Source organism: Macrotis lagotis, chromosome X (genome assembly GCF_037893015.1).
Source record: "Macrotis lagotis isolate mMagLag1 chromosome X, bilby.v1.9.chrom.fasta, whole genome shotgun sequence".
Lineage (NCBI taxonomy): Eukaryota > Metazoa > Chordata > Mammalia > Peramelemorphia > Peramelidae > Macrotis > Macrotis lagotis.
In genome coordinates this window covers 478377133-478665490 of record NC_133666.1, presented here as the reverse complement: position 1 = coordinate 478665490, position 288358 = coordinate 478377133, and the positions used below count along the sequence as shown (strand labels likewise).

At 32.9% G+C, this 288358-nt stretch overlaps 1 protein-coding gene and 2 non-coding genes across 5 annotated transcripts; 1 reads left to right on the top strand and 2 right to left on the bottom strand.

The window, feature by feature from the left end:
• Positions 1–59683: 59683 nt before the first annotated feature.
• Positions 59684–59746, bottom strand: LOC141503795 (U7 small nuclear RNA). Its single transcript, XR_012473101.1, has one exon. It is a non-coding gene; the product is annotated as a U7 small nuclear RNA (small nuclear RNA).
• A 92011-nt stretch (positions 59747–151757) lies between these two features.
• On the top strand, positions 151758–287215 carry CDH19 (cadherin 19). Of its 3 annotated transcripts, XM_074199403.1 has the most exons (10): positions 152016–152103; positions 225728–225761; positions 225943–226073; positions 230220–230514; positions 241886–242005; positions 248644–248808; positions 251255–251436; positions 252059–252312; positions 275820–275941; positions 286874–287210. In XM_074199403.1, exons 3-10 carry the CDS (start codon positions 225945–225947, stop codon positions 287005–287007), a joined length of 1401 nt encoding a protein of 466 aa, XP_074055504.1. In that variant the 5' UTR covers positions 152016–152103; positions 225728–225761; positions 225943–225944; the 3' UTR covers positions 287008–287210. The 3 variants fall into 3 exon arrangements, with proteins under 3 accessions (XP_074055503.1, XP_074055504.1, XP_074055502.1); XM_074199402.1 differs by lacking the exon at positions 225728–225761 and having other exon boundaries at positions 151758–152103; positions 286874–287215; XM_074199401.1 differs by having other exon boundaries at positions 225728–226073; positions 286874–287208.
• LOC141503794 (U7 small nuclear RNA) lies at positions 157932–157994 on the bottom strand. Its single transcript, XR_012473100.1, has one exon. It is a non-coding gene; the product is annotated as a U7 small nuclear RNA (small nuclear RNA).
• Positions 287216–288358: the final 1143 nt, after the last annotated feature.

The following is a 288358-nucleotide window of genomic DNA, read 5'->3' as shown; positions in this document are numbered from 1 at the left end:
CCAAACCATGCACAGGCTAGAGAAATGAGTAAGCAGAGAAAAAAGAGGAACATCATTGACAAATACTTTTCCTAGGATCCCAAGAAGGATCAAAACATTCAATCTGAAGACAAGAAAGTCCAGGCTCCTGTATCTAAAGACTTAGAAAAGCAGAAATTGGGCTCAGGCTATGATAGAGATCAAAAAAGACTTTGAAAATCAAGTGAGAGAGGTAGAGGAAAAATTGGGAAAAGAAATGAGAGAGATGGAGGAAAAACATGAAAAAGAAGTCAGCAGCTTAGTCAAGGAGATCCAAAAAAATGCTGAAGAAAATAGCATGCTAAATACCAGCATAAGAAAAATGGATAAAACAGTTCCAAAAGTTATTGAAGAGAAAAATGCTTTAAAAAGCAGAATTGGCCAGATGGAAAAAGAGACAAGAAAGCTCTCTGAGGAAAACAAAGCCTTCAGACAAAGAATAGAACTGAAGGAGGTTGCTTATTTTATGAGAAATCAGGACACAATACTTCACTACTAAAACACTGAAAAATTAGAATAAAATGTGAAACATCTCATTGAAAAAACAACTGATATGGAAAACAGATTTAGGAAAGATAATTTAAAAATTATTGGAATACCTGAAACTCATGACCAGGAAAACAGTCTTGACATCATTTTCAAAGAATTACTACAGGAAAATTTCCCTGATGTCCTAGAGGCAGAGGGCAAAATAGAAATTGAGAGAACCCACCAATCTCCCTGATTAAGAGATCAAAAAAAACAACCCTCAAGAATATTATAGCCAAGTTCCAGAATTTCAAAGTAAAAGAAAAACTCCCAAGTCAAAGAGAAAATATTACAAGCAGCCAGAAGGACACAATTTAAATATCATGGAGATTCAATCAGGATCACACAGGACTTAGCAACAACTACATTAAAAGCTCATAGGGCTTGGAATATAATATTCTGAAAGGCAAAAGAGCTTAGAATGCAACCGAGAATGAACTACCCAGGAAAACTGAAGTCCTCTTCCAGGGAAAAAGATGGACTTTCAATGAACCAGGGGGATTTAAATGTTCCTCTTGGAATGGCCAGAGCTGAACAGAAGGTTTGATCTTCAAATACAGGACTCAGGTGAAGCACAGAGAGTGGAAGAGAAGGGGAAAATATGAGGGACTCAATGATGATGAACTACATATGTTCCTGTATAGAAAAATGATACTGATAATACTCATATGAACCTTCTCATTTAATAGAGCAGGTAGAAGGAGCTTTTATAGATGAAGCACAGGAGAAAGCTGAATTTGAAGATATTGTCCTATAAAAGTGGACTTAATAGATAAAAGGGAATTGTAATGGAAGAAAAAAGAAGATGAGGAATAGGATAAGATACTTCATATAATAAGATTTTCCTTTATTACAATGAGCGATTGCAATGATATGGAAGGGGGAAAGGCAAGGGGGAATGAGGGAATGCTTGCTCTCATCAGAGGTGCCTAGGAGAGGAACAGCATATATACTCTATGAGGTATAGACATCTGGACTATGAAGGAGAGAAGTGGTATGGGGGAAGGGGGGGATGTGAGTGATGGAGGAGAGGATGGACCATGATGGGAGAGTGGTCAGATATAACACATTTTCTTTTTATTTTCTTGCAAGGGGCTGGGATTGGATGGCCTGTCCAGGAACATGGGGCCAGGTGGATGCTGGGCCTAAGGGGTGGTATGTGGGCTCGGGGCCTCTTGGCCCCAGGGCCAGGGATCTATCTGCTGTGTCATGCAGCTACCCCACATCAGAGTCAGAGTGAAAGGAGAGAAGAGATATAATACATGTTATTGGAGAAGTACGAAGGGAGAGAGTTGTGATTAGCAATGGCAATGGTGGAAAAATATGGAAGTAACTTTTTTGATGGACTTTTCATAAAGAATGCGATCCATCCATGACAGAGCTTGTGGTGTTAGAAAAAAAAGACTCTAACTATGACCTAAATACTTAGGAATATTATATCCTTTGATTCTTATAATCACCCTGGGCAATAGATAATTGTATTATCTCCATTTACAGCTAAGAAAATTGAGACAGACAGAAGATAAGGGACTTTTCCTGGGTCGCACAGATAATAAATGTATAAGGCTGAATTTTAACTCAGGTCTTGTTGTATCACCATATTTCTTCTAGTATGCTTTGCATTCTATTATGTGGTTGTCACAGTATTACATCCTTGGGATGATAAGTTGGATAACTTTAGAATATAAAGATATGGTATCTTTCAAATCATGGTGAAATATAGGGTAGTTTTAGTTTAAAATAAAAGAAACAGGATTTTAAAATTTACTTAGTTTGTCTTTAATTAAAATGTTTTCTGGAATAAAAGCATTTTGAACTTTCACAGATCTATAATAAAATAATTTGAGTACATTGGGTTACCAGGTGGCATAGTCATTAATACAATATTTATTAGAGTCAGAAAGATCTGATTTCAAAATTATCCTCAGACACTAGCTAATAGTGTGATCTGGAGAAGTCATTTAACTTTTCTTTGACTCCCTTTCTTCAACTATAAAATCAGAATCATAATAGCACCAACTTCAAATGAGATAATATTTGTAAAGAACTTACCATATACATAATACATCATAGGTATATGACAAATGCTTGGTCTCTTCCTCCCTTAACCAAAATCTATCATCAAATTTATATGGTATGACCATCTGTATTTTCACAGAAGTCTTCTGGAGAAAATCCACTGATAATGGTTTTCCCAGGTAAGATTACTTCTAGATGAGGAAGGTGTAGATATTCCATATTCATCAATTAATAGTCAGAGATAGAATGATAGACAAACAGATATCGATAAATAGTGCTTACTTTCATGATTTCAGACTTAATAAAGAATCAAACTAGAATGTTGTTACATTTGCAGTTTGCCCTCAAAGGAAAAATGGAATTGGTTATGTCTAAAGAAAGAACAAATTATTTTAGGTTAACATATGGTTTTATTAGGTTCTTTAAACTTGGGAGTTATGCATTCATGAAGCTTAGCTAGAAATCAGACACAAAGTGCAAATTTAGAGAAGCGTATTAATATAGAATAAGGTAAGATCTGATAAAATTGCTCCTGAGCTTATCCATCTAGACAACTCAAGATGTGCTTCATGCCACATTCATTTGAGGCAAAGAGTTGGTTAGATCTGGAATGGCACTATCAGGAATTAGGTAAGAAGAAGTGTACCTTTCCAACTCAGGACTTTTGTGTCTTATTTGTTATGCCAAAGACTTTCACCATTCTGTGATTGTTGATACAATGGAAAGATTCATATTTATTACAAGCAAATGAAATTCTTTTGTTATTATGACATTGTCTAGATAAAGAAAGAAGAGAGTGAGAGCAAGAATGAGAGCTAGAGAGAGAGAGCGAGAGAGAGCAGAAAGTGCTGTTTGGGTTATTCATCTGTTATCTCTCATAATAGTTACAAGACTGGCCTGTATCTTTTTCAATTTTATTTTATATAGCTTTAGTTGTGTGCTATTTGTTCTTTATACAGTTTTTCACAGGAATCCATGTAACTATAATATTTTTAATGCTCTAGAATCCATATTCTGACATTATGAAAAAAACATTAATTAGCTTTTTTTCCTACAAATTTTGTTGGGTTTGTTGCATTCACCATACTAAAAGAAGTACAGTTCCATTTCCTCTCATTATGTATGTTTGTTTGTATGTATGTATGTATTTACTTATTTTAGGTTTTTCAAGGCAAATGGGGTTAAGTGGCTTGCCCAATGCCACACAGCTAGGTGATTATTAAATGTCTGAGGCTGGATTTGAACACAGGGACTCCTGTCTCCAGGGCTGCTGCTCTATCCACAGTATCAGATAGCTGTCCCTTCTCATGTTTTTTGTCTATGTCGTTCTTCATATATCCTACCTTTTGAGATCTTTATATAAACTATAAAACTAATGATAATGTAATTAGAATTAGAAATAATAAGGCTTAAATATTAACATGACTGAATAAGTTTTATATTGATAAATATGAGTAATGTGGTCTTCTAACCCATATTAGGGGAAGAATTGAAACACAACAATCTATGTCATTTATCAACTTGAAAGACCACCTTCTCTCTCTCTTGAAGATGATTTAGGAAGACACTCTCTCTGCATAATTAGAGTTCATGCTTAACCAGTTCTGAAGAAATGACATTTCTTTTACTGTGGATTTGAATTTATAAACTGATTCTACAAAGATTATGATTACTAGTAATAATGTACAGAATAAAAGATTAACAGAGCAGATTAGCCTTGATATTTCTATGCAGTCTTGTAAGGTTAAATTAAACATCAAATTATCTGAAAAAAGCCAATTTATTTAAAGCAGTTGAAATGTTTATTGCAATATGGGAAAATAGGAGCATTTAGAAGAGTCCTAGGTGTCTTGAGAGGCTTCCCCAACATTTCTTTTCTATGGATATGTTATTATTTGTATCTAAAATTTCACAGTAAGACTTAATTTCTTTGGATTAAGGATTATGTAATCTCTTTTTTTGTTTTTTAGTTATAAAATATCTTAAAATAAAATATTGTTAGAAATCCTAGTCATTAATGTCAACCCCAAATAGAAATGGATTCCTCTGGATTGTGTTATTGACATAAAATGACAAATTGACCTATATTGTATTGTATTTTATTTATTTTGTTGAATTTTTCAAAATTACATTTTGATCTTATCTGAGCACCTGGAATAGGTTTATATTTGACATTTATAGGAAAAATAATAGCTAACCCACACCGTATTTTACAGTTTGTGAAATACTTTATATATATTAAGACATTTGAAAATGACAAGTTCATAAAGCAAAGATGCCTTTGAACTTTGGTGTCAGGAAGACTTAGTTCAAATTTCATCCTTAACAGTGTGTAATCATAGCTATTATATATTCTTCAGTAACTCTATTTTTTAAAGACTTTAAGAAAGGTAGATAGATAGATAGATAGCTAGATAGATAGATAGATAGATGATAGATAAATAGATAGATAAATAGATAGATAGATAGGTAGATAGATAGACAAATAGATAGATAAAGATAGACAGATAAAGACAGACAGATGGATGGATAGATGATAGAAAATGTTGCTGATCTGCATTGGTAGAATATGATTCCATATATAGATCTAGTCAACCCAAATAATTTTTCCCTCCAAAAAGAACTTATTTGTTGATTCTTAAAATGATTGTGAAATAATTAGCCCATTTTAAAACTAAAAAAACTGAGTTTTAGAGAAGATGAGGTGGAATTCAAAATCAGACCTTTGGGGTTCCAAGTTTAGCACTCCAGCCAATATACTACATTAACTCACATTCTAGTACTCTGTCCAGTTTACTATATTGAATCTCAGATTAGATTAATTGATTGTAGGTCATTACAAGCAGGTTGCTAAAGAAGATAGTGATGAATATATATATATATATATATATATATGTATATATATATATATATATATATATATATTTGTTTCCAGGAATATATTAAGGAAGGAAGGAAATATATGTTTATTGAGAACTTACAATGGGCCAAGAACATTAAAAATACTATTTCATCTGATTCTTAAATGATTTTGAGCATGAGTATTATTAATATATAAATATACATAGGAAAAATAGCTATGCCATCAATTTCCAATTCATTGTCACCACAAAAAGAGTTGCTTTAACAATTTTTCTATCTTTTTTGTGATCTCTGTGCGATAGAGATATGGTAGTAGTATTGTTGGATAAAAAGGTAGTCACAGTTTTTGCCCTTTGGGTAGTTCCAAATTGCTCTCTAGAGAGTTTGGATTAATTCATTACTGCTCTTTCTTCCCATATTCCCTCCAACATTGATCATTTCCCATTTTGTCATAATATTCATTCTGATAAGTGTGAGGAGGTATGTAGAATTGTTTTAATTTGCATTTCTCTAATTAACAATGATTTATTTATTTATTTATTGATAATGATTTATTTATTTATTTATTTTTTCATATGACTAAAGATGACTTTAATTTCTTTATCTGATAACTTCCTGTTTCTATCCTTTGATATGGTTGGGCATGCTTTATATGTTTATTTATCAGTTGCAGAATGACTTTCATTGTTATATTTGACTCAGCTCTATATAAATTTTAGAAATGATTAATTTATCAGAAACACTAACTATAGATGACAGAGAGAAGACAGTCACTGTGACAAGAGCTCCCCTTTCCCCTCAAAAATAACATTAGTCTACAAAACCCAGAAAGAGAAGCTAAGAGAAGAACACTTACCAAGAAGTTCTGTCTCAGGGGACCGTGGGTGAACCCGGAGATGAGAGCAGAGGATCAGCACAGGGACAGCAAATAGCAGAAGAGAGAGGACCAGCCTCAGCCATAGAGACTTTGGTGACTGATGAGTGCAAGATTCAACTTTAGCTTTGGAATCTTTGGCTCGCAGAGAGCAGCTATGGGAGGGTGAGTTCCAGCACAGAGTCTCAAAGCAAACCTGGAGAAAAACCATTTGGGCTGGGGACCTGAGCTCCATACTTTCAGCAGAACTCTTTGCTCAGAACAAACAATAAACATTGCCCCCCACCCCCTCAGGGCAACAGAGATTACTTCATGGAAAGAGATAAACTCCTTCCCCCAGGGCCCAGCCAAATGTTCATGATCAACTCAGACCCTGCTCCTGAGGGCCTCAAAAAACTACAGAGAAAGCAACCAGTGACCACTACTGGCCGGCCTTTGGAATTACTAAGACAAGTGAACCAAGCCTCTAGGATCTTCAAAAGCAAACCTATGAGAACAGCCCCTCCCACCCCGCTCCCCAACATAAGGTCCTAGAAAGGTGAAAAAAGGACAGAGAAAGGGAGAACTATGGAGAAATACTTAGAAAGGACAAATTCTAACCCAAAGACATCCAGCACTGCTGAGGAGAATATGAATTGGTTTCTAGTTCAGCAAGACTTCCTTGAAGGAATCAGGAAGGAGTTTAAAAATCAATGAGAAAAACTGGGAAAAGAAGCTCAAGAGAAAAATTAACATGTTGCTAGAGAAAATTAACATCTCACAACAAGAAAACTAATCCTTGGGAAATAGAATTGGACAAATGTAAAATGAGAATAACTCTCTTTGATCTTCAATTGGGCAAATGCAAAAAGAAAATGATCCTCTCAAAACTACACTTGGGCAAATAGAAAAGTCTTTTAAAAATAGAATTGACCAACTGGAAAAGGAGTGGCAAAAAGATAAAGGAAGAAAAATCTTCTCTAAAAAGATAATGGAATCAGCAGAAATTAATGACTTCATGAGACAGTAAGATTGTGTTAAACAAAACCAAAACATGGAAAAAAAAGAAAAGAAATGTAAAATACCTCATCAGCAAATCCTCTGACCTTGAGAACAGATCATTATGGGAGAACTTGAGAATTATTGGCCTTCCTGAAAACACTGAAGAGAAAAAAGCCTGGACTTAATATTACATGAGTTAGTGATGGAAAAGTGCCCTGATATCTTGGAACTAGAGGGCAAAACAGTTATTGAAAGAATACATCTACCCCCTCCAGAAAGCAATCCTAAAATGTAAACATCAAGCAATGTTGTTGCCAAAGCTGTCAGAAAGAAAAGAAATTAAATACCAAGGAGCCACAGTAAGGATTATGCAGGACAGGACCTGGCCGCAACAACATTAAGGGATCCAAGGGTCTGGAATGAGATATTCCAAAGAGCAGGTATGCTTGCAATGCAGCAAAGAATCCACTACCCAGCAAAGGCAAGTCTTTTCTTCCAGGAAAAAAGATGGACCTTTAATGAAATGGGAGACTTCCAAGATTTCATGATGAAAAGAGCAGAGATAAAATGAAAATTTGAGCATCAAACAGGAAGCTCTAAAGATACATGAAGAGGTAACAAAAAATGAAATACTATCTAGTAAGATAAAATTGGCTATATACCCATTTTGGAGAAAGAGTCTCATAACCCTTGAGAATTGGACCTCAATTAGAGAGAATATACAGAGCCAGAAGGATGGACACTCATAACTTTTCTGCAACTCAGATAGAATGATTTAAAAGCAATACCTCCTTTAAAAGGGTGGCAATAAGGAGAAGGGAGGTTACAGGGAGACTGAATGGGGTAAAAAGATTGAATGGGGCAAAATTCATTATTTCAAGAGATACAAAAGACCTTTTGTTACTGATGGGAATAAGGGAGGAGGTGAGAACCACCTGAAATTTTATCTCGTCAGACTTGGCTTAAAGTTAACTTAGACAAGTCTGATGAGATAAAGCTTCAGGCAGTAAAAGGGAGAAAAGGGAGGTGGTCAGGGAGGTGGAGAAAAAGGGGAACTAACAGAAGGAAGGGAAGAAGGGGAAAAGGGGAGGAAGTTGATATAAGAGGGCAAACACACTGAAGGTGGCAGTAAAAAAAACACTGGGAAATAGGGATAAAGGGGAAAAAGGGGGGAAATACAAACAGAAGGAAGATAGCATGGAGGGCAATAAAGAGTTAGTAATTGTAACTGAATGTGAATGGAATAAACTCTCTCTTAAAATGTAAGCAGTTAGCAGAGTGGATTAAAAGCAGAATCCTAAATATGCTGCTTACAAGAAACTCATTTGAAACAGAGAGATACTTATAGAGGAAAGGTAAAAGGTTGGAACAAAATATATTTTGCTTCAGCTGAAGTGAAAAAAGTAGACCTAGCAAGGCTTATTTCAGACAAAGCAGCTGCAAAAATAGATAACATTAAAAGAGATAAGGAAGGAAAGAATATCCTCCTAAAAAGTAACATAGACAATAAAGTAATTTCAGTCCTAAATATGCATGCAACCAATGGTACAGCATTGAAAGAGCTACAGGAAGACACAGACAGCAAAACTCTACTAGTGGGATACACCAACCTCCCGCTCTCAGATTTAGATAAATCGAATCATAAAGTAAATAAAAAGAAAGTTAAGAGGTAAATAGATTGTTAGAAAACATAGAGATTATAAACCTAAGTAGGAAATTGAATGGGGATAGAAAATAATTTTTTTCTTCAGTACATGGCACTTACCCTACAATTGACCATGTAATAGGACATAAAAACCTAATGATCAATTGCAGAAATGCAGAAATAGTGAATACATCTTTCTCAGATCATAATAAAATAAAAATCATATGCAATACTGGACCAGGGAGATATAGATCCAGAACTAATAGGAAATTTATAAACTCATTTTAAAGAATTAGTGAATCAAGCAACATATTATAAAAATAATTAATTATTTCATCCTAGATAATGACAATAGTGAAACAACATACCAAAACCTAATGGGATACACTCAAGGTGGCTGTCAGGGGATATAGTATATCTTTAAAGGCATACATGAATAAATTATCCAAAGAAGAAATCAATGAAGTAAATATGCAACTAAAAAATTTGAGAATGAACAAATTAAAACCCCCCAAATAAATATCAAATTGGAAATATCAAAAATTAAAGGATAAATTAATAAAATCAAAAGCAAGAAATTATTGAACTAATAAATAAAAACAAGAGATGGTTTTATGAAGGAACCAATAAAATTGATAAATCTCTGGTCAATTTGATTAAAGATAGAAAAAAAATAAATCATATTGCTAGTATCATAAATGAAAAGGGTGAATTGTTACCAATGAGGATGAAATTAAAGTATTAATTTGGATTTATTTTGCACAACAAATTTGACAATCTAAGTGAAATAGAGGAATATTTACAAAAAAATATAACTTGCCTAGATTAAATGAAGAGAAAACTACAAACCTAAATAACCCTATCTCAGAAAAAGAAATTAAACAAGCCATTATTGAACTCACTAAGAAAAACTTCCAGGGCCAGATGGATTCACAAGTGAATTCTATCAAACATTTAAGGAACAATTGGTTCCAATTCTATATAAACTCTTCGGAAAAATAGGTGAAGATGGAATTCTCCCTAACTCTTTCCATGATGCATATATGTTGCTGATACCTGAAACAGGAAGAGTTAAAACAGAAAGGAAATTATACTCTATCTCCCTGATGAATATAGCTATAAAAATCTTAAATAAAATCTTAGCAAAATGATTACAAGTTATCAGTAGGATAATACATTATGATCAAGTAGGATTTATCCCAGGAATGCAGGGTTCAATATTAGAAAAATTGGTAGTATAATTAATTATATCAATAACATACCTAGCAAAAATCATATGATAATTTCAATGTATTCTGAAAAAGTTTTTGATAAAATAAAGCACCTATTCCTACTAAAAACACAAGAGAGTGTAGAATAGATGTTTTATTGCTTAGAATAATAAGCAGTATCTATATGAAAAAATCAACAAGCATTATATGCAATGGGGGTAGGCTTAAGGCATTCCCAAAGATCAGGGGGGAAACAACAATGTCCATTATCACCACTATTATTAAGTACCGTTTTAGAAATGTTAGCCTCAACAATAAGAGAAGAAAAAAGATAATGCAGCATTTAGAGTAGGAAAAGGAGATAGAAAACTCTCACTTTTTAGAGAAAACATGATGGTATTCCTAGAGAATCCCAAAAAGTCATCTAAAAAAACCACTAGAAATAATTAGCAACTTTATCAAAGTAGCAGGATATTAAAAAACCTCATAAATCCTCAACATTTCTATATATGACTAGCAAGATACAACAGAAAGAGAAAGAGAAATCCCATTCAAAGTAACCTTAGAGAAAATAAAATACCTTAGAGTCTACCTGCCAAGGCAGACTCAAGAACTTTTTGAAAACAATAACAAAATTCTTTTCAGGCAAATAAAATCATATTTAAATACCTGGGCAAACATCAATTGTTCATGGATAGGTCTAGCTAATATAATAAAAATGACAATTCTACCAAAACTAAACTACTTGTTTAGTACCCTACCAATCACACTTCCAAAAAAATTTCTTTAATGAGTTATAAAAAGGTGTAAGTAAATTTATATGGAGAAATAAAAGTCAAGAATTTCCAGGGATTCAATGAAAAAAAGTGAAAAAGAATGTTGCTTAGCCTTACTAGATCTAAAATCATATTATATAGAAAAAGTCATCAAAACTGTCTGATATTGGCTAAGAAATAGAGTTATTGATCAGTGGAATAGACTAGGTGCAATAGCAGGAAATGATTCTAATAATTTGCTATTTGATAAATCCAAAGGGTCCAGCTATTGGGATAAAAACTGTCTCTTTGAAAAAACTGTTGGGAAAATTGGAAGTGAGTAAGGAAGAAACTTACATTAGACCAACACTTCACACCTCATACCAAGATAAGATCCAAATGGATACAGGATTTAGATGTAAAAAACAGTATTATATATATATATATATATATATATATATATATATATATATATATATATAATTATAATTTAACCGTCAGATCTATGGAAAGGGAAACAATTTATGACCAAGGAAGAGATGGAGAACATCATTCAAAGCAAACTAGATAATTTTTATTACATTAAATTAAAAAACTTTGGCAGAGACAAAACCACTGTAACCAAGATCAAAAGAAATGTAGTAAACTTGGAAACAATCTTTACAAGTAATGTTTCTGACAAAGGACTCATTTCTCAAATATACAAAAAACTGTGTCAAATTTTTCAAAAAAACAAGCCATTCCCCAAATGACAAATGGTAATTTACAGCTGAGGAAATTAAAGCAATCCATAGTCAGATAAAAAATTGATTAAGATCATTACTCATTAGAGAAATGCAAATTAAAGTTGAGATACCACCTCATACCTCTCAGACTTGCCAATATGACCAGAAAGGACAGTAATCAATGTTGGAAGGGATGTGGGAAATCTGGGACACTAAAACATTATTGGTAGAACTGTGAACTCATCCAAACTTTCTGGAGAGCAATTTGGGATTATGCCCAAAGGGCACCAAAAATATGCTTTCCCTGTGATCCAGCAATACCACTGATGGGTCTAAACCCTGAACACATTATGAAAAAGAGTAAAAACATCACTTGTACAAAAATATTTTTAGCAGCCTTGTTTGTTGTGAGAAAATGTTGGAGATGAAGTGCATGTTCTACACTTGGCGAATTGCTTAACAAACTGTGGTATATGTATGTCATGGAACATTATTGTTCTATTAGAAACCAGGAGTAATAGCAATTCAGGGAAGCCTGGAAGGATTTGCATGAACCAGAAAAACATTGCACACCCTAGAAGCAACATGGGCATGATGATTAACCTTAATGAGCGTGCTCATTCCTCCAGTTCAACAACCAGGGACAATTTTGGGCTATCTGTTTTGGAGAATACCATCTGTATCCAAAGAAAGACTTATGGACTTTGAGCAAAGACCAAAGACTATTACCTTTAAATAAGAAATAAAAAAAAAATTATCTTATTATCTAGTTTTAGTATCTCATAATTTACTTTTCTTCCTTAAGGATATGATTTCTCTGTCATCACATTCACCTGAGATCAATGTATAATGTTGAATCAATGATAATACTAACAGAATGCCTTCTGTGGAGGTTGGGGGGAAGGTAGCAAGCAAGGAGAAAAAATTGTAAAACAAAACAAATAAATATTTTCTTAAAAAATCACTAACTATAAAATGTATTTCCCACCTCATTTGCTTACTTGTCATCTTGGTTGCATTTGATTAATTTGGGAAAACACTTTTGAATTTAATGTAATTAAAATAATCTATTTTGCATTCAATCTTGTTCTTTATCTCCTCTTTGATCATAAACTGATCCCATTTGCATTAATCTGTCAGATAAGCTAGAGCTTGTTCTCCTAATTAGCTGAAAATAACACTTTTATGTCTATGTCCTGTATCCATTTCAGGGTGAGAGATCTTGATCCATGCTATCTTCCAGTTTTCTCAGCAGTTTATATCAGAGTGAATTTTTATCCCAGAAACTGGATTCTTTGAGTGTTTCAAGATTGCTATAGTCATTTACTACTGTTTCTTTTCTTAACTAATCTATTCCACTGATCCACCATCATATTTCTTAGCCAGTACAGAACCATTTTGATGACTGCTGCCTTACAGTATAATTTTGGATCTGGTATAGCTAAGCCATCATCCATTGTATATTTTTAATTAATTTCCTTGATATTCTTGACATATTGTTCGTCCATATGAATTCAGTCACTATTTTTGCTAGCTAAATAAAGTATTTTTTTCATAATTCAACTGGTTTACCACTGAATAATTTAATTTAGATAGAATTGTCATTTCTGTTATATTAACTCAGGCTACACAGAATTTATCTGCCATTTGGCAATTATTTAAATCTGATTTTGATCGTGGGAAAAGTGTTTTATAGTTGTTTTCACATAGTTTCTTGATTGGTCTTGGCAGATAAATTCCCAAATATTTTATATTGTCTATAGTTAATTTGAGTAGAATTTGTCATTCTAAATCTTGGTAATATATAGAAAGCTGATTATTTGTGTGGGTGTATTTTATATTTTGCTACTTTGCTAAACTTGATAAATGTTTTAAGACATTTTTAATGGATGTTATAAGGTTCTCTAAGTATACATTATTTTTTTAATTTTTATTAAAGATATTATTTGAGTTTTACAATTTTCCCCCAATCTTATATCCCTCCCTCCACCCCCACCCCACAGATAGCACTCCGTCAGTCTTTACTTTGTTTCCATGTTGTACCTTGATCCAAATTGGGTGTGATGAGAGAGAAATCATATCTTTAAAGAGAACAGAATTCTCAGAGGTAACAAGATCAGACAATAAGATGTTTTTTTTTTTTCCAAATTAGACGGAACAGTCCTTGTACTTTGTTCAAACTCCACAGCTCCTTATCTGGATACAGATGGTACTCTCCTTTGCAGACAGCCCAAAATTGTTCCCAATTGTTGCACTGATGGAATGAGCAAGTCCTTCAAGGTTGAACATCACTCACATGTTGCTGTTAGGGTGTACAGTGTTTTTCTGGTTCTCATCTCACTCAGCATCAGTTCATGCAAATCCCTCCAGGTTTCACTGAAATCCCATCCATCCTGGTTTCTAATAGAACAATAGTGTTCCATGACATACATATATCACAGTTTGCTAAGCCATTCCGCAATTGAAGGGCATTTACTGGATTTCCAATTCTTTGCCAACACAAACAGGGCTGCTATAAATACTTTTGTACAAGCAATGTTTTTACCCTTTTTACTCATCTCTTCAGGGTATAGACCCAGTAGTGGTATTGCTGGGTCAAAGGGTAGGCACATTTTTGTTGCCCTTTGGGCATAGTTCCAAATAGCTCTCCAGAAGTTTTGGATGAGTTCACTGCTCCACCAACAGTGTAATAGTGGCCCAAATTCCCCACAACCCTTCCAACAATGATCATTATCCTTCCTGGTCATACTGGTCAATCTGAGAGGTGTGAGGTGGTACCTCAGAGGGGATTTAATTTACATTTCTCTAATAATTAATGATTTAGAGCATTTTTTCATATGGCTATGGATTGCATTAATCTCCGCATCTGTAAATTGCCTTTGTATATCATTTGACCATTTGTCAATTGGGGAATGGCTTTTTGATTTAAAAATATGACTCAGTTCTCTGTATATTTTATAAATGAGTTCTTTGACAGAATCATTAGTTGTAAAGATTGTTTCCCAATTTACTACTTTTCTTTTGATCTTGATTACATTGGTTTTATCTGTACAAAAGCTTTTTAATTTAATGTAATTGAAATCATCTAATTGGTTTTGAGTGATGTTCTCCAACTTTTCCTTAGTCAGGAACTGTTCCCCTTTCCATAGATCTGACAGGTAGACTAGTACTTGATCTTCTAATTTGCTTATAGTATTGTTTTTTTATGTTTATGTCCTGTAACCATTTGGATATTATCTTGGCAAATGGTGTGAGGTGTTGGTGTAATCTAAGTTTCTTCCATACTAACTTCCAATTATCCCAGCAGTTTTTATCAAAGAGAGAGTTTTTATCCCAATGGCCAGACTCTTTGGGTTTATCAAACAACAGATTACTATAATCATCTCCTGCTTTTACAGCTAGTATATTCCACTGGTCCACCACTCTATTTCTTAGCCAATAGCAAACAGTTTTGATGACTGATGCTTTATAATATAATTTTAGATCGGGTAGTGCTAAGCCACCTTCGTTTGCATTGTTTTCATTAAGCTCCTGGCAATTCTTGACTTTTTATTTCTCCATATGAATTTGCTTACAATTTTTTCTAACTCATTAAAGTAAGTTTTTGGAATTTTGATTGGTAGGGCACTAAACAGAGAGTTTAGATTTTGGTAGAATTGTCATTTTTTTTTAAATTAGCTCTCCCTATCCATGAGGAGTTGATATTTGCCCAGGTATTTACATCTGATTTAATTTGTGTGAGAAGTGTTTTATAATTGTTTTCAAAAAGATTCTGAGTCTGTCTTGGCAAATAGACTCCCAAATATTTTACACTGTCTGAGGTTACTTTGAATGGGATTTCTCTTTCTAGCTCTTCCTGCTGTTTCTTGCTAGACATATATAGAAAAGTTGAGGATTTATGGGGGTTTATTTTATAACCTGCAAATTGCTAAAATTGCTAATCGTTTCCAGTAGTTTTTTAGATGATTTCTTGGGATTCTCTAGGTAGACCATCATGTCATCTGCGAAGAGTGAGAGTTTTGTCTCTTCCTTCCCAATTCTAATTCCTTCAATTTCTTTTTCTTCTCTAATTGCTGATGCTAACATTTCTAATACAATATTGAGTAGTAGTGGTGATAATGGGCACCCTTGTTTGACCCCTGATCTTATTGGGACTGCCACTAGCCTCTCCCCATTGAATATAATGCTTGTTGATGTTTTCAGATAGATACTGCTCATTATTTTAAGGAACAGTCCATTTATTCCTACACTCTCTAGTGTTTTTAATAGTAATGGATACTGAATTTTTTCCAAAGCTTGTTTAGCATCTATTGATATGATCATATGATTTCTGATAGGTTTGTTGTTGATATAATTGAGTATACTAACAGTTTTCCTAATATTGAACCATCCATGCATACCTGGAATAAATCCTACTTGATCATAATGTATTATCCTAATGATGACTTGTTGTAGTCATTTTGCTAAGATTTTATTTAGGATTTTTGTATCTATATTCATCAGGGAAATAGGTCTATAATTTTCTTTCTTGATTTTAACTCTTCCTGGTTTAGGTAACAGTACCATATTGGTTTCATAGAAAGAGTTAGGCAGAGTTCCATTTTTCCCTATTTTTCCAAAGAGCTTATATAGGACTGGAACCAATTGTTCCTTAAATGTTTGGGAGAATTCACTTGTGAATCCATCAGGCCCTGGAGATTTTTTTTTAGGGAGTTCAATAATGGCTTGTTGAATTTTTTTTTTCTGAGATAGGATTGTTTAGGTATTTAATCTCTTCTTCATTTAACCTGGGAAACTTTTATTTTTGTAAATATTCATCCATTACACTTCAATTATCAAATTTATTAGCATAGAGTTGGGCAAAATAATTTCGAATTATTACTTTCATTTCCTCCTCATTGGTGGTGAGTTCACCTTTTTCATTTTTAATACTAGCAATTTGGATTTCTTCTTTCTTTTCTTAATCAAATTGACCAGAGGTTTATCAATTTTATTGTTTTTTTCATAATACCAACTTTTTGTTTTATTTATTAATTCAATGGTTTTTTGCTTTCAATTTTATTAATTTCTCCTTTAATTTTTAGAATTTCTAATTTGGTATTTGATGGGGGATTTTTGATTCGTTCTTTCTCTAATTTTTTTAGTTGCATGTTTAGTTCATTGATTTCCTCTTTCTCCAATTTATTCATATAAGCATTTAGAGCTATAATATATCCCCTGAGAGTTGCTTTGAATGAATCCCATAGGTTTTGGTATGTTGTTTCATTATTATCATTATCTAGGATAAAATGGTTAATACTTTCTGTAATTTGTTTTTTGGTCCACTCATTTTTTAAAATGAGGTTATTCAGTTTCCAATTTGCTCTGGGTCTATATCTCCTTGGCCCAGTATTGCATATGACTTTTATTGCGTTGTGATCTGAGAAAGATGTATTCACTATTTCTGCCTTTCTGCAGTTGATCATTAGGTTTTATGTCAATGGTACATGGTCAATTTTTGTATAAGTTCCGTGTACTGCAGAGAAAAAGGTATATTCCTTTCTATCCCCATTCAGTTTCCTCCATTATTCTACCATATCTAATTTTTCTAATAATCTATTTACCTCCCTAATTTCTTTCTTGTTTGTTTTATGATGATTTATCTAGATCTGATAGCGGGAGGTTGATGTCTCCCACTAGTATAGTTTTGCTGTCTATGTCTTCCTGTAATTCTTTCAGCTTCTCCTCCAAGAATTTGGGTGCTGTCCCATTGGGTGCATATATATATATATGCATTATTGAAATGACTTTATTGTCTATGGTACCTTTTACGAGCATAAAGTTTCCTTCCTTATCTCTTTTAACGCTATCTATTTTTGCTGCTGCTTTGTCTGAGATAAGGATTGCTACCCCTGCTTTTTTTTTTACTTCACCTGAAGCAAAATATATTTTGCTCCAACCTTTTACCTTTACTCTACATGTATCTCTCTGCTTCAAATGAGCTTCTTGTAAGCAGCATATTGTAGGATTCTGTTTTTTAATCCACTCTGCCATTTGCTCACCTTTTAAGGGAGAGTTCATCCCATTCACATTCAAGTATATGATTACTAATTCTTTATTGCCCTCTGTGCTATCTTCCCTCTGTTTGTATTTCCCCCCCCTTCCCCCCTTTTATCCATATTCCCCAGTAATTTATTTTTGAATACCACCCCCTTCAGTGTGTTTGCCTTCTATGTCACACCCTCCCCTTTCCCTTTTTCCCCTTTCCCTTCCCTTTGTTATTTCCCCTTATTTCCCCCACTCCCCTTCCCTTTCTCTATCTCCCCCCTCCCCTTTTCCCCTTTTAATACTTGAAAGGTTAGATGTTTTTTAAGTTAACTGAGTATGTGTAGGTTGACTTTAAGCCAAGTCTGATGAGAAGAAGATTCAGGTGTTGCTCCTCTGCTCCCTTCTTCCCCTCTATTACCATAGGTTTTTTGTACCTCTTAGTGTGATGAGATTTGTCCCATTCAATCCACTCCCTCCTCCCGTCTCTTTCCTGTCCCCCTTTTTAGGGAGGTAGTGTATTTTTTTAGATCATTCTATCTAAGTCATAGAAAATTCTGAGTGTCAGTATATTCTATTGAATAGAGTCAAAAGTCCTGAGAGTTATTATAGGCTTTCTCCCAAGTGGGGTTAATGCCAGTTACATCCAATTAGATAGCAGTCTCATGCATAGGTCATGGATGTCCATCATTTCTAGCTAGGTATATTATTTCTGTTAGAGTTACATTTCTCAGGATTTATGAGAGTCTCCCCCCCCCCCCCAATTCTGAGATATAGCCAGTTTCAACTTACTGGGTTGCATTTTTTTCCTTTTACTACCACTCCTTTTTTTTTTAACCTTTTCATATGTCTTTTGAACCTCCTGTTTGATATCCAAATTTTCTGTTTAGCTCTGGTCTTTTCATCAGAAATTTTTGGAATTCTTTCATTTTGTTAAATGTCCATCTTTTTCCCTGGAAGAGAAGGCTCAGCTTTGCAGGAAAGTAGATTCTTGGCTACATTCCAAGCTCCTGTGCTCTTGGAAATATCTCATTCCAGGCCCTTCAATCCCTTAAATTTGATGCAACCAGGTCCTGCGTGATCCATATTGTGGCTCCTTGACATTTAAATTGTTTCTTTCTGGTTGCTTCCAGGATTTTCCCTTTTATCTGATAGTTCCAGAGTTTGGCCACAACATTCCTTGGTGTTTTCATTTTAGGATCTTTTTCTGGTGGGGATTGATGTACTCTTTCAATAACTACTTTGCCCTCCGATTCCATGATATCAGGGTAGGTTTCCATCACTAGATCCTGTAATATTAAGTCCAGGCTTTTTTTTCTCTTCAACGTTTTTAGGAAGTCCTCTAATTTTCAGGTTGCCCCTCCTTGATCTATTCTCGAGGTCAGTGGTTTTATTGATGAGGTATTTTATATTTGTTTCTATTTTTTCTATTTTTTTATTTTGTTTAACTGACTCTTGCTGTCTCATGGAGTCATTAGTTTCTGTAGACTCCATCCTTTTTTGGGGGAGGAGTTTTCATCATTAACCTTTTGCAACTCCTTTTCCAATTGGTCAATTCTACTTTTGAAAGAGCTTTCCATTTGACCAATTGAGGTTTTGAGAGAATTAATTTCTTTTTGCATTTGCTCATTTGAGCATCTGAGAGATTTATTCTCCTTTTGTGTTTGTCCAATTATACTTTCTAAGGTTTTGTTTTCTTGTTGCAAGGTATTAATTGTCTCTCCCAAATTTTTAAACTCCTTCCTTATTTCTTCAAGGAAGTATTTCTGTGCTGGGGACCAGATTGTATTCTCCTCAGAGGTTGCAGGTCTCTCTGAGTTGGGGTCTTTACCTTCCACGGATTTTTCTATGGATCCTCCTTTCTGCTGACCCTTCTTCATTATCCTAAGACCTTGAGTTGGGGAGGCTGGTTCACCTGGGCTTGGGATCACCAAAGGTTTTCCTGAGTGCAGTTTCTCTGGCTGGCCAGTAGGAGGTGCTGGTTGCCCTCTCTGGAGTGTCTGTGTCCTTGGTTGAGAGGCCTTCTCCCTTTGCTTGAGGGAAGGAATTGGAGCTATTGAATTCTTTTGCCTTCAATCAATGGTGGGCTTTGCCCTGGCCTGTGGTCATTCCTCAGCTGGACTGGTTCTTTTGCTCACACTCCTGGGCCTGAGGCAGAAGTATTTTGCAATTGTTTGTTTTGGAGAAGGCATCAGTACAATGGAGGCGTGGACTCAGAGTTTCTCAGACCTGAGGCGCCAGCCCAGCGATGGTGTCCGCAGCTCTCCTGCACCAGACGTCTCCCCGCAGCCCCTTCCTCAAGCTCCAGGGGGACAGCATCAACACCAGTGCCTTTGCTTCCCCACAGACCCAAGCCTCTTTCATCCAGCCCCACAGCTGATCCAGCAGGTCCGGTTCTCAGGCCCTCAGACTCCCGGTTCCAATTCAGCTGTTAATCTGGCTGATCGGGGTTGATCCTCCCTCTGAGCCCAGACTCACCTGCTGGTACTCAGCCAAGGCTGCTGCGGGAGAGAAATCCTGAGGTAGATGTTCCTCTCCTAGCTTTTCTTTCTGGGTTTCCGGGCTAGGATTTGTTTTAAGAGGTTTTGTTTCATGTGATAGATGGGGAAGAGATCAGGAGACTTTAGAACTGTGCCTGTCTTCTCTGTCATCTTGGCCAAATACAGTACTGAATAATAGTGTTTGTAATGGGCATGCTTACTTAAACTTTTTCTTATTGGGAGTGCCTCTAGTTTATCACCATTACATCTAATGCTTGTTAATGATTTTTGATAGATACTGCTTTTTATTTGAACAAAAATTTCATTTATAGTTGTGCTATCTAGTGTGTTTTTTCTTATAAGCTTTATTTATTTTATATTATTACAGTAATCTTGTAGTGAAAGTAAAAATAAATCCCCTTTCCTCCTAAAAAGATTCAGAAATTTAAGGAATAGTGAGATAGGGAAAAAAGTGTACTTCAATCTGAGTTTGGTTCTAATGACTGTCTCTGGAATGAGTTGCTTTCTTTATCATAAGTCCACCAGAGAAGTTACTTCATTATTTTTTCCCACAGAAACTCTAACTATCTGTATTTCCCCTCCATTCTATTCCTCCCCACTCTTACTTATTTTATTCTCTCTCTGCTTTCACCATGTCTCTGCTCAGAAGTGTGTTGAAACTGATTAACCTCTCCCATGATCTTCCATCTCTTCTATCACCTACTCCCCCCTCAGCTCCACCATCCCCCTTACGCATCCCTTTACTCTCATTTTTCACTAAGGTAAGATAAGTTTCTATGCTCTTTTAAGTTTGTATTAAATTTCCTCTCTGATGAGGAATATCTCATGAGAATTAAGATTCACTCAGTACCGCTCATCTTCCCCATTCTACTCTGCGACAAAATAGTTTTCTTGACTCTTTTTTGAGAAATATTTTAGCCCACTCTTCTTCTCCATTACGTCTTCCTAGTACTTGCTTTTATCACCCATTTACTCCATCTGTATACTATATTATACCTTTATATTCAATTCCTTTCTGTGCCTTATATATGCTCCTACTTAACTGCCCATATAAATTAGAAGGTTCGTAGGAGTTATCAGAATCTTCTTCCCATACAGGAAAACATTGAAGTTCAACATCATTAATTTCCTCAGAATTAGTCCTCCTCTTCTGCCCTCTCTAAGCTTCACCTAATTCTCATACTTAGAGATCAAACTTTCTCTTCATCTCTGGTAATTTCAACATGAAATTTCAAAAGTCCTCTGTTTCCTTGAAATTCTGTCATTTCTCCGAAAGAAAATGTTCAGTTTAGCTGGGTAGTTGATTCTCAGTTGGAAACCAAGTTTTTTTGCCTTCTGGAATATTATATAAAAAATCCTACGAGCCATAATTGTAGATGTTTCCAAATTCTGTATAATTCTGACTATAGAGCCATGGTATTTGAATGGTTTGTTTCTAGCCGCTTTTAGTATTTTTTCTTTGTCATGGGAGTTTTTTTTAATTTGGGTATAATATTCTTGGCAGTTTTTCTTTTGGGATCTCTTTCAGGAGTTGATCAGTAAATTCCCTCAACTTCTAGTTTACCTTCTGCTTATAGGATCTTGGGGGAATTTTGATGCATCATTTCTTGAAAAAATGAAGTCAAGTCTCTTTTCCAGGTCATGAATTTCAGGTAAACCCATTATTTTTAAAGTATCTCTTCTGTATCCGTTTTCTAAGTCAGTTATTTTTCCAATGAGTTATTTCACATTTTCTTCTAATTTTTCGTTCTTTTGGAATTGTTTTATTGTTTTGTGATTTCTTACAAAGACATAAGCTTAGAATGGTTTTTAACATATTATTTTCTTCAGTATATATTTTTTGTATTTCTTTCACCAAGCTGCTGACTTGGTTTTCATGATTTACCTGCATTGCTTTCATTTCTCTTCCCAATTTTTCCTCTACCTTCATTACTTCTTTTTCAAAGTCTTTTGAAATCTTTTATTGCCTGGGCCCATTTTCTATTTCTTTTTTCAGGCTTTGGACACAGATTCTGAGTGTGTATTTTGATTCTCATGGGACCAAAGTAATCTTCTCTGGTCAGATTCTTTTTCTGTTGTTCGATCATTTCCTCAGCCTGTGACTGATTTACAGTACTTCCAAGTCTTTGGGGTAATTTAGGGACACCCCACAGGGACCTTAGTTCCTCCAAGGTCTTATGAAAGATTCTGACTGCTTTCTTGCTTGTTCTCTAGTATTTGGATGATCACAGTCCCTCCACTCTGCCCAGGACCTGTGCATAGGGTACCTGCTCTGCAATAGTAGTAGTATGAGGGCCCAGACTGCTGGGAGAACAGAGAGCTGTAGTAGTTTGTCCCCAACTTTTTACTGTTTCAGAGTTCTGGAAGTACTGGTTGACCACTGATTCCTGTAGCAGGTTATCACCAGAGGGTTTCTCTGAGGCCAGTGCTCCGTATTCACTCTTGTTCTGCAAAGTTCTCTCACAGCCCCATCAAGCTATCCCTGGTGAAACCTGGGCCTAGAGTTCTGGATACTGCTCCATTTTTCATGGATCTAGGTACCCCCAGGGACCCAGACACTCTGAAGGCTGTTCCTCGAAGACTGGAACATGTTTGCTCTGGCCCAACTACATTGTCATGCTGTTGCTCTGAGGCTCTTACCATACCACCCCTAGTCCTGGTAAAACAGATCTTTCCTGTGGATATTCTAACTTGTCTTGGACTGGGAAATTATATCACTCAGTCTTTCTGTGGTTTCTGTTTCTCTAAATTTTGGCTAGAGCCATAGTTTGATGGCTTTTAGTGTTTTCTGGGGAAGAAGTTTCTGGGAATTCCTGCCCTCATGCTGCCATCTTGGCTAGGTCCCTTAGATAAGATTGCTCTACAGTGTTTTCACAGGAATTGGTTCTGTATTTTGTCAAAAGTTTTTACATCATCTATTGAAATAATCATATCATTTGTAATAGTATTGCTATATGCGATATTTCCCCATGGATAAGATGCATATTTTTTGTAAAATTTGAGGTCTAAAACCTGGGAGTGTCTTATACACTGGTTGTAGAAGTTTTTATTTCCATTTCCCAGTTTTTCAAGCTTGTTTTTGAACTCATTCTTGTCATTTTTTCCCTTGCATTTCTCATTTTTTGTGCTAATTAACTTCATGCTCATTGTTTTGTTTTGTGTTCATTGTTTGTTATTGGCATATTAAGTTACATTTTGCCACTTTCTACTTAGAACTGACTCAAAAAAAGATTTTCTTATAGTTCTGAATTCAAGTAAAAAGTGATCCAATTTGCAAAATTGGATGGAAATCACACTGCTGAATCTAAATTTGTCCCAGGTTAATAATTGATCAAGTCATTTTCATTGTTGATGCCTTAGGGTACATCCATGTGACCAGGCCCTTGTCTTCATGTTGCATATCCTTATAAAAAATCTTTTTGCAGACGTTAATTCTTTATCATACAATGTTAAAAAATTCATGGTATACAAGGTAAGATTTATTCTCTTTTGTGTCCCTTTTATCCCTATATATTGCCCCTTGTTTTGTACTTCCAGAAATCTCTTAAGATCTTTATGTTTCCTTTCTACTAAATCTTGACCAGGGGTTATAGGGAATGGCTGTAACATGTTTGATATTGTAATATAGGCAGAATTGTTAAATTTCATAGAAGTATATCCAGGGACATTATCTGTTTTTATGGATTTTGGTATCCATGTAATAGTAAAATAGTGGAATGAATGATCAATCACACCTTGTGTAGCTTCTGAACTTTGTGCTGTTTCCATTGTATGTGAACCAAATGAATCTACAGTAGCATGAAAAAATTTCATTTTGTAAAGGTGCATAATGAGTCACATACATTGGTCACAATTCCTTAGGAACCTGGCCTCTGAGATTCTTAGAATAATTTGAGGGGGTAGGTAAATATGGAATTCATTGTTGACAGGATTTTACTATATTCCTCATTTGTCCTTAGTAAAGAGGCATTCTCATGAAATTTTTTGTGAGACACCCTAGCTTGCTCTTCTACTAGGTTTATAAGGGTTGTAAGAGTTACTTGATCAGCCCTATGATTATTCTTATATAAAGGTTCAAGCAATACAGTGTAGGAATTTATTAATTTAATTAAAAAAGGAGATTGTATCTGTTTCTTCTAAATTCTTGTAATTCTTTCAAGAGTTGATATAAATTTTCATTAGTGCTATGTTTAATAAATTCTGTCTCTATTTGTCTGACCACAAGATAATTTTATTTACTATCTGTAAAAATGTTAAGTGTTTGTGGCTATTCTTTTAATATCATTAATTGGGTATATAATTCATACTTTTGTTTTGATATAGAAAGAATTTGTAATTTCTTTTCTATTATTGCATTTATGCCTGGAATAAAGTCCATCACATTGTTTAAAAATGTCGGGGAACTCGAGGTTCATTATCTTGTATATTTTCCCTCATTACCTCTACAAATCAATCATTAATTCCAGTGTTTGAAATTTTTGCAGTAAAATGGCTTATATTGACAAACCTAGAACACATAACTTTTCAACATCTTACTCATCCGTAAGTTGCCTAACTATGGCTTACATAATTTGCAGTTTCCCAATTATTTTTCCAAGTCTCTTGTATTTATACAATATTATTGGAAATAATTACAGTTAAGATATACTTCCCCATCTCTTATACCCTCTTCTTCTGAGTTTACCATTTTTGCTTCTTTCAAATTAAATATTAAATTTTTAACTTACATGAAACATAATGTTTCCATGGTAACATCTCATTCTCTTAAAATTAAGTTTATAACTGAATATCACTTACACATAAATTTCTTTCACATCTGTTTTATATGCTTATTTTTCTCTTGTTCAAATACACTCCTATTTTCAAAAAGAAAATAAGATTCTCAATGAATTTAGTTATATGCATATCTATATATATGTATATAATTTCAAAAATACAATCTAAAACTTTTACTAAGACAAGGGTTACATCTTAAATAACATATATTAAGTAAGTTACTTTGACCTTACATATAAATATTCCCTTTAAGAAACTCTAGGTAGAAGAATACAGTTTTTCACTAACTCTCTGGGGCCAAAAAGACCTTGAGAGATATAACCTGTTGGTAAGGTATTCTCTAATTTTCTTATAACAAATCTTTACAAAGGTGATAGATGGCACTTCAAGTCATTCATTGTTATTGTGACACAATTTTAAATTTTCAAAGAAAATTGTCTGAATCTGTTCTTATACAAATTTTACTAATTATACATAGTGCATTTCAATTTAATGTATATTCCCTTTATTCCCTAAAACTCTGTAATACATAAAAAATTATTGAGACCAGATGTTTCTAAAAATCCTTTTTTATGATTACAATATTTTCTTTATAGTTTTTTAATAAAATTATAAATTCTAAACTCAAATTAAAAATTATCTTAAATTATTTTCCTTTTCAAAATATAAAAGTTTCTAAATTCTTCTTATCTGTATCAGTGCTATTCTAATTTTTCAGTGCTCTAATTTATAAGAACTTTCTATCCTCATTGACAAAATGATGTTTGGGGAATTGGAGATTCCCCACATTTTGTGATATAAAAATAGTAAGCACCAATTATTTACCTTTACTATTTATCATTCTTCACTCACCCTTTATTGCAATTTAAAAGCCTGATTAAGAACACGTAGCTCAGAAGTGTGTGCTCAGCACAGAATCTCTAAGTCCCCAAACATCATTTTGTTTATGTTTTTGTTTTTAAAACTCAGGAGGAGACATAAAACATAATAATAAAAAAACTCTTTTTTTTTAACATGGTACTTATGACCAGTCCAAAAAAAATTTAGGGATAATTTCACTTTCTTCTAGGTTCCTTATCAGTTTAATTTGCCAAATCAGTAAATAAAACTCTATTAGTCAATCAGAGTAGAAAAGAAACAATAGAAAATAAGAGAAAATAATAGAACTCCTTCTCCTGCAAAAACAACGATTTTCAGGAAAATATCCTTTTTTTAGGCATCATGTGTTTTTTGGGAAAACGGATCTAATTTCGAAAAGAGAGAATGGAAAGAAGACTGACTAATTGTGACACAGAGAACAGCAGGCTTGACCATACAGAGACAGCTGAGAGATTCCCTCTGCCTTTATTTTAAAACAAACACTTATAGAAAAATAAATGGAGTCAGAGCATTTAGAACCAGAAAAGCCCCCCAAAATCTGGGGAAAATCCACCTTGCTATCAAAGTAGAGGGTTCTCTAAACATTGCACAAAGACAAAAGGCAACAGGAGACTAATTAAACATGCATACTCTGCCTGGAAAACAAAACAAACAATACCAAAGGTGACAAATTTCCATGAAAACATAGGAATAATGCAGTGAACATTCCATTGGTCACAATACATTTTTCCATTCAAAGGTTTTAATTCATCACACCTTGATTTTAACTATAAATAATTATAACTTTTGAGAAGTCAGTTACCCAAAATCCCTCATCTTAATTGGAGTATCCCCTGTCCCCCTTCAAGTTAAGTAAACCAAATAACTTCTTTTTAAGGGAACAGCCCTAATTCTTTTCTGGGAGGGGAATCCTCTGTCTTTAAATCCGCAACTATCCCATTATTTTCTGTAATAATCAAATTATGTACTTAAAAATGGACCTGATTATCTTATCTTTCTGAAATGAACTTCTTCAAACTTTTCTTAGTGTTAAATAGCATTTACTTTGTAATTGTTTATTTAAAACATACTGTTCTCATCTGCAAATACTCTCTGTCACTTTTCTGTTTTATAACTTCAAATAAATTCCATTTTTAATATTTTTAACATTTTATTTTATCAAGTATTCATGAAACAATTCTCTCTCTCTTAGCTAGTGTTTTTCCTAATTCCTCTATCAGTTAACTTCAAGATCTAGATAAATGAGCCATGAGTAAACAATGTCTGATCTCTCATACCCCTTTGAACTGCCTGTTGCAGCCTAGTAAGAAATTGTGCAAAATCTTCATTGGCTCCTTGTTTTATTTTTGTGAATGAAGTGTTGCCTCCTTCCTTTTCAGGCAATATCAGCCATGCCTGCTTTGTGGCAATGGATATTTGATTATATATTTGTAAGCTATACCCAGTTTGTTTATTTACTCCTGCCCATGGACCAATGCTAGAGAGCATTTGAAATGTTATTCTGAAACTTGCTGCTTGATTTATTTTAGCGTGATTAGTATAATTCTCAAAAAAATTGGTTTTCCATATTATGTAAACTCCTGGTGGAAGAGCAGCTTTTGCTATTATAGTCCCATCTTCTGGGCTAATAATTGTCTGGCTAATATTTCTATCACAACAATATTCATATGCTCCTTTTCTTTGTTAATGTTTTCTTCTTTAGACTATAAAGGAACAGAAGGTGGTTTATTAAAATTAGGAGGGGGTGGTATTTGGGGGTAAAAGCCACAATTCTTTTTTAATCTTATCTTAATGCTGAATAGTTGAATATCTACATCAACTTCTAATATAATCTGAGCCAAAGGAACATCTCCAGTTTGAGTCAAACAGATTTTTAAAATATTCCACAATGAAAAGGCTCCTATAGGAAATGCCTCCTGACCTTCATGTTTAAAGTGTTCACTCATCTGTTTCCCCACAGTTTCTCATTTTTCAGTACTTAGTATCCTTCTGGAAACCAAGGACAACATTTTATACACATTCAATAAATTCTTCCAATTGTTTTATTGTTATTAACAAGCCTCTTTCTTTAATTGTCTGCTTCAGGGCTTTCAAATAATGTCTTCTATGCTTAGACTGTCCTGGCCCCATATTAATGCTCTGTTTTGGACCTGCTAAAAAAATTTTAAAAGTATATGTCCCCAATACCTGCTGTGCTGTAGTGCACTTTGTGTCTTGCAGGATTTCCAAACAGTGTCTTTCCTTTCAAGACTGATTCCCCTCCAGGGCCCTCCTGTTTCAGGTGACATTTACCACACACAAGAGCCCTGGTGTGGGTCCGGACCTTGACAAGAGTCAGCACAAATAGAGACATTACACATAAGGCTGTGAAACAAACTCCATTACTTTATTCTTGGATACTCAGATTTTTATAACAAAACTTATCTTAGACCATGATAGATTCGATGAAACCCTACTGCATAGCTTCCTGGGTTAAATTTATGATATTTATCCTTCAAAGTCTATAAAATTCCTTATGAGAAGGCTTCCTAAAACAACTCTAGGTGCCACATAATGCCTTAGTTAAGAGCTCCTTGGTGAGTCAACAAATCCATGTAATGCGCAAAAAATACATGCATAGCTTTGGTGACAAAGGTCACCAAAAATATGTGTAAATCACTCTTAGGAACTGGCCCTTGACATTTGCCCAGTTTTTTAAATCTGATTTTATTTGTGTGAAAAGTGTTTTATAGTTGTTTTTATAGAATTTCTGAGTCTGACTTGGCAGGTAGATTTCCAAGTATCAGTTTTCTCTTTCTAGCACTTATTGCTCTATCTTGCTATTAATATATAGAAGTGCTAAGGATTTATGTATGTTTACTTTATATCCTGAAAAACTTTGTTCAATTTCCTAAATGTTTCCAGTAGTTATTTAGATGATCTTTTGGAGTTTTCCCAGTATAGCATCTTGTCATCTGCAAAGAATGAGTGTTTTGTTTATTCTTTCCCTATTCTAATTCCTTCATTTTTTTTCTTCTTCTATTGTTGACACTAGCATTTCTAATACAAAAACTGAATAATAGTGGTGATAACATGTGCTCTTGTTTCACCGCTGATCTTATTGGGAATGCCTCTGAATTATCCCCATTTCTTATAATGCTTGCTGATGGTTTCAGACAGATACAACTTATCATTCTAAAGAACACCCCCCCCCTTATTACTATGCTCTCTAGTGTTTTTTTAGTTTAGTTTTTTTTTTTCAAGGCAATGGTTTAAGTGACTTGCCCAAGCTCACATTTAGGTAATTATTAAATGTCTGAGGCTGGATTTGAACTCAGGTCTCCTGATTCCAGGCTAGTACTCTAGCCACTGCACCACCTAGCCCCTCCAATTGATTTTTAAAGTCATTCTTGCTCTCTTCTAAAAAGTCTTTTTCGACTGGAGACCCATTCATATTCTCTTCTGAAGTTCTGATTCTCTCTGAGTTAGAATTGTTCTCTTTAAAGTAACTTTCAATGGACCCCCTTTCAGCTGACTTTTCTTCATTTTCCTAGCATCTTGTGTTGGGGGAAGGGCTGGTTCACAGAAATTTGGTGTTAAAATCCCTACAGACTTTGATCACTGGGTTTAGTAGTTCAAAGTTGGCTGGCCAGTAGGGGATACTAGATGCTTTCTCTTGAATTCCTGAGACCTTGAATAATGTTCCACTCCTTCCACCTAGGGGAGTGGGGGTGGGAGAGGCAGCAGTATATGTCTTATCTTCCAGCAAAGTAAGATGGAACCATGGTTTATAAGGCTAATCTCTTTAATATTCAATCAATGCTGGAGGTGATCTGCTGCCCACATCTGAACCTGGGGGAGTGGTGGGCAGGGTTCCTATGTTGTTCTGGGTAGAGTCACTTTCTTCCACAGGAATGTGGGAGGGGGCATGGCATGGACTCAACCTGAAACATGCAGACTTCTGGGAAAACACAGGGGCTTGTAGCCCTGGCCTTCCAGATCAGCTAAACTGACTGGATTGATGACTAGCCACCACATTGGAGTTTTCCTGCCCCACACAGTAAACATTTACATGTTGAAATTCTCTTTGCTGCCATGCATATAGCTTTTGCTGCTATTCTCAGGTTAGTCCCTAGACCTCACCCCACCACCCTGTGCTGGCTTTCTGCTCTCTGCACTTGGCTTGCCCATTTTCCCTGGGAAAGACTTCTTGGTATATGTTCTAGGTTCTTCTCTGGGTCCTTTGGATCCAAATTCTGTAAAGAAGCTTGTTTTTTTGTAAATTCTGAGGGAAATCCAGGAGAACTTAAGTTAGTGCCTGGGTACTCCCTGCCATCTTTGCCATAAATGGAAATACATTTGTTCTTTTCAAATTTTTTGTCCAAAATCAAGGTGCATCTTATATATGGGGAAATATGATAAAGTGTTAATTATGGTAACACTTTTGGTAACAGTTTTTCCTAGTATTCATCCAACTTTGTATTCTAATAAATACAATATCTTCATTGTGTATTAACCCAGTGACTACTTGTTATAATCTCTTCATAATATTTTACCTAATGTTTTACATTCATTTTCATTATGGAAATTGGTCTATAATTTTCTTTTTCTGTCATGACTCTTCCTATTGGGTGTCAGCACGATATTGGTGTCAGAGAAAGAATTTGGTCCAAATCTTTCTTCATCATTTTTTCAAATAGTTTATATGGAATTGGAATTGTTCTTTAAGTGTTTAATAGAAGTAAACTGTGAATTCATCTGGCCAAGGAGATTTTGTTAGGGAGTTCATTGATAACTTCTTCAGTTTCTGTTTCTGAAATGGGTTTATTTAAATATTTAATTTTCTCTTCTGATATTCTGGAAAATTTTTATTTTTGTAGATATTAATTCATTTCACTAAGAGTGTTAAATTTAGGGGGCAGCTAGGTGGCATAGTGGATAAAGCAACAGCCTTGTAGTCAGGAGTACCAGGGTTCAAATCCAGTCTCAGACACTTAATAAATACCTTGCTGTGTGGCCTTGGGCAAGCCGCTTAATCCCGTTTGCCTTGCAAAATCCTAAAAAAAGTGTTAAATTTATTGGCATACAAAATATATCCAAATTATTGTGTTAATTTCCTCCTCTTAGTGGTAAATTCACATTTTTCCTATTTGATATTGGTAATTTGGTTTTCTGCTGTATTTTTTTAAATCAAATTAAAAAAGGGTTTATCTATTTTATTACATTTTTCTTCATAAAACCAACTCAAAGTTTCATTCATCAGTTCAATTATTTTCTTACTTTCAGTTTTGTTTATCTCACCTCAGATTTTCAGAATTTCTTACTTGGTATTTAATAGGGAGTTTTTGAATTACTTATTCTTTAGAGTTTTTTTTTTTTTAGGTGCAAGTCCAATTAACTGTTATTTTTTCTCTATTTTATACATGCATGTATTTAGAGATATAAAATTTACCTTAATAACTGCTTTGGGTGAACACCACAAATTTTGATATGCTGTCTCCTAATTTTTAATTGCTTAAATAAAATTATTAATTATTTCTAGGATTTGTTGTTTGATCAAGTCATTCTTTAAAATTCAGTTACTTAGTTTCCAATTGATTTTCTGTATTTTTTCCATGGTCCTTTATTACACTTGATTTTTATTGAATCATGATCTAAAAATGATGCATCTAATATTTCTCTTTTTATATTTGATTGTGAGCCTTTTATGACCCTAATACATGATCATTTTTTTGTATAAGTATCATGTTCCACTGAGATGGAAAATTCCTATCTATCTTCATTCAATATTCTCCAGAGTTCTAAGAAATCTTAACTTTTCTGAAATTCTATTCACCTAACTAATTTTTTTCTGTTCATTTTTTTTAAAGAAAGATTTTATTTATTTTGAGTTTACAATTTTCCCCCCATTCTTTCTTCCCTCCTCACACCCCCCATGGAAGGCATTCTGTTACTGTTTAAATTGGTTCCAAGTTATGCATTGATCTCAGTTGAATGTGATGACAGAGAAATCATATCCTGAAGGAAGAAATATAAAGTATGAAATAGTATATTTGCATTATTATATAATGCTTTTGTTTTCTAATTTTACAATAATAGTCTTTGGTCTCCATAATTCTTTTTCTGGATATGGATGGTATTCTCCACTGCAGATAGCTGAAAATTGTCCTTGGTTGTTGCATTGAAGGGATGAGCAAGTCCATCAGGGTTGATCATCAACCCCATGTTACTATTAGGGTGTACAGAGTTTTAGCAATTTCCCAACTGAAGGTCATTCACTTCATTTCCAACTTTTTGCTACCACAATCAGGGCTGCTACACATATTTTTGTTCAAGTGGTGGTTTTAACCTTTTTTGTCATCACTTCAGCGTATAGACCCAGTAATTTTATTGCTGGGTCAAAGGGTATGCATACTTTTGTTGCCCTTTGGGCATAATCACACTTTGCTCTCCAGAAAGGTTGGATGAGTTCACAGTTCCACCAAAAATGTATTAGTGTTGCAGATTTCCCACAACCATTCCAACATTGATCATAGTCCTTTCTCATCATATTGGCTAGTCTGAGAGGTATAAGGTGGTATTTCAGAGATACCTTAATTTGCATTTCTCTAAAAAGTAAGGATTTGGAGCATTTTTCATATGACTACAGGTTGCTTTGATTTCCACAGCTGTAAATTGCCTTTGCATTCCTTTGACCATTTGTCAATTGGGAAATGGCTCGGTTTTTTGAAAATTTGACTCAGTTCTCTGTATATTTTAGAAATGAGTCCTTTGTCAGAAATACTAGTTGCAAAAATTGTTTCCCAATTATCTACATTTCTTTTGATCTCAGTTACAGCGGCTTTGTCTTTGCCAAAGCTTTTTAATTTAATGTAGTCAAAATTATCTAGTTTCTTTTGAATGATGTTCTCGGTCTCGTCCTTGATCATAAATGCTTTCCCTTTCAATAGAAGTGACAGGTAAATTACTCCTTGATATTCTAGTTTGCTTATAATATTGTTTTTAATGTCTAAATCCTGTTTGCATTTGGATCTTATCTTGGTATAGGGTGTGAGGTGTTGGTCTAATCTAAGTTTCTTCCATAATAACTTAAAATTTTCCCAAGTGTTTATCAAAGAGAGAGTTTTTTATCTCAATAGCTGGATTCTTTGGGTTTATCAAGGAGTAGATTACTATAATCATTTCCTGCTATTGCAACTAGTCTATTCCACTGATGCATGACTCTATTTCCTATCCAGTACCAGACAGTTTTGAAAACCAATGCTTTATAATGTGATTTTAGATCTGGTAAGGCTAAGCCACCTTCTTTTCCTATTTTTCAGTGAATTCCTGGAAATTCTTGATTTTTTATTTTCTCATATAAATTTACTTAAAGCCTTTTAGAACTCATTAAAGCAATTTTTTGGAATTTTGATTGGTAGGGTGCTAAACAAGTAGTTTGGTTTTGGTAGAATTGTAATTTCTATTATATTAGCTCGACCTATCCATGAACAGTTGATGTTTGCCCAGGTATTTAAATCTGATTTTATTTGCATGAGAAGAATTTGGTAATTGTTTTCAAAAAGTTCTTGAGTCTTCCTTGGCAGGTAGCCTCCCAGGTACTTTATGTTGTCTGAGGTTACTTTAAATGGGATTTGTCTTCCTTGGCAGGTAGCCTCCCAGGTACTTTATGTTGTCTGAGGTTACTTTAAATGGGATTTCTCTTTCTAGCTCTTTCTGTTGTATCTTGCTAGTCATGTATATATAAATGTTGAGGAATTATGAGGGTTTATTTTACATCCTGCTACTTTGCTAAAGTTACTAATTATTTCTAATAATTTTTAATGACTTTTTGGGATTCTCTAGGTATACCATCATATCATCTGCAAAGAGTGAGAGTTTTGTCACCTCCTTTCCTATTCTAATTCCTTCAATATATTTTTTCTTCTCTTTTTCCTGTTGCTAAGATTTCTAAAATGATATTGAATAGTAGTGGTGATAATGGGCATTCTTGTTTCACTTCTGATCTTATTGAGAATGTTTCTAACCTATCTCCATTGCATATAGTGCTCTTTGATGGTTTCATAAAGATACTGCTTATTATTCAAATTGAATTACACCAATAATAATTATTCTAATTATTCTAATAATTACCCCAATAATAATTATTCTAATTATTCTATTCCTTAGAATAATTTATTCCTACACTCTCTATTGTTTTTAGTAGGAATGTGTGCTGTATTTTATCAAAAGCTCTTTCAGAATCTATTGGCATGATCATATGATTTCTGCTAGATATGTTACTGATATAATTAAGTATACTAACAGTTGTCCTAATATTGATCCAGCTCTGCATTCCTGGGACAAATCCTACTTGATCATAATGTATTATCCTAATGATAACTTGTTGTAATCATTTTGCTAAGATTATATCAAAGATTTTTTGCATCTATATTCATCAGGGAGATAGATCTAGAATTTTCTTTCTCTATTTTAACTCTTCCTGGTTTAGGTATCAGCATCATATTGGTGTCATAGAAAAAGTTAGGCAGAGTTCCATCTTCACCTATTTTTCCAAAGAGGTTATATTGAATAAAAACCAATTGCTCCTCAATTGTCTGGTAGAATTCACTTGTGAATCCATCAGGCCCAGAAGATTCTCCATTTATTTTATTATTAGATTTCTCTAATCCCAAGAAAAAAAGGGTTGAGTTCCCCTAATAGTGTAATATTGTCATCTATGTCTTCCTGTAATACAATTAGCTTCTCTTCTAAAAAGGCTTAATTTTTTTACCAGTTAGTGCATACGTGTTACATATTAAAATTATTTCATTGTCAATGGTGCCTTTTAAGAAAATGTAGTTTTCTTCCTTATCCTTTATAATGAGATCTATGTTTGCTTTTTTCTTTTTCTATCATAACGATTGCTAATCCTGTTTTTTTTACTTCAGCTGAAGCATCATATATTCTTTATACAGCTTATAATCATTACTCTATGTCATCTCTCTATTTCAAATTTGTTTCTTATAAGCAACATATTGTAGAATTCTAGTTTGTAATCTACTCTGATTTTCAGTTCTATTTTATATGAGTTCAACAAATTCACATTATCATTTATAATTATTAATTATTTTATTACACTCCTTCTTGTTTCCCTTTTGTTAGTACTTTTCTTTCTTCTTTCACCCTTTCCCTTCGCACCATTGTTTTGCTCCTGAATGCCACCTCCCTCTAAATGACCCTCTTCTATCAATTCACCTCCCCATTCTTTTCCATTTCCCCATTTTTCTTCCCTTCCTTTTCTCAATACTTCCTTACTTTCCCACTGTTTTGCCTTCCTAATGTCTGAAGGGTAAGATTAATTTCTAAATCCAACTGAGTGTGTATGTTATTCACTCTGAGTAATATCCAAATGAGAATAAGATTCAAGCTATCCTCAGCCCCACCTTCTTTCCCTCTATTGTGATAGTTTCTTCACAATTCTGACTCCTCCTTATTCCTTTCTCATTAAAATCATACTTTTTGTTCTCTTTATTTTTAATCAATGTATTAAAATCAACTTATGTCCATACCTTCAGTCTAAATATATTCTGTCTAATAGCATTACCATTCTCCAGAGCTATGAGTACATTCTTCCCATGTAGGGATGTAATAAGTTTAATCTTATTGAATAGCAACCTTTCTCTTTTTTCCTGTTAACATTTTTATGTATTTCTTGAGCTTCCTCTTTAAAGATCAAATTTCCTGTTCAGTTCTGGCCTTTTCATATGGGAAATATGAAAGTCACCTATTTTGTTAGATGTCCATATTTCCCCTGAAAATGTATGTTTAGTTTTATTGGGTAGTTGATTCTTGGGTGTAATCCAAGTTCCTTTGCCCTCTGGAATATCATGTTCTAGGACTTTGAATTTTTTAATGTTGCTGTTGTCAAATTCTGTACAATCCTGACTTTGGTTCCATGGCATTTTAATTGTTACTTTCTGACTTCCTGAAGGATTTTCTCTTTGATTTGGTAATTTTGTAATTCAACTATAACATTGCTTGACATTTTCATTTTGGGATCCTTTTCAGGAGGTGGTTGGTGCATTCTTTAAATGACTATTTTACTCTATGGTTCTAGGACATCAGGACAATTTTCCTTGAAGATGATTTCTTGAAAGATGTCGTCCAGGCTCTTTTTTGATCATGGATTTCAGATAGTCCAATAATTTTTATATTAACTTTTCTGGATCTATTTTCCAGGTCAGTTGGTTTTCAATTAAGTATTTTGCATTTTCTTATACTTTTCCAGTTTTTTATTTTGAACACAATTGATTCTTGCCTCACAAAGACATTCACCTACATAAACCTCATTTATTTTTCAAGGAATTATTTTATTCAGTTAGCTTTTGCATCTCCATTTCTATTTTGCTTTTCATTTGACCAATTGTAGTTTTATAGAATTGACTATTTTCTTTCAGATTTTCATTTTCATGATGTTGAATTTCTCTTGTATTTCTTTTCACAATTTTTAAACTTTATTTTCAGGAATAATTTTTGAGCACTTCTAGGAAGTCTTTTTGGACTGGGAGACCAATTCATATTCTCCTTTGCAGTTTCATATGTAGTACTTTTTTCTGTCATCTTTTTTATTTGCTTTAATTTATTTACACATTACTAAAATATTCTTGTTTAAGAGTAAACATAATATCCCTCCCCCCCACAAAAATATAAAACCTCATGAGTAATAAAGTGAAACAAAGAGAAAAAATGCATTTCAGTGTGTGTTCTGATAATGTCAGCTCTGTCTCAGGTGAATCACATTCTTTATCATAAGTCCATCATAGAAGTAACTTTCATTATTTTCCACAGTTGCTGTTGCTGATTGTAATTCCTTCCATCCATTCCTCCCCACTACCATCTATTATATTTTCTCTTTTTTCACTTTGTCCCTCTTCAACAATGTGCTGTGTCATCCTCTTTTAAAATGACATTTTTCCCATGCCTATCTCCCAGGATTCTTTATATAGGCCTTATGATTTTTTTTCCTGACCTTTCATAGTCATTTTGCGTTTTGTTATTGGGCACTATCCTAAAGTTCTTTCTTTCTTTCTTTTTTTTTTTGCAAGGCAATATAGGGTTAAGTGACTTGTCTAAGGTCATACAGCTAGGTGTTTAGTGTTGGAACTTTAGAGGCCTGATCACTGATTTGGGCCATTCCCTGTAGGAACTTGAGGGGATTGCTCACTGTGCCATCACCATTAACAATGCCAACAACTTGCTCTCTGGATTACCTGGGTTGGGAATGCCAGCCATTTACTCTCATGGCCATCAGTGTTGAGAATATCTGGAGCTTGTTCTCTGGATATCTGCATATGATGCCAGTAACTCGTTCACTGGATTATGCCTTTAGTTTTAGGAATATCAGGGGCTTGCCATCTGTTCTGGACTCTTGAGTCTTGTCCAATTGGCTGAATGGGGATCCAGGGAGCCTGTATTTGAATTCACTCAGTTGACCTGTTATGCCACCAAATCCAAGGGCTTTGTCTGGAGATCTTTCCCACAACTGAAAATATTCCTATTGGTCCCTCCTAACAACTTTACCTGTTTTCCATTCCCTCCTCTGGGTACACTGATACTCTCCCTAAGAAAATCATACTGGAATATGTTCCACTGTATCCTTTGGCAAAGTCTGTCTCCACAAAATCTGTTCAGAGATTTGATTAATATTGATTCTGAGGGAAACCTGGGAGAGCTTAGAAAGTTGCTAGCTTCTCTTGACTTTCTTGGCTCTGTTCAACAACATATAGTTTTTCTAAAGGAATTAACCTTATGATGTAAAAGACAATATGTACATATAAGATGCAGCAACATTTTCAAGTTGAAAAATCTCCCAGAAAAAGACAGGAAGGATATATTGATGGATATATGGAAAAGGGGAGCCTAGGTGCCTGTGATTATGAAAAACAAAAATCTTCCACTGAACATTGTTGAAAATATACTTCTATGCATAAAATTATTTAAAAGAAAACATTAATTGAATTTTCCCCAGCACAGAAACCATGAAATGATCCCTAAAGTGTAATACACAAAATAAAATCGGTAATATTCAATGCATTTTTCTTACTAGTACTTATCTAGAGTTGTGACTTTTTGTGTTAACATCTCAATTAAAAACATTAGTTTTTGACAATATTCATTTTTTCTATAAGATGAAATTTAAGGTAACATAAATGCTTCCTCCTTTTTGCTGACATAACAAATCATCAGTTTCTTAACAACACACTCATGACCAACAGCAGTTACAATCATTTTAGCATGAAATTTATTGAACAGCTTTATTTACTCACTATCAATATCTTTTAACACTTGTCCCAGGATCCCAAAGCACTTACACTACAAATTTGGTGACATAATTATCCAACAAAACTTGAGTTTTAAAAATCAAAGAATAAAAATCTACAATAAAAATTCATGTTTTTTTAATAGTAGAGGAAACAAGATCATTGAATAAGATACCAACCTTTCCAAAAACTTATACATAGTATGCCTCTATTTTTTTCCATTTCTGTTTATAGCATGAAAGTGTTGACAGGAAAGCAAAAAAAAATTATTTTACTAATAAAATTGTCCAAATGACTATTGTTGCAAAAGTAATTGAATATAAAACAAAAGGAAAAATGAAATAGAATATCAAAGATAATGTATTTGAAATTTGAATAAAGGACCAACTGGGAGAGGAATCCTATAGAAGATGCAATTTGTTCTGATTTTAAATGGATCCAGAGGAGATAAATTCTAGAAGTGAGAAAAGAAAACATTCCAGTATGGGAACAGATGTGAAAAGTGACAGAGTCAGAAGATGATTAATGTCCTATGAAGATGAATAGCAAGTGGGTCGATGCAGATGAGCTGAAATGTATGTAGAAGGGAGTAATGTGAAAGAAGACTAAAAGAAGGTAGAGCTCAGATTTTAAATACCTTTAAATGCCAGAATTTTTCATATTTAATCTTTAATCCTAGAGGCAATGTGAGCGAAGAGAAAAGTGGCATGGTCAGAAGAAAACTCTAGGAAAAAAATACTTTGGCCACTGAGTGGAGGTTGGGTTAGCTTGGAGAGACAGTTGACATGTTTTATCCTAGTACAGTCAGGAAATGCTGAAGGCCTGAATGCATCTTATTGATCCTGACCAAGTAGTATAAACTTTCATTTTCCAAGATTTAACTCCAGATTAAGAAAGGCTTACTTTTGTTCAACTTTGCTGAAAGTGAATATCCTTTTTGAGAGTTTCCTTCAGTTAAATCACTGTTCATATTTTATTTCACTGAACTCCTTGACTCCAAGCATCAACTTTTGAAATAATTTGGCAGGAGTCATGTTTACATTTCCAAAATGATCCTCATTTATTTATGGAAAAGCTTTTATTGATTGTATTATTATATAAATAATACATTATGGATGCTGACATGCTATTGATTATCAACCAATCAATCATTTTATATCTATTAATAACATATTTACCAGATACTATCATTAGTGCTTCAGATATCAAGAAAAGATCACAATCAAATGGGAAACATCATACAAATATTATCTATCTATCTGTCTATCTATTTATGCAAACAAGTTATTTATTATTATACATAGGATAAAAAGGGAATAATAAATGGAGACAGCACTAGAATTAGTAGGGTTGGTAAAGATTTCCTGAAAAAAAGATGAGATTTCAATTGAGGCTTAAATGAAGTCAGGAAAACCAGAAGACAGAATTGAGGATGGAGACAGGCAGAGAAAATTCTTGAAATTGAAAAATGAAGTTTTTGTAAGTCAGTGATTATAAGAAATATTGATATTTTATATACAACACTTTTTGATGCAATTAATTATTTCCCTTTCACTGTCTTGCAGACTAACCCTTCTATTTGATTCATCACAATAAAAAATAAGACTTTAAGTGAGGAAACTGAATTCTTCTTGTGCGCAGTTTGATGTTTAAATATATTTTGCAGAAGGAAAATCTAGAATGCTCAAAATTTGTTTCATTGACAAATATGATCCAAAAACTTTCATGATCAGTATTTTATCCTTATTCATGCCCAAAGCTTTCCTTGAAAATGATAAATGTGATTTTATTCACAAAATTAGTCTACAAAATAATAATCCTAGTTAGGCAAGAATCTGCAAATTCAAGTAATCAGAATAATTGTTTCTTTTTTTCTTTAACTCACATTTTCTTCTCAACACATGCTTCCTCTTTTTTATTAATTTTTATCTGATCACACTTTCTATTATGTTGATTTAGTCTTATGAGTGTGACAACAGATTGATATACTACTTTGACTAGGTTATACTCAGCACCCCTCAGTTAATTCAACTCCAAGTGGATAATAATAATTTGATAGAATCATAAAATCTTAGTATTGGGAGCATTACAAGAGTCAACAAGTTCAGTCTTGTGGCTGTTTATATCTCCCTTATAATATTTCTGAAGGGTGATTATTCACCTTCTTCTAGTTTGATTAATGAATAATGCACTGTCATTTAATCACTTGATGATTTGTTGAAAAAGCTTTTCCTTAATTGTATTACAATCAGCTTCATTATTAATTCTTGATTTTGTTTCTGTTTTCTGGAACTGTGCAAATTAAGTCTAATTGTTAATTCATATGACATTATATCAAATATATTAATAACAGTTCACATTTCTGTATTTGATTTTCATTACCATTATATACTTTATATATTTATGTGATTTTCTGCGTGTATTTTATATGTGAAGAAACTGTGGATCAAATATACAGTCACTTTCATATAATCACATAATTGATAAATGTTAGAGTCAAGAAATATGCAGAATACCCTATCTCCAGCTTCAGTACCCTTTTCTACACAAAGCTAACATTTAAGTATTTTTTGAATATTTAAGGATGCTGATATCTTTCTCCATTCACATTAATTCTGTTTTTTTAAATGCAGGTACATATATTGAGTTGAATAGCTCCTCATATGAATGACTATGAGATATGTCATCCTTTAATTTAATAAATAGATTTGTGAATCTCAAACTTTTTTTTTCCCTTTTGTTTATGAGAAGAATAAGGTAAAGGAGTCAACATTTACATGGTGCTTACTACATATGATGTAGTATTCTAAGTATTTTAAAAATATTTTTTTCCATTTAACCATAGCATTTTTCTTTGTTTTGGTGGCTGACCATGCCATTATACTTTTAAGTTCCATAAAATTATGGACATGCATAATTACAACTGCAAAGTACAACTATGTGGTACCCTGGACTCAAATAAAACAAAGTCAACTTAATTCCATTTTTTCCCCTCCCAATACTCATTTGTGTATGTATTTACATGTATACATGTGTTTATATATATGTATATGTGTATATATGTATCTATGTATGAATATATGTATGTATAGACATACACACTCACACACATATATGTATGTATATATATACATATATATACATACATATATATGTATATATATATATATATATATATATATATATATATATATATATATACACACACACACCCATATATTCCCCAACCTCATCGGCATTTAAAAAGTCACATCATTTTGAAAGGCATTGTGTAAAACCCTTGCAATTAAATGTATGTTTGTCATTAGAAGATCAGCCAAATTAGACTCAGAGAGACACCTAACCAGAATGGGAGACACCAGATATTGAAAGTTGTGATCAGCAACTCATGAAACTAGCTACTGAATCACTAGGAAGTCCTTTATTGCATGCAAGAAAAACTCACAATAATATTTTGAAGGAGAATAAAATTTTGTCTTGTTGATTTTGGCAAAGATTTCAAAAGATTCTTATTTTAAATATTTTTTAAATTAACTTGAGAAAGAGAAGAAAAACATCAATGAGTAGTGCCCAGAGATCTTCCATTAAAGTCAGGACAATCTGCATTTTCCTTCTATTTCTCATACTTGGAAGTTGTATGATAATGAACAAATCACACAACTTCTCAAGTAATCCAAACATTTACATAAGACTATAGTTGGAAATTTATTTTGAAGATCGATTGTTAAGTGGCATTAAAGTAATACCTCCTGAGGTATTACTTTAAAGTTTATTAAAGTTTATTACTGTAAAGTAATACCTCCTGAGGAGATCCTCATCCTGATGAAATAACATCTAAAAGAACATAACTAAAAATAAAATCAGTAAAAATTATCTAACAAGAAAGTAGAGAAAACAGCATTTTTCTAATTGACCTAGGATAATATTAAAACTATCATGTCAAAATTATATTTCTGAAAGATTTCTGTGAACACATATAAATAGTAGTCATAATATTGTCTAACTCTATGTAGGAAAATAGAGTTTGTTACTTGTATGAAGAGGCTCTGACTTTTTTTTTTCTTTTTCAAGTCTCATTATTTTTTCCAATTTGAAAAATTATATGCCAGTTGTAAAAAGTAGCTACCAATTAGTAGGAAGTCTCTTGTACCTACTTCACTGTGTGAATTTTCAAATGAATACAGTGGCACTCAGAGGAAACCCATAAGACCTTCTTATTTCTGATCATTTTGTGGATATCCAGGAGGCATGGAATAAATAAAGACAGGAATCTGTACAAATTATAATTGGCAAAATAACAAAGGTAGAAAATATAGTGAGACATATGATTACTAGTTCATTCACCACTGATGAAAGATCAAACTTTTATATTGCCACATTTTATTGTTTAATTTAACTTTCCAAAATAGAGACCTGGGTGGAACATAAAATCAGATAAGCATAAATTATTCCATTTTATTAAAAAATGGATTTTTCCATGAAAAAGCAAAAACCTTACAGTCTAATAATAATGGGAAATGAATATGATTGGCTTATGATTTTATGTTGTTTTAATGAAAGTTAGCTTGTTTATTAATTTCACTGATTGCCTTCAACTCTAGGAAATACTTTAAGAGTGATAATTGACAATGTTTTGTGATTTTTATGGTAAGGATTACTTCCTAAAGTTCATCACTATAAACTCTATCCCTGAATTGTGTTAAATTTGTTATAAATAAGCATAAACTTAAATGCACACCCACAACTTGCATATATAAATATATATCATCTATCTATATCTATATCTAATCTATATATCTATATCTATATCTCTATCTCTATCTCTATATCTATATCTATATATCTATATTGTTTTGGTGTTAGAACCCCATTTTTTATAACATAAATATATATTTATTTTAAGTTTGTAGTGAGTCCTAAAATTTTGTAATAACAATTTTTTTGCAAAGCAGTGAATACCCAAGGCCACACAGCCAGGTAGTTATTAATTGTATGAGGCCAGATTCGAACTCAGGTACTCCTGACTCCAGGGCTGGTGCTCTATCCAATACTCCACCTATCCACTAAAATAACATAAATTCAGAGGTAGAAGTTCTAACACTGAAATAGGACTATCTCTCTTTAGCATCCTATGATATGGTAGTTAAATATCTCTTTAGTGTGGAAAAGGAATCGTAGTATATAATGTAAAGAAATGTAATAGTCAACAAGGAAAAGAGTATTTCATGATGGATTTAGGTTTTGAATATTTAGTTGAAGATTTGAAATAAATTTCTGGGAGGGCAGAATGGAGGATGATCTGGAATTTTTTTTTGGAGACTGATCTTTGATTTTGTTTCATTTTCTTCCTTTTCTTTTTGTTCATTTTCTTTTTTCTACCTAATTTTTACCTAAAAAACATTTGAAGTACAGTACCCTAAAGAGGTTAGTAGATATGCATTAGTGATGATATTTATATACTAATGTAATCAATGGAACCATCAGTTTTTAATAGTATTTAATAGTATATCTCTAGTAGTCATAAAGCAATAGTAGCCCAGTTAGTTCTATCAGCAACAGGCTGATCCCTGACTTGTTTGTGGGAATTAATGTAAGATCATGGGTCTACACTCAAGAAGTATCTAATATGGAATTTCAAGTTAGAATTCATTAAAGTGTAAGGTCAAGCTTAGATTACAGTGACTTGGAATGCCATGTAAGAGAAACAGAATGTCCTTGCAGCAAAAAAAAAAATAAAAATGCTCATGGAGAACAAGATAGAGGAAATATGAATATTAGAAGAAAAAAACTTATACAGACCAATGAAGTAACAGAACATAGCAGGAGGGTCTCTGGACTATTTATTAATCAGAAGATTCTTTTATTTAATTCAAAGGACAATAGGGAGTTGCTGGAAATTCTTGAAATAAATGAATACCTTATCATAGAGTTATATGATCACTCTTGTGCTTTACTTTAAAAGTATCAATATTATATATATATATATATATATATATATGCATATATATCTGTATCTATATAGATATATGTGTAGAGAAAGAGGTTCAGGGAGGGAGAGAGAGAAAGAGGAGAGATAGACAGAGAGAGAGAGAGAGAGAGAGAGAGAGAGAGAGAGAGAGAGAGAGGATGCAGCTTTGTAGGAAATAAGCCTAAGTGCAACATTTTGAAAAAAAATTCAAGTTCCAAATCAAAAAAAAGTTCACTAAATCCTTATGATTTAGATAGAAGAATATATTTTATCTTTGAAACAATGAGGAGCCATTGATAATGTAGTAGAATAAGTGGTGTGCTGTGTTCAAATTCCATTAATGCTATTTTTACATGTATCATCATGATCTGGTCACTTTATGTTTGAGTGAATTTCATTTTCTCTTTACTGAAAGAATTGAACTAGAATACTCATAAGGTTCCTTTCAACTCTAAATCTATTATCTTAAGTAATGTGTGACATAACTATTCTTTGAAATATATTAATTCCTTTTTGAGTCTCTGCTTTTAAATTATTTTTTGAGCTGTGAGGATAGTATTTTGTATCTGTACTAGATATGATAAAGTTGAACTTATAAGAGAAATTATTCTCTTCACATGAAAGAGAATTCATTACTTGTGGTACTATTAGCTTTTACAGACTGCTGACACTTTGGTAAGGAAAATAAGGCTCACCCAGAGGTTTTCTTTCAGTTACTTTGATAAGCTACTAAATAAGAATCTGATCCTTATCCCCTATTATAAACCTGGTAAGTGTTGAATGCCCTTGTTATTCTGGTATTTGAAGGAGAGTGAAGGCATTTTTTTTTTTGTCAAAAAGGAATTAGATTCTAATGTCTGAGGGGAAAGTAGTAAGAGCCATTGAATTCTTCATAAGATACATTTAAGATGACATGCAGTCTATTAAGTTAAGAGTGTAGGGTCTGACATTTGAGTTACTTGAATTCTTCTGTCAGTACTCCCTGCTTCAAAAATCATAACACTTGTTTATAGTTGACAAAGTTCTAATTCAAAATGTTATTCTCTCAAACAACCTTGAATCTGATATATCTTCCTAGGTGTCTGTCTTCATATTCAGGAAGTGTAGTGTTTCATAAAATTTTATTGAGGTCACAACCAAATTTATAGTAAAATACCTCTTCCCCAATGCACTTTTAACCCCATACAAATTTTATATATTGTTTCTGTATCTGACTTTAATTTCTTGCTATACTAGAAGTAAGTGGTACTGTCTATGATATTTTAGAATATTTAATAGGGTTAGAGCCATATGAAACTTCCCAAACTGTAGATAAATTTTGCAAATTTGGCCTAGGGCAGACCAAACCATTTTCTGATAACTCTATTTGACTAGAAATTTTACCTAACATTTGCTCAACAATCTAGGAATTGCTCTAGATTCACTCTTTTCTCTTCAAACAAGGAGAATAAGTCAAATTCCTCTTCCCATGATTTCTTTCAAAAATTTGAGGAGTGACATCATTTCTCTTCTGTCTTCTCCAAACTAATCAAGGCAAGTGCCTTCATTTGAAAAAGAAATAATTCTTGAAAGCTTTTGGTTATCTTGATTTATCTGTTCAATATTCAGCAGTTTGTCACTCTCCTTATCAAAGCTGGCACCCAAAATTGTGCACAGTAATCTATAAGTCTTCTGATTCTATAAAATATAGTAGAACACAAACTACTATAGTCTGAAATATTTTATTTTTCTTAAACCAATTATGAATGCATTAGACATTCTGGATGATATTTCATATAGTTGATTAAGGCTGAGGTGGCAATCTGCTCAACTAAAGACATTCAAGCCATAATTCTGAAAATTTGCAAATAAGCAAGCTGAAGTATGATCCAAAAAAACTTTCTAAATCTGACACTATCAAAAATAGAACAGACCACTTTGGAAACTTGTGGAATCCCTATCACAAGATTTCTTAGAAAAAATTAAAGAACTACTAATCTAACATGTATATTACAGAGGGAGTTCAGATATGTATTGAATAAAATAAACATTAAGTCTTTTCAAAATTTAAAATTTTTACATGTAGTACTTAACTGATGACAGATGATAAGTGAAAAACTCAAGACTGTCTGAACTCAGAGTGCGGGTACAAAACACAAAACATAATTTATTAAAAGTTTGTTATAGTACAAAATAGAAGAAGTTAGAGGAAGTAAAGAAATCTTTAAAGGTCTTGATTTGACATGCTAGTTTAAGGAGATAACCCAGCTGCTGATCAACTTGGGTAGAGAAATTGAGGGGTACAAGATAAGTAAGGGAGAAGGTAAGATAGAGTAAGGCACCTGCAAAACTCCCCTAAAATGCCCCTCCATGGTCAGTAGAAGGGTGGTGTTTTTTGGGAGTTGTTGGCATCTTGTATTGGAGAGGTTGCTGTAGGAAGAGTGGCTTTAGGAGCTCTCCTATTTGGTTTAAGCTGATATACTCTCATGCTTGCATTATTTAGCTTGACCCACAGGTGAACTCGTGGCCAGGGTCAAAGTTAAGGTGCAAAGGAAACATTTAAATAGTGCAAGGAAGACTTAAAAATCATTTACATACATGCACACACACATATGATTTCAGGATTTAAACATTTGAATGGTGCAGAAAAGATTAGAAAAAATTGTTTCCAATTCTCTGTCCCCATAATACTCTAAATATTAATCATTCATTACCTTTTTTCTTGTTAGAAGAGAAAGAAAATCACTATTACTTACAATATTAATTTATTAATTGATCAGGCAAGTTTCTTATTTCACATAAAGTGTAGAATTCTAAAATATTGCAATTGACAAGAACATCAGATCTATCTCATTAAGGTAAACATTTGTCAGAGCAAGGCTACCTTCTATAACATAAGAGATGATAAACATTCATTACTCAAAATGATTTATGCTGAGAATAGGATTTTTAAAGTCAATTTATATTTGTTACTGAAACAAATTGTATTTCTTTTCTTGATTCTGAAAGTGCTGACTGATAATTTCTTGAGAACAGAATTATTGGTAAGATTTATACACAGGTTAAAAATTTTCATTTGGTTAAATTAATACATCAGGAAAAGTTATTTATTGCAGGGGTATGAAATTTGGTTTAGAGTTGGTATTAATTTTGATATGGTTTCAATTTTTGGCAGCAATGATTACATCTATCTATCTATCTATCTATCTATCTATCTATCTATCTATCTATCTATATTTTTCCTCTCAACACCAGTCTGACAGAAGATTTGATCCTGACTAGATGAAACCAATTGGTTTCTTCACTCTTTTAATTGGTTTCTATGTCATACACTCATTTCATTACGCTATTTTCATGCATTTTTCATTATGATGATTTGAAGACTAGATATTGCTCAAAAGAAATATGTAAAAAAACTATGGTTCTAAAGGGAGACTCTTCAAAAAAAATTAAAGAAAATTCTTTAAGAGACTTTGACTGCTAGAAAAGCTGCTATCCATCACCTTGAATTATGGCAGACAATTCATGACTTTGTAAGAATAGCAAAACAAGTACAATAAAAAGCTGCTAACTCTAGTTATGAAGAAGAAAATATTTATCCAAGGGAAAACATTGGAAAGACTTGAGAACTGAAAATATGAAAATGCAATTTTATAACTGAAAGTGCTTTCCTAACTGCTAATCATAACTATTTTTATTAAGAAGTCCAAGGGAACCTATACAATTTGTCTTTATCAGGCTATTAAGCAAGTACCCCCAAATTATTTTTGTTTTCATAAAAATTCTAACAAGCTTGGAAGTCTTGAATCTATAGAAGGAATAATGAATTAATATAAGTTGTCATATTAAGAAAAATTATTGTTTATGAATTTTAGAAATTCCCTTTTTGAAACAAAATACCATAGCTTCACTCAGTTCCATATCATAAAAGATTAAGACATTTATTCAGATGGAAATAAATCTCAATGGCTGGATATTTTTTCCCTGTTAAATTTATTGAAAAGTTATTGACTTCTAATGAAGAAAAGACTTGAAAAATGTTCTCAAGCTAAACTACAAAGCATTCACATGTTACTAAAACTGTGATAAGGACATGTGGTGAGAATGCTAAACATACAGACTATTTTTATGGAGAAATCACACAAGGTAAGAACTCACAATGGTCTCAGAAACTCTCTCTTAAGAATTTATTGTGCACGATGGGAGATATTGGCACAGGACCACCCAACATGATATGTCCTCATGAGAGAGGGTGCTGGCTCTATGAGCAAAGCAGGATTGAAATAGCACAAAGGAATCATGATATATGCAAGTTTAGAGAAAGCACTCCAGGTGCTCACATGGACTAATTGTACCTGACCTGTAGTAGAGCATTTTGAGTTCATGTTGTTTAATCAGTCATAGTGAGATAGGTTGTAATTTGTTTCTAACAAAGTGACATCATTGTTGTATTCAATAAGGAAGGACACAAACCTACCTGTTGAATAGACATAGGTAGAATCATTGTACTTCATTTTCTAGAGGACCATGATATCAAGGAGGTGATGGGATAATATGCAATATAAGAAATTGATCTTTCTAAGCTAAGTTTTTTAATAGCTCTTCATTCATGATAAAGACTAGACAAGGGGGGAGTGGAGCCAAAATGGCAACATGAAAGCAGCATTTCCCAGGAACTCATTCCCCTCAAAACTCCAAAAGTCATCAAATTATGACTCTAACCAAAATTAAGAAGGGCATAACCCACAGAAAGACTGAGTGTTATAATTTCCCAGTCCAAAACAATTTAGGAGTTCCGTGGGAAAGGTGCGTCTCACCAGAACCAGGAGTTTGAAAAGGCCATGGTCATAGCACAGCCCTGGAACAGCTTGAAGGGGCAGGGAGAGAATTCTGCTATACCAGAATGAGTGTGGAGTGAGGGATCCCCAGTTTCAGAACCTGCAATGAGAATTGGGGGAAACCAGCCTGCACCTCCAGAACACAGCCCATACACAGTAAGTGGTCAGGGGAGAAGGCAGAAATTACTCTGCTCTCCCTGAGTGCAGGACTCTGCTGTTTACCCACACCCAGATCCAGCTTTCAGTTTGGCCTTACATACTAAGATAGCCCAGGACCACTCCTTTCAGCTCCAGGGCAAAGGGGAGTGCTGTGGTCATCTACATATCAAAGTACAGGCAAGAAAGCATAAGACCTTGGAGGAATAAATGTCCCAGTGTGGTGTCCCCACCAAAAAACCCCAAAGCTTTGGAATTGCTGTAAATTAGTTTTAGGCTGAGGAAATATGTAAACAACAGAAAAAGAAGAATCTAAGCATAGAGAATTACTTTAGTCCCATGGAAGATCAAAACACATACTCAGATGATGGCAAAATTGAAACTTCCATATCCAAAACCTTCAAGAGAAATAGAAAATGGCCTCAGACTATTGATGAGCTCAAAAAAAGACTTTGAAAAGCAATTGAGGGTGGGGGAGGAAAAATTGGGAGGAGAAATGAGAGTGATGCAGAAAAATCATGACAAACAAGCAGCTTTGTGAAAGAAATACTGAAGAAAATAATATATTAAAAACCAATTTAGGTCTAATGGAAAAAAACAAAACAAAAGGCAAATGAGGAGAAGAATGTCTTAAAAAGTATAATTGACCAGCTGGAAAAGGAGATAAAAAAGTTCTCTGAAGAAAATAACTCCATAAAATTCAGAATGGATCTAAAGGAAGCTGATGAGTTTGCAAGAAATCAGGGAGAAATAAAACTCTTCCCAAAAAGCCAAAAATTAGAAGAAAAAGTGAGATATCTCATTGGAAAAACAACAGACCTCGAAAACAGATCCAAAAGAAATAATTTAAAAATTATTGGGCTACCTTAAAGTCATGACTAGGAAAAGAGCCTAGATTCATTTTTCAAGAAATAATACAGCAAAATTGCCTTGAGATCCTAGAAGCAGAGGGTAAAATAGAAATTGAGGGAATTCACCGGTCACCTCCTGAAAGAGATCCCAAAAGAACAACTTCTAAGAATATTATAGCCAAATCCCAAATCTCCTTAATCAAAGAGAAAATTCTAAAAGCTGCCAAAACAAATAATTCAACCACAGTATCTCCATAGTCAGGATTACACAGGGTCTGGCAACATCTACATTAAGGGTTTGGAATATGGGGGATTGGAATACAATATTCTGGAAAGCAAAAGATCTTGGTTTACAACCAAGATTCAACTAGCCAGCAAAACTAAACATCTTTCAGAGAAAAAAGATGGACATTCAATGAGACAAGGTACTTTCAAACTTTCCTATTGAAACCACAGCTGAACAGAAAGTTTGATCTCCAAGTACAGGACTCTGGTGAACCACAGGGGGAGTGGATGAGAAGAACTAACTATGAGGAACTTAATGAAATTGAGCTGTTTCTATTCCTGCATGTGAAGAAGATATTGATAACTCATATGAGCTTTCTGATTTATAAGAGCATATGTAGACAAGACAAAGGAAGGAGCCAAACATAATGGTGTAATATAGTAAAAAATATGTAGTCAATGGATGATAAACGAAATTACTGGGAGGAAGGGAAAGGAGATAAAGAAGAAACTAAGAAATTTCACATAAGAGTCAAGAGAAATCTTTTTCAATGGAGTGGAATGGGGAAGGCGAAATGGCTCAGAGCAGAAATAACATACACACTTAATAGGGTATAGAAATCTATCTTACCCTAGAGAAAAATGAAAAGAAAGGTATGGGATAAAGGGGAATGGGGGAGTGAGAAAGGGGGGGATAGGTGATAGAAGAGAGGGAAGATTGAGGGAGAGAGAGTAGTCAGATTCAACACACTTTTGAACAGAGCCAGGATGAAAGGGGAGAGAGAGATAATAGAATAAATGAGAGTGGGGAAGAATAGAGTGGAGGGAAATAGAGATAATAATGGCAACTGTGGGGAAAAATATTGAAGCAACTTCTCAAGTAGACTTATGATAATGAAAGCATCTCACCCCAGAGACAGACCCATTGGTATCTGAACAGACTGAAGTACATTTCTCTCTCTCTCTCTCTCTCTCTCTCTCTCTCTCTGTGTGTGTGTGTGTGTGTGTGTGTGTGTCTCTCTCTCTCTGTCTCTCTCTCACTATTCTTGAGGTTTGTCTTCTTCTTGGGGGGTATGTTTACTCTTGTAATATTATTATAATAATATAAAATCTAGATACTTAAAAAATAAAAATAAATAGAATTTTTTAAAAAAAGGAATGAGAAACCAAAAACAAAAAGACTAGACAAGAAAGAAAGCAGGCAAAATATGGTCTTTTTTGCCTAATCAAAAAAAATCAGTCTGGGAGGGGAAGACCTCAGAGTTTCTAGTCAAAAGAGAAACAATTGCTATATATGTTCATTCTGATCAGGACACAAACAATAACCAAGTAGGGTTTGATTTGGTCAATGAGAGTTAGAATGATTTGAACTTAAGCCTGCCTTGGAAGTTACTGGATTGTCTCTCATTAGATATTTGGAAAAAACACTGGAAAGAATTTATTAGATATAATTTAGAGTAGTTGAACTAATGATGTTTTCCTTTGTTTAGTTCCTAAAATGACAGGTCACATCTAAGATTCATTTGTGTGTTAAGCTGGCACAGAGGATGGAGCATTGATCCCAGAGTCAGGAGGACCTGAGTTCAAATATGACCTCAGAATCATTCAGACTAATGGCCTCAGACTTATTCAGACAAACACTTACTATGTGACCTTGGACAAAGCACTTAACTCCATTGCCTGGTCAATAAATAAATTAGCAAACAAACAAAATGATAAGATTCCCTTGTAAGAAAATGACAATGAGGAAAACCAAAAAAATTTTTATTTTTAAGTTGAAAGATTGAAAAACTCCTCTAAGGTAGGATTAATGATCACAACTCTGAAGAACTGACCGAAAAAAAACAACCCTTGTCACCTCTATTTGCTGTAAAATCTCACTTAGTTTACTATATTTTCCATAGTTATTTTGCTTGCTCCATTCTCCCCTTTTACTTCATCTCTTCATTTACTTCTGCTACAATATCAGATTTATCTCATTTTTTTTCTGTCAATTATTGGCTGACCATCTTAGAACTTTTACGCCTCTTTTCAAATGGTTTTATTGACCTTTCATTTTGTTTAAATTTAAAGTTCTTGCCAGTGTTTGACTGTAGATTGATATTCAAAAGCTAATGTGAATAGACATAAAATATTCTTAAACACTTAAACAAATGAAAATTTGCTCTTACTTGTGGCTGAATCTGGAAACTATATACATTGTTATGAACCATTATAATTAAAATAATTCATATTATATCTGGAGGCATAGGAAAATATAAAAAGCTTGAGAAATGAGCTGTAATGCATTAATTAGTATCTTCATCTAGTAATATGCTAGATATGCCATGCATGCTAAAATAATTCTGTCATAAGATTTCCATTATTTATTGATTTTAATTGTGATGCGGAAAACAATACTTAAAATAATATTAGAATTGCCATTTGAAAAACATAACATCCTTGGATAAGAGCAACGGTTGTGGTCTTCATGAAAAACTATGTCATAGCCTAATTTTAATCTTCTGGAGCAAAGATTTTTATTGTTGTTTTAAAAAGTAACACCATACCATTATGTAACTTTTAATTCCTACATGAATGACAGTTGATGACATGGAAGACATCCTATTCCATTTTCAAAAGAGAAAAGGCAGGGTGGCATTTGGAAATATGACAACTTCTGAATCCTCACCCCCTTATGCCTCAATTTAAGCCTTTGTCAATAACTAAGGCCGTTCTGGGCCTTATTTTATATCATGCAGATTTTATATCATACAGTATCACACAAACAATGAATGAATATCCCTACATCTCTTCCTTCTCTTCCCCCACTCTTTCCCTCTTTTCCACTCCAATGGCAACACAACTCAAGAAGATTATTGTTTCTGTTACATTCTTTTCATGGATAATTGCATATTACAAAACTGAAAATATTAAAGCTTTTTATTTTTTAAAGCAGCTATCATGTCTCAAACGACTGTTTGCCCAATTCTTTCTTACTTAAGTCTGATTAGGTCAGAGGATGCATAGCCAGAAAAAGTATTTAATAATCCCCACTAAAAATAGCTTGCATGAACAACACTAGAAAGAAAAAAAAATTCAGTTTACTAAAACCACTGTGAAGCAGCTGAGGCTATAAATTATAATTTGGCCATTGCTTTCTCATGCTGTACTTTCCTTGATTTCTGAACAGAAATGATTTAGTAAAGAAACTGCCAGAAGGCATAAATAGACTGTACAAAACCTTCTCTTAAGCAACTTTTCTGACTGCTCTAAAATGATCATTTGTTTCACTGGCTAATCTCTAAATAAGAGGGCATGTCCTTTTCACTTGCAAAGTTCGCTCCCACAAGATGAATTACCACCTCATCACCTCCCTTACTGGCCAATAAGTACTTTATTCCCTGGTGGGGACTTCTGTGAAGAAAAGAAAAAAAAATCTGCTTGGGCCTTGCTTGCTGGAGCTGTCTGCATCTTAATTCCAGTCTCTGAATGAACATCAGAGGCCCTTATGATATTTTACACAAAAGTCCCAGTGTTCCTAGCTTTACTCAGAGCACCCAAAATAGCACTCAGAAAGCAGTGACATACTGTCAGGATCAGGAACTAAAAGCACAAGTGTATGTAACTAGAAGGGAACTGTGACTTCTGAAGCTTGCTGAGTAGACTGTGAAGTCAAAAGAACTCTTTCCCTCCCTTCACCAAATGTTTAATTTTACTTTTATACTTCCAATCTCTGCAAGCCTCCCAGGGCTGACAAGCTGTACAGGTAAGTTCTTTATAACTTTGCTATTCTGTATTATTTGAAATTCTTGTGTTAGAAAACTTACCTAAAACTACTTCAAGGAATGTTTAGAGGTTATACTCCTAAAACACAATAAACTCAAAATTCATGAAGACTTTCAAAGTTATTCAAAATGTATTGAGTTAAAGTGTTCTCAATGATGAGAGCTACCTTGACTATTTCTAACTGTTCTTTCAGAGGACCATGGGAAATTGAATTTGCAACTAATTAATTTTTAATTAATTTAGTAATCATTTATCTTAAAATTTTGCTTAAAATTTTTTAATTCCCCTATTCTCCTCCTCTATCTTCCAAGATTATTTATGATAGAATATATGTTCCTCTTTATTACAAGAAGTGAAAAATTATGGGAAGTTCCACATTAGAATTAGAAAGAATATTTATGTATTGTTGTATCCTTTTAAAAATTATGCTACTGCTTACTGAAGTTTTCCTTAAAATTTTGAATAATAAAGTATATACTTAAATATAATTAATTATCTGATATGAAAAGGATAAAATGTAATTTAACCAGTACTCTATAGGTTCATATATAAAGAGATTATGCTAATTAATTTTGTTTTTTTAATTGTCTCACCTATTTGCCAAAGTTTTTAATCATTAACTTTTTTTATTTAACTTATTTCTCAGATGTTTATATGTAATTCACAAATACTATTATCAATCAAGGTATAATCCAGATAGTCTCTAAAACATTATTTTTTTGAATATTAATATCAGGAAAACAAATAAATGAAAGTAATTCTCTGAAAAGTACAAATTGCATAGTGCTTTTAACACTAAATTAATATCAATCAAACCTATGTAGTATGAATTTAATCTCACTAAGATCTCTCATGTTAGGAAGATTCAAAATTACTCCATAATATAAAGAAAGAGAGATCTATAGAATAATAGTCTTCTCCTTGGAAATAGGTTATAGCAAAAATGAATCCTGTGCAAATGTGTTTCAATTAAAATATATCTAGGGGAAAATTATTCAATGAAATCATACAAACATCTGTTAAGCAACTTTTTTGTATAGTTTATTATTATACACTCACAGAAATAATACTTTGAAGAATATATTTACTTGAATTTGATGAGAAAATGAAATAGAATACTTGTAATATCAATTGATAAAGAATTATTTTAGTATAGCCACCAAAATTTATTTTTAACTTCAGTGCTTTTTGATGAAGTAGAATCACTGGATTTGGAGTTGTTCAAGTCTTTCCTTGACTATTTATTAACTGTATAACTTTGAGAAAGTTAATGAAATTCCATATACATTAAGGCCTCATTTACAAAATAAGAATAACAATATCTGTACTTCTTAGTAGATCATATAATCCCAGACTTTCAGCATGGAAAAAGACCTCAGAAATTTAATTCAACCTAATTCAATTAAAAGATAAAATAAGATGATATATGGAAAGATTTTTGTAAACCACCAACACTGTATACACAATAACAATTAATTTTAACAAAATCTAAATTGACTACTGTTCTCCATAGCAGAATAATCCAGGACAAAATTACGTTAAAATTCTCCTTTGTAGCCATATCATATCTAAATTATTGTTTTGGTTTCAAGGATAATAGCAAAACAAATTTTGAGCTAGAAAGAAGTTAGATTTTCTTCATCTTCTTGTCTTTTCTTCTTTTTCTTTTCTTTGTTCTTCAGTAACTAATGATGAAAATGAGACACAGAAATTAATGTGGTTTGTATATGAAAGAACTAAGATAATACACTGTACCAGGATGGTTAGTTGCCCATTGAAAAAAAATCTAATTTTCTATCTTCTTTTTGTCATTTGAGGCTATGAAAATATAATTTCAATTCAGTTATTATTAGAATATTCTATTTTGACAAGTAGAATTGTATAGTGAATAGAAAACAGTCTTCAGTGACAGGAAGTCCTGAAATTCAAGTTTCTTACTGCCTATGTAAGCTTGTGTAAGTCATAATTTCTCAGTTCTTTAGACATCTCTCTAAGACTACAAAGACACAGACAGATATTGACTTTCATTGGTAGAGTCAATTTCTTCACCCAAGAGCTCCTTATATTATAGAAATCCTAGGTCTAATATCTATTTTCTAATATTTAGAAAATGTTTGCAAAATTCTGAAAAAGTTATACTTTTTATATTTGTATATTTTATTTGTATTGCATACTATTTATGCATACATAACAGTATTTTGTTTGCTTCCCTTTTTATATCCATTTTCCTCTTATTCCATATTTTCTCAATTAGCCTCCCTTGAGAACAGGATTCCTCTTTTACCTAATGTATCAGCAAATAAATAATTTTTGGATTTATCAACACAAATTATTTCCAAGAATTAATAAGATTGTAGAACTACTTTTTTTTAGGTTTCTATTCAAGGCAATGAATGGTGTTAAGTGGCTTGCCCAAGGCCACACAACTAGGTAATTATTATGTGTCTGAGGCTGGATTTGAAGTCAGATACTCCTGCCTCCAGAGCTAGTGCTCTATCCACTGCACCACCTAGCCACCCCTGTAGAACTACTTTTAAGGAACTAATAAAAATTTGAAATTCATGACTGAATTATTGGAAGCATAAAGATGATTCTAGCTTCTAACTTCCTTACGGTTCTTTTCAAGTATACTTGGAAGACATGTATTTAGAGATTCAGAGAAAGAAAAAAATGGGGGGCTCTGTATTAAGAAGCTTACATTCTAAAGAGAGAGAGAGCACATATACAGAAATAGGGAGATATTTCAAAAATGTAGAGTAGATGGATGATACTTTTAGAGAATTAATAGAAATGCTTATATTTAAATGTCTTCATTGTTTGCAAATTTAATAAACAGCATTCACCTTGGAGATTATTTTGGGTATTTTTATCTGTGATATTTTGAATTAGTCATTAATTCTCTGAACCATAAGGAATGCATTTTATTGATTGAGTGATTGATTTTAGGCTTATAAGTGGAACAGTGGATGAGAATGTGAGACTCAAGTTAGGAAGATTTGAGTTCAAATTAAGCTGCAATAAAAGTTAACTCTATTTGTAAAAAAGCAGATTATCCTAACTCTTATATCACAGGGTATTTTTTTTTTGTTAGCAGTACTGACAAAATATTGTAATCACCCTGGACTTGTTCTTCCCCTGAAATTTTGCTCTCCCTTGCCTGTTATTTTTTTCCAAATTAGAAATGGGACTTCAAGGGTAGGAAAGGAAGTCAGACAATGTTATGGGCCCTTTGTGACTTAAGTAACGTCAAGCATCCTGACCCTTTGAAATTCTGGGAAACCCAGAGAAAGATGCTATTCTAGACCCCAGGAATGGAAATTCTCTAACTTCCCCAAACTATTCCAAGGATAGATCCAATAAAAGCAATTGGAAGAGCTTCAGATGAAGATATGTAACAGAAATATCATTTCAAAACATTACTGATGAATGTCATTATTTTTTTTGACAATGTCTTGCTCTCTCCCATGCTGGAATTCTTTTATTTCTAAGCTAAAACTTCACCAACAAGTAGCCCATGGAGGACAGTTTGAGAACATGGTCATCAAGAAGGAAAAAAAAAAAAAGTATCCTTCTTCTTTGCAATAATTTATTAAGATCCACGAGACTAGAAATTGTCTGTCTAATCCATGTGGGTATTAGGGATTGCTGAATTTAAATGACCCATCTGATAGAGATCTGCTTTAGACAAAGAATAGGTTGCAGTTCCTAATTTGGCAGTGTCTCTGTTTCCTCTTCTTCAATGTGAGTGGGTTAAAATAAAATAATCAACAAATAGTGCTTAATTTCATCATATCTTCCAGGCATTTTGCTAGTGACCAAAAAACTGATAAAAATGAATGTCTCTTCTTCAAGGAGATTATATTCTAGTGCATGAAACAGCATGCAGATAGAAAAAAAATCAAATATTGAAATTACATATTATCTTGTTAATTTAAATATTTCCTCTAATAATTCAGATTTCATTCCTACTTGCTCTCACTAATTCTTATCCAAAAGGAAGTACACTGCAGGGTATAAAAGGCATTCCTTATTCAATGAATAAGAGGCATTCTTCATTTAGTGAATAAGAGCCATTCTTCATTTTCTCATAATATTCACATTTTCTCTTTTTTAATATGATTATTTTCCCCTGACTTTAACTTTCCTATGTGTCATCTTCTTTTCTTTCCTTCTCCTGGCCTGCTTTCTGATTGTTGTTAAGATATTTGATACCAGGCTCTCTGTGTGTATGTTGGTATTCAACACTAATTTTGCTACTTTGATTTGAAGGCAGTTCAGGAGATTGTTACTCACTTTATCCCCTTCTTTGTGCTTGTATACTCTTTGTCTTGAATATACAATTTATGAAAAATATTAAGTTATTTGCCCTTATATTCCTTTTTGCTCCCTTTTCTTTAATTATCTTAGAACTATGTGATGGAACAAAACTCTTTAGGGCCCTATATGTTGTTTTAATTCTTTTTTGACCAATAAAATATTTGTGTTCAAATATATTTTCTTTTTCTGCCCACCACATTGAAATGCATGCATTTCATCATTCTTCCTTTCCCTTGCCTTCTCTTGCCTTTCTTTCCTTGCATTCATTCCTTCCCTTCCCTTCCCTTGCATGACGTGCAACAAATTAGCTCTTAATAACCAAATGTTTTTAACTTTCTAAATTTCCCTTGACTCATATTTGTATTTAAAGGTTTCTCCTCAATTCTGCTTTTATTTTTCATTAAGAATACTTTAAATTATTCTAAGGTATTTAAAATGCAATTTTATTGGGTAAAATATTACTTGTTCAACTGTAGCTTTTGAATTTTTGAGTAATATAACCCAATATATTTATCCTTTCCTTTATCACAGTTGCAACATAGATTTCTGTAAATATGACTATGAATCCTTAGTATTTGAACAATTTCTTCAAAATATTCATTCTAGAGATTTTAGTAGGAGATAGGTCCATTCTTTCTATTTTTTTTAAGGTTTTTGCAAGGCAAATGGGGTTAAGTGGCTTGTTCAAGGCCGCACAGATAGGTAATTATCAAGCGTCTGAGATCACATTTGAACCCAGGTACTCCTGACTCCAGGGCTGGTGCTTTATCCACTGTGCCACCTAGCCACTCCCATTCTTTCTATTTTCCATTGACTTTAAGTTCCTGTTTCATCTGTAACCCTTACTTTTATGATTCTTACAGTTTTATATTGGTTACAATTTTCAGAGTATGATGAATCTTGAATGTTCTTTTCTTGTTCTCCTTTCAAGGTCATTTCTTTTATTTAAAGAAACAATGCCTATAATGATTTTCATTTTTTTATAATTTTTCTTTTACTCTCAGATCTAATTTTATTAAACATTCTATTTCTCCCAATTACATGTATAAACAATTTTAACATTAATTTTTAAAACTTTGAGTTCCAAATTCTCTTCCTTGTTGCCTCCCTGCCCTACTCCCATTGAGAAAGGTAGCATTTCCCTTTAGATTATATGTGTAGTCTATCAAAACAATTCCATAAAATTTATGGCAAGAAAATAATTTAAAAATTCAAGAAAAAATATTTTAGGTTTTTTGCAAGGTTTAGTGGCTTGCCCAAGGTCACACTGCACCACCTAGCCGCCCCAAGAAAATTTTCTGAAAAAATATACTTCAGTTTGGGAAAGGATAGCATTTTTCATCATAAGCCCTTCAGACTTCTCTTAAGAAGAGCCAAGTCATTCACAACTAATCAGTTTACAATATATATGTTACTTTGTACGCAGTAAATTTCACTTTGCTGCAGCTCATAAGCCTTTCTAGTTTTTTTTTTTATTCTGAACATTTTGCTCATCAATATTTTCTGGTCTTCCTAGAATAAACAGGAAAACCTACTAGACAAATTCTAAAAGAGCTGTAACACTTTCATCACATCATTTCTTATTTCAGAATAACATACCACAATTTGTTCAGTCACTTCCCAATTGATGGATATTCCTTCAATTTCTAATTCCCTGTCACCAGAAAAGAGATGCTATAAATGTGCTTCCACATGTAGGTCTTTTTCCCTTTTGTTTTATTTATTTTGGAATAGAGAATAGATATTGCTAGGTCAAGGGGTTTGCATAGTTTAACAATCCTTGGGAACTAGTTCCAAATTTATCTGCTGCATTGCTGATTCAGTTCACAACTCCACCAATAGTACACTAATTCCTCATTTTCCACATACCCCCTCTTCAAAATTTCTCATGTTCTTTTTCTGTTATGTTGGTCAATCTAACAGTAATAATAAAAATAATAATAGTTAAAGACATTTGGACATGGCAAAAATGTAGTATTTTTTTGTTATGCATGTTTATCACAAGTACTTTTTTTCCTTTTTTTTCCACTCCTTTCATTCCCTTAAAATGGTGTGTGGAGAGGAGAGAAAGTAAATGCATATTATTGTGCAATTGATAACCGGTCAAGGAATATGAACAGACAGTTTTCAAATTAAGAAATTAAAGCTATATATAAGCATATGAAAAAAAAGTTCTAAATTACTACTGAGTAGAGATATACAAAAACAACAATGACCTACCATCTCATACCCAAATGAGAAAAAGGGAAGATGATCAATATTGGGGAGGTTGTTGGAGGTTTGGGACACTAATACACAGCTGGTTGAGTTGTGAATAGCTCCGATATTTCTGGAAAGCAATATGGAACTATGCCCAAAGAGCAGTTAAACTGTTCATATCCTTTGACCCAACAATTCCAATTCTATATCCAGAAAAATAGTAAAAAAATGAAAAATTCCTACATGTTCCAAAATAGCAATAGCAGCCTTTTTTGTAGAGGCAAAGAATTAGAAATTCTGGGGGGGGGGGTGCCATCAATTGAGGCATTGCTGAATAAACTATGGTACATGAATACTCTGGAATATTATTGTTCTTTAAAAAAAAAACAATATGTGGCCAGACTCAAGAGAAGCATAAAATGTCTTAAGGGATCTGATGCTGTGTAAAGGGAATAGAGCCAAGAGAACAATTTAGACATCAACATTAGGAGATGTACAACCTTGATGGAATCAACCCCTCTCAGCAGTTCAGAGAGTTAAGACAATGGTATTTGACAGATTATGGACTATGTTCTCCCCAGCCAGAGGAAGAAAAACATAACAAAACACAGGGAAAAAACCACCCCTACTGAATGTGATGAACACTTTATAAAAATTATCTCTTATGTATCTTTTCCCCTTAATCCTGATTCCTTATGCCCCAAATTAACTAATTTGTAAATATGTTTAACAAAATATGTATGTAAAATGCTAACCTGACTGTTCCCAACTGAGGGAAAGGGGGTGTAAGGGAGGGTGGAGGGAAACTTTATAACTTGGAAATATATGTGTACAAATGGATATAAAAAAAAGAAAATAAATGAACAATTGAGGCAAAAATTAGAGAGATAACTTCTTAAGACTATGTTGAATATATATTCAGGAAAAAATTATTTCTGCTATGACCTCAACATATACTTTTAAAAATGGTTTCTTAGTGTTGTTCATTTGAATAAAACTTTAGTTTATTAATTCTGGGTTTATATAATCCAGAAAAATTTCCCCTGTAGGCTGCCTTTCTTGGAAACTACTCATATAAACTCACTCAAAGAATACATAAATCATGGAAATGGAGGGTACCAATAATTTTTGCTGCTCTCAAAGAGGATTATATCTAAATTATAAGGATTGTTCACTGTCTATGGTATCCTTTAAAATCTCTAGTGGGGAACCAACAAACCCTCTTTGATAAAGGAATAATACTTTGAAAAATCCAAAGGCCAACATATTACTGAGTTAGGAAGTCTAAAAATGGATAGTTGGGAAGGTACAACAGCAAGTCCCTGTTTGTATTTTGAACAGACAAGAGTGTTGTTTGTCACAAAACAAATACTTCTTGACAGAGCTTGAGATTGTTTTTGAAATAGTAAAGCAAAATATTACCCTTTTCCCTCAGAGTTTGATAAAAAGTAAATGGGTTCCAACATCACTTTTCAGTTGGATATCAATCCTCTCCTTCAAACTAAGACTTTTGTCTTTGGGGAGATAAAAGCTGTTGATTTCTCTTTCTTTTATTTATTGTGTATGCCTCATTCAATGTGTATAGTATATGACAGCTACAAAGAAAAAAAAATTACATCTTTTCCTCAAACTGAGAAGTTAATAAGAACAGTTTACATTAGTCAGAAAATCTACTTGCATTCTCCTTCAAAAGTTTTGTGTATCTAATTTACTAGATAAATTAACATATTATTGGAGTAAAAGGATTATTATGAAGAAATTAATCTATGTAATATAAAATATATGCATTTGGAAAGACATCTAAGGTAAACCAATAGCTACTTATATTCATATAAAATGTGTTTAATTTTTAATAATGTCAACAAAATGGTTTATCCCTGTCTAAATCATAGTGTTCTATTTTACACACATACACACACACACGCAGGAAAAAAAACACATATTTGTTCTGTCTTCTTGCAAAAATTTTCCTATAAATAAAAAGGAAAAAGTGATTTTTACTTTTATAAAGTTGTTTAGAGCAAATATTTTTAATCATATTTCTGTTTCAGAGAATACAATAAAAAATGTTAAAGTATAGGCAGATGTGAATACAAGTGACGCACTGTTACCTGAACAAATATAGAATAATAACACCAATCTATATAACATATTTTCATGCCATCTAAATCATGTCATCTCTTAAATTAGACACATGAATTTTTTTTGTTCTTATGTATATTTTATTTCTTACAATACAATTTAGGGATATCATGCTAGGCAGTATGACTGCCTTTCTTGACAGCAAAAATCAAATTCCAGGACATCATAAGTATTTTTTGCTGGTTTTTTTAAGGTTTTTCTTTTTCAAGGCAATAGGGTTAAGTGGCTTGCCCAAGGCCACACAGCTAGGTAATTATTAAGTTTATGAGGCCAGATTTGAACTCAGATACTCCTGACTCCAGGGCCAGTACTCTATCCACTACCACCTAACTCACCCTTAGATTTCTCATAATCCATTTGAAACACAAATAAACAACCATTGAAATACTTTGTAAACCTGTCTAAAATTTTCATCACCTAACCTGGTTTATAGATTATATAAATTTGTTCTCTGCTACTCTCTCTCTCTCTCTCTCTCTCTCTCTCTCTCTCTCTCTCTCTGCATGTGTATTTGTATGTGATGGACCCTTTCATGGAAGACTGGTAAAACTGTATTACCCTTTCCCAGAATAATGTTTTTAAAGAAGAAAATAAAATCCATAAGGTACTACAGAAAATCAAATATAATAGCTATATATGTATGCACGTGTATATAGACAAACAAATGTACATACACATTAAAACAAAAAATAAATTTTTGCCAACTCTATGTAAATTCCCTATGTATTTATAATTTAAGATATGACTCATATTTCTAATATTTCAAGAGTTAGTAAGCAAGGTTTTATTTCACCTAACAAGTGTAGCCTTCAATCAAATCCTGTCAAGAACTTTCTTTTTTTTTTTTTTTTTCCCAAAGCAAATGGGGTTAAGTGGCTTCCTCAAGGCCACATAGCTAGGTAATTATTAAGTGTCTGAGACAGGATTTGAACCCAGGTACTCCTGACTCCAGGGCCAGTGCTTTATCCACTGCGCCACCTAGCTGCCCCTGTCAAGAATTTTCAAATGGTTTTTACACAAGAAATAAAATTTGTTTGTGCATAGAAATTTAATCAATCACAAACCTTTGATCAGTGATTCCTCCGGTTATCACAAAATGAAAAAAATAGTAATATTTCAAAATTTACATGGATATTTTTAAGAGATATACTTAAATGCAAGTAAAAGGTACTAAGAGAACATATACATTGTTTTTTACTTTTTTCATTTTAAAGAAAGATTTGAAAGTAACAAATTTCCTTTTGCAACTTTTTTCTCTGTCACAAAAGTTAGCTGCTAAAATATATAAAATATAAATATTTATTAGCTTCTATTTCAACCTCTTCCACAAATATTTTATGAACAATTTTCCAAGAAATAGAAGTATATTTTTAATGTTTTGATTTCTTAGTTACTCCTGACATTTATGGTATTAATTTATTAATTTTCAAATGCACTAAGGATAATATAGAAAACTTTTTAATCAGACATCATTGAAGAACCATAGTGTTCTGCACTAAATAACTTATCAGGATTGGATGAGTAAAAACCAACAAATAAAAAACAAATCAAAACTTCAGAGTTTTATGAGATCATGGGGACAAAATAGTAACAAAAGAAATGAAGAACAAACAAGTGTTAAAACTCTTTAATAGTGACTTTAATAAGTGGGAATGTTGGAGTATAAGCTAAAATCAAGATAGACATGTGAAGTATGAAATAGGTATAGAATAATGAGAAAATTCTAGGACAGGGAAATATTTTTGTTTGCTTTTATAGCAAAAGACATTTGACAGTCAAATCAGTCCATAAGTGTTTATAAGCTTAAATTTTGAGATGGGGTATATGTGCTAAAATCATGTTTAAAATGACATTATAAAACAATATGTTTTTTGTTCTTGAAGAAATCCAATACATCAAGGCAGAGCTTTGCAAAGTTATCAGTCTTACTCTCTCCTCCAGAACCATCAAGAGTTCAGTGAGAAAAAAAGTCAAGATGCCTGGAGATGACCCAGGGAGAAGTAAATGTCTTTGGGTTCCATTCAATGAATAAGTGTCTCATAATTTTTCAGGAAAAAGTGTCTGCTATTTGCACTCCTAGGCTATCAAAACATAAACAATAAGTCAGAGGTTTGGGCTGGGCCTATTATTGACCATTCAATGAAACCCACAATGGTTTGTGCTTAAAGGAGCATACAAATAGTTTCATTTAAAACACAAAGACTTTTTAAAAGCCTGTATAGGATAAAAGTAAATTATCTTACTTTTTTTGATAGAAAATATGGAAGGAAGAGAAAGAGAAAGAGAAAAAGAAGTAGAAGAGTGTAAAGGAGAAAGAGGAGGAGAAGGAAAAGAAGAGGAAGGGAAAGAAGAGGAGGATGAAGCAAAAAGGAAGAAATGACAGGGAAAAATGGATGGGGAAGGGGAAGGGAGAAAGAATGAGGCATTTTCCAACTTCTCTTTATGTTGGCAGTTTGTTTCTTCAGGGGCGACTTGTTACTGTTGCCCTAGGATGAAATTTGGGGAATTTCATGGGGAATTCACAGAATCTTCTGAACCTAAAGTGCAAAAGTAAAAATGAGAAAATCAAATATTAAGACTTTCAATTAATAGACATGTGATAGAGAAACCTAATCAGTCAAACATCTTATAGAGGGATACGAATTCGTTAAGAGATGTGACCATAATGCGAAGACTTCACAGTTGTAAATAGTGCTGTCACATAGAGTCAAATAGAAAGAGGGAAAAAAGGGCTGATAAAGTGGTGAAACTTTCTTAAATACATTTCTATGATGATAGGAATGAAGGTTGTATTTGAGGAGTGATTAACACTGATAAGGTATGAGGTAGAGTCTACTGTGCATGAGTTACATTTACTGTGCTTGTCCCAAGGACAAGTATATATGACCAAGGTTAGTCAAATGGCCACCTACAGTTAAGTACAAAGTGGCTTAGGATGAAAGACATAGGAATAGATGTAGGGAGCCTATTGCTAAGTGGGATTTACAAAATCAATACAGAATGGAGAGTACTTCAACAATAATGAAAAATTGCAAAAGTTGTCTCCAATACAAACAAAAATTACAATGTTTCTCTGTGCCCAGTGTTCCTCTGCCTCACTAGTACTCTCAAATAATATGGAAAAAACCCAGTTAATATAAAGTCTTTTCCTATTAATCTAATTAACTCCTTGCCAAAGCTGTACACAACATTTATGAAAGAAATAAGCATAAAAATAGCAAGTAAGAAATAGTGTGTTGTTTTAATTTGCATGTGAACTGAATTTGAGTGAGACTGAGTTTCACAAACTTGTCAGCTTCACTTTCTCCTTCAGAATCACTAGAGTTCAGTGGCAAACAAAAATAAAAAAAATGATAATAATACTACGAAGAAAGATCAATTATAGGGCCATTTGGAATAAGTTGAGTATCTCAAATGAGATCTTGTCAATTCTTATAAAATAACTGAGCTTAGGGTAATATCTTTATATAGGATATATGAAGAAGACAGAAGAATTCAGACTCCAACTAAACTCTTCTACTTGCTGTTCCTAATTCTCTTCCCTTCCCCTCAAAAAGTTTTATGCCTCATATTTTACACAAGCTATACCTTCTGACTGGGCTGCTCATTCTCTCATTATCTTACCTCTTATTATTCCTAATTTGCTTGCATACCCAAATCAAATTCCATCTCTTTTTAGAAGTCTTTAGTGATTTTCTAAATTGTTATACTATCACACAAATCACATTCTATATTCATTTATTTATATTTGATATATAATTATCTATGGATCTTATATTTCTTCCATAAAAATAAGCTTCTTGATGTCAAGGGATATCTTTCTTCCATATATGGATTGCTTAACATCTAACACAAAGGCTAATACATATTAATTATATAATACAAACTTATTAATTGGCTAATTATGTTCAATGTCAAATGAGGGTTTTTGTGACATTTATGTATCATATATGTGTACATTCTGTATAGTTTTCTACTGCATGAGCCTTTAATAGAAGTTTAATTAAGAAAGAGATATTATTTTATAGTATAGGAACTGAGATAACTAAGTTCCTGAAAGTCAGTTATGAAAATCATAATTAGATTTCAAATCTCTCCTAGAATTCATTTCTTTCACAGTGTCACAGAATGATGCCACTGTTTGACTAAAATCAAACTTTATAATAATTTAATTAGATCTCTTTATTTTAAACATCATAAAACTGATTTTTTTTTTTAGGTTTTAAGTGATTCCCTTCCCTTGTCCTCCATTTCTACCTCACAAAATCATTTAGTGGCAGGTTAATTTTGAGATTATGATAGAATAACAAAGAATGTATGTCAACTAGACAATTTGAATAATGGCAGTGGAAGGCAGATAAGATGACAATACTAAAATATAATTCAAGCGAAAAATATATCTGATCTTATATTGAGGAAGTATAGAAAAAGATGTCAGTGTTTTTTCCCTTTAAGCTCTCCATATCACATATCTGAATTCAGAAGCAATGACTATAACTTCTTTTTTTTTTAGGTTTTGGTTTTTGCAAGGCAAATAGGGTTAAGTGGCTTTCCCAAGTCCACACAGCTAGGTTATTAAATGTCTGGGGTCAGATTTGAACTCAGATACTCCGGACTCCAGGGCCAGAGTCCTCACTGACTATATGCACCATCTAACCACCCCACAATGGCTATAACTTCATATATATATATATATATATATATATATATATATATATATATATAGACTCAAAAATACTAGATAAGGCTATTTTAAATCTATTCTACAGATAATGAAAATGTCCAACTCTGAAAGAAAAACATAAAATGGAATAAATATTTATTGACCTATTATATACTGTGATCCACTGGAGGAGAAAATGGCAAACTATTACAGTATTTTAGACAAAAAAATCCATGAAGAGCACAAAATGATGAAAGAAAGGAAATCAAACTATAAACTGCTCTAGTCAGAAGGTGTCCAATTCATTACTGGGGAACAATGGAGAACTATAAGTAGGTCCAGGATTAATAAAGCAGCAAGACCAAAGCCAAAAGGAAGTTCTCTTTCAGATATGACTGTCAATGAAAGGAAAATATGAATTTGTAAAGATAACTGTATAAGATGTGGTGTTAGATGTGGCCAAACAGAATATGGAAATATTAAACATCAACATTTTATGTGCACCTGATACTTAAAGAGGCAGAAATAAATGAATTGACTACATTTACTACTGTGGAAAAGAATCTCTTCGAAGAAATGGGGTAATCTTCATAGTCAATAAAAGAATAACAAATGTAGCACTGGTCTATAAACTCAAAAATAAAAGAATGATATTCACATCTAAGACAAACCATTCAATATTAGAATAATACAAGCTTATTATTCAATCACTGATGATTAAGAAACTAAAGTTCTTTTAAAATCTACAATATCTAGAAATGATTTTTAAAAACTACATATAAGAATGACCTAAATAACATGCTTTTTAAAAGTACAATTGAGTTTACAAATAGATTGAAGGAATTAGATCTGATAGAAAGAATGCCTAAGAACTTATGGGCAGAGATTTGCAATATTGTACAAGAGACACTAAAAAAAAATCAACAAGAAAATTTCCTCAAGTAAATTAGAGAAATAAAGGGAATGCAAAAATGGACAGACACTTATTTATTACCTAACTGTGTGACATTGGGCAAGCCACTTAAACCCATTGCCTTGCAAAAACCTAAAAGAAAACAAAGTGACAATAAAATAGGTGAAAATGAGAATGGAGAATATTACATGCAAGGAGGTTAGAAATGCCTAGACTAACAAGGCCTTGTTATTAGAGAAGCAGAAGGTATCACTGAATTGCAGTTTGTAGGGCACATTGTAAAATGTAAGTTGGAGTAGTAGGAGGAAGTCATGTTATAAAGAGCTTAGAATTGCTGAAGATTTTGTATTGGAAATAGAAGAACATAGAGAGTCACTAGACTTTACTGAGTGAAGGAAATTGGGGGACTGACAGGATAGGATTTGTGCTTTAGATAAATAAATTTAGTGACAGAAAGAAGAATGGATTTGAGTGGAAAGAGACTTGAGGCAGGCAGATCCATTATCAGGTGATACAACAATTCAGGAAATAAGTGATTAAGACCTGTACCAGGGTGATTAATGTATTGGGGAGAGATAAGGGCATATTTAAGAGTTGTTCCAAAGTTGAAATAGACACATCTTAGCATTTTATTGAAAATGGAAGAATGAGAAACAGTGAGATGAAGAATGATTCATTGAATACAATAAATTACTAATATAAAAGTTGTTAGCAAAATGGTAATAAAGCTGGCATTAAACTTGACCTCCTGCTTCTCTACCTCCTTAGTATTTTTTCCTTCATACTATACTAGAACCCTTAGATTGTCAATTCTTGCATGAAATAGCCAATTATGAAGCACAACCTGTTTAAATTATAAATTGCAAAATACTATTGACATATTATGATCCATTTCCCTTTATTAGATTCAGCAATATTTTATGTAGAATTATATTGATGAACCAAAAATGTTCTAAACATTTTAGATAAGATGGGATGTCAAAAAAATTAATTGTACTTCACTTTTTCCTGAAATGCAATATTTATTTTCAATTAAAGATGAGTTTCCACATGTAATCACAAGTGAAAATGAACTTATGGGCTATATGACTTTTCCCAGATGGTAGCTTATTTCTGAGAATGCAGTTATGTGAATAAAATGTCAAACTTTATTCTCAAAAAAATAATCCCAATCTTTAGAGATGAAACTCAATATTTAAAATAGTCCTAAATTCAGTTTGATCTGAGAAGTAAAATGTGTTTGTGAATGGTTTGTGCACTTAGATCCTACTGTACACATAATTATTGTATAATTTACATTTATTTAAAGATATGTGTCCGTGTGTATGTATGTATATATATTTATAGTAGAGAATTAAAGCAATAATCTATTTCACGTCAATTAAGTAGTTTCATAATGAGCAAGATAATGAAGACTAACTTTTCATTAGGTCATATTATTTAAGTTAATATATTTCGGGGGTGGCTAGGTGGCGCAGTGGATAAAGCACTGGCTCTGCAGTCAGGAGTACCTGGCTTCAAATCCGGGCTCAGACACTTAATAATTACCTACCTGTGTGGCCTTGGGCAAGCCACTTAACCCCATTTGCCTTGCAAAAAATCCTAAAAAAAAGTTAATATATTTCTCATCTTTTCATTCAATGCCTCTCCACAGATACTCTAATGTTTCAGTCAAGTTGGACATTGTTCTATTGCCTCTCTATGCCCTCTCTCTCATCTGTGTCTGTAGAAATTCTGTCAAATGTTTATGAATTAATTCCAATTTTGTCTCTATAATAAAATACCTCTCTTCATCTCAAACTAGATATGATTAGTTGCTTCTATGAATTCTCATTTTTTGTAATGCTGTTGTTTAGTTTATTATATCATGTGTTTTATGTAAACTCAGCCACCATGACTGTGTCTGAAGACATATTATGTGTTCAATTCCTCTACCAAAGAGAACTTGTGATCTATTGTTCACCTTTGTAAGAAGAATATATAACTTATAATCTTCAAGAATTTTGAAAGTTTAGAGGTTATATGACTTGTTAATGTTCACACAGTAAGTAACATTGGCATAATTTAAGTTTAGATATTTTAGAATACATGTTTAGAAATTTGTTCATCATTTGATGCTTGTCACATTTGGAATAACCAGAATAATTTAATGTTTATAGATTAACAATTAGTGCTTTGAGCAACAACGGTCTTCTTTCCCAATATTTTAAAATTTATTAGCCCTTTAATGACTTCTACTAGGTGTCCTTAGTTAAATTTTAGGTTATTTGAAAGCATGAACTTTATTTTTATATTTGTATCCCTGAAACTTAGAACAGAGTTTGAAAAATGGTAAGCATATAGTAAATGGTTGCTAACTGATTGATTAAGTTTTCCTTTTTTAATTTCATTTCCTATATCAGAGTCTTCCCAAATATTTCTCAATGTTTCACATTCATAATTTCTCATGACACTGTAATATTTCATTATCCTTGTAACTTGTAGTTCATATATTCTTTAGAGATACTTATCCAGCTACCGCTCTCAATGTCTAATTGGGTTTTCCAAATGAAAGCAAACTGCACCTCACCTTCAGTACTTTAAGGACAGCTATTAGAGTTTGAAGAATGTCTTCCTAATATCATTATCTTGAGTAACCATTTCCATTGTATTCTCTCATATATGAATAGTGAGATGCAATGAAAATCTCTTCTAAATCATTGATTCTTACTTAATATCATTTAACTCATCATCATCCAAGCTTTTTAAAATGATTTTACTAAGAAGATGTGATAAGAATGGAAGTACAAACACATTTTCTCAAACATAATTCACATTCTCTTCTTTACTATCTTGGTTACCGAGGAGATTGACATGAAATTCCAAGCATTTGCTACAAATCCTTCAACCCATAGAGTTTTTCAGGTGAAGAATAAGAGTTGCCCCACAAAACAGCATCTTGACTTCTGGGTACAATTCACTGCTGTATTGAATCCTGCTAATCACTTCCTGATGTAAAGCTGGTAGCAAATTCTTCATATGACTACTAACCTTTTGAAGAGTGCAAAATGAAAACTATCTCCAGTATTCCTTCATCTACATACAAGAATGAATTACCAAACAGATAGAACAACAGCAGAAATATGTTCTCATGACATTATTTAACTTGTCCTTCATTAAAGAAGAAGATAAAAAAGGACATCAGTATGTTTGAGACAAATTTTGGTGTGTCCAAATATGCCTGATCACTCCTATACAAGCTCAGAATACTCTACCACAGTTCAGGCACAAATAGCAGCTGGGGTACTTTCTCTAGATGCACACATGTCATGTTTTCTTTGAGTTGCTTCAATTCCACCTTCCTTATAGAGGGCAGCATCCTCACTGATGAGGGCATGTCATGTTGGGTGGTTCTATGCCATCTTCTCCCATGCTGTACAATCAATTCTAAAGTTCTTAAGGGAGACCTTCAGGGTATCCTGGTATTGCTTTTTCTGACTACCTTGTCAGTGCTTACCCTGAGGAAATTCTCCACAAAACAGTCTTTTTGGTATTCTAACAGCATGCCTAATCCCATGTTGTGCTCTCTGTAGTAATGTTGGAATATTTGACAGCATAGATCGAGAAAAGACCTCAGTTTCCAGTATCTTCTTCTGCCACATGATCTTCAGAATCTCCCTAAAACAATTTAAATGGAGAAAATTCAATTTCTTGGCATGGCACTGGTAGACTATTTAGATTTCACAGGCATACAGCAATGAGATCATCACAAGGTATCTGCAGACCTTCAGTTTGGTAGTAATGCCTCTTCTCTCTCAAACTTTCTTTTGGAACCTCCCAAATACTGAACTTATTTTGGCAATATGTATGTCAACCTCACTGTCAATGTGTACCTCCTTGGAAAGAACACTGCCAAGGCAAGTGAACTTGTCCACCAAGCTTAATACTTTCCATTTGCTTTAACTGATGATTGCACATATGGATGGTGCGGTGCTGGCTGATGGGGCACCTGTATTTTCTTGGTGTTAATTGTTAGGCCAAAATTAGCATAAGCAGCAGAGGATCAATTCATACTTTGTTGAATCTCAGCTTAAGAGGTTGCATTTGAATGCACAATCATCTGCAAATAGAAGGTCCTTCATGAACTTAGGTCTTTCACTTGGCTTGCAACCCTTTCAAGTTGAACAATTTACTATCAGTGCTGCAGCTGACTTTGATGCTGTGTTCGTCCTCAGTGAAAGCATTCAATAACTTGGCTGAAAATAACATGCTAAAAAGTATGGGATCAAAAACACATCCTTTGTTCACTCCACTGGTGGTGGGCACATTTTGAGAGCATTGTCTATTAACCAGAATCCGGACAAGTACATCATCAATGAAATTGATATACAATAGTGATGTACTTCTCTGGGCAATCAAATTTAGACCTAGTTTTTCATAACTTCTCATGACTGACAGTATCAACAGTTTTGGTCAAATCTACGAACATCATATACAGACCTATGCTCTGTTCCTGGCATTTTTCCTGGCGATGTCTGTCAACAAACAACATATCAACTGTTTTTCTATCCTTTCTTGGGGGGGTGACCATCTTTCAGGTGAAAGAGCAGTCTATTAAGAAGGACTTTGGAAAAATCTTACCAGCAATTACCAAAAGAGAAGCATCCCCTACGATTATCAGAGAAATGTATATTACCTTACCTTTTATAGAGTGGAAAATGAATTGTCCTTGAATTCCTGGGAGATAACATCTTCATGCCATATTTCAGTCAACTTTTGGATGAGCAATGGACCTCCCATATTGTATACCTCTGTTGGAATAGAATCAGCAGCAGGTGTATTTCTACTTGAAAGGAGTCTAATGGCCTTCAAAACCTTTTCTTCAGTTGGGATATGACTGACTTCAACTTAAGGCAACCAGTTAATGTCGTCTGTATTGATTGATGATGGTCTGTTAAGAACACTATGAAAATGTTTAGTCCATCTCTTTAGTATCAAGTCCCTATCATTAATTAAATGGTTCTATCAACATGGAGCAGTTGAGATGCACCGTGTTCTTTGCCCAATAAATACCCTCCAGGGCATCATAAAACCACTCTGGATAACAATGAGCTATAATTAAATTATTGGTTCTTTCCCTAACTGGAAGTTCACATCAGTTGTGGCCTCCTCATTTGGAATCTGTAAGGGAGGAAAGACAGTGAGTAGTTCCTACATGTAGAAGTCTTTTTCATGGATATCCAGTTCTGGCTCAACTCAAATAAAAAAACTCCTTCAGTTTTTGGATCAGAAACAGTCATAGATTATGTCTATGTATGATCAGAAAGAGAGGTTGGAGCTATCCATTATGCACACCTAGAACCAAGTTTAACAAACAGGCAAGTGTATGATCCCAGAATTGAATCTTCCTAGCTAGACCACTCCTCAAATTCAAATTTTTTGCAATTATTTCAATCATTTTGCAATTTTTTTTTACCAATTATATGCTCCAAAAAAGTGCTGCTTTAAATATTTTTATACCACATTTTTCCATTTTTCTTTGATCTTCTTGATATTTGTGCTTAAATGTATTATTACTTGTAACATATATATATATATACACACATATATATGGCAAAAGTGCTGACTTTTAAGAAACATAGTGCTGAATTAGTCTAAGCCATACACCTCATTTTCAATTTCTCAAGAATCAGGTGAGCATGAGAACCCAGATCTCTGGCTAGAAAAATTGTGTCACCTTAAACTTATAAGATGTAAACAAAGACAGACCCTTCTGGGAAAGCTTAGGTACACCTCCCTTCTACTCAGGCAATCAAGTTTGACCAGTTGTAAGGGTTGGCAGAAAAGAGGAAGGGGAATAGGTTGTGGGTTTTGTAGTTTTTAACCTTGCTTCAGCTTCTGTAATTTGTCTTTTCCTGCTCTCTCTCTCTCATGGAGAGTTGGGAGCTGCCCTGCTTCTTCTTTTTTTTTTTTTTTAGGTTTTTGCAAGGCAAATGGGGTTAAGTGGCTTGCCCATGGCCACACAGCTAGATAATTATTAAGTGTCTGAGACCGGATTTGAACCCAGGTACTCCTGACTCCAAGGCCAGTGCTTTATCCCCATGCCACCTAGCTGCCCCAAAGAAGGGTTTTTTATAGGTTTTTGCAAGGCAAACAGGGTTAAGTGGCTTGCCCAAGACCACACAGCTAGGTAATTAAGTGTCTGAGACTGGATTTGAACCCAGGCATTCCTGACTCCAGGGCCGGTGCTTTATCCACTACGCCACCTAGCCGCCCCGCTGCCCTGCTTCTTGCAAGAACCGAATTAAATTTTAACTCTTTGCTGCCATTTTGAGAGGACTCCCAATAGATATATAGATATCAAATGAAACTATTTCTTGCTCTGGGCATAAAATGCCAAATCCAAATCTTAATTTCCATCTCTATGTCTTTCCAGACATTTTCCTCTGTCAACAGTGCAATGTTATCTGATTTTCAGCTCTAGAATCTTAGATTCCTTTAAATCACAGCTCAAACACCCTTTCTATGGGAGATCCTGATTCTTCCATTGTTAGTACCCTCTCTCTGATTATAAATTTGTGTATATATGTGTGTCTTTATGTGTTTGTGTGTGTGTATTCAAATATGCATATATTTGGTTGTTATTGATTTATATATATATATATATATATATATATATATATATTATTTCCTCTACAATAGAATTTTGTTTCTTTTGAACCAGAGGCTCTCTTGTATTTGGTTTTGCATTCCTGTACCTCTTATGAGTTCTGACACATAGGCATTAAGAACATTTATGAATAGAAAGGGACTACCCAAAGAGGAGTACTTTTTTTCTTCCCTGTTTTGAAAGATTGTATTTGGTTCCTGGAACTAAGTTATAGGCAAGGAATCAATAAGTTGAAATCTATCCAGAGAGTGAATAGGATAGTAGCAGGACTCAATTTCATGTGATATGAGTCACAATGAAAGAACTATAAGTATATACCAATGAGAAAAAAAGTAATTGAGAAAAACAAAAGATCTGACTTCAAGTATCTGAAGAACTGTTACTTCAAAGATAAGTAGTTCTTCTATTTGACCTAAGTAGTTGGAATTTGGTACAATTATTTGAAACACTAAAAAAGGAAATTTATTGTGTGTGGGAGTGGGTGAAGCTGTTGAATACTTTTATCTTTGATCAATGGTGGGCTATACCTTGGGGTGAGGTAATCACTCTCCCTATTCATAAGCTCAAGTGGTTTGGCTGCTCCCACCTTAACCTGTAATTGTTCTGGGAAGAGGCTTCAGCTGAAATGAAGGTATGGACTCTGAGTTCCTCTGACCAGAGGGGCACAGGGATCCTTGTATGCAGCTCTCATGCACAGGAACTCTCCCTCTAGCCCTGCCTGCAAGCCAAGGATGGTCAGCAAACAGCCAATGCCTCCGTTCCCTAGTTGGCCCACACCCCTCTCTCCCTGCCCCAAGCTGATCAGGCTTTAGCCCTCTTGCTGATTAAGCCAGTCCAGTTCTCAACTCCTCAGGCTCCCAGGCTCTGGTCCTGCCACTAATCAGGCTAATTTGAAGCTAATCCAGGCTCCCATGATCCCCACAGAGTCTGCCCTCTGTGCCTGCACTCACCCATGATCTCAGAGGACAAATCCTGGGGTAGATAATCTTCTCCTGTTTTTTTCTCCTGGATTTTGTAGATCATATTTATGTTAAGAGCTTTGATTCATGTTATATATGAAGGAAGATATGGAGACTTTAGGACTGTGCCTATCTCCTCTCCACCATCTTGGCCGGAATGAAAAGTTTTTTAATTGAATTCTATTTTTTAGAGAAAGAGCAAAGACTAAGCACCTTAGTCTTCAGGGAAACCTAGAGGGATAAAAGTCCTTATTAACATTTTTGGCAGCAACTATTTGGTCCAGAAGATGGGAAGATCAAAATTGGATGTCCAGAAAGAACAATCCATGTCAGGAAAAAGTTGAAAATTTTATTCACCTTAAAGGTTAGAACATGTCTTCCTTGCAAAAAGTCAATGAGACAAATATATCCATTTTATATATAAAGACTCTGAGAAACATAGCGGTAAAATTATTTGCCTGGTATCACAAGGTTGACCAACACCAGAGTCAAATTTCTACTAGACCTATCCTAATTCCTAAATTTTCTAAGGCACCATACACAGCCAAAGTCCAAAAACTTTAGGAATAAATGTATAAATGCAAAAAAGGAGAAAGAAATGAGAAAGTTAACTACTCTGAATCTTAGTCAAAGACTAGAAAGCAAGGTTCAGAATATACAGCAACAGGCTAGCGTTAATTTGTCCTTACACTAAGCCATTAATAACTGTTATTTCTAATGTTACTTGTAATAAAATGAATATCAGGAAAAATATATAATTAGAACCAAATAATATGTTGGTTAAAAAAAAGTTAAAATAGAGAGAAATAGTACTTCATGGATCTATCTTGTTTCAAAAATTATCATTTGTGTGTGTGTGTGTGTGTGTGTGTGTGTGTGTGTGTGTGTGTGGTGTGTATTTAGTGAGGCATTGATCAATCCTCATTCCTTTATTATGGCAGAAATAATGTTAATGAATTATACAACTATTTCATTAAGTTTCTTTCAATTGCAAAGACATTTTGTTGTTATTGCTGCTTTCACAAACCTGTTACAGACAGCAAATGCTATCTCCAAAGTACATTCTTCTTTGGGGGGGGGGGGTTGTTAATGTATTATTTTCCATTTTTCAGCAGAAATGGTGAGTTTGGTAATTTACTTATTGATTGTTAAGCAGGAGGTTTGCCTAATATCATTTTTCAGAACCTTAATTGGGTTAGTTTTCCCTAGGAGTCCTTGTCTATTTATAGAAAATCATAAAATCCCACATGATATGGGATTGATGCTACTGGCTGGCACAACTTTCCCTGGAAGTATGGGAGATATAGTCGCTCTTTTAATTGCCATCTGCTATTCACAGGGAAGAGATGTGTTGGATGGAATGACAATTTCCTTTCCAACACCATCCAGAATCCATTATATTTTTGTAAGTTTTCACAGATGGAAATTAGCTTTATGTAGCCAAGAAGCGGTCACAGTGAAGAAGTTTTCTCATTAGATTCAGTTTCAATCTGTACATGTCCACAGATTATATTTCTCATCCCTTAATTCATAGTCTCCTTTGAAAACAATTGTTTCATGTCACACTGAATCAATTTCTACCTATATATGTCCATACAATGTCATATATTACTTCAAGCATGGCTGTGTTTATCTGTCATACGCATTTAGCTATGCCTGAAAAAAAGTAATGATTTTCTAGGCAATTGACAAAATGTTTTGTACATGAACATTAGGGACAATGTATCCTAAGCTGCCGTTGTGAAAATTCTTCATGGAGCTTTACATTTTATCGAACAGAGTTTAATTTCAGATTTGGGAAAACAAATTAGTCTTAGCTATGCTATCAAGATTCTTAAGTATTCTTTTTCATTTTTGCATGTCAAATAATAAAATAAAACAATGTGATATCAAGGTCATGAAATTTTTAATAATGATAGGTTTCAATACGTTTGAACAGAAAATCAGAATCATATTTTCAATAATTAATATTTGTTCTTTAAAATATATCTCAGAGTTGTATGCTGTATTTGTAAAAATATGTATTTCTTGTTGCTACATATAATAAATTGTATTAATGTTGTAAAATTTTGAAATATACATCATTTTACTTTTTTCCTTATTTTCTTTTCTCTCCAAAATTCTAAAATTTATTATTGTAGATTTATATTTATATCTGGTGCATAGTTTATATAATGTATATTCACACATGCTTATATGAATATGTACTTATGTGTTTAGCAAGAAAACACACATTTTTATGCATATACATATGTATTAATTTTTATAGGATTTCATACTTGGCTAAATTATGCATTATGAATTAGATGTTTCCTATAGCAATTTCTGTACTTTAGAAACTATAAGTATTATTTTATATATGATTTTAAATGTACATTATATATTTAAATCTATTAAAGATATAGATATTTATATGGTGGGGGAAGAGTGTATTTTCATGGAGTGGAAACCCTCAACAGGTTTCTGTATGTTAACCAGAAAATCTAGCTTTTTGTCTGTCAGTTTTTATATATTCAAAATAAAGTAAAAATGGTGATATAACTAAAAGTAACTCTCACATAAGAATGACACTGAATAACAATGACAAGGTTGATAATGATGATGATGATGATGATAGTAACATCTAACATTTAAAGTTTAAGTTATAATTGATATACATTTGATACACATTTGTATATCCATTGCCCCAGAAGACAGGTTCTATTATTAAGGATAACTTGGTGCCTTAGTAGATATAGTGCTGGCCCTGGAGCCAAGAAAATTAGTTGGCAATGAGTACACAACCCAGATTGGTGCAGAACATACCTATCCTTATGACCTCTTTAGATTATTTTATTCAGGGGGCAGCTAGGTGGCACAGTGGATAGACTACTGGCCCTGGGTTCGGGAGGACCTGAGTTCACATCTGGCCCTAGACATCTAATAATTACCTAGCTGTGTGACTTTGGGAAAGTCACTTAACCCCATTGCCTTGCAAACCCTGGCCCCATACAAAAAATTATGCAGTCTAAGGAATGGGCATGGAAGAAAGTAATAGAAGATAGGATATTGCAGTTTCACATTTACTATCTCCCTGATAAGAAAAAATAAAGATTTTAATAATCTTATCTATTCCAAAAAAGAAAGTAAGTTTCCTTACTTGGAGGCTCATAAGAGTTAATTTAGATCAGATTGGTTGTTGACAAATAGAGATAATTTTACATAATGGACAATATGCAAATTGATAATAATTAGGCTATATTGTACTTTCATATTGTCTTATTTCTTGTACTATTTTTGATAAAAAGGAAAATATGGACATATTTATGAAAAGCTCATTTGAATATTCTCATCATAGTGTAAAGATATAAGCAATAAAATCTGTAGGAGTTCAGTTCAGACATGCATATTTTTTAATATCACACTTTAATAAAAAAAAAGCAACTGAGGGATACTAAACCTTTGCCTTCTGTTTGGCAAATGCTATATCATCAACCACTATGGTTTTTCAGAGTGGTATATGCATGATGTTCTTTTCAATATTTAGAAAAGCTAAGTTGAAATCCTAGCTACCATATTTACTGTCTTGGTGACTCTGGGTAAGTCTCAACCTCAATTGTCATTAAGTATATTATATATGACTGATGTAATAGTCTGGAGACTACCTTTTGAATATCCTCTAAAAAAAGTTTTGCCAAAGTTGTCTCAGGAAAAAAAGTGAAAGGCTACAGAACAATAAAGCAAAGAAATCATTTAAAAGCTTCCTCACAAAAATAAAAGTTCTTGGGATATTTAAAACCATGAGTCTTTACCATGCTACCCTCTAATCCATTTCCTCTAAGTAAGATTTTTTCACTTGAACCTCTATGTATATCAGACTTCATTCCAAATATTTTTTTGTATCAAAGGAATTTCATTTTCATGGGCCTAAACCTCAATATGCATATTTCAAAGTCAATTAAGAGGCAATAAATTTACAGTTTGACAGTGGTAAAGTACTTTAAAGCAAGGTGTGATTGAGAAAGCATGAAAAGTACTTGTTTAAAAAAAGATGAAGTATACACTTCGTTAAAAAATAAGGATTATATTATTTAAGACTGGTGATTTTAATAGCTCAGAAATTATTGGGCTACTATGCTAAAAATGAATGGTATGGTTTTGTAAACCTCTGATACTGATCAGTACCAGACTTTTTAAATAAAGGAAAAATAATGGTGAAGATGAAAATACATTTCAGAGTTTGCTACAAATTTCTTTTCATTTTTTCCTGTATTTATACTTTTTATTTATTTATTTATTTTCATCCATTTGTGCATGCATATTTCTAAGTTGCAAAATTTCCCCCCACATCCTTCCTTAAAACTCTCCTCCCCTCAGCAAGAAATAGTCAGGTTAGCATTTTTACATACATATTTTATTAAATGTATTTACAAATCAGTAATTTTTGATATGGGGAATTATAATTAAATTAAAGAGATACTTAAGAGATAATTCTTATAAATTGTTCATCAGATTTAGAAGGGTGGTTTTGTTTTTCTTTAAATCTGTTTTGTTTTTTTTTCTTCCTATTCTTGGGGATAATATAATCCATAACCAGTCAAATACAGTTGTCTTAGCACTCTGGATTGTCGAGAGGAGTTGTTGTTCATCTCATAATGTTACTGATGTGTATATTGTTGCCTTGGCTCAACTGCTGTCACTCAGAATCTTATCCCCCATATCAGTCCATGCTTCTCTAGAGTCCAACCATTTATGGTTTCTTATAGAACAATGATATTCCCTAATATTAATGTACCATAACTTGTTTAGCCATTCTCCAACTGATGAATATCCCCTCAATTTCCAATTCTTTGCCACTACAGAAAGAGCTACTATGAATATTTTCAAACATGCAATACTTTTCCCAATTTTTAAAAATTTCCTCTGGATATAGTCCTTGAATTGGAATTTCTGGGACAAAGGGTATGAACAGTTTTATCGCTCTTGAGGCACAGTTCCATATTGCTCTTCAGAAAGTTTGGATCCATTCACAATTACACCATAAATGCATTAATGTCCCAATTCTCCAACAACCTCTACAGATATTTTGCAGAAGGAGAAAAGAAAAATGTTTTATGAATTTGAAACATTTTAAAAGAAAAGTGACAAAGAAAAATTAAACATATTACAGATCAGTTACACTGCCAGAAATGTAAGGTAATAATATGCCTGAATAGAGAATTTGAGACTAATCTGGAATACAGAAAACATAAAAGTGTAAATATTAGATGGTAAGGGGAAAGTTGACTTGTGTGAAGAATAGGGGAAAAATCTTAAAAAAGGAAGAACTGACGTAAGAAAAATGCTTTACCTGCTGTACCCATTGCAAATCAAAATAAACTTTTCCTGATATAAATCATTTAGTATTCTCCATTAAATTACTTTAATAACTTCACTCATATCTCTTACAGTAATTTATAGTCTTCTTAGAACTAAGTTATCATACATAGACCTTGTCCAGGAATGGAGAGGTACATCTTGTTTCACAATCTACAAGAGTTATAGAGATTAGTATTAAGGTCTAAGTAAGATTTTGGTGAGAATAGATAGGGTTCTCAAGTTTCTTTGCTCTTAGAAGTATAAAGAAAATGTTTGGAAGCTGGTAGATTTTTCTCCAGTTACTATTTACATAACTCTTGCTAATTTGTTCTAACCTACTAAAACCTACATTAAAAATCTCTCCTATGTTATTTTTGTTAATTAACTATTTTAGAGAAGTTGAGTCCTATGGAATTGCACTAGAATTAGAAAAATTGAGTTTGATGATTGAGTGTCAATTAATATTTTAGTGATTCTGATAAATAATAGTATCTAGCATTTCTGTAATGCTTGAAACTTTGCAAAGTGCTTTACATTTCTACAATTAATTTTCAGAGCCACTGTTGGAAGCATATAATATCATTATTCCCATTTCAATGATAAGGAAACTGAATTCAAGTGAGCTTAATTAGAATTGCATAGAAAGTTTCAGAGGCAGGTTTTGAATTCAAGACTTTCTATTCTCTCTCTCTCTCTCTCTCTGTCTGTCTCTCTCTCTCTCTCTCTCTCTCTCTCTCTCTCTCTCTATATATATATATATATATATATATATGTGTGTGTGTGTGTGTGTATACAATACTATTCAGTCATTAGGCAAGTAACTTAAAAGGTATTGAATGTAGATTTACCATCTGTAAAATGAAGGCATTCAACGTTCCATAAGTTCTTTTTGTCTTTTGATTTACATTTTTATTTATTTACACATTACAAAATAGTCTTGCTGTAAGAATAAGCATAATTACCCCCCCCCACAAAAATGAAAAACTTCACCAGAAATAAACATAAGAAAGAGGAAAAAAATGTGCTTCAGCCCGTGGTCCAATACCATCAGTTTTGTCTCCAGGTGGATCACATTCCTTATCATAAGTCCATCAGAGAAGATATTTCCATATTTTTCCACAGTTGTTGTTCCTGCTTGTGATTCCCTCAATCCATTCCTCCCCACTACCATTTATTATAATTTATTTCACCTTTCACTTTGTCCCTCTTCAAAAGCATGCTGTGGGGCAGCTGTTTGGTGCAGTGGACAGAGCACCAGCCCTAGAGCAAGGAGGCCTTGAGTCTATATCCCACCACGGAGACCCAGCAACTACCCAGCCCCATGGTCCTGAAAAATCCACCCAATCCCACCACCTTCAAAAAAGTAAAAAAAGAAAATGTACTATATCTGTTTATCCTCTCCCATGATCTACCCTGTTCTCTATCACCTACATGCCCCCTCCCTTCCCCCTGACCCTTCCTCTCCTTTTACTTCTAGATTTCTATACCCTATTAAGTATGTGTTGTTTCCTCTCTGAGCCATTTCCAATAAGAATGAAGGTTTCCCAGTTCACCCTCACGTTCTCCCCTTCCACATCACTGCAAAAGCTATTTCTTGACTCTTTTATGTGAAATATCTTAGTCTATTCTACCTCTCCTTTTCCTTGCTCCAAGTTCATTTTCTTTTCACCCACTGAGTACATTTTTACATCTGAGTCCTGTACTTGAAGATCAAAATTTCTGTTCAGCTCTGGCTGTTTCAACAGGAACATTTGAAATTCCTGCGGTTCATTGAATGTTCATCCTTTCCCCTAGAATAGGATATTCAGTTTTGCTTGGTAGTTGATGCTCAATTGCTTTCCAAACTCTTTTGCCTTCTGGAATATCATACTCCAAGCCTTACAAGTCTTTAATTTAGAATCTGCTAAGTCCTAAGTAATCCTGATTGTGGTTTCATGACATTTGAATTGTTTCCTTCTGGTTGCTTGTAATAATTTCTCTTTGACTTAGGAGTTCTGGAACTTAGCTATAATATTCCTGGGGGGTTATTATTTGGATATCTTTCAGGAGGAGATCAGTGAATACTCTCACTTTCTATTTTTCTCTCTGCTTCTAGGATATCAGGGCAATTTTCCTGTAGAAATTTTTATAAATGAAGTGAAGGCTCTTTTCCTGACCTTGACTTTCAGGTAGCCCAATAATATTTAAATTGTCTCTTTGGGTTCTGTTTTCCAGAACAGTGTTTTTTTTTTTTCAGGGAAATATTTCAGCTTTTCTTCTAGTTTTTCATTCTTTTGGTTTTGTTTTGTTTCTTGATTCCTAGCAAAGTCATCAGCTTCCTTTAGCTCCATTCTACATTTGAAATAGTTATTATCTTCAGAGAACTTTCTTATTTACTTTTCTTATCTGATGTTCAGTTCTGCTTTTTAAGTTATTCTTCTCCTCATTAATTTTTTGGACTGCTTTTTCCATTTGACACAAACTGTTCTTTTCTTCAGCATTTTTTTTTGGATCTCCTTAACTAAGCTGCAGACTTTCATTTTCATGTTTTCCTGAATTTCTCTCATTTCTCTTCCCAATTTTTCCTCTACCTCCCTTACTTGATTTTCTAAACCGTTTTTTGACTCCAGCCATAGTTTGAGCCCAACTGCTACTTTTCTTGTAGGCTTTGAACACAAAAGCTTGGATTTTCTCTTCTTCTAAGTGTGTACTTTGATCCTCCCTGAGACCAAAGTAATCGTCTATGATCAAGTTCCTTTTTTTCTGTTTGCTCATTTCCTCAGCCTCTCCCCTGGTTTGTGGGTGCTTCCTGAGATTTTGAGTATTATTGGGACACCCCTACAAGGACCTCAGTTTCTTCAAGGTCTTATGAGAGGCTTTCAATGACCTCTTGACCTGTGTTTTGGTCTGTGGATGAACATAAGCATAACCCTCAACCCTGGAGTTTTCAGAAAGATCTTTGCTCTATGACAAGGGGCAGGGGACCCAAACTGAGACCAGGGTCTGAATGTGGACAAAGCACCAGGGACAGAGGAGAGACTTCAGCTCCTCAACTCCTCCCCCAACTCCTTACCTTCCATGGACTGAGTGTTCTAGAGCAGCTTCCAGGAGTTCCTTGCTGGGCAGCCCTATGGGCCTGCTTCCTTTTCCAGGGATCTGGGCTGCACTGAGGGCCATGGTTACTCTGAGGGACAAGCTGTCTTAGGCTTCCTGCTCTCTCTGGCAGAGTTTTCCACCAGATCTTCCAAGCTGTTCTTGCTATTTCCTGCATCAGCAAATTGCTTTTGCTAAGAAGATTAAGCATTTCCAGGGACCCAGGCACCCCACAGACTGTTCCTGGAAGACTTGAGCTCCTTCAGTGAAAGGATGATGATCCTGGATGCTTTGCTGCCCGCTCCAACCAAGTGGAGCAGAGCATTGCCAAAGTCTTCCAGGTTATCTTGGACTGGAGAATTGCTAATTGGATATCTCTGTGTGTTCACTGGAGAGAATTTAGTAGAGTCACAATTTTAAGGTTTTTAAAATATTTTGGAGAGAGCTCCTAGGAAAGGCTGTTCTTGTGCCACCGTCTTGGCTCCTCTCTATAAGTTCTTTTCCAGGTTTATATAATGGGATTCTATTGCAATGGGTGCATATATATATATATATATATATTATATATATATATATATATATATATATATATATTCATATAGGCTAAAATTCTCTTCATTAATTATTTTCATGAATAGAATCACATACCAGTTGACTTGATTCTTTTTAAGAAATCTATCCCTGTTAAGTATTATGTAATGTGAATAAGCAAACCAAGTATTTGCAATTGATATCCAAAGAGAAAAGGCAACCTTTTAATAATCTCAAAAAGTGTTTGAAATTGATATAGAAATAGTTAAAGAGTAAGAGCTACCAGGAAGCATTCTGTAGTAATTTGGCATTAAATTGTCTCCAGAAGTATTGGGCATATGACGACACTGGGTGAGAACATACAATTGGAACTGCCTTAGAAAAGTGTTGTGATGTCAAAACAACTATATCTATATAAGAGGATCTGTACTACAAAAGGTATGATCAACTCAGAAATAGCATAAAGAAATAAAGGTAGAGGGCTGTCAATGGACCAATATATAATCCATAATCCTAGCAACTCATTTACTATTTATTGCAAGACAGCAGCTCATCAGATAACCATACCTGGAGAATGTATCAAGTTTGATCTATGTTTCCATGAGTCCAATAAATTTTGTTTCATATAAAGATGAATGATAGGAAAAATGATTTTAGCATGACTTTTAATAATCAGTTATATCTAGTACCACAACAAATGTTTTTTTGTATCATTTCAGTAAACTCAGATAAAATAAATTAACATTTTATGCTCATACAAACACCAATTACTTTTATGACAAGAAATAGGAAGCATGCTTCAATATTAATCATCTGAAATCATATTGGTCAGAGTTCTTGTCTTTCAGAATTGGTTTAATTTATATGATTTTAGTTATTTCTAGATATATATATATATTTATATTTATGTATATATTTATATATGCATATATTTATATGGATATATGTACACACACACACACACACACACACACACATACATACATACTTCTGATTACTTTACTTTGCAGTATCCCATACAAGTCTTCCTTTTGTTATTGTTCATTTGTTTCTGTCATGTCTGATTTTCCATGATTCCATTTGGGGTATTTTTGACAGAGACAATGAAGTGGTTTAACATTGCCTTCTCTAGCTCTTTTTATAGATGAGGAAACAAGAACAACAGGATTAAGTGACTTGCCTAAAATTAGCATGTGTGGGACCAGTTTTAAATTCAGGAAGATGAATTTTCTTGACCCTGTGCCTAGTACTGTATCTACTGTATTCTTAGGTCTTCTTAATACAAGTTTTTTTTGTCGCTATTTGTGGTACCTTCATATACCTTTTTTTTCAGTTTTTTTAGACATTAACTTTTTTTATTCCTTTTTTATCATGTGCTGCTATAGATATTTTAATACACTTCCTTTTAGTCTTATCTATGTACAGAATATGTCTAGCAAAGTTTTCAGTGGGGCAGCATTGTGTACATAGTTTATCAACTTCTTAAAATTATAAATAACATTCCAAAACACTTGGCCAATTTGAAGCATCACCAAAAAATACTAAAATACCCATCCTACTGCAATCTTACCAAGAAGTTTCATCTTTGTTATTATGATATGAGAGACTGGATATCAGATTTGTTTAAATCTGTATTTCCCTTACAACTCATAGTATGGTATACTCTTCTAATGTGTTTATAACTTTAACTTCTTTTGAAAACTGATAGCATCATTTGACTATTTTTTGTTTGCTTCTTGATTATATATTTATTACAAATTCAAAGGCAATGTCATTTTTATGTACATTTTAATATACATGAATTTGTAATAAATATATTGTTAATTTATAATATAAATGAAATTTATCAGAGATATTTGCAGGAAAGATTTTATTTTTCTACAGTTAATAATTTTCCTTCTAATTAATTGCATTGAATTTGCTTGTAGAAAATATTTTCAATTTTAAGTACTTCCTTCTTTTGTAATTTTGCATGCAAAATTATCATCTATACGTAGGTCATGCATTCATATGGAGAAAAATGGATAAAGTATAGTTGAACTTGGAGTCAGGGAGAACTGGATTCAAATTCTGATGGATAATTATTAATTTTGTGAAATCTGGCAAGAAATTTAAACTTTTTCAATTTCTTCATGTGTCGAATGAGAATACTAATTAATAAGATAACAAATTAAGCATTTTGCAAAATTTAAATTACTACATTAATGTCATTCATTTTGAATATTATTAGCTTGTTATCCTGAATTTATATTTTTTTAGAAAGATTTTAGTTGTTTTGAGTTTTACAATTTTTCTCCTTTCTTAGTTCCCTCTCCCTACCCCATAAAGAAGGCATTCTGATAGTCTTTATATTGTTTCCATGGTATACATTGATTTCAGTTGAATGTGATGAGAGAGAATTCATATCATTAAGGACAAAAAAGAAAGTGTAAGAGAGAGCAAAATTACATAATAAGATAACAGGTTTTTTTTTCTAAATTGAATGTAACAGTCTTTGGTCTTTGTTCAAACTCCACAATTCTTTCTCTGGATACAGTTGGTATTCTCCATTGCAGATAGCTCAAAATTGTCCCTGATTGTTGAACTGATGGAATGAGCGAGTCCATCCAGGTTGATCATCACCCCCATGTTGCTGTTAGGCTATACAATGTTTTCCTAGTTCTGCTCATCTCGCTCAGCATCAATTCATGTACATCCTTCCAGGCTTCCTGGAACTCCCATCCTTCCTGGTTTCTAATAGAACAATAGTGTTCCATGACATACATATGCCACAGTTTGTTAAATCATTCCCTAATTGAAAGACATTCACCAGTTTCCAATTCTTTGATACCAAAAACAGGGCTGCTATGAATATTTTTGTACAAGTGATGTTTTTTACCTTTTTCATCATCTCTTCAGTGTATAGACCTAATAGTGGTACTGTTGCCCTTTAGGTATAATTCCAAATTGCTCTCCAGAAAGGTTGCATGAGTTCACAGGTACATCAACAATGCATTAGTGTCCCAGATTTCCCAAATCTCTTCCAATATTGATCATTGTCCTTTCTACTTATATTAGTCAGTCTGAGAGGTGTGAGGTGATATCTCAGAGATGCTTTAATTTGCATTTCTATAATAAGTAAGGATTTAGAGTATTTTTCATATGAGTATGGATCATTTTGATTTCTTCAGTTGTAAATTGACTCTTCATATCCTTTGGTCATTTTTCAATTGGGAAATGGCTTTTTTTTTAATGAAAATTTGAATCAGTTCTCTGTATATTTTAGAAATAAAGCCCTTTGTCATAAATACTAGTTGTAAAATTCTTTACCAATTTACATTTCTTTTAATCTTGATTGAAGTGGTTTTTCCTGCTCAAAAGCTTTTTACTTTAATATAAACAAAATTAACTAGTTTTTAAATGATGTTCTCCATTTCTTCTTGGTCTTAAAATTGTTTCCCTTTCCATAGATCTGACAGGTAGACTACTCCTTGATTCTCTAGTTTGCTTATAATATTATTTTATGTCTAAATCCTGTATCCATTTAGATCTTGTCTTGGTATAGGGTGTGAGGTGTTGGACTGATCTAAATTTCTTTCCTACTAACTTCCAATTTTCCTAACATTTTTTTTTATCAAAGAGAGAGTTTTTATGCCAATAGCTGGACTCTTTGGCTTGATCAAACAGAATATTACTATCATCATTTCCTGTTATTGCACCTAGTCTATTCCACTGAGCCATGACTCTATTGCTTAGTCAATACCAGACAGTTCTGATGACCAATGCTGTACAATATGATTCTAGATCTTGTAGAGCTAAGCTGCCATATTTTGCATTTTTTTCACTAAATCCCTGGAAATTCTTGACTTTTTATTTCTTCATATGAATTTACTTACAATTTTTCCCCACTCATTAAGTAATTTGTAGGAAATATGATTGTTAGGGTACTAAATAAGTAGTTCAATTTAGATAGAATTATCATTTTTATTATATTAATTTAGCCTATCAATGAGCTGTTGATATGTGCCCATTTATTTAAAACTGATTTTATTTGTGTGAGAAGTGTTTTGTAATTGTTTTCAGCTTTTTATATCTGTCTTAGCAGGTAGACTCCCAGGCATTTTATATTGTCTGAGGTTACTTTGAATGCGATTTCTCTTTCTAGCTCTTTCTGCTGTATCTTGCTAGTAATATGTAGAAAGGTTGAGGATGTATGTGGCTTTATTTTATATCCTGCAACTTTGCTAAATTTGCTTATTATTTCCAGTAGTTTTTTAAGATGATTTTTTTGGGATTCTCTAGGTATATCATCATGTCATCTGCAAAGAGTGAGAGTTTTGATTCTTCCTTCCCAATTCTGATTCCTTCAATTTCTTTTTCTTCTCTTATTGCTGAAGCTAATATTTCTAATACAATATTGAAGTGGTGATAATCAGCATTCTTGTTTCCCACCTGATGCTATTGTGAATGCCTCAAGCCTATCCCTGTTGCACATGATTGTTGATGGTTTCTGATAGATACTGCTTATTATTCTGAAGAACAATCTGTTTATTCCTACTCTCTCTAGTGTTTTTAATAGGAGTGGGGGCTATAATTTGTCAAAAGTTTTTCAGCATCTATTGATATAATCATATTATTTCTGAGAGGTTTGTTACAGATATAATTGGTTATACTAACAGTTTTCCTAATATCGAACCAACCTTGCATTCCTGGGATAAATTCTACTTGATCATAATGTATTATCATAGTGAAAAACTGTTTTAATTGTTTTGCTAACATTTTATTTAATATTTGTTAATCTACATTCATCAGGGAGATAATATATAATTTTCTGTTTCTGTTTTAACTCTTCTTGTTTTAGGTATCAGAACCATATTTGTGTCATAGTAAGAGTTATGCACAATTCTGTTGTTACCCAATTTTCCAAAGAGTTTATATATACTAGAACCAATTACTCTTTAAATATTTTGTAGAATTCACTTGTGAATCTATCAGGCCCTTGAGATTTTTTCTTATGTGGTTCAATGATAGCTTTTTAAATTTATTTTCCTGAGATAGGGTTGTTTAGATTTATAATTTCCTCTTCATTTAATCTGAGAAACTTAAATTTTCATAAATATTCATGCATTTCACATAGGCTGTCAAATTTATTGCACTGGGTTGGGCAAAATCATTCCAAAATAATTCTTTAATTTTCTCCTCATTGGTGGTGAGTTCAACTTTTTCATATATGATATTATCAGTGGTTTTTTTTAATTGCCTGGAATTTTATCAATTTCATTGTTTTTTTTTCATAAAACCAGCCCTTTGTTTTATTCATTAGTTCAATAGTTTTCATGCTTTCAAATATATTAATTTCTCTTTTCATTTTTAGAATTTCTAATTTGACATTTAATTGGGGGCTTTTATTTTGTTATTCCTCTAATTTTTTTTAGTTGCATTTTTAGGTCAGTGATTTCTTCTGTGTCTAATTTATTTATGTAAGCATTTAAAGAAATAATGTATCCCCTGACAGCTGCCTTGAGTGTATCCAATGGTTTTGGTAAGCTGTATCATTATTGTCATTATCTAGGATGAAATAATTAATTTTTCCTATAACTTGTTGCTTGATACACTCATTCTTTAAAATTAGGTTATTCAGTTTCCAATTAGTTCTGGGTCTATATCTTCCTGGCCCAGTGTGCATATGATTTTTATCGCATTGTGATCTGAGAAAAATGTATTGAATATTTCTGCCTTTCAGGTACTGATTAGTAGGGTTTTCTTCCCTAGTACAAGGTCAATTCTTGTGTAAGTACCATGTAATGCAGGAAAAAAGTATATTTCTTTCTATCCCTATTCAATTTCCTCCATAAGCCTATCATATCTAGGTTTTCTAACAATCTATTTGCCTCTTTAACTCCCTTCTTGTTTATTTTATGATTTGATTTATCTAAATCTGAGAGTGGGAGGTTGAGGTCTACCACTCATAGAGCTTGGTTGTCTATGTATTCCTGTAGCTCTTTCAACTTTACTTCTAAGAATTTAGATGCTATACCATTGGGTGTATACATATTTTGTAATGAAATTAATTTAATGTCTATGGTACCTGTAAGAAGGATATAATTTCCTTCCTTATCTCTTTTAATATTATCTATTTTTGCAACTGCTTTTTCTGAGAAGGATTACTAGCCCTGTTTTTTTCACTTCAAATGAAGCAAAATATATTTTGCTCCAATCTTTTACCTTAACTCTTTATTTATCACTCTTCTTCAAATGAGTTCCTTGTAAACAGCATATTGTAGGATTCTGGTTTTTAATCCTCTCTTCTAACTGCTTATGTTTTAAGGGACAGTTCATCCCATTCACATTCAAAGTTATAATTACTAAGTTTTTATTGTCCTCCATGCTCTCTCTGTTTTGTCTATATTTTTCCCTTCATTCCAGTGTTTTTTTTTTTTTTTTCTCAATGCGGTCACCTTCATTGTGTTTGCCCTCCTATCAACCCCCTCCCCTTTCTTTCCCTTTTCCCATTTCCCCTTTTTCCTTTCCTTCCTTCTGTTCTCCCCCTCTCTGTTACCCCCTCCTTTCCCCCTTTTAATCCTTGAAAGGTAAGATAAATTTCTCAACTTTACTGAGTATGTGTAAATTAACGTTAAGCCAAGTCTGATGAGATGAAGACTCAGGTGGTTCTCACCTCCACCCTCTTCCCCCTATTACAACTGGCCTTTTGTACCTCTTGATGTAATGAGATTTACCCCATTTAATCTTCTCTAACCTCCCATTTCCTTCCTGTCCCCCTTTATAAGGATGTATTGTTTTTAATTCATTCTAAGTCACAGAAAATTTATGTCTGTTCATCACTTCTGGCTAAGTATATTCTCTCTAATAGAGTTACAATGCTCAAGAGTTATGAGAATCTTTTCCCAGGTGGGGATATATTCAGTTTCATCTTATTGGCCAGCAGTTGTTTTTTTTTAACCTTTTCCATGTTCCTCTTGAGCCTCCTGTTTGATGTCCAAATTTTCTATTTCACTCTGATCTTTTCATCAGGAAATTTTGGAAGTCTCCCATTTCGTTAAATGTCCATCTTTTCCCCTGGAAGAGAAGGTTCTGCTTTGCTGGATGGGGGATTCTTGGATGTATTCCAAGCTCCCTTGCTCTCCAGAATATCTCCTTCCTGGCCCTTGGATCCCGTTGATACTGCCAGTTCCTGCATAAACCTTTCTGTGGCTGCTTAGTGTTTAAATTGTGTGTTTAATTGCTTACATGATTTTTTTTATCTGATAGTTCTGGAATTTGGTCACAAAATTCCTTGTTGTTGTAATTTTAAGAACTCTTTCCAGAGGCAATAGATGTATTCTTTCAATAACTATTTTGCCCTCTGGTTCCATGACATCAGGGCAATTTTCCATCACTAAATCTTGTAATATTAAGTCCAGGATTTTTTCACTTCAATGCTTTTAGGAAGATCTATAATTCTCAAGTTGCCCCTTCTTGCTCTGTTCTCAGTCACAATGGTTTTGTTGATGAGGTATTTTTCATTTCCTTCTATAATAGAACCATTTTCTCTTGTGAAGTCATTAGTTTCCTCCAATTCCATTCTTTTTTTATTCAGAGAAGAATTTTCTTCATTTGCCTTTTGCAACTACTTTTCCAGTTGGTCAATTGTATTTTTGTAGGAGTATTCCATTTGCCCAGGTGTAGTTTTGAAGCAATCATTTTTTTTTGCATTTGCCCTATTGAAGACCTGAGAGAGTTATTCTCATTTTCTATTTGTCCAATTGTATTTTCAAAGGATTTGTTTTCTATTTGCAAGGTTTAAAATTTCTCTTGAGTTTCTTTTCCCATTTTTTTCCAATTGATTTTAAAACTCCTTCCTGATTTATTCAAGGAAGTCTTTCTGGGCTGGAGACCCCTGCATATTCTCCTCTTTAGTGCTAGATCTCCTTAGGTTCGAATGGATTTCTTCTAAGTATTTCTTCATCATCCCCCATTGTTGATGGCCATTCTTCATCTTTCTAGGATCTTCTGTTGGGAGGGTGATTCTCAGAGGTTTGCTTTTTAAGACCTTAGAGCCTTTGTTCACTTAACTTAGTCATTCCAAGGGCCTTAGTAGGGAGTGTTGGTTGCTTTCTTTGGAGTGTATGAGATACTTCAACAGCAGGATCTGAGTTGACCTTGAAAAATGTGCTGAGCCCTAGGGGAGGGAGTTATTCTCTCTTTCATTTGAATGAACTTTGTTTCCCACACCTGAACCTGAGGGGGTCAGTGGTTGTTTATTGTTTGTTATAGTAAAAGGCCTCCACTGAAATTGTGGAACTCTGTTCCCCAGCCCTGTTGTTTGTTCTCCAGGTGTGAAACTCTCTGTACTGGAACTCACCCTCTGGTAGCTCCTGTCCCCTTGGCCAAAGATTCCATGGATAAAGTTGAATCCCATACCCTCCACTCACCAAACTCTCTTCAGCTGAGGCTAGTCCTCTGGTTTCCCCCTGCCAATGTCCCTGTGCTGGCCATCTCTCTGCTCCTGATTAAGCCACAGTCCCATTAGACAGACCTTGTTGGTAGGTGTTCTAGATTCTCTTTCTGTGATTTGTCAACTGAATTTCTTTTAAGAGGTTTCTTTCATGTTATTTTTGAGGGGAAAGAGGAGCACTTAACACAGTGTCTGTATTCACTCTTCCATCTTGGCTGAAAGTGAATTAAGTATTCTGAATCTACTTTGTTGTCCATTATATCAATCCTTGAATTTATTAAACATAATAATATTTTGATTATTTTCTTCTGGTTCTTGTTTAATCAATCTATTTTATTGATCAATGCTTCTATTTTTTTAATCAATAACAAATAATTTTATGGTTACTGCTTTCTGTCTTTTAATTTGGCTTTTATTAAAACAATGTTTGCAAAGTACTTTATATACTTTTTTCACTTAAGCAACAAAAATGTTCTCTTTCATATCTCAAAATGAATTCAATAACACCTTATTTTTCTTTGTATTGTAGATTCTCTTTCTAATTCATCTCTTTTATTATATCATCATAATTTCCTCTAGAATCCTTGTTCTTCTAATCACATATGACAAACACTAACTTTCCTTCTTTATCTGATTTAATTTAATTTTTTGAAATACATGCAAATGTGGGTTATATCCATTAATTTTTTGAAGGATTTTGACTTTCAAATTTTTCTCCCTTCCTTATTTCCTCCCATGTCCACAATAAAGTAAGTAATCTGATGGATCATATATTCATAAAATTGCATTAAACATATCCATATCAATTAAGTTGTAAAAGTAAAGAATATGCTTTAACCTGCATTCATACTCCATAGTTCCTTCACTGGATATGGGTGGAATTTTTCATCACAAGTCAACATTCTGCTTTCCTACTGATCCTGGCTGAATTGGATTGTTTCTGTTAAAAACTTTTTAATTTACTTTAATCAAAAGTATCCATTTTATTTATTTTTATAATATTTATTTATTTATTCATTCATTTATTTGTTTGTTTGTTTATTTATTTAGAATGTCTTGTTTGCTTATAAATTCTTCCCCTTTATATAGATCTGACAGAAAATCTCTTTCTTATTCTCCTTGGCTCATGGGATCACCCTTTATGTCTATATTACATAACCATTTTGTCCCTGTCTCAGTATAGGACATGAGATGTTGACTTATGCATTGTTTTTCTAATAATATTTTTCAGTTTTCCTAGCAGTTTTTGTACAGTGAGATGTTAGCCCCGATGCTGGGAGTCCATGAGTTCATCAAAGAACAGTGTACTATTAGTTATTTTCTGCTGTTTCATTTACCCATGGTCAAGCAACTAAGAAAGATCAAGTGTCTGAAACTGGATTAGAATCCCTGTCCTCATGACTCCAAGGCCAGTGGTTTATCCACGGGAGCATTTATATCAGAATCAACAGGATGGGGGCTTGAATCTGGACTCAGTCACTTGATTCTTACTACCTGTGTGAACTTTGGTAAATCACTTAACCCTGATTGCATCTAGGGTCTTCTCCAGTCACCCTGATTCATATCTAGTAACTGGTTCCAGATGACTCTGAAGAAGAAAGTGAGGTTGGTCAGTTAGCACAGAACCCCACTCATTCAAAATTCAGTTTATGTGCTTGTCATCAAATCACTTCCCTGATGTCATGTTCATCTTTGGAAATGAAAGACAAACATTATTCCCTACTATTCCATGCATCACTCTACTATTTGTTTAGACTAGGAAGTTTTGATGAATGTTGCCTTATTATATAGTTTAAGATCTGGTTTGGACAGAACATATTTTTTGCAATTTTTTCATTAATTCCTTTGGTATTCTTGACCTTTTTTCTTCAGGTAAATTTTGTTGTTATTTTTTCTTACTCTACAAAAGATTTTCTGTAGTTTGATAGCTATGCTCCTAAAGAAGTACATTAACTTAGGTTGAATTGTCACTTTTGTTATATTAGCTCAGCTTAATTACCTCAGCACTGACTGTTTTCTAATATTTTAGATATGACTTTATTTATGGGAAAAGAGTTTGGAGTTCATGGCTTTCTCTCAGCAGGTAGTATTCCAAGTACTTTACATTATCTACAGTTTCTTTAAATGGAATTTTTCTTTTAATTTATTGCCTTTTGACTATTTTATTGATGCATAAACATGAAGATAATGATTAATGTGATGTTATTTTATATCTTGCTACTTTGTTGAAGTTAATTATTTCAATTAGTTTCTCTAGGTATACCATAATATCATCTGCAAAAAGTGAGAATTTTGCTTCTCCATTGCCTGTTCTAATTCCTTTACTTTTTTTCTTTTCCTATTGCTAAAGTTAGCAATTTTCGTACAATATTGAATGATAATGCATCCTTGTTTCATGTCTGATCTAATTGAGACTGCTTCTAGCTTACCTGAATTACATATAATGCTTACTAATAGTAAATACTACTTCTCATTTTAAGGAAAACTTAATTTTCCCCTATATTTTAGAGTATATTTAATAGGAATGGATGCTATACATTTTTAAAATGTCTTTTCAACATCTCTTGAGATAATCATATGATTTTATAAGATTTGTTATATTATGGTCAGTTATAGTGGTTGTCAATTTTCTGGGGGGTGGAGCCAAGATGGTGACAGGAGAAGACCTTCTCTTAGGTGATTTATTTCTATAATTTTTCAAAACTCATAAAATAAGGTCTCTAACTAAATGTTCAAGAGACAGAACCCACAGAGGGATCCAGTGAGGCAGTTCTCCAGGCCACAGTAACCTGGAAAATAGTGGAAAGGTTCTGCTCTATGTGGTTAGAGGGGCAGCCTGCCAGAGTGAAGGAACTTCTACCTCCTGGAAGCAGCTCCAGGGCACCTGGGAGCCACAGTTCATGGCAGCAGGGGTAGTTTCCTTATCTATACCCCTAGGAGCACTGGGTACAACTTGGAAGATCAGCGGGGGGACTTCTGCCAGAGCGAGAATGTGAAGCCCAGCCCTCATTGAACTCAGTGAGCAGCATGCCCACAACAGTCCAGATCCAAGAAATGGAAGCAGGTGAAGCCAGTAAGCAGGATCCCCCAGGCAAATGAGCTTTGAGTGCCCAGCATAACCAAGGTAGGGCAGTGGAGAGAGACTACTGAGGTCTGTTCTCTGTACCTGGGACAAGACCCTGGGGCTCTGACCACATTCAGATCCTGATCACAGTCTAGACCACCCACAGAACAGCAGCGCCCATCCCCCCCAACTCAGCCCTTTGGCAGAGGGTGGGCTTGTGGACATTCACAGACCAGGAGGGAAGATAGAGCTTCACACATGGAGATCCTTGTGGGGGGGGTGTCCCAATAATGCTCAAAAGCTCAGGAAGCACCCCAAAACTAGGCACAGGCTCGGGAAATGAGTAAACAGAAGAAAAAAGAGGAATACCATTGAGAAAAACATTGTCTATGATCCCAAGAAGTATCAAAACACTCAATATGAAGATGAGGAAGTACAAGCTCCTGCATCTAAAGACTGAATGAAAAACGGAAATTGGGATCATGCTATGACAGATTTCAAAAACTATTTTGAAGATCAAGTGAGGGATATAGAAGAAAAATTGGGAAAAGAAATGAGAGAAATGCAGGAAAAACATGAAAAAGAAGTCAGCAGCTTAGTCAAGGAGATGCAAAAAAAAAAAAATTCTGAAGAAAATAACATATTAAAAACCAGCAGAGGTCAAATGGATAAAATGGTTCAAAAAATTATTGAGGAGAAGAGTGCTTTAAAAAGCACAATTGGTCAGATGAAAAAAAGAAATAACAAAACTCTCTGAAAAAAAGAAATCTTTCAGATTTAGAATGGAACTAAAGGAAGATGGTGACTTTACAAGAAGTCAAGACACAAAACTTCAAACCAAAGGAATGAAAAATTAGAAGAAAATTCAAAACATCTTATTAAAAAAACAACTGATCTCGAAGACAGATTCAGGAAAGATAATTTAAAAATTGTTGGGATATCTAAAAGTCATAATTAGGAAAAAGAGCCTTGACATAATTTTTAAAGAATTCCTACAGGAAAATTGCCCAGATATCTTAAAAGCAGAGGGCAAAATAGAAATTGAGAGAATCCACTGATCTCCCCCAGAAAGAGATCTAAAACAAAACAACCTCCAGGTATATTATAGCCAAGTTCCAGAACTCCCAAGTCAAAGAGAAAATATTTCAAGAAACCAGAATCACACAATTCAAATATCATGGACCTGCAGTCAGGATCACACAGGACTTAGCAGCAACTACATTAAAGGCTCAGAGGGCTTGGAATATTATATTCTGGCAGGCAAAAAAGTTCAGAATACAACCGAGAATCAACTACCCAGCAAAACTGAATGTCCTCTTCCAGAGAAAAAGATGGACTTTCAAATGGACCAGAGGAATTTCACATATTCCTGTTAAAATGGCCAGGGCTGAACAGAAAGTTTGATCTTCTAATACGGGACTCAGATGAAGTATAGAGAGTGGAGGAGAAGGGGTAAAATATGAGGGACTTAATGATGATGAATTACATGTATTCCTGCATAGATAAATGATATTGATAATACTCATAAGAAACTTCTAATTTAATAGAGCAGGTAGAAAGAGCTTTTATAGATGAAGAGCAGAGAGCTGAATTTGAAGATATAATATATTGTAAAAATGTACAAAATGGCTAAAAGGGAAATGTAATGGTAGTAAGAGAAAGGAGAGGTGGAATAGGTTAAGATATTTCATATAATAAGATTTTTTTATTACAATGAGTTATGGCAATGATATGGAAGGGGGGAAGACGAGGGGGTAATGAGGAAACCTTCAGAGGTGGCCCAGAGGGAAAAGAGCATATATGCTCAATGGGGTATAGACATCTAGAGTATGAAGGAGAGAAGGGGGATGGGGGAAGGTGGGGATGTGAGTAATGGAGGAGAGGGTGGACCATGGGGGAGCATGGTCAGATTTAACACATTTTCTTTTTTACTTCTTGTAAGGGCCTGGGATTGGATGGCCTGACCAGGACCACAGGGCCAGGAGGTTTCTGGGCCTTAGGGGTGGGATCAGGGCCTCTTAGCCCCAGGGCCAGTGATCAGTCTGCTGTGCCATTCAGCTACCCTACAGCACATTTAAGAAGAGGGACAGAGTGAAAGGAGAGAGAAAATATGGTATATTGTAGTGGGGAAGTACAAATGGAGGGAGTTGCGATAAGCAATGGCAACAGTGGAAAAATATAGAAGTAGCTTTTGTGATGGACTTATCCTTAGGAATGTGATTCACCTGCAGCAGAGCTGGTGGTGTAGGAACACAGCCAGAAGCACATTTATTATTATTGTTGTTGTTGTTGTTGTTGTTGTTGTTGTTGTTGTTGTTGTTGTTGTTGTTGTTGTTGCTGTTGTTGTTGTTGTTGTTATTTTGGTCGGGGGGATTTTTGCAGGGAAATTGGGGTTGAGTGGCTTGCTCACAGCCATATAGCTGGGTGATTGCCGGGTGTCTGAGGACAGATTTGAACCCAGGTGCTCCTAGCTCCAGGGCTGGTGCTCTGTCCACTGTGCCACCTAGCTGCCCCTATTATTATTTTAATTTTAATTTTAATTTTTTCTCTTCCCTTTACTTTATTGCTCATGAGGGTCTCTATCTTTCGGAGAGAGGGGGTATTATGTTTCCTCTTAAAAAAGAATATTTTAGTAGTGTATAAAAATCATCATTTGTACAAAAATAAAAATAAATAAAAAATAAAAATAAATTATGGTGATTGTCTTGCTAACATTGAATTAGTCTGGCATAGCTGGAATAAATTAAAATTGGTCAGAGTGAATGATTCTGGTGATAAAATGTTATAATTTCTTTGTTGATCTTATATTGAAAACTTTTGCATCTTTATTGATATATAATTGATCTGTAATTTTCTTTTTTCTCTATTGACTCTTTCTTGTTTATATATCAGCACCCTAAAAGTGTCATAGAAGCAATTTGGCAAAGTTGCTTTTCCTATTTTCCCAAATAGTTTATATGAAGTTGTAATGAATTGTTCTTTAAGGGTTTCACAGAATTCTCTTCTAAATAAACCTGGCAATGGAGATAATTTCTTACCAATTTAATAGATTGCTTACTCAATTTATTTTCCTAAAATTTGTTTATTAAATTATTTTATTTACTCATGTTAATCTGGAAAATTTATAGAATTAGAAATATCCATTTTATCAAAATTTTCAGATATATTGGCATATATTTGGGCAAAATAACTCCTAATTATTACTTTATTTTCTTCATCATTGGTGGTGAATTTACCCTTTTCATTTTTATATGGGTAATTTTTTCTTTTTTTTATTTTATTCAAATTAACCAAAATTTATTTATTTTATATTTATTTCATAAAACCAACACAGTTTTATTTGTTAGCTTAATAATTTTCTTACTTTCAATTTCAATAATCACTTTTCAGTTACTGGAATTTTTTTTGTTATTTAATTTGGGAGGTTTAAGTTATACTTTTTCAAGCTTTTAAAATATCATATCCAATTTAATGTTCTTCTTCTATATTTTATCCATGTAAGCATTTAGAGATTTAAAATTTCCCCTAATTATGTCTTTGGATTCATCCCACAATTTTTATTATGTTGTCTCACTATTATCATTTCCTTAGATGAAATTGTGAATTATCTTTTGGTGAGTCATTTTACTTATCCATTCTATAAAACTTTAGTTATTTAGTTTCCAATTAAGTTTTATTCTACCTTTTTATGATCCTTTATTGCATGTGATTTTTTATTGCCTCATTATTGGAGAAATTGCAATTAATATTTCTGCTTTTCTCAGTTTAATTTTTAGGGTTTATGAATTAAGATATCTTAAATTTGGGGGATAGGTGCCATGAAACTTTGAGAAAAGTGAATGTTTTTATTTCCCATTCAATGTTGTCCAGAGTTCTGTCATCTCTAACTTGTCTAAAATTTTGTTCACCTTCTTAACTTCCTTTTTGTTTATTTTATGCTTAGATTTATCTAATTCTGAGAGAGGGAGTTTGAGGAAATCTATTAGTGTAATTTTTCTCTCTATGTCTTCCTGTGACTAATTTAACTTTTCTGCTAAAGATTTGGATGTTATAAGACTAGGTGTATTTATGTTTAGTATTTTTATTATTTCCTTGTCTATGGTATCTTCTAGAAAACGTAGCTTTCTTCTTTATACTTTTTAATTAGGTCTATTTTTGCTTTTGTTTTGTCTGAGAACAGGGTTGCCATCCTTGATTTTTTTAAGTTTAATTGAAGCATCATTTATTTTGTTCCACCTTTTAATATTTCATATATCTCAGCTTCAAATGTGTTACTTGTAAACAATGCATTGTAGGTATATGGTTTTCAATTCACTTTGCTATCCACTTCCATTTTATGAGATATTGCCCTTTGACATTCACATTAGTGTTATGATTACCAACTCTATTTTTCCCTCTCTCCTATCCTCCCACATTTGTATTTTTCTCTCTCCTTTCACCCTTTCCCTCTGACCTGTTGTTTGCTTCTGACCACCACCTCCCTCCCATTGATTAATTCCTCTTTTCTTTTTTCTTTCTTTTTCTTTCCATCATAGGTATATGACAAATGCTTGGTCTCTTCCTCCCTTAACCAAAATCTATCATCAAATTTATATGGTATGACCATCTGTATTTTCACAGAAGTCTTCTGGAGAAAATCCACTGATAATGGTTTTCCCAGGTAAGATTACTTCTAGATGAGGAAGGTGTAGATATTCCATATTCATCAATTAATAGTCAGAGATAGAATGATAGACAAACAGATATCGATAAATAGTGCTTACTTTCATGATTTCAGACTTAATAAAGAATCAAACTAGAATGTTGTTACATTTGCAGTTTGCCCTCAAAGGAAAAATGGAATTGGTTATGTCTAAAGAAAGAACAAATTATTTTAGGTTAACATATGGTTTTATTAGGTTCTTTAAACTTGGGAGTTATGCATTCATGAAGCTTAGCTAGAAATCAGACACAAAGTGCAAATTTAGAGAAGCGTATTAATATAGAATAAGGTAAGATCTGATAAAATTGCTCCTGAGCTTATCCATCTAGACAACTCAAGATGTGCTTCATGCCACATTCATTTGAGGCAAAGAGTTGGTTAGATCTGGAATGGCACTATCAGGAATTAGGTAAGAAGAAGTGTACCTTTCCAACTCAGGACTTTTGTGTCTTAATTTGTTATGCCAAAGACTTTCACCATTCTGTGATTGTTGATACAATGGAAAGATTCATATTTATTACAAGCAAATGAAATTCTTTTGTTATTATGACATTGTCTAGATAAAGAAAGAAGAGAGTGAGAGCAAGAATGAGAGCTAGAGAGAGAGAGCGAGAGAGAGCAGAAAGTGCTGTTTGGGTTATTCATCTGTTATCTCTCATAATAGTTACAAGACTGGCCTGTATCTTTTTCAATTTTATTTTATATAGCTTTAGTTGTGTGCTATTTGTTCTTTATACAGTTTTTCACAGGAATCCATGTAACTATAATATTTTTAATGCTCTAGAATCCATATTCTGACATTATGAAAAAAACATTAATTAGCTTTTTTTCCTACAAATTTTGTTGGGTTTGTTGCATTCACCATACTAAAAAGAAGTACAGTTTCCATTTCCTCTCATTATGTATGTTTGTTTGTATGTATGTATGTATTTACTTATTTTAGGTTTTTCAAGGCAAATGGGGTTAAGTGGCTTGCCCCAATGCCACACAGCTAGGTGATTATTAAATGTCTGAGGCTGGATTTGAACACAGGGACTCCTGTCTCCAGGGCTGCTGCTCTATCCACAGTATCAGATAGCTGTCCCTTCTCATGTTTTTTGTCTATGTCGTTCTTCATATATCCTACCTTTTGAGATCTTTATATAAACTATAAAACTAATGATAATGTAATTAGAATTAGAAATAATAAGGCTTAAATATTAACATGACTGAATAAGTTTTATATTGATAAATATGAGTAATGTGGTCTTCTAACCCCATATTAGGGGAAGAATTGAAACACAACAATCTATGTCATTTATCAACTTGAAAGACCACCTTCTCTCTCTCTTGAAGATGATTTAGGAAGACACTCTCTCTGCATAATTAGAGTTCATGCTTAACCAGTTCTGAAGAAATGACATTTCTTTTACTGTGGATTTGAATTTATAAACTGATTCTACAAAGATTATGATTACTAGTAATAATGTACAGAATAAAAGATTAACAGAGCAGATTAGCCTTGATATTTCTATGCAGTCTTGTAAGGTTAAATTAAACATCAAATTATCTGAAAAAAAGCCAATTTATTTAAAGCAGTTGAAATGTTTATTGCAATATGGGAAAATAGGAGCATTTAGAAGAGTCCTAGGTGTCTTGAGAGGCTTCCCCAACATTTCTTTTTCTATGGATATGTTATTATTTGTATCTAAAATTTCACAGTAAGACTTAATTTCTTTGGATTAAGGATTATGTAATCTCTTTTTTTGTTTTTTAGTTATAAAAATATCTTAAAATAAAATATTGTTAGAAATCCTAGTCATTAATGTCAACCCCAAATAGAAATGGATTCCTCTGGATTGTGTTATTGACATAAAATGACAAATTGACCTATATTGTATTGTATTTTATTTATTTTGTTGAATTTTTCAAAATTACATTTTGATCTTATCTGAGCACCTGGAATAGGTTTATATTTGACATTTATAGGAAAAATAATAGCTAACCCACACCGTATTTTACAGTTTGTGAAATACTTTATATATATTAAGACATTTGAAAATGACAAGTTCATAAAGCAAAGATGCCTTTGAACTTTGGTGTCAGGAAGACTTAGTTCAAATTTCATCCTTAACAGTGTGTAATCATAGCTATTATATATTCTTCAGTAACTCTATTTTTTAAAGACTTTAAGAAAGGTAGATAGATAGATAGATAGATAGATAGATAGATGATAGATAAATAGATAGATAAATAGATAGATAGATAGGTAGATAGATAGACAAATAGATAGATAAAGATAGACAGATAAAGACAGACAGATGGATGGATAGATGATAGAAAATGTTGCTGATCTGCATTGGTAGAATATGATTCCATATATAGATCTAGTCAACCCAAATAATTTTTCCCTCCAAAAAGAACTTATTTGTTGATTCTTAAAATGATTGTGAAATAATTAGCCCATTTTAAAACTAAAAAAACTGAGTTTTAGAGAAGATGAGGTGGAATTCAAAATCAGACCTTTGGGGTTCCAAGTTTAGCACTCCAGCCAATATACTACATTAACTCACATTCTAGTACTCTGTCCAGTTTACTATATTGAATCTCAGATTAGATTAATTGATTGTAGGTCATTACAAGCAGGTTGCTAAAGAAGATAGTGATGAATATATATATATATATATATATATATATATATATATATATTTGTTTCCAGGAATATATTAAGGAAGGAAGGAAATATATGTTTATTGAGAACTTACAATGGGCCAAGAAACATTAAAAATACTATTTCATCTGATTCTTAAATGATTTTGAGCATGAGTATTATTAATATATAAATATACATAGGAAAAATAGCTATGCCATCAATTTCCAATTCATTGTCACCACAAAAAGAGTTGCTTTAACAATTTTTCTATCTTTTTTGTGATCTCTGTGCGATAGAGATATGGTAGTAGTATTGTTGGATAAAAAGGTAGTCACAGTTTTTGCCCTTTGGGGTAGTTCCAAATTGCTCTCTAGAGAGTTTGGATTAATTCATTACTGCTCTTTCTTCCCATATTCCCTCCAACATTGATCATTTCCCATTTTGTCATAATATTCATTCTGATAAGTGTGAGGAGGTATGTAGAATTGTTTTAATTTGCATTTCTCTAATTAACAATGATTTATTTATTTATTTATTGATAATGATTTATTTATTTATTTATTTTTTCATATGACTAAAGATGACTTTAATTTCTTTATCTGATAACTTCCTGTTTCTATCCTTTGATATGGTTGGGCATGCTTTATATGTTTATTTATCAGTTGCAGAATGACTTGCATTGTTTATATTTGACTCAGCTCTATATAAATTTTAGAAATGATTAATTTATCAGAAAACACTAACTATAGATGACAGAGAGAAGACAGTCACTGTGACAAGAGCTCCCCCTTTCCCCTCAAAAATAACATTAGTCTACAAAACCCAGAAAGAGAAGCTAAGAGAAGAACACTTACCAAGAAGTTCTGTCTCAGGGGACCGTGGGTGAACCCGGAGATGAGAGCAGAGGATCAGCACAGGGACAGCAAATAGCAGAAGAGAGAGGACCAGCCTCAGCCATAGAGACTTTGGTGACTGATGAGTGCAAGATTCAACTTTAGCTTTGGAATCTTTGGCTCGCAGAGAGCAGCTATGGGAGGGTGAGTTCCAGCACAGAGTCTCAAAGCAAACCTGGAGAAAAACCATTTGGGCTGGGGACCTGAGCTCCATACTTTCAGCAGAACTCTTTGCTCAGAACAAACAATAAACATTGCCCCCCACCCCCTCAGGGCAACAGAGATTACTTCATGGAAAGAGATAAACTCCTTCCCCCAGGGCCCAGCCAAATGTTCATGATCAACTCAGACCCTGCTCCTGAGGGCCTCAAAAAAACTACAGAGAAAGCAACCAGTGACCACCACTGGCCGGCCTTTGGAATTACTAAGGACAAGTGAACCAAGCCTCTAGGATCTTCAAAAGCAAACCTATGAGAACAGCCCCTCCCACCCCGCTCCCCAACATAAGGTCCTAGAAAGGTGAAAAAAGGACAGAGAAAGGGAGAACTATGGAGAAATACTTAGAAAGGACAAATTCTAACCCAAAGACATCCAGCACTGCTGAGGAGAATATGAATTGGTTTCTAGTTCAGCAAGACTTCCTTGAAGGAATCAGGAAGGAGTTTAAAAATCAATGAGAAAAACTGGGAAAAGAAGCTCAAGAGAAAAATTAACATGTTGCTAGAGAAAATTAACATCTCACAACAAGAAAACTAATCCTTGGGAAATAGAATTGGACAAATGTAAAATGAGAATAACTCTCTTTGATCTTCAATTGGGCAAATGCAAAAAGAAAATGATCCTCTCAAAACTACACTTGGGCAAATAGAAAAGTCTTTTAAAAATAGAATTGACCAACTGGAAAAGGAGTGGCAAAAAGATAAAGGAAGAAAAATCTTCTCTAAAAAGATAATGGAATCAGCAGAAATTAATGACTTCATGAGACAGTAAGATTGTGTTAAACAAAACCAAAACATGGAAAAAAAAGAAAAGAAATGTAAAATACCTCATCAGCAAATCCTCTGACCTTGAGAACAGATCATTATGGGAGAACTTGAGAATTATTGGCCTTCCTGAAAACACTGAAGAGAAAAAAGCCTGGACTTAATATTACATGAGTTAGTGATGGAAAAGTGCCCTGATATCTTGGAACTAGAGGGCAAAACAGTTATTGAAAGAATACATCTACCCCCTCCAGAAAGCAATCCTAAAATGTAAACATCAAGCAATGTTGTTGCCAAAGCTGTCAGAAAGAAAAGAAATTAAATACCAAGGAGCCACAGTAAGGATTATGCAGGACAGGACCTGGCCGCAACAACATTAAGGGATCCAAGGGTCTGGAATGAGATATTCCAAAGAGCAGGTATGCTTGCAATGCAGCAAAGAATCCACTACCCAGCAAAGGCAAGTCTTTTCTTCCAGGAAAAAAAGATGGACCTTTAATGAAATGGGAGACTTCCAAGATTTCATGATGAAAAGAGCAGAGATAAAATGAAAATTTGAGCATCAAACAGGAAGCTCTAAAGATACATGAAGAGGTAACAAAAAATGAAATACTATCTAGTAAGATAAAATTGGCTATATACCCATTTTGGAGAAAGAGTCTCATAACCCTTGAGAATTGGACCTCAATTAGAGAGAATATACAGAGCCAGAAGGATGGGACACTCATAACTTTTCTGCAACTCAGATAGAATGATTTAAAAGCAATACCTCCTTTAAAAGGGTGGCAATAAGGAGAAGGGAGGTTACAGGGGAGACTGAATGGGGTAAAAAAGATTGAATGGGGCAAAATTCATTATTTCAAGAGATACAAAAGACCTTTTGTTACTGATGGGAATAAGGGAGGAGGTGAGAACCACCTGAAATTTTATCTCGTCCAGACTTGGCTTAAAGTTAACTTAGACAAGTCTGATGAGATAAAGCTTCAGGCAGTAAAAGGGAGAAAAGGGAGGTGGTCAGGGAGGTGGAGAAAAAGGGGAACTAACAGAAGGAAGGGAAGAAGGGGAAAAGGGGAGGAAGTTGATATAAGAGGGCAAACACACTGAAGGTGGCAGTAAAAAAAAACACTGGGAAATAGGGATAAAGGGGAAAAAGGGGGGAAATACAAACAGAAGGAAGATAGCATGGAGGGCAATAAAGAGTTAGTAATTGTAACTGAATGTGAATGGAATAAACTCTCTCTTAAAATGTAAGCAGTTAGCAGAGTGGATTAAAAGCAGAATCCTAAATATGCTGCTTACAAGAAACTCATTTGAAGCAGAGAGATACTTATAGAGGAAAGGTAAAAGGTTGGAACAAAATATATTTTGCTTCAGCTGAAGTGAAAAAAGTAGACCTAGCAAGGCTTATTTCAGACAAAGCAGCTGCAAAAATAGATAACATTAAAAGAGATAAGGAAGGAAAGAATATCCTCCTAAAAAGTAACATAGACAATAAAGTAATTTCAGTCCTAAATATGCATGCAACCAATGGTACAGCATTGAAAGAGCTACAGGAAGACACAGACAGCAAAACTCTACTAGTGGGATACACCAACCTCCCGCTCTCAGATTTAGATAAATCGAATCATAAAGTAAATAAAAAAGAAAGTTAAGAGGTAAATAGATTGTTAGAAAACATAGAGATTATAAACCTAAGTAGGAAAATTGAATGGGGATAGAAAAATAATTTTTTTTCTTCAGTACATGGCACTTACCCTACAATTGACCATGTAATAGGACATAAAAAACCTAATGATCAATTGCAGAAATGCAGAAATAGTGAATACATCTTTCTCAGATCATAATAAAATAAAAATCATATGCAATACTGGACCAGGGAGATATAGATCCAGAACTAATAGGAAAATTTATAAACTCATTTTAAAGAATTAGTGAATCAAGCAACATATTATAAAAATAATTAATTATTTCATCCTAGATAATGACAATAGTGAAACAACATACCAAAACCTAATGGGATACACTCAAGGTGGCTGTCAGGGGATATAGTATATCTTTAAAGGCATACATGAATAAATTATCCAAAGAAGAAATCAATGAAGTAAATATGCAACTAAAAAAATTTGAGAATGAACAAATTAAAACCCCCCAAATAAATATCAAATTGGAAAATATCAAAAATTAAAGGATAAATTAATAAAATCAAAAGCAAGAAATTATTGAACTAATAAATAAAAACAAGAGATGGTTTTATGAAGGAACCAATAAAATTGATAAATCTCTGGTCAATTTGATTAAAGATAGAAAAAAAAATAAATCATATTGCTAGTATCATAAATGAAAAGGGTGAATTGTTACCAATGAGGATGAAATTAAAGTATTAATTTGGATTTATTTTGCACAACAAATTTGACAATCTAAGTGAAATAGAGGAATATTTACAAAAAAATATAACTTGCCTAGATTAAATGAAGAGAAAACTACAAACCTAAATAACCCTATCTCAGAAAAAGAAATTAAACAAGCCATTATTGAACTCACTAAGAAAAACTTCCAGGGCCAGATGGATTCCACAAGTGAATTCTATCAAACATTTAAGGAACAATTGGTTCCAATTCTATATAAACTCTTCGGAAAAATAGGTGAAGATGGAATTCTCCCTAACTCTTTCCATGATGCATATATGTTGCTGATACCTGAAACAGGAAGAGTTAAAACAGAAAGGAAATTATACTCTATCTCCCTGATGAATATAGCTATAAAAATCTTAAATAAAATCTTAGCAAAATGATTACAAGTTATCAGTAGGATAATACATTATGATCAAGTAGGATTTATCCCAGGAATGCAGGGTTCAATATTAGAAAAATTGGTAGTATAATTAATTATATCAATAACATACCTATCAAAAATCATATGATAATTTTCAATGTATTCTGAAAAAGTTTTTGATAAAATAAAGCACCTATTCCTACTAAAAAACACAAGAGAGTGTAGAATAGATGTTTTATTGCTTAGAATAATAAGCAGTATCTATATGAAAAAATCAACAAGCATTATATGCAAGGGGGGTAGGCTTAAGGCATTCCCAAAGATCAGGGGGGAAACAACAATGTCCATTATCACCACTATTATTAAGTATCGTTTTAGAAATGTTAGCCTCAACAATAAGAGAAGAAAAAAGATAATGCAGCATTTAGAGTAGGAAAAGGAGATAGAAAACTCTCACTTTTTAGAGAAAAACATGATGGTATTCCTAGAGAATCCCAAAAAGTCATCTAAAAAAACCACTAGAAATAATTAGCAACTTTATCAAAGTAGCAGGATATTAAAAAAACCTCATAAATCCTCAACATTTCTATATATGACTAGCAAGATACAACAGAAAGAGAAAGAGAAATCCCATTCAAAGTAACCTTAGAGAAAATAAAATACCTTAGAGTCTACCTGCCAAGGCAGACTCAAGAACTTTTTGAAAACAATAACAAAATTCTTTTCAGGCAAATAAAATCATATTTAAATACCTGGGCAAACATCAATTGTTCATGGATAGGTCTAGCTAATATAATAAAAATGACAATTCTACCAAAAACTAAACTACTTGTTTAGTACCCTACCAATCACACTTCCAAAAAAATTTCTTTAATGAGTTATAAAAAAGGTGTAAGTAAATTTATATGGAGAAATAAAAGTCAAGAATTTCCAGGGATTCAATGAAAAAAAAGTGAAAAAGAATGTTGCTTAGCCTTACTAGATCTAAAATCATATTATATAGAAAAAGTCATCAAAACTGTCTGATATTGGCTAAGAAATAGAGTTATTGATCAGTGGAATAGACTAGGTGCAATAGCAGGAAATGATTCTAATAATTTGCTATTTGATAAATCCAAAGGGTCCCAGCTATTGGGATAAAAAACTGTCTCTTTGAAAAAACTGTTGGGAAAATTGGAAGTGAGTAAGGAAGAAACTTACATTAGACCAACACTTCACACCTCATACCAAGATAAGATCCAAATGGATACAGGATTTAGATGTAAAAAACAGTATTATATATATATATATATATATATATATATATATATATATATATATATATATATATATATATAATTATAATTTAACCGTCAGATCTATGGAAAGGGAAACAATTTATGACCAAGGAAGAGATGGAGAACATCATTCAAAGCAAACTAGATAATTTTTTATTACATTAAATTAAAAAAACTTTGGCAGAGACAAAACCACTGTAACCAAGATCAAAAGAAATGTAGTAAACTTGGAAACAATCTTTACAAGTAATGTTTCTGACAAAGGACTCATTTCTCAAATATACAAAAAAACTGTGTCAAATTTTTCAAAAAAAACAAGCCATTCCCCCAAATGACAAATGGTAATTTACAGCTGAGGAAATTAAAGCAATCCATAGTCAGATAAAAAATTGATTAAGATCATTACTCATTAGAGAAATGCAAATTAAAGTTGAGATACCACCTCATACCTCTCAGACTTGCCAATATGACCAGAAAGGACAGTAATCAATGTTGGAAGGGATGTGGGAAATCTGGGACACTAAAACATTATTGGTAGAACTGTGAACTCATCCAAACTTTCTGGAGAGCAATTTGGGATTATGCCCAAAGGGCACCAAAAATATGCTTTCCCTGTGATCCAGCAATACCACTGATGGGTCTAAACCCTGAACACATTATGAAAAAGAGTAAAAACATCACTTGTACAAAAATATTTTTAGCAGCCTTGTTTGTTGTGAGAAAATGTTGGAGATGAAGTGCATGTTCTACACTTGGCGAATTGCTTAACAAACTGTGGTATATGTATGTCATGGAACATTATTGTTCTATTAGAAACCAGGAGTAATAGCAATTCAGGGAAGCCTGGAAGGATTTGCATGAACCAGAAAAAACATTGCACACCCTAGAAGCAACATGGGCATGATGATTAACCTTAATGAGCGTGCTCATTCCTCCAGTTCAACAACCAGGGACAATTTTGGGCTATCTGTTTTGGAGAATACCATCTGTATCCAAAGAAAGACTTATGGACTTTGAGCAAAGACCAAAGACTATTACCTTTAAATAAGAAATAAAAAAAAAATTATCTTATTATCTAGTTTTAGTATCTCATAATTTACTTTTCTTCCTTAAGGATATGATTTCTCTGTCATCACATTCACCTGAGATCAATGTATAATGTTGAATCAATGATAATACTAACAGAATGCCTTCTGTGGAGGTTGGGGGGAAGGTAGCAAGCAAGGAGAAAAAATTGTAAAACAAAACAAATAAATATTTTCTTAAAAAAATCACTAACTATAAAATGTATTTCCCACCTCATTTGCTTACTTGTCATCTTGGTTGCATTTGATTAATTTGGGAAAACACTTTTGAATTTAATGTAATTAAAATAATCTATTTTGCATTCAATCTTGTTCTTTATCTCCTCTTTGATCATAAACTGATCCCATTTGCATTAATCTGTCAGATAAGCTAGAGCTTGTTCTCCTAATTAGCTGAAAATAACACTTTTATGTCTATGTCCTGTATCCATTTCAGGGTGAGAGATCTTGATCCATGCTATCTTCCAGTTTTCTCAGCAGTTTATATCAGAGTGAATTTTTTATCCCAGAAACTGGATTCTTTGAGTGTTTCAAGATTGCTATAGTCCATTTACTACTGTTTCTTTTCTTAACTAATCTATTCCACTGATCCACCATCATATTTCTTAGCCAGTACAGAACCATTTTGATGACTGCTGCCTTACAGTATAATTTTGGATCTGGTATAGCTAAGCCATCATCCATTGTATATTTTTAATTAATTTCCTTGATATTCTTGACATATTGTTCGTCCATATGAATTCAGTCACTATTTTTGCTAGCTAAATAAAGTATTTTTTTTCATAATTCAACTGGTTTACCACTGAATAATTTAATTTAGATAGAATTGTCATTTCTGTTATATTAACTCAGGCTACACAGAATTTATCTGCCATTTGGCAATTATTTAAATCTGATTTTGATCGTGGGAAAAGTGTTTTATAGTTGTTTTCACATAGTTTCTTGATTGGTCTTGGCAGATAAATTCCCAAATATTTTTATATTGTCTATAGTTAATTTGAGTAGAATTTGTCATTCTAAATCTTGGTAATATATAGAAAGCTGATTATTTGTGTGGGTGTATTTTATATTTTGCTACTTTGCTAAACTTGATAAATGTTTTAAGACATTTTTAATGGATGTTATAAGGTTCTCTAAGTATACATTATTTTTTTAATTTTTATTAAAGATATTATTTGAGTTTTACAATTTTCCCCCAATCTTATATCCCTCCCTCCACCCCCACCCCACAGATAGCACTCCGTCAGTCTTTACTTTGTTTCCATGTTGTACCTTGATCCAAATTGGGTGTGATGAGAGAGAAATCATATCTTTAAAGAGAACAGAATTCTCAGAGGTAACAAGATCAGACAATAAGATGTTTTTTTTTTTTTCCAAATTAGACGGAACAGTCCTTGTACTTTGTTCAAACTCCACAGCTCCTTATCTGGATACAGATGGTACTCTCCTTTGCAGACAGCCCAAAAATTGTTCCCAATTGTTGCACTGATGGAATGAGCAAGTCCTTCAAGGTTGAACATCACTCACATGTTGCTGTTAGGGTGTACAGTGTTTTTCTGGTTCTCATCTCACTCAGCATCAGTTCATGCAAATCCCTCCAGGTTTCACTGAAATCCCATCCATCCTGGTTTCTAATAGAACAATAGTGTTCCATGACATACATATATCACAGTTTGCTAAGCCATTCCGCAATTGAAGGGCATTTACTGGATTTCCAATTCTTTGCCAACACAAACAGGGCTGCTATAAATACTTTTGTACAAGCAATGTTTTTTACCCTTTTTACTCATCTCTTCAGGGTATAGACCCAGTAGTGGTATTGCTGGGTCAAAGGGTAGGCACATTTTTGTTGCCCTTTGGGCATAGTTCCAAATAGCTCTCCAGAAGTTTTGGATGAGTTCACTGCTCCACCAACAGTGTAATAGTGGCCCAAATTCCCCACAACCCTTCCAACAATGATCATTATCCTTCCTGGTCATACTGGTCAATCTGAGAGGTGTGAGGTGGTACCTCAGAGGGGATTTAATTTACATTTCTCTAATAATTAATGATTTAGAGCATTTTTTTCATATGGCTATGGATTGCATTAATCTCCGCATCTGTAAATTGCCTTTGTATATCATTTGACCATTTGTCAATTGGGGAATGGCTTTTTGATTTAAAAAATATGACTCAGTTCTCTGTATATTTTATAAATGAGTTCTTTGACAGAATCATTAGTTGTAAAGATTGTTTCCCCAATTTACTACTTTTCTTTTGATCTTGATTACATTGGTTTTATCTGTACAAAAGCTTTTTAATTTAATGTAATTGAAATCATCTAATTGGTTTTGAGTGATGTTCTCCAACTTTTCCTTAGTCAGGAAACTGTTCCCCTTTCCATAGATCTGACAGGTAGACTAGTACTTGATCTTCTAATTTGCTTATAGTATTGTTTTTTTTATGTTTATGTCCTGTAACCATTTGGATATTATCTTGGCAAATGGTGTGAGGTGTTGGTGTAATCTAAGTTTCTTCCATACTAACTTCCAATTATCCCAGCAGTTTTTATCAAAGAGAGAGTTTTTATGCCAATGGCCAGACTCTTTGGGTTTATCAAACAACAGATTACTATAATCATCTCCTGCTTTTACAGCTAGTCTATTCCACTGGTCCACCACTCTATTTCTTAGCCAATAGCAAACAGTTTTGATGACTGATGCTTTATAATATAATTTTAGATCGGGTAGTGCTAAGCCACCTTCGTTTGCATTGTTTTCATTAAGCTCCTGGCAATTCTTGACTTTTTATTTCTCCATATGAATTTGCTTACAATTTTTTCTAACTCATTAAAGTAAGTTTTTGGAATTTTGATTGGTAGGGCACTAAACAGAGAGTTTAGATTTTGGTAGAATTGTCATTTTTTTTTAAATTAGCTCTCCCTATCCCATGAGGAGTTGATATTTGCCCAGGTATTTACATCTGATTTAATTTGTGTGAGAAGTGTTTTTATAATTGTTTTCAAAAAGATTCTGAGTCTGTCTTGGCAAATAGACTCCCAAATATTTTACACTGTCTGAGGTTACTTTGAATGGGATTTCTCTTTCTAGCTCTTCCTGCTGTTTCTTGCTAGACATATATAGAAAAGTTGAGGATTTATGGGGGTTTATTTTATAACCTGCAACTTTGCTAAAATTGCTAATCGTTTCCAGTAGTTTTTTTAGATGATTTCTTGGGATTCTCTAGGTAGACCATCATGTCATCTGCGAAGAGTGAGAGTTTTTGTCTCTTCCTTCCCAATTCTAATTCCTTCAATTTCTTTTTCTTCTCTAATTGCTGATGCTAACATTTCTAATACAATATTGAGTAGTAGTGGTGATAATGGGCACCCTTGTTTGACCCCTGATCTTATTGGGACTGCCACTAGCCTCTCCCCATTGAATATAATGCTTGTTGATGTTTTCAGATAGATACTGCTCATTATTTTAAGGAACAGTCCATTTATTCCTACACTCTCTAGTGTTTTTAATAGTAATGGATACTGAATTTTTTCCAAAGCTTGTTTAGCATCTATTGATATGATCATATGATTTCTGATAGGTTTGTTGTTGATATAATTGAGTATACTAACAGTTTTCCTAATATTGAACCATCCATGCATACCTGGAATAAATCCTACTTGATCATAATGTATTATCCTAATGATGACTTGTTGTAGTCATTTTGCTAAGATTTTATTTAGGATTTTTTGTATCTATATTCATCAGGGAAATAGGTCTATAATTTTCTTTCTTGATTTTAACTCTTCCTGGTTTAGGTAACAGTACCATATTGGTTTCATAGAAAGAGTTAGGCAGAGTTCCATTTTTCCCTATTTTTCCAAAGAGCTTATATAGGACTGGAACCAATTGTTCCTTAAATGTTTGGGAGAATTCACTTGTGAATCCATCAGGCCCTGGAGATTTTTTTTTAGGGAGTTCAATAATGGCTTGTTGAATTTTTTTTTTTCTGAGATAGGATTGTTTAGGTATTTAATCTCTTCTTCATTTAACCTGGGAAACTTTTATTTTTGTAAATATTCATCCATTACACTTCAATTATCAAATTTATTAGCATAGAGTTGGGCAAAATAATTTCGAATTATTACTTTCATTTCCTCCTCATTGGTGGTGAGTTCACCTTTTTCATTTTTGATACTAGCAATTTGGATTTCTTCTTTCTTTTCTTAATCAAATTGACCAGAGGTTTATCAATTTTATTGTTTTTTTTCATAATACCAACTTTTTGTTTTATTTATTAATTCAATGGTTTTTTGCTTTCAATTTTATTAATTTCTCCTTTAATTTTTAGAATTTCTAATTTGGTATTTGATGGGGGATATTTGATTTGTTCTTTTGCTAATGTTTTTAGTTGCATGTTTAGTTCATTGATTTCTTCTTTCTCCAATTTATTCATACAAGCATTTAGAGCTATAATATATCCCCTGAGAGTTGCTTTGAATGAATCCCATAGGTTTTGGTATGTTGTTTCATTATTATCATTATCTAGGATAAAATGGTTAATACTTTCTGTAATTTGTTTTTTGGTCCACTCATTTTTTAAAATGAGGTTATTCAGTTTCCAATTTGCTCTGGGTCTATATCTCCTTGGCCCAGTATTGCATATGACTTTTATTGCATTGTGATTGGAGAAAGATGTATTCACTATTTCTGCCTTTCTGCAGTTGATCATTAGGTTTTTATGTCAATGATACATGGTCAATTTTTGTATAAGTTCCATGCACTGCAGAGAAAAAGGTATATTCCTTTCTATCCCCATTCAGTTTCCTCCATTATTCTACCATATCTAATTTTCCTAATAATCTATTTACCTCCCTAATTTCTTTCTTGTTTGTTTTATGATGATTTATCTAGATCTGATATCAGGAGGTTGAGGTCTCCCACTAGTATAGTTTTGCTGTCTATGTCTTCCTGTAATTCTTTCAGCTTCTCCTCTAAGAATTTGGGTGCTGTCCCATTGGGTGCATATATATATATATATATATATATATATATATATATATATATAGATATATATATATATATATATATATATATATATATTCATTATTGAAATGACTTTATTGTCTATGGTACCTTTTAGGAGCATAAAGTTTCCTTCCTTATCTCTTTTAACGCTATCTATTTTTGCTGCTGCTTTGTCTGAGATAAGGATTGCTACCCCTGCTTTTTTTTTTACTTCACCTGAAGCAAAATATATTTTGCTCCAACCTTTTACCTTTACTCTACATGTATCTCTCTGCTTCAAATGAGCTTCTTGTAAGCAGCATATTGTAGGATTCTGTTTTTTAATCCACTCTGCCATTTGCTCACCTTTTAAGGGAGAGTTCATCCCATTCACATTCAAGTATATGATTACTAATTCTTTATTGCCCTCTGTGCTATCTTCCCTCTGTTTGTATTTCCCCCCCCTTCCCCCCTTTTATCCATATTCCCCAGTAATTTATTTTTGAATACCACCCCCTTCAGTGTGTTTGCCTTCTATGTCACACCCTCCCCTTTCCCTTTTTTCCCCTTTCCCTTCCCTTTGTTATTTCCCCTTATTTCCCCCACTCCCCTTCCCTTTCTCTGTCTCCCCCCCTCCCCTTTTCCCCTTTTAATACTTGAAAGGTTAGATGTTTTATCAGTTAACTGAGTATGTGTAGGTTGACTTTAAGCCAAGTCTGATGAGAAGAAGATTCAGGTGTTGCTCCTCTGCTCCCTTCTTCCCCTCTATTACCATAGGTTTATTGTACCTCTTAGTGTGATGAGATTTGTCCCATTCAATCCCCTCCCTCCTCCTGTCTCTTTCCTGTCCCCCTTTTTAGGGAGGTAGTGTATTTTTTTAGATCATTCTATCTAAGTCATAGAAAATTCTGAGTGTCAGTATATTCTATTGAATAGAGTCAAAAGTCCTGAGAGTTATTATAGTCTTTCTCCCAAGTGGGGTTAATGCCAGTTACATCCAATTAGATAGCAGTCTCATGCATAGGTCATGGATGTCCATCATTTCTAGCTAGGTATATTATTTCTGTTAGAGTTACATTTCTCAGGATTTATGAGAGTCTCCCCCCCCCCCCCAATTCTGAGATATAGCCAGTTTCAACTTACTGGGTTGCATTTTTTTCCTTTTACTACCACTCCTTTTTTTTTTAACCTTTTCATATGTCTTTTGAACCTCCTGTTTGATATCCAAATTTTCTGTTTAGCTCTGGTCTTTTCATCAGAAATTTTTGGAATTCTTTCATTTTGTTAAATGTCCATCTTTTTCCCTGGAAGAGAAGGCTCAGCTTTGCAGGAAAGTAGATTCTTGGCTACATTCCAAGCTCCTGTGCTCTTGGAAATATCTCATTCCAGGCCCTTCAATCCCTTAAATTTGATGCAACCAGGTCCTGCGTGATCCATATTGTGGCTCCTTGACATTTAAATTGTTTCTTTCTGGTTGCTTCCAGGATTTTCCCTTTTATCTGATAGTTCCAGAGTTTGGCCACAACATTGCTTGGTCTTTTCATTTTAGGAACTTTTTCTGGTGGAGATTGATGTACTCTTTCAATAACTACTTTGCCCTCCGATTCCATGATATCAGGGCAGTTTTCCATCACTAGATCCTATAATATTAAGTCCAGGCTTTTTTCCTATTCATTGTTTTCAGGAAGTCCTATAATTTTCAGGTTGCCCCTCCTCGATGTATTCTCAAGCTCAGTGGTTTTGTTGATGAGGTATTTTACATTTGCTTCTATTTTTTTTCTATTTTTTGATTTTGTTTAACTGACTCTTGCTGTCTCATGGAGTCATTAGTTTCTGTAGACTCCATTCTGTTTTGGTGGGAGGAGTTTTCTTCATTAACCTTTTGCAACTCCTTTTCCACTTGGTCAATTCTACTTTTGAAAAGAGCTTTCCATTTGACCAATTGAGGTTTTGAGAGAATTAATTTCTTTTTGCATTTGCTCATTTGAGGATCTGAGAGATTTATTCTCCTTTTGTGTTTATCCAATTATACTTTCTAAGGTTTTGTTTTCTTGTTGCAAGGTATTAATTGTCTCTCCCAAATTTTTAAACTCCTTCCTTATTTCTTCAAGGAAGTATTTCTGTGCTGGGGACCAGATTGTATTCTCCTCAGAGGTTGCAGGTCTCTCTGAGTTGGGGTCTTTACCTTCCACGGATTTTTCTATGGATCCTCCTTTCTGCTGACCCTTCTTCATTATCCTAAGACCTTGAGTTGGGGAGGCTGGTTCACCTGGGCTTGGGATCACCAAAGGTTTTCCTGAGTGCAGTTTCTCTGGCTGGCCAGTAGGAGGTGCTGGTTGCCCTCTCTGGAGTGTCTGTGTCCTTGGTTGAGAGGCCTTCTCCCTTTGCTTGAGGGAAGGAATTGGAGCTATTGAATTCTTTTGCCTTCAATCAATGGTGGGCTTTACCCTGGCCTGTGGTCATTCCTCAGCTGGACTGGTTCTTTTGCTCACACTCCTGGGCCTGAGGCAGAAGTATTTTGCAATTGTTTGTTTTGGAGAAGGCATCAGTACAATGGAGGCGTGGACTCAGAGTTTCTCAGACCTGAGGCGCCAGCCCAGCGATGGTGTCCGCAGCTCTCCTGCACCAGACGTCTCCCCGCAGCCCCTTCCTCAAGCTCCAGGGGGACAGCATCAACACCAGTGCCTTTGGTTCCGCGCACCCAAGCCCCTTTCCTCCAGCCCCACAGTTGATCCAGCAGGTCAGGCTCTCATGCCCTCAGACTCCCGGTTCCAATTCAGCTGTTAATCTGGCTGATCCCAGCCTGATCCTCCCTCGAAGCCCAGACTCACCTGCTGGTACTCAGCCAAGGCTGCTGCGGGAGAGAAATCCTGAGGTAGATGTTCCTCTCCTAGCTTTTCTTTCTGGGTTTCCGGGCTAGGATTTGTTTTAAGAGGTTTGTTTCATGTGATAGATGGGGAAGAGATCAGGAGACTTTAGAACTGTGCCTGTGTTCTCTCTGCCATCTTGGCCGAAAGTATACATTATAACATATCCAAAGAGTGGAAGTTTCTTTTCTTCATTAATTATTCTATTTTCTTCAATTTCATTTTCTTCTTTTAAAACTAAAGGTAGCATGTCAAATACAGTACTGAATAATAGTGTTTGTAATGGGCATGCTTACTTAAACTTTTTCTTATTGGGAGTGCCTCTAGTTTATCACCATTACATCTAATGCTTGTTAATGATTTTTGATAGATACTGCTTTTTATTTGAACAAAAATTTCATTTATAGTTGTGCTATCTAGTGTGTTTTTTCTTATAAGCTTTATTTATTTTATATTATTACAGTAATCTTGTAGTGAAAGTAAAAATAAATCCCCTTTCCTCCTAAAAAGATTCAGAAATTTAAGGAATAGTGAGATAGGGAAAAAAGTGTACTTCAATCTGAGTTTGGTTCTAATGACTGTCTCTGGAATGAGTTGCTTTCTTTATCATAAGTCCACCAGAGAAGTTACTTCATTATTTTTTCCCACAGAAACTCTAACTATCTGTATTTCCCCCTCCATTCTATTCCTCCCCACTCTTACTTATTTTATTCTCTCTCTGCTTTCACCATGTCTCTGCTCAGAAGTGTGTTGAAACTGATTAACCTCTCCCATGATCTTCCATCTCTTCTATCACCTACTCCCCCCCTCAGCTCCACCATCCCCCTTACGCATCCCTTTACTCTCATTTTTCACTAAGGTAAGATAAGTTTCTATGCTCTTTTAAGTTTGTATTAAATTTCCTCTCTGATGAGGAATATCTCATGAGAATTAAGATTCACTCAGTACCGCTCATCTTCCCCATTCTACTCTGCGACAAAATAGTTTTCTTGACTCTTTTTTGAGAAATATTTTAGCCCACTCTTCTTCTCCATTACGTCTTCCTAGTACTTGCTTTTATCACCCATTTACTCCATCTGTATACTATATTATACCTTTATATTCAATTCCTTTCTGTGCCTTATATATGCTCCTACTTAACTGCCCATATAAATTAGAAGGTTCGTAGGAGTTATCAGAATCTTCTTCCCATACAGGAAAACATTGAAGTTCAACATCATTAATTTCCTCAAAATTAGTCCTCCTCTTCTGCCCTCTCTAAACTTCACCTAATTCTCATACTTAGAGATCAAACTTTCTCTTCATCTCTGGTAATTTCAACATGAAATTTCAAAAGTCCTCTGTTTCCTTGAAATTCTGTCATTTCTCCGAAAGAAAATGTTCAGTTTAGCTGGGTAGTTGATTCTCAGTTGGAAACCAAGTTTTTTTGCCTTCTGGAATATTATATAAAAAATCCTACGAGCCATAATTGTAGATGTTTCCAAATTCTGTATAATTCTGACTATAGAGCCATGGTATTTGAATGGTTTGTTTCTAGCCGCTTTTAGTATTTTTTCTTTGTCATGGGAGTTTTTTTTAATTTGGGTATAATATTCTTGGCAGTTTTTCTTTTGGGATCTCTTTCAGGAGTTGATCAGTAAATTCCCTCAACTTCTAGTTTACCTTCTGCTTATAGGATCTTGGGGGAATTTTGATGCATCATTTCTTGAAAAAATGAAGTCAAGTCTCTTTTCCAGGTCATGAATTTCAGGTAAACCCATTATTTTTAAAGTATCTCTTCTGCATCCGTTTTCTAAGTCAGTTATTTTTCCAATGAGTTATTTCACATTTTCTTCTAATTTTTCGTTCTTTTGGAATTGTTTTATTGTTTTGTGATTTCTTACAAAGACATAAGCTTAGAATGGTTTTTAACATATTATTTTCTTCAGTATATATTTTTTGTATTTCTTTCACCAAGCTGCTGACTTGGTTTTCATGATTTACCTGCATTGCTTTCATTTCTCTTCCCAATTTTTCCTCTACCTTCATTACTTCTTTTTCAAAGTCTTTTGAAATCTTTTATTTCCTGGGCCCATTTTCTATTTCTTTTTTCAGGCTTTGGACACAGATTCTGAGTGTGTATTTTGATTCTCATGGGACCAAAGTAATCTTCTCTGGTCAGATTCTTTTTCTGTTGTTCGATCATTTCCTCAGCCTGTGACTGATTTACAGTACTTCCAAGTCTTTGGGGTAATTTAGGGACACCCCACAGGGACCTTAGTTCCTCCAAGGTCTTATGAAAGATTCTGACTGCTTTCTTGCTTGTTCTCTAGTATTTGGATGATCACAGTCCCTCCACTCTGCCCAGGACCTGTGCATAGGGTACCTGCTCTGCAATAGTAGTAGTATGAGGGCCCAGACTGCTGGGGAGAACAGAGAGCTGTAGTAGTTTGTCCCCAACTTTTTACTGTTTCAGAGTTCTGGAAGTACTGGTTGACCACTGATTCCTGTAGCAGGTTATCACCAGAGGGTTTCTCTGAGGCCAGTGCTCCGTATTCACTCTTGTTCTGCAAAGTTCTCTCACAGCCCCATCAAGCTATCCCTGGTGAAACCTGGGCCTAGAGTTCTGGATACTGCTCCATTTTTCATGGATCTAGGTGCCCCCAGGGACCCAGACACTCTGAAGGCTGTTCCTCGAAGACTGGAACATGTTTGCTCTGGCCCAACTACATTGTCATGCTGTTGCTCTGAGGCTCTTACCATACCACCCCTAGTCCTGGTAAAACAGATCTTTCCTGTGGATATTCTAACTTGTCTTGGACTGGGAAATTATATCACTCAGTCTTTCTGTGGTTTCTGTTTCTCTAAATTTTGGCTAGAGCCATAGTTTGATGGCTTTTAGTGTTTTCTGGGGAAGAAGTTTCTGGGAATTCCTGCCCTCATGCTGCCATCTTGGCTAGGTCCCTTAGATAAGATTGCTCTACAGTGTTTTCACAGGAATTGGTTCTGTATTTTGTCAAAAGTTTTTACATCATCTATTGAAATAATCATATCATTTGTAATAGTATTGCTATATGCGATATTTCCCCATGGATAAGATGCATATTTTTTGTAAAATTTGAGGTCTAAAACCTGGGAGTGTCTTATACACTGGTTGTAGAAGTTTTTATTTCCATTTCCCAGTTTTTCAAGCTTGTTTTTGAACTCATTCTTGTCATTTTTTCCCTTGCATTTCTCATTTTTTGTGCTAATTAACTTCATGCTCATTGTTTTGTTTTGTGTTCATTGTTTGTTATTGGCATATTAAGTTACATTTTGCCACTTTCTACTCAGAACTGACTCAAAAAAAGATTTTCTTATAGTTCTGAATTCAAGTAAAAAGTGATCCAATTTGCAAAATTGGATGGAAATCACACTGCTGAATCTAAATTTGTCCCAGGTTAATAATTGATCAAGTCATTTTCATTGTTGATGCCTTAGGGTACATCCATGTGACCAGGCCCTTGTCTTCATGTTGCATATCCTTATAAAAAATCTTTTTTGCAGACAATTCTTTATCATACAATGTTAAAAAATTCATGGTATACAAGGTAAGATTTATTCTCTTTTGTGTCCCTTTTATCCCTATATATTGCCCCTTGTTTTGTACTTCCAGAAATCTCTTAAGATCTTTATGTTTCCTTTCTACTAAATCTTGACCAGGGGTTATAGGGAATGGCTGTAACATGTTTGATATTGTAATATAGGCAGAATTGTTAAATTTCATAGAAGTATATCCAGGGACATTATCTGTTTTTATGGATTTTGGTATCCATGTAATAGTAAAATAGTGGAATAAATGATCAATCACACCTTGTGTAGCTTCTGAACTTTGTGCTGTTTCCATTGTATGTGAACCAAATGAATCTACAGTAGCATGAAAAAATTTCATTTTGTAAAGGTGCATAATGAGTCACATACATTGGTCACAATTCCTTAGGAACCTGGCCTCTGAGATTCTTAGAATAATTTGAGGGGGTAGGTAAATATGGAATTCATTGTTGACAGGATTTTACTATATTCCTCATTTGTCCTTAGTAAAGAGGCATTCTCATGAAATTTTTTGTGAGACACCCTAGCTTGCTCTTCTACTAGGTTTATAAGGGTTGTAAGAGTTACTTGATCAGCCCTATGATTATTCTTATATAAAGGTTCAAGCAATACAGTGTAGGAATTTATTAATTTAATTAAAAAAGGAGATTGTATCTGTTTCTTCTAAATTCTTGTAATTCTTTCAAGAGTTGATATAAATTTTCATTAGTGCTATGTTTAATAAATTCTGTCTCTATTTGTCTGACCACAAGATAATTTTATTTACTATCTGTAAAAATGTTAAGTGTTTGTGGCTATTCTTTTAATATCATTAATTGGGTATATAATTCATACTTTTGTTTTGATATAGAAAGAATTTGTAATTTCTTTTCTATTATTGCATTTATGCCTGGAATAAAGTCCATCACATTGTTTAAAAATGTCGGGGAACTCGAGGTTCATTATCTTGTATATTTTCCCTCATTACCTCTACAAATCAATCATTAATTCCAGTGTTTGAAATTTTTGCAGTAAAATGGCTTATATTGACAAACCTAGAACACATAACTTTTCAACATCTTACTCATCCGTAAGTTGCCTAACTATGGCTTACATAATTTGCAGTTTCCCAATTATTTTTCCAAGTCTCTTGTATTTATACAATATTATTGGAAATAATTACAGTTAAGATATACTTCCCCATCTCTTATACCCTCTTCTTCTGAGTTTACCATTTTTGCTTCTTTCAAATTAAATATTAAATTTTTAACTTACATGAAACATAATGTTTCCATGGTAACATCTCATTCTCTTAAAATTAAGTTTATAACTGAATATCACTTACACATAAATTTCTTTCACATCTGTTTTATATGCTTATTTTTCTCTTGTTCAAATACACTCCTATTTTCAAAAAGAAAATAAGATTCTCAATGAATTTAGTTATATGCATATATATATATATGTATATAATTTCAAAAATACAATCTAAAACTTTTACTAAGACAAGGGTTACATCTTAAATAACATATATTAAGTAAGTTACTTTGACCTTACATATAAATATTCCCTTTAAGAAACTCTAGGTAGAAGAATACAGTTTTTCACTAACTCTCTGGGGCCAAAAAGACCTTGAGAGATATAAACTGTTGGTAAGGTATTCTCTAATTTTCTTATAACAAATCTTTACAAAGGTGATAGATGGCACTTCAAGTCATTCATTGTTATTGTGACACAATTTTAAATTTTCAAAGAAAATTGTCTGAATCTGTTCTTATACAAATTTTACTAATTATACATAGTGCATTTCAATTTAATGTATATTCCCTTTATTCCCTAAAACTCTGTAATACATAAAAAATTATTGAGACCAGATGTTTCTAAAAATCCTTTTTTATGATTACAATATTTTCTTTATAGTTTTTTAATAAAATTATAAATTCTAAACTCAAATTAAAAATTATCTTAAATTATTTTCCTTTTCAAAATATAAAAGTTTCTAAATTCTTCTTATCTGTATCAGTGCTATTCTAATTTTTCAGTGCTCTAATTTATAAGAACTTTCTATCCTCATTGACAAAATGATGTTTGGGGAATTGGAGATTCCCCACATTTTGTGATATAAAAATAGTAAGCACCAATTATTTACCTTTACTATTTATCATTCTTCACTCACCCTTTATTGCAATTTAAAAGCCTGATTAAGAACACGTAGCTCAGAAGTGTGTGCTCAGCACAGAATCTCTAAGTCCCCAAACATCATTTTGTTTATGTTTTTGTTTTTAAAACTCAGGAGGAGACATAAAACATAATAATAAAAAAACTCTTTTTTTTTAACATGGTACTTATGACCAGTCCAAAAAAAATTTAGGGATAATTTCACTTTCTTCTAGGTTCCTTATCAGTTTAATTTGCCAAATCAGTAAATAAAACTCTATTAGTCAATCAGAGTAGAAAAGAAACAATAGAAAATAAGAGAAAATAATAGAACTCCTTCTCCTGCAAAAACAACGATTTTCAGGAAAATATCCTTTTTTTTAGGCATCATGTGTTTTTTGGGAAAACGGATCTAATTTCGAAAAGAGAGAATGGAAAGAAGACTGACTAATTGTGACACAGAGAACAGCAGGCTTGACCATACAGAGACAGCTGAGAGATTCCCTCTGCCTTTATTTTAAAACAAACACTTATAGAAAAATAAATGGAGTCAGAGCATTTAGAACCAGAAAAGCCCCCCAAAATCCGGGGAAAATCCACCTTGCTATCAAAGTAGAGGGTTCTCTAAACATTGCACAAAGACAAAAGGCAACAGGAGACTAATTAAACATGCATACTCTGCCTGGAAAACAAAACAAACAATACCAAAGGTGACAAATTTCCATGAAAACATAGGAATAATGCAGTGAACATTCCATTGGTCACAATACATTTTTCCATTCAAAGGTTTTAATTCATCACACCTTGATTTTAACTATAAATAATTATAACTTTTGAGAAGTCAGTTACCCAAAATCCCTCATCTTAATTGGAGTATCCCCTGTCCCCCTTCAAGTTAAGTAAACCAAATAACTTCTTTTTAAGGGAACAGCCCTAATTCTTTTCTGGGAGGGGAATCCTCTGTCTTTAAATCCGCAACTATCCCATTATTTTCTGTAATAATCAAATTATGTACTTAAAAATGGACCTGATTATCTTATCTTTCTGAAATGAACTTCTTCAAACTTTTCTTAGTGTTAAATAGCATTTACTTTGTAATTGTTTATTTAAAACATACTGTTCTCATCTGCAAATACTCTCTGTCACTTTTCTGTTTTATAACTTCAAATAAATTCCATTTTTAATATTTTTAACATTTTATTTTATCAAGTATTCATGAAACAATTCTCTCTCTCTTAGCTAGTGTTTTTCCTAATTCCTCTATCAGTTAACTTCAAGATCTAGATAAATGAGCCATGAGTAAACAATGTCTGATCTCTCATACCCCTTTGAACTGCCTGTTGCAGCCTAGTAAGAAATTGTGCAAAATCTTCATTGGCTCCTTGTTTTATTTTTGTGAATGAAGTGTTGCCTCCTTCCTTTTCAGGCAATATCAGCCATGCCTGCTTTGTGGCAATGGATATTTGATTATATATTTGTAAGCTATACCCAGTTTGTTTATTTACTCCTGCCCATGGACCAATGCTAGAGAGCATTTGAAATGTTATTCTGAAACTTGCTGCTTGATTTATTTTAGCGTGATTAGTATAATTCTCAAAAAAATTGGTTTTCCATATTATGTAAACTCCTGGTGGAAGAGCAGCTTTTGCTATTATAGTCCCATCTTCTGGGCTAATAATTGTCTGGCTAATATTTCTATCACAACAATATTCATACGCTCCTTTTCTTTGTTAATGTTTTCTTCTTTAGACTATAAAGGAACAGAAGGTGGTTTATTAAAATTAGGAGGGGGTGGTATTTGGGGGTAAAAGCCACAATTCTTTTTTAATCTTATCTTAATGCTGAATAGTTGAATATCTACATCAACTTCTAATATAATCTGAGCCAAAGGAACATCTCCAGTTTGAGTCAAACAGATTTTTAAAATATTCCACAATGAAAAGGCTCCTATAGGAAATGCCTCCTGACCTTCATGTTTAAAGTGTTCACTCATCTGTTTCCCCACAGTTTCTCATTTTTCAGTACTTAGTATCCTTCTGGAAACCAAGGACAACATTTTTATACACATTCAATAAATTCTTCCAATTGTTTTATTGTTATTAACAAGCCTCTTTCTTTAATTGTCTGCTTCAGGGCTTTCAAATAATGTCTTCTATGCTTAGACTGTCCTGGCCCCATATTAATGCTCTGTTTTGGACCTGCTAAAAAAATTTTAAAAGTATATGTCCCCAATACCTGCTGTGCTGTAGTGCACTTTGTGTCCTGCAGGATTTCCAAACAGTGTCTTTCCTTTCAAGACTGATTCCCCTCCAGGGCCCTCCTGTTTCAGGTGACATTTACCACACACAAGAGCCCTGGTGTGGGTCCGGACCTTGACAAGAGTCAGCACAAATAGAGACATTACACATAAGGCTGTGAAACAAACTCCATTACTTTATTCTTGGATACTCAGATTTTTATAACAAAACTTATCTTAGACCATGATAAATTCGATGAAACCCTACTGCATAGCTTCCTGGGTTAAATTTATGATATTTATCCTTCAAAGTCTATAAAATTCCTTATGAGAAGGCTTCCTAAAACAACTCTAGGTGCCACATAATGCCTTAGTTAAGAGCTCCTTGGTGAGTCAATAAATCCATGTAATGCGCAAAAAATACATGCATAGCTTTGGTGACAAAGGTCACCAAAAATATGTGTAAATCACTCTTAGGAACTGGCCCTTGACATTTGCCCAGTTTTTTAAATCTGATTTTATTTGTGTGAAAAGTGTTTTATAGTTGTTTTTATAGAATTTCTGAGTCTGACTTGGCAGGTAGATTTCCAAGTATCAGTTTTCTCTTTCTAGCACTTATTGCTCTATCTTGCTATTAATATATAGAAGTGCTAAGGATTTATGTATGTTTACTTTATATCCTGAAAAACTTTGTTCAATTTCCTAAATGTTTCCAGTAGTTATTTAGATGATCTTTTGGAGTTTTCCCAGTATAGCATCTTGTCATCTGCAAAGAATGAGTGTTTTGTTTATTCTTTCCCTATTCTAATTCCTTCATTTTTTTTCTTCTTCTGTTGTTGACACTAGCATTTCTAATACAAAAACTGAATAATAGTGGTGATAACATGTGCTCTTGTTTCACCGCTGATCTTATTGGGAATGCCTCTGAATTATCCCCATTTCTTATAATGCTTGCTGATGGTTTCAGACAGATACAACTTATCATTCTAAAGAACACCCCCCCCCTTATTACTATGCTCTCTAGTGTTTTTTTAGTTTAGTTTTTTTTTTTTTCAAGGCAATGGTTTAAGTGACTTGCCCAAGCTCACATTTAGGTAATTATTAAATGTCTGAGGCTGGATTTGAACTCAGGTCTCCTGATTCCAGGCTAGTACTCTAGCCACTGCACCACCTAGCCCCTCCAATTGATTTTTAAAGTCATTCTTGCTCTCTTCTAAAAAGTCTTTTTCGACTGGAGACCCATTCATATTCTCTTCTGAAGTTCTGATTCTCTCTGAGTTAGAATTGTTCTCTTTAAAGTAACTTTCAATGGACCCCCTTTCAGCTGACTTTTCTTCATTTTCCTAGCATCTTGTGTTGGGGGAAGGGCTGGTTCACAGAAATTTGGTGTTAAAATCCCTACAGACTTTGATCACTGGGTTTAGTAGTTCAAAGTTGGCTGGCCAGTAGGGGATACTAGATGCTTTCTCTTGAATTCCTGAGACCTTGAATAATGTTCCACTCCTTCCACCTAGGGGAGTGGGGGTGGGAGAGGCAGCAGTATATGTCTTATCTTCCAGCAAAGTAAGATGGAACCATGGTTTATAAGGCTAATCTCTTTAATATTCAATCAATGCTGGAGGTGATCTGCTGCCCACATCTGAACCTGGGGGAGTGGTGGGCAGGGTTCCTATGTTGTTCTGGGTAGAGTCACTTTCTTCCACAGGAATGTGGGAGGGGGCATGGCATGGACTCAACCTGAAACATGCAGACTTCTGGGAAAACACAGGGGCTTGTAGCCCTGGCCTTCCAGATCAGCTAAACTGACTGGATTGATGACTAGCCACCACATTGGAGTTTTCCTGCCCCACACAGTAAACATTTACATGTTGAAATTCTCTTTGCTGCCATGCATATAGCTTTTGCTGCTATTCTCAGGTTAGTCCCTAGACCTCACCCCACCACCCTGTGCTGGCTTTCTGCTCTCTGCACTTGGCTTGCCCATTTTCCCTGGGAAAGACTTCTTGGTATATGTTCTAGGTTCTTCTCTGGGTCCTTTGGATCCAAATTCTGTAAAGAAGCTTGTTTTTTTGTAAATTCTGAGGGAAATCCAGGAGAACTTAAGTTAGTGCCTGGGTACTCCCTGCCATCTTTGCCATAAATGGAAATACATTTGTTCTTTTCAAATTTTTTGTCCAAAATCAAGGTGCATCTTATATATGGGGAAATATGATAAAGTGTTAATTATGGTAACACTTTTGGTAACAGTTTTTCCTAGTATTCATCCAACTTTGTATTCTAATAAATACAATATCTTCATTGTGTATTAACCCAGTGACTACTTGTTATAATCTCTTCATAATATTTTACCTAATGTTTTACATTCATTTTCATTATGGAAATTGGTCTATAATTTTCTTTTTCTGTCATGACTCTTCCTATTGGGTGTCAGCACGATATTGGTGTCAGAGAAAGAATTTGGTCCAAATCTTTCTTCATCATTTTTTCAAATAGTTTATATGGAATTGGAATTGTTCTTTAAGTGTTTAATAGAAGTAAACTGTGAATTCATCTGGCCAAGGAGATTTTGTTAGGGAGTTCATTGATAACTTCTTCAGTTTCTGTTTCTGAAATGGGTTTATTTAAATATTTAATTTTCTCTTCTGATAATCTGGAAAATTTTTATTTTTGTAGATATTAATTCATTTCACTAAGAGTGTTAAATTTAGGGGGCAGCTAGGTGGCATAGTGGATAAAGCAACAGCCTTGTAGTCAGGAGTACCAGGGTTCAAATCCAGTCTCAGACACTTAATAAATACCTTGCTGTGTGGCCTTGGGCAAGCCGCTTAATCCCGTTTGCCTTGCAAAATCCTAAAAAAAGTGTTAAATTTATTGGCATACAAAATATATCCAAATTATTGTGTTAATTTCCTCCTCTTAGTGGTAAATTCACCTTTTTCCTATTTGATATTGGTAATTTGGTTTTCTGCTGTATTTTTTTAAATCAAATTAAAAAAGGGTTTATCTATTTTATTACATTTTTCTTCATAAAACCAACTCAAAGTTTCATTCATCAGTTCAATTATTTTCTTACTTTCAGTTTTGTTTATCTCACCTCAGATTTTCAGAATTTCTTACTTGGTATTTAATAGGGAGTTTTTGAATTACTTATTCTTTAGAGTTTTTTTTTTAGGTGCAAGTCCAATTAACTGTTATTTTTTCTCTATTTTATACATGCATGTATTTAGAGATATAAAATTTACCTTAATAACTGCTTTGGGTGAACACCACAAATTTTGATATGCTGTCTCCTAATTTTTAATTGCTTAAATAAAATTATTAATTATTTCTAGGATTTGTTGTTTGATCAAGTCATTCTTTAAAATTCAGTTACTTAGTTTCCAATTGATTTTCTGTATTTTTTCCATGGTCCTTTATTACACTTGATTTTTATTGAATCATGATCTAAAAATGATGCATCTAATATTTCTCTTTTTATATTTGATTGTGAGCCTTTTATGACCCTAATACATGATCATTTTTTTGTATAAGTATCATGTTCCACTGAGATGGAAAATTCCTATCTATCTTCATTCAATATTCTCCAGAGTTCTAAGAAATCTTAACTTTTCTGAAATTCTATTCACCTAACTAATTTTTTTCTGTTCATTTTTTTTAAAGAAGGATTTTATTTATTTTGAGTTTACAATTTTCCCCCCATTCTTTCTTCCCTCCTCACACCCCCCATGGAAGGCATTCTGTTACTGTTTAAATTGGTTCCAAGTTATGCATTGATCTCAGTTGAATGTGATGACAGAGAAATCATATCCTGAAGGAAGAAATATAAAGTATGAAATAGTATATTTGCATTATTATATAATGCTTTTGTTTTCTAATTTTACAATAATAGTCTTTGGTCTCCATAATTCTTTTTCTGGATATGGATGGTATTCTCCACTGCAGATAGCTGAAAATTGTCCTTGGTTGTTGCATTGAAGGGATGAGCAAGTCCATCAGGGTTGATCATCAACCCCATGTTACTATTAGGGTGTACAGAGTTTTAGCAATTTCCCAACTGAAGGTCATTCACTTCATTTCCAACTTTTTGCTACCACAATCAGGGCTGCTACACATATTTTTGTTCAAGTGGTGGTTTTAACCTTTTTTGTCATCACTTCAGCGTATAGACCCAGTAATTTTATTGCTGGGTCAAAGGGTATGCATACTTTTGTTGCCCTTTGGGCATAATCACACTTTGCTCTCCAGAAAGGTTGGATGAGTTCACAGTTCCACCAAAAATGTATTAGTGTTGCAGATTTCCCACAACCATTCCAACATTGATCATAGTCCTTTCTCATCATATTGGCTAGTCTGAGAGGTATAAGGTGGTATTTCAGAGATACCTTAATTTGCATTTCTCTAAAAAGTAAGGATTTGGAGCAATTTTTCATATGACTACAGGTTGCTTTGATTTCCACAGCTGTAAATTGCCTTTGCATTCCTTTGACCATTTGTCAATTGGGAAATGGCTCGGTTTTTTGAAAATTTGACTCAGTTCTCTGTATATTTTAGAAATGAGTCCTTTGTCAGAAATACTAGTTGCAAAAATTGTTTCCCAATTATCTACATTTCTTTTGATCTCAGTTACAGCGGCTTTGTCTTTGCCAAAGCTTTTTAATTTAATGTAGTCAAAATTATCTAGTTTCTTTTGAATGATGTTCTCGGTCTCGTCCTTGATCATAAATGCTTTCCCTTTCAATAGAAGTGACAGGTAAATTACTCCTTGATATTCTAGTTTGCTTATAATATTGTTTTTAATGTCTAAATCCTGTTTGCATTTGGATCTTATCTTGGTATAGGGTGTGAGGTGTTGGTCTAATCTAAGTTTCTTCCATAATAACTTAAAATTTTCCCAAGTGTTTATCAAAGAGAGAGTTTTTTATCTCAATAGCTGGATTCTTTGGGTTTATCAAGGAGTAGATTACTATAATCATTTCCTGCTATTGCAACTAGTCTATTCCACTGATGCATGACTCTATTTCCTATCCAGTACCAGACAGTTTTGAAAACCAATGCTTTATAATGTGATTTTAGATCTGGTAAGGCTAAGCCACCTTCTTTTCCTATTTTTCAGTGAATTCCTGGAAATTCTTGATTTTTTATTTTCTCATATAAATTTACTTAAAGCTTTTTAGAACTCATTAAAGCAATTTTTTGGAATTTTGATTGGTAGGGTGCTAAACAAGTAGTTTGGTTTTGGTAGAATTGTAATTTCTATTATATTAGCTCGACCTATCCATGAACAGTTGATGTTTGCCCAGGTATTTAAATCTGATTTTATTTGCATGAGAAGAATTTGGTAATTGTTTTCAAAAAGTTCTTGAGTCTTCCTTGGCAGGTAGACTCCCAGGTACTTTATGTTGTCTGAGGTTACTTTAAATGGGATTTCTCTTTCTAGCTCTTTCTGTTGTATCTTGCTAGTCATGTATATATAAATGTTGAGGAATTATGAGGGTTTATTTTACATCCTGCTACTTTGCTAAAGTTACTAATTATTTCTAATAATTTTTAATGACTTTTTGGGATTCTCTAGGTATACCATCATATCATCTGCAAAGAGTGAGAGTTTTGTCACCTCCTTTCCTATTCTAATTCCTTCAATATATTTTTTCTTCTCTTTTTCCTGTTGCTAAGATTTCTAAAATGATATTGAATAGTAGTGGTGATAATGGGCATTCTTGTTTCACTTCTGATCTTATTGAGAATGTTTCTAACCTATCTCCATTGCATATAGTGCTCTTTGATGGTTTCATAAAGATACTGCTTATTATTCAAATTGAATTACACCAATAATAATTATTCTAATTATTCTAATAATTACCCCAATAATAATTATTCTAATTATTCTATTCCTTAGAATAATTTATTCCTACACTCTCTATTGTTTTTAGTAGGAATGTGTGCTGTATTTTATCAAAAGCTCTTTCAGAATCTATTGGCATGATCATATGATTTCTGCTAGATATGTTACTGATATAATTAAGTATACTAACAGTTGTCCTAATATTGATCCAGCTCTGCATTCCTGGGACAAATCCTACTTGATCATAATGTATTATCCTAATGATAACTTGTTGTAATCATTTTGCTAAGATTATATCAAAGATTTTTTGCATCTATATTCATCAGGGAGATAGATCTAGAATTTTCTTTCTCTATTTTAACTCTTCCTGGTTTAGGTATCAGCATCATATTGGTGTCATAGAAAAAGTTAGGCAGAGTTCCATCTTCACCTATTTTTCCAAAGAGGTTATATTGAATAAAAACCAATTGCTCCTCAATTGTCTGGTAGAATTCACTTGTGAATCCATCAGGCCCAGAAGATTCTCCATTTATTTTATTATTAGATTTCTCTAATCCCAAGAAAAAAAGGGTTGAGTTCCCCTAATAGTGTAATATTGTCATCTATGTCTTCCTGTAATACAATTAGCTTCTCTTCTAAAAAGGCTTAATTTTTTTACCAGTTAGTGCATACGTGTTACGTATTAAAATTATTTCATTGTCAATGGTGCCTTTTAAGAAAATGTAGTTTTCTTCCTTATCCTTTATAATGAGATCTATGTTTGCTTTTTTCTTTTTCTATCATAACGATTGCTAATCCTGTTTTTTTTACTTCAGCTGAAGCATCATATATTCTTTATACAGCTTATAATCATTACTCTATGTCATCTCTCTATTTCAAATTTGTTTCTTATAAGCAACATATTGTAGAATTCTAGTTTGTAATCTACTCTGATTTTCAGTTCTATTTTATATGAGTTCAACAAATTCACATTATCATTTATAATTATTAATTATTTTATTACACTCCTTCTTGTTTCCCTTTTGTTAGTACTTTTCTTTCTTCTTTCACCCTTTCCCTTCGCACCATTGTTTTGCTCCTGAATGCCACCTCCCTCTAAATGACCCTCTTCTATCAATTCACCTCCCCATTCTTTTCCATTTCCCCATTTTTCTTCCCTTCCTTTTCTCAATACTTCCTTACTTTCCCACTGTTTTGCCTTCCTAATGTCTGAAGGGTAAGATTAATTTCTAAATCCAACTGAGTGTGTATGTTATTCACTCTGAGTAATATCCAAATGAGAATAAGATTCAAGCTATCCTCAGCCCCACCTTCTTTCCCTCTATTGTGATAGTTTCTTCACAATTCTGACTCCTCCTTATTCCTTTCTCATTAAAATCATACTTTTTGTTCTCTTTATTTTTAATCAATGTATTAAAATCAACTTATGTCCATACCTTCAGTCTAAATACATTCTGTGTAATAGCATTACCATTCTCCAGAGCTATGAGTACATTCTTCCCATGTAGGGATGTAATAAGTTTAATCTTATTGAATAGCAACCTTTCTCTTTTTTCCTGTTAACATTTTTATGTATTTCTTGAGCTTCCTCTTTAAAGATCAAATTTCCTGTTCAGTTCTGGCCTTTTCATATGGGAAATATGAAAGTCACCTATTTTGTTAGATGTCCATATTTTCCCCTGAAAATGTATGTTTAGTTTTATTGGGTAGTTGATTCTTGGGTGTAATCCAAGTTCCTTTGCCCTCTGGAATATCATGTTCTAGGACTTTGAATTTTTTAATGTTGCTGTTGTCAAATTCTGTACAATCCTGACTTTGGTTCCATGGCATTTTAATTGTTACTTTCTGACTTCCTGAAGGATTTTCTCTTTGATTTGGTAATTTTGTAATTCAACTATAACATTGCTTGACATTTTCATTTTGGGATCCTTTTCAGGAGGTGGTTGGTGCATTCTTTAAATGACTATTTTACTCTATGGTTCTAGGACATCAGGACAATTTTCCTTGAAGATGATTTCTTGAAAGATGTCGTCCAGGCTCTTTTTTGATCATGGATTTCAGATAGTCCAATAATTTTTATATTAACTTTTCTGGATCTATTTTCCAGGTCAGTTGGTTTTCAATTAAGTATTTTGCATTTTCTTATACTTTTCCAGTTTTTGATTTTGAACACAATTGATTCTTGCCTCACAAAGACATTCACCTACATAAACCTCATTTATTTTTCAAGGAATTATTTTATTCAGTTAGCTTTTGCATCTCCATTTCTATTTTGCTTTTCATTTGACCAACTGTAGTTTTATAGAATTGACTATTTTCTTTCAGATTTTCATTTTCATGATGTTGAATTTCTCTTGTATTTCTTTTCACAATTTTTAAACTTTATTTTCAGGAATAATTTTTGAGCACTTCTAGGAAGTCTTTTTGGACTGGGAGACCAATTCATATTCTCCTTTGCAGTTTCATATGTAGTACTTTTTTCTGTCATCTTTTTTATTTGCTTTAATTTATTTACACATTACTAAAATATTCTTGTTTAAGAGTAAACATAATATCCCTCCCCCCCACAAAAATATAAAACCTCATGAGTAATAAAGTGAAACAAAGAGAAAAAATGCATTTCAGTGTGTGTTCTGATAATGTCAGCTCTGTCTCAGGTGAATCACATTCTTTATCATAAGTCCATCATAGAAGTAACTTTCATTATTTTCCACAGTTGCTGTTGCTGATTGTAATTCCCTCCATCCATTCCTCCCCACTACCATCTATTATATTTTCTCTTTTTTCACTTTGTCCCTCTTCAACAATGTGCTGTGTCATCCTCTTTTAAAATGACATTTTTCCCATGCCTATCTCCCAGGATTCTTTATATAGGCTTTATGATTTTTTTTCCTGACCTTTCATAGTCATTTTGCGTTTTGTTATTGGGCACTATCCTAAAGTTCTTTCTTTCTTTCTTTTTTTTTTTGCAAGGCAATATAGGGTTAAGTGACTTGTCTAAGGTCATACAGCTAGGTGTTTAGTGTTGGAACTTTAGAGGCCTGATCACTGATTTGGGCCATTCCCTGTAGGAACTTGAGGGGATTGCTCACTGTGCCATCACCATTAGCAATGCCAACAACTTGCTCTCTGGATTACCTGGGTTGGGAATGCCAGCCATTTACTCTCATGGCCATCAGTGTTGAGAATATCTGGAGCTTGTTCTCTGGATATCTGCATATGATTCCAGTAACTCGTTCACTGGATTATGCCTTTAGTTTTAGGAATATCAGGGGCTTGCCATCTGTTCTGGACTCTTGAGTCTTGTCCAATTGGCTGAATGGGGATCCAGGGAGCCTGTATTTGAATTCACTCAGTTGACCTGTTATGCCACCAAATCCAAGGGCTTTGTCTGGAGATCTTTCCCACAACTGAAAATATTCCTATTGGTCCCTCCTAACAACTTTACCTGTTTTCCATTCCCTCCTCTGGGTACACTGATACTCTCCCTAAGAAAATCATACTGGAATATGTTCCACTGTATCCTTTGGCAAAGTCTGTCTCCACAAAATCTGTTCAGAGATTTGATTAATATTGATTCTGAGGGAAACCTGGGAGAGCTTAGAAAGTTGCTAGCTTCTCTTGACTTTCTTGGCTCTGTTCAACAACATATAGTTTTTCTAAAGGAATTAACCTTATGATGTAAAAGACAATATGTACATATAAGATGCAGCAACATTTTCAAGTTGAAAAATCTCCCAGAAAAAGACAGGAAGGATATATTGATGGATATATGGAAAAGGGGAGCCTAGGTGCCTGTGATTATGAAAAACAAAAATCTTCCACTGAACATTGTTGAAAATATACTTCTATGCATAAAATTATTTAAAAGAAAACATTAATTGAATTTTCCCCAGCACAGAAACCATGAAATGATCCCTAAAGTGTAATACACAAAATAAAATCGGTAATATTCAATGCATTTTTCTTACTAGTACTTATCTAGAGTTGTGACTTTTTGTGTTAACGTCTCAATTAAAAACATTAGTTTTTGACAATATTCATTTTTTCTATAAGATGAAATTTAAGGTAACATAAATGCTTCCTCCTTTTTGCTGACATAACAAATCATCAGTTTCTTAACAACACACTCATGACCAACAGCAGTTACAATCATTTTAGCATGAAATTTATTGAACAGCTTTATTTACTCACTATCAATATCTTTTAACACTTGTCCCAGGATCCCAAAGCACTTACACTACAAATTTGGTGACATAATTATCCAACAAAACTTGAGTTTTAAAAATCAAAGAATAAAAATCTACAATAAAAATTCATGTTTTTTTAATAGTAGAGGAAACAAGATCATTGAATAAGATACCAACCTTTCCAAAAACTTATACATAGTATGCCTCTATTTTTTTCCATTTCTGTTTATAGCATGAAAGTGTTGACAGGAAAGCAAAAAAAAATTATTTTACTAATAAAATTGTCCAAATGACTATTGTTGCAAAAGTAATTGAATATAAAACAAAAGGAAAAATGAAATAGAATATCAAAGATAATGTATTTGAAATTTGAATAAAGGACCAACTGGGAGAGGAATCCTATAGAAGATGCAATTTGTTCTGATTTTAAATGGATCCAGAGGAGATAAATTCTAGAAGTGAGAAAAGAAAACATTCCAGTATGGGAACAGATGTGAAAAGTGACAGAGTCAGAAGATGATTAATGTCCTATGAAGATGAATAGCAAGTGGGTCGATGCAGATGAGCTGAAATGTATGTAGAAGGGAGTAATGTGAAAGAAGACTAAAAGAAGGTAGAGCTCAGATTTTAAATACCTTTAAATGCCAGAATTTTTCATATTTAATCTTTAATCCTAGAGGCAATGTGAGCGAAGAGAAAAGTGGCATGGTCAGAAGAAAACTCTAGGAAAAAAATACTTTGGCCACTGAGTGGAGGTTGGGTTAGCTTGGAGAGACAGTTGACATGTTTTATCCTAGTACAGTCAGGAAATGCTGAAGGCCTGAATGCATCTTATTGATCCTGACCAAGTAGTATAAACTTTCATTTTCCAAGATTTAACTCCAGATTAAGAAAGGCTTACTTTTGTTCAACTTTGCTGAAAGTGAATATCCTTTTTGAGAGTTTCCTTCAGTTAAATCACTGTTCATATTTTATTTCACTGAACTCCTTGACTCCAAGCATCAACTTTTGAAATAATTTGGCAGGAGTCATGTTTACATTTCCAAAATGATCCTCATTTATTTATGGAAAAGCTTTTATTGATTGTATTATTATATAAATAATACATTATGGATGCTGACATGCTATTGATTATCAACCAATCAATCATTTTATATCTATTAATAACATATTTACCAGATACTATCATTAGTGCTTCAGATATCAAGAAAAGATCACAATCAAATGGGAAACATCATACAAATATTATCTATCTATCTGTCTATCTATTTATGCAAACAAGTTATTTATTATTATACATAGGATAAAAAGGGAATAATAAATGGAGACAGCACTAGAATTAGTAGGGTTGGTAAAGATTTCCTGAAAAAAAGATGAGATTTCAATTGAGGCTTAAATGAAGTCAGGAAAACCAGAAGACAGAATTGAGGATGGAGACAGGCAGAGAAAATTCTTGAAATTGAAAAATGAAGTTTTTGTAAGTCAGTGATTATAAGAAATATTGATATTTTATATACAACACTTTTTGATGCAATTAATTATTTCCCTTTCACTGTCTTGCAGACTAACCCTTCTATTTGATTCATCACAATAAAAAATAAGACTTTAAGTGAGGAAACTGAATTCTTCTTGTGCGCAGTTTGATGTTTAAATATATTTTGCAGAAGGAAAATCTAGAATGCTCAAAATTTGTTTCATTGACAAATATGATCCAAAAACTTTCATGATCAGTATTTTATCCTTATTCATGCCCAAAGCTTTCCTTGAAAATGATAAATGTGATTTTATTCACAAAATTAGTCTACAAAATAATAATCCTAGTTAGGCAAGAATCTGCAAATTCAAGTAATCAGAATAATTGTTTCTTTTTTTCTTTAACTCACATTTTCTTCTCAACACATGCTTCCTCTTTTTTATTAATTTTTATCTGATCACACTTTCTATTATGTTGATTTAGTCTTATGAGTGTGACAACAGATTGATATACTACTTTGACTAGGTTATACTCAGCACCCCTCAGTTAATTCAACTCCAAGTGGATAATAATAATTTGATAGAATCATAAAATCTTAGTATTGGGAGCATTACAAGAGTCAACAAGTTCAGTCTTGTGGCTGTTTATATCTCCCTTATAATATTTTTGAAGGGTGATTATTCACCTTCTTCTAGTTTGATTAATGAATAATGCACTGTCATTTAATCACTTGATGATTTGTTGAAAAAGCTTTTCCTTAATTGTATTACAATCAGCTTCATTATTAATTCTTGATTTTGTTTCTGTTTTCTGGAACTGTGCAAATTAAGTCTAATTGTTAATTCATATGACATTATATCAAATATATTAATAACAGTTCACATTTCTGTATTTGATTTTCATTACCATTATATACTTTATATATTTATGTGATTTTCTGCGTGTATTTTATATGTGAAGAAACTGTGGATCAAATATACAGTCACTTTCATATAATCACATAATTGATAAATGTTAGAGTCAAGAAATATGCAGAATACCCTATCTCCAGCTTCAGTACCCTTTTCTACACAAAGCTAACATTTAAGTATTTTTTGAATATTTAAGGATGCTGATATCTTTCTCCATTCACATTAATTCTGTTTTTTAAATGCAGGTACATATATTGAGTTGAATAGCTCCTCATATGAATGACTATGAGATATGTCATCCTTTAATTTAATAAATAGATTTGTGAATCTCAAACTTTTTTTTTTCCCTTTTGTTTATGAGAAGAATAAGGTAAAGGAGTCAACATTTACATGGTGCTTACTACATATGAAGTAGTATTCTAAGTATTTTAAAAATATTTTTTTCCATTTAACCGTAGCATTTTTCTTTGTTTTGGTGGCTGACCATGCCATTATACTTTTAAGTTCCATAAAATTATGGACATGCATAATTACAACTGCAAAGTACAACTATGTGGTACCCTGGACTCAAATAAAACAAAGTCAACTTAATTCCATTTTTTCCCCTCCCAATACTCATTTGTGTATGTATTTACATGTATACATGTGTTTATATATATGTATATGTGTATATATGTATCTATGTATGAATATATGTATGTATAGACATACACACTCACACACATATATGTATGTATATATATATACATATATATACATACATATATATGTATGTATATATATATATATATATATATATATATATATATATATATATATATATATATATACACACACACCCATATATTCCCCAACCTCATCGGCATTTAAAAAGTCACATCATTTTGAAAGGCATTGTGTAAAACCCTTGCAATTAAATGTATGTTTGTCATTAGAAGATCAGCCAAATTAGACTCAGAGAGACACCTAACCAGAATGGGAGACACCAGATATTGAAAGTTGTGATCAGCAACTCATGAAACTAGCTACTGAATCACTAGGAAGTCCTTTATTGCATGCAAGAAAAACTCACAATAATATTTTGAAGGAGAATAAAATTTTGTCTTGTTGATTTTGGCAAAGATTTCAAAAGATTCTTATTTTAAATATTTTTTAAATTAACTTGAGAAAGAGAAGAAAAACATCAATGAGTAGTGCCCAGAGATCTTCCATTAAAGTCAGGACAATCTGCATTTTCCTTCTATTTCTCATACTTGGAAGTTGTATGATAATGAACAAATCACACAACTTCTCAAGTAATCCAAACATTTACATAAGACTATAGTTGGAAATTTATTTTGAAGATCGATTGTTAAGTGGCATTAAAGTAATACCTCCTGAGGTATTACTTTAAAGTTTATTAAAGTTTATTACTGTAAAGTAATACCTCCTGAGGAGATCCTCATCCTGATGAAATAACATCTAAAAGAACATAACTAAAAATAAAATCAGTAAAAATTATCTAACAAGAAAGTAGAGAAAACAGCATTTTTCTAATTGACCTAGGATAATATTAAAACTATCATGTCAAAATTATATTTCTGAAAGATTTCTGTGAACACATATAAATAGTAGTCATAATATTGTCTAACTCTATGTAGGAAAATAGAGTTTGTTACTTGTATGAAGAGGCTCTGACTTTTTTTTTTCTTTTTCAAGTCTCATTATTTTTTCCAATTTGAAAAATTATATGCCAGTTGTAAAAAGTAGCTACCAATTAGTAGGAAGTCTCTTGTACCTACTTCACTGTGTGAATTTTCAAATGAATACAGTGGCACTCAGAGGAAACCCATAAGACCTTCTTATTTCTGATCATTTTGTGGATATCCAGGAGGCATGGAATAAATAAAGACAGGAATCTGTACAAATTATAATTGGCAAAATAACAAAGGTAGAAAATATAGTGAGACATATGATTACTAGTTCATTCACCACTGATGAAAGATCAAACTTTTATATTGCCACATTTTATTGTTTAATTTAACTTTCCAAAATAGAGACCTGGGTGGAACATAAAATCAGATAAGCATAAATTATTCCATTTTATTAAAAAATGGATTTTTCCATGAAAAAGCAAAAACCTTACAGTCTAATAATAATGGGAAATGAATATGATTGGCTTATGATTTTATGTTGTTTTAATGAAAGTTAGCTTGTTTATTAATTTCACTGATTGCCTTCAACTCTAGGAAATACTTTAAGAGTGATAATTGACAATGTTTTGTGATTTTTATGGTAAGGATTACTTCCTAAAGTTCATCACTATAAACTCTATCCCTGAATTGTGTTAAATTTGTTATAAATAAGCATAAACTTAAATGCACACCCACAACTTGCATATATAAATATATATCATCTATCTATATCTATATCTAATCTATATATCTATATCTATATCTATATCTCTATCTCTATCTCTATCTCTATATCTATATCTATATATCTATATTGTTTTGGTGTTAGAACCCCATTTTTTATAACATAAATATATATTTATTTTAAGTTTGTAGTGAGTCCTAAAATTTTGTAATAACAATTTTTTTGCAAAGCAGTGAATACCCAAGGCCACACAGCCAGGTAGTTATTAATTGTATGAGGCCATATTCGAACTCAGGTACTCCTGACTCCAGGGCTGGTGCTCTATCCAATACTCCACCTATCCACTAAAATAACATAAATTCAGAGGTAGAAGTTCTAACACTGAAATAGGACTATCTCTCTTTAGCATCCTATGATACGGTAGTTAAATATCTCTTTAGTGTGGAAAAGGAATCGTAGTATATAATGTAAAGAAATGTAATAGTCAACAAGGAAAAGAGTATTTCATGATGGATTTAGGTTTTGAATATTTAGTTGAAGATTTGAAATAAATTTCTGGGAGGGCAGAATGGAGGATGATCTGGAATTTTTTTTTGGAGACTGATCTTTGATTTTGTTTCATTTTCTTCCTTTTCTTTTTGTTCATTTTCTTTTTTCTACCTAATTTTTACCTAAAAAACATTTGAAGTACAGTACCCTAAAGAGGTTAGTAGATATGCATTAGTGATGATATTTATATACTAATGTAATCAATGGAACCATCAGTTTTTAATAGTATTTAATAGTATATCTCTAGTAGTCATAAAGCAATAGTAGCCCAGTTAGTTCTATCAGCAACCAGGCTGATCCCTGACTTGTTTGTGGGAATTAATGTAAGATCATGGGTCTACACTCAAGAAGTATCTAATATGGAATTTCAAGTTAGAATTCATTAAAGTGTAAGGTCAAGCTTAGATTACAGTGACTTGGAATGCCATGTAAGAGAAACAGAATGTCCTTGCAGCAAAAAAAAAAAATAAAAATGCTCATGGAGAACAAGATAGAGGAAATATGAATATTAGAAGAAAAAAACTTATACAGACCAATGAAGTAACAGAACATAGCAGGAGGGTCTCTGGACTATTTATTAATCAGAAGATTCTTTTATTTAATTCAAAGGACAATAGGGAGTTGCTGGAAATTCTTGAAATAAATGAATACCTTATCATAGAGTTATATGATCACTCTTGTGCTTTACTTTAAAAGTATCAATATTATATATATATATATATATATATATATATGCATATATATCTGTATCTATATAGATATATGTGTAGAGAAAGAGGTTCAGGGAGGGAGAGAGAGAAAGAGGAGAGATAGACAGAGAGAGAGAGAGAGAGAGAGAGAGAGAGAGAGAGAGAGAGAGAGAGAGGATGCAGCTTTGTAGGAAATAAGCCTAAGTGCAACATTTTGAAAAAAAAATTCAAGTTCCAAATCAAAAAAAAGTTCACTAAATCCTTATGATTTAGATAGAAGAATATATTTTATCTTTGAAACAATGAGGAGCCATTGATAATGTAGTAGAATAAGTGGTGTGCTGTGTTCAAATTCCATTAATGCTATTTTTACATGTATCATCATGATCTGGTCACTTTATGTTTGAGTGAATTTCATTTTCTCTTTACTGAAAGAATTGAACTAGAATACTCATAAGGTTCCTTTCAACTCTAAATCTATTATCTTAAGTAATGTGTGACATAACTATTCTTTGAAATATATTAATTCCTTTTTGAGTCTCTGCTTTTAAATTATTTTTTGAGCTGTGAGGATAGTATTTTGTATCTGTACTAGATATGATAAAGTTGAACTTATAAGAGAAATTATTCTCTTCACATGAAAGAGAATTCATTACTTGTGGTACTATTAGCTTTTACAGACTGCTGACACTTTGGTAAGGAAAATAAGGCTCACCCAGAGGTTTTCTTTCAGTTACTTTGATAAGCTACTAAATAAGAATCTGATCCTTATCCCCTATTATAAACCTGGTAAGTGTTGAATGCCCTTGTTATTCTGGTATTTGAAGGAGAGTGAAGGCATTTTTTTTTTGTCAAAAAGGAATTAGATTCTAATGTCTGAGGGGAAAGTAGTAAGAGCCATTGAATTCTTCATAAGATACATTTAAGATGACATGCAGTCTATTAAGTTAAGAGTGTAGGGTCTGACATTTGAGTTACTTGAATTCTTCTGTCAGTACTCCCTGCTTCAAAAATCATAACACTTGTTTATAGTTGACAAAGTTCTAATTCAAAATGTTATTCTCTCAAACAACCTTGAATCTGATATATCTTCCTAGGTGTCTGTCTTCATATTCAGGAAGTGTAGTGTTTCATAAAATTTTATTGAGGTTCACAACCAAATTTATAGTAAAATACCTCTTCCCCAATGCACTTTTAACCCCATACAAATTTTATATATTGTTTCTGTATCTGACTTTAATTTCTTGCTATACTAGAAGTAAGTGGTACTGTCTATGATATTTTAGAATATTTAATAGGGTTAGAGCCATATGAAACTTCCCAAACTGTAGATAAATTTTGCAAATTTGGCCTAGGGCAGACCAAACCATTTTCTGATAACTCTATTTGACTAGAAATTTTACCTAACATTTGCTCAACAATCTAGGAATTGCTCTAGATTCACTCTTTTCTCTTCAAACAAGGAGAATAAGTCAAATTCCTCTTCCCATGATTTCTTTCAAAAATTTGAGGAGTGACATCATTTCTCTTCTGTCTTCTCCAAACTAATCAAGGCAAGTGCCTTCATTTGAAAAAGAAATAATTCTTGAAAGCTTTTGGTTATCTTGATTTATCTGTTCAATATTCAGCAGTTTGTCACTCTCCTTATCAAAGCTGGCACCCAAAATTGTGCACAGTAATCTATAAGTCTTCTGATTCTATAAAATATAGTAGAACACAAACTACTATAGTCTGAAATATTTTATTTTTCTTAAACCAATTATGAATGCATTAGACATTCTGGATGATATTTCATATAGTTGATTAAGGCTGAGGTGGCAATCTGCTCAACTAAAGACATTCAAGCCATAATTCTGAAAATTTGCAAATAAGCAAGCTGAAGTATGATCCAAAAAAACTTTCTAAATCTGACACTATCAAAAATAGAACAGACCACTTTGGAAACTTGTGGAATCCCTATCACAAGATTTCTTAGAAAAAATTAAAGAACTACTAATCTAATATGTATATTACAGAGGGAGTTCAGATATGTATTGAATAAAATAAACATTAAGTCTTTTCAAAATTTAAAATTTTTACATGTAGTACTTAACTGATGACAGATGATAAGTGAAAAACTCAAGACTGTCTGAACTCAGAGTGCGGGTACAAAAAACAAAACATAATTTATTAAAAGTTTGTTATAGTACAAAATAGAAGAAGTTAGAGGAAGTAAAGAAATCTTTAAAGGTCTTGATTTGACATGCTAGTTTAAGGAGATAACCCAGCTGCTGATCAACTTGGGTAGAGAAATTGAGGGGTACAAGATAAGTAAGGGAGAAGGTAAGATAGAGTAAGGCACCTGCAAAACTCCCCTAAAATGCCCCTCCATGGTCAGTAGAAGGGTGGTGTTTTTTGGGAGTTGTTGGCATCTTGTATTGGAGAGGTTGCTGTAGGAAGAGTGGCTTTAGGAGCTCTCCTATTTGGTTTAAGCTGATATACTCTCATGCTTGCATTATTTAGCTTGACCCACAGGTGAACTCGTGGCCAGGGTCAAAGTTAAGGTGCAAAGGAAACATTTAAATAGTGCAAGGAAGACTTAAAAATCATTTACATACATGCACACACACATATGATTTCAGGATTTAAACATTTGAATGGTGCAGAAAAGATTAGAAAAAATTGTTTCCAATTCTCTGTCCCCATAATACTCTAAATATTAATCATTCATTACCTTTTTTCTTGTTAGAAGAGAAAGAAAATCACTATTACTTACAATATTAATTTATTAATTGATCAGGCAAGTTTCTTATTTCACATAAAGTGTAGAATTCTAAAATATTGCAATTGACAAGAACATCAGATCTATCTCATTAAGGTAAACATTTGTCAGAGCAAGGCTACCTTCTATAACATAAGAGATGATAAACATTCATTACTCAAAATGATTTATGCTGAGAATAGGATTTTTAAAGTCAATTTATATTTGTTACTGAAACAAATTGTATTTCTTTTCTTGATTCTGAAAGTGCTGACTGATAATTTCTTGAGAACAGAATTATTGGTAAGATTTATACACAGGTTAAAAAATTTTCATTTGGTTAAATTAATACATCAGGAAAAGTTATTTATTGCAGGGGTATGAAATTTGGTTTAGAGTTGGTATTAATTTTGATATGGTTTCAATTTTTGGCAGCAATGATTACATCTATCTATCTATCTATCTATCTATCTATCTATATTTTTCCTCTCAACACCAGTCTGACAGAAGATTTGATCCTGACTAGATGAAACCAATTGGTTTCTTCACTCTTTTAATTGGTTTCTATGTCATACACTCATTTCATTACGCTATTTTCATGCATTTTTCATTATGATGATTTGAAGACTAGATATTGCTCAAAAGAAATATGTAAAAAAACTATGGTTCTAAAGGGAGACTCTTCAAAAAAAAATTAAAGAAAATTCTTTAAGAGACTTTGACTGCTAGAAAAGCTGCTATCCATCACCTTGAATTATGGCAGACAATTCATGACTTTGTAAGAATAGCAAAACAAGTACAATAAAAAGCTGCTAACTCTAGTTATGAAGAAGAAAATATTTATCCAAGGGAAAACATTGGAAAGACTTGAGAACTGAAAATATGAAAATGCAATTTTATAACTGAAAGTGCTTTCCTAACTGCTAATCATAACTATTTTTATTAAGAAGTCCAAGGGAACCTATACAATTTGTCTTTATCAGGCTATTAAGCAAGTACCCCCAAATTATTTTTGTTTTCATAAAAATTCTAACAAGCTTGGAAGTCTTGAATCTATAGAAGGAATAATGAATTAATATAAGTTGTCATATTAAGAAAAATTATTGTTTATGAATTTTAGAAATTCCCTTTTTGAAACAAAATACCATAGCTTCACTCAGTTCCATATCATAAAAGATTAAGACATTTATTCAGATGGAAATAAATCTCAATGGCTGGATATTCTTTCCCTGTTAAATTTATTGAAAAGTTATTGACTTCTAATGAAGAAAAGACTTGAAAAATGTTCTCAAGCTAAACTACAAAGCATTCACATGTTACTAAAACTGTGATAAGGACATGTGGTGAGAATGCTAAACATACAGACTATTTTTATGGAGAAATCACACAAGGTAAGAACTCACAATGGTCTCAGAAACTCTCTCTTAAGAATTTATTGTGCACGATGGGAGATATTGGCACAGGACCACCCAACATGATATGTCCTCATGAGAGAGGGTGCTGGCTCTATGAGCAAAGCAGGATTGAAATAGCACAAAGGAATCATGATATATGCAAGTTTAGAGAAAGCACTCCAGGTGCTCACATGGACTAATTGTACCTGACCTGTAGTAGAGCATTTTGAGTTCATGTTGTTTAATCAGTCATAGTGAGATAGGTTGTAATTTGTTTCTAACAAAGTGACATCATTGTTGTATTCAATAAGGAAGGACACCAACCTACCTGTTGAATAGACATAGGTAGAATCATTGTACTTCATTTTCTAGAGGACCATGATATCAAGGAGGTGATGGGATAATATGCAATATAAGAAATTGATCTTTCTAAGCTAAGTTTTTTAATAGCTCTTCATTCATGATAAAGACTAGACAAGGGGGGAGTGGAGCCAAAATGGCAACATGAAAGCAGCATTTCCCAGGAACTCATTCCCCTCAAAACTCCAAAAGTCATCAAATTATGACTCTAACCAAAATTAAGAAGGGCATAACCCACAGAAAGACTGAGTGTTATAATTTCCCAGTCCAAAACAATTTAGGAGTTCCGTGGGAAAGGTGCGTCTCACCAGAACCAGGAGTTTGAAAAGGCCATGGTCATAGCACAGCCCTGGAACAGCTTGAAGGGGCAGGGAGAGAATTCTGCTATACCAGAATGAGTGTGGAGTGAGGGATCCCCAGTTTCAGAACCTGCAATGAGAATTGGGGGAAACCAGCCTGCACCTCCAGAACACAGCCCATACACAGTAAGTGGTCAGGGGAGAAGGCAGAAATTACTCTGCTCTCCCTGAGTGCAGGACTCTGCTGTTTACCCACACCCAGATCCAGCTTTCAGTTTGGCCTTACATACTAAGATAGCCCAGGACCACTCCTTTCAGCTCCAGGGCAAAGGGGAGTGCTGTGGTCATCTACATATCAAAGTACAGGCAAGAAAGCATAAGACCTTGGAGGAATAAATGTCCCAGTGTGGTGTCCCCACCAAAAAACCCCAAAGCTTTGGAAGTGCTGTAAATTAGTTTTAGGCTGAGGAAATATGTAAACAACAGAAAAAGAAGAATCTAAGCATAGAGAATTACTTTAGTCCCATGGAAGATCAAAACACATACTCAGATGATGGCAAAATTGAAACTTCCATATCCAAAACCTTCAAGAGAAATAGAAAATGGCCTCAGACTATTGATGAGCTCAAAAAAGACTTTGAAAAGCAATTGAGGGTGGGGGAGGAAAAATTGGGAGGAGAAATGAGAGTGATGCAGAAAAATCATGACAAACAAGCAGCTTTGTGAAAGAAATACTGAAGAAAAATAATATATTAAAAACCAATTTAGGTCTAATGGAAAAAAACAAAACAAAAGGCAAATGAGGAGAAGAATGTCTTAAAAAGTATAATTGACCAGCTGGAAAAGGAGATAAAAAAGTTCTCTGAAGAAAATAACTCCATAAAATTCAGAATGGATCTAAAGGAAGCTGATGAGTTTGCAAGAAATCAGGGAGAAATAAAACTCTTCCCAAAAAGCCAAAAATTAGAAGAAAAAGTGAGATATCTCATTGGAAAAACAACAGACCTCGAAAACAGATCCAAAAGAAATAATTTAAAAATTATTGGGCTACCTTAAAGTCATGACTAGGAAAAGAGCCTAGATTCATTTTTCAAGAAATAATACAGCAAAATTGCCTTGAGATCCTAGAAGCAGAGGGTAAAATAGAAATTGAGGGAATTCACCGGTCACCTCCTGAAAGAGATCCCAAAAGAACAACTTCTAAGAATATTATAGCCAAATCCCAAATCTCCTTAATCAAAGAGAAAATTCTAAAAGCTGCCAAAACAAATAATTCAACCACAGTATCTCCATAGTCAGGATTACACAGGGTCTGGCAACATCTACATTAAGGGTTTGGAATATGGGGGATTGGAATACAATATTCTGGAAAGCAAAAGATCTTGGTTTACAACCAAGATTCAACTAGCCAGCAAAACTAAACATCTTTCAGAGAAAAAAGATGGACATTCAATGAGACAAGGTACTTTCAAACTTTCCTATTGAAACCACAGCTGAACAGAAAGTTTGATCTCCAAGTACAGGACTCTGGTGAACCACAGGGGGAGTGGATGAGAAGAACTAACTATGAGGAACTTAATGAAATTGAGCTGTTTCTATTCCTGCATGTGAAGAAGATATTGATAACTCATATGAGCTTTCTGATTTATAAGAGCATATGTAGACAAGACAAAGGAAGGAGCCAAACATAATGGTGTAATATAGTAAAAAATATGTAGTCAATGGATGATAAACGAAATTACTGGGAGGAAGGGAAAGGAGATAAAGAAGAAACTAAGAAATTTCACATAAGAGTCAAGAGAAATCTTTTTCAATGGAGTGGAATGGGGAAGGTGAAATGGCTCAGAGCAGAAATAACATACACACTTAATAGGGTATAGAAATCTATCTTACCCTAGAGAAAAATGAAAAGAAAGGTATGGGATAAAGGGGAATGGGGGAGTGAGAAAGGGGGGGATAGGTGATAGAAGAGAGGGAAGATTGAGGGAGAGAGTAGTCAGATTCAACACACTTTTGAACAGAGCCAGGATGAAAGGGGAGAGAGAAATAATAGAATAAATGAGAGTGGGGAAGAATAGAGTGGAGGGAAATAGAGATAATAATGGCAACTGTGGGGAAAAATATTGAAGCAACTTCTCAAGTAGACTTATGATAATGAAAGCATCTCACCCCAGAGACAGACCCATTGGTATCTGAACAGACTGAAGTACATTTCTCTCTCTCTCTCTCTCTCTCTCTCTCTCTCTCTCTCTCTCTCTCTCTCTCTCTGTGTGTGTGTGTGTGTGTGTCTCTCTCTGTCTCTCTCTCACTATTCTTGAGGTTTGTCTTCTTCTTGGGGGGTATGTTTACTCTTGTAATATTATTATAATAATATAAAATCTAGATACTTAAAAAATAAAAATAAATAGAATTTTTTAAAAAAAGGAATGAGAAACCAAAAACAAAAAGACTAGACAAGAAAGAAAGCAGGCAAAATATGGTCTTTTTTGCCTAATCAAAAAAAAATCAGTCTGGGAGGGGAAGACCTCAGAGTTTCTAGTCAAAAGAGAAACAATTGCTATATATGTTCATTCTGATCAGGACACAAACAATAACCAAGTAGGGTTTGATTTGGTCAATGAGAGTTAGAATGATTTGAACTTAAGCCTGCCTTGGAAGTTACTGGATTGTCTCTCATTAGATATTTGGAAAAAACACTGGAAAGAATTTATTAGATATAATTTAGAGTAGTTGAACTAATGATGTTTTCCTTTGTTTAGTTCCTAAAATGACAGGTCACATCTAAGATTCATTTGTGTGTTAAGCTGGCACAGAGGATGGAGCATTGATCCCAGAGTCAGGAGGACCTGAGTTCAAATATGACCTCAGAATCATTCAGACTAATGGCCTCAGACTTATTCAGACAAACACTTACTATGTGACCTTGGACAAAGCACTTAACTCCATTGCCTGGTCAATAAATAAATTAGCAAACAAACAAAATGATAAGATTCCCTTGTAAGAAAATGACAATGAGGAAAACCAAAAAAATTTTTATTTTTAAGTTGAAAGATTGAAAAACTCCTCTAAGGTAGGATTAATGATCACAACTCTGAAGAACTGACCGAAAAAAAACAACCCTTGTCACCTCTATTTGCTGTAAAATCTCACTTAGTTTACTATATTTTCCATAGTTATTTTGCTTGCTCCATTCTCCCCTTTTACTTCATCTCTTCATTTACTTCTGCTACAATATCAGATTTATCTCATTTTTTTCTGTCAATTATTGGCTGACCATCTTAGAACTTTTACGCCTCTTTTCAAATGGTTTTATTGACCTTTCATTTTGTTTAAATTTAAAGTTCTTGCCAGTGTTTGACTGTAGATTGATATTCAAAAGCTAATGTGAATAGACATAAAATATTCTTAAACACTTAAACAAATGAAAATTTGCTCTTACTTGTGGCTGAATCTGGAAACTATATACATTGTTATGAACCATTATAATTAAAATAATTCATATTATATCTGGAGGCATAGGAAAATATAAAAAGCTTGAGAAATGAGCTGTAATGCATTAATTAGTATCTTCATCTAGTAATATGCTAGATATGCCATGCATGCTAAATAATTCTGTCATAAGATTTCCATTATTTATTGATTTTAATTGTGATGCGGAAAACAATACTTAAAATAATATTAGAATTGCCCTTTGAAAAACATAACATCCTTGGATAAGAGCAACGGTTGTGGTCTTCATGAAAAACTATGTCATAGCCTAATTTTAATCTTCTGGAGCAAAGATTTTTATTGTTGTTTTAAAAAGTAACACCATACCATTATGTAACTTTTAATTCCTACATGAATGACAGTTGATGACATGGAAGACATCCTATTCCATTTTCAAAAGAGAAAAGGCAGGGTGGCATTTGGAAATATGACAACTTCTGAATCCTCACCCCCTTATGCCTCAATTTAAGCCTTTGTCAATAACTAAGGCCGTTCTGGGCCTTATTTTATATCATGCAGATTTTATATCATACAGTATCACACAAACAATGAATGAATATCCCTACATCTCTTCCTTCTCTTCCCCCACTCTTTCCCTCTTTTCCACTCCAATGGCAACACAACTCAAGAAGATTATTGTTTCTGTTACATTCTTTTCATGGATAATTGCATATTACAAAACTGAAAATATTAAAGCTTTTTATTTTTTAAAGCAGCTATCATGTCTCAAACGACTGTTTGCCCAATTCTTTCTTACTTAAGTCTGATTAGGTCAGAGGATGCATAGCCAGAAAAAGTATTTAATAATCCCCACTAAAAATAGCTTGCATGAACAACACTAGAAAGAAAAAAAAATTCAGTTTACTAAAACCACTGTGAAGCAGCTGAGGCTATAAATTATAATTTGGCCATTGCTTTCTCATGCTGTACTTTCCTTGATTTCTGAACAGAAATGATTTAGTAAAGAAACTGCCAGAAGGCATAAATAGACTGTACAAAACCTTCTCTTAAGCAACTTTTCTGACTGCTCTAAAATGATCATTTGTTTCACTGGCTAATCTCTAAATAAGAGGGCATGTCCTTTTCACTTGCAAAGTTCGCTCCCACAAGATGAATTACCACCTCATCACCTCCCTTACTGGCCAATAAGTACTTTATTCCCTGGTGGGGACTTCTGTGAAGAAAAGAAAAAAAAATCTGCTTGGGCCTTGCTTGCTGGAGCTGTCTGCATCTTAATTCCAGTCTCTGAATGAACATCAGAGGCCCTTATGATATTTTACACAAAAGTCCCAGTGTTCCTAGCTTTACTCAGAGCACCCAAAATAGCACTCAGAAAGCAGTGACATACTGTCAGGATCAGGAACTAAAAGCACAAGTGTATGTAACTAGAAGGGAACTGTGACTTCTGAAGCTTGCTGAGTAGACTGTGAAGTCAAAAGAACTCTTTCCCTCCCTTCACCAAATGTTTAATTTTACTTTTATACTTCCAATCTCTGCAAGCCTCCCAGGGCTGACAAGCTGTACAGGTAAGTTCTTTATAACTTTGCTATTCTGTATTATTTGAAATTCTTGTGTTAGAAAACTTACCTAAAACTACTTCAAGGAATGTTTAGAGGTTATACTCCTAAAACACAATAAACTCAAAATTCATGAAGACTTCAAAGTTATTCAAAATGTATTGAGTTAAAGTGTTCTCAATGATGAGAGCTACCTTGACTATTTCTAACTGTTCTTTCAGAGGACCATGGGAAATTGAATTTGCAACTAATTAATTTTTAATTAATTTAGTAATCATTTATCTTAAAATTTTGCTTAAAATTTTTTAATTCCCCTATTCTCCTCCTCTATCTTCCAAGATTATTTATGATAGAATATATGTTCCTCTTTATTACAAGAAGTGAAAAATTATGGGAAGTTCCACATTAGAATTAGAAAGAATATTTATGTATGTTGTATCCTTTTAAAAATTATGCTACTGCTTACTGAAGTTTTCCTTAAAATTTTGAATAATAAAGTATATACTTAAATATAATTAATTATCTGATATGAAAAGGATAAAATGTAATTTAACCAGTACTCTATAGGTTCATATATAAAGAGATTATGCTAATTAATTTTGTTTTTTTAATTGTCTCACCTATTGCCAAAGTTTTTAATCATTAACTTTTTTTATTTAACTTATTTCTCAGATGTTTATATGTAATTCACAAATACTATTATCAATCAAGGTATAATCCAGATAGTCTCTAAAACATTATTTTTTTGAATATTAATATCAGGAAAACAAATAAATGAAAGTAATTCTCTGAAAAGTACAAATTGCATAGTGCTTTTAACACTAAATTAATATCAATCAAACCTATGTAGTATGAATTTAATCTCACTAAGATCTCTCATGTTAGGAAGATTCAAAATTACTCCATAATATAAAGAAAGAGAGATCTATAGAATAATAGTCTTCTCCTTGGAAATAGGTTATAGCAAAAATGAATCCTGTGCAAATGTGTTTCAATTAAAATATATCTAGGGGAAAATTATTCAATGAAATCATACAAACATCTGTTAAGCAACTTTTTTGTATAGTTTATTATTATACACTCACAGAAATAATACTTTGAAGAATATATTTACTTGAATTTGATGAGAAAATGAAATAGAATACTTGTAATATCAATTGATAAAGAATTATTTTAGTATAGCCACCAAAATTTATTTTTAACTTCAGTGCTTTTTGATGAAGTAGAATCACTGGATTTGGAGTTGTTCAAGTCTTTCCTTGACTATTTATTAACTGTATAACTTTGAGAAAGTTAATGAAATTCCATATACATTAAGGCCTCATTTACAAAATAAGAATAACAATATCTGTACTTCTTAGTAGATCATATAATCCCAGACTTTCAGCATGGAAAAAGACCTCAGAAATTTAATTCAACCTAATTCAATTAAAAGATAAAATAAGATGATATATGGAAAGATTTTTGTAAACCACCAACACTGTATACACAATAACAATTAATTTTAACAAAATCTAAATTGACTACTGTTCTCCATAGCAGAATAATCCAGGACAAAATTACGTTAAAATTCTCCTTTGTAGCCATATCATATCTAAATTATTGTTTTGGTTTCAAGGATAATAGCAAAACAAATTTTGAGCTAGAAAGAAGTTAGATTTTCTTCATCTTCTTGTCTTTTCTTCTTTTTCTTTTCTTTGTTCTTCAGTAACTAATGATGAAAATGAGACACAGAAATTAATGTGGTTTGTATATGAAAGAACTAAGATAATACACTGTACCAGGATGGTTAGTTGCCCATTGAAAAAAAATCTAATTTTCTATCTTCTTTTTGTCATTTGAGGCTATGAAAATATAATTTCAATTCAGTTATTATTAGAATATTCTATTTTGACAAGTAGAATTGTATAGTGAATAGAAAACAGTCTTCAGTGACAGGAAGTCCTGAAATTCAAGTTTCTTACTGCCTATGTAAGCTTGTGTAAGTCATAATTTCTCAGTTCTTTAGACATCTCTCTAAGACTACAAAGACACAGACAGATATTGACTTTCATTGGTAGAGTCAATTTCTTCACCCAAGAGCTCCTTATATTATAGAAATCCTAGGTCTAATATCTATTTTCTAATATTTAGAAAATGTTTGCAAAATTCTGAAAAAGTTATACTTTTTATATTTGTATATTTTATTTGTATTGCATACTATTTATGCATACATAACAGTATTTTGTTTGCTTCCCTTTTTATATCCATTTTCCTCTTATTCCATATTTTCTCAATTAGCCTCCCTTGAGAACAGGATTCCTCTTTTACCTAATGTATCAGCAAATAAATAATTTTTGGATTTATCAACACAAATTATTTCCAAGAATTAATAAGATTGTAGAACTACTTTTTTTTAGGTTTCTATTCAAGGCAATGAATGGTGTTAAGTGGCTTGCCCAAGGCCACACAACTAGGTAATTATTATGTGTCTGAGGCTGGATTTGAAGTCAGATACTCCTGCCTCCAGAGCTAGTGCTCTATCCACTGCACCACCTAGCCACCCCTGTAGAACTACTTTTAAGGAACTAATAAAAATTTGAAATTCATGACTGAATTATTGGAAGCATAAAGATGATTCTAGCTTCTAACTTCCTTACGGTTCTTTTCAAGTATACTTGGAAGACATGTATTTAGAGATTCAGAGAAAGAAAAAAATGGGGGCTCTGTATTAAGAAGCTTACATTCTAAAGAGAGAGAGAGCACATATACAGAAATAGGGAGATATTTCAAAAATGTAGAGTAGATGGATGATACTTTTAGAGAATTAATAGAAATGCTTATATTTAAATGTCTTCATTGTTTGCAAATTTAATAAACAGCATTCACCTTGGAGATTATTTTGGGTATTTTTATCTGTGATATTTTGAATTAGTCATTAATTCTCTGAACCATAAGGAATGCATTTTATTGATTGAGTGATTGATTTTAGGCTTATAAGTGGAACAGTGGATGAGAATGTGAGACTCAAGTTAGGAAGATTTGAGTTCAAATTAAGCTGCAATAAAAGTTAACTCTATTTGTAAAAAAGCAGATTATCCTAACTCTTATATCACAGGGTATTTTTTTTTTGTTAGCAGTATTGACAAAATATTGTAATCACCCTGGACTTGTTCTTCCCCTGAAATTTTGCTCTCCCTTGCCTGTTATTTTTTTCCAAATTAGAAATGGGACTTCAAGGGTAGGAAAGGAAGTCAGACAATGTTATGGGCCCTTTGTGACTTAAGTAACGTCAAGCATCCTGACCCTTTGAAATTCTGGGAAACCCAGAGAAAGATGCTATTCTAGACCCCAGGAATGGAAATTCTCTAACTTCCCCAAACTATTCCAAGGATAGATCCAATAAAAGCAATTGGAAGAGCTTCAGATGAAGATATGTAACAGAAATATCATTTCAAAACATTACTGATGAATGTCATTATTTTTGACAATGTCTTGCTCTCTCCCATGCTGGAATTCTTTTATTTCTAAGCTAAAACTTCACCAACAAGTAGCCCATGGAGGACAGTTTGAGAACATGGTCATCAAGAAGGAAAAAAAAAAAGTATCCTTCTTCTTTGCAATAATTTATTAAGATCCACGAGACTAGAAATTGTCTGTCTAATCCATGTGGGTATTAGGGATTGCTGAATTTAAATGACCCATCTGATAGAGATCTGCTTTAGACAAAGAATAGGTTGCAGTTCCTAATTTGGCAGTGTCTCTGTTTCCTCTTCTTCAATGTGAGTGGGTTAAAATAAAATAATCAACAAATAGTGCTTAATTTCATCATATCTTCCAGGCATTTTGCTAGTGACCAAAAACTGATAAAAATGAATGTCTCTTCTTCAAGGAGATTATATTCTAGTGCATGAAACAGCATGCAGATAGAAAAAAATCAAATATTGAAATTACATATTATCTTGTTAATTTAAATATTTCCTCTAATAATTCAGATTTCATTCCTACTTGCTCTCACTAATTCTTATCCAAAAGGAAGTACACTGCAGGGTATAAAAGGCATTCCTTATTCAATGAATAAGAGGCATTCTTCATTTAGTGAATAAGAGCCATTCTTCATTTTCTCATAATATTCACATTTTCTCTTTTTAATATGACTATTTTCCCCTGACTTTAACTTTCCTATGTGTCATCTTCTTTTCTTTCCTTCTCCTGGCCTGCTTTCTGATTGTTGTTAAGATATTTGATACCAGGCTCTCTGTGTGTATGTTGGTATTCAACACTAATTTTGCTACTTTGATTTGAAGGCAGTTCAGGAGATTGTTACTCACTTTATCCCCTTCTTTATGCTTGTATACTCTTTGTCTTGAATATACAATTTATGAAAAATATTAAGTTATTTGCCCTTATATTCCTTTTTGCTCCCTTTTCTTTAATTATCTTAGAACTATGTGATGGAACAAAACTCTTTAGGGCCCTATATGTTGTTTTAATTCTTTTTTTACCAATAAAATATTTGTGTTCAAATATATTTTCTTTTTCTGCCCACCACATTGAAATGCATGCATTTCATCATTCTTCCTTTCCCTTGCCTTCTCTTGCCTTTCTTTCCTTGCATTCATTCCTTCCCTTCCCTTCCCTTGCATGACGTGCAACAAATTAGCTCTTAATAACCAAATGTTTTTAACTTTCTAAATTTCCCTTGACTCATATTTGTATTTAAAGGTTTCTCCTCAATTCTGCTTTTATTTTTCATTAAGAATACTTTAAATTATTCTAAGGTATTTAAAATGCAATTTTATTGGGTAAAATATTACTTGTTCAACTGTAGCTTTTGAATTTTTGAGTAATATAACCCAATATATTTATCCTTTCCTTTATCACAGTTGCAACATAGATTTCTGTAAATATGACTATGAATCCTTAGTATTTGAACAATTTCTTCAAAATATTCATTCTAGAGATTTTAGTAGGAGATAGGTCCATTCTTTCTATTTTTTTTAAGGTTTTTGCAAGGCAAATGGGGTTAAGTGGCTTGTTCAAGGCCGCACAGATAGGTAATTATCAAGCGTCTGAGATCACATTTGAACCCAGGTACTCCTGACTCCAGGGCTGGTGCTTTATCCACTGTGCCACCTAGCCACTCCCATTCTTTCTATTTTCCATTGACTTTAAGTTCCTGTTTCATCTGTAACCCTTACTTTTATGATTCTTACAGTTTTATATTGGTTACAATTTTCAGAGTATGATGAATCTTGAATGTTCTTTTCTTGTTCTCCTTTCAAGGTCATTTCTTTTATTTAAAGAAACAATGCCTATAATGATTTTCATTTTTTTATAATTTTTCTTTTACTCTCAGATCTAATTTTATTAAACATTCTATTTCTCCCAATTACATGTATAAACAATTTTAACATTAATTTTTAAAACTTTGAGTTCCAAATTCTCTTCCTTGTTGCCTCCCTGCCCTACTCCCATTGAGAAAGGTAGCATTTCCCTTTAGATTATATGTGTAGTCTATCAAAACAATTCCATAAAATTTATGGCAAGAAAATAATTTAAAAATTCAAGAAAAAATATTTTAGGTTTTTTGCAAGGTTTAGTGGCTTGCCCAAGGTCACACTGCACCACCTAGCCGCCCCAAGAAAATTTTCTGAAAAAATATACTTCAGTTTGGGAAAGGATAGCATTTTTCATCATAAGCCCTTCAGACTTATCTTAAGAAGAGCCAAGTCATTCACAACTAATCAGTTTACAATATATATGTTACTTTGTACGCAGTAAATTTCACTTTGCTGCAGCTCATAAGCCTTTCTAGTTTTTTTTTTTTATTCTGAACATTTTGCTCATCAATATTTTCTGGTCTTCCTAGAATAAACAGGAAAACCTACTAGACAAATTCTAAAAGAGCTGTAACACTTTCATCACATCATTTCTTATTTCAGAATAACATACCACAATTTGTTCAGTCACTTCCCAATTGATGGATATTCCTTCAATTTCTAATTCCCTGTCACCAGAAAAGAGATGCTATAAATGTGCTTCCACATGTAGGTCTTTTTCCCTTTTGTTTTATTTATTTTGGATAGAGAATAGATATTGCTAGGTCAAGGGGTTTGCATAGTTTAACAATCCTTGGGAACTAGTTCCAAATTTATCTGCTGCATTGCTGATTCAGTTCACAACTCCACCAATAGTACACTAATTCCTCATTTTCCACATACCCCCGCTTCAAAATTTCTCATGTTCTTTTTCTGTAATGTTGGTCAATCTAACAGTAATAATAAAAATAATAATAGTGAAAGACATTTGGACATGGCCAAAATGTAGTATTTTTTTGTTATGCATGTTTATCACAAGTACTTTTTTTCCTTTTTTTCCACTCCTTTCATTCCCTTAAAATGGTGTGTGGAGAGGAGAGAAAGTAAATGCATATTATTGTGCAATTGATAACCGGTCAAGGAATATGAACAGACAGTTTTCAAATTAAGAAATTAAAGCTATATATAAGCATATGAAAAAAAAGTTCTAAATTACTACTGAGTAGAGATATACAAATTAAAACAACAATGACCTACCATCTCATACCCAAATGAGAAAAAGGGAAGATGATCAATATTGGGGAGGTTGGGGACACTAATACACAGCTGGTTGAGTTGTGAATAGCTCCGATATTTCTGGAAAGCAATATGGAACTATGCCCAAAGAGCAGTTAAACTGTTCATATCCTTTGACCCAACAATTCCAATTCTATATCCAGAAAAATAGTAAAAAAATGAAAAATTCCTACATGTTCCAAAATAGCAATAGCAGCCTTTTTTGTAGAGGCAAAGAATTAGAAATTCTGGGGGGGGGGTGCCATCAATTGAGGAATTGCTAAATAAACTATGGTACATGAATACTATGGAATATTATTGTTCTTTAAAAAAAAACAATATGTGGCCAGACTCAAGAGAAGCATAAAATGTCTTAAGGGATCTGATGCTGTGTAAAAGGAATAGAGCCAAGAGAACAATTTAGACATCAACATTAGGAGATGTACAACCTTGATGGAATCAACCCCTCTCGGCAGTTCAGAGAGTTAAGACAATGGTATTTGACAGATTATGGACTATGTTCTCCCCAGCCAGAGGAAGAAAAACATAACAAAACACAGGGAAAAAACCACCCCTACTGAATGTGATGAACACTTTATAAAAATTATCTCTTATGTATCTTTTCCCCTTAATCCTGATTCCTTATGCCCCAGATTAACTAATTTGTAAATATGTTTAACAAAATATGTATGTAAAATGCTAACCTGACTGTTCCCAACTGAGGGAAAGGGGGTGTAAGGGAGGGTGGAGGGAAACTTTATAACTTGGAAATATATGTGTACAAATGGATATAAAAAAAAAGAAAAGAAATGAACAATTGAGGCAAAAATTAGAGAGATAACTTCTTAAGACTATGTTGAATATATATTCAGGAAAAAATTATTTCTGCTATGACCTCAACATATACTTTTAAAAATGGTTTCTTAGTGTTGTTCATTTGAATAAAACTTTAGTTTATTAATTCTGGGTTTATATAATCCAGAAAAATTTCCCCTGTAGGCTGCCTTTCTTGGAAACTACTCATATAAACTCACTCAAAGAATACATAAATCATGGAAATGGAGGGTACCAATAATTTTTTCTGCTCTCAAAGAGGATTATATCTAAATTATAAGGATTGTTCACTGTCTATGGTATCCTTTAAAATCTCTAGTGGGGAACCAACAAACCCTCTTTGATAAAGGAATAATACTTTGAAAATCCAAAGGCCAACATATTACTGAGTTAGGAAGTCTAAAATGGATAGTTGGGAAGGTACAACAGCAAGTCCCTGTTTGTATTTTGAACAGACAAGAGTGTTGTTTGTCACAAAACAAATACTTCTTGACAGAGCTTGAGATTGTTTCTGAAATAGTAAAGCAAAATATTACCCTTTTCCCTCAGAGTTTGATAAAAAGTAAATGGGTTCCAACATCACTTTTCAGTTGGATATCAATCCTCTCCTTCAAACTAAGACTTTTGTCTTTGGGGAGATAAAAGCTGTTGATTTCTCTTTCTTTTATTTATTGTGTATGTCTCATTCAATGTGTATAGTATATGACAGCTACAAAGAAAAAAAAATTACATCTTTTCCTCAAACTGAGAAGTTAATAAGAACAGTTTACATTAGTCAGAAAATCTACTTGCATTCTCCTTCAAAAGTTTTGTGTATCTAATTTACTAGATAAATTAACATATTATTGGAGTAAAAGGATTATTATGAAGAAATTAATCTATGTAATATAAAATATATGCATTTGGAAAGACATCTAAGGTAAACCAATAGCTACTTATATTCATATAAATGTGTTTAATTTTTAATAATGTCAACAAAATGGTTTATCCCTGTCTAAATCATAGTGTTCTATTTTACACACATACACACACACACGCAGGAAAAAAAACACATATTTGTTCTGTCTTCTTGCAAAAATTTTCCTATTAATAAAAAGGAAAAAGTGATTTTTACTTTTATAAAGTTGTTTAGAGCAAATATTTTTAATCATATTTCTGTTTCAGAGAATACAATAAAAAATGTTAAAGTATAGGCAGATGTGAATACAAGTGACGCACTGTTACCTGAACAAATATAGAATAATAACACCAATCTATATAACATATTTTCATGCCATCTAAATCATGTCATCTCTTAAATTAGACACATGATTTTTTTTTGTTCTTATGTATATTTTATTTCTTACAATACAATTTAGGGATATCATGCTAGGCAGTATGACTGCCTTTCTTGACAGCAAAATCAAATTCCAGGACATCATAAGTATTTTTTGCTGGTTTTTTTAAGGTTTTTCTTTTTCAAGGCAATAGGGTTAAGTGGCTTGCCCAAGGCCACACAGCTAGGTAATTATTAAGTTTATGAGGCCAGATTTGAACTCAGATACTCCTGACTCCAGGGCCAGTACTCTATCCACTGCCACCTAACTCACCCTTAGATTTCTCATAATCCATTTGAAACACAAATAAACAACCATTGAAATACTTTGTAAACCTGTCTAAAATTTTCATCACCTAACCTGGTTTATAGATTATATAAATTTGTTCTCTGCTACTCTCTCTCTCTCTCTCTCTCTCTCTCTCTCTGCATGTGTATTTGTATGTGATGGACCCTTTCATGGAAGACTGGTAAAACTGTATTACCCTTTCCCAGAATAATGTTTTTAAAGAAGAAAATAAAATCCATAAGGTACTACAGAAAATCAAATATAATAGCTATATATGTATGCACGTGTATATAGACAAACAAATGTACATACACATTAAAACAAAAAATAAATTTTTGCCAACTCTATGTAAATTCCCTATGTATTTATAATTTAAGATATGACTCATATTTCTAATATTTCAAGAGTTAGTAAGCAAGGTTTTATTTTACCTAACAAGTGTAGCCTTCAATCAAATCCTGTCAAGAACTTTCTTTTTTTTTTTTTTCCCAAAGCAAATGGGGTTAAGTGGCTTCCTCAAGGCCACATAGCTAGGTAATTATTAAGTGTCTGAGACAGGATTTGAACCCAGGTACTCCTGACTCCAGGGCCAGTGCTTTATCCACTGCGCCACCTAGCTGCCCCTGTCAAGAATTTTCAAATGGTTTTTACACAAGAAATAAATTTGTTTGTGCATAGAAATTTAATCAATCACAAACCTTTGATCAGTGATTCCTCCGGTTATCACAAAATGAAAAAAATAGTAATATTTCAAAATTTACATGGATATTTTTAAGAGATATACTTAAATGCAAGTAAAAGGTACTAAGAGAACATATACATTGTTTTTTTACTTTTTTCATTTTAAAGAAAGATTTGAAAGTAACAAATTTCCTTTTGCAACTTTTTTCTCTGTCACAAAAGTTAGCTGCTAAAATATATAAAATATAAATATTTATTAGCTTCTATTTCAACCTCTTCCACAAATATTTTATGAACAATTTTCCAAGAAATAGAAGTATATTTTTAATGTTTTGATTTCTTAGTTACTCCTGACATTTATGGTATTAATTTATTAATTTTCAAATGCACTAAGGATAATATAGAAAACTTTTTAATCAGACATCATTGAAGAACCATAGTGTTCTGCACTAAATAACTCTTATCAGGATTGGATGAGTAAAAACCAACAAATAAAAAACAAATCAAAACTTCAGAGTTTATGAGATCATGGGGACAAAATAGTAACAAAAGAAATGAAGAACAAACAAGTGTTAAAACTCTTTAATAGTGACTTTAATAAGTGGGAATGTTGGAGTATAAGCTAAAATCAAGATAGACATGTGAAGTATGAAATAGGTATAGAATAATGAGAAAATTCTAGGACAGGGAAATATTTTTGTTTGCTTTTATAGCAAAAGACATTTGACAGTCAAATCAGTCCATAAGTGTTTATAAGCTTAAATTTTGAGATGGGGTATATGTGCTAAAATCATGTTTAAAATGACATTATAAAACAATATGTTTTTTGTTCTTGAAGAAATCCAATACATCAAGGCAGAGCTTTGCAAAGTTATCAGTCTTACTCTCTCCTCCAGAACCATCAAGAGTTCAGTGAGAAAAAAAGTCAAGATGCCTGGAGATGACCCAGGGAGAAGTAAATGTCTTTGGGTTCCATTCAATGAATAAGTGTCTCATAATTTTTCAGGAAAAAGTGTCTGCTATTTGCACTCCTAGGCTATCAAAACATAAACAATAAGTCAGAGGTTTGGGCTGGGCCTATTATTGACCATTCAATGAAACCCACAATGGTTTGTGCTTAAAGGAGCATACAAATAGTTTCATTTAAAACACAAAGACTTTTTAAAAGCCTGTATAGGATAAAAGTAAATTATCTTACTTTTTTGATAGAAAATATGGAAGGAAGAGAAAGAGAAAGAGAAAAAGAAGTAGAAGAGTTTACACTCTTCTAGAGTGAGAAAGAGGGGGAGAAGGAAAAGAAGAGGAAGGGAAAGAAGAGGAGGATGAAGCAAAAAGGAAGAAATGACAGGGAAAAATGGATGGGGAAGGGGAAGGGAGAAAGAATGAGGCATTTTCCAACTTCTCTTTATGTTGGCAGTTTGTTTCTTCAGGGGCGACTTGTTACTGTTGCCCTAGGATGAAATTTGGGGAATTTCATGGGGAATTCACAGAATCTTCTGAACCTAAAGTGCAAAAGTAAAAATGAGAAAATCAAATATTAAGACTTTCAATTAATAGACATGTGATAGAGAAACCTAATCAGTCAAACATCTTATAGAGGGATACGAATTCGTTAAGAGATGTGACCATAATGCGAAGACTTCACAGTTGTAAATAGTGCTGTCACATAGAGTCAAATAGAAAGAGGGAAAAAAGGGCTGATAAAGTGGTGAAACTTTCCTAAATACATTTCTATGATGATAGGAATGAAGGTTGTATTTGAGGAGTGATTAACACTGATAAGGTATGAGGTAGAGTCTACTGTGCATGAGTTACATTTACTGTGCTTGTCCCAAGGACAAGTATATATGACCAAGGTTAGTCAAATGGCCACCTACAGTTAAGTACAAAGTGGCTTAGGATGAAAGACATAGGAATAGATGTAGGGAGCCTATTGCTAAGTGGGATTTACAAAATCAATACAGAATGGAGAGTACTTCAACAATAATGAAAAATTGCAAAAGTTGTCTCCAATACAAACAAAAATTACAATGTTTCTCTGTGCCCAGTGTTCCTCTGCCTCACTAGTACTCTCAAATAATATGGAAAAAACCCAGTTAATATAAAGTCTTTTCCTATTAATCTAATTAACTCCTTGCCAAAGCTGTACACAACATTTATGAAAGAAATAAGCATAAAAATAGCAAGTAAGAAATAGTGTGTTGTTTTAATTTGCATGTGAACTGAATTTGAGTGAGACTGAGTTTCACAAACTTGTCAGCTTCACTTTCTCCTTCAGAATCACTAGAGTTCAGTGGCAAACAAAAATAAAAAAATGATAATAATACTACGAAGAAAGATCAATTATAGGGCCATTTGGAATAAGTTGAGTATCTCAAATGAGATCTCGTCAATTCTTATAAAATAACTGAGCTTAGGGTAATATCTTTATATAGGATATATGAAGAAGACAGAAGAATTCAGACTCCAACTAAACTCTTCTACTTGCTGTTCCTAATTCTCTTCCCTTCCCCTCAAAAAGTTTTATGCCTCATATTTTACACAAGCTATACCTTCTGACTGGGCTGCTCATTCTCTCATTATCTTACCTCTTATTATTCCTAATTTGCTTGCATACCCAAATCAAATTCCATCTCTTTTTAGAAGTCTTTAGTGATTTTCTAAATTGTTATACTATCACACAAATCACATTCTATATTCATTTATTTATATTTGATAATATAATTATCTATGGATCTTATATTTCTTCCATAAAAATAAGCTTCTTGATGTCAAGGGATATCTTTCTTCCATATATGGATTGCTTAACATCTAACACAAAGGCTAATACATATTAATTATATAATACAAACTTATTAATTGGCTAATTATGTTCAATGTCAAATGAGGGTTTTTGTGACATTTATGTATCATATATGTGTACATTCTGTATAGTTTTCTACTGCATGAGCCTTTAATAGAAGTTTAATTAAGAAAGAGATATTAGTATAGGAACTGAGATAACTAAGTTCCTGAAAGTCAGTTATGAAAATCATAATTAGATTTCAAATCTCTCCTAGAATTCATTTCTTTCACAGTGTCACAGAATGATGCCAGTGTTTGACTAAAATTAAACTTTATAATAATTTAATTAGATCTCTTTATTTTAAACATCATAAAACTGATTTTTTTTAGGTTTTAAGTGATTCCCTTCCCTTGTCCTCCATTTCTACCTCACAAAATCATTTAGTGGCAGGTTAATTTTGAGATTATGATAGAATAACAAAGAATGTATGTCAACTAGACAATTTGAATAATGGCAGTGGAAGGCAGATAAGATGACAATACTAAAATATAATTCAAGCGAAAAATATATCTGATCTTATATTGAGGAAGTATAGAAAAAGATGTCAGTGTTTTTTCCCTTTAAGCTCTCCATATCACATATCTGAATTCAGAAGCAATGACTATAACTTCTTTTTTTTTAGGTTTTGGTTTTTGCAAGGCAAATAGGGTTAAGTGGCTTTCCCAAGTCCACACAGCTAGGTTATTAAATGTCTGGGGTCAGATTTGAACTCAGATACTCTGGACTCCAGGGCCAGAGTCCTCACTGACTATATGCACCATCTAACCACCCCACAATGGCTATAACTTCATATATATATATATATATATATATATATATATATATATATATATGTATATATATATGTACACATATGTGTATGTATATATATATATATATATATATATATATAGACTCAAAAATATTAGATAAGGCTATTTTAAATCTATTCTACAGATAATGAAAATGTCCAACTCTGAAAGAAAAACATAAAATGGAATAAATATTTATTGACCTATTATATACTGTGATCCGCTGGAGGAGAAAATGGCAAACTATTACAGTATTTTAGACAAAAAAATCCATGAAGAGCACAAAATGATGAAAGAAAGGAAATCAAACTATAAACTGCTCTAGTCAGAAGGTGTCCAATTCATTACTGGGGAACAATGGAGAACTATAAGTAGGTCCAGGATTAATAAAGCAGCAAGACCAAAGCCAAAAGGAAGTTCCCTTTCAGATATGACTGGCAATGAAAGGAAAATATGAATTTGTAAAGATAATTGTATAAGATGTGGTGTTAGATGTGGCCAAACAGAATATGGAAATATTAAACATCAACATTTTATGTGCACCTGATACTTAGAGAGGCAGAAATAAATGAATTGACTACATTTACTACTGTGGAAAAGAATCTCTTCGAAGAAATGGGGTAATCTTCATAGTCAATAAAAGAATAACAAATGTAGCACTGGTCTATAAACTCAGAAATAAAAGAATGATATTCACATCTAAGACAAACCATTCAATATTAGAATAATACAAGCTTATAATTCAATCACTGATGATTAAGAAACTAAAGTTCTTTTAAAATCTACAATATCTAGAAATGATTTTTAAAAACTACATATAAGAATGACCTAAATAACATGCTTTTTAAAAGTGCAATTGAGTTTACAAATAGATTGAAGGAATTAGATCTGATAGAAAGAATGCCTAAGAACTTATGGGCAGAGATTTGCAATATTGTACAAGAGACACTAACAAAAAATCAACAAGAAAATTTCCTCAAGTAAATTAGAGAAATAAAGGGAATGCAAAAATGGACAGACACTTATTTATTACCTAACTGTGTGACATTGGGCAAGCCACTTAAACCCATTGCCTTGCAAAAACCTAAAAGAAAACAAAGTGACAATAAAATAGGTGAAAATGAGAATGGAGAATATTACATGCAAGGAGGTTAGAAATGCCTAGAGTAACAAGGCCTTGTTATTAGAGAAGCAGAAGGTATCACTGAATTGCAGTTTGTAGGGCACATTGTAAAATGTAAGTTGGAGTAGTAGGAGGAAGTCATGTTATAAAGAGCTTAGAATTGCTGAAGATTTTGTATTGGAAATAGAAGAACATAGAGAGTCACTAGACTTTACTTAGTGAAGGAAATTGGGGGACTGACAGGATAGGATTTGTGCTTTAGATAAATAAATTTAGTGACAGAAAGAAGAATGGATTTGAGTGGAAAGAGACTTGAGGCAGGCAGATCCATTATCAGGTGATACAACAATTCAGGCAATAAGTGATTAAGACCTGTACCCAGGGTGATTAATGTATTGGGGAGAGATAAGGGCATATTTAAGAGTTGTTCCAAAGTTGAAATAGACACATCTTAGCATTTTATTGAAAATGGAAGAATGAGAAACAGTGAGATGAAGAATGATTCATTGAATACAATAAATTACTAATATAAAAGTTGTTAGCAAAATGGTAATATAGCTGGCATTAAACTTGACCTCCTGCTTCTCTACCTCCTTAGTATTTTTTCCTTCATACTATACTAGAACCCTTAGATTGTCAATTCTTGCATGAAATAGCCAATTATGAAGCACAACCTGTTTAAATTATAAATTGCAAAATACTATTGACATATTATGATCCATTTCCCTTTATTAGATTCAGCAATATTTTATGTAGAATTATATTGATGAACCAAAAATGTTCTAAACATTTTAGATAAGATGGGATGCCAAAAAAATTAATTGTACTTCACTTTTCCCTGAAATGCAATATTTATTTTCAATTAAAGATGAGTTTCCACATGTAATCACAAGTGAAAATGAACTTATAGGCTATATGACTTTTCCCAGATGGTAGCTTATTTCTGAGAATGCAGTTATGTGAATAAAATGTCAAACTTTATTCTCAAAAAAATAATCCCAATATTTAGAGATGAAACTCAATATTTAAAATAGTCCTAAATTCAGTTTGATCTGAGAAGTAAAATGTGTTTGTGAATGGTTTGTGTACTTAGATCCTACTGTACACATACTTATTGTATAATTTACATTTATTTAAAGATATGTGTCCGTGTGTATGTATGTATATATATTTATAGTAGAGAATTAAAGCAATAATCTATTTCACGTCAAATAAGTAGTTTCATAATGAGCAAGATAGTGAAGACTAACTTTTCATTAGGTCATATTATTTAAGTTAATATATTTCGGGGGTGGCTAGGTGGCACAGTGGATAAAGCACTGGCTCTGCAGTCAGGAGTACCTGGGTTCAAATCCGGGGTCAGACACTTAATAATTACCTACCTGTGTGGCCTTGGGCAAGCCACTTAACCCCATTTGCCTTGCAAAAAATCCTAAAAAAAAGTTAATATATTTCTCATCTTTTCATTCAATGCCTCTCCACAGATACTCTAATGTTTCAGTCAAGTTGGACATTGTTCCATTGCCTCTCTATGCCCTCTCTCTCATCTGTGTCTGTAGAAATTCTGTCAAATGTTTATGAATTAATTCCAATTTTGTCTCTATAATAAAATACCTCTCTTCATCTCAAACTAGATATGATTAGTTGCTTCTATGAATTCTCATTTTTTGTAATGCTGTTGTTTAGTTTATTATATCATGTATTTTATGTAAACTCATTCTTAGTTTTACAAGCCACCATGACTGTGTCTGAAGACATATTATGTGTTCAATTCCTCTACCAAAGAGAACTTGTGATCTATTGTTCACCTTTGTAAGAAGAATATATAACTTATAATCTTCAAGAATTTTGAAAGTTTAGAGGTTATATGACTTGTTAATGTTCACACAGTAAGTAACATTGGCATAATTTAAGTTTAGATATTTTAGAATACATGTTTAGAAATTTGTTCATCATTTGATGCTTGTCACATTTGGAATAACCAGAATAATTTAATGTTTATAGATTAACAATTAGTGCTTTGAGCAACAATGGTCTTCTTTCCCAATATTTTAAAATTTATTAGCCTTTAATGACTTCTACTAGGTGTCCTTAGTTAAATTTTAGGTTATTGAAAGCATGAACTTTATTTTTATATTTGTATCCCTGAAACTTAGAACAGAGTTTGAAAAAATGGTAAGCATATAGTAAATGGTTGCTAACTGATTGATTAAGTTTTCCTTTTTTAATTTCATTTCCTATATCAGAGTCTTCCCAAATATTTCTCAATGTTTCACATTCATAATTTTCTCATGACACTGTAATATTTCATTATCCTTGTAACTTGTAGTTCATATATTCTTTAGAGATACTTATCCAGCTACCGCTCTCAATGTCTAATTGGGTTTTCCAAATGAAAGCAAACTGCACCTCACCTTCAGTACTTTAAGGACAGCTATTAGAGTTTGAAGAATGTCTTCCTAATATCATTATCTTGAGTAACCATTTCCATTGTATTCTCTCATATATGAATAGTGAGATGCAATGAAAATCTCTTCTAAATCATTGATTCTAACTTAATATCATTTAACTCATCATCATCCAAGCTTTTTAAAATGATTTTACTAAGAAGATGTGATAAGAATGGAAGTACAAACACATTTTCTCAAACATAATTCACATTCTCTTCTTTACTATCTTGGTTACTGAGTAGATTGACATGAAATTCCAAGCATTTGCTACAAATCCTTCAACCCATAGAGTTTTTCAGGTGAAAAATAAGAGTTGCCCCACAAAACAGCATCTTGACTTCTGGGTACAATTCACTGCTGTATTGAATCCTGCTAATCACTTCCTGATGTAAAGCTGGTAGCAAATTCTTCATATGACTACTAACCTTTTGAAGAGTGCAAAATGAAAGCTATCTCCAGTATTCCTTCATCTACATACAAGAATGAATTATCAAAACAGATAGAACAACAGCAGAAATATGTTCTCATGACATTATTTAACTTGTCCTTCATTAAAGAAGAAGATAAAAAAAGGACATCAGTATGTTTGAGACAAATTTTGGTGTGTCCAAATATGCCTGATCACTCCTATACAAGCTCAGAATACTCTACCATAGTTCAGGCACAAATAGCAGCTGGGGTACTTTCTCTAGATGTACACATGTCATGTTTTCTTTGAGTTGCTTCAATTCCACCTTCCTTATAGAAGGCAGCATCCTCACTGATGAGGGCATGTCATGTTGGGTGGTTCTATGCCATCTTCTCCCATGCTGTACAATCAAATCTAAAGTTCTTAAGGGAGACCTTCAGGGTATCCTGGTATTGCTTTTTCTGACTACCTTGTCAGTGCTTACCCTGAGGAAATTCTCCACAAAACAGTCTTTTTGGTATTCTAACAGCATGCCTAATCCCATGTTGTGCTCTCTGTAGTAATGTTGGAATATTTGACAGCATAGATCGAGAAAAGACCTCAGTTTCCAGTATCTTCTTCTGCCACATGATCTTCAGAATCTCCCTAAAACAATTTAAATGGAGAAAATTCAATTTCTTGGCATGGCCCTGGTAGACTATTTAGATTTCACAGGCATACAGCAATGAGATCATCACAAGGTATCTGCAGACCTTCAGTTTGGTAGTAATGCCTCTTCTCTCTCAAACTTTCTTTTGTAACCTCCCAAATACTGAACTTATTTTGGCAATATGTATGTCAACCTCACTGTCAATGTGTACCTCCTTGGAAAGAACACTGCCAAGGCAAGTGAACTTGTCCACCAAGCTTAATACTTTCCATTTGCTTTAATTGATGATTGCACATATGGATGGTGTGGTGCTGGCTGATGGAGCACCTGTATTTTCTTGGTGTTAATTGTTAGGCCAAAATTAGCATAAGCAGCAGAGGATCAATTCATACTTTGTTGAATCTCAGCTTAAGAGGTTGCATTTGAATGCACAATCATCTGCAAATAGAAGGTCCTTCATGAACTTAGGTCTTTCACTTGGCTTGCAACCCTTTCAAGTTGAACAATTTACTATCAGTGCTGCAGCTGACTTTGATGCTGTGTTCGTCCTCAGTGAAAGCATTCAATAACTTGGCTGAAAATAACATGCTAAAAAGTATGGGATCAAAAACACATCCTTTGTTCACTCCACTGGTGGTGGGCACATTTGAGAGCATTGTCTATTAACCAGAATCCGGACAAGTACATCATCAATGAAATTGATATACAATAGTGATGTACTTCTCTGGGCAATCAAATTTAGACATAGTTTTTCATAACTTCTCATGACTGACAGTATCAACAGTTTTGGTCAAATCTACGAACATCATATACAGACCTATGCTCTGTTCCTGGCATTTTTTCCTGGCGATGTCTGTCAACAAACAACATATCAACTGTTTTTCTATCCTTTCTTGGGGGGGTGACCATCTTTTCAGGTGAAAGAGCAGTCTATTAAGAAGGACTTTGGAAAAATCTTACCAGCAATTACCAAAAGAGAAGCATCCCCTACGATTATCAGAGAAACGTATATTACCTTACCTTTTATAGAGTGGAAAATGAATTGTCCTTGAATTCCTGGGAGATAACATCTTCATGCCATATTTCAGTCAACTTTTGGATGAGCAATGGACCTCCCATATTGTATACCTCTGTTGGAATAGAATCAGCAGCAGGTGTATTTCTACTTGAAAGGAGTCTAATGGCCTTCAAAACCTTTTCTTCAGTTGGGATATGATTGACTTCAACTTAAGGCAACCAGTTAATGTTATCTGTATTGATTGATGATGGTCTGTTAAGAACACTATGAAAATGTTTAGTCCATCTCTTTAGTATCAAGTCCCTATCATTAATTAAATGGTTCTATCAACATGGAGCAGTTGAGATGCACCGTGTTCTTTGCCCAATAAATACCCTCCAGGGCATCATAAAACCACTCTGGATAACAATGAGCTATAATAAATTATTGGTTCTTTCCCTAACTGGAAGTTCACATCAGTTGTGGCCTCCTCATTTGGAATCTGTAAGGGAGGAAAGACAGTGAGTAGTTCCTACATGTAGAAGTCTTTTTCATGGATATCCAGTTCTGGCTCAACTCAAATAAAAAAAACTCCTTCAGTTTTTGGATCAGAAACAGTCATAGATTATGTGTATGTATGATCAAAAAGAGAGGTTGGAGCTATCCATTATGCACACCTAGAACCAAGTTTAACAAACAGGCAAGTGTATGATCCCAGAACTGAATCTTCCTAGCTAGACCACTCCTCAAATTCAAATTTTTCATTCATTTTGCAATTATTTCAATTATTTTGCAATTTTTTTTACCAATTATATGCTCCAAAAAAGTGCTGCTTTAAATATTTTTATACCACATTTTTCCATTTTTCTTTGATCTTCTTGATATTTGTGCTTAAATGTATTATTACTTGTAATATATATATATATATATATGTATATATATATATATATATATACATATATATATATATACATATATATACATATATATGGCAAAAGTGCTGACTTTTCAGAAACATAGTGCCGAATTAGTCTAAACCATACACCTCATTTTCAATTTCTCAAGAATCAGGTGAGCATGAGAACCCAGATCTCTGGCTAGAAAAATTGTGTCACCTTAAACTTATAAGATGTAAACAAAGACAGACCCTTCTGGGAAAGCTTAGGTACACCTCCCTTCTACTCAGGCAATCAAGTTTGACCAGTTGTTGTAAGGGTTGGCAGAAAAGAGGAAGGGGAATAGGTTGTGGGTTTTGTAGTTTTTAACCTTGCTTCAGCTTCTGTAATTTGTCTTTTCCTGCTCTCTCTCTCTCTCATGGAGAGTTGGGAGCTGCCCTGCTTCTTCTTTTTTTTTTTTTTTAGGTTTTTGCAAGGCAAATAGGGTTCAGTGGCTTGCCCATGGCCACACAGCTAGATAATTATTAAGTGTCTGAGACCGGATTTGAACCCAGGTACTCCTGACTCCAAGGCCAGTGCTTTATCCCCTATGCCACCTAGCTGCCCCAAAGAATGGTTTTTTATAGGTTTTTGCAAGGCAAACAGGGTTAAGTGGATTGCCCCAAGACCACACAGCTAGGTAATTAAGTGTCTGAGACTGGATTTGAACCCAGGCATTCCTGACTCCAGGGCCGGTGCTTTATCCACTACGCCACCTAGCCGCCCCGCTGCCCTGCTTCTTGCAAGAACTGAATTAAATTTTAAACTCTTTGCTGCCATTTTGAGAGGACTCCCAATAGATATATAGATATCAAATGAAACTATTTCTTGCTCTGGGCATAAAATGCCAAATCCAAATCTTAATTTCCATCTCTATGCCTTTCCAGACATTTTCCTCTGTCAACAGTGCAATGTTATCTGATTTTCAGCTCTAGAATCTTAGATTCCTTTAAATCACAGCTCAAACACCCTTTCTATGGGAGATCCTGATTCTTCCATTGTTAGTACCCTCTCTCTGATTATAAATTTGTGTATATATGTGTGTCTTTATGTGTTTGTGTGTGTGTATTCAAATATGCATATATTTGGTTGTTATTGATTTATATATATTATTTCCTCTACAATAGAATTTTGTTTCTTTTGAACCAGAGGCTCTCTTGTATTTGGTTTTGCATTCCTGTACCTCTTATGAGTTCTGACACATAGGCATTAAGAACATTTATGAATAGAAAGGGACTACCCAAAGAGGAGTACTTTTTTTCTTCCCTGTTTTGAAAGATTGTATTTGGTTCCTGGAACTAAGTTATAGGCAAGGAATCAATAAGTTGAAATCTATCCAGAGAGTGAATAGGATAGTAGCAGGACTCAATTTCATGTGATATGAGTCACAATGAAAGAACTATAAGTATATACCAATGAGAAAAAAAGGAATTGAGAAAAACAAAAGATCTGACTTCAAGTATCTGAAGAACTGTTACTTCAAAGATAAGTAGTTCTTCTATTTGACCTAAGTAGTTGGAATTTGGTACAATTATTTGAAACACTAAAAAAGGAAATTTATTGTGTGTGGGAGTGGGTGAAGCTGTTGAATACTTTTATCTTTGATCAATGGTGGGCTATACCTTGGGGTGAGGTAATCACTCTCCCTATTCATAAGCTCAAGTGGTTTGGCTGCTCCCACCTTAGCCTGTAATTGTTCTGGGAAGAGGCTTCAGCTAAAATGAAGGTATGGACTCTGAGTTCCTCTGACCAGAGGGGCACAGGGATCCTTGTATGAAGCTCTCATGCACAGGAACTCTCCCTCTAGCCCTGCCTGCAAGCCAAGGATGGTCAGCAAACAACCAATGCCTCCGTTCCTTAGTTGGCCCACACCCCTCTCTCCCTGCCCCAAGCTGAGCAGGCTTTAGCCCTCTTGCTGATTAAGCCAGTCCAGTTCTCAACTCCTCAGGCTCCCAGGCTCTGGTCCTGCCACTAATCAGGCTAATTTGAAGCTAATCCAGGCTCCCATGATCCCCACAGAGTCTGCCCTCTGTGCCTGCACTCACCCATGATCTCAGAGGACAAATCCTGGGGTAGATAATCTTCTCCCTGTTTTTTTCTCCTGGATTTTGTAGATCATATTTATGTTAAGAGCTTTGATTCATGTTATATATGAAGGAAGATATGGAGACTTTAGGACTGTGCCTATCTCCTCTCCACCATCTTGGCCGGAATGAAAAGTTTTTTAATTGAATTCTATTTTTTAGAGAAAGAGCAAAGACTAAGCACCTTAGTCTTCAGGGAAACCTAGAGGGATAAAAGTCCTTATTAACATTTTTGGCAGCAACTATTTGGTCCAGAAGATGGGAAGATCAAAATTGGATGTCCAGAAAGAACAATCCATGTCAGGAAAAAGTTGAAAATTTTATTCACCTTAAAGGTTAGAACATGTCTTCCTTGCAAAAAGTCAATGAGACAAATATATCCATTTTATATATAAAGACTCTGAGAAACATAGAGGTAAAATTATTTGCCTGGTATCACAAGGTTGACCAACACCAGAGTCAAATTTCTACTAGACCTATCCTAATTCCTAAATTTTCTAAGTCACCATACACAGCCAAAGTCCAAAAACTTTAGGAATAAATGTATAAATGCAAAAAAGGAGAAAGATATGAGAAAGTTAACTACTCTGAATCTTAGTCAAAGACTAGAAAGCAAGGTTCAGAATATACAGCAACAGGCTAGCATTAATTTGTCCTTACACTAAGCCATTAATAACTGTTATTTCTAGTGTTACTTGTAATAAAATGAATATCAGGAAAAAGATATAATTAGAACCAAATAATTTGTTGGTTAAAAAAAAGTTAAAATAGAGAGAAATAGTACTTCATGGATCTATCTTGTTTCAAAAATTATCATTTGTGTGTGTGTGTGTGTGTGTGTGTGTGTGTGTGTGTGTGGTGTGTATTTAGTGAGGCATTGATCAATCCTCATTCCTTTATTATGGCAGAAATAATGTTAATGAATTATACAACTATTTCATTAAGTTTCTTTCAATTGCAAAGACATTTTGTTGTTATTGCTGCTTTCACAAACCTGTTACAGACAGCAAATGCTATCTCCAAAGTACATTCTTCTTTGGGGGGGGGGTGGTTGTTAATGTAATTATTTTCCATTTTTCAGCAGAAATGGTGAGTTTGGTAATTTACTTATTGATTGTTAAGCAGGAGGTTTGCCTAATATCATTTTTCAGAACCTTAATTGGGTTAGTTTTCCCTAGGAGTCCTTGTCTATTTATAGAAAATCATAAAATCCCACATGATATGGGATTGATGCTACTGGCTGGCACAACTTTCCCTGGAAGTATGGGAGATATAGTCGCTCTTTTAATTGCCATCTGCTATTCACAGGGAAGAGATGTGTTGGATGGAATGACAATTTCCTTCCAACACCATCCAGAATCCATTATATTTTTGTAAGTTTTCACAGATGGAAGTTAGCTTTATGTAGCCAAGAAGCGGTCACAGTGAAGAAGCTTTCTCATTAGATTCAGTTTCAATCTGTACATGTCCACAGATTATATTTCTCATCCCTTAATTCATAGTCTCCTTTGAAAACAATTGTTTCATGTCACACTGAATCAATTTCCACCTATATATGTCCATACAATGTCATATATTACTTCAAGCATGGCTGTGTTTATCTGTCATACGCATTTAGCTATGCCTGAAAAAAAGTAATGATTTTCTAGGCAATTGACAAAATGTTTTGTACATGAACATTAGGGACAATGTATCCTAAGCTGCCGTTGTGAAAATTCTTCATGGAGCTTTACATTTTATCGAACAGAGTTTAATTTCAGATTTGGGAAAACGAATTAGTCTTAGCTATGCTATCAAGATTCTTAAGTATTCTTTTTCATTTTTGCATGTCAAATAATAAAATAAAACAATGTGATATCAAGGTCATGAAATTTTTAATAATGATAGGTTTCAATACGTTTGAACAGAAAATCAGAATCATGTTTTCAATAATTAATATTTGTTCTTTAAAATATATCTCAGAGTTGTATGCTGTATTTGTAAAAATATGTATTTCTTGTTGCTACATATAATAAATTGTATTAATGTTGTAAAATTTTGAAATATACATCATTTTACTTTTTTCCTTATTTTCTCTCCAAAATTCTAAAATTTATTATTGTAGATTTATATTTATATCTGGTGCATAGTTTATATAATGTATATTCACACATGCTTATATGAATATGTACTTATGTGTTTAGCAAGAAAACACACATTTTTATGCATATACATATGTATTAATTTTATAGGATTTCATACTTGGCTAAATTATGCATTATGAATTAGATGTTTCCTATAGCAATTTCTGTACTTTAGAAACTATAAGTATTATTTTATATATGATTTTAAATGTACATTATATATTTAAATCTATTAAAGATATAGATATTTATATGGTGGGGGAAGAGTGTATTTTCATGGAGTGGAAACCCTCAACAGGTTTCTGTATGTTAACCAGAAAATCTAGCTTTTTGTCTGTCAGTTTTTATATATTCAAAATAAAGTAAAAATGGTGATATAACTAAAAGTAACTCTCACATAAGAATGACACTGAATAACAATGACAAGGTTGATAATGATGATGATGATGATGATGATGATAGTAACATCTAACATTTAAAGTTTAAGTTATAATTGATATACATTTGATACACATTTGTATATCCATTGCCCCAGAAGACAGGTTCTATTATTAAGGATAACTTGGTGCCTTAGTAGTTATAGTGCTGGCCCTGGAGCCAAGAAAATTAGTTGGCAATGAGTACACAACCAAGATTGGTGCAGAACATACCTATCCTTATGACCTCTTTAGATTATTTTATTCAGGGGGCAGCTAGGTGGCACAGTGGATAGACTACTGGCCCTGGGTTCGGGAGGACCTGAGTTCACATCTGGCCCTAGACATCTAATAATTACCTAGCTGTGTGACTTTGGGAAAGTCACTTAACCCCATTGCCTTGCAAACCCTGGCCCCATACAAAAAATTATGCAGTCTAAGGAATGGGCATGGAAGAAAGTAATAGAAGATAGGATATTGCAGTTTCACATTTACTATCTCCCTGATAAGAAAAAATAAAGATTTTAATAATCTTATCTATTCCAAAAAAGAAAGTAAGTTTCCTTACTTGGAGGCTCATAAGAGTTAATTTAGATCAGATTGGTTGTTGACAAATAGAGATAATTTTACATAATGGACAATATGCAAATTGATAATAATTAGGCTATATTGTACTTTCATATTGTCTTCTTTCTTGTACTATTCTTGATAAAAAGGAAAATATGGACATATTTATAAAAAGCTCATTTGAATATTCTCATCATAGTGTAAAGATATAAGCAATAAAATCTGTAGGAGTTCAGTTCAGACATGCATATTTTTTAATATCACACTTTAATAAAAAAAAGCAACTGAGGGATACTAAACCTTTGCCTTCTGTTTGGCAAATGCTATATCATCAACCACTATGGTTTTTCAGAGTGGTATATGCATGATGTTCTTTTCAATATTTAGAAAAGCTAAGTTGAAATCCTAGCTACCATATTTACTGTCTTGGTGACTGGGTAAGTCTCAACCTCAATTGTCATTAAGTATATTATATATGACTGATGTAATAGTCTGGAGACTACCTTTTGAATATCCTCTAAAAAAAGTTTTGCCAAAGTTGTCTCAGGAAAAAAAGTGAAAGGCTACAGAACAATAAAGCAAAGAAATCATTTAAAAGCTTCCTCACAAAAATAAAAGTTCTTGGGATATTTAAAACCATGAGTCTTTACCATGGTACCCTCTAATCCATTTCCTCTAAGTAAGATTTTTTCACTTGAACCTCTATGTATATCAGACTTCATTCCAAATTTTTTTTTTGTATCAAAGGAATTTCATTTTCATGGGCCTAAACCTCAATATGCATATTTCAAAGTCAATTAAGAGGCAATAAATTTACAGTTTGACAGTGGTAAAGTACTTTAAAGCAAGGTGTGATTGAGAAAGCATGAAAAGTACTTGTTTAAAAAAAGATGAAGTATACACTTCGTTAAAAAATAAGGATTATATTATTTAAGACTGGTGATTTTAATAGCTCAGAAATTATTGGGCTACTATGCTAAAAATGAATGGTATGGTTTTGTAAACCTCTGATATTGATCAGTACCAGACTTTTTAAATAAAGGAAAAATAATGGTGAAGATGAAAATACATTTCAGAGTTTGCTACAAATTTTTTTTCATTTTTTCCTGTATTTATACTTTTTATTTATTAATTTATTTTCATTCATTTGTGCATGCATATTTCTAAGTTGCAAAATTTCCCCCCACATCCTTCCTTAAAACTCTCCTCCCCTCAGCAAGAAATGGTCAGGTTAGCATTTTTACATACATATTTTATTAAATGTATTTACAAATCAGTAATTTTTGATATGGGGAATTATAATTAAATTAAAGAGATACTTAAGAGATAATTCTTATAAATTGTTCATCAGATTTAGAAGGGTGGTTTTGTTTTTCTTTAAATCTGTTTTTTTTTTTTCTTCCTATTCTTGGGGATAATATAATCCATAACCAGTCAAATACAGTTGTCTTAGCACTCTGGATTGTCGAGAGGAGTTGTTGTTCATCTCATAATGTTACTGATGTGTATATTGTTGCCTTGGCTCAACTGCTGTCACTCAGAATCTTATCCCCCATATCAGTCCATGCTTCTCTAGAGTCCAACCATTTATGGTTTTCTTATAGAACAATGATATTCCCTAATATTAATGTACCATAACTTGTTTAGCCATTCTCCAACTGATGAATATCCCCTCAATTTCCAATTCTTTGCCACTACAGAAAGAGCTACTATGAATATTTTCAAACATGCAATACTTTTCCCAATTTTTAAAAATTTCCTCTGGATATAGTCCTTGAATTGGAATTTCTGGGACAAAGGGGTATGAACAGTTTTATTCGCTCTTGAGGCACAGTTCCATATTGCTCTTCAGAAAGTTTGGATCCATTCACAATTACACCATAAATGCATTAATGTCCCAATTCTCCAACAACCTCTACAGATATTTTGCAGAAGGAGAAAAGAAAAATGTTTTATGAATTTGAAACATTTTAAAAGAAAAGTGACAAAGAAAAATTAAACATATTACAGATCAGTTACACTGCCAGAAATGTAAGGTAATAATATGCCTGAACAGAGAATTTGAGACTAATCTGGAATACAGAAAACATAAAAGTGTAAATATTAGATGGTAAGGGGAAAGTTGACTTGTGTGAAGAATAGGGGAAAAAATCTTAAAAAAGGAAGAACTGACGTAAGAAAAATGCTTTATCTGCTGTACCCATTGCAAATCAAAATAAACTTTTCCTGATATAAATCATTTAGTATTCTCCATTAAATTAATTTAATAACTTCACTCATATCTCTTACAGTAATTTATAGTCTTCTTAGAACTAAGTTATCATACATATGCTCTAGGAGATAGACCTTGTCCAGGAATGGAGAGGTACATCTTGTTTCACAATCTACAAGAGTTATAGAGATTAGTATTAAGGTCTAAGTAAGATTTTGGTGAGAATAGATAGGGTTCTCAAGTTTCTTTGCTCTTAGAAGTATAAAGAAAATGTTTGGAAGCTGGTAGATTTTTCTCCAGTTACTATTTACATAACTCTTGCTAATTTGTTCTAACCTACTAAAACCTACATTAAAAATCTCTCCTATGTTATTTTTGTTAATTAACTATTTTAGAGAAGTTGAGTCCTATGGAATTGCACTAGAATTAGAAAAATTGAGTTTGATGCTTGAGTGTCAATTAATATTTTAGTGATTCTGATAAATAATAGTATCTAGCATTTCTGTAATGCTTGAAACTTTGCAAAGTGCTTTACATTTCTACAATTAATTTTCAGAGCCACTGTTGGAAGCATATAATATCATTATTCCCATTTCAATGATAAGGAAACTGAATTCAAGTGAGCTTAATCAGAATTGCATAGAAAGTTTCAGAGGCAGGTTTTGAATTCAAGACTTTCTATTCTCTCTCTCTCTCTATATATATATATATGTGTGTGTGTGTGTGTGTGTGTGTGTGTGTGTGTGTGTGTGTGTGTGTGTGTATACAATACTATTCAGTCATTAGGCAAGTAACTTAAAAGGTATTGAATGTAGATTTACCATCTGTAAAATGAAGGCATTCAGCGTTCCATAAGTTCTTTTTGTCTTTTGATTTACATTTTTATTTATTTACACATTACAAAATAGTCTTGCTGTAAGAATAAGCATAATTACCCCCCCCACAAAAATGAAAAACTTCACCAGAAATAAACATAAGAAAGAGGAAAAAAATGTGCTTCAGCCCGTGGTCCAATACCATCAGTTTTGTCTCCAGGTGGATCACATTCCTTATCATAAGTCCATCAGAGAAGATATTTCCATATTTTTCCACAGTTGTTGTTCCTGCTTGTGATTCCCTCAATCCATTCCTCCCCACTACCATTTATTATAATTTATTTCACCTTTCACTTTGTCCCTCTTCAAAAGCATGCTGTGGGGCAGCTGTTTGGTGCAGTGGACAGAGCACCAGCCCTAGAGCAAGGAGGCCTTGAGTCTATATCCCCACCACGGAGACCCAGCAACCACCCAGCCCCATGGTCCTGAAAAATCCACCCAATCCCACCACCTTCAAAAAAGTAAAAAAAGAAAATGTACTATATCTGTTTATCCTCTCCCATGATCTACCCTGTTCTCTATCACCTACATGCCCCCTCCCTTCCCCCTGACCCTTCCTCTCCTTTTACTTCTAGATTTCTATACCCTATTAAGTATGTGTTGTTTCCTCTCTGAGCCATTTCCAATAAGAATGAAGGTTTCCCAGTTCACCCTCACGTTCTCCCCTTCCACATCACTGCAAAAGCTATTTCTTGACTCTTTTATGTGAAATATCTTAGTCTATTCTACCTCTCCTTTTCCTTGCTCCAAGTTCATTTTCTTTTCACCCACTGAGTACATTTTTACATCTGAGTCCTGTACTTGAAGATCAAAATAGAACTGTTCAGCTCTGGCTGTTTCAACAGGAACATTTGAAATTCCTGCGGTTCATTGAATGTTCATCCTTTCCCCTAGAATAGGATATTCAGTTTTGCTTGGTAGTTGATGCTCAATTGCTTTCCAAACTCTTTTGCCTTCTGGAATATCATACTCCAAGCCTTACAAGTCTTTAATTTAGAATCTGCTAAGTCCTAAGTAATCCTGATTGTGGTTTCATGACATTTGAATTGTTTCCTTCTGGTTGCTTGTAATAATTTCTCTTTGACTTAGGAGTTCTGGAACTTAGCTATAATATTCCTGGGGGGTTATTATTTGGATATCTTTCAGGAGGAGATCAGTGAATACTCTCACTTTCTATTTTTCTCTCTGCTTCTAGGATATCAGGGCAATTTTCCTGTAGAAATTTTTTATAAATGAAGTGAAGGCTCTTTTCCTGACCTTGACTTTCAGGTAGCCCAATAATATTTAAATTGTCTCTTTGGGTTCTGTTTTCCAGAACAGTGTTTTTTTTTTTCAGGGAAATATTTCAGCTTTTCTTCTAGTTTTTCATTCTTTTGGTTTTGTTTTGTTTCTTGATTCCTAGCAAAGTCATCAGCTTCCTTTAGCTCCATTCTACATTTGAAATAGTTATTATCTTCAGAGAACTTTCTTATTTACTTTTCTTATCTGATGTTCAGTTCTGCTTTTTAAGTTATTCTTCTCCTCATTAATTTTTTGGACTGCTTTTTCCATTTGACCCAAACTGTTCTTTTCTTCAGCATTTTTTTGGATCTCCTTAACTAAGCTGCAGACTTTCATTTTCATGTTTTTCCTGAATTTCTCTCATTTCTCTTCCCAATTTTTCCTCTACCTCCCTTACTTGATTTTCTAAACCGTTTTTTGACTCCAGCCATAGTTTGAGCCCAACTGCTACTTTTCTTGTAGGCTTTGAACAAAAAAGCTTGGATTTTCTCTTCTTCTAAGTGTGTACTTTGATCCTCCCTGAGACCAAAGTAATCGTCTATGATCAAGTTCCTTTTTTTCTGTTTGCTCATTTCCTCAGCCTCTCCCCTGGTTTGTGGGTGCTTCCTGAGATTTTGAGTATTATTGGGACACTCCTACAAGGACCTCAGTTTCTTCAAGGTCTTATGAGAGGCTTTCAATGACCTCTTGACATGTGTTTTGGTCTGTGGATGAACATAAGCATAACCCTCAACCCTGGAGTTTTCAGAAAGATCTTTGCTCTATGGCAAGGGGCAGGGGACCCAAACTGAGACCAGGGTCTGAATGTGGACAAAGCACGAGGGACACAGGAGAGACTTCAGCTCCTCAACTCCTCCCCCAACTCCTTACCTTCCATGGACTGAGTGTTCTAGAGCAGCTTCCAGGAGTTCCTTGCTGGGCAGCCCTATGGGCCTGCTTCCTTTTCCAGGGATCTGGGCTGCACTGAGGGCCATGGTTACTCTGAGGGACAAGCTGTCTTAGGCTTCCTGCTCTCTCTGGCAGAGTTTTCCACCAGATCTTCCAAGCTGTTCTTGCTATTTCCTGGATTGGCAAATTGCTTTTGCTAAGAAGATTAAGCATTTCCAGGGACCCAGGCACCCCACAGACTGTTCCTGGAAGACTTGAGCTCCTTCAGTGAAAGGATGATGATCCTGAATGCTTTGCTGCCCGCTCCAACCAAGTGGAGCAGAGCATTGCCAAAGTCTTCCAGGTTATCTTGGACTGGAGAATTGCTCATTGGATATCTCTGTGTGTTCACTGGAGAGAATTTAGTAGAGTCACAATTTTAAGGTTTTTAAAATATTTTGGAGAGAGCTCCTAGGAAAGGCTGTTCTTGTGCCACCATCTTGGCTCCTCTCTATAAGTTCTTTTCCAGGTTTATATAATGGGATTCTATTGCAATGGGTGCATATATATATATATATACATATATTATATTATATTCATATAGGCTAAAATTCTCTTCATTAATTATTTTCATGAATAGAATCACATACCAGTTGACTTGATTCTTTTTAAGAAATCTATCCCTGTTAAGTATTATGTAATGTGAATAAGCAAACCAAGTATTTGCAATTGATATCCAAAGAGAAAAGGCAACCTTTTAATAATCTCAAAAAGTGTTTGAAATTGATGTAGAAATAGTTAAAGAGTAAGAGCTACCAGGAAGCATTCTGTACTAATTTGGCATTAAATTGTCTCCAGAAGTATTGGGCATATGACGACACTGGGTGAGAACATACAATTGGAACTGCCTTAGAAAAGTGTTGTGATGTCAAAACAACTATATCTATATAAGAGGATCTGTACTACAAAAGGTATGATCAACTCAGAAATAGCATAAAGAAATAAAGGTAGAGGGCTGTCACTGGACCAATATATAATCCATAATCCTAGCAACTCATTTACTATTTATTGCAAGACAGCAGCTCATCAGATAACCATACCTGGAGAATGTATCAAGTTTGATCTATGTTTCCATGAGTCCAATAAATTTTGTTTCATATAAAGATGAATGATAGGACAAATGATTTTAGCATGACTTTTAATAAGCAGTTATATCTAGTACCACAACAAATGTTTTTTTTGTATCATTTCAGTAAACTCAGATAAAATAAATTAACATTTTATGCTCATACAAACACCAATTACTTTTATGACAAGAAATAGGAAGCATGCTTCAAGATTAATCATCTGAAATCATATTGGTCAGAGTTCTTGTCTTTCAGAATTGGTTTAATTTATATGATTTTAGTTATTTCTAGATATATATATATATATATTTATATTTATGTATATATTTATATATGCATATATTTATATGGATATATGTACACACACACACACACACACACACACACACACACACATACATACTTCTGATTACTTTACTTTGCAGTATCCAATACAAGTCTTCCTTTTGTTATTGTTCATTTGTTTCTGTCATGTCTGATTTTCCATGATTCCATTTGGGGTATTTTTGACAGAGACAATGAAGTGGTTTAACATTGCCTTCTCTAGCTCTTTTTATAGATGAGGAAACAAGAACAACAGGATTAAGTGACTTGCCTAAAATTAGCATGTGTGGGACCAGTTTTAAATTCAGGAAGATGAATTTTCTTGACCCTGTGCCTAGTACTGTATCTACTGTATTCTTAGGTCTTCTTAATACAAGTTTTTTTGTCGCTATTTGTGGTACCTTCATATACCATTTTTTTTCAGTTTTTTTAGACATTAACTTTTTTTATTCCTTTTTTATCATGTGCTGCTATAGATATTTTAATACACTTCCTTTTAGTCTTATCTATGTACAGAATATGTCTAGCAAAGTTTTCAGTGGGGCAGCATTGTATACATAGTTTATCAACTTCTTAAAATTATAAATAACATTCCAAAACACTTGGCCAATTTGAAGCATCACCAAAAAATACTAAAATACCCATCTTACTACAATCTTACCAAGAAGTGTCATCTTTGTTATTATGATATGAGAGACTAGATATCAGATTTGTTTAAATTTGTATTTCCCTTACAACTCATAGTATGGTATACTCTTCTAATGTGTTTATAACTTTAACTTCTTTTGAAAACTGATAGCATCATTTGACTATTTTTTGTTTGCTTCTTGATTATATATTTATTACAAATTCAAAGGCAATGTCATTTTATGTACATTTTAATATACATGAATTTGTAATAAATATATTGTTAATTTATAATATAAATGAAATTTATCAGAGATATTTGCAGAAAAGATTTTATTTTTCTACAGTTAATAATTTTCCTTCTAATTAATTGCATTGAATTTGCTTGTAGAAAATATTTTCAATTTTAAGTACTTCCTTCTTTTGTAATTTTGCATGCAAAATTATCATCTATACGTAGGTCATGCATTCATATGGGGAAAAATGGATAAAATATAGTTGAACTTGGAGTCAGGGAGAACTGGATTCAAATTCTGACTGATAATTATTAATTTTGTGAAATCTGGCAAGAAATTTAAACTTTTTCAATTTCTTCATGTGTCGAATGAGAATACTAATGAATAAGATAACAAATTAAGCATTTTGCAAAATTTAAATTACTACATTAATGTCATTCATTTTGAATATTATTAGCTTGTTATCCTGAATTTATATTTTTTAGAAAGATTTTAGTTGTTTTGAGTTTTACAATTTTTCTCCTTTCTTAGTTCCCTCTCCCTACCCCATAAAGAAGGCATTCTGATAGTCTTTATATTGTTTCCATGGTATACATTGATTTCAGTTGAATGTGATGAGAGAGAATTCATATCATTAAGGACAAAAAAGGAAGTGTAAGAGAGAGCAAAATTACATAATAAGATAACAGGTTTTTTTTTTCTAAATTGAATGTAACAGTCTTTGGTCTTTGTTCAAACTCCACAATTCTTTCTCTGGATACAGTTGGTATTCTCCATTGCAGATAGCTCAAAATTGTCCCTGATTGTTGAACTGATGGAATGAGCGAGTCCATCCAGGTTGATCATCACCCCCATGTTGCTGTTAGGCTATACAGTGTTTTCCTAGTTCTGCTCATCTCGCTCAGCATCAATTCATGTACATCCTTCCAGGCTTCCTGGAACTCCCATCCTTCCTGGTTTCTAATAGAACAATAGTGTTCCATGACATACATATGCCACAGTTTGTTAAATCATTCCCTAATTGAAAGACATTCACCAGTTTCCAATTCTTTGATACCAAAAACAGGGCTGCTATGAATATTTTTGTACAAGTGATGTTTTTTACCTTTTTCATCATCTCTTCAGTGTATAGACCTAATAGTGGTACTGTTGCCCTTTAGGTATAATTACAAATTGCTCTCCAGAAAGGTTGCATGAGTTCACAGGTACATCAACAATGCATTAGTGTCCCAGATTTCCCAAATCTCTTCCAATATTGATCATTGTCCTTTCTACTTATATTAGTCAGTCTGAGAGGTGTGAGGTGATATCTCAGAGATGCTTTAATTTGCATTTCTATAATAAGTAAGGATTTAGAGTATTTTTCATATGAGTATGGATCATTTTGATTTCTTCAGTTTTAAATTGACTCTTCATATCCTTTGGTCATTTTTCAATTGGGGAATGGCTTTTTTTAATGAAAATTTGAATCAGTTCTCTGTATATTTTAGAAATAAAGCCCTTTGTCATAAATACTAGTTGTAAAATTCTTTACCAATTTACATTTCTTTTAATCTTGATTGAAGTGGTTTTTTCCTGCTCAAAAGCTTTTTACTTTAATGTAAACAAAATTAACTAGTTTTTAAATGCTGTTCTCCATTTCTTCTTGGTCTTAAAATTGTTTCCCTTTCCATAGATCTGACAGGTAGACTACTCCTTGATTCTCTAGTTTGCTTATAATATTATTTTATGTCTAAATCCTGTATCCATTTAGATCTTGTCTTGGTATAGGGTGTGAGGTGTTGGACTGATCTAAATTTCTTTCCTACTAACTTCCAATTTTCCTAACAAATTTTTTTATCAAAGAGAGAGTTTTTATGCCAATAGCTGGACTCTTTGGCTTGATCAAACAGAATATTACTATCATCATTTCCTGTTATTGCACCTAGTCTATTCCACTGAGCCATGACTCTATTGCTTAGTCAATACCAGACAGTTCTGATGACCAATGCTGTACAATATGATTCTAGATCTTGTAGAGCTAAGCTGCCATATTTTGCATTTTTTTCACTAAATCCCTGGAAATTCTTGACTTTTTATTTCTTCATATGAATTTACTTACAATTTTTCCCCACTCATTAAGTAATTTGTAGGAAATATGATTGTTAGGGTACTAAATAAGTAGTTCAATTTAGATAGAATTATCATTTTTATTATATTAATTTAGCCTATCAATGAGCTGTTGATATGTGCCCATTTATTTAAAACTGATTTTATTTGTGTGAGAAGTGTTTTGTAATTGTTTTCAGCTTTTTATATCTGTCTTAGCAGGTAGACTCCCAGGCATTTTATATTGTCTGAGGTTACTTTGAATGCGATTTCTCTTTCTAGCTCTTTCTGCTGTATCTTGCTAGTAATATGTAGAAAGGTTGAGGATGTATGTGGCTTTATTTTATATCCTGCAACTTTGCTAAATTTGCTTATTATTTCCAGTAGTTTTTTAAGATGATTTTTTTGGGATTCTCTAGGTATATCATCATGTCATCTGCAAAGAGTGAGAGTTTTGATTCTTCCTTCCCAATTCTGATTCCTTCAATTTCTTTTTCTTCTCTTATTGCTGAAGCTAATATTTCTAATACAATATTGAAGTGGTGATAATCAGCATTCTTGTTCCCACCTGATGCTATTGTGAATGCCTCAAGCCTATCCCTGTTGCACATGATTGTTGATGGTTTCTGATAGATACTGCTTATTATTCTGAAGAACAATCCGTTTATTCCTACTCTCTCTAGTGTTTTTAATAGGAGTGGGGGCTATAATTTGTCAAAAGTTTTTCAGCATCTATTGATATAATCATATGATTTCTGAGAGGTTTGTTACAGATATAATTGGTTATACTAACAGTTTTCCTAATATCGAACCAACCTTGCATTCCTGGGATAAATTCTACTTGATCATAATGTATTATCATAGTGAAAAATTGTTTTAATTGTTTTGCTAACATTTTATTTAATATTTGTTAATCTACATTCATCAGGGAGATAATCTATAATTTTCTGTTTCTGTTTTAACTCTTCTTGTTTTAGGTATCAGAACCATATTTGTGTCATAGTAAGAGTTATGCACAATTCTGTTGTTACCCAATTTTCCAAAGAGTTTATATATACTAGAACCAATTACTCTTTAAATATTTTGTAGAATTCACTTGTGAATCTATCAGGCCCTTGAGATTTTTTCTTATGTGGTTCAATGATAGCTTTTTAAATTTATTTTCCTGAGATAGGGTTGTTTAGATTTATAATTTCCTCTTCATTTAATCTGAGAAACTTAAATTTTCATAAATATTCATGCATTTCACATAGGCTGTCAAATTTATTGCATTGGGTTGGGCAAAATCATTCCAAAATAATTCTTTAATCTTCTCATTGGTGGTGAGTTCAACGTTTTCATATATGATATTATCAGTGTTTTTTTTTAAATTGACTGGAATTTTATCAATTTCATTGTTTTTTTTCATAAAACCAGCCCTTTGTTTTATTCATTAGTTCAATAGTTTTCATGCTTTCAAATATATTAATTTCTCTTTTCATTTTTAGAATTTCTAATTTGACATTTAATTGGGGGCTTTTATTTTGTTATTCCTCTAATTTTTTTTAGTTGCATTTTTAGGTCAGTGATTTCTTCTGTGTCTAATTTATTTATGTAAGCATTTAAAGAAATAATGTATCCCCTGACAGCTGCCTTGAGTGTATCCAATGGTTTTGGTAAGCTGTATCATTATTGTCATTATCTAGGATGAAATAATTAATTTTTCCTATAACTTGTTGCTTGATACACTCATTCTTTAAAATTAGGTTATTCAGTTTCCAATTAGTCCTGGGTCTATATCTTCCTGGCCCAGTGTGCATATGATTTTTATCGCATTGTGATCTGAGTAAAATGTATTGAATATTTCTGCCTTTCAGGTACTGATTAGTAGGGTTTTCTTCCCTAGTACAAGGTCAATTCTTGTGTAAGTACCATGTAATGCAGGAAAAAAGTATATTTCTTTCTATCCCTATTCAATTTCCTCCATAAGCCTATCATATCTAGGTTTTCTAACAATCTATTTGCCTCTTTAACTTCCTTCTTGTTTATTTTATGATTTGATTTATCTAAATCTGAGAGTGGGAGGTTGAGGTCTCCCACTCATAGAGCTTGGTTGTCTATGTATTCCTGTAGCTCTTTCAACTTTACTTCTAAGAATTTAGATGCTATACCATTGGGTGTATACATATTTTGTAATGAAATTAATTTAATGTCTATGGTACCTGTAAGAAGGATATAATTTCCTTCCTTATCTCTTTTAATATTATCTATTTTTGCAACTGCTTTTTCTGAGAAGGATTACTAGCCCTGTTTTTTTCACTTCAAATAAAGCAAAATATATTTTGCTCCAATCTTTTACCTTAACTCTTTATTTATCACTCTTCTTCAAATGAGTTCCTTGTAAGCAGCATATTGTAGGATTCTGGTTTTTAATCCTCTCTTCTAACTGCTTATGTTTTAAGGGAGAGTTCATCCCATTCACATTCAAAGTTATAATTACTAAGTTTTTATTGTCCTCCATGCTCTCTCTGTTTTGTCTGTATTTTTCCCTTCATTCCAGTGATTTTTTTTTTCTCAATGCGGTCACCTTCATTGTGTTTGCCCTCCTATCAACCCCCTCCCCTTTCTTTCCCTTTTCCCATTTCCCCTTTTTCCTTTCCTTCCTTCTGTTCTCCCCCTCTCTGTTACCCCCTCCTTTCCCCCTTTTAATCCTTGAAAGGTAAGATAAATTTCTCAACTTTACTGAGTATGTGTAAATTAACGTTAAGCCAAGTCTGATGAGATGAAGACTCAGGTGGTTCTCACCTCTACCCTCTTCCCCCTATTACAACTGGCCTTTTGTACCTCTTGATGTAATGAGATTTACCCCATTTAATCTTCTCTAACCTCCCATTTCCTTCCTGTCCCCCTTTATAAGGATGTATTGTTTTTAATTCATTCTAAGTCACCGAAAATTTATGTCTGTTCATCACTTCTGGCTAAGTATATTCTCTCTAATAGAGTTACAATGCTCAAGAGTTATGAGAATCTTTTCCCAGGTGGGGATATATTCAGTTTCATCTTATTGGCCAGCAGTTGTTTTTTTTTTAACCTTTTCCATGTTCCTCTTGAGCCTCCTGTTTGATGTCCAAATTTTCTATTTCACTCTGATCTTTTCATCAGGAAATTTTGGAAGTCTCCCATTTCGTTAAATGTCCATCTTTTCCCCTGGAAGAGAAGGTTCTGCTTTGCTGGATGAGGGATTCTTGGATGTATTCCAAGCTCCCTTGCTCTCCAGAATATCTCCTTCCTGTCCCTTGGATCCCGTTGATACTGCCAGTTCCTGCATAATCCTTACTGTGGCTGCTTAGTGCTTAAATTGTGTGTTTAATTGCTTATATGATTTTTTTTATCTGATAGTTCTGGAATTTGGCCACAAAATTCCTTGTTGTTGTAATTTTAAGAACTCTTTCCAGAGGCAATAGATGTATTCTTTCAATAACTATTTTGCCCTCTGGTTCCATGACATCAGGGCAATTTTCCATCACTAAATCTTGTAATATTAAGTCCAGGATTTTTTCACTTCAATGCTTTTAGGAAGATCTATAATTCTCAAGTTGCCCCTTCTTGCTCTGTTCTCAGTCACAATGGTTTTGTTGATGAGGTATTTTTCATTTCCTTCTATAATAGAACCATTTTCTCTTGTGAAGTCATTAGTTTCCTCCAATTCCATTCTTTTTTATTCAGAGAAGAATTTTCTTCATTTGCCTTTTGCAACTACTTTTCCAGTTGGTCAATTGTATTTTTGTAGGAGTAGTCCATTTGCCCAGGTGTAGTTTTGAAGCAATCATTTTTTTTTGCATTTGCCCTATTGAAGACCTGAGAGAGTTATTCTCATTTTCTATTTGTCCAATTGTATTTTCAAAGGATTTGTTTTCTATTTGCAAGGTTTAAAATTTCTCTTGAGTTTCTTTTCCCATTTTTTTCCAATTGATTTTAAAACTCCTTCCTGATTTATTCAAGGAAGTCTTTCTGGGCTGGAGACCCCTGCATATTCTCCTCTTTAGTGCTAGATCTCCTTAGGTTCGAATGGATTTCTTCTAAGTATTTCTTCATCATCCCCCATTGTTGATGGCCATTCTTCATCTTTCTAGGATCTTCTGTTGGGAGGGTGATTCTCAGAGGTTTGCTTTTTAAGACCTTAGAGCCTTTGTTCACTTAACTTAGTCATTCCAAGGGCCTTAGTAGGGAGTGTTGGTTGCTTTCTTTGGAGTGTATGAGATACTTCAACAGCAGGATCTGAGTTGACCTTGAAAAATGTGCTGAGCCCTAGGGGAGGGAATTATTCTCTCTTTCATTTGAATGAACTTTGTTTCCCACACCTGAACCTGAGGGTGTCAGTGGTTGTTTATTGTTTGTTATAGTAAAAGGCCTCCACTGAAATTGTGGAACTCTGTTCCCCAGCCCTGTTGTTTGTTCTCCAGGTGTGAAACTCTCTGTACTGGAACTCACCCTCTGGTAGCTCCTGTCCCCTTGGCCAAAGATTCCATGGATAAATTTGAATCCCATACCCTCCACTCACCAAACTCTCTTCAGCTGAGGCTAGTCCTCTGGTTTCCCCCTGCCAATGTCCCTGTGATGGCCATCTCTCTGCTCCTGATTAAGCCACAGTCCCATTAGACAGACCTTGTTGGTAGGTGTTCTAGATTCTCTTTCTGTGATTTGTCAATTGAATTTCTTTTAAGAGGTTTCTTTCATGTTATTTTTGAGGGGAAAGAGGAGCACTTAACACAGTGTCTGTATTCTCTCTTCCATCTTGGCTGAAAGTGAATTAAGTATTCTGAATCTACTTTGTTGTCCATTATATCAATCCTTGAATTTATTAAACATAATAATATTTTGATTATTTTCTTCTGGTTCTTGTTTAATCAATCTATTTTATTGATCAATGCTTCTATTTTTTAATCAATAACAAATAATTTTATGGTTACTGCTTTCTGTCTTTTAATTTGGCTTTTTTTAAAACAATGTTTGCAAAGTACTTTATATACTTTTTTCACTTAAGCAACAAAAATGTTCTCTTTCATATCTCAAAACGAATTCAATAACACCTTATTTTTCTTTGTATTGTAGATTCTCTTTCTAATTCATCTCTTTTATTATATCATCATAATTTCCTCTAGAATCCTTGTTCTTCTAATCACATATGACAAACACTAACTTTCCTTCTTTATCTAATTTAATTTAATTTTTTGAAATACATGCAAAGGTGGGTTATATCCATTAATTTTTTGAAGGATTTTGACTTTCAAATTTTTCTCCCTTCCTTATTTCCTCCCATGTCCACAATAAAGTAAGTAATCTGATGGATCATATATTCATAAAATTGCATTAAACATATCCATATCAATTAAGTTGTAAAAGTAAAGAATATGCTTTAACCTGCATTCATACTCCATAGTTCCTTCACTGGATATGGGTGGAATTTTTCATCACAAGTCAACATTCTGCTTTCCTACTGATCCTGGCTGAATTGGATTGTTTCTGTTAAAAACTTTTTAATTTACTTTAATCAAAAGTATCCATTTTATTTATTTTTATAATATTTATTTATTTATTCATTCATTTATTTGTTTGTTTGTTTATTTATTTAGAATGTCTTGTTTGCTTATAAATTCTTCCCCTTTCTATAGATCTGACAGAAAATCTCTTTCTTATTCTCCTTGGCTCATGGGATCACCCTTTATGTCTATATTACATAACCATTTTGTCCCTGTCTCAGTATAGGACATGAGATGTTGACTTATGCATTGTTTTTCTAATAATATTTTCCAGTTTTCCTAGCAGTTTTTGTACAGTGAGATGTTAGCCCCGATGCTGGGAGTCCATGAGTTCATCAAAGAACAGTGTACTATTAGTTATTTTCTGCTGTTTCATTTACCCATGGTCAAGCAACTAAGAAAGATCAAGTGTCTGAGACTGGATTAGAATCCCTGTCCTCATGACTCCAAGGCCAGTGGTTTATCCACGGGAGCATTTATATCAGAGTCAACAGGATGGGGGCTTGAATCTGGACTCAGTCACTTGATTCTTACTACCTGTGTGAACTTTGGTAAATCACTTAACCCTGATTGCATCTAGGGTCTTCTCCAGTCACCCTGATTCATATCTAGTAACTGGTTCCAGATGACTCTGAAGAAGAAAGTGAGGTTGGTCAGTTAGCACAGAACCCCACTCATTCAAAATTCAGTTTATGTGCTTGTCATCAAATCACTTCCCTGATGTCATGTTCATCTTTGGAAATGAAAGACAAACATTATTCCCTACTATTCCATGCATCACTCTACTATTTGTTTAGACTAGGAAGTTTTGATGAATGTTGCCTTATTATATAGTTTAAGATCTGGTTTGGACAGAACATATTTTTTGCAATTTTTTCATTAATTCCTTTGGTATTCTTGACCTTTTTTCTTCAGGTAAATTTTGTTGTTATTTTTTCTTACTCTACAAAAGATTTTCTGTAGTTTGATAGCTATGCCCCTGAAGAAGTACATTAACTTAGGTTGAATTGTCACTTTTGTTATATTAGCTCAGCTTAATTACCTCAGCACTGACTGTTTTCTAATATTTTAGATATGACTTTATTTATGGGAAAAGAGTTTGGAGTTCATGGCTTTCTCTCAGCAGGTAGAATTCCAAGTACTTTACATTATCTACAGTTTCTTTAAATGGAATTTTTCTTTTAATTTATTGCCTTTTGACTATTTTATTGATGCATAAACATGAAGATAATGATTAATGTGATTTTATTTTATATCTTGCTACTTTGTTGAAGTTAATTATTTCAATTAGTTTCTCTAGGTATACCATAATATCATCTGCAAAAAGTGAGAATTTTGCTTCTCCATTACCTGTTCTAATTCCTTTACTTTTTTTCTTTTCCTATTGCTAAAGTTAGCAATTTTAGTACAATATTGAATGATAATGCATCCTTGTTTCATGTCTGATCTAATTGAGACTGCTTCTAGCTTACCTGAATTACATATAATGCTTACTAATAGTAAATACTACTTCTCATTTTAAGGAAAACTTAATTTTCCCCTATATTTTAGAGTATACTTAATAGGAATGGATGCTATACATTTTTAAAATGTCTTTTCAACATCTCTTGAGATAATCATATGATTTTATAAGATTTGTTATATTATGGTCAGTTATAGTGGTTGTCAATTTTCTGGGGGGTGGAGCCAAGATGGTGACAGGAGAAGACCTTCTCTTAGGTGATTTATTTCTATAATTTTTCAAAACTCATAAAATAAGGTCTCTAACTAAATGTTCAAGAGACAGAACCCACAGAGGGATCCAGTGAGGCAGTTCTCCAGGCCACAGTAACCTGGAAAATAGTGGAAAGGTTCTGCTCTATGTGGTTAGAGGGGCAGCCTGCCAGAGTGAAGGAACTTCTACCTCCTGGAAGCAGCTCCAGGGCACCTGGGAGCCACAGTTCATGGCAGTAGGGGTAGTTTCCTTATCTATACCCCTAGGAGCACTGGGTACAACTTGGAAGATCAGCGGGGGGACTTCTGCCAGAGCGAGAATGTGAAGCCCAGCCCTCATTGAACTCAGTGAGCAGCATGCCCACAACAGTCCAGATCCAAGAAATGGAAGCAGGTGAAGCCAGTAAGCAGGATCCCCCAGGCAACTGAGCTTTGAGTGCCCAGCATAACCAAGGTAGGGCAGTGGAGAGAGACTACTGAGGTCTGTTCTCTGTACCTGGGACAAGACCCTGGGGCTCTGACCACATTCAGATCCTGATCACAGTCTAGACCACCCACAGAACAGCAGCGCCCATCCCCCCCAACTCAGCCCTTTGGCAGAGGGTGGGCTTGTGGACATTCACAGACCAGGAGGGAAGATAGAGCTTCACACATGGAGATCCTTGTGGGGGGGGGTGTCCCAATAATGCTCAAAAGCTCAGGAAGCACCCCAAAACTAGGCACAGGCTCGGGAAATGAGTAAACAGAAGAAAAAAGAGGAATACCATTGAGAAAAACATTGTCTATGATCCCAAGAAGTATCGAAACACTCAATATGAAGATGAGGAAGTACAAGCTCCTGCATCTAAAGACTGAATGAAAAATGGAAATTGGGATCATGCTATGACAGATTTCAAAAACTATTTTGAAGATCAAGTGAGGGATATAGAAGAAAATTTGGGAAAAGAAATGAGAGAAATGCAGGAAAAAACATGAAAAAGAAGTCAGCAGCTTAGTCAAGGAGATCCAAAAAAAAATTCTGAAGAAAATAACATATTAAAAACCAGCAGAGGTCAAATGGATAAAATGGTTCAAAAAATTATTGAGGAGAAGAGTGCTTTAAAAAGCACAATTGGTCAGATGAAAAAAAAAGAAATAACAAAACTCTCTGAAAAAAAAGAAATCTTTCAGATGTAGAATGGAACTAAAGGAAGATGGTGACTTTACAAGAAGTCAAGACACAAAACTTCAAACCAAAGGAATGAAAAATTAGAAGAAAATTCAAAACATCTTATTAAAAAAACAACTGATCTCGAAGACAGATTCAGGAAAGATAATTTAAAAATTGTTGGGATATCTGAAAGTCATAATTAGGAAAAAGAGCCTTGACATAATTTTTAAAGAATTCCTACAGGAAAATCGCCCAGATATCTTAAAAGCAGAGGGCAAAATAGAAATTGAGAGAATCCACTGATCTCCCCCAGAAAGAGATCCAAAACAAAACAACCTCCAGGTATATTATGGCCAAGTTCCAGAACTCCCAAGTCAAAGAGAAAATATTTCAAGAAACCAGAATCACACAATTCAAATATCATGGACCTGCAGTCAGGATCACACAGGACTTAGCAGCAACTACATTAAAGGCTCAGAGGGCTTGGAATATTATATTCTGGCAGGCAAAAAAGTTCAGAATACAACCGAGAATCAACTACCCAGCAAAACTGAATGTCCTCTTCCAGAGAAAAAGATGGACTTTCAAATGGACCAGAGGAATTTCAAATATTCCTGTTAAAATGGCCAGGGCTGAACAGAAAGTTTGATCTTCTAATACGGGACTCAGATGAAGTATAGAAAGTGGAGGAGAAGGGGTAAAATATGAGGGACTTAATGATGATGAATTACATGTATTCCTGCATAGAAAAATGATATTGAGAATACTCATAAGAAACTTCTAATTTAATAGAGCAGGTAGAAAGAGCTTTTATAGATGAAGAGCAGAGAGCTGAATTTGAAGATATAATATATTGTAAAAATGTACAAAATGGCTAAAAGGGAAATGTAATGGTAGTAAGAGAAAGGAGAGGTGGAATAGGTTAAGATATTTCATATAATAAGATTTTTTTATTACAATGAGTTATGGCAATGATATGGAAGGGGGGAAGACGAGGGGGTAATGAGGAAACCTTCAGAGGTGGCCCAGAGGGAAAAGAGCATATATGCTCAATGGGGTATAGACATCTAGAGTATGAAGGAGAGAAGGGGGATGGGGGAAGGTGGGGATGTGAGTAATGGAGGAGAGGGTGGACCATGGGGGAGCATGGTCAGATTTAACACATTTTCTTTTTTACTTCTTGTAAGGGCCTGGGATTGGATGGCCTGACCAGGACCACAGGGCCAGGAGGTTTCTGGGCCTTAGGGGTGGGATCAGGGCCTCTTAGCCCCAGGGCCAGTGATCAGTCTGCTGTGCCATTCAGCTACCCTATAGCACATTTAAGAAGAGGGACAGAGTGAAAGGAGAGAGAAAATATAGTATATGGTAGTGGGGAAGTACAAATGGAGGGAGTTGTGATCAGAAATGGTAACAGTGGAAAAATATAGAATTAGCTTTTGTGATGGACTTATCATAAGGAATGTGATTCACCTGCAGCAGAGCTGGTGGTGTAGGAACACAGCCAGAAGCACATTTATTATTATTATTATTGTTGTTGTTATTGTTGTTGTTGTTGTTGTTGTTGTTGTTATTTTGGTCGGGGGGATTTTTGCAGGGAAATTGGGGTTGAGTGGCTTGCTCACAGCCACATAGCTGGGTGATTGCCGGGTGTCTGAGGACAGATTTGAACCCAGGTGCTCCTAGCTCCAGGGCTGGTGCTCTGTCCACTGTGCCACCTAGCTGCCCCTATTATTATTTTAATTTTAATTTTAATTTTTTCTCTTCCCTTTACTTTATTGCTCATGAGGGTCTCTATCTTTCGGAGAGAGGGGGTATTATGTTTCCTCTTAAAAAAGAATATTTTAGTAGTGTATAAAAATCATCATTTGTACAAAAATAAAAATAAATAAAAAATAAAAATAAATTATGGTGATTGTCTTGCTAACATTGAATTAGTCTGGCATAGCTGGAATAAATTAAAATTGGTCAGAGTGAATGATTCTGGTGATAAAATGTTATAATTTCTTTGTTGATCTTATATTGAAAACTTTTGCATCTTTATTGATATATAATTGATCTGTAATTTTCTTTTTTCTCTATTGACTCTTTCTTGTTTATATATCAGCACCCTAAAAGTGTCATAGAAGCAATTTGGCAAAGTTGCTTTTCCTATTTTGCCAAATAGTTTATATGAAGTTGTAATGAATTGTTCTTTAAGGGTTTCACAGAATTCTGTGAGATAATTTCTTACCAATTTAATAGATTGCTTACTCAATTTATTTTCCTAAAATTTGTTTATTAAATTATTTTATTTACTCATGTTAATCTGGAAAATTTATAGAATTAGAAATATCCATTTTTATCAAAATTTTCAGATATATTGGCATATATTTGGGCAAAATAACTCCTAATTATTACTTTATTTTCTTCATCATTGGTGGTGAATTTACCCTTTTCATTTTTATATGGGTAATTTTTTCTTTTTTTCTTTTATTCAAATTAACCAAAATTTATTTATTTTATATTTATTTCATAAAACCAACACAGTTTTATTTGTTAGCTTAATAATTTTCTTACTTTCAATTTCAATAATCACTTTTCAGTTACTGGAATTTTTTTTGTTATTTAATTTGGGAGGTTTAAGTTATACTTTTTCAAGCTTTTAAAATATCATATCCAATTTAATGTTCTTCTTCTATATTTTATCCATGTAAGCATTTAGAGATTTAAAATTTCCCCTAATTATGTCTTTGGATTCATCCCACAATTTTTATTATGTTGTCTCACTATTATCATTTCCTTAGATGAAATTGTGAATTATCTTTTGGTGAGTCATTTTACTTATCCATTCTATAAAACTTTAGTGATTTAGTTTCCAATTAAGTTTTATTCTACCTTTTTATGATCCTTTATTGCATGTGATTTTTTATTGCCTCATTATTGGAAGAAATTGCAATTAATATTTCTGCTTTTCTCAGTTTAATTTTTAGGGTTTATGAATTAAGATATCTTAAATTTGGGGGATAGGTGCCATGAAACTTTGAGAAAAGTGAATGTTTTTTCTTCCCATTCAATGTTGTCCAGAGTTCTGTCATCTCTAACTTGTCTAAAATTTTGTTCACCTTCTTAACTTCCTTTTTGTTTATTTTATGCTTAGATTTATCTAATTCTGAGAGAGGGAGTTTGAGGAAATCTATTAGTGTAATTTTTCTCTCTATGTCTTCCTGTGACTAATTTAACTTTTCTGCTAAAGATTTGGATGTTATAAGACTAGGTGTATTTATGTTTAGTATTTTTATTATTTCCTTGTCTATGGTATCTTCTAGAAAACGTAGCTTTCTTCTTTATACTTTTTAATTAGGTCTATATTTGCTTTTGTTTTGTCTGAGAACAGGGTTGCCATCCTTGATTTTTTTAAGTTTAATTGAAGCATCATTTATTTTGTTCCACCTTTTAATATTTCATATATCTCAGCTTCAAATGTGTTACTTGTAAACAATGCATTGTAGGTATATGGTTTTCAATTCACTTTGCTATCCACTTCCATTTTATGAGATATTGCCCTTTGACATTCACATTAATGTTATGATTACCAACTCTATTTTTCCCTCCCTCCTATCCTCCCACATTTGTATTTTTCTCTCTCCTTTCACCCTTTCCCTCTGACCTGTTGTTTGCTTCTGACCACCACCTCCCTCCCATTGATTAATTCCTCTTTTCTTTTTTCTTTCTTTTTCTTTCCCTAATTGCCTGTAGATTGAGATAAATTTCAAAACCAAGTGAGTATATATGTAATTCCCTTTAAATCAAATTAAATGAGAATAAGATTGACAGTTTATCCCTTCCTCCCTCTTCCCCCCCCACTATAATTCGTCCTTTGTGCTATTTCAGGAGATATAATTTACCCTATTTTTCCTACCCCTTCTGTTTTACCCCAGTAGAATCATTTTAAACATGCCTCACTTTTTTATATCATCACATCAAAATCAATTTATCCCCAAGCCATCTGGCTAAGACTTTGTCTTCTAATAGAAATACAGATCTCAAGAGTTGCAAGCATTCACTTTCTGTAAGGATGTAAAAATTTAATTTTATTGTAAAACTTTTTTTTAAATCTTTAGTGTTTACTTTTTAATGTGTCTCTTGTGTCTTGTATTTGAAGACTGAATTTTGAGCTCTGGTCTTTTCTTCAGGGAACTTTGAAAGTTCCCTGATTCCATTGATTGTCCTACTTTCTTCCCCAAAGAGTGTGCCTAATTTTGACAGGTAATTGAATCTTAATCCAATAGGATTTGTCCCTGGGAATATCATATCCAAAGCCCTCTGATCCTTTAATGTTAAAGGTGGTAAGTCATTTTTTAAATTATGACTTTGGTTTCTGCTTATTTAAATTGTGTATTTTTGGCAAGCTAGTATTTTGCTTTCATCTGATTTTTGTAATGTTTTACTATGATATTCCTTGGAGATTTCATTTTGGGTTTGATTTCATTATTGGTGTATTCTTTCAATGGCTATTTTATACCTTCTAGTTCTAGCCTATCAGGGCAGTTTTCCTTGATAATTCAATGAAAATATTTCCTAGATTTTTCTTTTATTCATGGTTTCCAGGTAGTGCAATAATTCTTAAATTATCTTCCTTGGATCTATTTCCAAATCAGTTGAATTTCCTACGGGTTATTAAACATTTTCTTCTTTATTATCATCTGATTGATTCTTGATGCCTCATATATTCATTTATTTCCACTTGCCCAATTTTAATTTTTAAGGAATTATTTTTGTCAGGTAACTTGGTATTTTATATTCTATTTAGAAGGAATTATTCAGTGGATTTTATTCATTTGATCAAATTTATTTTTGGAGTCATAACTTTCTTTTTTATGTAGTTGTTTTCTTTGATCAATTTTTATGCTTCCTTTTTCAAGGTGTTGACTGTCTCTTGCATACCTCTCATTTCTTGTATGAATTTTTCTTCTACCTCTCTCAGTTGAATTCAAAAATACATTTTGGGTTCTTTCCACAGGACTAAAACTGTAGGTTTTCCTCAGATTATGTTTTGAACTTATTTGTTGCCATAGTCATGGTCAGGGCATTTTCCTTTTTAAGCCTACTTACTGATTTTAAATTTGAGTTCTACTCTTGGTCCACTCTCCCAAGATTCCTATGCTGGGGGTTAGTGACCTACTCATTGAATTTTAGCACTTAACCTCAGGTATTAGTAATTTCCTTACAGTATTGGAGATGTCAGATCTATTTGATGAGCTAAATAGTGGTTGTAAATTTTACAATTTACCTTCTATGCTGGGATTGAAGGCTCCAAAGTTGTGTTAAGCAGGACCAATTATCTTTGGCAGTTGATCTTTGTTGTAACTGAGAGCTTCCAGCTATCTTGCCCCACAGCCTACATATACTCCTTTATCCAAGTGAGACAGACAATTCATAAAGTCATTCCAAGATATATAAATTTTGAAATTTGTTCTGCTGATTGTTTTTGGTGGGTTCTGTTCATCCAGAATCAATTTAGAGGCTTGGTTTAACATTGTTTCTGAGGGAAACTGTGAAGAGCTGAGGGAAGTTCCTGGATTCTCTTGGCATCTTAGTTTCATCTCCTTCCCCTAGCATTTCTGCTTTCTAGTGTAGTTTAAGACATGCTACTGTTTTTTTTAAATTAAATATTTTATTTATTTTGAGTTTTACAATTTTCCCACAATCTTACTTCCCTCTCCCAATTCCTCACAGAAAGCAGTTCATCAGTATTTACGTTGTTTCCATGTTGTACATTGATACAAATTGACTGTGATGAGAGAGAAATCATATCCTTAAAGAAGAAACATAAAGTATAAGAGATAACAAGATTAGACGATAAAATAGCAGTTTTATTATTAATTAAAGGGAATAGTCCTAGAACTTTGTTCAAACTCCCCGGTTCTTAATCTGGATAAAGATGATATTCTCTATTGAAGACAGCCCCAAATTGTCCCTGATTGTTGCACTGATGAAATAAACGTCTTCATCAAGTTTAATCATCACCCCCATGTTGCTGTTAGGGTGTACAGTGTTTTTTCTGGTTCTGCTCATCTCACTCAATATCAGTTCATGCAAATCCCTCCAGACTTCCCTGAATTCCTGTCCCTCCTGGTTTCTAATAGAACAATAGTGTTCCATGACATACATATACCACAGTTTGCTAATCCATTCCCCTCTCGATGGAAATTTAATTGATTTCCAATTCTTTGCTACCACAAACAGGGCTGCTATGAATATTTTTGTACAAGTGATGTTTTTACCCTTTTTCATCATCTCTTCAGGGTATAGACCCAGTAGAGGTATTGTTGGATCAAAGGGTATACCTTTGCTGCCCTTTGGACAAAGATCCAAATCACTCTAAAGAAAGGTTGGATGAGTTCACCACTGCACCAACAATGTAATAGTGTCCCAGATTTCCCACAATCCTTCCAACAATGATCGTTATCCTTTCTGGTCATATTGGCCAGTCTCAGAGGTATGAGGTGGTACCTCAGAGAAGCTTTAATTTGCATTTCTCTAACAATTATTTAGAGCATTTTTCACATGACTAAGTATTGCTTTGATCTCCTCATCTCTAAATTGCCTTTGCATATCCTTGGCCATTTGTCAACTGAATAATGGCTTTTAAAAAAAAAACAATACGACTCAGTTCTCTGTATATTTTAGAAATGAGTCCTTTGTTAGAAACATTAGTTGCAATGATTGTTTCTCAATTTATTACATTTCTTTTGATCTTGGTTCCAGTGGTTTTACCTGCAAATGCTTTTTTAATTTAATGTAGTCATAATCATCTATCTTCTTTTTAGTGATGTTCTCTATCTCTTCCATAGTCATAAACTGCTCCCCTTTCCTTAGATCTGAAAGGTAAACTAGTCCCTAGATTTTCTAATTTGCTTATAGTATTGTTTTTTTATGTCTATATCCTGTATCCATTTGGATCTTATCTTGGAATAGTGTGTGAGGTGTTGGACTAATCTAAGTTTGTTGCATACTAACTTCCAGTTTTCCCAGCAGTTTTTATCAAAGAGAGAGTTTTTATCTCATTAGCTGAACTCTTTGTGTTTATCAAACAACACATCACTATACTCATTTCCTGCTATTGCACCCAGTCTATTCTACTGGTCCACGACTCTATTTCTTAACTAATACCAGACAGTTTTGATCACTGGTGTTTTATAAAATAATTTTAGATCAGGTAGGGCTAAGCCACTTCCTTTGCAATTTTTTCATTAAATTCCTGGAAATTGACTTTGTATTTCTCCATATAAATTTATTTACAACTTTTTCTAACTCATTAAAGTATTTTTTTGTAATTTGTATTGGTAGTGCACTAAACAGGTAGTTTAGTTTTGGTAGAATTGTTAGAATTATTATATTAGCGCTACCTATCCAGGAGCAGTTGATGTTTGCCTAGTAAATTAAATCTGATTTAATTTGTGTGAGAAGTGTTTTATAATTGTTTTCAAAAACTTTCTGGTTCTGCCTTGGCAAATAGACTCCCAGGTACTTTATATTGTCTGAGGTTACTTTGAGTGGTATTTTTCTTTCAAGTTCTTCCTGCTGTATCTTGCTGGTCACATATAGAAAAGTTCAGGATTTATGAGGGATTATTTTATATCCAACAACTTTACTAAAATTGCTAATTGTATCCAGTAGTTTTTTGGATGATTTCTTGGTATTCTCTAGGTATACCATCATTCATCTGCAAAGAATGACAGTTTTGTCTCTTCCTTCCCTAATCTAATTCCTTCAATTTCTTTTTCTTTTCTAATTGCTGAAGCTAACATTTCTAATATGATATTGAATAGTAGTGGTGATAATAGGAATCCTTGTCACACCCCTGATCTTATTTGTAATGCCTCTAGCCCCTCCCCATTTAAGATAATGCCTGTTGATGATTTCAGATGGATACTGCTAATTATTCTAAGGAACTGTCCATTTATTCCTACACTCTTTAGTGTTTTTAGTAGGAATGGGTGCTATATTTTATCAAAAGCTTTTTCAGCATGCACTGATATGATCATATAATTTCTGATAGGTTTGTTGTTGATATAATTGATTATACTAACAGTTTTCCTAATATTGCACCAACCCTATATACCTGGTATAAGTCCTACTTGATCATAATGTATTATCCTAGTAATAACTTGTTGTAATGGTTTTGCTAACATTTTATTTAAGATTTTTTCATCTATATTCATCAGGGAGATAGGTCTATAATATTCTTTTTCTGTTTTAACTCTTCCTGTTTTGGTATCAACACCATATTAGTGTCATAGAAAGAGTTAGGCAGAGTTCCATCTTCCCTTGTTTTCCCAAAGTGTTTATATAGAATTGGAAGTAATTGTTCCTTAAATGTTTGGTAGAATTCACTTGTAAATCCATCAGGCCCTGGAGATTTTATTTTAGGGAGTTCAATGATTAATTGTTGAATTTCATTTTCTGAGATAGGGTTGTTTAGGTATTTAATCTCCTCTTCATTTAACCTGGGCAACTTATATTTTTGTGAATATTCATCCATTTCACTTAGATTGTCAAATTTATTGGCATAGAGTTGGGCAAAATAATTTCAAATCATTATTTTAATTTCCTCCTCATCGGTGGTGAGTTTATCTTTTTCTTTTATGATACTAGCAATTTGATTTTCTTCTTTCTTTTTTTAATCAAATTAACTAGAGATTTATCAGTTTTATTGGGGTTTTATTTATTAATTCAATATTATATTTTGCTTTTGATTTTATTAATTTCTCCTTTAATTTTTAGAATTTCTAATTTGGTAGTTAATTTGGGAATCTTAATTTGTTCTTACACTAAATTTTTTAGTTGCACATTTAGTTCTTTGATTTCCTCTTTCTCTAATTTATTCATGTTTGCTTTTAAAGATATATAATACATACTCTGACAGTCACATTGAGTGGATCCCTTAGGTTGTGGTATGTTGTTTCATTATTGTCATTATATACGATAAAATGATTAAACTTCTGTAATTTCTTTTTTGAGCCACACATTCTTTAAAATGAGTTTATTCAATTTCCAACTGGTTCTGTGGCTATATCTTCCTGGCCCAGTATTGAATATTATTTTTATTGTATGATGATCTGAGAAAGATGTATTGAATATTTCTGACTTTCTGCAGTTGATCATTAAGTTTTTATGTCCTAGTACATGGTCAATTTTTGTATAAGTGCCATGTAGTGTAGAGAAAAAGGTATGTTCCTTCTATTCCCTATTCAATTTCCTCCATAAGTCTGCCATATCTAGTTTCTCTAACAATCTATTTACCTCCTTTACTTCTTTCTTGTTTATTTTATGATTTAATTTATCTAGATCTGAGCAGGAGGTTTAGTTCTCCCACTAGCTGAGTTTTGGTGTCTATGTCTTCATCTAGTTCTTTCAGCTTCTCCTCTAAGAATTTGGATGCTATCCTACAGGATGCATATATATATATATATATATATATATATATATATATATATATATATATATATATATGTATATGTGTGTGTGTGTGTGTGTGTATGTATATATGTATATCTATATATATATTCTGTATTGAAATAACTATGGTTCTTTTAGGAGGATATAGTTTCCTTCCTTATCCCTTTTAATGCCATCTATTTTTGCAGCTGCTTTGTCTGAGATAAGGATTGATACCCCTGCTTTATTCACTTCAGCTGAAGCAAAATATATTTTACTTGAACCTTTTACCTTTACTATATATGTATCTCTCTGCTTCAAATGAGTTTCTTGTAAATGGTATATTTTAGGATTCTGGTTTTTAATCCAATCTGCTTTTTGTTTACATTTTAAGGGAGAGTTCATCCCATTCATAAGTTTATTACCCTTCATACTTTCTTCCCTTTGTTTCTATTTTCCCCTCCCCCCTTATCCATATTCCCCAGTATTTTGTTTCTGAATACTACTCCCTTCAGTTTGTTTGCCCTCTTATATCCACCCCTCCACTTTCTTTCCCCTTTCCCTTTTTTCCCTTTTCCCTAACCTTCCTTTTGTTAGTTCCCCTTTTATCGCTCCTCATCCCTTTCTCCATTCCCCTCCTCCCCTTTTCACCCTTTTAATACTTGAAAGGTAAGATGTTTTTAAGTTAAATGAGTATGTGTATAAATGGACTTTAAGCCAATGCTGATCAGAAGATGATTCAGGTGTTTCTCAGCTCCTCCCTTCTTCTCTTCTATTACCATAGGTATTTTGTACTTCTTAATGTAATGAGATTAACCCCATTCAATCCCTCCCTCCTCCCATTTCCTTCCTGTCCCCCCCTTTATTTTAGGTTTTTTTTGCAAGGCAAATGGGATTATATGTGGCTTGCCCAAGGCCACACAGCTAGGTAATTATTAAGTGTCTGAGACCAGATTTGAACCCAGGTACTCCTGACTCCAGGGCTCTTGCTTTATCCACTATGACACCTAGCCGCCCCTCCTGTCCCCCTTTTTAAGGAGGTAGTGTTTATAAAATCATTCTATCTGAGTCATAGAAAATTCTGAGTGTCCATCACTTCTAGCTAAGTACATTCTATCTAATAGAGTTACAATTCTTGCATGTTATTTAAGTCTTTCTCCCAAGTGGGGTTACAGCCAGTTTCATCCCATTGGATAGCAGTTTCATGGTTAGGTAAATTCTCTCTGTTAGAGTTACAATTGTCAAGACATTTTCTCCATACTGGGATATATCAAATTTCAATTTATTGGGTAGTAGTTCTTTTCTTTACCCCTCCTTTTTTTTACCTTTCCATGTGTCTCTTGAACCTCCTGTTTGATGTTCAAATTTTCTATTTAGCTCTGGACTTTTCATCAGGAATTTTTGGAACTCTTCCATTTTATTAAATGACCATCTTTTTCCCTGAATAAGAATGCTCATTTTTGTGAGATAGTAGATTCTTGGCAGCATTCCAAGCTCCCTTGCTCTTGACAATATCTTGTTCTAGGCCCTTCGATCCCTTAATGTTGATGCAGCCAAGTCCTGCATTATCCTTACTGTGGCTCCTTGATAATTACATTCTTTCTTTATGACTGCTTGCAGGATTTTGTCTTTTATGTGATCATTCTGGAATTTGGCCACAACATTCCTTGGTGTTTTCATTTTAGCATCTCTTTCTGGAGGGGATTGATGTATTCCTTCAATAATTACTTTAGAATTTGTTCCATGATATCAGGACAGTTTTCCATCACTAGGTCCTGTAATATTAAATTCAGGGTTTTTTTTTTCTCTTCAATCCTTGCAGGAAGTCCAATAATTCTCATGTTGCACCTCCTCGACCTATTCTCTAGGTCAGTGGTTTTGCTGATGAGATATTTTAAATTTTCTTCTGTTTTTTCTATTTTTTATTTTGTTTAACAGGCTCTTGATGTCTCATGAAGTCATTAGTTTCCACAGACTCCATTCTTTTTTTTTTTTAGGAAAGAGTTTTCTTCATTTACCTTTTGCAACTCCTTTTCCAATTGGTCAATTATGCTTTGGAAAGAGCTTTCCATTTAGCCAACTGAGGTTTTGAGAGAATTATTTTCTTTGTGCATTTGCCCAATTGAGAATTGAAAGAATTATTCTCATTTTGTATTTGTCCAATTGTATTTTCCAATTATTTGTTTTCTTGTTGCAAGGTGTTAATTGTCTCTCCCAGATTTTCCAATTGATTTTTAAACTCCTTCCTTATTTCTTCAAGGAAGTCTTTCTGTGCTGGAGACCATATCATATTCTTCTCAGAGGTCCTCGGTCTCTCTGAGTTAGGGTTTTTTCCTTCCAATAAGTTTTCTATGTATCTACAGTTGGTTATGGGTTGGTTCACAGAGGTTTGGTGTTGGGATCTCTAGAGGCTTTACTCACTGATTTCAGTATCTCCGACTGGTCAGTAGGAGGTGCTAGTTGTTTTCTCTGGAGTGTCTGTGACCTTGATTGAGGTCTACTTCCTTAACCTGAAGGGAGCCATTGAAGCTGTTGAATACATTTGCCTTCAATCAATGGTGAGCTTTACCCTGGGGTGAAGTCTTCCCTCTCCCTATTATTAGCTGGGCTGGTTCTTCTGCTCACATACCTGTTCCTGGGGCAGAAGGTCTGCAATTATGTTTGTTCTGGGAAGAGGCCTCAGAAACAATGGAGGCATGGTTTCAGAGTTCCTCAGATACAAGGAGCCCAAGGATGATGTCCACAGCTCTCCTGCTGTGAAATTCTACCCCCAGCCCTGTCGGCAAGCTTCAGAGGGTCAGCACCAACACCAATGCCTCTACTCCCTAGTAGACCCAAGTGCCTCATGGTCTAGCCCTGATGTTGATCAAGCAGGTTTTGCATTTGGGCTCTCTGGCTTCCAGGACTCCCAGTCAGCCCATTAATCAGGCTGATCCCTGACTGATCCAGCCTCTGCACCCAGACTCACCCACAGCTGTGGGAGACAGATCCTGAGGTAGATGTTCTTTCTCCTGTTTTTTTTTTCTTTCTGGGTTTTGTGGATCTGATTTCTGTTAAGAGGTTTGTTTCATATCATAGATGGGGAAAGATCAGTAGACTTTAGAACTGTGCCTGTCTTCTCTCTTCCATCTTGCCCAGAAGGCTAAGACATGCTGCTTTATTCCAACTTTTTTTTTTTTTTGCAATTTCCCCTTGAGAAATTTTATCCTTCTGACTGAATTTTGTTGTCTTTTTTCTAATTATAAAGTAACACATTGGTATTTTAAATATGATATGAACATTGACCCTGACATCATGATATTACTTTGGTCCTCTTTGAGCATGAAAGATAATCCAAGTAAGGACAGTAATTCTCCAAATTAATTTAGTCAGTATTGTCTAGAATTTCATCCTTTCGGGGGTGGCTAGTTGGCGTAGTGGATAAAGCACCGGCCTTGGAGTCAGGAGTAACTGGGTTCAAGTCCAGTCTCAGACATTTAATAATTACCTAGCTGTGTGGCCTTGGGCAAGCCACTTAACCCCATTTACCTTGCAAAAACCTAAAAAAAAAAGAATTTCATCCTTTCTTCTGTTAAGTATATGATCTGAGGGAGTGTGCTACAATGAAAATAACTATGAAATTAAAATAGTGAACTCAAGCTCAAATCCCTGTTGAGTTACAGCAAATTGAGGGAGTTTGACATGATAACTGCTGAATTACCTTTGGATCTATATCTATGATCCCATTTAATATGATTCTTTAATTATTATACCTAGGAGAACTTCTGCTCCACATCATTGAATAGTGATTCATTCAGTCATTCCTAATATACTTGCCTATGTGACCTTGCATCATTTAAAAAAATCTGAAAGTACTTTAAAGAACTCCCTAGCCAGTTATTGTTCATAACAACGGTTCTTCATAGCATTCATATGTATTCTTTATAGCCAGACCTATAAGATGATTGAATCATTGGAATGAATTGAAATTCTTTATGGATTACCCAAGAAATGTTAAACAAAATTCTTTACAAGAATGTGGATGCAATATTGATCATGCTAAGGTTCAGTTTCAAAAAAAAAATCTTGTTTTTGTCAAATTATATTCTGGGCAACCTCTTGTCCACAATCAAAATTTGTTTCTTTTAAAGTGCTTAGGCATACATCTTTATTTTTCTTATTTTTCCAATTGATATTTTCTTTTTTTTTTCCAATTACACATTATGAAACTTTTTCAACATTCTTCTACATCCACAATCATTCTTCCACCCTCCCTTCCACCCTTAATGGGGAAGAGTCAGGTGAATATTGTACATATATATTTGTGCTTAGTATGTTTACAGATTAGTAATTTTCAGTAAGAGGAATTAGGTTTAAGGGAAAAGAAAGAAAAGTATGATATAGGAAAGAAATACACAAAAAAATTAAAAACTGAAAAGAGGTGTTTTGTTTCATTTTTCTTTTTGGAATATGTTTTTAAAAAACAACTGTTATTTAGGGCTTTTTCAGGGTTTAAAAACAGTTTGGGTCATGGTACACTTTTTGCTTGAATTTTTTGTTTTAATTTTGTTTTTATTATTATTTCCTGATATAATTAAATACATTTAAATGAATTTTAATTATTTTGAAGCTTGCTAAGCTACATATTTTAAATAGAAACTCACTATGCTTATAAACATGTTAGACAATATATTGTCCAAGCTCAAGTTCCAGTGGTGGAACAAATAGCAAAAATTATTATATTGTTTCATTTTTTAAGTAACATTTTTCACATATAATTAAATCTTATAAATATAACCCATTATACTAGGATATTTGATGCTTAAGTACAATAATTTATAGGGAACATGTCCTGAGTTCTATAGCATTGTGGTATCTAAGGAATTAAATCTACATATCTTAGCATACTTATTAAGAGCATCTAGACTATGACTCATCCTTATTTACTAACCATAGCTCAGAATATTTTCTTGCATATGCTTTATGGTGCAGGAAAACTGCTCTGTTTACTGAAGTGCTTTATGCTCTCCTGATTTTGTACCTTTCTTCCCTCTCTTCCTTCCATCTAGAGTGGCTGTCCTATTAATTTAAGTATACACAAAGACTTAGGATAATTTTAAACTTTAATACCATTAAACTTATTTATTGCTCACAGTTCTTTGCCCAGAATAAAATAGCAATAATATTCTTTTTGAAATGTCATGCAATCATGATATTGCTACTTGTTGAATGAGACAATAAAGCAATGGAATTGTGTTTTAGCTTGGAAAAAAAAAAACCTGGTCATAAAAGATCTAATATTACAATGTCCTTGGGTTGAATCTGTTGTAATCTTTCTTGAGTGATTTAAAAATAACTGAACTTTAACAGCTTATAATTACCCTAAAGCTACTAGGATATCTTGTAGGGACCAGTAAAGCTCACAAAATGCTTTACAAATATGAACTCAGTTTGAATTTCTGATAACCCTAAGAGGTGGAAGATGCTAATATTAGTCTCATTTTACAAAATTAAGAAACGGAGGCAACCAAATAATATGATTTGTTCATGAGCACCCAGCTAGTTAATATGCAAAAATAGGTCTTGAATTGAATTCTTCCTGACTCCAGATTCTGGGTTTTCCTGCCTACTTCTAGAATGCTTTACTGCAATGTGTCCCTCTTTAAAAATAATGGTTATCATGCGAAGGTCAATTTAAAGTCTATATTTTTCATAATACATTACTTGAATTTCACTAATGTATTATATTTTGCTCTTAGATTTCCATATTTAGCTTATAATTCTCTTTAATGCTTATATTTTAATAATTATTATTTTTTTATTTCTATCTCTCTCACAAAAAAATGTTACCTAGGACATTGCTTTGAGCATCATAGGTGCTGCATTAAAAATGAGTTGAATGACTAAGAGGAGTGTACAAAAGAATCTTGGGATTAAAATCATCACCATGTGTTGCTCATATCAAACTTGTTCAGTCATTTCAGTTCAGTTTGAACTTAATTTGACAAAGTCCTTCCATATTTGTCTGTACCTGATTTTTATAATTTTATTCCACATTGTTTCACATAGTTTCTGGTTTCTCAAACTGAACATTTATTTCCCATGCTGAGGATTTAATCTCTTCATTCACTGCCTTTCCAAAGGATATTTTCAAATTCTGGGATACACTCCTTTCAAAGCTCTACCTCTTGGGGCTTCTAACTTTATTCAAAGCCAAATTTAAACCGTCCTCGTAAAGCCTTAACTGATTTGTCTTTGTAATTTAGCATGCATATATTTCCTATTTATATTTTACTCCCCATTATGCTCAGTAGGATGCAAATTCTTCAAGAATAGGAAAATTTTTCCATTTTATTTCTGTATCTCTGGTGATTATCCTATTAATGTGCAAATAGTGGGTACTTAATAAATTACTCTTGGGTTTTAATGGACATACTTTGGAAACATTTTTAAAATATTCAAGACTGGGGAGACTAGGTGGTGCAGTGGACAGGGTACTGGCCCTGGAATCAGAAATACTTGAGTTCAGATCCACCTCAGACAATTAATAATTGCCTAGTTGTGTGGCCTTGGGCAAACCACTTAGCCCCATTTGCCTTGCAAAAACCTAAAAAAATGTTTAAGACAAAATTGAAAAGTTTTTCAAAAATTGATTCAGTAAATATTACTGAATATAAACTAAGCCATGAACTCCAAAAGAGTGTTTCTATCACAATTTTATACAACTATTTCCAAATTTTATGCCTATTGTGATATTTGAGGCAATAGTCATTAAGAGACCTATAACTTGTAAATTTTAACTTGTTCTGTTTTAAAAATTAATTTTTTTCTTTATATCTCTGTTATGCTTAATGATTTTCACAAATACTCACTTTAAGAATTTTGAGTATATCTGGGAAAACAGTTTTTAAAGATTGTATTTATTTTGAATTTTCCAATTTTGCTCCTAATATTGCTTCCCTCCCCCCAACCCCCACAGCAGGCAGTCTGTTAGGTTTTACATTGCTTCCATGGTATACACTGATCTAGGTTGAATATGATGACAGAAAAATCATATCCTTAATGAAGAAACATAAAGTATAAGATATAGCAAAATTACACAATAAGATACTGGGTTTTTTTTTTTTTTAGGTTTTTTAAATTTTTATTTTTTATTTTTTTTAGTTTTTGTAAGGCAATGGGGTTAAGTGGCTTGTCCAAGGCCCCACAGCTAGGAAATTATTAAGTGTCTGAGGCTGGATTTGAACTCAGGTACTTCTGACTCCAGAACCAGGGCTCTATGTACTGTGCCACCTAGCCACCCCTAATAATGGGCTTTTTTATAAAAAAAATTAAAGAAGTCTTTATTCTTTGGTCAAACTTCACAATTCATTCTTTGAATACAGATGGTATTCTCCATTGCAGATATCCTAAAATTGTGCCCGATTGTTGCAATGATGGAATGAGCAAGTCCATTACATTTGCCCATCATTCCCATGCTGCTATTAGGGTTTACAATATTCTTTTAGTTCTATTCATCTCATTCACCATCAGTTCACGCAAATCTCTGCAGGCTGAATTCCCAACCCTCCCAGTATCTAATAAAAAATATTGTTCATAAATACACACACACACACACACACACACACACACACACACTCACACATCAGTTTATTAAGCCATTCGCCAACTGAAGGTCATTCATTTAATTTCCAATTCTTTACCACCACAAATATAGCTGCTATGAATATTTTTGTACACGTGATATTTTTACCCTTTTTCACAATCTCATCAGGGCATAGACCCAGTAGTAGCATTGCTGGATCAAAACGTATTCACATTTATATTGCCCTTTGGTATAGTTCCAAATTGCTCTTCTGAAAGTTTGGATGAGTTTTCAGCTTCCCCCACAATGTATTATTGGTCTAGATTTCCCACATCCTTTCAAACATTGAACCTTGTCCTTTCTGGTCATATTTGCCAGTCTGAGAGGTGTGAGGTGGTAGCACAGAGTTTCTTGTCTTTTAAAAAATTGACTTAGTTCTCTGTATATTTTAGAAATGAGTTCTTTGTCATAAATACTAATTGTAAAAATTGTTTCCCAATTTCTACATTTCTCTTGATCTTGGTTACAGTGGTTTTGTCTGTGCAAAAGTTTTTTAATTTAATATAGTAAAAGTTGTTTAGTTTACTTTAATGATGTTCTCCATCTCTTCGTTAGTCATGAACTTGGTCCCTTTCCATAGATATGTCAGGTAAACTATTCATTGATCTCCAAGTTTGCTTATAATATTGTTTTTTTGTGTCTCAATCCTGGATACATTTTGATCTTATCTTGGTATATAGATGTTGGTCTAATTCAAGTTTCCTCCACACTAACTTCCAATTTTGCTAACAGATTTTATTGAAGAGAGAGTTTTTATCCCAATTGCTGTAGTCTTTGGACTTATTAAACAACCTAGTCTATTACACTTATCCACCATGCTATTTCTTAGCCAATAACAGACAGTTTTGATGACTGATACCTTGTAATGTAATTTTTGATCTGTAGGGCTAAACCACCTTCTTTTGTACTTTTTTGTCATTAAATCCCTGGAGATTCTCAACTTGTTTTTTCTCCATATGAATTCACTCACATTTTTTTCTAACTCATTAAAGAAATTTATTGGAATTTTGATTGGTAGTGCACTAAACAAGTGGTTAAATCTGGTAGAATTGCAATTTTTATTATATTTTATTTTTATTATATTTCATTATATTTATATTATATTTTATTATATTAGCTTGGCCTGTCTATGAACAATTAATATTTGCCCAGTTATTTAAAACTGATTTTTTTTTCTGTAATTGTTTTCAAAAAGTTTCTGAGTGTGCCTTTGCAGGTAGACTCCCAGATATTTTATATTTTCTGAAGTTACTTTGAATGGGATTTCACTTTCTAGTTCTTTCTGTTTCTTCTTGCTAGTCAAATATAGGAATGTTAGGGATTTGGGGGAGTTTATTTTCTATCCTGCAACTTTGCTAAAGTTACTCATTATTTCTAGTACTTTTTTAGATGATGTCATGTCATCTGCAAAGAATGAGAGTTTTGTCTCTTCCTTCCCAATTCTCATTCTTTCTAATACGATTTCTAATTTCTAATACGATATTGATTATTGGTGGTGATAATGGACATCCTTGTTTTACCCCTAATCATATTAGGAATGCCTCTAGCCTATCCCCATTACATATAATGCTTGTTGATGGTTTCAGATAGATACTGCTTATTGTTCTAAGGAACAATCCATTTATTCCTATGCTCTCTAGTGATTTTAGTAGTAAAGTTGTCAAAAGCTTTTTCAGTATCAATTGATATAATCAGATGATTTCTGATAGGCTTGTTACTGATATAATTAATTATAGTGACAGTTTTCCTAATATTGAACTAACCCTGCATTCCTGCGATAAATCCTACTTGGTCAAAATACGTTATCCTGGTGATAACTTGCAATCATTTTGCTAGGATTTTATTTAATATTTTTTTCCATCTATATTCATCAGGGACACAGGTCTATAATTTTCTTTCTCCATTTTAATTCTTCCTGGTTTAGGTATCATAATCATAGAAAGAGTTATTCAGAATTCCATCTTCACCTATTTTTAGAAAGATTTATAGAATTTGAACTAGTTGTTCCTTGAATGTATGATAGAATTCACTTATGAATCCATCTGGCCCTGGAGATTTTTTTTTCTTACGGAGGTCAATAAGGGATTGATGAATTTATTTTTCTGAGATAGGATTATTTAGGTATTTAATTTCCTCTTCATTTAACCTGGGCAACTTATATTTTTTTAAAATAGTCATCTATTTCACTAAGATTATCAAATTTATTAGCATAGTTTTGGGAAAATAATTCCAAAAATATTACTTTCATTTCCACCTTGGTTGTGAGTTTCCTTTTGATTTATGATACTAGTTATTTGGGTTTTTTCTTTCTTTTTTTTTTAATCAAATTGACCAAATGTTTATCAATTTTATTGTTTTTTTCTTAAAACCAACTCTAGGTTATATTTATTAGTTCAATAGTTTTCTTGCTTTCAATTTTATTAATTTATCCTTTATTTTTTAGGAATTCTAATTTGGTATTTAATTGGGGGGTTTAATTTGTTCTTTCTCTAATATTTTAAGCTGCATATGAAATAATTAATTCTTCCTATAATTTCTTTTTTAATCCACTCATTCTTTAAAATGAAGCTGTTTAGTTTTCAATAACTTTTGGGTCTATGTCTCCCTGGCTCATTATCACATGTGATTTTATTGCATTTTGATCTGAGAAAGATTTTAGGTTGTTTATGCCCTAGGGCATGGTCAATTTTTGTGTAAGTGCCATGTCCTACAGAAAAAAAAAAAGTATATTTCTTTCTATCCCCATTCCATTTCCTCCATAGGCTTATCATGACTAGATTTCTAACAATCTCTTTGCCTCCTTAACTTCCTTCTGCTTTATGTTATGGTTAGATTTATCTAAATCTGAGAGTCATAGGTTGAGATCTCCCACTAGTTGAATTTTGCTCACTATGTCTTCCTGTGCTCCTTCAACTTCTCCTCTATGGATTTGGATGCTATACCATTGAGTACATACATAGTTAGTATTGAAATTACTTTATTGTCTATAGTAACTTTTTTGCTAAACATATTCTCTCTAACAGAGTTACAATTCTCTAGAATTATTAAAGTCTTTCTCACAGATGGGATATAGCCAGATTCATTTTATTGGATAGCAAGTTTCTTTTTTCCTTTCCCCGCACCCTTCCCACAAATTTTTTTTTACCTTTCCATGTGTCTCTTGTGTCTCCTGCTTGAAGTTCAAGTTTTCCATTAAGCTCTGCTCTTTTCACCAAGAAAATTTGAAAGTCCCCTGTTTAATTAAATGCCCATCTTTTGCCCTGGAAGTGAATGCTCACTTTTGCCAAATAATGAATTTTTGGCTGTATTCCAGGCCCTTCAGTTCCTTAATGTTGATGCAGCCAGGTCCTGTATAATCCTTACTGTGACTCTTAGATATCTAATTTGTTTCTTGCTGCTTGCAGGATTTTCTCTTTTATCTCATAATTCTGGAATTTGACCTCAATATTCCTTGGCATTTTTATTTTGGGATCCCTTTCTGGAGGGGATAGATATATTCTTTCAAAAACTATTTTGAGATCTGATTGTATGATATCATGGCAGTTTTCCATCACTAAATCCTGTATTATTAAGTCAGGCTTTCTTCTCTTCAATGTTTTTAGGAAAACCAATAATTCTTAGGTTATTTCTCCTTGGTCTATTCTCAAAGTCAGTGGTTTTACTAATTAAGTATTTTACTTTTTCTTCTATTTTTTCAATTTTTTAGTTCTGTTTAATAGACTCTTGTGTCATTAAGTCATTAGTTTCAACAGACTCCATTTTTTAGAGAATAATTATCTTCATTTACCTTTAGCAACTTCTTTTCCAATTTGCCAATTATATTTTTGAAAGAATTTTCCATATGACCAATTGAGGTTTTGAGAGAATTATTTTTTGCATTTGTCCAATTTTATTTTCCCAGGGTTTGTTTTCCTGTTGCAAGGTGTTAATTTCCTCTCCCATATTTTCCAATTGATTTTTAAACTCCTTCCTGATATCTTCAAGCAAGTCTTTCTGTGCTGTAGAGAAAATCATATTCTCCTCAGAAGCTATCTGAGTTAGGGTCTTTTCCTTCTAGGAATTTTTCCATTGATCCTCCAATTTACTGGTCTTTATTCATTTTTCTAAGATCTTGTATTGGAGGAGGGGCTGGTTCAGAGAGATTTGCTGTTGAGATCCCTAGAGACTTTGCTCACTGGGTTTAGTAACTTCAAGTGGGCTATGCAGTTGAGGGTGCTGGATGCTTTCTCTGGAGTGTCTGTGACCATGATTTGAGGCCCTGTTCCTTTTCCTGGAGGGGGTGTTTGGAAGTGTTGAATACTTTTATCTTTGCTAATGTTGGGCTATGCCTTGGGGCAAGGTATTTGTCATTCCTATTCACAGCTGATGGAGTTCTGCTGCTCACACCTGAGCCTGGGGTGCTGGTGGACTATAATTGCATTTGTTCTGGGAAGAGGTTTCAGCTGAAATGAAGGTTTGGACTCTTAGCTCCTCCAGACCAGATGAGTCCAGGGATAGCTGTTTGCAAATTTCCTTCAATGAACTCACCCTGCAGTCCTTCCTGTAAGCCCCAGACTGTCAGTGCCACAGCCAATGCCTCTGCTCCTCAGTCAGCTCACCCCTTTGTGACTGATCAGGCTAGTCCTGCTCTCCCACTTTCAACCTGTCTTGTATTCCTGGCAGATTCTGCTTTCTGTCCTGGCTCACCCATGATTACAGAAGACAAACCTTGAGGTAGATGTTCTTCTCCTAGCTTCTCTTTCTGGGTTTTGGGGCTTGTATTTCTGTTAAGAGGTTTGCTTTATATTATATATGAAGGAAGAACAGGAGACTTTACTACAGTGCCTGTCTTCTTTCTCTCTACCATCTTAGCCTGAAGTCCTGGAAAAAAATTTTAAGGCAAAAAATATGGTAACAATGCTGATGAAGCATTTGAGAACCATTTTAAACTCTTTGGAGTATAAATTAAAAGATTTCCATATGCATTTCCATATGCAAGTTTTGATGATATGATTTTAAATATTACTAATATTACATGAGTTCCAAGTAATATTTATGGTTAACACAGTTATAAGTGTATTAATATCAACATTAGCGCAAGATGATATAATATACATGATAAAATGTCTAGGTTAATCCATTTGGTAATAGCGTCTATGTACTTCTGATGTTATTTCCTCTTACCAGTGGATGCTACCAAGGATTATAAATTTTATATGAATTTTATGTGTCCCACATTTTTAGCTAGCAGTTTTAGAGAATGTCTAGTGTAATCCCCTTATGCTAGAAATTAAGGATTTGAGACTTAAAGGGATGAAGTGACTTTTGCAAAGTTCCATGAGTAAGAAGTGGGAGTTGACCCCAAGACTTGACTACAAATTCAGGGCTATTGTTTTATTTTCCCCCCACCAGTATACTTCCTCATCTTTCCATAATTTCCATAATAAAACATATAGTTTTGTATGGTATGTTAATTTTAAGCTCCATCAGTGCTTTGATAAATTTAAAGACCACTGATATATATCATTACTAGTTTATTCTTTTGTGAAGAAATAGCACATTGATAATATACCACAGCTTCTGACCCTGCCTTACTTTACTAATACATTCTTTCATTTGTCCTTTTTTTCTTCCCTAACAATCAATCTCTCCTTTCCTGCCCCCCCCCCCACTACTTAGTAAATTAAAAAAAAATTCCATGTATTTTCCCTGGGTGCAAATTTTGATCTTAAATGTTTGGGAGTGGGGAGGAAAGGGTGAAGGGATTATTTGGTGAATGGACTTGCTCAGATCCCCCTAACTCCAGGACTGATGCTTTATGCACCATACCACCCAGCCACCCTGTTAAAGCTTTGAGGGGGGTGAGGAATGCTATTGTTATGCTTTGTTTTGAAAAGTAACCAAGGATTAAAGATATAGAGATAAGAGAGACTATAGAGGTAATCTAGTTCAAAGTCAGGTTTCATTGTATAGTCCATAATGCTATATTTAGTTTCAAGATATTCATCATTTTGTCCTGATTTCGATACAGTGTGATCATAATTATCTTTTTCTTTATTCTGAATTTCAATTTCCTTGAGTAAAATATGAATAATAATAATAATAATAATAATAATAATAATAATAATACTTGCATTTATACATTTACAGAGTTCAAAAGATTTAAAACTAGAAAAATACCTTAAAAGTGTAGCTCACATGTTTTTTGTCATCTATTTCTCTTTCCATCCAAATGTTTTCTGTGTTCTTAGAATATATCCAATATATTCATCAAATGACCTGATGTAATAATCCATAAATCAATAATAGATACTGTAAAATATTATAATAAAATCAGTCTGTAAGCATCATTAATAACAAATCAATTCAATAGTATTTGAGACTGAATTGGAATGAATCCTATGGAATTCTATTCCTTTACTCACAGAATATAATTCATACTTTAATTTTATTTCTTTGTCTTACACGTTTCCCTACTAGTTAAGGACACAATGCAATTTTTTTCTAAGCAATATTTTACATTCTTGATGAAAATAAAGTGTCAGTTGATTATTCCTGGCATTTTTTTTAGTTAAAAATTGTTGACATAAATTATAATGTATGTTCCAAATACAGCTATAGATGTCCATAAAATGTTATATACAATTATCTTCTTTTTTAAATAGAAAAGCTTTATTTATACTTTAAAATACATTTCAGAAACCAAAGGATCATGCCTTCAGAGCCATGATGTATCAATTGACTAGTTAGTGATATAACCTCCCTACCCTATGGAATATTCTAGAAGATCTGTCAATTATTGAGATTGATACTGCTGTAAGTTCATTTTGAAGACTAAAATTAAAAAAGGGAATGTAAGAAAGTGAAAAATAGTCAGCTTCAGTCTGTAACATATAGTTATATTCAAAGATATATCAGTTGTTTATCAACGATCTGCATATCAGAAATTAGTGACAGTTAAGATGATATAACCAAATTATTTTTGAGACTTTATACAGAATATCTGTATAATACAGAGTCAAAAAGAGCAGTTCTCATCTTTTACTAAGATCTTGTAGTCAATAGTCAATATTGACTCTATCCTGAATTGCTTCAGATAATGAAATTTGATGTGCTTTTTTTTGAAGACAAACACTTTTTTAAAAGATACATTTTCATTTTGATTGGTTTGGGGCAAATTTTGTCAAGAGAAAGAAGCATAAATAGCATAAAGTAAAAGAAATTATGACAAGATAAATATGAAAGATTTATTTTATTAATAGCTTGTTTTAAACTGATTGTTTTTCTAAGATCTTTTTAGTTGTATTGGAGCTATTGGATCTATCTTATACATGCTTTTGTATCTTTATTAAACAGACCAGCATATTTTAAATCAAATTTATTACATTTTTAATAAGTCAGAATTTTTTTTATCTACTCACATGTTTAGTGATAGTTCTTGTTTTCAAGAATTTCTTCCTCAAAATTATATCTTGCTTTGAATGGGCCTACAGAGGTGGACATAAAAATGGTCTACCAGAATATATAACTGTAAATGCCTGAATGTCTGATGTCTTGTTCTTTAATTTAATAAATGATGGGAAATTATAAGATAATATAATAAAACATATAGTCTTGTGCAGTATGCTAATTTTAAGCTCCATCAAACCATAAGACAAATAATGTCATATTTGTTGCATTTGTGTCATTTTATGTCATGTCACTTTATTTAAGATAGGTATGATTTGTTGTATTTCCCACCATTGATCAAATAAAATGATTTAGTTAACTTTTTCAAAAACATCATTCACATATTTATTATTCATATTTGGATATGTGTGTATAATTTTGAATTTCTCCAGATTCCTTTAGATATAAATTACTTTTTGTTCATTGATTATCGCCAATTCAGTTTTCTTAGTTGTTTGCATGTTGTCCCTTCCATCAGACTGTGTATGATGTTTTCATGTTGTATCTTCCATTAGACTGTGATCTCATGATCAAAAAGTATCTTGCCTTATTTTGTTCTCCCTTTCATGACATAAAGTTTGGGATATAATATGTGATTAATAAATGTTTATCAATGACTAACATGAATAATTTAGGATATTTGAAAAAATAATGGAATATTTATGCTAATAGCAGAACTTTGTGTAATTAATAGACAGCCAGCAGCATATTTCAATTAGACTACCTCATAGTCTTAAATAAATGAGTATTCTTAAGTAGAAGATTTTGCTTCTAGCTTCCCACAGCTGTATAACATTCTTGTTCTATCTATGTTGACATATGGACTTCTCTTAACCCTCACCCCAACTGGGAGATGAGAGATATAGAATTGGAAATCAAAATTTCAGAAATATTCTTACATTATTCCTTATAAATAATGCAGTGCAGTAAATTATGATGAATATGGAAACTCTGACTCTATGGAACTTTATTCTTGTTCTCAGAAAAGACAATCCAACAGATTAGATTTCCCTGAAATATGACTACAAATATTTTGCAACATATATATATATATATATATATATATATATATATATATATATATATTTTTTTTTTTTTTTTTTTTTTTTTTTTTGCCTATGACAGCTAGTTAGCTTCAACACAGTTCATAGAAGATGGGACTTGGAGTCAGGAACAACTGAATTCCAATTTGCTCAGTCACATATTAGTTGTATGTTATTGAGTAAGTCACAATTTAGCTTCTTCTTCCCTCTGTAATTAGCCTTTTGTTTTTTTGGACCTGGCCAAACCAATCAGGGCTAAATGTCTTAAGATTAACAGAGAGACCTAATATTATTAACAAAAATTAGTTATGATATTACCCTAATTATTATTAGTAAGATTCAATTACTTCATTAACAGAAAAATGTGAAATCACTGGAGAAATCATCCGAGATCTGACTGCCATAAGTTCTGTTTTTTTTAGATATTTTCATATTTCCTTTGAAATGAGCTTCAAAGGCAATCTATGGATTCATACTTTACAATAATCCTTCCACCCCCAACTTTTGATTTCAGCAGCAGCTGTTTAAAGTTCATTCTTCCAATATCATATCACAGAAAATGAAAGACTCTAATAGTTCTTGTTAAGCATCTAGTAGCTTTTATAAAATGCCTGATATTCAACATCCATTCCATTCTTGAAAATGTAAGCTGATGCAGGCCCCACCACATTTCAAAATAGCTCAATACACTTTTGTCTAGTTCTATTAGAAAGTTTTTATTTTCTCCCTGTTAGCAATAATAATAAACCAATGCAAGTTTTTTTTTTTCCTGTGGCCATATAGAAGAAGTATATGTTTTTTTTTTTGTCATGTCAGTGTTAACCCTGGTCATAAATGGCCAAAGAATTACCGAGGTTATCACAACCACAGTTAACTCTGAAATAATAAAACCAAAAACAAAAATCTTTGCTCATTCCACTGAAGGAAGCACAGAGAACTTACTTTAATAAATTTCAGTACTTATACCAATTGCTACAGAGTGAACTGTAGCCTGACAATGAATGGTAATAAAAACAATGAGAAAAGTTGGATTCCTAGTGGGACTTCATGACTAGAACATAGGTACTAGAGTTGTTTATTCAAGCTCAGGGAACACCTAATACTGATTTTTTTTAACTGTATGAAAATCACCAAGAAATTTGCAATGGGCTTCACTCTCTTTTTGAATGCAATAAACATGTCAGTTTATAAAAACATTATTAATATATTGCTATATTATTTTCTTCTATGCTAACAGAGATAATGCTGAGTATAATAATCCCCAATCTAAGCCCCATAATGACATTTCATTGTTTGTTTGTTTGTTTTATTGATCGGTTTGGTTTTTCATGGAGACAGAATACCTTTGGGTGAAATTATTTGTTTTTATCATTTTTCTTTTCAATTGTTTATCAAATATTGTGATTTTTTTTAATCATGTTTAGTTCCTGGTGGGGTCTGAAATTATGGGAAACATCTCACTTTGCCATTTTGTTTGAAATTTCCATTTTCCCCCAAAATATTTAGAAAATCATCATTTAAATAAATACTAGAGTACTCCCAGATATTGGCTTATTCTCATTATTCTCTAATTCAGAGGATGCCATTTTGGGGGATATAAAAATTGAAGACATTTGTCTCATTTTCTGACAACCTGACTTTTCCAGAATTTAAAATTTCCTACTTATATTCCCTGAAATGACTTATTTAAGAACTGTCTTTCAGAGTTGTCAAGCTCTAAATAGTGTCCTTATCAACAGCAACAACAAAAAAATCACTGAACATCATTTAAATGGGTTAATCATATATATTGACTAGTTATATGTAGCTGGAGGCAGAGTGGAAAGAGGGCTGAATCTTAGGTTGGGAATAGCTAAGTTCAAACCTGGTATCAAATTCCTCTTAACTCTTTGACCAAGGGCAAGTCATTTACTTTCTGTTTAAAAGGCACATTTTAGCACATTCCATAAAGGTTTTTATTAAACTCATTGCAATATTTGTAAAGAACGCTTTGTACTGTGTCTGACACAGAGTAGATACTACTAAAATTGATGTTTTCTTTTAGTTTTTTTAAATGTTTTGCATAGTTTCTTTCAAATAATAGGAGCTATATGAATGCTTCTTCTCCTTGGTACTTAGTAATTTCTTTTTTGTAGTTTAATGATTACACCATATCAACCAACAAAAATTTAGAATAATATTTTCTAAGTAATGTCTTAATTTTATTAATTAATTTATTTTCATCCATATGCACATGTATATTTTTACATTACACAATTTCCTTCCACCCTCCCTTCCCATCCCCCTCCCCTCAGAGACTAACATTCAGATTTGCATTGTACATACTTATTTTTGATAAACATGTTTGCAAATTAGTAATTTTCAGTATGAGCAATTAACATTAAGGGAAAGATATAAGAGATATTTTTATAAAGTGTTCATCAGATTCAGAAGTGCTTTGTGCATGTGCATGTGTGTGTTTAGTTTTTTTATTTTCTTTCATTCCATGCTTCCCTAGAGTCTGTCCATTTACAGTTTCTTATAGAACAATAGAATTCCATAGTATCCATGTACCATAACTTGTTTAGCCATTCCCCAATTGAAGCACATCCCCTCAATTTTCAATTCTTTGCCACTACAAAAAAGAGCTGCTATGAATATTTTGGAACATGTGGGACTTTTAAATTTTTTTTATAATTTCTTCTGGTTATAGACCTAGAATTGAAATTGCTGGGTCAAAGGGTATGAGCAATTTCTTTCCTCTTTGGGTATAGTTCCACATTTTTCTCCAGAAAAGTTGAATCTGTTCACAACTCTACCAGCAATGTATCAGTGTCCCAGTGCTCCCACAACCTCTCCAACATTGATCATTTTTGGTTTTTCTCATCTTGGCTAATCTAATAGGTGTGAGATAATACCTTATTGTTGTTTTAATTTGCATTTCTCTAATCACTAATGATTTGGAGAATGTATTATTTGATTTTATATACACATAGACACACATGCATACACAAACAATCACATATATATGTGTTTAATTTCTTCATTTAAAAACTGTCTATTCATATCCTTTGACTATCAAATGGGGAATAAATTGTGATCTCATAAATTTGATGCAAATTTCTTTATAATTTAGGAATGAGACCTTTATCAGAACTCCCAGTCATGAATACCGTTTCCCAGCTTTCTGCTTTCCTTCTAATTTTAGCAGCATTGATTTTATTAATGCAAGATCTTTTTAAGTAAATATAGTCAAAATCATTCACTTTCAGTTTATAATGTGCTCTAATTCTTATTTAGTCATAAATTTACCCCTTTCAATAGATCGGAAAGATAGAGTATTTCTTGGTCTATTAATTTATCTATGGTATCACTATTTATGTCTGAATCCTGTATCCATTTTGAGCTTATTTTAGTATAGGATGTGAGATATTGATCTATGCCTAGTTTTTATCTTATTATTTTCCAGTTTTTCCAACAATTTTTTCAGATAGTAAGTTCTTATCCTAGAAGCTGATGTCTTTGAGTTTTCTAAGTAATGTCTTACAAATTCAATTGAAAAATTGATTAACTCCATTTATTTTCTGTACTAATGTCAGGCATTTCTTTGGCCTCCATGGGATATATTTTCGCTCAAAAATGCCTTATAATGACAGATAAAACATTTTCTATTAAAAGATAGCAGATTTCACATAGTTCATACTTTTTTTAAGACTAGTTTTCCAAGTTTTAAAAGAACACTGGTCTTTTTTTCCTTTCAGTGTATCTTCAAGTGTTTCGAACAATGTTTAGCACATATTAAGCAATTAATGAATGCTTATTACTAATTTATTGCCTGATATGGTCACTGATGATTGGTGCAAAAGACTTGACCTAATCTATTCTAATCTTGATCAATTCATCTCATTACGCAGCCTGGTTTTAGCCCATTTGTTTGGACTCAATATATTGGTATTAAATGAAAAGTGAAGATACATGTCTACCTATAGCACTGCATTACTTAAAGCCCTATCTTAGGACATATATATGGGAACAGAAAAGATGTTACAACTTGGTTATATTTTGCAAGGTAGGAGAAAAGTGTGAATTATAGATCCATTTTAGGTATGTTCAAATGGAAAAAAGTTATAAAAATTATACTCAGAGTGTTGTGTCAAAGACAGATCAATTTAACTCATTTATTAATTTATACTCTATCTTCACTACAATTGTGTAGATTTTATAGTTACACAGTTTTTTATATCCACATTCATGTAAACATATATGTGTATATGTATATATGTGTAATTTATATTTTTTCCATATTTTGCTGTAGGATTTCACAACACCACCACCACCTCCAAGTTTTAAACCATAGGATGATTTTGTTATTATTGTTCACACATTGCAATTAATTATAAATAGAGTGAAAATTAATTGTCTTTAAAATTCAATCAATGCCAAAACCTCTCATAAAATGAAAGAGAAATATCTTAAATACAATTTCCACACACAGGAGGAATATTTTATATCATCTGTTAAATTGAATATTGTAGCCCCAATATTTTAGGAGAAATTTTCCTTTTATCTATTTAATTAAAACATAATTTGCCCCAAATTGTAGAATCATATGAGGAAGATCATCGATCTTGATTTTTCTATGACTTTTGCCTTATGTGTGTGTGACACACACACACACACACACACACACACACACACACACACACACATAAAACAAGCTTCAGTGTCATCTGCCAATTAAAGGTACTCTTCTAGTGTTACTTTTTGACCATGAGTTATTTCTATGACTGCTACTCACAATGAGTACTCTGAGAAGAAAAGAAGAAATACTTCAATCAAATTTACCCAGTTTAATTTAGAACATGAATTAATTGAACAAATTTTTCCTTTTCACATGATATTTCATGAGGTATAAAAGGAAACTGAATGATAGAATCATATTTCATTGGAAAAATTGTGTATTTTTTGTGTGTGAAGAAACATGTTACTTTTTTATAAATGTTAGCCCAAAATAATTATTTTCTATTTTCTTTTTAGGAGTTTCTCTTAGGAAAATGAAATATACTTAAAGGTAAAAACATATTTTAAAAGTACAAAGAATAGGTAATTGCTTAAGGAGAAAAAGTACTTATTTACTTAAGCCTACTTATTTCTGAGAAGAGCAACTCTACTGAAAAAACACTTCAGCATGAATTGCTATGTGTTGCTACAATTTCTCTTGGGACTGGCTCAACTATGTTCCTGTCACACAGTTATGACCAACTCTAAAAGGCATGAGATGAACCAACCACTACCATCTAATTTGAGAACAAAGCGGAGCTGGGTTTGGAGTCATTTTCATGTGGAAGAGGAAGTGACAAAAGCAGAGCAGCATGTTGGCCGGGTATGTTATTTGTGCTTCAAAAATGTTAGAATAGGAAAACTTTTTAACAAAAATAGATGCATAAGTCAGACAAGTTATTCTAATGGCTTGATATAACTGAAATGATATTCAGTGAATTACTAGAAAGAAACAGGAGTTATCAGAGTTCAAAATTTCAATAGCTTAAGTAGCACATTTATACATCTAATTTTATTTTAAAAAGTGGCTTTGAAATCTCTTTTCCATTTTCTAAATAACAATGCTGTCCTCATTTGTCAACATCTGGCAATTTGAAAGTGCTAATTTTGGCAGTGGATCAAAGTAATCACATTGAGCACAATACAGTTTACAAGCAGTATTTAGCATACTTTTCTATTACACTAAGTGGCACTTGATTTACCAATCATTAATTTTTAATGTAGCAGATTAATATTGAAATCCTTTTACAGCTAAGAATCTACAGAAACCTTCAAGGTTCATTAGATTAACATAGTTATAATATGAAGATATTTATTTTTATAGCCATTTTTAGAATGTATTTTGAAAAAGTTCATTAATGCAGCAAAATTATCTCTTCCTGTATTATTATTATTATTATGTTATTATTTAGCTGTTTTGAAAAGAGGTAATTACAATCTATAGATCTCTTGCCCTTTTCTGTAAGGCATTTTCTAGATGAATGAACTGAGATAAGTTTAACCACTAATTAACTAGCACTAAAATTTAATTGGGCCCAAAGGGTGAAGTGTTCAAAAATTCATTAACTTCCTTTTCACAGGTCTTTCAGAAGAGTTCCTGTACTCAAATAGTTTCTCATTTCAATAAGAATGTACATGTAAGTGCAGTTTCACATGCATAAATCTAAGCATGTACAAGAACAGGTGTTTATGCTAGGGCCTTAGAAATTCCTAAGAAATAAAATTTGAAACACATATTATCTCTTCATATTTGTTCCAATTTGCCACTTTAAAATAAAGTTTATTGGATCACTTTATAAGCAGTCATGAAAAATAGTACAATTATAAATCAACAACTCTCCAGGAATGGGAAAAGTAATTGAGGCTTAGAGGTTTTTTTTGGCAGAGCAATGGTGTTAAGTGACTTTCCCAAGGTCACACAGCTAGGTAATCATTAAGTGTCTGAGGTCAAATTTGAACTCAGGTCTTCCTGACTCCAGGGCTAGTGCTCTATCCACCATGCCACCTAGCTGCTCCCTAGAGTTAATTCTTGATGGCTAACTATATTTCTTTTTAACCATGTTCTCATTTTGCAAAAATCATTTTATAAAACAGATTTTTAAATTAATTTCAATTTAAAATTTTAAAATTAAAATTTAATTTCAATTTTCAATTTAATTTAATTTAAATGAAACTTTAATTTAAAATTTTAAAATATTTTAAAATTAAGTGTTACCATTTAAACATCAAATGGTAACTCTTAATTTAAAAAAAAAGTCATTGTGGAGAAATATATCAATTTGAGCCCAAAGTCATGTCATCTTGCTCATTAACTTATTCTCTTTTAAATGCATATCCACCACATAAACTACCTTTTGTTTTACTTCAGGTTGCAATGTGTTCAACTTATTCTGCATGTTGCAAATAATCTTTAGAAAATGGTCAAGTTTACAGAAGATACGGAATCAATATCTGATTCATACTTTAATAATATGCAATACAATATCAACTAACAAATTTAAAGAAGAAGAAGAGCATCTGTGATAATTTAATAAAAGCAGGAATGTCACTATTTCATTCAATATGGGCATATCGCCTTTTTATTTTATTTTATTTTGGGATAAAAGTAGTAGTTTTATATAAAATTTCATCTTATAATACTGCTTCTTAAAGTTTTAGTACATTATATGAATATATGTAGTTGTACATATGTATGCATATGTATAGCTGTGTATGTGTGTGTGTGTATATATATATATATGTATATGTATGTATATATCTATATGCTTATCTATTACTTCCATAAGCCTGTGATTGAAATTTAATTTACTTATGCATTTTATTTCATACCCGAGGCGTGGGAACAAAGAAAGTTTTGCAGATAAGCTATTTATTTTCTCTAGAATATTATTCTATAGAAAATTATTCAGTTAGTATGGCAAGGTCATAGCATATATAAGCTCAAAACAGATATTTCTCTACTAATTATACATTTTCCGTCATCACAATTCCCATTAGAATATTAAACCAAGAGTTTTTTTAATCTAAGACTAATTAGATTTAATATACTGGAATACCACATGGTAAGTATCTTGCTCATCTTGATAAAAATATGTCCATTTCATTTTCCCTCATCATTCTGACTGATTCCATGCAGATATAGGCTTTGGTTTAAAAATACAAGGAATTCACCTATGTAATAAATATTAAGTTGAATGCTTTCCTGCTTTGTCATACTTCCAATTCTTGAAAAAATTCCCCTGTAGCACTAATTCAAGATGAGGTAGATTACTGAAACTGATTATTTCAAGACTTTCCTCCAGGTGACATAAGTACTTTAAAAACTATTCCAAAATAATAAATGGTAAATTGAGAATATTCTACAATGATGACTTCTTTATTACGTTTATTATCCTTTTTACCTTGTCATTCTTCACAGACTTTCAGATAGAAAGAAGGTCACACTAGCATTCATACAATTTGATTAAATTAAATAAGTCATATAAGGCTGATTTGTAGTAATCATTTTCTTATTGTACATATTTACAAATTTATATAATTTTAAATGAATGTACCCTTTATATCCTTTCATATTGTGAAAAATATAAATGACAAAAGTTGAGTAATGTCAATTTTAAACTCCTTTATTATTATAAATGATACAGATTTTTTAAGATGATAAAAATTTTGGATATAGTGAAAAAGAAAATTTGTATGGGCAGGGGGTATCAGGATAGTGAAAAATCAATATTGGGAGGAAATAGGCTTATGGCTGAAAAAATCATTGAAAAAATACTCATTTCCTTATGGATACTTCTCCATGTTTCATTTTCATTTAATGCAATATATAATATTAATAATAGCTTATGTTTATGTTTATGAATATATAATTTAAATGTTAAAAACATAATTAATTGATCATCTCAACAACCCTCTGAGATAGATGCTATTATTATCTCTATTTTATTTATGAGAAACCAACGGTTAAAAGAAGCTTTAATTTTGTCAGATATACGCAACATGTAATTGACAGGCGGGAATCCTAAGACTAAGTCTCCCCCCCTCCATAGGTTATACCTTATATGTTTCTATTGTGTCAGACACTTTTCCCCAAATTTTCTAGTAAGCCCCCTTTCCATCTAGTGTTTTTCCCAGGCATAGAATAAATTTTAATATTTTGCTAGAATAGGGTATTCTACCTGTAACCTATTGAAAAGAAAGTTACAGCAAACTTTGAATTTTTATAACTGGTAATAGATAACAAAACTAGTAATCAAGGTAAGGACAAATTGGAAACAGTTTGACTTCCGGAAAATCATTCATACAAAGAGGTGTAGAATAGTTTTTATATTTTGTAATTAAGAAATGCTTCCTTGCTTTTTTTGCTATTTAAATTTCACAAATGATTAATCTCGGTTCTACATGCCATTTTTTTATCTGAACAGCTCACTCTTACTTAAACAAATCCTTTGTCATTTAATATTATTAATAGTTTATAATTTTAGGTAGAATGAAAGTATTTATTTACTTTATCTTATTTAATCTAAACAAAGCCCAATTATGCCTGTATTGCACATATTATTATCCACATTTTGTATATGAGGAAGATTGAATTGTACAAGACAATATAGGTAGTTAAATAATGGCATTCAAACTGAATATGGGTTTCTGATGCTATATCATGTAACATATGTGTTGCTGATTCACATGTTCATACAAGTTTAATACTGGGGGGCAAATAGTTTTAAATTATGGTCCTTGTGACAATTATCATTCAAGGACCAAACTAAATAAATCTTGAGAGAATCATGAAAGCTTGTTCTTTAAACTTTCTTATAACAGCAATTCATAATATTATAGATTATGATATAATACACCCTTGATAAAAATTCAAATTCTTAAATAAGAACATAAATTCAATAAAATTCTTAAATGCCCTCCCCATTTAGACTTAAATGCAAACTAAAATATTATCTTTTACCCCTCACAGCTGAGATCTAATCTGGATGAAGGGGATGCATCTTTGGTGTACTTGTTGTCTGGGGATGGAGCTGGGAGTATTTTTACCATTAACAACAGAACAGGTGATATATTTGCCATAAAAAAGCTTGATAGAGAGGAGAAAGCCTACTACAAACTAAGAGCCCAAGTAATAAATGTTTATACTGGGAAACCTGTGGAACCTGAGTCTGAATTTGTCATCAAAGTTCTGGATATCAATGACAATAAACCACAGTTCCTAGATGGACCTTATGAAACCAGCATACCAGAGATGTCTCCAGAAGGTACTGTAATCAGAAAATAAGTGTTTTTTAATTTTTTTTCAGGTGTATCGAAAAGACTAAATATTTAATGAGAAGTCTAATTCATTTGTAAAGAGATTTCAGTAAATTTCCTTTAGAGTAAAATATTTATTAATTGTTAGGGGTCCAGAAATATTATTTCTATACTTCATTCATTTCAACATATGTTTAAATAACTATAGTGCACAATTTCTTATTCTAGTTGCTAAGAGACATATACCTACAACTATAACATGCTCCCTGTTCTCAGAGTTTTTAAGCTAGTATGAGACAAGTTCAAAGTCATAAATAACAATATGATGAGTACATAATACAAGTAAAATGTGATCAGTTCAATTTAGTTATATCATTTGTCTTTTTAAGTGGACATGATGCTCCTGGGGAAGTAAGAAGATTTAAAAGAGGATGCAGCATTTGACTTGGTCTTTAGAATCTCAGTATAATTTTAATAGATTGAATAGGGATCAAGAGCAATATAGGAAAAGAAAATGCATTAGCAAAGGTGAGGAAGAGTAAGGAAAGCTTATAATACATTCAGTGGAAAGTGTTAAGTTGAATTTCAATCTTGAGCATATAATAAGTGGATCTATAGAATCAAGGATCGATAAACCTGAAAAAGTAGATTTGAACCAAATTGTTTAAAAGGCTTGAATGACAAGTTAAGGGTTTTGAGCTTTATATGCTTGGCAATGAGAAACCAACAAAATTTGTTGAGCAATGAAAGTGACATAATCTAAGAACCTGAATTCAAATGCAGCCTTTCTCTCTCTCTCTCTCTCTCTCTCTCTCTCTCTCTCTCTCTCTCTCTCTCTCTCTCTCTCTCTCTTTTTTTTTTTTTTTTTTTTAGATTTTTGCAAGGCAAATGGGGTTAAGTGGCTTTCCCAAGTTCACACAGTTCGGTAATTATTAAGTGTCTGAGGCTGGATTTAAACTCAGGTACTCCTGACTCCAGGGCTGATGCTCTATCTATTGTGCCACATAGCTACCCCTCAAATGCAGTCTTAAATGAAATGGGTGCCTGAGTAAAAATAGTAACTTTTATTTCTTTTGGTTTCCTCATTTATAAAATCCTGATAATAATATTTCTACCTCCCAGGGTATGAGAGTAAATGAAATCATTATTGTAAAGCAAATTGTAGACCTTGTGGCACTACGTAAATGGTAGCTTTACAAAAATATGCAGGATGAAAGATAAGAATAATTCAAATAACTTTAAAGTCATGACTTTTGATTATGGGAGGCTTGGGTTGGCATTAATAATAATTGAGAAGTAAAGAAGATGAGAAAGTTGAAGAATTCAGTTTCAAACATTTTGAACATGAAAAAATGATGGAATTTCTTCATGAATTCTAGGAAACTAGAATTTCATTGTAAGAGTTTGCGACAGAAATACAGATTATAGATTTGAAATTATCTTCTCATAGAGACTGAATTGACATAACCTTACCTCCTACCTTGCCAATTATATTCAGATTGAAGTGGAGAGAATTTGCAAGCAAGAAATGATTAAGAGACTACACATTGGTTCAAGGGAAAAATAATAGGAAGCAACTGGGGGAGTGGATTAGTAGAGCATGATTGAAATAAATGGGCAGATGAGAAAGTGGCCGCTAAAGTTAGTAATGTCAATAAAAGGATTTGGGATCTTTTTATCTATTAAATGTATTTATTTAATCCAACTACATGCAAAGATAGTTTTCCACATTTATTTTTTTGGAAACTTTTGAATTCCACAGTTTTACTCTCCTATTCCTCTGATGTTGAGTAATCCTGATGAAGGTTATGGATGTAAAGCGATGCTAAACATATGTTAATATTAGCCATGTTGTGAAAAAGAATCAGAACAACAGGAAACAAAAAAAAAGTCATTACAGGGAAAAACCCACCATAAAGTATAAAATAAAATTTTAATTTAGAAAACAGTATGGTTTGGATCTGCATTTAAACTCCAAAGTTCTTTCTGGGTATGGATGGTATTTTCCATCAAAAGATATTTAGGATTGCTTTTAATTATTTTTCTGCCAAGGAGATCTAAGTCCATCATAGCTGATCATCATACAATGTTACTAATAATGAGAACAATATTCTCTTGGTTTTGCTCACTTCATTCAGCATCATATGGGTCAATATGACAAAAATGAAAAATGATGAATTTTGAAGGGATTATGGAAAAGCTTGGCCATTAATTCATTCTTGGTGGAGTTGCGAAATGATCCCACCATTCTGGAGTGCGACTACAACCAAAAGCACATTATAACTAAGCATACTTTTGTATCCAGCAATGCCATTACTAGGCAAAGAGAACATAAAAAGAGAAAAGATCCTCATAAAGAAACATATTTGACAGCTCTCTTTGTTTTGGTAAAAAACTGAAAATTAAGGGAAAGTCCATCACTTGGGGAATGTCTGAACAAACTGTGATATATGAATGTCATGGAGTACTATTGTTCGGTAAGAAATAATAAGTGATTGAAATTTAGAAAAACCTGAAAAGACTTATATGAACTGATCGTGAATGAAGTTGGGTGGGATTTTTTGAGTATTGAAATTGACATGGAATCATAGGTTCCTCCGATTTATTTTGCCTTTTTATTTAGAAAAATTCCGTAATCTTCATTCTCAAGAGGAATAATTTTGAATAAATTGGTACTTTAAATTCATATTATCCTTGGTCGACATATTTCAAGGATTGGTAAGGATTAAGTATTTGCTAATGTAAGTAGATGAGATGGGTAGGTGGCACATGGGGCAGTTATATGGTGCAATGGACAGAGTACCAGCTTTGTCAGGAACAACTGAGTTAAAATTCAGTCCCATGCGTTGGAGAAATCACTTGACCTTGTTTGCCTTGGCTTCCTCGTTTCTAAAAAGAAGTGTAAAATGAAATGGCAAGCCATTCCTTTGCAAAGGACAATCCCAAATAGGGTCACAAAGAGTCAGGCACAACTAATCAACTAAACAACAGCAACAAAGTAAAACATTTTAGAATCTTATTTTTTGGGGGGAGTAAATTCTTTAAATAGTTAAACATCTTCTTCCTAAGAAGTGACAATAGAGTCTATCTGTCCTTATATTTCTGAATAGGAAATCTTTAAAAAGATAGGATTGGATCTCCTCTGATCATATGAAGTGTAATCTCTTCACTTTTTCTTCTGTTTTAGTTTATCTTTATTATTATTTTGAACTTTATTCTAATCAATGCTCTGAATAACAAAATTAGTTATTAAAATACTTTTCTCTATAATTAACTTCTTTTTATTAAATTAATACTAATTTCATTTTGTTTTTTCCAACTCTATTGATTTGTAATCATCTTCTTGAAATAAAATCTTTTTCATTATGCAGGTGTGAATTTTATAAGGTCTGCAGGTCATTAGCTTTTGATTTTTGAATATGAACAATATTTGAAAGTATCTAAGAAGTGCAATAAATAGAATTTGGGACCCAGATTTGGGAAGACCTCAGCTCAATTTCCTGTTCAGATATTTACTTAAGAACTTTAGGATCCTGGGCAAGTCACTTAACCCTGATTTGTCTTGTTTTCCTTACTTATAAAACATAGATAATTATATCTATCTCACTCTATTGTCCTTTTAAAATAGTTATTCTCTACCCTTAACTTTTGTATACTATCTCTTTTGTTTATTTGATATCCAAGTCACATAATATCAATGAATATATTGAAAATTATAGAGTTTTTTTATGCAATCTCTATTTCCCCCTCTAATATAAATCTTTCTAAAAGAGATTTTAACATTGGTTAAATTAAAAAAAAACTTAAAAAAATAAGGCAATGGAATCAAGTAATTTGCCCAGGGTCATACAGTTAGGCAATCTGGGATCAGATTTGAACTCAGGTCCTCCTGACTCCAGGGCAGGTGCTCCAGCCACTGTGCCATCTAAGCACCACAAAATATGGTTTTTTTTGGCAAAATATGTATTTAAAGGAAGTACAATATAAGGATTTCCATTATGTGTCTAGCATTTATTATTATGCCCAAAATGTGACAATTGGGTTAAATTTTGTTTTCTTCATTACCCTCTAAGTTGACAAATAATATAGTCATACTTTGATGCAACTAACATGATACAGTTTTAATACTCAAAGCAAGAAAAAGATGGAATTTTGGGAAAATTTCCTCTTGTTCTTTCCAAACTGGCTATGTATGAGTTTTTTACATACATCCTACCAAATTCTCCTGTCTTAGTGAGTTATCCCTCAGCCATATTGAGTTAATCTCTGCATCAAGTTTGTGAGAAACAGAGGTGTCAGAATTTACAATGGAAATAGGGAGGGTATTTCTCAGATGGAGAGAGGAAAAGAATAAAAGAAAATACCAAGAATAAGTGAAGGACATTTGTTCAAATACAGAATGACAAGTGGGAAAAAAATCACATTTCTAACTATTTCATTTTATTTTTCTAAGTTTGAAGGTAGTTTCATCTAAAATATAAGTTCATTTCAGGGAGTACAATTGCTCTCTGTATTTGGGAAATAAAACAAAGCCTAATTTTAGCCAATTCTAAAAGTGGCAGAGGTTCTATCTTATCCCTACAATTAGGCATTGTTTTCATCAAGAATGATGCCTTTAGTTTTTTATAGATGTATAAATATATAGAGCTCCAATTTCAATGTTTTTTTTAACTTTTCTGAAATCAGAAATACAGAGTTGGGTCAAAACACTGACTATCTTAAAGTGTCTCCTTATGCACAGCTAGGGTTTTCTGAATGAAGCTCATTCAGACTATGAGTGAGTATAGAAAACTAATTAAAATGTAGTGGGACTAAAACTCTTCATAAAAGTGCCTTTTTTCATAAATTTGATCTTAGAAAAAATTATTTCTCTTTACTACTCAAAGTAAAATAAAAATAACTATAGCAGCAAACTAAAGGATGCGTTTTTGAATCTAAGGTATTATAATTTTCAACTATAGTAAAAGAATGACATACAGATAAGTAGCTTAGTGTGTGATAATAAAGAAATACTTGGATATTAGAATTTAATACTATCACAGATTACTAAATTCCTTTAATGCTTACATGACATCTAATTAAATTTAGATGCAAAAATCTAGCATTCCTTTATTGTTTAATAAAATACTCCCATGACTAACATAATCACTGTATGATGATGAAGATGATGATGATGATTATCTATACCAACTTTATGTTTATGTTACCAATCTAGCAAACAGCATTAATTCAGAATTTTGCATTTGTATATGAAATTGGAAATATCTCACAGATTTTTCCACAGATTCTTAGGGCAATATTATTGAGTTTGAGAATGATGTTTTATGATGCTAAATATTAGATTGCAATAAATGCAGAATTTACTGGTAAAAAAAGGAACATAACTTTAAAAGGAATGACTTGAGATGCAGGAAGAACTTGGCTATACTCTTCTAGATTAATAGAATTTTAATTTGTTTTTATCAATACCAAAATAAGTTAAGAGTATTTCAATAAATAGAGTCTTCTGGGATCCTTAAAATATATATCTTTATTTCTTTTTCTCAAATATGTCACATCTTTCACCTCCATACAACCAATATGACTTTGCTACCAAAAATGTAATATATGTGATAAAATGGGGAGTAGAAAAAATAAATTATAATATCTTTATACATATGAGGATATCTTGTATTTGACAGTTGTTACAACTAAAAAATCTGAATAGAGTAATTTAATAGGCATTTTACATTTACTTTAAAATATCCCCAAAAAGGAATCTTTTTCCTATAGCAATTTCTTTATGCAACTTAAGCACCTAGGGTTATTAGAATAAGCATCTTATGCATATTTTAATTTTAAGTCAGTTCAACATTTTGTGAGAATTATTTGATGTAAATTCTTCATTGATCGGAACTTTGTAGATTATCTGTCCTGTTCTAGTCTTATCCATCTTGATGTTTATTCATTCAGTCTATCCAGCTGATCAGCACATACCTAGTATTGCTTGGTTATACATCTTAGAAGCTGGTTTGATAAAGAAGTAAAGATCATAATAATTGTACAGATAATAAACTAGATCTTCAAGTAAGAAGAAATGAGATAGGATCAAAGAAGAGTATTAGCTTGGAATCAGTACATCAAGAATGGTAATATTGTGTGGGAGGGGATATAAATAAGGATGAGGAATGAGTGATCTATGTCTAATGAATCAGGAGAAATGGAGAATAAATCCCTTATTTTGGAAAGGTTTGAAAGTGAAGTTTGTAACAGGAAGAATAAAAGAATTAATGAAAGTGTGATGTTCATGATTGTTTTATTGAAAAAATCTAATTTAATTACAGTAAAAGAATTTCTGAAAGACTCTTGAAGGATAATGAAGGTACAAACATATAGTTGCTGTTAAAATGACCAGAAGTATATATGAATTTGAAATAATGATAGCTGATGGTATTGTAAAAAAAGGAGTTTGTAGTTAGACTGATAATTTTTTATAACTAAGATTAATTTAGCAAACAATTCAAGAACATTTATGAAGTACCTATTATATGCCAGGCATTCTGCTAAATAAGGAGATAGAAGGTCTGAAGTTAATATATAAATACATTTTAATAGAGTGAGTAAATGGGGTTTTGAAGAAGGAAAGGAAGATCCTAATGTCGCTAAAGGAATTTATCGAGATTTTTATAATTGAATTTCTGATTAAAATGCTGAAGTGATGGTATTGCCTCAATTGATCTGTGATCTAGATACTAGGTCCTTCATGCTATAATTGCAACTTTGAAAAATTAGAAGAGGAAAACTTCTTAAGATGGTCCTTGAATTCTTTCAAGAAAGAAGACTTATATGGTACCACATTTGGAGGCTTTTATCAGAGATCATTTCATGTTTCAAAGTGCATGAACTTTGTACCTTAACTCATCATGTACCTTAGTTTACTAAGGCGGTAGAGACATAATAAGAATTTGTGAAACCAAAATTGAATACAAGTAAAATCTATATTCAAATGTAAGATTAAATATGTTCCAGTGAAAAAATATAAATGAGGGATAGCTAGGTGGCACAGTGGATAGGGCACTGATCCTGGAGTCAGGAGGACTTGAGTTCAAATTCGGCCTCAGACACTCAATAATTACCTAGTTGTGTGACCTTGGGCAAGTTACTTAACCTCATTGTCTTAAGTAAATAAAATTTGAAAAAAAAAAGAAAAATATAAATGACTTTTGGATTAACTATATTAGTAGCTATTGGTATAGATTAGTCAACCCTATAACAACTTTAATAGCTATAATATACAAATCATTACAAAGTTTAAATATGAAATTTAATTCTTAGTAAATTATTGCTTTCTTCAAATAATGATCTATATATTTTTTGAAATACTGTTATTTATATACAGAACAAATATTTGTATTACCCAAAGAATTTTATTATGCAGACTGGCTTTTAGTATGAAATATACTGCCTCAATATTCTTTAATGATTCTCAAGTGAGTAAATTATTAAAGAAAAGGAAGATTTGATAATTGTATGCAATATATCAGAATAACTATTATAACTATTAACTTTAGAAATAGACTTATTTCTGATGCAATAGAAAAATAAAATTCCTGACAATTTAAATAATAAAATGGACCCACTAAAAATATTTCTTTTGCAAAGTGCCCTTGTTAATCTCATGGGATTGTTGCCAATTTTGTATGTTTTTTATATAACTGACTTTCCACTACAGTTGAAACCAGGTTCTGCAGATTGATTGTGCTATGTCTGTAGCTCAATATTGAAAATACTAGTGAATATTTCCACTATATCAAACCATATCAAGATCCTGAATATTTTTCCATTCTATTTGGTAACATTTCATTTCTTTTAGCTCTCTCTCTCTCTCTCTCTCTCTCTCTCTCTCTCTCTATATATATATATATATATATATATATATATATATATATAATTTTCCATTGTTACTGTAGATTCTTCTATCAAATTCTCAGTAAAAATTTGGAAAGCACATATACATGAAGAAAAAGTCAAAAAGATTAATCTACATTCCTTATATTATGAATCAGGTGAAAACTAGAATTTTAGATAAGGTTAAAAGGAATCAGTTAAAACTAAATAAAGTTAAGATAATAATTGAACCCTTATGATATCTTCTTCCTTTAATATACCTCTATTATTTGATCCATAATGCTGAGCTAAATCTGTAGCAGCCATGAATTAGAATTTATATAATATAAAGAAATTTATTTAAAGTAGCCAATTTGTAACATAATTTGCCAAAGCATTATTACACCCATTTTGCACTGTGAAAGCCTAGATTCAAGTTGATCATGTAATTTCTTCCAAGACCCAAAGTATCATAGACAAGATGTGAAACAAGTCTTCTGACTATTTCTAAGTTGTACAATATTTATGCATTCATGTTTTCTTTTTCTTTCTCTATTTGAACCTGAATATTTCACCCAAACAGAACACACAGAGTTCACTCTTGGACTAAATCATACTGATCAGTATTTAAGCTTTGGTCTACTCTGTCTTTGAACTGGGATGGTTCACTTCTCCTTGGGCAACTAACTGAATAAGCCCTTGTTCCAAAGACTTACCATATTCGTGTAATTATTAACCCTATTGAAACTCAATCAGGGATCAGGTGTCACAGTAACAAGGTTTACAGGATACCAATAAGACATGCTGATGGGGGTGGCTAGGTAGTACAGTGAATAGAGGACCGGACCTGGAGTCAGGAGTCCCTGAGTTCAAATCCGACCACAGACACTTAATAATTACATAGCTTTGTGACCTTGGGCAAGCCACTTAACCCTATTTGCCTTGCAAAAAACAAACCCTAAAATAAAAAAAAAAACATTCTGATGTCTTATTTTGAATGTAAGTTATTGTATTCTTATTGTGTATGCAAAATAAAATTGTGTCACTAACAGTCAGGGAGAAATAATAAAGTTGTCCCAGGGATTAAGTAGAATATAATGCTGACAGCATTCTGTGATTTCATAGAATCACGATGTAAAACTGGATGCAAATGGAGAATTTCTTCCATTTTTTTCAGATGCATGTTAGAGCAATTTAAAATCAAATAAAACTCTTAACCAAATTCAGATAGCTTGTAACTTACAACATCAGTACTAACTCAGGATGTGTTACATGAGTTTTATATATTTATCATTTAAAAGCAGAAATTTAAAAGACAAAGATGTCTGCCTTTCATCTCATCATGGAATGAATACCTTTAAATTCATTCTTTAGTTTTACTTTGGAAATATACTCACTGTTAATTAAGGATTCTCACCTTTAATGTTTTATATTGATCATTAATTCATTTAATTAGCTCCTACTTATCTCTGGTGGGGATCAGAATGAGAATGTGATTTTAGAAAATAATAACAACAATAATAATAAATAACAATGATGGTAATGGTAATCATAATGATAATGATACTATTAATATCTTGACCATTGTTTTTGAAGAAGACTACATCAGGAACTTGATGCCATGACAAGAACATGAATCGAATTTGAGTGAGGGAGTGCTGTTCTAAGTCACCAGCCTCACTTTCTCCTCCAGGGTCACCTGAGTCCAGAGTTCAAATATGAATTAGGACAACTGGAGATGGCATGGGATGAAAGGCAATCAGGGTTAATTGACTTGTTCAAAGTCACACTGCTAGTAAGAGTCAAGGGTTTGAGGCTGGATTCAAACTCCTGTCCTCCTTATTCCAGGGCCACTGCCCACCTCCCTGCCTTTAGAAAAATACTTTTTGATTGAAGGAAGTCCAGGAATCTATAAAGCAAATTTGGGGGGGGGGGCTCCAAATAATCACAGAAGTCTGACAAAGAAAACAGGGAATACAGGACATGGGTCAATGAGTAGAAATGCAACTAAGAAGAGAAGGATCATAAGAGAATACATACATTCTAAATGGTATCATTTTTAAATAATGTCTTCAAAATTCAAGGTAAAGAAAAGTGTAAATTTTTAAAAATGGGTTTTGATTTAAAAATATAAATAAACATATAACCTCTTGTGTATGCTTCTGATTTTTACTTAATTCCATGAAGACTCCAAAAATGCAAGGAATATTGTGTTTTTCTTAGTCAATGAAATTGCCTTTTAAGAAGCACCCTGTACCTCTCAAACACTTTGCTAAGCTCTAGGGTGTCACATATAGGAAAAAAAAAGCACAAGATCAAATCCAGGCCCTGGTTTCAAATTGCTCACAGACTCTAATTGTGGAGAAAACATGCAAAGAAGTATGTACAAACAAGATATACCTGAATAAATTTAAAATAATCTCAGAATGAAGACACTAAGATTAAGGATGTCTGGGAAATTGTTTTGCAAAAGATGATACTTTAGCTGAGAGCAGAAGAAAAGCATTGAAGAAAAGACATAGTAATGTGGGAATATGTCCCAGACAGAGTGCATAACCAGTGAAAACACGTAAAATACTACCTTTTTTGAGAAATGGCAAAGAAGTCAGTGACCCAACATCTCAAAGAACAAAAAGCAGAATAAATTGAAAAACGACTGGGAAAAATTGGGAAAGAGACAGATTATGAAGGATTATTTGTTGTTCTTGTTGCTTTGTTTTGCTTTGTTTGGTTTTGTTTTTAAGGGTTTTTTTTCTTTTTTGACACCAAGACCAAGAATACTGTTTTACCTAGAGAGGTTGCTTAGTCTATGTTTTGAAATGAACTAAATTGGTGGCAATTACCACCAATTTTGACCTAACTTTTTTGGAAGCCTATTAAATTTATTTTTAATCTTCCAAACAAGTCCTTTTTATTAAGTAATAATAAAGCAAAAAGAAATTTTAATGATCATTGAAATGATTAAAGAGTGAGAGTTGAAAGTGTTTTATTTGGCATTACAGAGTCACCTAATTTAAAGGTTTTATTGCTCATAAAAATTTATATAATAATAATGTATACAATATCTGTATAATTATTTATTGTTAGCAATTTAAATACATAAAATAGACTATCACTATTTTGTACTTAAGGTTCTGGGTACCAGAATGTGATTGGATAACAGAAAATTTATGATAAGATCATTATGTTATCTCCAGTATGACAATTTGCATCAACTCTATCCCCTTGATTCAAGAATTCAAGAAGTTATAATAGGTCTTTTTACATTCATGCTTTATAACATAACCGATAAAATCTGCTTTATTTTATATATGCTATTTTATTAGACTATTCTCTATCCTTTCTTGTGCAAAAAGTACATTAGATATCTGCCTTGTCACAGGGAAGACAGACTACCACATGCCTTTTTATCATTGATTCATAGAGGGAGGGGAGAATGCTGTACAGTTTTAGATACATTGCCTTATATGGAAAATATCTATAATTACAAACAAATATTTATTGTCTCCACAGGAACTTCAGTTATCCAGGTGACAGCTACAGATAATGATGATCCTTCACAAGGGAATAATGCTAGACTCATTTACACCGTACTGCAGGGTCAACCCTATTTTTCTGTAGAACCAACAACAGGTATTACTGATACTGATTAACAATGCATAATTGTGCATGATTCTAAAGTGGGCCTAGAGAAGAACAAAACTGAAAATGAACATGCTAGTAATGAAAATAAGTATCACTTCTCAAGAATTTTCATTCTTAATTGTTTTCCCCTTTCTTATATATAATGTCTATTTATATAAAAGTTTACCAATTTCTATCTGGAATTGTTTTAAATTGAAGAATAAAATTAGTATTGCAATGAAAACAATGAGATTTAAATAAATTTGATATGATAAGAAATGTGAAACAAGTGATTTAGGCTATAGAAAGTCTTCCTGGACACACATTCAATCTCTTATTTATTCTAACAATATCACCCAAAGGAAGTTCCTTTAAATTTGCTGTGTCTGGAGATCATTCTCTAAAACTATAAATTACAAGAGTAGTAAAATTGCATTGATACAGAAAGCTTCTTAACTTCAAGTTCCCCATCACCAAAGCATTCACTGTTTCTGCGCCCAAAAATGGGGTGACATTATGTGGTATGGAAGTGATACCTGGGGTCTTAAAAAAACCTTGAGACTAAGCTAACTGGAAATAGGTAAATCACTTGATAGTTCTGTTTTTCAATTTCTTCATCTACATAAGGGAGAAATTGATGGTGACAGTGATAAGAAAAACTTATTTCTGTTAAATATAAATTATAATATTTGCAGACTATTACGCTGGCAATTGAAGTTTGATACTTTATTTCTCCTAAAGTTTTTGTAGACTACTGTCTTTTCATTCTCTTCTTATCTATCTGACCATTTCTTAGTCTTATTCGCTGGGCCTTCAACCAGGTCATACCACTAAACATGCATCTCTGTCATTGACCATATTTTCCACTTCTTATATACTGTTCCACATGGTTATTTCCTTGGATCCCATGTTTTCTGTTATCTTTTCTGTATTTGTGATCACCAAATCTGTTTATCCATAACTATGTTGTGTTCTAGCTGTTTATTAGATTTCAAAAACTGGATATCTTAAAGACATTTGAAAATATTCATATTTAAAGCTGAATTGTTTTTTGAACAATAATTTAAAGAGAACACTTTAATTTAGTTTATTAGATTATAATTAAGCACAAAGAATGCAATAAACAATTCTACATTAATAAAGTACAGTGTAGAATTATGAAAGGCAAAACAAAACAAAACAAAACAAAATCTAAGGACAAAACGCTCCCCTGAAGAAAGGGGTTTTTGAAAATCCATAGTCATTTATTTAGTGAAAGATACTCAAAACAATAAAAGGCCAACAAGAAGCTTGCATACCTTTAATTAAATGAATGATGAAAGGCTTGTCAAAAGATATGGTCAAAACTCTACCTTAAGTGTAGCTAGATCTGAAGTGAATGTAAAATTATTGAATTAAAAGCTTTAATAACACTTTAAAAGTTTTGTTTGAAAATTTAAGCTTCATCTGAGTTTTGAATTTTTATTACTAAAATATAGGATGAATTTATGTATATATTCGCTTTATACAAAGCATTCATGACAAGTAATGAAAAAATCTATCAAATCTTGTAAGAAAGTGATATTGTTGGAGGAATAAAAGATGGAATGTCAAAAATTATCTACATATTTTTATTCAGATAAAGAATGTCTTTATTTAATTACTGCAATGATAGTTATTTTCAAAATTCATCCATTTGCAAATTTACAAGTTCCACATTTTTGCTACTACCCTGCTACTACCCTCTCTACCCTCTTCCTTTGCCATGGCAGCAGTCTGGTACAAGTTGTACATGTCCATTCCTGTTTAGCCTGTTTATATATTAGTCATGTCATGAAAGAGGAATTAGAACTAAGCGAAAATAAAAAAAAAGCCCATGAGAGAGAAAAGAAAAATATAAAGGAAGTTTTTTTTTTTTTTTTTTTTTTAATGAACATGGTATGCTTTGCTCTGTATACAGAGTCCATAGTTTGTTTTTTCCCCCTTTGGATGTGAATGACATTGTCTATAGCATTGATGAGAGGAATTGTGTCCATCACAGTTAGCTCTGTAGAATGACTGGATCACTTCATTACTCCAACAAAATTAATGAGTCATTTTTTCCACTTTCTCTACTGAACTATTATTTTGCTTTTTTGTCATCTTGGTAAAACTGATAGCTGTGAGATAGTACTTCATAGTTATTTTAATTTGCATTCCTCTGGTCATTAATGATTTGCAACATTTTTATATAATTATAAATAGTTTTAATTTCTTCTTCTAAAAACTGCCTGTTCATAACATTTGACCATTTATCAATTGGGAAATAACTTGTATTGCTATAAATTTGTTTGAGTTCTCTGTATGGCTTATAAATGAGTGCTTTATCAGAAACACTAGCTGTGAAAATTGTTTCCCAGATTTCTGCCTTCCTTCAATTCTTGACTGCATTGTAAGTGCAAAACTTTTTTTTAATTTAATATATTCAAAATCATACATCTTGCAATTTTTAATGTTATCTATTCCTTCTTTGGGCATAAATTTCTCCCTTCTCCATAGATCTGGTAGGCAGAACATGTCCTTTTCTCCTAATTGATCTTTGATGTCTAATTGATCATTTTATGTCTAAATCTTGTAGCAATTTTGACCTTATTTTGGTATGGATTGTGAGTTGCAGTCAGTGCCTTGATTATTTTGCATACTTTTTTCAGTTTTCCGAATACTTGTTGTCAAATAGTGATTTCTTATCCAAGAAGCTACTGTCTTTGGATTTGTCAAATAGTAGATTACTATGGCCGTGTACTATCGTTTCTTTTGTACCAATTGCAATCCAGTGGTCCACTACCTGATCCAGTATCAAGCAGTCATGATGACTGCCATTTTGTAATATAGTTTTGTATCTGGTACAGTAGGTTACCTTCTTTTACATTTTTTCATCAATTTGCTTGATATTCTTGACCTTTGAAACATAATAAATTGAAGAATAATTGGAAGAAAAATATCCCACCTCAGAAGGAGACAGAAATTGTTATGGATCTCCTCTTCTTTTAAACCTATGCCAGCAGTTTTGAATAAAAAAAGAAGCCAATTTAAAGGTGTTATGCTATGATGATTTATTAATCATTTGATGTCTGTGGATAACATCACCATATACAGCTTCACTGAAAAGTGGATATATGCTACTAAATCTCATGAAACTCTCCAATAATAAGAAAATATCAATTAAACTGAATATGTTCAATATTTTTTATTCTGAAACAAGAATAGAAATTGAAAGCTCAGATTTTGAATTCACTGGTCAAATTGAATCAGTTGATAAGACGATACTTGCAAATTCCATAATTATCACCCGACAAAGCATAAAATAATAGCATTTTTGTAAGAGAAAATTGGGGTTGAATATTTAAAAAAAACTTGGTAACTTCCCGAAGACAAAGACTAACATGTAAAATAGAATAAAAATAATTAAAACCTTGAAAATACCAATTGTAATATATAGTTTTTTATCTTAATAAAGTGGAAGGTAGCAGAACTAGAAGGTATAATAATTTATAAAGTTACAGAAATATTAATACTTCATAAAAAGGAGTAAATGAATTAATAAATTTTCATAGAGTATGATAAAGTGACTGATATTTATGTAAATAACAATTCATTAAATGAATTTACAGCAGGAACAATAACAAAGGGAAGTCTTATGTTCATGTCACTGGAATGGCCATTTGTTAACAAAAATAATTCATATAATTATGCAGTGATGTCCACATGAATGCAATTGACAAAATAGTAAAAATAATTATACAAATGACTAATATACAGATTATTAAAAGAAAAATGGAAGAGTTTGAATCACATATTCTGGTATAGTTCATTGCCCCAAGAAATACTGAGATGTTATCCTAAGGCAACGGACCTACTGAATAATACAGATTATGCAATAGCTGGTGGAAGCTATGTAATATTTCATAAGCCTTTACAAAATTAATTACTACTGAATATTGTAGAAAAATCTCTCATGAAAACTTAAAGATTCATAAGACTTTATAATAGAATTAAACGCCCACAATCTAATTATGTATGTTCAGCAAATAAAGCACAGTGAAACTAGGGTGTCACTAAAGAGAGAACTGTTGCTCAGCCACAACATTTAGTTAAATAGTTTTTATATGTGTTTCTAAATTGAATTTCCATGATCTCTAAACTACCCGTAATAAAAAAATAAGTAAATTCAAAATATAAAGAGTTAGGGGAAAAAATAAGAGAAATGGGTGAATAGGATATGAGAATAGAATGAGTTGAATATCATTCCTAACCACCTGCTTGCTTTTAAAGTTATGTCTATAATGTTTATTCTGAGAATTCTGAAGGGAACCTCAACATCTTTATTCAATTTTGATGTAGATTTGTTTTATCCTCCTTCACAATAACCCAAATAACATTTAATATAAAAGGGCAAAAACAGGATAATTATTTGGTCTAAAAACCATTTGATTTTCAACACCATAAATACACATGAGAGAAATGAGATAAAAACCAATAGTCTTTAGTGCATACTATAAAGCAGGAATTGTGTTAAATCCTAATGATATGAGTATGAAAAAAGAATCCCTTCCCTCAAGGAGTTTATGATCTAATAGTAGTGAACTACACAAAAATGGTAGTGGAAATGGTTGAGGGAAAGGTACTAGGCCTATACACATAGTGGAGAAGTCAACATAATCCCAATGGGTGTATTCAGAGAATCATCCTCATCATCAGCATCAGTAGCTGTATCCTCCTCAGAATCCTCCTCCTTCTACACTTCATCATCATCATCATTCATAAGTGTGTAGCAACATGGAAGATACATTTTCCCTCTGAACTCTGGGAAATAAGTAGTTTAAATATTATTTTGCTTTAGCAGTTAGGTATTGAAAACAATATGTATTGCCTTGATTACAATGATGAGCTTCAATATTAGCTTTATAATTTACTATCTGTTTTAATATGGACAAGGATTTTGTATTTTTATTTTCACATGTTATTATAAATTCAGGGATCAAGGCTTTGCATGATTTTTGATGGTCTTGTGGTTGTATATTTCCCATGATTCTCAGATTAATATGCCATTTTGCATTGCATACTTTGATATTAACCTATATTCATCAGATATTTTATTATTTTATATCAAAGTACTATAAATATGATATAAAGCTCATTTTACTTTATTCAATAATGTTACTAAGCAAATGTTTAGGGAAAATGTATTATGCTAAATTCATAGTTATAAATAGATTAACTTGCCTGATTACTAATAAAGTATCCATGAATCATAATTTACTTTGGCAAGTAATGAATTTCTTAACCATTTTTATAGTTAATTAAGCTGGAGTAATATTAAAAAAATTAAGATAAAGTCAAAATTGGAGCCTTTGTCATTTTGTCCTTTTTATAATCCGCTTCCAAGTATGTTGTGATATGAAAAAAATCACCTATCTTTTATTGTTACAGCAATTATAGTGAAGGCAAAAAAGAGGGAAAATAATCAAATTAAAAAGCCAAAGAGGGAAGATCATTTAAAGGAAATGAATAGAAACATAAAATAGAGAAATATCATGAAATAAAACTAATACATGCCCAGGGGTCCAAATACTTTACAAAATTAAATAATTTTCCAGAATATTTTAAATGTATAATATTCTTTTTCTCTGTTAGGTTCATTTTTGTGGGGCAAGATGGATCTTGATAATTAGTATGCTAAAAAATTATTCTGATTAAATTAGTCAGTCTACTTTGGATGTATGGACATAACCAAAATAATAAACTATTTATATAATACTTTTTTAAGACACACCAAAATTTATTTATAATAAATTTAATACTTCTGAAATTGGGAAAAAAACCTATTAAAATAATTTATTTTAAATTGTTTTGGTAGTAAACATGTATTAAAGCTAAAATTCTATATTTCTCATGCAGTCCATTTTTTTTGAAACAAGAGAAATCTAACTTTTGCTTAAATTTTACTAGTCATTGTATTCTGAAGAAAACTGATTACTAAATTAAATGTATTGCTGATGACTCATGATTAATTAGTCTGAGAGATAGTATAATACTCTGAAGCTAGTAGGCTTTGGTAAGAATTTTGGTCCATTCTTTTACTTGCCTAACAAAGCTATGTTAAAGACTTAAATTCTTTTAGACTCAGTTTCCCAATTCTTAAAGTGTGGATAAATAATAATTGCATTATATGACACATTGTTTCTTTGAAAAGCAAATGACAATGCATTTTAAATGTTTGTAATCATTAAAACCCCTATATTTCTGTATGCAATTAAGTAATATGTAACAAAAGTTGGAGTAGATTTTAGGACATCAGAGAGACAGGAAATTTATTTATTTGAATAAAATTTGTTTATTTGAATAAAATTGAGTGAACTTAGAAGCAATTTAATCCAATCTCCTCATTTAAATTGAAGATGTAGGACTTAAGTAACTTACTCATGGTCACATAGTAAGAACCTGAAGTTAAATTTTTCATAGTTCTTTCTGACTTCAAATTCAGTATGTTACCATGCTACCCTGAAACTCCTATTATGATCTAGATTGATATAGTTGCCGTAAGAGTATGGTATGTATTACAGAATGTTTAAAGAATTATTGTGAGATGATCAAATAGTTTTTAACATAATGGTTACTATTATTTCAAGGAATCCTAAGAATTTCTTCCCAAATGGATCGGGAGGCTAAAGACCAATATTTAGTTGTTGTCCAAGCCACAGACATGCTGGGTTACACTCAAGGACTTTCTGGAACAACAACTGTCACAATTAATCTATCTGATGTCAATGATAATAGACCTATTTTTCAACTTGGTAAGTACTAGAATGGCATAACATTTAATTATGATATTTGTCAGCAACCTAAACAGATGTAATTTTTATATGACTTTCAGTTGAATAGAAAACAAGCAGTTCAAGACCAATTGGTAGTAAAATATAAAGTTTATGTTATACAGCTAAAATCACCTTATTTTTCCATTGTTGTTTGCTGAAATATTCATAACATTATTTTCCACATTTAGTATACTGAGAAAAGTAGCACATATATTCTATTATTATTAGACATATTAGAAAATTAAAGTTCAATCATGAAACTTGCTGAAGACTTGCTTTCTAATTCTAAGGAATAGAATTTCTTTGTTTGTTTGTTTGTTAATTTACTGTTATTATTTCTGTTGCTAAAGCCAAAGTAACACTTAATCCAAGCTGAAGTATTCTTCTGATCAAACAAAATAATCAGATAATTTTGAGCAATCATTTTATTTTTAATCAATTAAAGATGAAATTTCTATGAAAGAACAAAGGTGCAACAATTTGATGTTTCATGCAGTTTTTGTTTGTGGTGTTTATTTGTTTCAGTCAGATTTAATTTTTTTGTGACCACCTGAAGGATTTCATTGGCAAAGCTATGGCAGTATTTTGGAGGTTTTTTGTTGTTTTTCATTTCCTTCTCCAACTTATTTTACAGATGAGGAAATGAGGCAAACAGGGTTAGGTGACTTGTCCAGAGACACAAAATTACTAAAAATCTGAGGTCATATTTGAACTCAAAATAATGAGTCTTCTGGATTTTAGACCTGACTCTCTATCCACTGCACCATGCAACTGCCAATATAACTTTAGACACACTTAATTCAATTATCATAAACATATGAGGGATAAAACAACACTTTTTGTATCTAAAAGAGTTTAACTTCAGGGCAAGAATAGTAATTCGTTAGTAATACAAAATAGAAATTAGAACCATACTTTCAGGGATGTTGAGTATAGGAAATATATTTATTATTAATTCTTTATTATTAATTCTTGGGAAAAATAGTTTAAAAAAGACTGATTCTATGCCATTATAAAAATAAGGGAACAAATGTTGTAGATGAAAAATAAAATGACTGGGGAAGCATATTCAAGTGTCTGAGAATATCAATTTATAAAGAATATCAATTTATAAAGCAATACATGCCAATTAAAAAATAGGGACCAGTATACTTCCTCAACTTTGACTCTGGTAGCTAAGTAAAGCAGGGATAACAGATTGTTATACATTAAAAACAATCAAATAAGACCAAATAATTAGAAGCAAACAATTAAGTAATATATAGGTAAACTGATTTGTAATTGAACAAAAGATTAGGGACTTTTCAAGTTGGTAGAGAATGAACAAGGAAAATTTCATAAAAAAAAGTAGTTGCCCACTCCCTTAAATGTCTGTAATGATCAAAGAAACATTGTAACAATAGAAGATTGACCAATAGGAGACCAGTTTTAAGATAACAACTATGTGTTGCTTGAGACAAATTATTGTGTTAAAATTCCTTGCATTATTCTTTAGCATATAGAGGTGGTCCTTTCTAGTCATGCAGGACTTGAATTACACAATGCAACAAAATCATCTCCTAACTTCTATAACTAAATAAAATTTTCTCAAAAGCCAAAATGTTGATTAACTCCATAATGGAATAGAAAAAAAGCTGAGTTAAATCCAGAATTGACTCACAAGTTGGAGTCATTGTCATTCATTCAATTCCCATAATCCCTTTGTGTTCTAATCCCATCAAATTCTTTAAAACAAAATTCGAAGAAATTTTTGCAAAAAATTTTTGAATAATCTGATTACTTGAAATATTTTTAAATTGATATGAATTTTTATTTAATAAATAATTTTTACTCAATAATAGAATTCCTAATTATTAACAGAGTTGAGAAGTTAAAGATAATGATGCATCTCCTGCAGATGCCTTGTAAATTTTTTGATATGTATTATTTGCTATATAGAAACAATAGTTTCCCCAAAACTATTTCTGTCACTCTTTCAGTTGATAAGTTTAAATTCATAAGATCATAGATTTTTTTCAAGTGGAAGAAATTTTAGAGAGGAAATTACTTAATCTTCTCATTTTTCAGTTGGGGAAACCAAAGCATAAAGAGGTTAAATGATTTCCCATAGATCAAGTAGGTAATGAGTTTTTTGGGGAAAGATTTTAATTCAGGTCCTCAAACTCCATCATGTTCAACTCATCTCTACTACTTTGATATGAAGTCAATCACTAGATCATCTTGATTCTTAATTTCTAAATTTTCTCATAGCCATATAGAGTCTTAGAATAATATCAAATATGAGAAAGAGAAGGGAGGAGTAAGTCAAGAGATTCTAAATAAATAGATTTTCAAATCACTGTCTATAGAGAAAGAAAGGATGAGTAGTAGGTATGTATGCCCTCAGAAAAGCATAAATATGATAAGTCGCTATCTTTTCTTAAAGGACTTTACCACATGAATGTCTCTGAATCTGCACCAATTGGAACTTCCATAGGAATAATCATGGCAGAAGACAGTGACATAGGAGAGAATGCAAAAATGAATTACAGTATTGAAGATGGTTCAGATGTCTTTGACATTATTACCAATAATGAAACACAGGAAGGAATAGTTATATTAAAAAAGGTATTTATGCTTCAATAGGTAAAAAGTATATGTAGAAAATAGTTGAAAACTAAGTAAATAAAGCATAGAACTATTTTGCCTAAAAGTTTGTTTGTCCTCTTATGATGTTTACCTTAATTAAAAGCTAGCTTGGGAATAAGAATTGTGGAGGAGAAATGAAAGTTAATACTGAATTAGAAGAATATCACTAATCATAATAAATGGACAAAGAATGTTTGAAGAAATTTTTAAAGGCACAGTTCATGAATTCAAATTGATGATTGAAAATCAATTTTAATAATTCTATATATAATTTCAAAAGCTACACAATGTTTTTAAACATAACTAAAAGTTTAGTTATCATTCTAAAACAAATTTCACTAACTTCAGTTGACCAAAGTAGACTGCTTTAATAGTAATGAATACTCAAATCTTTACAATGGCATTAAGACTAAGTATAGAAGTTAAAAGATTTTAAGTCCTAAAAGAAAATGTGTTAAAATAAGACAGTTGTGTAATTTAGTAATTTTTTATTTCTTTATAAGACTTGAAATTAACTATACAAGGCATTAACCAATAATTAACTTTTCGATGTTGAGCAAAAACTGAACAATTTGTTTTTGAACAATCTGCTTCCATATAGAAACTGGATTATGAACTCCAACGACAATACAGTGTTCGAGCAAAGGTTACCAATAGCTTTATTGATAAATATTTCCCAAAGGATGAAAATTCTGGACAAACTACTGTTATTAAAATAAGAGTGGAAGATGCTGATGAACCACCAGTGTTCTCTCATATGGAGTATTCAATGGAAATTGCTGAAGAGACTCCAACTGGTTCATACGTGGGCACTGTATTTGCCAAAGATCCAGATGTTACCAACTCTCCAGTAAGGTATAACCAACCAATCTTTCATTCACTAAGTTGGGAAAACAACCACAACAATGAAAAAAATGTCACGTTCCCGTAGAACTAGTTTTTAATTTTAATTGTTTGTTTTGAATTATTTAAAAAACTAATAAGATTAAATATTATTTCATTTCATGTCCCGCAAATTCTCTATAATTTTCCTCAGGCACTGTTGCAGATACATAAGCAGAAAATTTGGTGGAGTTTCTGTTTGGTTGGTTTGTTTTTAATGATGAACATTGAACTTTCATCCTTGATAATTAGTGCATTATGCCATAACTTAAAAGTGATTGGATATACCTAGATACATACGTAGATACATACAGAGGACATGAATGCTCTCTTTTATGTTAGAGAAATATGGCAATGTAGTCTGTTTCTCTGGCAGATGAGCACAAGATATTTTTCATTAATAGATGGTGTTCCCATTACTTTTTTTAGGTTTTTTTGTAAGGCAAATGGGGTTAAGTGGCTTGCCCAAGGCCACACAGCTAGGTAATTATTAAATGTCTGAGACTGGATTTGAACCCAGGTACTCCTGACTCCAAGGCCAGTGCTTTATTCACTACACCACCTAGCTGCCCTCTTCCCATTACTTTTGAATAGCTATATCTCTACCTAACTCATCCTTACATACTTTGAAGATATAGCAGATGAGACCTAGAATATATTCAGAAATTAGTTTTAAAAATGAAAATATTCTGATGAGTTATCTGCATCCCTTCAATCAGTTTCATTTCAGAGCATTTTGTTGTTCCTTGCTAATAGCTGTTGATTTATTTTCACCTATTTTCAATTTGTGGCTTAATTTTTTTTTAAAAATGAACAACTAAAATATTTGTTACACACAGACTCAATGTTCAACGTTATACAAAATTTAAGGGATTACTGGTTTACTTTTATTGATTATTGTTACTGAAGGTGGGTTTCACAAGGCATAAGGATATGAAACATAACAGAATTTAATAATTGAATACTAGCAACACACACATATATATACACACATACATAGACAGAAAGCCTGAAATTAAGTTGTAAATTGTAAATTGTTTGTTAATGTATTTTAGGAATTCCAAGAAGAGACAGGTTGATGAGATTCAGGGATTACAAAAAGTTTGATAGAGAAAGTAGGACTTGAACTGTATTTTTATGGTGTGTAGGATATAAACAAGTAGAAACAAGGTGAAGGCATTTCAGAAGAAGCAAACAATAGGATCAAGCCTGTGGGGACAGGCTCAACTGGAACAAATATTTTATGTTTAACTTCTATTGAAAAAAATATGAAACAAACCCAGAAAACAAAAATGAAGTGTACTAAAGCAAACGAAATAGATGATAGATGAATAGATTGTTGTGGTTCAGCTATATGTGATTCTTCTTAATCCCATTTGGGGTTTTATTGGCAAAGATCATGGAGTAGTGTGCATTTCCTTCTCTAGCTTATTTTAAAAATGTGGAAAATGAGGCACATAAGGTTAAGTGACTTGTCCAAGATCACATAGCTAGAAAGTCTCTGAGGTCATATTTGAGCTCACAAAGAAAATTCTTTTTGACTCCAGATCTGGCATTCTATCTTCTTATAGATGGATGGATAGAGATAAGGATATAGTATGATATGGTGATCCATACCTAGTTTCTGCCAATCTGCTTTCCAATTTTTGCAATTATTGTTGTCAAATAGTCCCAAAAATTTGGATTGGGAATTTACCAAATGCTAAATTTCTATGGCCATTTATTCCAATATATTCTGAATGTAATCTATTACATTGATCTTCCACTCTATTTCTTAGTTAGTATCAGATTATTTTCATGACAACTTTGTCATGTGGTTTGAAATATGGCACTGCTAAACCAATTTTCTTTAAATTTATTCCATTAATTCTCTTGATATTGTTGACCTTTTGCTCTCCCAATGAATTTTTCAATTATTTTCTCTATATACAATATTTTTTGGTTATTTGATTGGTATGGAACTGAATAAAGAAATTAATTTAGAGTGAATTGCCATTTTATTAAAGTGGTTCAGTATATTCCTGGGCATTTATTATTTCTCCAATTATTTACAGGTGGCTGTATTTGTGTGAAAAGTGTTGTGCAGTCATGATCATATAGTTACTTATTTTTCTTGGCCCATAACCTCTCACATATTTTCATTTAAATGGAATGCCTCTTCTTATCTTTTCCTATTGTTGGTAATATATAGAAAGTCTAATGATTTTTATGAGTTCATTTTATATACTGCAACTTTGCTATGGTTGTTAATTATTTCAACTAATTGATTCTCTTGTATTCTTTGAGTATACAATCAGATCATTTGCAAAGGATGAAAGATTTATTTCCTCACTGTCTGATTTAATCAATTCATTTTTCTCTCTTTATTTTTATAAAGTAGCATTTTTACTGTGAAATTGAATAATAATAGTGATAATGGGCATACTTGTTTTACTCAATCTTATTGGGTAGGTTCCTAGCTTATTTCCTTTATAGATATTGCTTGCTGATTTATTTCCTTGCCTCCTTTGATAGGAATGGATCTTTTTTGTCAAAAGCTCAGCATATTTTCAAATAATCATATTACTTTTGTTGATTTTATCTATATAATCAATTAAGCTCATAGTTTTCCTTGTATTGAATCAATTCTGCATTCCTGGAATAAATCCCACTTGATCATAGTGTATTAATTTTGTGATACATTGTCATTCCCCTCTTAATTTTGTGATACATTGTTGTTCCCCTCTTCCTACTATTTTATTTTAAATATTTGCATTAATTTTCATTTAGGGAATCTTTGGTTTTATTTCTCTGCTTTTTTTTCTTCATTTTTTTCTTTTTTTCTTTTGGCAAGGCAAATGGTGTTAAGTGGCTTGCCCAAGGCCACATAGCTAGGTAATTATTAAGTGTCTGAGGCAGGATTTGAACTCAGGTACTTCTGACTTCAGGGCAGGTGCTCTATCCACTGTGCCACCTAGCTGCCCTATTGTTCTTCATTTTTATATACATCAACACAATAGCTTTTGTCCATGAAAGAATTTGATAGGACTCACTCTGCCCATCAGGATAAATAGTTTTCCATTAGAATTATTTGTTCTTTAGATGATCGGTAGAATTTACTTACTCCATCTGGACTTGAGTTGCTTTTTTCTTAGGGAATTTATCTATAGTTTCTATAATGTATGTGTCTAATATTGTGTTATTTACTTATTATATTTCCTCATCTGTTAATTTGGATAATATACTTCCACCCATTTCACTTAGATTATAAGCTTCATCACCATATAATTGGACTTTTTAATTATTAATTGGTCCTAGGACTGTGCCTCAGAATCACATATGAGCAATACAACAGGATCTTCAACCCCTGTCATTTTCTTCCAACTAGTTAACCAAACTTTCTCCCAATTTATCTATCTGTGAGCTGAGAAATCTGAAAATTGCTTTGTCTCCAATATTCACTTCCAGTGCAGTCTTAGCTCTCTGGTTGTGCTGCAATGACCCACCACCACTCCAGTGAAACAGATCTTTCCTTTTGACTCCCTAGGTTGTTTTTGTCTAATAAATTCATCTGACTTGCTTTTTGAGTTTTTTTGGTGGAGAGGAGGGGCAATATAAGGCCATATAGCTAGTTAAATGTCAAGTGTCTGAGGCTGGATTCAAACTCTGGTACTCCTGATTCCACTCCTGATTGTGTTACTCCAGAATTGTATTTGAGACATTATATTCAAATCACTTGGAGGGGAATTTGGGAGAGCTCATCTGAGTACTTCCTCATTTATTGTGGGGAAGCCCAAACAATGTACCTTGAGATTTAAATCATTTTAATTCTTGTTTACTTACTTTATTTCACAGTTAAACTTTTCTTTTGTTCCCATCAATATAAAAATACATTTGTATTTTTGTGCTTTTTAATACAATTCAATGTGAATATGCAAAAGCCATATGTGGTAGGGTTGCTAGGTGGCACAGTGGATAGAGCACAGACCCTGGAGTCAGGAGTACCTGAGTTCAAATTTAGCCTCAGACACTTCATAATTACCTAGCTGTGTGGCCTTGGGCAAGCCTCTTAACCTCACTGCCTTGCAAAAAAAAAAAAAACCTTAAAAAAACCCATTTTTGCTTTAATTTTAATTTTCTTTCTCCTTAATCCAGAGATTTTTTTTCCTTCAAATGAGTTTTGTTATTATTTTGTTCAGCAACATAAGCAACCAATTGGAGCAGAACAAGATAACCATGTATACATTAATGATAGCATTAGGAGATGATCAACCTTGATGGAAACAGCTCCTCTCAGCAGTTCAGAGAGCTAGGACAACCATAGTAGAACATTTTGGATAATGCTATTCCCTTCCAAAGGAATAAAAACAAAATAAAACAAACAAAAAACACCTTCAGAATCTGATAAACACTTTTTTAAAAAATTATCTCCTGTGTATCTCTTTCCCTTGATCCTAATTCCTCATACAAAAAAATGACTAATCTCTAAAAATGTTTATTAAACTCATGTATGTACAATGTTAACCTGACTGTTCACCATTGAGGAAAACAGGGCAGGGAAGGGAGGGTGGAAGGAGATTTTGTAACTTAAAAATATGCATGTGCATATGGATGAATATTGAAAAAACTTTCATAACATGTATTTAGAAAAATAAAATATCTCCTAAAAATATAAGCTACCAATTTAGTAGGTATTTCTCTCCTCCAATAGCTATTTTCTACACATCTTCATCAGCAGACTGTTCAGGCTTCTTATAGTTGGTGATCTGGGCATCATGATCATTATTATACTAATGAATATTATTTAAGCATTCAGGGACTTTGCATATTCCTATTCCTCTTCTTGTTCCTCTTATTGTCCTCCAATAGCCCATGTACATGTAATGCAAGATTATTCAGAATATGTGTGAAGAAACAAAGGATATACACTGTTTGTATAAAATAGCCTTGACTTTTCCAGAAACTTTTTCCTAGGAGCTCAAATTCCTCAAAACTTTGAATGACATTCAAAATATTCACAGAATTGTTAATAGTCAGGATGCAGTTGATCAACTTATCAAATTTTTTGTCTTAGTCATATTAAATACTCTGTTAATTAACCTCAGTTTGATTTATCAGCACTGCTTGGAAAAGTTGCTATCCCCCTCCTGGGATATCTCAGGCAACAGTTTCTGATATTAGAATGATGGACTCATCCTATCTATAAGATAGTGATAAAAAAGTTATAACATATAAGTCGGCATTCAGAAGGAAGTCGTTGGATCTGGGCTAATCAAATATCAAAAGGAGATTGATTACCATATCATTAGACATAAATAAATCAGTATTAATTATATAGGTATAATACATTTTTTTCTGAGATTTCAACATAAATATATCAATATCTTATCTATACCTATAATAGCTATATCAAAATACATGTGTGTAAATATATATATATATATATATATGTATGTATATATGTTGTTAGAGAGAGGAGAGTTTCTCCCTCAGATAGATATACTAACTACTCATTTCCTCAATGTATATTTCTTCAATGAGCTGCACCGTGTCACAGTCACATACAGAGATGATTGTAATTGTAATCTCATCATCTCCCACAAATATGCTCTATTTTAAAGAATTCAGAAATTCCCTTATTCTTATTATTCCCTTCTTAATGCCTCATAATTTAAATTTTGAACTTATCTATACAAAATCATGCAAACTATACAACTCTACAAGACTATAGAACAAGAATTCTCTCTAAAGTTATTAATGATCTCTAAATTGTCAAATTCAGTGACCTCTTCTCAATTTTCAATCTCCATGACCTTTTTGCAGCTTTTGACACTGATAACCTCTCTTCTCTTTGATACTCTTTTATCTTTAGATTTATAGTTTGCCACATTCTACTTGTTTCCTTCCTAACTGACCACGGCTTTTCTGTCTTCTTCACTGGATTCACTTTCTTATTAGATCATTAAAATGGAGGGATCTCTCAATTACATCCTGAGTATATGTATCTTCTCAGTCTCTACTGCTTCCCTTGGTGATCTCATCAGTTATTAATGATTCAATTATCATAAATGTGTTGAATATTCTGAAATCTATCTTTTCTGTCCCAATTTATGTGTTGCATTTTAATATAAAATCTACAATAAACTTTCAGAACTGGATTCCAAGGACATGTCTTTTTTCTAATATTTTATTTTTCTAAATACATGTTATGAAAGCTTTTCAACATTCATCCATATGCTTATGTATATTTTTAAGTTACAAAATTTCCTTCTACCCTTGCTTCCCACTCCCATCCCTTCTGTGGCAAACAGTCAGGGTAATATTGTATATCCCCTTTCCATATAATGTTTGTTAATGGTTTTGATAAATTTTACTTATTATTTTAAGGAAAATTCCATTCATTCCTAAATTTTCTAGTGATTTTTAATATAAATATATAATGCAATTTATCAAAGATTTTTCAGCATTTATTGAGATAATCTTATTATTCTTGTTGGTTTTGCTATTGATATGTTCAATTATGTTGAGTGTGTTCCTATTATTGAAATTTCTCTACCTACATGGTATAAAATTCTATCAGATCATGGAGTATAATGTTAGTAAAAACTTGCTGTAATCTCATTGCTAAGTTTACATAAAATTTTTGCATCAGTGCTCATTAGGGCTATTGGTCTATAAATTTCCTTGTTTTGGTTCTTCTTGGTATAGGTTTCAGTACGATATTAGTGTCATAAAAGGAATTTGGGAGAGCTGATTCTTCTATTGTTTAAAATAGTTTATGGAGAATAGGGATAAATTGTTCCTTAAATTTTTGGCAGAATTAACTTGCCAATCCAACAGGTGCTGGAGACATTTTCTTAGGAAGTTTCTTGATGGTTTCTTCAATTTCTTTTTCTTAAATTGGGTTGTTAAATATATTATTTCCTCTTCTGTTAATCTGGGCAATTTGTATTTTTGTAAACATTCATTCATTTCTTTCAAGTTATCCAATATATAGGCATGTAGTTTGGCTAAGTAGCTTTGAATTCTCTTTAATTTTTTTCTCATTGTTGGTTAGTTCACTCTTTTCATTTTGGGTAAAGGTAACTTGATTATCTTCTTTCTTTTCTAACATCAGATAAAGCAAAGATTTATCTCTTTTATTGGCTTTTTCATGAAACCAAATCTTAGATTTATTTCTGAGATCAATCATTTTCTTACTTTCAGTTTTATTCCTTTCTCCCTTAATTTTAAAATTTTCTAATTTGGTATTTGAATGGAAATCTTTAATTTGTTCTTTTTTCTAGCTTTTTTGTTACATATCCAATTTATTGAACTCTTTCTCTATTCAATTCATATAAGCCATTAGAGTTATAAAGCTTCCACTCAAAACTGTCAAGCCGATGTGATTTTTGATATGATTTCTCATTATTATCATTTTCTTGATATAATTATTGATTTTTCCATGATTTGCTGTTTTATCCACTTGTTCTTTAAAATTAAATTATTTAATTTCAAATTAGTTTTTGGTTTATCTCCTCATCACCATTTATTACATGCAATTTTCATTGCTTTATGTTTTGAGAAGTATGCATTTATTATTTCTGTCTTTCCTCATTTAATAAAAGTTTTAATGCCTCAATATTTGGTCACTTTTGGCACAGATGCCATATACAGTCAAGAAAATTGTGTATTCTTTTCTATTCACATTGTTTTCTCTATTGGTGGAGCATATCAAAATTTTCTAAGGTTTCATTCATCTTTTGATTTACCTTTTCTTTATTTTGTGTTAAGATATATCTGACTCTGAGAGAGGGAGTTTGAAGTCCCCCATTATTAAAGTTTTGCTGTTCATGTCTCTGTAATTCACTCAGCATTGCCTCTAAGAATTTAGATGCTATTCCAGTAAGTGCATGCAAGTTTAATAATGATATTGGTTCATTTTCTATGGTGCCATATGAGAAGATGCAGTCTCCTTCCTTATCCCTTTTAATTATATCTATTTTTGCTTTTGCCTGATCTGAAATCAAGATCCCTGATTTTTTTTGAAGTCAGCTAAAACATAATATATTTTGTTACATTCTTTTACCTTTACCCTTTGTGTCTCTCTCAGCTTCAAACATGTTTGTTGTATAAAAAAATATAGCATTCTGGTTTTAAATTCATTTTCTATTCACTTCCAAGTTTAGGTCAAGTCATTCCATTCACATTTACAATTAAGAGTAATTATTTTGCTATCTTTTCTCATTTATATTTTTCTATTTCCTTTTCTCTTAATCCTCCTCACCAAAATTTTGCTCCCTTTCCCCTTTAATTTTTCTTTTAAATTTTAAGTTACAGTTTATTTTCGCTTATAACTTCACCTTCCCTTTCATCAGTTCTTTCTTCCCTTATCTTTCCCTTCCTCCACTCCCCCTCATACCTGTAGAGAAGGATAAAGTTTTGAAACCAAGTGGGAATGTATCTTATTCCCTCTCTGGGTCAAATCTATTGACTAGAATTTACTCAATGTTCACACTATCCCTTCTTTCCCTGTAAAATTATAAATCATAGTCCTCTTCACATGGTGTTATCTTTAAGAATTATTAATCTTGTATCATCAATCACAGGTTGATTAATTGATTGTTTGATATGCTTGAAATTTTATCAAAGTGCCATCACAGATTGATTGATTGTTTGATAAGCAACACTGCCTCATAGTCATTAAGTATCTTCCCCTCTTCTGTCTCATTTGAAATATAGGCTTCAAGAGTCTTGAATTACATCAAATTATAATTATTTTTTCTGTACCCCCTTTTCAATTGTCTTCCAAGTACACAAAATCCTCATGAGTCAAAGTATCATCCAAAGTCAAATCTCTCAAGACTCTTTTCTCCCATAATTATCTGCCCCCCCCCAGGTTACTTAAAACTTTGTTAAATAAAATAGGGATTAGGTCCACTCCTGATTTAATTAACTAGAAGAATATGAAAGGCTTTAGGTATTGGGACACTCTGAATGCCTCACAAGAATTTTACAATTTATTGTAAATTGTGGGAAACATTGACTCAGGACCATCCAGTTCATGATGCCCTCATCAGAGAAAGTTTTAAGCTTTGTGAGCACAACAGAATTAGAGGGGGTCAAAGAAAACTGAGACACTTAAGTTTAGAGTAAAGATCTGCTTTTCACCAGGGCTTTTTCTTTCAATCATAGTGATGTCATGATGGATCTCTTCATTGGAGAGACATGATCCAACTCTACTGATAATCTCTAAGTCCAGTCACTTCAGTTATACTCAACTATTTAATAATCCTAAGTACAAATCTCCAAAGTTATAAATGTTATGTCTTCCCACTGAGGGTTGCGTACAATTTGATGACCTTGATTAACATTTGTTTTGTTTTGTTTTATCAATCCCCTTTTCATTTACCTTTTTATACATCTCTTGATATGTATTTGGTAAGTGAATTCTCTGTCCAATTCTGGTTTTTGTATCAGGAAAATCTGGGAGTCCTCTATTTCATTTAACATCTATCATTTTCCTTGACAACAGTATATGCTGAATTGTACAGAGTTGTACATTTTGGTTTGTAATCTCAGGTCCTTTGCTCTCCAAAATAATCTATTTCAGGTCTTCAGGTCCTTCAGTGTTAAGACTGATAGGTCCTGTGTGAGTCTGGTTGTATTTCCTTTGTATTTGAATTGCTTTCTTTTTGCTGCTTTCAATATTCTCTACTTTGTTTGACAGTTCTGAAATTTGACTATTACAATCCTTGGAATTTTTAATCCTGGGGTCTCTTTCTGGAGGTGTTCTGTGGATTCTTTCGATGGTTGTATTGTTCACTTGTTCTAGTAGATTTGTACAGTTTCCCCTTATTATTTCTTGAATGCTGTTATCCATGTCCTTTTGTTGATGTAGGCTTCCTGGTCATCCAATGTTTCATAGATTGTCTCTTCTGATCTAGTTTCCAAGACATTCATTTTCCCTCAAAGGTAATTTACATTTTCTTCATTTTTTCAATCTTTTTTGCTTTCTTTGATGAAATAAGGTAGTTTTGTAAATTCATTGATTTCTGTTTATTCAATTCTAAATTTTAGGATTTTATTTTCTTCAATTAGCTTCCATGTTTTTTTTCCAGTTGGTTACTTTTACTTTTAATGGAGTTAATTTCTTTGGTCAGTTTTTCATAATGTTCCTGCATCATTTTCATTTCTTTTTTTTCCATTTTTCTTCTTCCTCTCTTCTTAGGTTTTTAAATTTATTTAAGCTCCTCATTGAGTTTTGTATTTGGGTCTAATTTATAGACTGTTCTGAAAACTCCCCATGAATGATTTTTCACTGCTATCTTCTTCAGACTTGGCATTGTTATCATCTTTGTAAAGTAGTTCTCTATAATGCGTGATCTTTTAGCTTTTTTTGCTCATCTTTGTTGTTTTAGCTCTGCTCTTGGGGTATAGGGAATATTGAATGAAGCTACTGTTTTTCTTCTTTGATTGGGCCATGTCTGATCCCTGACTGTTGTTGGCCAAGATGGCACCTATGCAGTCCAGGCCCTGCCTTTGTAGATTTTTCCCTCCTTTATGTCCAGGTTCTGAATTAACAGTAAATTCCTGGCTTTTATCCTGGTATTCTCAGGGATACGATACTATATATATATATATATATATATATATATATATATATATATATATATATATATATATTTGGTAATGATATCTTCATTGTTTTTATTATAACTTTTAGCAGGATGTAATTTCATTCATTATCTTTTTTAATTATATCTTTTTTTGATTAAATTTTGTCTATCAGAATTTCTATCCCTGCTTTATCATTTGACTTCAACTGAAGCATGAGGGAGGTTGAGATCTCCTAAAAGTAGAGTTTTGCTGTTTATGTCTTCCTGTAATTAATTCAGTGTCTCATCTAAAAACTTGGATGCTATACCATTTGGTGCATACATATTTAATGTTGAAATTGCTTTGTATCCTATGGTACCTCTTTAGAGGACATATTTTCCTTTTTTATTTCTTTTAATGAAATTTATTTTTGTAGCTGCTTTGTCTGAGATAACGATTCCTACACCTGCCTTTTTCACTACAGCTGAAGCAAAATGTATTCTGCTCCAACCTTTTACCTTACTCTATATGTCTCTTGGGGGATTCTGGCTTTTAATCCACTCTGCTATTCACTTACATTTTATGAGAGTTTATCCCATTTGTATTCAAAATTAAAATTACTAACTCTTTTATTCCCTCTGTTCTATCTTTCCTCTCTTTGTACTTTTTTCCTTTTTCAGTTTATCCATATTAGACTGTATTTTACTTCTGAATACCACCTCCTTCAGTGTGTTCGCCACCTCATAACCACCCCCTGCATTATCTTTCCCCTTTCCCTTTGAGCCTTCTTCCTTCCCTTCCTTCTTTTAGTTCCCTTTTTCCTCCCCTGCCCCTTTCCCATTTGGGTCAAACAACAAATGATAGAGAGTATTAGTGATTTCATACAAGATAATGACAATAACAAGAAAATATACCAAAAATTATGGGATGCAAGGAAGGCAGTTATTAGAGGATATGTGATATCTTTAACTGCTTAGATGAATAAAATAGACAAATAGGAAATCAAAGAATTAAGAATGCAAATAAAAAAATTTAGAGAAAAAAACAAATTAAAAAGCCAATTAAATATCAAATTAGAAATTCTAAAAATTAAAATACAAACTAATAATGTGGAAGGAAAGAAAACTATTGAACTATAACCACAAATTGGTTATATGAAAAAAAAAACATAAAAATTGAGAAACCTTTGGTTAATTTAATTAAAAAAAGAAAGCAGCAAACCAAATTACTAGTATCTTAAATGGAAAAGATGAACACACCACCAATGGAAATTAAAACAATACTTTGCTATTATTTTGCCAAACTAGATGCCAATAAATTTGATAGTCGAAGTGCAATGGACGAATCTTTAAGAAAATATAAGGTGCCTGGGTTCAATGAAGCAGAAATTAAGTATCTAAATAATCCAATCTCAGAAAAAGAAGTTCAGCAGGCTATCATTGAACTCCCTAAGAAAAATCTCCTTCCTGATGAATTCACAAATGAATTCTATCATGCATTTAAGGAACAATTTGTTCTAATTCTGTATAAAGTATTTGGAAAAAATAGGTGAAGAGTGAACTCTGCCCAACTCCTTCTATGACACCGTTATGGTGCTGATACCTAAACCAGGAAGAGTCACAACAGAGAATGAAAACTCTAGACATATTTCCCTAATCAATATGGATTCTAAAGTCTTAAATAAAATCTTAGCAAAGTGATTATAGCAAGTTATCACTAGGATAATACACGATGACTAAGCAGGATTTATCACAGGAATTCAGGGTTAGTTCAATATTAGGCAAACTGCTAGTATAATTGACTATAGCAATTACAAATTTAACAGAAATCATATGATTATCTCAATAGATACTGAAAAGACCTTTGACAAAATCAGCCCCCCGTTCCTACTAAAAACACTAGAGTCTAGGAATAAATGAATTGTTACTTAGAATGATAAACAATATCTATGTGAAACTATCAACAAGCATTATATTGAATGGGGATAAACTAGTGACATTCCCATTGAGATCGGGGTGAAAAAAAGATTCCCATTATCACCACTACTATTCAATAACATATTAGAAATGTTAGCTTCAGAAATAAGAGATGAAAAAGAAATTGAAGGATTTAGAATTGGGAAAGAAGAAACAAAACTCTCGCTCTTTGCAGATGACAATAGGATATACCTAGTGCATCAAAAAAGTCATCTAAAAATCTACTTGAAACAATCAGCAACTTTAGAAAAGTTTCAGGATATAAAATTAACCCACATAAATTCTCAGCACATATATATATATATATATATATATATATATATATATATATATATATATATGTATATTACTAGCAAGAGATAGAAAAAGAAATTCTAATTAAAGCAACTTCAGATAATATAAGATGCCATAAATAGTATAAGATAAAATTATATAAAATAGGAGTTTACCTTCCAAGGCAGACTCAGATACCCTATGAAAACAACCATAGAACCCCTTTTCCACAAAATAAATCAGATTTAAATAACTGCACGAACATCAACTGTTCATGGATAGTCTGAACTAATACAATGAAAAAGACAATTTTACCTAAATTAAACTACTTATTTAGGAAGTTAATAGGTAAATAGATTGTTAGGAAACCTAGGTATGATCAAGACCTATGGAGGAAATTGAATGGGGATAGAAAGGAATACGTTTTTTTCTGCACTATATGGTACTTACACAAAAATTGACCATGTACTAGGACATAAAAAACTAATGATCAATTGCAGAAAGGCAGAAATAGTAAATACATTTTCTCAGATCCTATCACAATAAAAATCATATGCAATACTGGGCCAAGGAGATATAGACCCAGAACAAATTGTAAACTAAATGACCTCATTTTAAAGAATAACTGTATCAAGCAACAAATTATACAAAGAATTAATTATTTCTTCCTAGATAGTGACAATAATGATACAACATACCAAAACCTACGGCATACACTTAAGGTGGCTGCCAGGGGATATATTATATATTTAAATGCTTACATGAATAAATTAGAGAAAAAGGAAATCAATGAACTAATTATGCAACTAAAATTAGACAAAAACAAATTAAAAATCCCCAATTACATCCCAAATTAGAAATTCTTAAAATTAAAGGAGAAATTAATAAAATCAAAAGCAAGGAAAATATTGAACTAATAAATAAAACCAAGTGCTGGTTTTATGAAAAAAACAATAAAATTGATAAACCTCTGGTTAATTTGATTAAAAAGAGAAAGAATAAAATAATTTACTAGTATCATAAATGAAAAAGAGGAACTCACCACCCAGGAGGAGGAAATTAAAGTAAAAATTCGGAATTATTTTGCCAGAATCTATGTCAAAAATTTTGACAATCTAAGTGAAATCGATGAATATTTACAAAAATATAAGTTGCCCAGATTAAATGAAGAGGAAATTTATAACCTAAATAAACCTATCTTTAACAAAGAAATTCAAAAAACCATTACTGAGCTCACCAAGAAAAAACATTCCATGCCAGATGGATTCACAAGTGAATTCTATCAAACATTGATGGAACAATTGGTTCCAGTTCTATATAAACTCTTTGGAAAAACAAGTGAAGATGGAACTTTGCCTAACTTTTTCTATGACACTGGTATAGTGCTGATACCTAAACCACTAAGAGTTAAAACAAAGAAAGAAAATTATAGACCTATCTCCCTGATAAATGATGCAAAAATCTTAAAATCTTAGCAAAACGATTACTAGTTATCACTAGGATAATATATTATGATCAAATAAGATTCAACTCAGGAAATCAGGGTTGGTTCAATATTAGGAAAACTACTAGAATAATTAATTATAACAATAACATACCTATCAGAAATCATATGATCATATCAATAGATGCTGAAAAAGCTTTTGACAAAATACAACACACATTCCTAATAAAAACACTGGAGAGTATAGGAATCAATGGTTTGTTTCTTGGAATAATAAGCTGTAGCTATCTGAAACTAACATCAAGCATTATATGCAATGGGGATTGGCTTGAGGTATTCCGAATAAGATCTTGGTGAAACAAGGATGCCTATTGTCATCATCACTACTATTCAATATTTAAATAAATTTGAAAAAAAAAACACAGTTCCTGAATTCTCTCTGCCACCTTGGCCATAACTCTTTGTCTGTGATTTAACTGCACAATTCTTTCTTTGGATACAGATGCTATTCTCCATCACAGATAATCCAAAATTGTTCCTGATTATTGCATGGATGGAACAAGCAAGTCCATTAAGATTGTTCTTTTATTTCTTCTCATTTCACTTAGCATCAGTTCATACAAGTCTTTACAGGCATCTCTGAAATCTCATCCCTCATGGTTTCTAATAGAACCACGGTGTTCCGTAATACAAAACACCATAATTTATTAAGATATTCCCCAGTTGATCAACATTTTCTCAACTTCCAATTCTTTGCTACCACAGACAGAGCTGTTTTCTATAAGTAATGTTTTTATAATTTTTCATACTCACTTCAAATTAAAGATCTAGTAGTGGTATTGTTGGATCAAAGGGTATACACATTTTATTGCCTTTTGGATGTCATTTCAAATTGCTCTCCAGAAAGGTTGGATTGGTTCACATCTTCAAAAGTAATGCATTAGTATACCAGATTTCCCATATCTATTCCAACATTGGTCACTGTCCTTTCTGGTCATATTAGTCAGGTTGAGAAGTGTGGAGTGGTACAACAGAGATACTTTAAATTGCATTTCTCCAACCAGTGAGCATTTGGAGCAATTTTCCTATGACTAAGTCTAGCTTTGATTTCCTCATCTGTAAATTGTATTTGGCCATTTATCAATCAGGGAATTGTTTGTTTGTTTGTTTGTTTGTTTTGTTTTGTTTTGTTTTTATACAAAATCAGTTCTTAATATATTGTAGAAATGAATCCTTTGTCAGAAATATTAGTTGTATAAATTATTTCCCAATTTAATACATTTCTTTTTGTGTTTTTATTGTTTTATTTTTTTATTTTGAATCTTTGTATAATTTTTCCCCTAATCTTTCTTCCCTCCCCACTTCCCCACAGAAGGCAGTTTGTTAGTCTTTACATTGTTTCCATGGTATACATTGATCTAAGTTGAATGTGACGGGAGAGAAATGTGAGGGGAGAGATACAGCTTCCTTAAGGAAGAAAAATAAGGTATTGTGCTCAATTTTTACACTAATGGAATGAGCAAGTCCATCAAGATTGGTCATCATTCCCATGTTGCTGCTTAGTTGAACAATGTTCCTCTGTTTCTGCTCATCTTGCTCAGCATCAGTCCATGCAAATCTTTCTGTGCTTTCCTGAGTTCCCATCCCTCCAGGCTTCTAATAGAGCAACAGTGTTACATCACAGACATATGACACATTTTGTTAAGCTATTCCCCAACTGAAGGACATTTACTTAATTTCCAATTCTTTGCCACCATGAACAGAGCTGCTATGAATATTTTTGTACAAGTGATTTTTATGCTTTACTAAAATATTCTTGTTTAAGAGTAAACATAATACTTCCTCCCCCAACAAATATAAACCCTCATGAGAAATAAAGTAAAATAAAGAGGAAAAAATGTGTTTCAATCTATGTTCTGATACCATAAGCTCTGTCTCACATGGATCACATTCTTTATGAAAAGTCCATCATAAAAGGTACTTCCACATTTTTTCACTGTTGCTGTTGCCGATTGTAATTCCCTCCATCCATTCCTCCCCACTACCATAGATTATGTTTTTTCTCTCCTTTCACTCTGTCCTTCTAAAAGTTGCTGCAGATTAGCGGAGTGGCACAGCAGACTGATCACTGGCCCTGGGGCCAAGAGGCCCCAAGCACACACACCACCCCTGAGGCCCAGCAACCACCCAACCATATGGTCCTGGACAGGCCACCCATTCCCACTCCCTTGCAAGAAGTAAAAAGAAAAATGTGTTATAACTGACAATTCCCTCCTATGATCTGCCCTGTCCTCTGTCAGCCATATCCTCTGCTTCTCCCTTTCCCCCTTTCCCCCTTCTCTCCTTTTTACTCTAGATTTCTATACCCTATTGTGTGTATATGTTGTTTCCTCTCTGAACCATTTCTAATGAGAGCGAAGGTTCCTTTATTCCCCCTCACCTTCTCCCCTTCCATATCATTGCAAAAGCTCAGTGTAAAGAAAAACATATCTTTTACATGAAATATCTTAGACTTTTTCACCTCTCCTTTCTCTTACTCCCAATGCATTTCCCTTTTAGCCATTGACTCCATTTTTACAATATATTTTATCTTCAAATTCAGCTCTCTCCTATGCTTCATCTATAAAAACTCTGCTCTATTAAGTGAGAAGTTTCATATTAGTATTATCAGTATCATTTTTCTTTGCAGGAGTACATGAAGTTCATCATCATTAAGTCGCTCATATTTTACCCTTCTCCTCCACTATCTATGCTTCATCTGAGTCCTGTATTTGAAGTTCACTTTCTGTTCAGTTCTGGTCATTTCAACAAGAACATTTGAATTTCCCCTGTTTCATTGAAAGTCCATCTTTTCCCCTGGAAGAGGATGTTCAGTTTTGCTGGGTAGTTCATTCTTGGTTGAATTCCAAAGCTCTTTTGCCTTTTAGAATATTATATTCCAAGCCCTATGAGCCCTTAATGTATTTGTTGCTAAGTCCTGTGTGATCCTGACTGCAACTCCATGATATTTGAATTGTGTCCTTTTGTCTGCTTGTATTATTTTCTCTTTGACCTGGGAGTTCTGGAACTTGACTATAATGTTCCTGGGGTTTTTATGGATCTCTTTCCATGGTGATAAGTGTATTTTCTCAATTTCTCCTTTGCCCTTTGCTTCTAGAATATTAGGGCAGTTTTCCTGTAGGAATTCTTTAAAAATGAGGTCAATGATATTTCCCTGATCATGACTTTCAGGAATCTCAATAATTTTTAAATTATCTTTTCTGAATCTGTTTTCCATATCAGTTGTATTTTCATTGAGATGTTTCACATTTTCTTCTAATTTTTCATTCTCTTTGTGTAGAAGCATTGTGTCTTGACTTCTCCTAAAGTCATCAGATTCTTTAGCCCCATTCTACATCTGAAGGAATTGTTTTTCTCAGAGAGTTTTATTATCTCCTGTTCCATTTGGCCATTTTTTCTTTTTAAAGCATTCTTCTCAGTAACTTTGTGAACTGTTTTAGCTATTTGACCTATGCTGGTTTTTAACATGTTATTTTCTTCAGCATTTTTTCAATCTCCTTGACTAAGCTGCTGATTTCTTTTTCATGTTTTTTTCCTGCATCTCTCTTATTTCTTTTCCCAATTTTTTTTCTGTCTCCTTTACTTGATTTTCAAAATCTTTTTTGAGCTTTGTCATAGCCTGAGATCAACTTCTGTTTTTATTTGTGTCTTTAGATGCAGGAACCTGTTCTTCCTCATCTAAAGATTGAGTATTTTGATCATTCTTGGAATCAAAGACAAAGAATTTCTCAATGGTGTTCCTCTTTTTTTTCTCTGTTTACTCATTTCTAAAGTCTGTGGCTGCTTTTGGGGTGCTTCCTAAGATTTGAATATTATTAGGACACCTGAATTGGGGTGGGTTTGGGACACCCCTCTGGGACCTTTATTCCTCCAAGGTCTTATGTTCTCTTGCTGTGCTTTGATATGTAGATGACCACAGGCACTACCTTCTGCCCTGGAGCTGTGAGGAGGGTCCCTGCTATCTTAGTATGGAAGACCAAACTGCAACCTGGATCTGAGTGTGGGCAAACAGCAGAGTCCTCCCCGGGAGAACCAAGAGATTTCTGCAGTCTCCCCCTGACCCCCTTACCATCTGTGGACTGTACTCTGGAGGTATAAGCTGGTTTCCTCAGATTCCTGCTGAAGTTTTTGCTGCAGGGCTGCTCTGAGGCCACTGCTCCTCACCCCACACTCATTCTGGTGCAGCAGAGTTCTCTTACCTCCCTTTCAAGCTGTTCCCAGTGATCCCTGGGCTGGGCTGAGCTATACTGTGCTGAGCTGTGGCCTGTGCTTTTTTCTAACCTCCTGTTCTGGTGAAACACAATTTTCCATATAACTTCTTTCTGTGGGTTCTGCCCCTCTAAATTTTGACTAGAGTCCTAATTTGATGGCTTTTGGAGTTTTGGGGGGAAGGATTTTCTGGGAAATGCTGCCTTCAGGCTGCCATCTTGACTTCACCCCTAATCTACTACATTTAATTTGATCTTTGTTACAGTGGTTTGTTTGCACAGAAGTTTTTCTTAATTAAATGTAATCAAAATTATCTAGTTTGTTTTTAACGATGTTCTCCATTTCTTCCTTGGTCATAAACTGCTTCCCTTTCCATTGATCTGACAGCAAACTATTCCTTGTTCTCCTAATTTGCTTTCAATATTGTCTTTTATGTCTAAATCCTGCACCCATTTTGAACTTATCCTGGTATAGGATGTGAGATGTTGGTCTAATCCAAGTTTCTGTCATACTAACTTCCAATTTTCCCAACAGTTTTTATTTCTTTTTCTCAGAGAAATTTCTTATCCTAAAAGCTAGGCTCTTTGGCCTCATTAATCAGCAGATTACTGTTATTCTTTCCTGCTATCTCTTTTGCCCATTTTATTCTCCACTTATCTACCACACTATTTCTTAGCCAGTACTAGACAATTTTGATGACTAATGCTTTATAGTGTAATTTTAGATCTGGCAAGGCTAAGCCACCTTCTTTTGAACTTTTTGTTTTATTAAATCTCCATATATTCTTGACTTTTTGTTTCTCCATATGAATTTAGTTACAATTTTTTTTTCCTAGCTTATTAAAGTAATTTTTTGGAAGTTTGATTGGTAAGGTACTAAATAAATAGTCCAATTTAGGTAGAATTGTTATTTTTATTTTATTAACTTTGCCTATCCATGAGCAGTTGATTTTTTTCCCAGTTATTTAAATCTGATATTATTTGTGTGAGAAATGTTTTGTAATTGTTTACAAAAAGTTTCCGAGTCTGCCTCAACAGGTAGCCTCCCAAAATTTTATATTGCCTGAAGTTACTTTCAATGGGATTTTTCTTTCTAGTTCTTACTTGTATATCTTGCTAGTGATATATAGAATTGCTGAGGATTCATGTGGGCTTATTTTATATCTTGGTACTTTGTTAAAGTTGCTAATTGTTTCTTGTAGTTTTTAAGCTAATTTTTAGCATTCCCTAATTATACCATGATGTCATCTGCAAAGAATGAGAGCTTTATTTCTTCCTTCCAATTTTAATTCTTTCAATTTCTTTTTCATCCATTATTGCTGAAGTAAACATTTCTCATAGTATATTGAATAGTATTAGTGATAATAGGCATCCTTGTTTCACCCTGCATCTTATTGGGAATATCTCTAGCTTATTCCCATTGCATATAATGCTTGCTGATGGGGAAAACTTGACATTTAACATTCAGGAAAATAAAAAGTATATATTGATGAACAATTATGAATGTTTGCTTTATTTATGTAAAACTATTAACCATATTCATATGATTAAGAAATTATGAGAAAGAACTAAGAGGGAGACAGTGAATAGAACACTGAATCTAGGGTTAAGAGAATTTGAGTTGAAATCTGGCTTCAAGCATTTGAACTTACTAGCTGTATGACCTTGGGTTAAGCACTTAAGCCTTTTAAAAAACCCAAACATCTAGCTAATAGAAAACAGGTGAACATATACTTGCCAAAACAGATTGAAGAACTATATAACCATAAACATTAAAAAATTTGTATAAATATTTCCATTTCTTATAAATTGACATTTACTTTTCTTGGCAGTTAGATGGCACAGTGGATAGTGTACCAACCCTGCCATCAGGGTGACTTGAGTTCACACCTCCTCTCAGACAAGTCTCTCAACCCCAGTGCCCCACAAAAAAAAAACAAAAAAAAATGTCGTTCAAGGGTAGGAAAAGCCATTATAATTTTTAAATGAAAATTTTTTCTATGAAAGAATCTGTTCAATGTCATTCTAATGATATTACTAAAATTATTTTACTGAGTTATTAAAAATAAAAACAAAGTTCATTTTGAAAGAATATAGTAAAAAATATTAAATAAGTAGATTTAGCAGTATTGGACCTTAAACTATACTATAAGAGAGTTCATTGTTGAAGTATAATAAAGAACATTTCGGTTTTTTTAATTAAAATTTCTTATAAAACCAGTCTATATAGCCAAAAATAGGGGGAATGCAAAAAACCGGAATGGTCCATTCATAATTGGTCATCAATATATACTTTTTATTCTCCAGAATGTTAAATGTCAAGGTTTCTCCATCAGCAAGCTTTATATGCAATGGGAATAAGCTAGAGACATTCCCAATAAGATCAGGGGTGAAACAAGGATGCCTATTGTCACTAATACTATTCAATATACTATGAGAAATGTTTGTTTCAGCAATAATGGAAGAAAAAGAAATTGAAAGAATTAAAACTGGAAGAAATAAAGCTCTCATTCTTTGCAGATGACATGATGGTATAATTAGGGAATCCTAAAAATCCGCTAAAAAAACTACAAGAAACAATTAGCAAATTTAACAAAGTAGCAAGATATAAAATAAGCCCACATGAATCCTCAGCAATTCTATATATCACTAGCAAGATATAGCAGTAAGAACTAGAAAGAAAAATCCCATTGAAAGCAACTTTCCAGGATAATCTCTTATATAAGGATGTGATTGATTTGAAATATTGTTCAGTTATAGGAAATGGTGAGCTGGTTGATACAGAAAAAAAACTTCAGAAGAATTGAACCCATGAACGAAGATGATTTCCTCTTTTACAGGAACAGGAGACAGATGGAAATAAGCATTGTACAATCTGTGTATGTGTGTGTGTGTGTGTGTGTGTGTGTGTGTGTGTGTGTGTGTGTGTATAAATATACATATATATATGCATTCATATAAATATATATATATATATATATGCACATAGCTATATATCTGTGCACATATACACTGTATTTCCTCATGTATAAGACCATACCAATCATAAGATGTACCTTAATTTGGGGGCCCAATATCTGAAAAAAATGTATTATGTAGTTATTGAACTTGTTTTATTCATCATAAAATTCGTAAAACTCTTCATCACTGTCAAAATCCCCATCCATTATCCTGTTCTTATCTGTGTTTGAAGATGAATCCCTGTCTTAGGAGACACTCTGACTCCTATCTTGCTTGTGTTCTGTCTGTTTGACCACAAGCACTACCTGGGCAACTCTGGTGTGTGGATGCATGCATAGTCAATTCTGTTTCATGAACCTGAAGCACCAATTGTGTCCTCCTATGAAATCAGTAAATTCTTTTTCATCTGCAATTCTTCTTATCTCATGCTGAATCATTTTTATGTACACAGGTATTCTAATTTCCCTTTACTCTTCAATCCATCTCTTCAATTCCTACTCTGATTTAGGCCATTTTGCTAATTTGCCTCTCATGACCTGCTAGTGTGGCATTTTCAGTAGAGTTTCTCCTTCCTGCAGCCAATTTTGGATTGTTTTCTCATTTGGAGGAGGACTATACTGATGTTCAGCTGATTGGTTTCCATTCAATTTTGCAAACTGGATCACTTTTTTTTTTAGTTTTTTTAAGGCAATAAGGTTAAGTGGCTTGCCCAAGGCCACATAGCTAGGTAATTATTATGTGTCTGAGGCCGGATTTGACCTCATATACTCCTGACTCCAGGGCTGGTGCTCTATCCACTGCGCCATCTAGCTGTCCGTAAACTGGATCACATTTAATTAGAATTCAGCACTGTAAAAAATCATTTCGGAGTTATTTCTGGGCAGAACATTGGCAAAATGTAAGCAAATATACTGGTAAATGCAAAACAATGTATGCAAAGACAATAAGTGAAAAAAAGTGGGAAAAGCAAGTAAAAAAATGTACAACTAGCATGTAAGATACATCCAGTTTTCAGATGCAATTTTTTTTGAGAAAGGGTACATCTTATAAATGGGGAATTACTATATATATATATACATCTATATATATATATATATATATATATATACACACACACACACACACACACACACACACTCACAAGTATACACATGTGTGTGTCCTTGGTTAATTTTTGCCTTCCTTTGTGTGTAAGGGGAGATGCAGGAGAAAAATAAAGTAAATCATGCCAAAAATATGGCGAAGAAAACCAAAAAGGAAGCAAAGAAAAGGTGTGAAAGTTTGAAAGTAATGATTGTATTTATTATTTAGATTTTCTTGAAATAGAAATTTACTGTCTCATATTCAATCCTATCATATGCTCTGCTGTATCCACGGCAAGTTTTTCTTTTCTTTTCTGATTTTGTTTTTGTTTAAAATTTTAATAAAACATGATAAAGTTCTTTTAGCTTTAACTTTGTAGCATAGAAATATCTATGTAATTAGGGCAATTATGACCAAAGCTTCCTTTCCTTTTGACAGTAACAGGATGGAAGGCACATTATTTGGGGGAGAGGGCAATTGGTACATATATTGAAAACAGTTAGAATAAGGACGGGTAATAGAGTTTGCACTCCCCCTTCCCTTATAATGAATATAAATACTAGCTCACTATCTATTAATTTGCCACTTATTTTAATGTGTTAGATAAAATTTCTATCGTTTATTTTTCAACCAAATAAATAGCTATTTTTTATCCTTCTCTGCAATGAAGATCATTACTTCAACTTCCTTCTATTTATCTTAACCCCTAGATAAGAAGCACTTTTGCTTAATTAAAAAAACAGTTTTGGAAAAGAGTATTTCAGAGACTCTTGAAATGAACATTGTTGGTAAAATTGTTAATAAAGTGACTCTTATTTGTAATCAAATGTGCACTGCTATTTTGGAGATAACAATAGCTTTATATGTCACCATTTTGGTAGAGATATCTTGGCATATTATTTTCCTTTCTGGTTTAAGGTATTCTATTGATGACTGCACTTTATTCAGCATTGATGACAGTGGTGCCATCACTGTAATTGAACCTCTGGATCGGGAAATAGCTGAATGGCACAACATAACCATAACAGCCACTGAAAAAGGTGAGTACGAATTTAGGAATATCATGTACCTTATGCAATGCACAGGTTTTTTAAAATTTTCATCACTGTATCCCTTCAGAGAAAGAGAATGCATATTTCTCCAGATTCAAATTACTGTGGCTTTTTAATTATGAGGTATTATTTGAATGATTAGTTTAATGAAAGTAGAATATATGAGCTCCATTGAAGGTCTCACATTCCTTCACAAAAGATTTCAAACTTGAAAGGGAAAAGGAAAGAAGTTTTAATGGAACAGAAGATGTAACACCAATGATATCTGAATTATTACCCTGAAGAAGGACCATAAGTTAAATGAGACCTTTCTTGATTTCATAGCAGTTTTCTTTAATAGTGTTGAATGAGCCATTCTATTTTAATATGTATTGTTCTGAAAATTAATTGATAATGTTGTATAAAGTTCAATGAGCCTAGCTGCCCAATAAAGTTAAATCTTGCTGACCTTCTTATATGAATTTCACCAATTGGTTTCTTCTGAAATTCAAATGCTAATTACTTTTGTTCCTATGTTCTATCTCTGTGGATAATTTACTATAGGGGATTTCTCTGCATGTTTGAAGAAGTGATTAGTAATCTTTCTGATTTAAAACATAGACATTTAAATCATAGTTTTAGGGAGAAAAGAGAAAAGAGAGATGAAATGATTTGAATGATGCCAACCTGGCATCATATAGTCTAACCAAATTCTCCATGTTCAAGGAGAATTAGTTGTGAGAGCTCTTCTAATGGATGAATTCAGAGTAATCAATATAATTTAAAAGAAATATTAATGGGGGCAGCTAGGTGGCACAGTGGATAGAGCACAGACCCTGGAGTCAGGAGTACCTGAGTTCAAATCTGGCTTCAGACACTTAAGAATTACTAGCTGTGTGGCCTCAGGCAAGCCACTTAACTCCATATGCCTTGCAAAAATCCTAAAACAAAACAAAAAAAAACCAAAAAACAAGGAAGTATTAATGAATACTTTATTCTTCTGTTAAAATGATCAAATTGAAAGCCTAGATCAATTTCTAATTTAGACCACAAAAATTAAGGTCCAAGTGGATAATCTGAGACATCATTTTGATTCAGCCACAAATATCATGCATAACACAAAATTTATCCAACATAAAACACTTACATAATTAGTTACCATATTAATGGATTTGAAAATACTTAGAAGCCCAGCATTTTCCAAATTGATCTTACATATTGAATCCAATAACCTTATTTTCTTGGGTTTTAGAAAAAAGCTTTTAAGTTTAAAACAGATCTTATTTTTCAACTTATTCGAATGTTGATAGGTGTTGTGGTACAATGGAATACATCTACGGCATATTTTTCTAATGCATTGAATACTGCTATGGAAACACTACAGGATGATTTTGGTCTGTCTTCTGCATTTTCTATTTAGCTACACAATAGAAGATGTGAGAACAAATGTTACAAAGGAATAAATGCCTCTTGCAGCATCAGAAATGCCAAATATTTCAATGTCTTTATTTCTTTTTTCTTTGGATATATCTGGGACTGAATTCATTATTTATAATGTTACTTTATGTATCAATTAAGAAAGAATTAGAGATAGTTCAAGAAAATTTTAGGCAGCTATGAAAATGAAAATCACACAAATTATTGTTAGTATTTGTCATATTTGAAGTAATAATGATAAAAAAGTTCACAACTACATTTCGTGTAATGTTATATACCCTTAATTCTGGGAGGAAAGAAAGAAATTGTCATGTTGTCCATTTTATAAGTCATGTCAAGTATTAATTGAAGAATGCAGCAAATAGATGTCAAGTTATGTCACTATTTTTAAAAATTACTTGGGGCAGCTAGATGGCGCAGTGGATACAGCACTTGCCCTTGAGTCAGGAGTGCCTGGCTTTATATCCAGCCTCAGACACTTAATAATTACCTAGCTGTGTGGCCTTGGGCAAGCCACTTAACCCCATTGCCTTGCAAAAACCTAAAAAATTTACTCATTTGTGTGTATTGGAAGCAAATTATTTCGCCTTCTCTGTACAGTCTCATATTACTGAGATTAGAGAATTCAGTAGCAAAATTCTTAACAGTTTTGTTGTTAATTAGAAAGTTTATTTGTTTTCAGGGAGAAATCCACATCATTGAGTAGAAATAGATGTCAGGAAATATTTTTGTGAGAATGTAGCAAGAGTAGACTCAACACAAATAGTTGTATCTATGGGGTAGGAATTACACTTAACTAGGAAAAAAAATAGTTATCCACATGGCATGAAAGATAACAGGGTAAGGTAGGTTTTTTATATTTCATTATGTGTTGTAATAATGATCAAAATCCTTTTTTCAAACTTTGAAAAATAAACATGTCATATTAGAAAGAGGAGCTATCCTGTAGATTTACACTGAAGTGATTAAATTAAACAAGATCAATTAGGTGCTGCATGCTTTTAACATTTTCAGTGTACAGAACATGACATCACCAAAATAAAATTCTATAAATCCCAAACTACAAAATCCATAAACTATTTGTCAATGTATTTAATTACTTATTCATTTAGGAATTTGTATAAGAAATTATGTAGTTGTATAACTAGCTGAAGGTCTCAAAAATCTGTTTCAGTAAGTGATGTCAAATACCTTTAAATTCAATATGACAAGTTGTATTTTTACCTGAAAAATATTACTAATGTTAATGAGAAGAAAATAAAGCAAAAACTAGACTACTAAGCTGACAGCAATGAAGATGTTTTGATTTTCACTATTTTGTAAGCTCTTTGAGAAGGAGAAGGAGAAATTTTAATTTATTGTCTGCATATCATCAAAACATCTAAAATGTAGAAGAAACTCAAGGTATGTGTAACTTATGTAGCACAATGGATAAAGCTCAGGAAATGGGATAAGGAAAACTCTAGCCTCAGACAATTACTAGCTACGTGAATATGACATGCCACTTAACCTTGTTTGCCTCAGTTTTCTCATCTATCAAATGACTTGGAGAAGGAAATGACAAACTGCTCCAGGATCTTTGCCAAGAACTCATAATGGATTTTAGAGTTAGAAATGACTGAAAAATACAACAAAGACATGTTTAATAAATTGGCTGAATATGATGGTTTTTCTAATGAAATTATTGTTGGTTTAATAATATGCTATTAAGTGGAAAAGAAGTAGCTTTAATCGACTAAAAGGATTTATGATTAAGGGTTTGACTTGAATTCATAAAGTACATAAAAGAATTAATCTATATTCAGAAATATCTTCAATTATGTTCATTATATCAAATGATTTTGATAATGAAGATAGAAATATTTCATATCAGAATAATTATTATTTTGGTATGATTAAAAAAAGGAAAACCAAATATGTTTTTAAATCCCAAAATATTGAATTAAAAGTACAAGTTTCCATCATAGATACTACTATTGTTCTATCAACATCAATAAAAGATATAAAACAGATCTCATTATGTAGTTCACTGTATTCATTGCACTCTGTTACTCTATATGCTGTTTTGCTTTTGGTAATATTTGACGTGGAATGTCATTTTATTGCAACAGGGTGGCCTCATATTTTAATACCGAATTGCTTAGCTAACTTTACAAATAATAAGACATTATGAAAAGTGTCTTGACAAGACTATAAAATCACCAAACAAGAATCTGGATGGAAAATTTTGTCTCTTAAAATTCATTTAAGTACAAAATAAGACAATTCATCAAAATAAACAAGCAAACAAAACCCTACGGCTTTTAGTCAATTAATTGGGTTCTAAAATTTCAGAATGTGGCAGCAATTGCCAAAATAAAGCAGACCTGGAGAGCAGATTGAACAATAAGAATAGTAAAATTGACATTTATTTTTGGAATTATTTAGGTAAGGTATAATTGCATACATTAAATTTTCTTATCATGGAAACTTGAATTTGAGGTCATGTTCTGTTTCTCCTTTGTTTAAAAAATTACTCTTCTAATTTTTAAGTATTTATTTTAAAATTGCCTAAGAAACATTAGTTTCATGTGCTTAATTCTATATCTACAAAATCTGAGGATGAAGTTCAACAAATTTATCTATTAGATTATAGAAAATAACATCAGAAGAGCAATAAGTCATTCAAAAGGAAATTAATTCTCCAAAATATCAATTGTACTTCTTGAAGACTGTGAAAGGTTGTAGTATTAATAGGAATCAAGTATGCCATTTTATAATTTCTGGTAATTATTGAGATTAATAATGCTGAATCCATTCTCTGACAACTTCCCAGTGAAGTAGAAAATCTGCATACCAAAGTGCAAGTTAGATTAAAAGATTTGTTTTTCCTAAGTTAAAAAGGTATAAAATTTGTACATTATTTAAAAATTTTGTGATATATATTCTATTTGGCTAGATGGTGCAATGGGAATGGCTAGGTGGTGCAGTGGATAGAGTACCAAACCTGGAGTCAGGACCTGAGTTCAAATACAGTCTCAGACACTTAAAAATTACCTAGCTGTGTGACCTTGTGCAACTTGCTTTAACCACATTGCCTTGCAAAAAACAAAACAAAAAAAAATGTATTCATCATAACATTCTATTTGCTTACTTTACCTTAAATTTACATGAAAATGAGTTTTGCATTTAGAATTAACATTTTTTCTCCCATTTTACTTCTGCTGTTAAAACCAAACTTCTTGATTTTTACCTTAAAATAGTTTATTACATTTATGCATTCCAAAACCATTCAGACTCTTCATGTCAGCAAGACATTTTTTCAGGTCCTGAAGAATGTCTCTGACCATTAGTCTAAGGAATTCATAGTGAGACAGCATCCATATACCAATTCAGAACAAAAACTTAAGAGAGTGTTAAAAAATTGCTTAGACCCAGATTCCAGGGTGGAGCCAAGATAGTTCTGCAAAGCTAGGAAATTCCCCAGTTTTTCTGAAAAATAAAAACACTGAATGAAACACACACACACACACACACACACACACACACACACACACACACACCACCACCACAAAACCAAACAGTGAAACAACTTTTCAGCAAGATATCTTGGAGTACTTTCAAGGAAAGAGTAAAGGAAGAATATAACCCAATTTAGTCAGAACTGGGAAGCCAGCACGAGACTTTCAATCATATTTCAATTCAAGTTCCAGTTCAGCAGACCAATAGGAAGGATTCCAACCCAAGTCCTAGAACTCTGATGTGGCCTTGGACTACCCTAGTTAAGTGAGTAAAACAAGAATACCAGAAATACTAGATCATATATCTAGGGACCAGAGTCCCAGCAAAAAACAAGTTTGAAAATATGCATCTATATCCCCAAGACAGAGCTCAACTATCAAAAAAAATTAACTGAGCAAAAGAAAAAGAATAAAAATGCTAACCTTTGAAAGCTACTCTTCTGATGAAGACAGTAAAAATGCCATGTCCGAAGAGGAAGGACAAAATGATTACATTTGTACCTCAAGAATGTTCATAAATTGGTTTCAAATCCAAAACAACCTATTGGACGAACTCAAAAACCATTTTTGTTTGTTTTTCTTTTCACAAACCAATAAAATCAAATGACTTGCCCAAGGTCACACAGCTATGTATCTGATGTCTGATTCTGGATTTGAACTCAGATCCTCCTGACACTAAGCTGCTGCTCTATCCACTGTACCACCTATCTATTGTGCCGCCTAACTGTCCCTCAAAAATCATTTTTTTAAAACCAATTAGTCAAAGAAAAAGTTGCTAACAGAAATAAGAGCCATAAAGGAGAATTTTGAAAAATTGTGTGAAGAAAACAAAATTTTTTAAAGTTAAATTGTTGCTGGAAAAGAAAATTGATCAACTGGAAAAAGAAAATTAGCCAACAGGAATAAAGAAACTGAAAAGATAACTGAGAAATGCAAAACTCTAAAACATAGACTTAGACAAATGGAAATTAATGATTCTAGAAGATGCTAAGATTCCATGAGACAAAACTAAAGGACTAAAAATTAGAACAAAAAGTAAAGTATCTCTTAGCAAAAATGACTAACCTGGAAAATAGAGGCAGGGAGACATAATTTATGAATTACTTATCTACCAGAAAAGGAGCCTGAAAAATATCTGACAAAAATTTTCATGCAAAATTGTCCTAATTTTTGGTTCAAGAAAAAGGAAGAATTACTGGGGAAAAATTTATCACGTCTACGAAAAGATCCTAAAATAACAGCTCCAAGGAATATTGTAGCCAATTTTCAGAATTCTCAGCTAAAGGAGAAAATTCTACAAGTAGTCTAATAGAAGAAATTAAAATATTAGGCAGCCACAGTCAGAATTATGTAGTAGTTATGAATTCCAACATTAAATCATCAGAGATTATAACCAAGAATCAAAAACCCTACAAAATGCTGCATATTATTTTAGAAGAAAATATGAATTTTTCAGTAAAATAAAGAACTTTGATACCTAGCTGTTAAAAAGTCTAGAACTAAAAATAAAATTTTCTCTTGAAATTCAATGAAGGGGGAAAACATTAGTCAATAAGATTAAACTGTCTTTTGTCCTACATGAGGAGTCAACACATGTAACTCTTGAGAAAGGTATTTGTCTTGGACAGCTGAATGGATCATACTTAGACAAAGGGTATGGTTATAAATAGAATTGGATTTGATCAAATTTTTAGCTCTTGTACATTGTAACTATTAGTATAATTGAAGGAAAGGTACCTGAAGAGGGTCTTTTTGTGTGCATATATTGTGACCTAATGAAAAGTATGTGATTGTAAATTGATTATGATATAGAGATGCTTGTAACTCTTGAGAATTGTAATTCTATCCAAAAAAGATTATATTTTGACAGATGAAATAGGTAAAAAACAGCTATAGAACCATTAAGTCATGAAAAAAGAGAAAGGATTATGCTGAGATTAGAAGGTAGAGACAGAGAATAAATAAAACTGCATGAAGAGTCACAAAAAATCAATATATTAGAAGGAAAGAAGGGAGGGTATGACCACTGAGCAAGTGAATCTTACTTTCAACAGATTTGGCTCAAAGTGGGAATAATGTGTTACACTACTGGGAAATGGGAGAGGGAAATGGAAAGAAAAAAGAAGCAATGGTGATAAAAGGGAGGAGTAAAGTAAAATCAAAAGTAAAAAAAGAATGAAAAGGGAAATGAAAAAGAAAAGGGGGTGGACTGAAAAAAGGAGGGCAAATAGAGGAAGGTAGTGGTTAAAAGCAAAACATTGGTCAAGAGAAATAAGGGCAAAAGAGAGCAAAAACTACAAACTTGGAGAAGATAGGATAGAAGGAAATATAGAATTAGTCATCATAACTATGAATATGAATGGGATGAACAATTTCCTAAAATGGAAACAGATCACAGAGTGAATTGAAAACCAGAATCCTCCAATATGTTTTTAAAAAAGAGATGTATTTGAAACAAATAAATACAGAGTAAACATATAAGGCTGGAGCAAAATTTAGTATGCTTCAATTGAAGTTAAAAAGCAGGGGTAGCATTTTTTATCTAAGACAAAGTAAAAACAAAAGTAGATCAATTTAAAAGGGATAAGGGAGCAAACTTCATTTTTCTAAAAGCGATCAAAGGCAATGAAGTAATATCAATATGGAATATATCTGCATCAAGTTGTATGGCATCCCTTTACTTAGAGGAGAAGTTAGATGTTAGATGTTAGATGTTTTAGAGGAAGATGTCAACTTTCTTTTTGCAGAATTAGATAAATCTAACTACAAAATAAATAACAAGGGAGTTAATAATACAAATTGAATTTTTGAAAAGTTAGATATGATAGGCCTCTGAAGAAAACTGAATCAGAATAGGAAAGAATTTTCTTTCTGTTCTGCTGAACATGGCACTTACACAAAAATTTTCTTTATATGAGGAAATAAAAATCTCACAATCACAAGAAGAAAGACAGATTTATTAAAAGAATCTTTTGCAGATGGTGATGTACTAAAAATTTCCATGGAGTAAAGGTCCAAGGAAAAGATCAACTAAAAATTAATTGAAAATTAAATGAGTGGGTCAAACAACAAATCATACAAAACTTGTGGGATACTGCCAAAGCAATAAATAGGGAAATTTTTTTATATCTCTAAATTCTTACAAGTATAAGTTATAATAAGAGGAGATCAATGAATTGACATGCATCTAAAAAAGCTAGAAAGAGAATAAATTAAAATTCTCATTAAAATGTCAAATTAGAAAATCTAAGGAAAATTAATAAAATTGAATGTAACAAATTATTGAACTAATAGTTAATCCTGGGTTGGTTTTATGAAAAACCCAATAAAATAGATAAGCCTATGGATGATCTCATTACAAAAAGAAGAAAGAAAGCCAAACTGCCCATATTTCCCAAAGGACAATAAAACTGTGCATAACCTTTGATCTAGCAATACCATCACTAGGTCTATATCTCAAAGAGATTTTTAGAAACAGGTGAAACCTTATGTACAAAAATATTTATAGCAACTCTTTTATTGAGGGAATGACAATCAATTGGGTAATGATGGCTGAATCAACTGTATTATTTGAATGTTATGGAGTTCTGTTGATCTGTAGGAAATTATGAGAGACCTGACTTCAGGAAAGTGTTGAAATTTTTGCATGAATTGATGCTGAATGGAGTGTTCAGAACCTGGAGAACATTGTACATACTAGTAGCACAATAGTGAGAGGAACAACAAGCTCTTCTCTGTAATTCAATCAAGGAAAATCCTCAGAGAACTGTTACAGAAAAATGCCAAACTAGATGCAGAGAGTTCTGAGAGTAGAACAAATCTTGCTATGTTTATTTTTAAAAACTTTCAAGTTTTTACTTTCTTTTTCATATGTTTTCTTTTTTAATTGTAAATCTTCTTTCAAAACATAACTAAAATGGAAACATGTTAAACATGACTGTACAACCAAATCAGATTGTTTGCTGCCAAGGGTTTGAAGAGAAAAATGTGAAACTCATAAGCTTTTGAAAGAAAAAAAAATTAATGTTGACATCTGTCTTTCTATGCATTTGGCAAACATTTTTGTAATCATAGAAAAAATTAATTTAATATAAAAGAGAAAAAACAAAGAAAATTTCTTAGGTGCGAGAGAATCCAAATGAATTAATTGCTCAGAATCTCAGAATCTCAATGTGTCAGAAGTAACACTTGAAAACAGGAAGGCTTTGATGCAAAGAGTTTGTTTACGATGAAAACTTGGTGCAATTTCTTTTTATAAAATGACATGTTGCTTCAAAGAATCATTTTAGTTCTACTGTAAAAAAGAGTAGTAAACTTTAAGAATTACTTGAAATTGATGATGGAAACCAAGATATAGGAAAACTTCACAGTAAGCAAATGTGATATTTTACCCTCAAAATAGCAAGTGAATAAGTGAATATATATATATATATATACATATATATATATATATATATATATATATATATATATATAATTATATGGGGAAAATGTACAGTACAGCAAAAAAATTCACTGTGCAATTCAAAAACCTTGATTCAAATCTTAAGACTTGTATTTGCTTTCTGTTTGACACTGAAGAAAAAAATGAACATTCCTGAATCTTAATTTCCTCATCTATAAAAAGTATAGAAATACATAGTTTCTGCAGTTCTTTGAGCTTTAGATCTATCATAATACGACAACTATTCTACTGCCTAATTAACTGTTAGTTAAAGTACACACATTAACCTACACATATATTTGCATGCATACATGAATATATATTGAGTAAAAGTGTGTATCTTCATATGCATGTTATTTTTTTAGAATTCTAGTCATGGAGTTACGAAAATCTCTGATCTTTGTCCTGCTACTGGCATATCCTAGCTATGAGAGCATAGGAAACTCAACCTTTCAGTGAACAAGCTACTTAATACAAGTTGTAGAATTTTTTTTTCTGATTTCCATTGACAAATAGTTTCCCCTTATTAAGGACTTTCTTATCACTGTGAAATGGCATATATGAGAGAAAGTTAGATAAGCATATGGGTAATAAGAGAGCCTAATAGATAAACAACACACATAAACTCTATGCCTGTGTGACTCTAGATACAACATTTGACTTCAGTACCCCAGATACCCATGAATTACAGAAAAGATATTAATCTCAGTTGGCAGAGCAAGGTTTTTGCTAGATAAATAACAATTAACACCCCCCATATAATTTTATGTAAGTGTAGCCTGTCTATGTTCTTATGAGGTCTCAAGCAGGATTATTAAGTAAAATAGTATGCATGAGGGGTCCATGGCTTTTTCATGAATGATTCTTTTTCAACACTTTCTAAATACTTCCCTATTTACATCCTACCCTAGGTAGAATACTACAAATAGGTAATAATTGAAATAAAAATAAATCCCTGACTCATATGACATTTTGTAATACAGAAAAGAAACTTAGTAAAGATTGTTCCAAAGGTAGAAAAATGCTCTTTTATTTCTTAGGTAATCTATCCATTTATAACTTAAGCAGACTATGGTATAAAATAGTTCCTTCTAATGCCTTCATTCCAAGGCAGAATTTACCAGCAGACATTTTAAGTGTTAGTGAATATCACTTACTTGGAAATTAATATGCATTTTAATATATTCTTTATTATATTAAATGCATATTGGTTAAATGGTGAGGGAAAACATTGATTTGAACAGTAAATGCCCAAAACTATTATGATAACAAGCCATGCTTAAACTTTTGGCTTCATGAACTTTTATTTATTTACTAGTACACATACATTCAAACTGTGAATCCATATGAATATAGTGAAGACTGCCTGTTCCCATATTATTTGTTCACAATGATATTGCTTCCTATGATTCTAAAGAATTTCCAAATAAAATACAATTTATGAGGATTATCATACTGATAACATACAGATCGTGTGTATCAATTAAGTTCTTTAAAATGCATGATTTTATGAAAATATGAGACTTTGGCATTTTAATTTCTTTTGCCTTTTCTCTTCAGATAATTCACAACAAGTATCTGAGGCACGAGTGTATGTACAAGTTCTGAATGTTAATGACCATGCCCCGGAATTCTTCCAGTACTATGAGACATATGTTTGTGAAAAGGCAAATGCTGGGGAGGTAAGAGACTAATCATAAGTTTTTTGAGTGAGTTCTATCTACATTGCACATAATATTTCAGTATTATATTCCTCTGCCCTGACCATAAGTTCCTCAAATATAAACTGAAGGTTTTACTAAAATTATCATGTAATCATCATAATCTTTATTAGGTTATGATTTGTTTTCATCAATGAAGATTGGCAACACTCCAATAAGTATGTTTTTTTCTATTTCCTCCATCAATGGAATGGTTTTTCATTTGAATAAAAAAGAAAAAAGTGATTAATAGGAGTTGCTATATAATATAAAAATAACATTCGGGAAACAACATTACCTAACTGCCCTAATTGACTTTGCCACATGACTCAAATTTTCTATAAAATCTAACAGATTTTTTTGCTTAGCTATTATTGTCAATAATTTTGGAAGATGTTATATAACACATGAGGCTCAGCAAGGCTAAAGAAGAGCAGAAATTAGCAGCAGGAGCAGCAACAGAAGCTGTAATATCAGTAGCAATAGCGGCAGTAGCAGTAGCAGTAGTGCTGGTCATAGAAGGTGGTGGTGTTGTTGGTACCAAAATCAAAGCTCTTTTAACTTGGTAGTTTTCTGCTGGACACCGTTTATTCAAAGTAAACATTTGATTGAGTATAGGGAATATAACATATAATTGCTTTTCATTATTGATTTAAATTAGTTGTAGTAGTGGTAGGAATAGTAGTAGTAGTAGTAATACTAGTAGTAGTAGTAGTATTAGAATTAGTAGTAGCAGCAGCAGCAGCAGCAGCAGCAGCAGCAGAAGGAGCTTATTATAGGTCAGGAATTATTCTAAGTGATTTACAACTATAATTTCATTTGATCTGCACAAAATCTTTGGGAATTAGGTGCTAATATTATTCTTATTTTACACAAGAGTCAGTAGAGTGAGCAGTACTAATTTCATTATGCCTCCATTATGGTTAATAAATCTAAGGTTCTAAGATTTTAAAAGAATAGTAATGATTATAAATTCATATATGTGAGGTAGACTTTAACCGAGGTATCCTGAGTAAAGGCCAGTTTCTATCCTGTATGATGCAATGACTCTCTTGCTGTTATATAAAATACTACTTGTGACAAAGATACATATTTTTAATACTATTATTCTTCTGGCAGGGCCATATGTCTGAAAATTGTTTGTTTAAATTGATTTAAGAAAAAATTTAAAAATGCAGAAGTCCCAAAGAACATGGTTAGTACATATATATATATATATATATATATATATATATATATATATATATATATATATATATATTTGAAGATAAATGTGGTCAGAGGATGAAATAGCATACTCATACGATAAAGTAAAGAATAACAGATAGACAATCTAAGCAGTATG

Excerpts from the sequence above, each read along its gene's own strand:
- CDH19 (XM_074199402.1), top strand. The coding sequence starts at position 152,040 with ATGTTTAATTTTACTTTTATACTTCCAATCTCTGCAAGCCTCCCAGGG. Across the intron at positions 242,006-248,643 it reads TTCTGTAGAACCAACAACAG|GAATCCTAAGAATTTCTTCC; the intron begins GTATTACTGATA and ends TATTATTTCAAG. Across the intron at positions 251,437-252,058 it reads GAATAGTTATATTAAAAAAG|AAACTGGATTATGAACTCCA; the intron begins GTATTTATGCTT and ends GCTTCCATATAG.